General features: G+C 36.7%; 5 protein-coding genes, 1 non-coding gene and 1 pseudogene across 13 annotated transcripts; 3 read left to right on the top strand and 4 right to left on the bottom strand.

The window, feature by feature from the left end:
* Positions 1 to 13,597: 13,597 nt before the first annotated feature.
* Pten (phosphatase and tensin homolog) lies at positions 13,598 to 99,897 on the bottom strand. 3 transcript variants are annotated; one of them, XM_021239126.2, is made up of 10 exons: positions 99,347 to 99,879; positions 74,995 to 75,079; positions 72,788 to 72,817; positions 52,225 to 52,269; positions 44,688 to 44,731; positions 42,704 to 42,942; positions 30,546 to 30,687; positions 25,312 to 25,478; positions 22,944 to 23,168; positions 13,598 to 20,183 (listed from the first exon to the last, which is right to left on the bottom strand). In XM_021239126.2, exons 1-10 carry the CDS (start codon positions 99,423 to 99,425, stop codon positions 19,998 to 20,000), a joined length of 1,242 nt encoding a protein of 413 aa, XP_021094785.1. In that variant the 5' UTR covers positions 99,426 to 99,879; the 3' UTR covers positions 13,598 to 19,997. The 3 variants fall into 3 exon arrangements, with proteins under 3 accessions (XP_021094785.1, XP_087040991.1, XP_021094786.1); XM_087184865.1 differs by lacking the exon at positions 72,788 to 72,817 and having other exon boundaries at positions 99,347 to 99,897; XM_021239127.2 differs by lacking the exons at positions 72,788 to 72,817; positions 74,995 to 75,079; positions 99,347 to 99,879 and adding an exon at positions 61,404 to 61,486.
* LOC147825640 (U4 spliceosomal RNA) lies at positions 61,949 to 62,083 on the top strand. The gene has a single exon (XR_015440594.1). It is a non-coding gene; the product is annotated as a U4 spliceosomal RNA (small nuclear RNA).
* Positions 99,898 to 100,220: 323 nt separating the features above from the next.
* On the bottom strand, positions 100,221 to 100,318 carry Mldhr (mitochondrial lactate dehydrogenase regulator). Its single transcript, XM_087184866.1, is given in 2 exon segments — positions 100,221 to 100,274; positions 100,277 to 100,318. Coding segments are annotated over 2 exon segments (96 nt in total).
* A 733-nt stretch (positions 100,319 to 101,051) lies between these two features.
* On the top strand, positions 101,052 to 104,039 carry Klln (killin, p53 regulated DNA replication inhibitor). Its single transcript, XM_021239143.2, has one exon. It carries the CDS (start codon positions 101,064 to 101,066, stop codon positions 101,586 to 101,588), a length of 525 nt encoding a protein of 174 aa, XP_021094802.2. The 5' UTR covers positions 101,052 to 101,063; the 3' UTR covers positions 101,589 to 104,039.
* A 14,793-nt stretch (positions 104,040 to 118,832) lies between these two features.
* Positions 118,833 to 146,068, bottom strand: LOC101701562 (translationally-controlled tumor protein-like; annotated as a pseudogene).
* A 2,544-nt stretch (positions 146,069 to 148,612) lies between these two features.
* Positions 148,613 to 198,213, top strand: Atad1 (ATPase family AAA domain containing 1). The gene is made up of 10 exons (XM_004858344.4): positions 148,613 to 148,709; positions 153,143 to 153,317; positions 161,840 to 161,938; positions 170,569 to 170,689; positions 173,614 to 173,814; positions 178,170 to 178,276; positions 184,455 to 184,544; positions 186,751 to 186,801; positions 193,367 to 193,500; positions 195,087 to 198,213. Exons 2-10 carry the CDS (start codon positions 153,156 to 153,158, stop codon positions 195,205 to 195,207), a joined length of 1,086 nt encoding a protein of 361 aa, XP_004858401.1. The 5' UTR covers positions 148,613 to 148,709; positions 153,143 to 153,155; the 3' UTR covers positions 195,208 to 198,213.
* A 3,072-nt stretch (positions 198,214 to 201,285) lies between these two features.
* On the bottom strand, positions 201,286 to 278,131 carry Papss2 (3'-phosphoadenosine 5'-phosphosulfate synthase 2). Of its 6 annotated transcripts, XM_013077210.3 has the most exons (15): positions 277,929 to 278,131; positions 255,114 to 255,321; positions 253,078 to 253,153; positions 232,894 to 233,011; positions 229,282 to 229,517; positions 227,846 to 227,984; positions 227,212 to 227,330; positions 226,972 to 227,085; positions 224,639 to 224,750; positions 219,968 to 219,982; positions 215,679 to 215,884; positions 206,884 to 207,019; positions 205,203 to 205,471; positions 203,684 to 203,913; positions 201,286 to 203,028 (listed from the first exon to the last, which is right to left on the bottom strand). In XM_013077210.3, exons 2-15 carry the CDS (start codon positions 255,188 to 255,190, stop codon positions 202,887 to 202,889), a joined length of 1,989 nt encoding a protein of 662 aa, XP_012932664.2. In that variant the 5' UTR covers positions 255,191 to 255,321; positions 277,929 to 278,131; the 3' UTR covers positions 201,286 to 202,886. The 6 variants fall into 6 exon arrangements, with proteins under 6 accessions (XP_012932664.2, XP_004858396.2, XP_087040985.1 ...); XM_004858339.3 differs by lacking the exons at positions 253,078 to 253,153; positions 255,114 to 255,321 and having other exon boundaries at positions 277,929 to 278,128; XM_087184859.1 differs by lacking the exons at positions 255,114 to 255,321; positions 277,929 to 278,131 and having other exon boundaries at positions 253,078 to 254,416.
* Between the last annotated feature and the right edge of the window lie 10,227 nt (positions 278,132 to 288,358).

Below are 288,358 nucleotides of genomic sequence, written 5' to 3'. Positions count from 1 at the left end.
TGCATTCCAACACTGAGGACTCTGGAAAGAAACCACTCATTCAAAACCATGGAGGAACTTTTTGAACTAATTTCTCTTTTTCTTCATTGGTTTTGGGGGTTTGGAATTTTTTTTCTTTCTTCTTTTTTCTTTTTTGTCTTTATTATGGTGCATACAAGAGATAATTTTAATTTAAAAAGTCATAGATTAAAAATCAAAGGATAAAAAACAATATTCCATGCCACAGGAACTAAAAAAGAAGCAGGAGCACCTATCCTATTTTTAAGCCAAAACCGATCAGAAGAGGCAAAGAAAGTCACTATATATTGGTTAAGGGAACAATTCAAAAGGAAGTGATAACAATTATAAATGGATATACACCAAACACCAATTCACCCAGCTTCATAAAATAAACACTACTGGACACAAAAATCAGATAAACATTAACACAATTATAGTGGGAGACTGCAATACTCCACTATTACAAATAGATCAACCAAACAAAAAAAAAATCAACAAACAAATATCACAGTCAAACCACACCTTCAAACAAATTGACTTAATAGATATAAAGAGTGTTTCACCCAACAACAGAATTCACATTCTTCTCAGCAGCACATGCAACTTTCTCTAAAGTAGACCACATACTAACTCACAAAGCATGAAATTCAAAAGAAAGAAAACAATCCCATGCACATTATAAAATCACAGTGCAATGAAACTAGAAATCAATGGCAAAAGAAACCACAAAACTTATGCAAACACATGGAAATTCAAAAATACACTCTGAATAATCACAAAGTCACAGAGGAAACTAGACAGTTCCTAGACTCAAACAATAAGGCCAGTATAACATGCTAGAATCCATGGGGCACAATAAAGCAGTCCTAAAAAGAAAGTTTAGGGCCGGGGGATTTAGCTCAGTGGTTTTGCCACCTGCTGCGCAAGTGCAAGGACCCGAACTCGATCTTGGGTACCAAAAAAGTAAAAAATTAAATTAAATAAATAAAAAGAAAGTTTATAGCTGTGAATGCCCATATCGCAAAAACAGAGTGAGTTCAAGCAAATAACCTAATGATATATGTCAAAGGCCTAGAAAAACAAGAATAATCCAAATGTAAAGCTAGTACAAGGAAGGAAATTATAAAAATCAGAGCAGAAATTAATGAAATTGAGGCTAAAAAATTACAAAGAACCAGTGAGTCACAGAGCTGGTTCTTGAAAGAATAATCAAAATAGATAAATCCTTACCCAATCTTACCAATAAAAAGGCAAGAAAAGACCCGTATCAATGCAAATAGAAACAAAAGAGGCAAAATCAATATGGACACTGCCAAAACAGACTATTTTTAACTTCTTTGAAAACTTGTATTCCAATAAATTGGAGAATCCAGAAGAAATGGATAGATTCCTAGATTCATATGAATTATCAAAACTGAACCAAAAAGATATAAAAACCCTGAATAATTCAATAATGGGCAATGAAATTGAGGCAATAACAAAAAACCTACCAAGAAAAGCCCACAATCCAATGGACTCACCATTGAATTCTACAAGAACTTTAGGGAAGACCTAATGCCAATACTCCTCAAATGTTTTAATAAAATCTAGAGAAAAAGAGTACCACCAAACTCATTCCTAGAAGCGAGAATTACCTTGAATCTAGAAACAACTAAGAAGGAAAACTAAAGGCCAGTTTCTTTCATGAACATAAATACAAACATCCTCAACAAGATACTGACAAGCAAATGCAAAAAATCATCAAAAAAATCATGCATCATGACCAAATAGGCTTTATTCCAGGGATGCAAGAATGGTTCAACAGGAAATGAGAACCTGAGGTTAAAATTGAAAGTGTTGTTTTGTTAAAAACCAAAGCAGTAGGTACAAAGAAGTGATTTGTCACGTTCATTTGGTGCCTGAATCCATAGCTAGAAGTTATAAGTGACATGTAAAAAATGTCCAAGGAAAAGTAATATTGCTGAATATGTTAATTTTCCTATATGGTCATCTTGATTTTGTTTCATAAACATGATTTGTTTCGTCCAAAAAGCAAAATGGCCTTGTAATTTTTAATAAAATAAACATGCCATTTTGTCTGAGATACATAATTTCAGGAAATTATTGAAAGTTCTGACTCAAGGCTTTTTAACAGTTTAAGCAATTGTTAATTATATTTTGGAAATTCCATCTGCATAATTCTTCAGTGCCTTGAAAGAATTATTAGCTTGGCAACACAATTAAAACTTTCTAGAAGGTGGTCTCTAGTGCACACGATTCATTACCTAAGTCATACTGTTAGCTTCTATAACAATGACCCTGCACTATGCTGGGTTATGTAATTCTTTAAAGGAAGATTTTTAGATTTGCACTTGATCTCTGTTTGTGTGTGTGGTTTTTTTTTTAACTGATTATACTTCTGGCCATGATACTGTTACCAGAAAAGTGATTCTGTGTTATCATGATGCAGAGTCATCAACAGTAGTTTCTCGGAAGAAGAGAGCAAGCTTATATGGTGTGCTGTTCAGTATTGAGGGGGGATCAGCTTGGGAAACAGACTGTCTTCTCCTCAAATGTAAAAACAAACAAAAGCCTTTGTTCAAGGGATTCACTTTTTTAAAAATATTTAAAAAGGAAATCATGAATTGCATGTCATTCTTAATGCTGGTCTCAGAGACTAAACCTATAAAATTGTTTTTAAGTTCTGTATAAAAAAAAGAATGGTTCAACATATGCAAATCAATCAATGCAATATATCACATAAACAGGAGCAAAGACAAAAATCACATGATCATTTCAATAGATGCAGAAAAAGCCTTTGACAAAATCCAACATCTGGATACTTCTGGACTTTTATGATAAAAGTCCTAAAGGAAATAGGTACAGAAGGAACTTATCTCAATCTGATAAGAAGCCTTTTATGACAAACCTAATGCTAACATCATTTTGTATAAAAAACTGAAAACTTTTTCTCTAAAATTGGGAACAAGACAAGGATGTTCACTATCAACACTCCTATTCAATATAGTACTCAAAACATCAGCACATGTAATCATGCAAGAGAAAGAAATAAAAAGGATACATAGAGAAAAGGAAGAAATCAAATTATTCTTATTTGCAGATGATCATGACATTTTACCCAGAAAACCCAAAAGTTCCACCAAAAGATTCCTAGGTGTAATAAACAAATTGATCCTGGTAGCAGGATACAAAATCAACACACAAAAATTAATACCATTCCTATACACCAATAATGAACTCACCAAGAAAGAAATTTTAAAAACAATACAATTCACAATAGCTTTAAGAAAAATTACTTAAGAATTATCCTTACCAAGGATGTGAGAGACTTCTATAATTAAAACTATAGTACTCTGAAAAAGGAGATTGAAAAGAACACCAGAAAATAGAAAGATATCTCCTATTTCTGGATAGGCAGAACTAATATTGTTAAAATTGCCATACTTCCAAAACATATACAAATTTAATGTGATCCCAGTCAAAATATCAACAGCATTTCTCATAGATCTAGAGAAAACAATCCTAAAAATCATATGGAACCAGAAGAGACCCAGGATAGCAAAATAAATACTGGGAAACAAGAGCAGAGCAGAAAGCATCACAATCCCAGATTTTAAGTTATTTTACAGAGCTACAGTTATAAAACCAGCATGGAAATGGCACAAAACCAGACATGTGGATCAGTAGAACAGAATAAAGGATGCAGATACAACCACAGGCACATTCAGCCATCTGATCTTTGACAAAGGGGCTAAAACCATACACTGGAAGAAAAATATCCTCTCCATCAAATGGTGTTGGGAAAACTGGCTATCCACATGCAGAAGACTGAATTTAGATCCACAGCTCTCATCATATACTAGGCTAAAATAAAAATGGATCAAAGATCTGAATATTAAAACAAATATTTTAATATTATTAACATTAGTTGCTGAAAGAGAAAATAGGCAAAATTCTTGAAGGCATAGGCATAGACAAGTATTTTGTGAATGAATCCCAATGGCACAAGAAAGAACATCAAGAATCAACAAATGAAATTACATCAAATTAAAAAGTACACAGCAAACGAAACAACCAACAGAGTGAAGAGACAACCTACAAAATGGAAAAAATAAAAGTTATTCTTTTCTTGTAAATTTTATTAGCTAGAATAACCTTGTCTAATAGAAATATGAGCCATATATGTCATTTAAAAATTTCCTGTATTCATACATAAATTCTAGTTATGTTCTTCGGAGTGACAGTACAACTCCATCCTTCTCAAGGACATTACAGATCATCTTACCTAGTCTTTTAAATCTTGCAGAGATAGAACATAGGTCTATATTTGAGGTAACTTGCTCAACATTATCCATTAAATTGTTGGCAAAGCCAGAATGAGTATTAATGTATTCTAAACTTCCCCCAGAATGCATCACTACCTACCCTCACAAAGCAATCTTCAAATTTTATGATGCTTGACAGTACCTTTGGTCTTCTGTTCTTAAGGCACACTGTTTTAGTTTTCCTCATATGTGTCTCTTTGCCTACAGCCTACAATATTTTGCATATGGCAAGTACTCTCTATAAATGATTCTTAGCCAGTTGAGATTTGTGCAATTTGTATAGGCAGTACACTATATAAATTGTTGGTCTTACATAGTTCTTATAATAATATATGTCTATCATGTAAATATTGCACTAAATAATCACAAAGGACAAATAAAATTTGAGATAATTTTAAGATAATTACCTGCCCCTCACTGACATCTGATAATCACTGAATTATTTTCCAATTTTTTAAAAAAACTACCTCCTACTGAATATATTAGTCTTTTTCAGGGAATCAGTGTTAAACATAGTGGCTTTCATTACTCAGAATCCATCCCTCTAGAGAGCTAAGGTGATCTTTATTTCATTTCTGCATGTCTGAAGTTTACCCTAGTTCTCTTAAATTATCAGAGATTGCTACTAGTGATTCTGAGACCTTATTTTCAAATTCCTCAGTACCCTGAAAATTAATTTATTTGAACCTTTTAGGTAAATGTTCTCTTTTTTCACTTCTCTCTAGTTAAAACTCTTACATCAGTGATCCTCAAAGTGTGGCTGTCACAGCCTTACAGAAAAACAAATTATATGTGTTGTCAGTGATAAAATTCAAGCTTTTAATGTTTTGTTTTGTTGTGAAGTTTGAACTCAGGGCTTCTACATATACTAGCCAGGCATTCTACCACTGAGCTACATCAAAAGCCCTGATTTTTTTGTTTGATACTGCATAATGAAATGTATCAACATTAGAAGATCTCAAAAGTCATAGTGAACCACTTTTTTCCCAATAATCCATGGATGATGATACAAAATCATGCATGAATAAATATCTATTCAAAGAATAAGAATGAAACTGTATAAAAAATTCATTTAGGGTTGATAATTCTACATTCAAATTAACATTTAAGTAATTATAATTTGACCAGTTTGACAGTATCAAAGAATATCTACAATTATCTGCAAAGGCTCTTAAAATACTTCACTTTCCTAACAACATATCTGTGTGAAGTTATATCTTCTTCAGATATTACAAACAAAACAACATTTCACAATAGATCAAATGCAAAAGCATACATGAAAATCCAACTATCTTCTATTAAGCCAAGCATTCAAAAGATACAAATAGATGTTTTTTTAAAAACTCTTATCACTAAAATTTTTGTTTTGGAAGAAGTTATTTTAATTAAAATATGTTATTTATGTTAACATGTAATGGGTGCATAATTTTCTATTTATTAGATAACAAATAATGTCTGTTCTAATTTCAAATGCAGTGAATATCTGTAACAAAAGCTCTTTAGGTTCTTCAACAAAATTTAAGACTATAAAGGAAACTTGTGACCTAAATGCTTGAGAACCATGCTTATATGACTATTCTAACCATTCCATTTTGAAGACTATGGTCTTTAAAGAAAATGAAAGATCTTAAAAGGGTGTGGTAGTACACACCTATAATACCAGTTACTCTAGAAGATAAGGCAAGAGGATCACAAGTGTGAGGCCATTCTGGAAATTTAGCAAGACTTTGTCTCAAAATTTAAAAATAAATCAGAGTTGGCATGTACTTCAGCTCACCCTGGGTTCAAACCCTAGTCTTCCAGAAAACAACAATAACATGAAGTCTCGATATTTGTAGGAAGTAAGATATATAACATAGTAATGGCAATCAAATTGACCTGTTATGTTAGCTTTCTGTCACTGTGACATATTCTTAGGATAATCAATTTAAAAGGAGGAAAGGCTTATTTTTGTCTCACAGTTTTGGAGATTTCAGTCTATGGTCATTTGACCCTGTGGCAGCACAGTACATAAGAGCAGAAGCATGTGGCAGAGTCTTTTTCACCTCATGGAGGCCAGAAGGTGGGGGTGAGGTGTTTGTGTCCACAATATCCTCTTCAAGGACATACCTCCCAATGACCTAACTTCCTTCCATTAGATTCCACCTCTTAAAAGTCCACCACCTCTCAATAGCACAAATGGAGTGATCAGGCCTTCAATTAATGGGCCTTTGGGGACATTCAACATCCAAACTATAAATCCAGACTTAGACTCTGGCTCTACTTACTAGATCTCTTATGTTATTGAACACCTTTTTTTTTTTTTTTTAAATTCCAGAAACAGGGATCAAACTCAAGACCTTGTGCTTTCCAGGCAGGTGTGGCGCCACTGAGCTAAATCTCCGGCCCTCTATTGAACATTTTATGTAGAAGATATGTAGAACTCTAGTTCAGAATTTAGTGGAACAGTTGTTAGTGTCTTAAAACAAGATTTACCACCACCATTTTAAGAATTTATACTACTTTTTAACAGTAATATAATTCTAATGTAACAGTGGGAGGTATTCTAAAGCCTTAAAATTCTCCTCCTTCATTAGGAAGCTATTGCTCCAAACATAATGGCAGCTTGGCTCTTCTCCAAACTAATGTTTTTTCTCAACTGATTTCTCAGGAACAAGTAGCATTAACCATTGTGAGTTTTCCTATTATAATCTTTTTCTATTGAAAACTATGTATGACATTTCTGTAAAAAACATCACATTTGGAAAAAAGTCTTATTCCCTAGGCTGCATCAAAGAGTTAACAAGAGCAGGCAAGCAAGCAATTACCAGGCACTGACTCTGAGAGTGAACTTGACAATTATCTATTATGAGTCTACTATGTTTCCAAATTGCTTTTACTGCAGGTATACAACTTAATGGACCCAATCAGAATACTTTTGGTTGTCAATGCACATATCACTTTGGACAGTGTAAACCACAGAGCATTTGAAACATGTTTTAACATTTTAAGCCTATATAACACTGTAAAAGAAAATTATCTTAATCATCACAGTTGGACCTGTGATAATGTTAATTTCTTACTCAATGTAATTGACAAACTGCAGGAACTTCTTGTATGTATCTGTGGGAGCCACATAAAAGCACTTGGTTTAGTATCTTATTAAAGCTCCCCGTAGCTAATTACAGTCAAATACATTATAGATTTAGAAGCTTCATCCACCTTTAAGACTCTAAAACCATCATTAAAACTGGATATTAATCAAGTTATTTTCAAGTCTACTGACTCTTCTTTGTCATTTCCATTCTTTTATTGTCCAACTGGGGTGTTCTTTTTATTTCAGATTTGTAACTTTTAGTTATAAATTTTTATGGGGTTCTTTTTATAATTTTGTCTGTTGAGAACATCTATATTCCCATTCATTTCAAGAGTGTTTATTTTTATCACATGGATTATAATTATAATAGCTATATTTACAGCTGATAACTCCAATATCTGGGCTATCCTACACTTGGCATCTCTGGATTGTCCTTTATCTTGGGAGCTTGTCACATTTTCCTGGTTCTTTCTAGTTAAGTACTAATGTATAGTGTATTATGTAGATTCTGGGTCTATATAGAATTTCTTGGAAAAATGTTTGATTGATTCAGGCAATCAACTATTAGGCTCAGGTTCCGGCCCACCTTCTATGAATGGTGATTCCAAACTCTGTTTCAGTGCTGAAACCTTTGCTATGCTCCTTGGGGCCTGTCATGTGCATGCCAGCTCAGCGGTGAGCCTAGAGCTTGTGGAAGTTCAAATATGAGAGTTAGAGAATCTCCCTTTCCAGCTTCTTTTGGATTTCCCCAATCCCTACCCCCATCTCAAATGTTCCCTGCCCCTTGTACAAGAGCCCCTTTTCTGACCAGGCTCTTCTGACCAGGAAGCTGGATTCCTCTCAGTTTTAGCAGCTCATTACAACAGTGCTGTGCAGCTCAAGTGAGGTCCACTTTAAAGAAAAATGGAAAACATCACTATATGGATTTCTTCTCTTGGTTTTGACTCTTCTTTATAATCTGCTTTTCTTTCCTTTTGAGATTGTCTAGGTATTTACTTCTTGTATTTGACATAGAGATTTTTAGCTGACATTAGGGGTTGGGATAGGTTTTAGTAATTTTATTCTGCCTTGGTCAAAACCATTAGTGCTTCTGCTTACTTTTCCGACAAGTATGTTTCACCACTCTCCACCTAGTCCTTGTCTTCTTATAGTTTCTTAAATGGACATTTCCCCCCACATCAAACCATTGCAATTGCTCCTCCTTCTGTATAAAATCTATGGTCTTTTCTAACTTCTGCACTACTATAATTCCAATTTGACACAGTATGCATATAACACAGACTGCATATAACACAATTGGCTGGTTGGCCTGCTTAACAGATCCAATCACTTCAACACTCTGGGGATTTCAGTTAAGCAAAATAAAGTACAAGTTTGTATAATGGATTTCACACAATACTAACAAATCCAAGAGCTCTCATTCTGAGTTTTGATATAAAAATGTGTGTCAATATTTTACTATCTTACCTATCAAGAACTTGCAAAACACATACAATTTCTTTTTTTACACTTTTTTGTAGCATAAACAATTGTTAAGATTTCTTTTCTTTGATGCTTGTTTTGTGGGATTTATACCTTCAATTAGTTTGTTTTTCTTCTGTCAATAATAAAGAATAGTGGCATAGCTCCACAACTTGTTTTTCAGGCATTTTTTGTGAATTTGCTTAAGAGGGAGTTTGCATACTCTAGTAAGAATAACATACTGCACTGGGTTCAAATTCAGTTGTTTACTTCTAATGGTGAGACCTGGGTAATTTAAGTATCTTTTTTTTTTTTTTTTTGGTACCGGGGATCGAACTCGGGTCCTTGCGCATGCGCAGAAGGCGGGGAAACCACTGAGCTAAGTCCCCGGCCCTAATTTAAGTATCTTGACTTTCCGTTTTTGTGTGTAAAATAAAATGATCTACCTTGAAGGGAAGGTAAAGCATGTGTGTTTGTTAACTACTGAAGGCACAAAATCCTATGATAGTTACTGTGTTACTGCCACTGCAGCAGCCCTCCAGGACTAAGTGTTAGTCTGAGCTCTCCCAATCTTTCTTTTTTCTGCTTTCCTTCTCTTCTTACTTCAGCTTCCTTTCTCTCTCTCTGCTCCTTGATCTCCATCTATAGGTAGTGAGCTCACTTAACACAGAATTCTTATCATCAATTGTAAATGAGTCTTCAGGTTTTCTGAGGTAGAATTGTGTTTAACTTTTTGGAGTCAGTTGCTTGTGGCTTTCAGAGTAAATCATGTTCATTGTAATAGTTTGGGTTTTACAGAAACAATGTGCAACATCAATGGTCATTTGAGAGATGCAAATGAAAACAACACTGAGATTCCACCTCACTCCAGAAAGAATGGCTGCTATTATGAAATCAACCAACAACAAATGCTGGCGGGGCTGTGGGGAAAGAAAAACACTGCTCCACTGCTGGTGGGAGTATAGACTGGTGCAACCATTGTGGAAATCAGTATGGAGATGCCTCAAAGAACTAGGACTGGAAGTCCCATTTGACCCGGCTATTCCCCTGCTGGGTATCTTCCCCAAAGAATTAAAAGAATCATACCACAGTGATAGATGTGCACCCATGTTCATAGCAGCACAGTTTGTAATAGCTAAAACTTGGAAACAGCCCACATGCCCATCAACTGGAGACTGGATCAAGAAATTGTGATTTTTTTAATAAAATGGAGTACTACTCAGACATCAAAAATGAGAAATTAGAGACATTTATTGCTAAATGGATGTACATTGAGGCGATACTCTTAAGTGAAATAAACAGGACACACATGTGTAAATACTGAATAGTTTCTCTAGTGTGAGAAACTGAAAGTGTAAATAAGGACTAAAAGGTATAATAGATAGCATGAAATAGGAAGAAAAGGGGTAAAGGGGAGGGGGAAGTGAGAGGGGTAGGGGAAAGGAAAGAAGGGAATGGAATATGAGAAAATGAAAGAATGGAAACAAAGTCTTTGTAAATAGGGAGGGAGGGAGGGGTTGAAGGGAGGGCAGGGGAAGGGGGCAAAATAAGAACCAAGAGAGTATGTAAAGGTGCATATCTCCAATGATGAATGTCATTATACTGTACACCTAAAATGTACCAATAAAAGGATATACCAAAAAAAAAAAAAACCAGAAACAATGGCTTCAGTGTTCTCTAAGGACAACTAAATACATTAAATAATAAGGAAATTTTACCTAATGCCTACTCATACTAAAGACTAAAAGTTATTTTCCCTTTTAAACATTAATATACAATACTAATAATACCAGGAAACCTGTGCATTATTCATATGACACGATGGCTACAGATAATAAACAAAGTATTAACTAATTACTTAAAGAACTACTTGTGCCTTCACTGTTTAAAATAACCATGTAAAAATTGCTGGGCTTTCCTACCAGTAATATTTTCATGAAAAGAGTGTATAAAATTAAAAATTCCAATAATTTTCACATGCATTTGTGAAACTTTTTATTTTCTTTCCTATAAATTAGTGATGCTGAACCTTTTAGAGCTTTCAATAACAAACAGCTCACTGAAGCACATGTGCCATAGGTTGGCCACCACTGCTATAGGTAATAGGAATAGGAAAATTGGGAGAGCTCATTTCAAAAACATGATTATAATAGAAAAGAGAGTATACCATGACTAATTTGCTAATAATTCTTCCACATCACAATGTGTTCTAATGTCAGTTAAGTGGAAGAACTAAATTTTATTACAGAATATTGGCATACTGAGTATTTTTTAGATTATAATTTTGCTACATTCTATAATATTTCAGCTCACAGCGAGCTGTATTATTAAATAGAAACATATACCTTATTGAATTATTTTCACTCAGGCTTTTCAAGAAAAGCACTGCAGTAAAAGCACTGCTTATTTCCTGGAAAATTAGGCTTGTGGGCCTATTTGTTTTTTAAAATTTTTATTAGTATACGTTTGCAGTACATAGTGATGACATTCATTGTGGAGAACTGGTACAGGTACATAACTCTATAAATGTTTAAAAGGATGACTCATAATATTATTAGAATGTACTTTCAAAGTCCAATGATCCAAGTTCAAGAGATATTATATGTAAATTTTAAGCCTTAGGCCAAAACCTAAAGAAATATAATTTTTTTCACACTGGGGTAACTTATTCAAGTACTTTAAGTCTTTTTTTTTTTTTTTTTTTTTTTGATTTTTTGAGACAGGGTCTCAATTTGTGATTCAGGCTGGCCCTGAACTCACTATGTAGCCCAAGCTGGCCTTGAATTTGCACTGATTCTCCTGCCTCAGCCTTCCCAGTGCTGGGATTACAGACATAGGACACCACACCCAGCAAGTCCTTTCTAAATCAAAGTGCAGTGTCAAAAAAATAACTGTCAAAAACATGTGTTTAAAGCTGCCTAAAATCTATTTTTAAATTAAGAATAAAAACAGAAAGCTAGCTGTGGTAGCACGTCTGTAATCCCAGCACTTAAGAGGCTGAGGCAGGAGGATCACTGCAAGTTCGAGGCTAGCCTGGGCTACATAGGGAGGTAGGTGAAGTCTATATATCAAAACTGTCTCAAAACAAATGAGGGAGGGAGGGAGGGAGAGAGAGGGCTAATATCTTTCAAGATTTTATGCCTAATTATACCTCCCCTTAGAAAAGGAAGAAATTGATCACTAGCAAAAGATAATAATGCCCTGATAAATAAACAGTTGCAAATTTCCATTGTGTGAATTTAATCATGCCATTTCCCTCGGTTCCAAAGTTAAACTTCTTGGTCCCTTAAGTTGGAATGAGGAGTTCCCTCTGTGAAAATGTGAAGGAAAAAAAAAAATCTCTTCTTTGCTATTTAGATACTGGTACTCTTCCAATTTTATTATGGTTAAGAATTAAAATGGATAGCACTAGATTATAAATTTTACTTCATTTTTTTGATTAACTTAAAATTTATAACTTGTTTCCCATCAGTAAATTAAGGTACTTCCTCTCAGCCTTCAGAAATGTTTAAGGCTGTAACAAGATTTAAATGTTTTCTGAAAAGTAATATCAGTATTTTCAAAATACACAGAGTGTAAGAAAAACTAAAAAGTGAATCCAAGGGAACTGACTGTATAGATTTTCCAAACTAATTTAGAAAACAAAACAATTTAGAACACTGTGGCTATATAGGGTGGTATTTTTAAAAATTCTCCCTAAATAAACCAGTAACTTTTGAAACTCAAATTAAATGTACAGAGTTGGCTACAATAAAATTGTATATTGTATTCCAAATGCTTATTTCTCATTCAAAGGGTGAAAGAAGACCCTAACAACAGTCTCAGGAGTCTTTTCGAAGCTCCCCCTCCTGCGGGACCTTCTCTGGACTACCCTATCCAGTAACACAATCTCTTCACCCTGAGGTCATTTCCCTGAGCTGACAGCTCCGCATTTTTCCCCACTGCACTATCTATGGTATGCTGTTTATTATCAATTTTCTCTTGCTAGAACATAAGCTCCACAAAAGTAGATTTGCTGTTCATCTACTTGTACACCAAACATCTAGAAAAATGCCTGACACAAATGTTAACTATTGCTCAATAAACTTTCTTGCAATTTAGTTTATTGCCTCAGCTTGTTTAAAGATGTCACTTTCCTTCATTCTTAACTCTTTTTTGTTCAGGAAACCTTTCCCTAATTTATCCAAAGTATTGCATTAGTTATAATAAGCTATGCTGTAAGAATAAACTATCTCAAAATATCAGTATTAACAGTTTTACTGCTTACTAGTGCTGTTTAATACAGGGAAAGGAGGAATTCTACTCCATATTGTATTATACAAGACTCAAGCTGACAAGAGTTGTATCACTTAAGAACTATCAAATCCTTGGTCACTGTAGTGGAAAAGAGAAGCTGGGGAATACAGGATTTTTCACTGCCTTTCCTTGGAATTTTCACATCACTTTCACTGACATTTCATTTGAATGAACCAGTTCTATGAGCCCCATCCAACTTCATGAAGGTGGAAATCTAGGGAAGCAAATGGAATGTTTGGTGAACATCACTGTATCATATACATCTCGTATTTCACAGCACATATGGTTTATAATTATTTCGATAAAGTTTATTTCCTCTACTGGAGTATAAGCTCAAGGGCAAGGATAGGGTGTGTCAGTTTTGCTCACTAAAGTATTCTGAACATACAGCAGGGTTGACAAGTACTTGTTGGATGAATAAAAAGCTAAAAACAAACAGTCAAAATAATTAACCTTTTTAATTTTTTAAAGGAAAAATACTCTCCATAGGAAGGCATTTCTATTCTTATGCCCATCGGTAGCCAAATGGAACTTGATATAAACATTTCCAAAATGCCAACTTTGGTTTAATGCACAACTTTGAAAATAACTCATGAATGTACATATCAAGATGCTACTAACAAATTCATTAATATCCAAGATTCACTACTGTATGTCAAAGGTTGTCCAGGGTTAACATTTTCATTACAATGAACTACAAAATTCCAGTGAGAAATGTTTGCCTGAATCAAACTATTTAATCTCTAAAGTTAGTGTAGCACTCTTGAAAATCTAATTCACCCAGACACACTCCACAAACATACACACAAATGCACACATGCACACGTACAAACTGTTCACCAGAGCATAAGGGCAATTTAATGGAAACAAGTTAGATACTGAAAGGGTATTTGTAACTGTGGGATTATCATTCAGACAACTATAATAGAGTAGGCAAAAAAACCCTAGAGGCGCACATAAATAATAGCCAACAAATGATGTGCTATTGAACACCATACCTAAACATTAAGAATTTCACTGCAGTAAACAGATTTGGCAAACTGCAACACTAAAGCCATGACTACAAGCTTTGTTCCTTCTACACAACAAAATCTCTAACCATTTTAAGGACAGATGAGAATCCACATGCAACAGAGAAGATATAAATTATTTTTAATTTTTAAAAATGAAAAATATAAATCCTATTAAACACTTCATTTAAAAATATGTAGCTTTATTTTAAAATGTGGTAATGCTCAAAGATGGCAGTTAACTTCACTCATATGTAAAAATGTTTAAAAATATCAATACATTGGTTCATAAGTTATATATACTACCCTCAGCTAAGTGTCTTCACCAAAATTCTCAAAAAGCTATCAAAAAGTTGTACATTCTAAGCTCATCATAATGACAAATCTGGTTTCAGAGCTAAGGGTATTCATGAAATATTAACTTTATGATGTGATGCAAATCACATGGCCATTCAGATTTAAAAACGAGTGATAAATCCACAGTAGTTTTGCTTTGGGAGGGGCAGGTATTAAAATAACTGGCTCTAAATTGAGCAATTTCTTACCAACTATACAAACTGAAAAGTTCATCTTTCTTTTCCAATCTAAAGGGGAAACAGAAATGATGAACTATTAATATAGTGTTTCACACATTCTACTTAAAAATGGCTCTTGAAGAGAAATACCCATACCCAAATTTTAAGCTTCTCTATGCTAAATAAATGTAACTGATTTACTTAGACATATACCATTCTAATGCCAACAGTATTCAAACACTCATGATTAACCCACTGAATTGGACTCTCAATAACTATATATAATCTGCATCTGTAACATTAGAAAGTGTTCAAATAACTGACCATTTTGTGAAGCAATGGAACATTCTACAAATCCATGATGAAAATATGAAGACTGAGAATATGCACAGTATAAATTTCATTTTCTTAAATATATACATGAATATACATAAAAAACCAAGATTGTATAGTCACTAAAGCCTTAATAATGGCTATATCTCCAAGTGTTGGGATTATAAATGATTATTTTATTGTTTTAGGAAAGTATTCTAAAAATAGCCAACTTAAAAACCAAAGAGTACTATCATCATCAGTGAAACTGGTTTTTCCTGTTTTCACATTATAAATGTTTAAAGCTACCAACCAACTTGAATTTGTCAGAGTGGCTACCCATATTCTGATAAACTCATAAGGAAGATCTCTTGAAAGATGGAGAAATAAGATTATGGTCATAAAAATGACTTTCTCTAAACACTACAAACTGATAAGCAACTTTACCACTAGGATTCCTATAGCTATATAATTTTATAGAAAAATTAGTCTCTAATATCTCATCTTTAAAAATTTTTCTCAAAGAAAAAAAAAAGTTTTTCTCCATTATCTTGTTTGGTGTTTTTTACATCCTGTCCCAACAACAGTTTTAACTGAGTATTATTGTATCCATTCACAAACATTTCTCTGCACTAGTGACAGCACTGCTAATTCAAAGTTACATATAAGCCATTTAAGACTGAGCTTTAGGTACACTGCCAATTACCTGGCAAAAATAAAAGAACCCAGAGTTCCAGGTTAGCAGTAAATTAACTAAATTTAAGGGTCTTGATTTTTTGGAAGCCTTTGGAAGCCTGCATGTTAAACACTGGTGATTTTTAAATTCTCAATGGAAATGGTGATGGCATTCACTGAATCACGCCAGCTCAAGTTACAGTTCAATGAGGACATGACACAAAATCAAAATGTCAAAAAACTGCTCCTTTGCAAACATCACCAAAACACCTTCTTATAAATCAAAATACTATCAGACGCCAGGATAATTTTCATACACTTACTGTGAATATACACATACTTCACACTTCATCTTATACATTATTCACATTTAAAAGTCACATGGAGAACTTGTAAACTTGAAACATTAAATCCAGTTACATTAATGGTCTGCTTTACTATTAAAACATTTGAACAAGCTATACTTTCTCTTTATTATCTTACAACACTGTTGAAAGGATATGCCTCAGTGTTTTAAGTTTCCAAGTATATCTGAAATAATATTAAGTACACAAGGTCCTTTAGACTATTCTGAAATTTCACTTTTTATATGGCACAAGATACAAGAAACAGATGAAGCTTCCCATATGTTGATGGTAGAGTATAAAATTATGAAGAAAGGAAAAGCCATAAAATTGAAATCTGAAGTATCAAATCCATTTGGGGGAGTTATCTCCAGACATTTGGCTTAATAATATAATATGAACAGTTCTCCAAGAATCTTGAACCTTGTCAGGAGTAAAATGCTATTATTTCACGTGCCTGAACTATTAAGTGGTGATTAAAGCTTGAAAAGTGTTTCTCTTACACATGAGTAGACAGATACTCTACTCCTAAGCGAAGACCTTGTGTTTATAAGAAGCCCACTGGCTCTGAAGGACAGCAGGAGGGTGGGAGGGAACCTTAGAGAAAACATAATCCTATTTGGCTGCCCATTACTTAAAATTCCAATAAATTTATGCAAATTTAAATTATAAATACTCTCATTTAATAAAACACCCACACAATGACAAGAATGAGACTTTTAATCAGTTTTAAGTGGAGTTTATAACACTAAGAGATAAAGGGTTGTTAACAAACACAGTAACAAATGGACATCTGATTGGTATGAGGCATTATCCTGTACACATCGTTTTGTGTATGTGTGTGTGTGTGTGTGTGTGTGTGTGTGTGTGTATCCTCAGTGCATAGCATTTACACACAGAGCCACTGCTGCACAAGATTATCTGAAGAGGCTGGATCAGAGTAAGGCTGTTTAACAGACTGAAACTTTTTAGTATATATATTCTATATGAAAACAGGTTGAACTTTTCTTCAATTGGCAGGTAGAAGGCAACTCTGCCAAATACTACAGTTAAAGCCCCAACTTGAGTGCACAGTCCCACCCCTTCCATCTGCATGCACAACACATTAACAGTATTTAAAGGTAAACGAGGCACTTTGTGGCAACCACAGCCATCGTTATGAACATATTGCACAAATTTTCTAGAACTAAACATGTAACTTGTACCCTACTTTTATTTTTTAAAGCTGAAACATTTGATGCTGCCAGTAAACTCCACTTAAGTTGATAACCTGTGCCACAGCAAAGAATGGTGATGCTATTTGTTCAACTATCCTTTTATAATTATGGTAAAAATATCCAAGAGGAGTTACACAGGATTTGGGATGGTACAGGGCCCAATTGTAAGCTTTCTTAAAAGTGGTGCCTTCAAGTAACTTCAGACATGTAAGCTGCTGCACATCCAAAAGTCTAAAAAAACATTCCAGAAACTTGGGAGAAATTACTATAGAATGCAGTTCAGGCTAATTATGAATACTGTCATAAATAAAGTTTTAATTAGGACTTGAAAATCTTTCAGTCATAGCAATTCTTGTCAAATTCTATGGGGATGGTAACTGAAATAAAGGAGAGTATGTATAATATATATTTATATATATATAATATATAATGCCATTTTTCCATTTCCAATGACTACACCATAAAATGTAAGCAAGGCTTCTCAAAAACACTGAAACATTCAAAATCAAAACCCTCATTCAGACCTTCACATTCCAAAGGAAAAATAACAGTGCAAAAGCCCATTATAATATAATTATTTATAACGTGGCCCTTCATGTTACATATTGGAACAATGCAAGTTACTTTTTAATATGCTGTGCCCAAAACTGTAACAAAGAATATTAATAACTATCTTCAAAACATGAATAGTTGGCTTTCATTTTAGTCAATTTTCAGCTTTTATGAAAGACAAAATGGCATATTAATTTCAATGGTGCAATCTGTGGAATAGTTAGTTGTCTCTAACTTTACCAATTTAACTTAATGAATACTCTATATTATCAGTGTTTAAATATAAATGTGTAAATCCTAAGAGCCTTGTTAAAAATTTAAAAACTTCATTTGCTGAATGAAACTTATGAGGTATGGAAAGCATGTCAACATTATTTACTAAGAATATTTTAGATGAAGTTCTGCCTAATCTATTTACCATCAAACTCTATAAATGCTGCTCTAGTAAGTCCTATGCAATCTGTTTGTAAATTAACTAGGTCAGACCACAGCTAGTGAACAATTTCAGCACCAATAAATTATTGAAAATGGGATTTTACACCACTAAGAAATATAATGCTTAGGTATTCGAATGTCAAGGTCAAGGTATAATTTTAAAGACATCAAATTTCTGGGGAAAAATCCTTTTTAATTGTATCTTCACATGAACTTTACAATAGTAGTTGTACTCTGCTTAAAATCATATGCAGTCTGGGCATATCAAATATACGATGATATTTAAGACATGAAATTGAAGCCCTAGTTCCCAGCTCTAGCACTATGATGAAAATGAATCAACACTGCACGTTGAAAAAAATCTATTCTTTCAATAATAAATTGATAGAGCATATGTAGGACAATTTCTACTAAAAAATTAAATGCCTTATTTGTGCAGTGTGGAAAATTTGTTGCAACTCTAATTTCCTTTTTAACACAAATTTTTTAATAAACACATATATGTATTCAGTATTCAAGTAAAATTCCCTAACAGTTAATGACATTTAAAAAATGTGCAAAACTGCAAAACTCATTGTAATAGAATGTGTAAGGTCAAAAGGGTGGAACGGCTTACAGCTACTGGATTGAATAAGTGCATCGTAAATCTTTAAAGAAAAAAGAACTACTTACTGCAGAATCTTGAAATTTCCTGTGCAGCATTACAAAATATTTTATATTTAGTGAGTAAAAAGAAGCTTGTACGCAGCACATGAAGCATCCACAGCAGGTACATGATTGAAACCTAATAAAGTAAGTTGTTGACTGATGTAGGTACTAATAGCATCTGACTTTTAGCACTGGTCTTGATTACACAGGAGATGGAGCAGTCATTACAATTCAGAAAATATATTTAAGAAATCATTGTCAATTTTTATAATGTTTCAAGCCCATTCTTTGTTGATAGCCTCCACATTTATATGGTTAAGTCATTGTTGCTGTGTTTCTTATCTATGACCACATCACTTTTATTTCCCTTCATTTGTGGATTAAGATGTTGCAAAAGGTTCATTCCTGTACCCCAATACAGATTCACTCCCTCTAGCTGCCTTTTCTAGCACCAATATGCTTTAAAAAAAAATGCACAAACAACAAGCAGTGACAGCGGCCAATTCCTCAAATGTCCAGATTAATAACTGTAGCATGCTAAAGAAAGGTGCATGTAAATAGCTGGAGATGGTATATGGTCCAGAGTCCAGCATAAAATATATTCCTTTCTGAGCACCCTCTCCATTCCCCTAACCTGAAAACATGCATTAGGATGTAGCAAAAACCCTTTAGAAACTTCTCTTAGCCAACTGCGAACTTATCTGTTGCCACAAGTGCAAAGGGGTAGGATGTGAACCTGTAATTTTCAAAGCTCTTTAGCCACTTCAATTGGTGACAGAACACAAAAGGAAAAATTTCCAAGTATACACATCAGTCTGTCTCCACTTTTTAGAAAACTGGAATAAAATGGGAAAGTGCCATTTTTATTTATCCTAATTGAATTTTAAATGTCCTTTTGACACAAAAAGGTATATACATAACACAGCTACACAACCTTTTTTCAACTGGACAACAAGTGTCAAAACCCTCTGGATGTATAGGGTAAAACAAGATTGGTCAGGAAAAGAGAATTGTTCCTATAACTGGTAATCTGACACAATGTCCTATTGCCATTTAAAAAAAAAGGTCCATTTTCAGTTTATTCAAGTTTGTTTTCATGGTTTTTAATCCCTCTTGATAAAAAAAAAAAAATCAGACTTTCGTAATTTGTGTGTGCTGATCTTCATCAAAAGGCTCGTTCTCTGGGTCAGAGTCAGTGGTGTCAGAATATCTATAATGATCAGGTTCATTGTCACTAACATCTGGCGTTACAGAAGTTGAACTGCTAGCCTCTGGATTTGATGGCTCCTCTACTGTTTTTGTGAAGTACAGCTTCACCTAGAGAAAGAAAATTTTAGATGAAAATTTGTAATTATGACTAATCGTAAATTACTTAAGTAAAGATAACATTTTTAAGATTCCCTCTTAAGTACTATAATAAGCATGATCCTTAAAGGGCAAATGCCTCTCAAATGACCCTATTCTTAAGATTTTCTACAGTTTCTTTCTTGCTATGTACTGAAAAGATAAACTGAAATATTACCATACTATTTTTAAGAAACACAAGATATAAGCACCAACTATATAATTCTATAAAAGAAATGCAGATTGAAGATCATCAAGAGGTTATATAATAGTTTTTCAATCACAAAATTCAATTCACAAATGACTGAGTTCCAAATGAATGTTTCTTATTATCTGTCTGAAACTTAACTTTATTTTCTTTTTAGTACCGGGGATCGAACTCGGGACCTTGTGCTTGCGAGGGAGGTGGTAGAACCACTGAGCTAAATCCCTGGCCCTTAACTCTGTTTTCTGATACTAGTAATACTATACAAAAAAACCTTAAAACCCTTACCTAAAAGGAGAAAGAAGAGAGAAGTTAACACAGATCATACATTGATGGGCCAATGGCCTTTACATGTACATGTATAGTCAAAATATCTCTAACATATTAGGGATACAAAGGTCCAGAAAGGTTAGTGAACTTATCAAAGGACATATACTTGGTAGGTAGTGTACGTGAGATTTAAATCAGATCTGACTTCAAATCCCTTGCTTATTCTATCTACAGCCTCTCCCCTCTATTATTCAAGAGTTAATCATTATCAATGTTTCTTCTCTTACAACCAACATTCACTTTATCCTACCCTCAAAACACAACATATACCTAATCTGACAGCTCCTAGTTACCCTTCTCTGCATTATTTTAGTCCAAGCAACCACCAACTCTCACCTAAACTGCAGATGGGACTAACTGACCCCAGCTTCCATTCTTGCCTCTTCTCCCCTCCCTTCTTTTCTCCCAAGTCTCTATTTTAAGTGGATAGAGTAGATATTTAAAGACAAAGTTTAGACTGTGTCTTTCTTGTGCGACATTAATGCCTCCATTACAGGATTGGTTTTCTGGTCCCGTTTTTTATTCAAAAATCACTTATGCCACTCAAATATACCAAGTTCATTTCCATCTCAGAGATTCTGCATACACTCTTCCCTCTTACCCCATCTATTTAGATAGCTCACTCTTCTCAATCAGTTTCCTGCATAAATGTCATCCACTTGATCAGGCCTTCTCTAACCAGTGTAGTTGAAAAACAAGATTACTTTCTACTTCATCTCTTTTTTGCATGGCATTTACCATGGTATGAAATTACATCAGTTTACTGATAACCAACATAATTTATATTTGTAATCACAAATGTAAAACTTCTTGCAATATAAAAACAAAACAAAACTACAAGGAAACATTTTAAAAGCTAATGGTTAAGAAAAATAGATTTAGAGAAAGAAAGGAAATGAAAATCTGTAGATGGTAATGGAAACTTCTAAACAGAAGAAATTTAAAGTTCAAAAGCATTTAAAATTAGATCAATTTTTATTTTTAAAATATTTAAGCTCTCCTCTATTTTAAATATTAATAGCAATATTCTTATGCTTATCAGCTATGGTTAGGTTTGTTCCATTATAAAAATAATTAAAAATGAAAAATTTTAAAATATAATAAAGTAACAGGAAAAAAATCAAGTTGAAGAAATAGGAAAGGGAAAGAAAAATGGCAAACTACCATTTAGGAATGTTTTTAAGTGTGGTTTTTTTAAACTCAAGAGTTCTTGTCTAGCCAGGCATGGAAGCACATGCCTGTAATCCCAGCACTTGGGAGGCTGAGGAAGGAGTACTATTGTGAGTTCAAGGCTAGCCTGGACCACATAGTGAGTTCAAGGCCAGCCTGAACTACATAGCAAGACCTTTCTCAAAAAAAAAAAAAGTGTTCTTGTTCATAAATAGAAATACATATACATATCCATACCACATACAGATACAAAAATGAAACCAAATAACTCCAAGACATGAGGAAATAGAATTTTAAAAGGGAATAATAGGGGTGGACAATCAGAGCAGAAGAGCTTGCAGCTAACTAAGGCTAGAAATACTGAGAAGGACATCCATGTGAGGGTCAGAGGAATGGCTCGGGTGGAGAGTACCAGAGAAGGATAAAAACTGGAAAGACCATAGCCACAAGAGTACCACTTTGCAGAAATGAGGCAAGACCACTGTGGCTGAATGTCAGGGAACAAAGAGAGAATGCGGCTAGAGTTGAGGAAGGAAGTAGTCCTGTCCTAAATTATGCAGGTCCTTACTTAAAAGGTCTTTTAAAAATGTAAACATGAATGATAGAATCAAATTTATTTTTAAGATCACTCTGAGGAGCTGAGAATTAGACAAGACAAAAAAGCAGGAGAGGTGAAAACATTCCTAAAAATCATTTCCAAACAACCCAGTTTTCATCTATTTCTTCCTTTCCCCATTCCTACTTCATATTCCACTCACTTAACCCCTGTCCCACACTTTTAAGCCATATTTCACCAAACAACAAAAAAACAGGATAAGGAAAATCCAACTTTTTTGACTCTCTGTACATGTGGCTATTTTATTAGAAAATTTTCAGGTTATTGTTACATAAATATTGCTTCTATATAGCACATAATTTAGTTTAAAAATAAGTCAAGCAAGGTCTTCAACTATACACCTACAATAAAACACACACACACACACATGGACAGACTTCACCACCAATTCCCCAAAATGTTTTTAACTGACCTTAAAATTTGGAGAAAAATATCGGTTTGCCTTATCTTTATTTGCTTTGTCGAGATCATTTTTTGTTAAAGTAAGTACTAGATATTCTTTATCATTATCTGCACGCTCTATACTGCAAATACTATCAATTTCTTGATCACACAGACTTCCATTTTCTACTTTTTCTGAGGTTTCCTCTGGTCCTGGTATGAAGAACGTATTTACCCAAAAGTGAAACATTTTGTCCTAAAAAAGAAAAGAAATGACCAATTTTTTATCTTTAAAAAAAAAGAATATATGTCATCTACATAAAACATTTACTGATAAGAAGTCAACAAAATAAACTATCATTCGATGTATCTGTGGGTTACCTGTTGCATTCTCATTCACTATGATTTTTCTTTTATTCAAATTTTAGACCAAAACTACAATCTCATAAGATTTGGTTTAACTTTGTTTTGAAATCATAAGTAAAATATGCTTCTTTTCTAGTCTAATATTAGATTTAAAAAATGTTGAGTTTATGTGTATGTGGGGGGGCAATAACAAAACTTTAAAACTTTTACTTTAATAAAGGTTCTTGGAAGGTTAGTACAACTTCCCTAATGAAGCAGGAAGTTACATTTTTATGTCTACAGTAATATAAACAAACATAAGTGGTTCTACTTTCTTATATGACAATGTACGCTTGGCAACTTTCAGAATAAAACGGGGGAGAGAAGTCTGATTTCTGTTATGATATGTCTATTTTTTAAAAAAAAATTAATATGCCAGATGTGGTGGTGCATGTCTGTTGATCCCAGCCACTTGGGAGTTTGATTCAGGAGGATCACTATGAGTTCAAAGGCCATGCTGGGCTATATAATAAATTCAAGGTTAGCCTGGTCTATATATATAAAGACCCTTCTCAAATAAAAGAAAAATTACTCTAATAATATGAAGCCTTCTTAATTAAAAACTACAACAGAAAAACATCACTTTAAACCTTTCTCAACACAGAAATTAACTGCATGATCAACCGACAGTTAATGACATATAGCCTTGTGACACATTACCTGGTGCCTAACTGCCATCTAAACTTTCTATTCTAATGTGGAATAAAAGGAGGGGGACATTCAAAGCTAACTATCTTAATCTTGAAATATTTGCTAATACTTTTTGGATTCTCAAAAAGTAATATTTTCAACCTGGTGCATGCCTGTAATCCCAGCTGCTTTGGGAGACTGAGGTAGGAGGACCACAAGTTTGAGGCCAGCTTGAACAACTTAAGATAAGACTTTTAAAAGGGCTGGAGGCATAGTTTAGTTTAATCCCCAATACAAAATAAAATAATAAAAATAAATTCAAAGCTATTTTGGAAATGCATGTTAACTTTTATTATACAGATAATCATCAATTTAACATTTTGTGATTTTTTTAGCTACTTAGATTCTAAAGGCAATTATATTTCTTCTAGTAAGTACAGTGTTTAAAATTTTTGTAGGAAGTGAAACTTCCTATTATTGTCTTTCAAAAGAAAAACTTAAAAATTAAGAAAACTGTATCAATCCTATTTCATTCTGTTAATGTCTAAAAATTGGCAATATACTATCCAGTATATTTTAAAAGTCAGTAACACTACACAAAGCTTTTCTTTCATTACTAAAGTTTTGTACCTTAGAAATTGTTCACACTTAATAATTTTAAACCAAGACTGTTTTACAAATGAGCTCTTGGCTTCTCTAAATATAGCTCAGTAAAATGTAAATCTTACTGTCTAAACCTGCATATTTAAATAATACCACTTCTTTTGATTCCTTATTACTTCCTCTTCATACCTATTTCTCTCCTAACTAAAAAACTAAATACTACTTAGCAAATCTCAGGGAAATAAATATAAAATAACCCAGTCTCAAGAAACTCAAGTGAGATGGGGAAAACTGGTTTATGTTATTACATAAGATCACAGAGAAGATCTTACTGCTACCTATACACCAAAAAAAATTAATTTTATGATCTATGATTTCTTCTCAGTTAATGAAACACCCTTTAAAGAGGATTATAATTTATTGAATGGGGGTATGTATGCAATCTTTAATACTTTTACAAAATTTTTTTGCATAACTAATGTTAAGAAAATTTCATCTCAATATAATACCATATAGCCTTTCCTTCTAACAAGCTCATCTAACTTTATAATGTTTCATTCATACCACAGTAAAATATCTATAGATCCAACAGAACACTAACCATACTTCATAAAATGTTCACTCATAAAATAAAAGATATCTTTTCATCTCTTGTTACAGAATGACTTCTGCCTAAGCAAAGGCTTTAAACAAATGATCTGAGGTTATTCTTTAAGACACAGCTATTTTGGATATTTTCCCAATAAAAACAAAGTGCAAACCTTTTTTAGCATCTTGTTCTGTTTGTGGAAGAACTCTACTTTGATGTCACCACACACAGGCAACGGCTGAGGGAACTCAAAGTACATGAACTTGTCTTCCCGTCTTGTGGGTCCTGAATTGGAGGAATATATCTTCACCTTTAGCTGGCAGACCACAAACTGAGGATCTGCATGGTTAAATAAATACTAGTATCATTTCACAGGAATCACCTTCAACTGTCAAACTGCACAAACTTAGCTATTTTAATGATCAATTATCAGCATTGTACACAAAAGATTAATTCATCTGCACACCTAAACATCAATGGAAATAAGTGTTGAAAATATAATCAATATAAGGCTGGGCGTGGTAGCACATGCCTATAATCCCAGCACTTAGGAGGCTGAAGCAGGGCTGAGGCAGGAGGATCACTATGAGTTTGAGGCCAGTCTGGGCTAGTGAATTCAAGGCCAGCCAGAACTACATAGCAGGACTCTGTCTTAAAAATAAAGTATAATCAATGTAACATTTTCTCCAATCCGAACCTTCAAAATAAGGTTCTGTTCCTAGTATGAAAGTCAATTCTATTTCAGGAATAATAAGTCCCAAGATTAGACTTAGGACATTAAAATTATGCTAAAAATATTAACATACATGACTTTAAGCATAAAAATGATTTCAAGAATTTTCTACCACATTTGTGAACTGTGTAAATGGTAACTTTTAAAATATATTCATGATAGTATTTATGTCTCTAACATGAGCCAAAAATCACAAAATAAAAATTACTACATCATCAGAAGAGGAAAGAGAATATAACCTATAACAAGGTTATAATAAATTCCACAAACACAAGTGTAGCTATTTATAAAAATACTAACCATCATTCTTATTACCTCTAGACCACATTTTATTTTTAAAAGTATAGAAAGTCACCATCATGGTAAACAAGAAAAAAAGAGATTTAAGACATCTGTAAAGAAACACAATAGACCTAAAGTGAAAATAGCAGCAAAACTTCCCTCTGAAACACTCAGTTTTCATTAACAACCATTTTGGCTTTGGCCTATGTCTTTTAAAATAACTGGCAAAGTATAACCTCTCAAAATTCATCATACTTTTATGTCAGTAATTCAACTAAAAGGTGTAAAGTGTGGAAACAGATTTATGTTTATTTTTAAATCTACACAAATTCATTTATAACTAATTGTGTTAATCATAGAAATGACAGACTTTAAAAATTTAAATTTATCTAGATAATTTGGCAAAGTATAATTCAGGTGTAGTATACTAAAGAATTCAAAACCAAAAGTGTATATAATCAGATATAAAATTCTCAGCACCACAAGGCATTACTATCCTTCAAGATGAAACCGACCAACAAGGCAAAAACCAAACCAATGAAATCTCTAGTTTAATAAACACATACTGATTTAACTACATAATATCTAACGCAGCATGACCTGTCACATAATAAATGGGATATTTGATAAAAGCAGGGGAGTGTTTCTAACATGGATTTGTAAGCCACTCCCAAAAGGAAAATATTACACCAACAATCTTTCAATAAATTTCACTTCTTTGACTAAAGTTTCAAAGTACAATAAGTCATTTTACAAGTCTTTATGTGATACTGAAAGTTTCACTTGGAATCTAACTTAAATAAGCAAATGAACAAGGCATGATGTAAAAGCTGTAATAAAATTAACTGGATGAAATGCCTTATAATTTTGTTAACTCCATTAATTCAAAATCTGGTAACACTGATTATAGGATTTTTAAAAAATTGATAGTATAATCCAGATTTCAACTAAACTACGTCTAAAATGTTGTCTTCAACAATGTTAGACTTGTTTAAGATTTGTTATATACATGTATCAACTTCCCACAAGGAATGTGGTCATTATATATTGCCAACATGTACTAATAAAGAAAGAAATTTAAAAAGTTTAGAATTGTTACATAAACAATTCATAAGCTAACGACAATTCACCATTACTTAAAATTGTCCATAAAAACTAAACTAAAAATCTTGTAATAAAAATAAGTAGTAAAGAATTCCTGAAATCACTAAGGAAAATACTCTTCTCTACAATATAAATTTCAAATTTTAGATTAAGAGGATCTAACTTATCAGAAGTCCAAAATTAGTGTGGTTCTTTTGACTCCTAAGACAATTCTGAGATACATGACTGTGTCCTAAAGGAATGAGAAGATCTATATCTAGTAAATAAAAATCAGAATTAAATTTCTTGTATATATACATATACTGATATAATCCTGAGAGAAAACCATTTTGATCAGCTTCCTCAACATTTTTGTTTTGTTTTTTGGTACCAGGGATCAAATTTGGGACCTTGCACTTGCAAGGCAGGCGCCAGAACCACTGCGCTAAATCCCCAGCCCTCCTCAACATGTTTAACAGTTCTATATACAGAATACAAATAACTTTTTCTTCACTTAGAAATATTAAGACAATTGCCAGGCACTGTGGTATATGCCTATAATCCCAGGTACTTGAGAGGTTGAGGCAGGAGGATCTCAAGTTTAAGGCCAGCCTAAGCAACTTAGCAAAACAAAATAAGATATAAAAAGGGCTAGATTGTAGCTCAGGGGTAGAGGGTTTGGTTAGCATGTGAAGGGCTCTGGGTTCAATCTGAAGTACTACACACACACCAAAAAAAAAAAAAAAAAAAAAAGATTGCTAATCCCTGACAATTTTGCAGAAAATACTTTATTTCTCACTGATTCTGTTTTTTTATGAACCCCAGGTTACAGACCCCTTGTTTCAGTCTTTACCCTCTGCCTTCCTCTAATCTTTCTTATCCTCTACCTCCACATCATGTTTACATAAGTCTTTCCTGATGCTTCCCAAAATATTAAATATTATCTAACACCTAGATTTAAACCCATGCTGAAATACCCATTGAGTACAGTTCACCTTCATCAGATTTAAAACATGTTTAAAGCCAAAATATTAATATTAATATTCATGTCCCTAAATGTTACATTTGGTTTTCTTTCTCTTTTCTATGAATCATCCATCTGAGCAAGATAAAAGATTTAACAAAATCTTTAGATATAAATGGCAAAAGAAAAACTAAATGAATTCTATTTGATTTCTCTAGCACATGTGGCTTAAGGCAAGTCACATTATTGGTTTTCTTTCTTCTATTTCTTTTCCCTGCAATCACAACTTTCTACATAACTGTCCTTAAAACATGGTTAAAGCTTCTAGTGTTATCATGACACTATAGTATTTATCAAATCAAATCTGACATCCCTATTTAAGATCCTCTAACAGTCACATATTTCATTCCCATTCTATTCTGTCATTATATTTCTTTCTCCAGTTCATTTCCTTTTGCTGCACTTCAGTTCAAGCCACTTCCTATTGCCTACCAAGTTAAATTATGTTTTCTCCAATGTTCAATAAAGAGCTGATGGATTTCCTTCATGAGACTGTTTTGACAATCTCCAAAACTTTCTTTTTGTGAATATAGCATTTATAATTTACACATACAACCTCTATTGGATAATTACTTGTATTTAATAAAGCTTCAAAACCTAACATTAGATCGCAGTACATAAACAGAGAATTGGAAAAGATTTAAAAGACTTCAGCAGTCAATAATTTTAAGCCTAGAAATGTAAATGGAATACTGTGCGACCAACAAAAAAAAAACAAAATAGGGCTTAAATATAGACAGGCAGAGTAGAACTGACAAGATATTTTTCCTAGAGAGTAATGTGAGAAAATTATACTATATAAAATTACTGAAGTAAATGTTTTCTCTTGGGTATTTTCTCCATAATACCTTTTGCTTAGCTCTTATACTGGTATCTATACTATAGAAAAAATGTAATTTTTCTTCCTTTTCCTCTCTCCTGTATGAATCTGTTAAGTTCCTATGTTGATCCCCTCCATCAGCCCAGTGCTTTGCACTCAGCAACATTTTTAACTGTACTAAGATTAAAAAAAATCACTGAGGTCCCTTAGACACCTTTAACTTGCTGTATTAATAAAACAGTGGTCTTTATTATAGTCGCCCTGTTCCTAGAATACAAGAAAGATTCGGTGAGGGTGATTGCATTTATCTGACAAAGAAAAACAATATCAGGAAATTAATTTTCTAAGTATAAACTAATATAGGAATAAAAAACCTTTACATAAATATTTTCAAAATGCAAAGCTAAAAACTAAAACGACTAGCAATGCACACTAACACTGAAGCAATACTAAAGGTATTAAAAGAAAAAGTAATGCGGTATCTTACCTAGAAACTACAGAATTATCATCTAAATTCTAATAAAATATATTTCCTAAAAATAAAAACATTATTACTTCCATATGGTATTTAAATTCCAGTCTTACAAAATTGTTTCAGAAAAAACAAAAAAGGCCAGTCTCATCTTTCATAGGGCTGGATAGTAATTCCTTCCTTGTCTTCTCCTTTGATCACCTGCTTTGGATCCAGGTATTAAGCTTCCTATCAGTCTAGCTAAGAACTCTAGCCAAGAATAGCATAGAAGCAGAACAGGATTAGGATCACTAAGGCAAGCTTAAAAGAGGTTAGGCTATGAGAGAGACATAAATTAGAGGCAGACATCAATGACGTGGTCTATATTTACTTCTTATCCAGAAAAGTTTCATATTTCACTATCTATTTTCTAGATGAGTGAACTCAAAAATGTAGATGATATGCCTGGGGTTGAACAATACATTACTGATTGATCTAGAACTAAAACTTAGACCTAAATCCAGGTTTTCTCTAATACTCCACACACTGATTTAATCCTACTCTTTACTCATACTTGAGCTTGCTAACATGTTTTACCACCTCTCTCCTACTGTTTTGTTACCATTACTGTAAATATCTAGTCTTTTCAAGATGAAAGAATTGGTTCTTGCCCCAAGACCAGTGAATTCCCACTGTCATTCTCAAACTGAACCTCTGATGGGACAGATTTGTCAGTCATCTGGCCAGAATTTAGGCTGCATTTGGTGGTGGTAGCATAAAAAATTTCCTTTATAAATATAATTTGGCTTCAAGAACATTAAAACCTGTGTTCTTGGCTTCTTTGGCCTAATGAACTGAACAATGAAGCTAATTCAGATACTTCAAAAACATACTCTCCTGCATAAATTTTAAATGTGTTAATTTTCTTTTAGATATTTACATATACTTTACTGCTTAGATACGTCAAGAAAAGTGTTCCAACATGTGGAAGGATGAGAATTCAGAGCACTTACTGCAAGTTCCGCCACTGAACATTGGAATAGTTTCAAACATCATCTTGTGAAACAACAGTGCCACTGGTCTATAATCCAGATGATTCTTTAACAGGTAGCTATAATAATACACATAGCGCCTCTGACTGGGAATAGTTACTCCCTGGTGAACAGAAAAAAAAAAGAGAAGCCAAATTCAAAAGAAAAGTTCCATTATAGTTATTTCACTAAATTGCTATTGTAATGGGCTGTATCCATTGAAGAACATATAAACCTTAAAATTTGACCTTAAATGATTAATATTTAAATCCAGCTCAATAACAAGAGTAAATCAGAGCAACATCAATACAAGGGAAAATGTCAGAATAATTTTTCTTCCTTAAAACACAATTGTTATAATACCTCATTTTTCAAAGATCAAAACAATGCTCTGACCCATTAACCCAATAAGCAAAGGTCACTGATTATCCAAAATAACTTGTCAAATGACTCTGCACTACAGCTATGCTCTTTAAACCTAAGGCTCCCCACCACAAGGATTTATGGCCTCTTATTAAATACATACTTCCTCACAAATTTGGTTACTTATTTTCCAAACAAAAATGAATCAGAATGAACAAACTAAATAGGGGCATATTGCCTTTAAAAGGCAGAAAACAGTAGTAACAAAAAGTATGCTAGCCTTAGAGCCCTACAAAATCAGGATTGCTCAGCTGACATAAAGGAAATGCAACAACCCATTTACAGATCTAAATATGTCCTTATGCTACATATATCTCTTTTGAAGAAACTAGGGAAGTATAAACATGTTTTAGAAAATATTAAGTATTAAAAATGCTTATAGTATATAATCACATGATATGTAAAAGAGGAATCCGAGATATTTAAGGAAAAAAATCTACTCAGTACATTCACTAATGATGATGAATAAATGAAGTATTAAAATATCTCTCTAAGGCTTTTTTCTACTCCACAATGTGGCTTATGGAAAAAAATCAACTTAATACAAAACAAATAATAAACAACATTAAGAAGTCTAACAGTTAAAATTGACTTGCAAAAACTGAAAGTAAACTCAAGAGGAAAAAGAATTCCCAACATTTCTCTTTAAGTTACTAGTTTCATGTAAACCTTCCCTACTTGCTCAAAACTCTGGACACAAAATCTTTCTTCTCCCAAATGAAATGTATAAAATATATTTATATGAATTTAAAAACAGGTATAGTGAACTGCCAAGAGTGATGTATCTACATACTATTTTCAGAATTTTTTAAGGATTAGCATGATTTTATTACAAGTATACACACATGTACATACACACACACACACACACACAAAATGTCAAAATATGTATATAAACTACTTGAAATCATGACAAATGACTTAAGCTTTTGGCCACAGTGTAAAGGCCCTAGAAGACTTAAACCTGATTGCTGACAAAAAACCCCAATTTGTATTCTCAGAAAAGTGAGGACAATTTTGTATCATTCTTTCTTTGCAGGATTTTGACAAAATACCAGATGCAATTACATAAAAGCAGGATGAAACTATATACAAATACTAATTAACAGTTTAAAAGTCTACCCATATTTAAGGTACATATTATTTTGGTATAGCCTGAATTTAATTTCTATGTGTTTTTCTCAAAAAATGGTCAAGTTGTAATGCCCTGAAGAACTCTTACAAAAATGAACACTAAAAAGTATTTTTGTTGGGCCCAATGTGTAGTCAGTCCAGTGTCCTATAGTCCTAGTCATTCAGGAGGAAAGGGAGGAGGACTGCTCAAGCCCAAGAGTTCAAAGACAGCCTGGGCCAGACCCTTTCTCAAACAAAAAGTATCCTTAAAGTTTAAAAATATTTAAGTTTAACTTAAAATGTTTTCTTATACATTATTCAATATAATTTCAGCAAACAACTTGTAATTCATGTTCATCAAAATACAATACAGGAGAGCAAACAAAGAATTAAGATGTGATGTATACATGTACCAACACCCCATGATAAATGTACTCATTCTGAACTACAAACGTATATTAATAAAAAACAAAGTAAAATAAAGGAAAAAACCAGAAAAAAGATACAATTCAGAATTGCTAATGGGTTGGGAGAAATAACAGATGGAAAATAGGGAGCCGGGTGTGGTAGCAAATGCTTATAATCCTAACACTTGGGAGGCTGAGGCAGGAGGAGCTCTGTGACTTTGAGGCCAGCCTGGGCTACACAATGAGTTCAAGACAAGCCTGAGCTGGTTCAACACACAATCACACACACACACACACACACACACACACACATATGGAAAATGGATAGGAAGGATACTTTTTTGAACCATTTGAACTTTTCAATCATATGAATTTATTATCTACTCAAAAAATAAAATGAAAAATATTTAAGTCAAACCCAATTTATAAGACCAAGTTATTATTCTCTGGATGATAGAGGTTTTCTCTTTATCTCCATTTATAGTGTAAGTTTGTATACAATGGTACACAAAGTTTTCTCAAGTAGTGATTGTTAGTATGCCTATAATACAGGTCTTTATATATTCAGTTAATACTTGCAAGTGCTAGACAAACATAAAGAATACATGAACCTATTAATTGCCAACACTGAGTAAATAACGTGTAAATACCAGCTGAACAAAAATTACAAACTTCAGAGCTTCCACTCAGCCCCTATACCACCCTGTCATCTTCTTCTTGCTAAAGTAATAAGCTCCAAGAGTAGTAGTGATTTACAAAGTAGGGAACCCCAATTCTGTGGCAAAGGTCTAGGCAGTAGACTGGAGGTCAGATTGATACAGTGAGTCATCAGGTGAACTACCTGCAGGTAGGACAAACACACGCGCGCGCACACACACACACAAACACACACATGCACACTTGCGCACACAAGACAATCAGAGATTAAATTCATTTAGAATAGTCATCTTTAATTCTTGCACATCTATTCAGTGCCAAAATCCAGATGTGGACTCTAAGTACCACTTCAAAAATCCGTCCTGGTTTTCCATGGCCTACTTGTTTCTTCCTGGTATCTGGCCATAGACAACTGTTTTTAAACTGTTGAAAATCTATTCTCCAGTCTATCTTTTATACTACTCTTGGAATAATTTCACCAAAGTTTAAGAACAATCACATTACCAGTTATTCAAATGTTAAAGGGTATCCTGGTGTTCACCCAAATAAGAACAATTTATCACATACTATAATTCAATCATATAAAATATATTATATACACACACATATACACACATTCCTTGGGGGACTTTAAACAAGATGTACTGAATTTTTTTGGCATTTTCATATAATCAGTATTTAGATTTACTAGTTTAAGTGGTTTACTGTTCCTAAATTAATTTATATATTTATCTTTATTAATCTCTAGTTATTAATCTTTAATAATCTCTAATATGAATCTGTATTTCCTCACTGATACAAAACTTACCTAAGAACATGGTAGTAATTCTTCCATACAGGCTTAAATTAGACTTTTAAAATGTTTTCTATAACTATAGCTCTATGGAATTATAATCAAGAAATGATGTATATACATTTCTACTTGTGAGGATTTTTGTTTTGTTCTGATTTTGTAGTTGGACTAATGAATTATTAATCTTGGAACTGTTCTGTAGATGATAGAAAAAATATATACCTGTGCTATATATATATCTATATGTGTATATATATATATATGTATATAATTTTATTATATTTTCAAATCAGCTACCTATTTTGTGCCTCCTTAAATAAAAGACTATTACTATCACTGTTTTTCTATCAATTCTTCATTTTGTTCAGGTTTTGCTTAATCCATTTTGTTAGTTTAGTACATGACTTCATAACTGCTAGGTATTCATGTGGAGCATATCCTTTTTTAACATAAAATGACATTTTTGATCAGATTTTATGCTTTTTGGACATTAACGTCCTGTCATCTGCTTTTGAAATTTTTCTAATGTATTGTGAGTCAACCTTTTATTCTTAAGCCTGAGTTGTTTTATGTAAATCTCTCGTATATGATTAATTTCTTTAAAAGCAGACTATAAAGTATAAGTTATACATATCTTTTAGACCTACGATACTACCATAATACTATCAGACCACAGTATTAGCTTAAAACCACAACACTAGATATGGAGTGCATTCGTATCTGTGCATCAATACTCTGAGATCTTCTTTAAGATAAATTCACAACCTAAATTTCTCAATTTAAAAAGTAATTTCCTACTTGAGTACTCTTTTCACTGGTGCTTCTGAACTTAGAAATAATGTAGATGTTTCAACATAATAGTGTTTGCTTGAAGCTTGGAAATCTACGCTTCAGAGTGATCACAATAAGATTACAGAACATTAATTCAACAAAGGAAAAAAACATGGTTCTTATAAATGGTTATTATTACAATGAAAATATATAACAGTAGTTACTATAGCTACTTGCCAATACTTTACATGTTCCTAACACTACAACAACTTTACAAGATACAATCAGCTATTTTCTGAAAAGAATCTTGCCACACATAATATTTTCACTCAAATCAAGATCCGGACCTAAATGTGAATCTGAGTCTAGGACTTTTACTCAGGTGTCCTGGGTTTTATTAACAGCAAGTACACTAAATATATAATTTGAATGAAATCATAACCTTTGAGCTCTTATTTTTTCACCTATGAAAAATCTCCAAAAGTTATCCCACAAATTGCCAGGTGTAGTGGCACATGTCTGTAATCCTAGCACTGAGGAGCCTGAGAGGCTGAGGCAGGAGGATCGCTGTGAGTTCAAGGCTAGCCTGCACAAGAGTGAGTTCAAAGCCAGTCTGAACTACAAAGTGAGACCTTGTCTTAAAAAAAAGACCAAAAAAATTTTTTTAAACTTGATTTACCTGCCACTATCCTGGAGTAAAGGAGGTAAGGGAAAGACAGGAAAGTAGCAGTTGTTCTAGGTAAATTTATCATAAAATAGAAGTTAACCTCCGAATATACACATTATAAAAATCCTTCCAAATACATACTTCCCACCATTCTCATGATGTTTTAACTGTCTTCATAATTTATAATAAGTGTAAATTTTCTATTATAATACTGAAACACTGAAACACAAGTGCAGATCCAGACAGCACAGAGCACAGGACACATGAGAGCTAACCCTAAAAATTATCCTGCAACATGTGTTTCTTGGAGGTGGAAAGCAAAATGTCAAGTATACAAATGAGTGACTCCTAGGGAAGTGCTGGTTACACTGTCTTTTCTTATAAATTAATGAATGAAAGATAGTTTTTCCTCAAGCAGGAATCTTGATTCTAAGAACACTTCTTCATAGAAGGTATCAAATTGTTTGACTTCTCTGCAACATTTAAACCCTCAAGTGTTATTTGGGCATTACTAAAACAACGCCACTATTTATGGTCAGCCTGTACCAATGGCCCTACCATCTAATTTGAAACACATCTGCTGAGAATACATCAGGACCAAATCAGATTATTTTCAAGATTGTCTCTGCAAAATCTACAATTTTTTTTTAAACAGTACTGGGACTTGAACTAGGAATACTCTTCCACTGAGCTATATCCCCAGTTTGTGTGCCTCTATGCATCTGTTCATTTGGTTTTTGAGACAAGGTCTCACTAAAGTGCCAAAACCGCCCTCAAACTTGCAATCCTCCTACCTCAGCTTCCTAGGAGCTGGGATTACAGGTGTCTAACACTATAACCAGCTAAAACCAAAAATTTCTTCATGAAAACATGACCACTGTCTTTTTTCTCTCCAAAACAAGAAGAGGAAAAAAAATTCTGCTCCTATGAAAATGTCACCAGAACACAATTTTTTCTTCAGTTTCTTAATGCTTCCCTATAATTAAACTTAAGGAAATGAGCAAAATAACATTTAAAACAGTTCTAATGAAATTAATTCTGGCTGAAAGTAGTATGCTTGTGTGAGGCTCTGGGTTCGGGTCCTCAGTACCACAAGGGGGGGGGCTTAATCCTATATAAATCTCAAAGTGGATTAAAAAAAAGTGTTCATCTGCAATGGTGGTTCACAATTACAAAAATGCCAATCCACAGGCTTACTTTAAAAGAACATATTAGCCAGAAGACAAACATTTTCAGATATTTTAGGAATAAAACTACTTTAGGTGATCAACTGTATTTATTTCAAGATACTTTTCAGGCCCAGCACTACGGGAGGCTGAGGTAGGAGGATCACAAGTTTGAGCCTAGCTTGGGCAACTTAGCAATTCTGTCTCAAAATTAAAATAAAAGAAGCGCTGAGGATGTAGCTCTGTGTGAAGGTCATGGAGACTGATCTCCAGTGCCGCCAAAAAATTTAATTAACAATACTTCTTGGGAAAGATTTCACCTAATAACACTGCCATACTCAGCTGAATTTTTCTGATGAAAAATTATTCACAAAAAGTTAAAATCCATTGTCAACATTAGCACTCTAACCATTAGATAAACAAGTGATATATTTGAAAGTTGTAAGACAATTAAATTGCAAAATTCTTAAGGAAGCAATGTATTTACATTGTTAACAGCCCCAATCAGTCCTCATTTCTCTTAAATTAGGAGTCATTAAACCCAAGCTTCTATAAAAGCTATAAAACAAGGAGCTTCTCAAAACAGATCTATTTCATCGGCATTAACCTTCTAGGAAGAATTACATAGAGACTAATTAACCTGAACAATTTCAAAATTCTTTTGCAGCTTCAAGATTTGTGAATTTGGGCCAGGGATATAGCTCAGTGGTTCTGGCACCTGCCTCGCAAGCACAAGGTCCTGAGTTCAATCCCTGGTACCAAAAATTAAAAAAAAGATTTGTGAATTTGATAATTTAGAAAGACACTTTAAAATGTAGTAGGAAATTCCAATTTTACTCTGACTGCTGTCATTGACTGTTTGGATAGTACTGATCACAACATTTCACCTTTCTAGGCCTGTTTTCATCACTATCACCTAGAATAAAAATGAACACTCCTAAGAGGAGAGGGGAGCCTGGATAATCTTTAGACTTTTATTTATTTTAGCTTTCAAATGCTGTTTCAACCTAAAATGCAAATACAACTGTTCAATAAATCTTTTAATTTTTTTGGCCTTTTAGAAATAAACATAAGGAGGGCCAGGGATTTGGCTCAGTGGTTCTGCCGCCTACCTCGCAAGTGCAAGGTTCCAAGTTCAATCCCTGGTACCAATAAATAAATAAATAAATAAATAGATAGATAGATAGATAGATAGATATAAAATAAACAGAAGGATATAGTAGAAACACATCAGGATACTCTTTTAGGGCTCATAAATAATTCATTTAAAAACAGTCTAAGTATATTAATTAAGCACGAGCTAGGTAGAGTAGATCTCACTTATTTGAGTCTAAGACACTAAAGTGATCAACTTCAGCTAAATTATTTAACTGAGTTCTAACAGCTAAGCATGGCACTTTTTAACCAAGTATATCCCTAATATTTTGTATATATATTCATTTTCTAATTACTATTACCCCAAAACCTTCACTTAAAGGAGATACCTGGAAAATATGGAAAGCCTAGAGCACTTCTACATACGCAGTAGGTATTAATACATTTTACTACATGTTGCTATAGACCCTACTTATTTTCATAATACTTAGCTGTCTTTTCACCCTGATCTTACTTCACAACCTATGGAGTTTGTCATTTCATTAAACATCCTCTCAACTCTAGAGGAAAACAGAACAGAGTGTATTAACAGACTGAGTGATGACTAAGTATCTTGCCACTGTCAAATTAAAACATCCTCGTTTTTTTATTATGGAGACTTCTCTTGGATTTCAATTGAACTGGAAATAGAGAAAATAAAAGAAAGTTTAAGCAGCCTTGAGTTTTCCTTTTATCTCTGAACATGAGCTACAATATCCCAAATGCTTCTCATATGGTAAGTTTTTACCATCAGCAGCATATAGCCAACTATTCTGAAGAAACACCTACATTAGGGAATATATACATGTGTGTATGGGAGAAGAGAAAGAGGACAGCACATGTGAAGGCCCAGCATAGAAACGTCTAGACCATTACAAAACTCTACTTAACTCAACTCAAAACTCCTTGAATAGGGCTGGGGATTTAGCTCAGTGGTGCCGTGCCTGCCTCACAAGCACAAGGTCCTGAATTTGATCCCCAGTACCAAAAAATAAAAAATAAAATTTTAAAAAATCCCTGAATAAAACATCTTATCAGGCTATAGACTAATGTCAAGCAAAAAAGTCAACACAGATGAATGTGATGAAGGCAGGAAACTTAGAAATGGTCACACATACATGTATCATGCAGTAAAAAAGTAAAACTGCTATGTACAGTACTACTATCAAATAATTTCATCTAGGACCCGAGTTTGATCCCCGGTACAAAAAAAAAAAAAAAAATTTCATCTATTCCAAAAACAATGATACATTTTTCTAACATTATCAAACAGGTCATGAAAGGACTGAAAGTACCATTTTCTTTCATCATATGACTTCTTAGTGTAGTTAGGTACTAGCTTTCAACAAATGCACGCATAGTGACACAATCAAAGAATAATTCCACTTTGGAGTCGTTTTCAGAAACTTTAGAAAACATTAACATTTTCAAAATGGTGACATTTCTATGCTAAACACAAAGGAAAAAGAAAAAAGAAAACTGTTCTTGAAGAAGTTTCAGTATTCTACAGGCAGATAATACACGTTAATATCTGGTAATACATCTGGTTTGGCTGCTCTGGTGAAGAAAGAAGGTCTCCATGCCACCATCACTTATTGCTTTGTTCATCCATATGCACTGGGATGGCCAGACTCACATTCATCCTGAGAGAAATCTAATCTACTGTAAAAGTATTCTATTGCTTCATGACTGCCAAGCTTTGAATCATAGCCTGTGCAAGATTTGTCAAGAAAAATCTTTGTTGTCAAAGTGGCTGAATTCATGAAAGCCAAGACTTTCAACCAGGATTTTCTTGAGAGATTTTGTCATGAAATGGGAGCAATTATGAAGTTTTTTTTGCCCAAGACAAGTTCAATGATGTTTGGAGGATAAATTCCACAACCAGATAATGCAGTAAATAAAATAGAAACTCTTTTAACTCTTCACCTTAAAAGTGAAATATGGAGTCACAATCCTTTCCTTCCTAATAGCATTAACAATACAGCTCTTGCCAAAAATGATCCATTAACTTGAAGGCAAAGAAAATGATGCAACATGAATTTATCAGAAGGGAACATTTTTTTTTTTTTTCCTTTTCAGCACTGGGGATGGAACCCAGGGTCTTGCTAAGTCACTAACTTGCCTAGTTTGGATATGAACTTGTGATCCTCCTTTGCTCAGCCTCCCAGGGTGCTGAAATTATAGGCATTTGCCACCATGCCCAACTAAGAGCTCCTATTTATTGCCACAAGCCTGATTTCACTGGGCAAAAGAATCTACAGATTTCATTTCTTCTTCTGTTTGTGCAATAGGGTTTTCAGAACTTGTAATACCCAAAACAAAGTAAAAATGGATTAGATATTAAAGATGACATAGGATTGGGGGTATAGCTCAGTAGTGGAGCACTTGCCTAACATATGCTTGGTCCTGGGTTCAATCTTCAGTACCCCACCCAAGAACCTACAAAAATGTCAGAGACAATAGCATACTTTCAGCTTATTTTTTAAAAGTTAAAGCCAAGCATGGTGGTGCATGCCTGTAATCCCAACATAGGAAAGGTGAGCCAGGAGGACTGCCTCAAGTTTGAGGCCAGCCTGGATTACATAATGAGTTCAAGTCCAGCCTGAACTACACCATGAGACCCCATCTCAAAAAAAAAATTTTTTTAAGTTAAATAATAGTAGCCCTTTTAATTAAGCCCGCTAAGTACTAAGCAAAATAAAGCTTCATTTTGGTTAATTTTTGTAGTATACAAGATTTATTCATTGCTCTCACTTATTTTTGCATGGAAAAAAGGAGATAAGGGTCAGGGATTTAGCTCAGTGGTTTCACTGCCTGCTGTGCAAGCACAAGGACCAGAGTTCGATCCCTGGTACCAAAAAAAAAAAAGGAGATAAAATTCTAATGAAGGTTCTTTCCACATTTTTAAAAAAGTTTCAGCGCAATTAAAAACTATTAGCAAAATTTTGTGTTTATATACACTGTATACCTATATGGTGGGAGAACATTTATATCTTTCATTAGATTAGACTCGGGACCTTGCGCTTGCGAGGCAGGTGGTGGAACCAATGAGCTAAATCCCCGGCCCTCATTAGATTTTTTTAAAAAGCATAAAATTTTTCCTTTCCCTTCTTTCCTTTCCCCTTCCCCTACCACTTCCCCTACCCCTTTGGACCTTTTCTTCCTATTCCAAATTATCAATTATTTGTTTTAATCATTTTAATCCTTATACACTTTCAGTTTCTCACACTAGAGAAACTATTCGGTATTTACATGTGTGTCATATTTATTTCACTTAAGAGTATGGCCTCAATGTACATCCATTTAGCTATAAATGTCTCTAGTTTCTCATTCTTTATGGCTGAGTAGTACTTCATTTTATAAAAAAAACCCACATCTTCTTTATCCAGTTTCCAGTTGATGGACAAGGAAAAATTATGAGAAAAGGAAAAAATGGAAACAAAGTCTTTGTAAATAGGGAAGAGTGGAAGGGGTGAAGGGAACACAGGGACTGGGGAAAAAATAAGAACCAAGATACATCATGTACAGGTACAAGCATGCAATGATAAATGTAAACGTACTGTATACCTAAAATGTACCAATAAAAGTATTTAAGCAAAAAAAAAAATATATATATATATAAAACATGAAGTTCTCAAGTGCCCCTTGCTTAAATATAGTGTTCTGGCTCATTAGACAATTTTTCTATTCTTTGTTTCAAGAAAACCTTTTCACCTGATTTCTAATACTCAATTCTATGAACTTTCACCAATAAATACTTTGGCATCCTTATATATAAAACTCAGAAAGTCATAAAGACAAAGGGTTAGAAAAGACAAGATGAGGAAGATGTACAGGGTTGAGGAGCTGATGCAACTACACAGCTTAAAATAGTGGACATGGTCACCTCTATTTCGGTTTCGAAGAAGAAACTGCTCTAACCTGAAGAACTTGCCTCATTATAAAAATAATTAAAACTAGAATACATTTTCAGATAAAGTTGTGAAGTCTTCCTCCCTAGAGCTCTCTAAATGAATTTTTTCATCTCTCTGGAGTGGTTTGGGCTTTGTCCTTTTTGGAGATGGAGAAATGTATAAAAATTCTTTGGATTAAATGTTAACGTGTTTTTGCATGCCACCCAAAGACATAGATCCCTGAGAGTTATTGTAAAATTTCGGTCAAGAGTTTGTTTTCAAATGTACTACAAAATTAAATTTGCCACTGATTTTCCGGTCTTAAATTTTCTGAATAATCAAAGAATTTTCTATCTAATTGTAACTAATTTAATTGTAACTACGTTTATGAATATGTATAGTGAAGAGTGACTTTTATTTATCAAAAAACCTCACACTTTACTAGCTAACACCATTCAGGTTATTATTCAAACACATTTTACTCTCAAAACAAGCTTCAGAAATACAAAGCTTGCTTTTGATTAACTTGCTGGGGCTTTTTAAAATGCTATTTTATAAGAATTTTGTGAGACCAAATCCATAGCACAGTTGAGTAATATATGCTAGCATGGTACAGAAATGGCAGCATGAACAGAAAGTTAAAGGAATAAGCTGTTTGCTCAGATAGAGCTTGAGGTGGCAACAGAGCGAAAAATTTGAAAGGAAGAAATAAGTATTATCAACTATCTTTGTAAAATCTATTTTCTAGGAGGTAGGGTAGAGAGTAATGAGATGTTCAAAGGTTAACAAGTTTCAGTTAGACAAGATGGTGAGCACAGTTAATAATGTATTGTATACTTGAAAACTGATATGAGTAGATTTCTCACTTCAGTGTGGAGGAGAGGTTAACTATGTAAGATGATCAAGATGTTAAGAAGCTTGACTGTGGTGATCACTTCACAATGTATACATTTATCAAAACATCATATTATACACTATAAATATATACTGCATAGTTTTTGTTAGTGATACCTCAAGAAGGCTGAAAGGAAAAAAAACCCAAAAAGTAGAACATCTGTATTTCAATAAATTCTTGGATCTAAGAAGAGAAAAGAAAAAATATCAACTATAACTTACCTTTTTGTCTCTGGTCCTTACTTCTCCATAGAAATCGAGGGCCTCTTGTGCCTTTAAAAATTTGCCCCGATGTAATAAATATGCACAAATCATTACACCAGTCCGTCCCTTTCCAGCTTTACAGTGAATTGCTGCAACATGATTGTCATCTTCACTTAGCCATTGGTCAAGATCTTCACAAAAAGGTTTGATAAGTTCTAGCTGTGGTGGGTTATGGTCTTCAAAAGGATACTGTGCAACTGTGAAAAAAAGATAACCTCAGAGTAAGAAAAGGATCTTGCCTAAATTTTTAATCAGAAGTACGTTAACTTTAGAAACTGTGTATAAACAAAAGATGTTTAGAAGAAAAACTGAATTTCACAGAATAATTTATTGTTCATTTATTTTATTATTTTTTAATAGAAAATGGTTTATTAGTAACTTTTAAATGCATCCATTGGACAGGGAGTTCAAGTACTATGTTCTTCACTTCATGCAGGAGGAAACTGTGATTTGACAGGGAGCACAGGTCATAACACTTCAAAGGTACACTGAATCCAAAATGAAACCAAGTCACATGGCCTTTCATCAAGCTTCTAAGTGGATTTCTAACAAAAGGAGTAATAACCTTTATAATACTGCATCATCACAAAACACATTTCAAAAAAAGTATGGATTACTAATGGATCAACTATGGAAAAACATTACATTCACATTTTATAAAGTAAAAGCACTAAGGTTATTTAAAGATGGTCTAACAAATGTTAGTGTTAATGACTTGAAGGCATTTACAAAAGAAAGTGAAAAAGTATACAATCTTAGTCAAGTTTATCAAAAAGTTTTAAGTCTTTCTTTTCACATGAATTGTTAAGAATTCAAGACTTCTATTTTCCCTACAGTCAGAGCTAAGGTCTGTCTTGTTAGTATCTGGCATGGTTCTACCCTCTTAAGAACTTCAAAAATCCTCCCTGATACCAATGGACTAATTATCCTCTGTGTCATCTAAGTGTATAAAAGCTATGTCCTTAGATCCTCAACTAAATCACCACAATACAGTACAGGATACAATCAATTAAATCCTTTGTTGTGACAGGAGAGCTCTTTTGATAGACAATGAGTTCTATTATACAGAGTTGGCAGGTCAGTTTTTTTACTTAGTCATCTGCCTAACTGTACTCTCTCATTCTATCTTCATTTCTGAAGTGGCACACAAAAACATTCAGGAAAATCTGTTAAATGTCTAAAGTTAGATGAACCTCAACTATAGCATACTATGCCTAGTAAGCAATAGCCTAATTCCACCAAAAAAATAAACATTCTTAGTAAGACTATACTGACTCTCAGTCATTAGAGATTCAGAATTCTTAAACCATCTGTTTGAAAGTTGAGTCTAGATTTTTAGGGCTCAATGGCAAATACACCAATCTATAGCTCATGTTACCCACTTTCTCTTTTGACTATCACTGTAACATCTGCCAAGCTTCTCAGCTCTCCAGTTTTCTCACAATTTAAGGGGTATTACAAATGTAAGCGCAAGTTTTCATGTGCTCCTAAAGAGAATTTGCCCGTGTCTGCAGTAGAACTCATTTAAGCAGCTCCTTGCTCTCCTTTTCAGGCTCCTTTTTAAATATTCATATTATTTTATCCTTTCCTACTTTTTAAGTCATTCCTCAATGGAAAAAATAAGTAGTTCTGTTCTCTCCATATAATTGCTTACTACTGCACCAAGTGCCATCCCCTCTTCATTACATTAGTAGTCTAGTAATTTATTCTAATTCTTAGTCTGTTCTATACTCTAGTCTTCGTGATAATATTGACAGATTTGTGTGAGACCTGTTTCCTAAAGCTCAGCAGCAAAATTAGTGTTTTCAAATTGTCTCACACCATGATTAAAGACAAATATTTATCTTTCCTAATGATTTAGATAATTCACTGTTGCTATGATAATGAAATATAGCCTACTGGTTTTTGGTTATACAACAGACTATGGTGTATTTATACATACCTCTGCAGTTAAATTTGGCGGTGTCATAATGTCTTTCAGCACATCTAAAAGAAAAGTTTAAATGTTACCCAAAGTTACCTTTTGCACTCTGAAGGGGAAAGCATTAATATTAACAAACATTTCCTGAACCTTTACAACATGTCAGGTATTTTGCTAAGTATTTTATTATTCATTGTTTCATTTAAACATAAGAATTCTGTAAAGAAGTTACAATTGTTGTCTCTTTTATAATTACGAAAACTGGGAGGTCTGATCTTTTTAAGTTCTTTATAGATTCGAGATAGTAGACCTTTGTCTGAAAATGGGCATCTGAAATAAACAGACATTTCTCAGACAAAGAAGTAGAAATAGCAAATAAACACATGAAAAAATGTTCAACATCACTGGTCATTCGAGAGATGCAAATGAAAACAACACTGAGATTCCACCTCACTCCAGAAAGAATGGCTGCTATCAAGAAATCAACCAATAACAAATGCTGGCTGGGCTGTGGGGAAGGAAGAACCCTGCTCCACTGCTGGTGGGAGTGTAGACTGGTGCAACCACTGTGGAAATCAGAATGGAGATGCCTCAAAGAACTAGGACTGGAAGTCCCATTTGACCCCACTATTCCACTGCTGGGGATCTTCCCCAAAGAATTAAAAGAATCATACCACAGTGATATATGTTTGCCCATGTTCATAGCAGCACAGTTTGTGACAGCTAAAACTTGGAAAGAGCCCAAATGCCCATCAACTGGAGAATGGATAAAGAAAATGAGGTATTTTATAAAATGGAGTACTACTCAGCCATAAAAAATGAGAAATTAGAGACATTTATAGCTAAGTGGATGCATGTTGAGGTGATACTCTTAAGTGAAATAAATAGGACACACATGTATAAATACCGAATAGTTTCTCTGGTGTGAGAAACTGAAAGTGTAAATAAGGACTAAAATGTATAATAGGTCATGTGAAATAGGAAGAAAAGGGGCAAAGGGGAAGGAAGTGGGAGGGCTAGGGGAAAGGATAGAAGGGAATGGGATTAATATGAGAAAATGGAAAAATAGGAACAAAATCTTTGTAAATAGGGAGAAATGGAGGAGTTGAAGGGAGGGCTGGGCAAGGGTGAAAAATAAGAACCAAGAGAGATTATGTAAAGGTGCAAATTTCCAATGATGAATGTCCTTATATTGTATACCTAAAATGTACCAATGATTAGAATGAATAATCGATAATGCAAAATAGGAAGAAAAGGTCCAAAGGGGTTAGGGGTAGTGGGAGGCACAGGGGAAAGGAAAGAAGGGAAAGGAAAGAATGATGAGAAATGGAAAAAATGGAAATAAAGTCTTTGTAAATAGGGAAGGGTGGAGGGCGTGAAGGGAGGGCTAGGAATGGGGAAAAAATAAGAACCAAGATGCATTACGTAATGGTACATTTCCCAATGAGAAATGTAATTGTGTTGTATACCTAAAATGTACCAATAAAAGAATTTAACAAAAATAAATAAATAAATAAATAAATAATTAAGAAAACTGAAACTTAAAAGGTTAAGTGTATGCAATTAGAGCTTATACACTTGCTTCCAAACTCGGGATGCCACCAATATACAACATTCCAAATTCATCTGCATCTATACCTTCAAATTTCCTCTATGGAAAATTTACATGCTATTACAATGTGCTTTTATTTTACAAGTATTTGTCTTACAAGCAACTGATTTCAATTTTACCTTTACTGCACAGATGAGCATACATAATTCCCTATTATTGTAAAACATGTTTAAAATAGTAAAGGCATAAGGTACAAAAGAAAAAAACTGAATGATACTAATCTGTTTGGACACAATGCTTATCAAATTTTTTAAACCACACCTTTCTCCCTTTAGATAAGCCAAAAGTCATCCTTTCCAATAATCTCTCAGATGACAATTTTTAATTAATATCTGAAAGCAATGAAAGAATAAGTAAAATCAATATAGAACAGTAAAATGCTGACTTAGCCTTACTAGATCATACAAATATTTGTCTTTTTAATAGCAGTGACAAGTTTGTTATTATGCACTGGCTTACTCATATTTAATAGGTTCAGAAAGGGATTTCATACATCCATGTGGTGAGCAGAAAGCTGGTAACTCCAGATACTAACCCAACTAGATAGTTTTGAATTATTCAAAATAAAAACTTGGCATTTTAAAACAAATAAAGGTTCACTGGTCCTTAATCAGCAATTCCAAAATCCCAAGTATACAAAACATCTAACATTTTCTCTTCTGTTTATGACAAATGCAATTATTGCAGAACCTGATCTGAATTTATGAGATTTTTTTTGTAGTTCTTAATATATTTAAGCGTGAAGAGTCAAATGTTTCATTCCACATAATGTACCAAATCCTACTGGGATATTTGTATAAAACAAAGTATATTCTTCTGAATTACTTTTTAAAAACTAAAAAACTGTGAATACTGAACCATAACTAGCTCCAAGAGTTTCAAATAAGTGATTAGGGACCTGTATTATACATTTGGCAATCCTGAAAACATCTAAACAGTCCCTTTACTTTAAAGACTTTCAAAACCAAATTCAACTTCAGATTAAACTCAATATTAATAAACTGTAACCCACTGGCTTTCTAACAGGTCAGAATTGAAATAAATCAACTTTTATATTACCACTCAAAATATAACAAAATAAACACACAAAAAAACTTTTCCTCTTTTGTATATTATAATGTAAAATACTGAGTTTTGCTAAAAAGAAAATTTCCTTAGTAAAGGCACTTGTGTCCTTGCTAAATAGGTGAACAGTCACTGATGTGAAAAACATGACAGGAAGGAAGAAAAGAACTGACCAAGAAAATAGTCACATTTTATACTTGTTTAGCAGGCTTTGATCAGTAATGAAGAATCCATAGTGGAATATTTTTATAAGGAATCATGTAAAAGTTTCAAGGGAAGAATAAAAGGCTATGAAATAACTTTTTTCCCCCCTTGGTACCTGGGATTGAACTCGGGACCTTGTGCTTGCAAGGCAGGCACAGTGCCACTGAGCTAAATCCCCAGGCCTGGTATGAAATAACTCTTAAGTAGCTAATCTTATAACAGCTCAACAGAAAATAAATGTTAAGTTTTGTGCAGCTTCAGTTCTCTAAACACTTCCCACACTTTCTCAGAATGTCAAAATGTTTGTGTTTTAGGGGATGGAGATGTAGCTCAACAGCAGTATGCACAAGGCCCTGGGTTGGATCAAATGCACTGTAAAAAGTTAAGCCCCAAAATAATGTCTGGTTTGACAAAGACTGCTTCAGATTACCTTCATAAAATGGTTCTCAAATATTAGTTAGGATGAATATAGGGAGGGAAAGTAGAAACAATGATTACTAAGTGCTATGAGATGTGGGTGCCATTTCCATAATTTTTGTTCCATCTTCACAATCATGATGAGTCCAAAGGGGTAGGGGTAGTGGGAGGGGCAGGGGAAAGGAAAGAAGGGAAAGGAAAAATGATGAGAAATGGAAAAAATGGAAATAAAGTCTTTGTAAATAGGGAAGGTTGGAGGGCATGAAGGGAGGGCTAGGAATGGGGAAAAAATAAGAACCAAGATGCATTATGTAAAGGTACAATTCCCAATGAGAAATGTAATTGTGTTGTATACCTAAAATGTACCAATAAAAGAATTTAATTGAAAAAAAATAATATATTACCTTCATTATGTATAAGGAAGGGAGGATATAGAAGAGCATTTAAAAGCTTGTCCAAATTGTGATATGTAAATGAAATGAGAACTCAAGCTCAGCATTCCTAGTTACCAAAGTCCAACTTTTTCTTTTTTTTTTTTTTCTTTTTGGTATCGGGGATCTAATTTGGGTCCTTGCACTTGTGAGACAGGCGGTGGAACCACTGAGCTAAATCCCCAACCCTAGTCCAACTTTTTCTACTGTTGCTTCATAGTTAGCATTATAATAAAAAATACAAAAATTTTAAATATAAAAGCAATAACAAATTTTAGTTAAAGCTTGCCTTCCTGTAAGAACAAACTTTGCCACAAAAGATGCAACCAACAGTGATGATAAAAAGGAAAAAAAGGGGGGCTGAGGATTTAGCTCAGTGGCACCGCACCTGCCTTGCAAGCTGCAAGGTCCCGAGTTCAATTCCCAGTACCAAAAAAAAAAAAAAAATGAAGATCTTTACAGGTAAACATAGCAGGTATAAGCAAGATTACATGCTGAAACTGATGACAGTACTCAGGAAAAGGGCTGGCAGGGTAAAGATGAAGACTTACTTCTTAATTAAAATCTTTTCTAACTGTAATATCAGTACTTGGGAGGCTGAGGCAGGCAGACTGTAAGTTCAAGGCCAGCCTGAATGACGTAACAAATTTAAGGTCAGTCTGCATTACATAGCAAGACCCTGTCTCTAAAAACAAAACTTCTCTGATAAACAGAATGCTCTTCACACAAATACACATTTCTTTTGAAGTTTTGGTGTTTTGTTAGTAATGAGTCTATCTCATACTATAATCAAGGATACTAAAAGAGCTATTGAGGATTTAACCATTTAAACTTCCTTATTAAAAAGACTCAAAAGATACCATATTACTTTTTTTGTCATTACCTCATGTTGGCTTATATGAAACAAGAGAAATGAAGAAGCACTGAGAGAGTTTATTATGAAGTGGTGGTAGAAAGAAAGAAAAGAAAAAATTAACAAGAGAAGTTTCCAGAGAGTGGGACCTGATAGAATTAGCTAGGTGGCTACTTACTTTCTACAATGAAGCTATTCCCATTTTACCAAAAATAACATAAAAATTAGTAATAACTGAAGGTTTGCTATAAAATGATAAGATGTGTCAAATAGAATATGCAGTTAAATACAGTAGATCTTAGTATTCAGTGAACACTGAAGTTCCTCAAAGACTAGAAGTATATACGCCTTTATTCCCTATCACTTCTCCTTACTCTTTCCCAGAGTGTAGATTATACATAGGAAAAAAATAAAAGTGAAATATACTGATACAAAACAAACTGATTAATTTAATGAGTAACAGTGTACTTGAAAGTGGTCGATGCTACAAGGCTATTTTTCACCGTTCTTAAAATAACTTACTGAATGCCTGAAGAAACTACAGATATAAAAAGAAATAATTACTATCAAGTTCACATTAAGAATTCTTCAATGCATTTCATAATTATTATAAAAAGCTTAACATACTAATAAACATGGCCATGTCCAGTGAAAATATTTTAAGATCTTCAAATTTATGTTTGTAAAGAAAGAGGTATATATCACATGTAATCACTACCCTAGAATTAAAAAAAAGAAAACAGAAGTACCTCCTGTTGCTAGACTCACTTACCCAGAACCAGAGAAAAAATAGGTAGGGGAAGAAAGGAGGCAAATAAAACTGGAAAGTGACATCAAAAATCAAAATTTGTTACAATTTAATAGTTCTAGAAACTTTTGGGGAAGTTAAAAAAAAAAAAGTATAAATGGAATATTTCTAGTGGAGGGTCCATGTGACCTTGTTCAACTCATTTCTCTAGGTCTCAGATTCCCTATCTGTAAAATGAGAAAGTTGTACCACAATATCTCTTTCATGTACTTTTCAGTTCTTTAAGTCTTATGATTTCATGTGAGAAAAGGAAGTTAATATGCACTAAAAAGTACTCCCAAGGATTAAAGAGATATTTAATTAACTTTGCAATCAGTGTTTGGAAATATGAAAACAGGCCCTCAAGTATCCCCCAATGCCAACTTTAACAATAATAATGTAAGTGACTTACACTACCAATACCAACAGTACAAGCCTTAAGTCCTGAATTCTGGAAGCAGAAGGTCACTACACACAAGAATGAAAAATAATTCCTTCCCTTTCTGTGGATCTGTTAAACTGGAATAAAATTTGACAAAGGTAGAATTTGTTTTCAGTGTCTTTCAACCTCTCCCCAGAACTCTCTAAATCCCCAATCCTGACAGTCTATGTCTGAAGTGATGCATTTAATGAATCCCAGCTTTTGACAGCTCTAGACACAATTTCTGAATCTAGTTTTTAAAAAAACAATGTTTTGGTTTTAATTTTTCTCCAAAGAAATACAATACTGTATTTCCACTGAAGACGCTGGCTAATCAGGAAGAGGAAGATCCTTAAATGCAAAGATCATTTATAAGCAGGGCTTATCTAAACTTAAGCACCTTTACCACTTTAATCACACACACACACACCCACACCAAAATAATTTGTATTGCCAGATTCCAAACACAATTATGTCAACAACAACCTCCCTACTGGTCATTCCTTCCACCTGCAATGCCACTTGCCATCCTCCTGGGCCTAACAGTCAACCCTCACTGATTCTGTTTACCACAGACCCAACACACCTTCCTTTATGAAACTTTCTGTATGTATAGGGCATAATTACTATTTCTACTGTCCTCTGCACTGATCTCTTTTATACAAAAGTTAGCCTTCTACAATGTTTTGTCTTTCACATTATACTGTAAGCTAATTAAGAACTGCCATTATGTCTTACAACCTCTGTACCCCTCAAAACATGTTTTATAATGTCTAATATGTGGTGAGCACTAAATAGATGCTTACACCTTTGTGAATCTGAAGAAGTCCACAAAAACTCACTAGGAGTAATAATAAATTGATGTCTACTCCACACTCACTACTTCTGAAGTCTTACCAAGACAGAAATATTAAATTAAAAATAAAAAACCAATATACCCCAAGCAAAGAAGGCATAGGGAATACTTTATCCTTTTTGCTAAAGATTTAAATGCCTGTTGGTGTCAGAATCTTACAACTTTTTTGTATTAGTACACCTAACTTTATATAACTCTTTTCTATTGTATAATTTATATGTCCATATAAGAAAAATAAAAATCAAGTAGAAAAATAGCATGTCATTATTTAAAAGTTAGAAAATGGTTCATATTTTAGGAAGGAAAAACACTCTTCAAGGACCAAGTGATTTAAGTATTTTCTTTCTTCCTTTTCTTCTTCCTCTTTTTATCTCTACTCCCAAAGTCAAAAGACAGAAAATTAAAGAGGTCAACTAGCTCTATCAAGTAAGCAATCTTTAAATTCCTACCCCAGACAAAAGAAACTGCTAATTTAACAATTTTAGATAACTGATTTATATTATATACGGTTAGAGAATATTCCTAATAGCTGTTTCAATCAACCAACAGACACAGAATAAACAAAATTACATCCATTCCGAAGCATACCTCTACAGAAGATGGCTCAATGTTTTAATAGAAGGTTTGCTGCAGACTACACTTCAAATAACCACAGGGTTACAAGTTCAAAGAAATGCTGGATGCCAAGTCATTTAAAGAAGATCAAGTAACATGAATCTACACCAACACTTTTACCTCAATGCTACACTTTCTAAATGATCTAACTGCTCTCAATTAGACTTCAACTAATTCTTTTAGGAATACAATTTAGTTAAAATATATCTTTTATTCTACTTTAACAAAAGAATAATTTTCACATATTAGTTATTTTAGAAAATATTCACAATCATACAAATAAGAAAACATACTTACAGATTGTATATCTTGTAATGGTTTTTATGCTTTGAATCCAAAAACCTTAAAACAAACAAAAATCCACCATTAACAAAAATGATTTAATACGTACTTGAAATTACATTAATACAATGAAGAACCAAAAGACAGATTCTATTTTTCTTAATCTCAAATATCATTAAGTAAAAATAAATAACCCAAACATATATTCGGCCCTCCGTGGGTTTAAAATAGCAATCATATCATTCTGAAATAATTATCACATTACATAGATTTATACAATCTGAAGTAAAACCCGAGCTTTTCATAGAATGAGTATTTTCATAAACTGCTGTCTTCAAGCTAACGTAATGTGATTGAATTTTTTTTTTTTTTTGGTACCAGGGATTGAACTTGGGTCCTTGCGCTTGCGGGGCAGGCGGCAGAACCACTGAGCTAAATCCCTGGCCCAATGTGATTGAATTTTAATAATTTCTTGAAAAAGGAGCACTAGCATTTAATTAAAGTTTGCTTTGTTCATACAGATTTGCAAGAAAGTCACAAACCATCGTGTACTCTAACCCTGAAAGTTCAACCATCACTTTCTTTCCAACCAAACCCTTTCGATATTTAAAAGATACAAACAGTAGCTATTAATTCTGAAGGAGTTTATTAAGCATTTTCACATGAATATTCTCATTCATCCCTCACAAATATCTGAGAGGTAGAGTTTATTCACATTTTACAGAGAAGGGAAGTAGGTCTCAAAGAGATTATTGGACTTGCCCAAGGTGACACAGCTAATAAATCACAGTCAAAACTGAAGAACAACAACAACAAAAAAAACTGAGGAACACCCTTTCATGACAATTATTTATGAAATTGTTAAAACAACAATTATAGGTATCACAAAAATACACACACACACCTATTTAATCTTCAACACTACAACACTATAAGGTAGGAAACAAAAGGGTCAGAGGAGTATAATTTTGAGAACAAACAGAAAAGACAGAGCCTTAAAAAAAAAAAAGAAAAATTCCAAAATGAAGGACATGAGCTTTAAAATTGAAAAGTGCATGAATATCCAGCAAAACTGATGAAAACAGGCCTAAACAGAAGCATATATATCTTTGTGAAATTTCTAAAGTGCCTCCCCCCAAAAAAGACAATCCTAGCTAGATGCTTGTAAAGAAACAGGTTTCATAAAAAGAATTTGGAATCAAAATGGCATTCCCCTTATTAATAGCAATATTAACAGCTTTTTTAAAAAAAAATGAAATCTTCTGATTTTGAGAAAAAATTGTTTTCAGCCTAGAATTCTACATGCCAAGATAGACTATAAATCATGAGTATATATAATAAAGGCATTTAAAAATAAGAACAATCTATAATAATTCTGCTTCCTATACATTCTCATGAAGTTACTGAAAGATGTGCTCCACAAAACAAGAGTGGGAACCCATGAAGGAAGATGACAGATTCCAAGAACTGGAGAATCCAAAATGCAGGAGAGGAAAAGAATCCCCAGGATGATGGAAAAAGAGTGTCTAAGTAGACTGCCACTGAGCAAGATTAAAGAACAATTAATCCAGATTAGGGAAAACTAGAAGGCTCCTGGAGAAGAGAAAATTGATAGAATACCAAATGTGCCCAAACATGGAGGTTTATATAATTAGGGGTATGTGTATGAATCAGTTAAAATTAAGAACGTAGAAAACTAAACAAGTTAAAAATAAGGAAATTAACTAGGACAGGAACATTGCAAGGAAAAATGTTACAATTTACTATATTGCTTAACTGTGAATAACATTTACATAGTTATAATCACATAAAAACTAAATATTGATATAACCAAAATTACAGTGTAACTACTGAAAAGAGAGAATGGGTAGAGAAAAAGAACCCATGAATTTGAATATACAAAATTATGTGACACAGCAGTACAAGCAGTACAAGCAGCACTTAATAATTCTGTCACTAACAGAAGTTATGAAACTATATATTATATTACCACTATTGCAGATAGGCTACGATCCATAAGGCACCTTTCATATATGCCTTGCTTTGAGTGTGGAAGGTCTTCTCTGGCAAAGCAGAAGGAAATGTAACTCAAGTGGAACAAAGGTTTCACTGAGGTAAAAAAGAAGAGATCGTAGATCTAGGTTGCTAAGGCTGCTGAAGTTTGTAGAAGGAACCAGGAAAGAGGTAATGCATAAGAAAAGGAAGAAAGAAGTTTGCATGGATTTCACCTCAGGTCTTTGACCAAAACAGAAAAGAAGTAATACCTAGGAAGAGGGAGAAAGAAATCTGCATAGATTTCACCTTAGGTCTTGACGAAAGGCTGGGGTGCATATGTGTAGGATCTGAAAGCATAATGATACACAGAGGCAGTACAATATAGGGAGACACTGGAATTCTGACACAGCCAGAGAGGAAATTATCTCACTAAACATCCCAAATATTCAGCTGAAACCTCAGAAAGGCCATATCTTAGAAGTAAGCCCCTGACAGGGGAATTATACCTGTAATTCCATTACTCAGGAGGTTGAGGCAGGAAGATCACTGTGAGTTTGAGGCCAGCCTGAACTACATAGTGGTTCAAGGCCAGCCTAAACTGCATAGTGAGATACCATTTCAAAAGATCAAAAAAAAAGTAAGGCCCTAGGACAAAAAAATTCTGAAATAAGATTACCTTAACAAAGAAAACCAAGTTTAACAATATGAGATCAACCTTTAATTTAAATGTCTACCAAAGTGAAAAAAGCAGCACCTTATAGAAAACAACTTTCTGATTCCCTGCAACATTCAACTTCCAATTAAAATTATTAGAAAAACAAAGCAGGAAAAAAGAAAAAGAAAAAGCAAAAACATGATCCATAGCCAAAGGAGGGAAGAAAAAGCAGTCAAAAGAATCAGATTCCAAGATAAACCAATTTTTAGAATCAGCAGATGACTTTAAGGCAGCTATTATAAAAATGTACAAGGATAAAAAAGACAATGATTACAATGAGTAAAAAGTTCCAACAAAGAGATAAGACAATACAAACAACAAAATCTCTGGGCCTCCAAGAACACTATTTGAGAAGAAAATTCTACTAATGGTGTCAACAGAACACTGGAGATTGCAGAAGAAAGGCATGGCAGATTTTATTTTCTATAATTTCACTTAACATTTATCAAGAATCTGCCACATGACAAGCATTACCTACAGGATGGTAACACAACTCCAAGGACTGACAAAAGCAACTATGAAGGAGCTTGAGAAACCCACTGGAGAATCTACTTTTCAGGTGTCCCATTCAGAAAACAGCCTAAGGGCACTGGACAACTTGTAATGACCCTAAAATGTTTATGAATCAAAAAAAAATTAGCATCTGGAAAAGCAAAATAATTATTTGCTGCATTTTCTGTAGCTCACAATCTGGTAACCATATATTGCATGGTATAACCAACGTTTGCTCTTGGAGCCTGAATAAAACTTTTAACTGCTACTGCTATTACTAAGACATGGAATTAGTTGTTCTTTTTGAACATACAAATCACCCCAGCTTCAATTCTACTAAAACAGGCAAACTCCAAACAATCTAGTTAACTACTGCCTCCTGATCACTAATTTTTTTAATTATCAGCTATATATCTAAAATAGGGAAAGCAACCATATGGTGAAAAGGTACCTGTAGTGCTTAGCTGGATAGTACTACTTTCTCTTACATTATCTGAAGTTAAACAGAAAAGCCAAAATAACAGTTCTGTATGATTATAATGAAAAATAGTGATTCTCAGTACCCAAGAAAATCTATTGTCTCTGAAGAAGTATAAAACTGAAAGGAAAAGAAATAAACCATCCAGGAAGTAACCTGGGAAGTTGCTAAACAAATTTAGAAGACTATCAAAAACAGTATGAACAAGAAACTGCCAACAATGCTCCAAAGTAGTTGAATCATTTTGTGCTTTTATCACATCCCTACCAGCCTGTTAGCCCATGTTTTACCTATTCCAGTAAATATGAAACATGTCATTGTTTTAATCTCCATTTCCCTGATGACTGACTGTAAATCTTTTAATATACTTATTAATCATTTATGTATTTTCTTTTGTAAACTATCTATTCATATCTTTTGCCCTTTTCTTTATGGAGTTATCCTCTCACTATGAAGCTCTAAGCACATCTTTATATACTGTAGATTCATGTCCTTTGTTAAGAGATATATTGTGGCTATTTTCTCCAATGCTGTCATTTTCCTTTCATTTTCTTCTGTCTTTAAAACAGCAGTTTTTAATGTTCAATTTGTCCACTTTTTCTTACACGGTAACTTTTTATGTCTAAGAAACACAAACAAAAGATTTATTATGGCTAAAAAAAAAATCTCTAAACCAAAAATCACAGTTTTCCTCTATGTTTTTATTTTGAAGTTTTATAGCTTTAGATTATACTTTTACATTCTGGCCTATAATCTACTTCAAGTAAATTTTTATATAAAATGAGACGTACAGATCACGGTTTATTTCATTATGGTGTTCTAGCATCATTTGTTGAAAAGACTATCCTCACCCTACTGAATAGCCTCAGCAGCTCTGTCAAAAAATCTAAGTTTCCTGGTGCATTAGTTACTTTTCTTTCATTGCTGAGACAATACCTGACACTCAAAGTGAAAGGGGAAACCTTTATTGGCTTACAATTCCTAGAGGTTCAAGGCAGGGTGGCAGACGGGCAATCATTCATGGCGGTGTATGACAGCAGAAGCAACAAGAGACCTTAACAGTATCTTTCTGTCCCTTTTATCTTAGACTGCTTAGAGTGGGTAGCACTCACATCTTAATCCTAGTGCTCTCAGGCCTAGCATTGCACCATGAATCAATCCCACATTGTAGATTCAGCCACCTCCAAAAAAGCGTGAGGCTTGAAGCGGGGTGCGTAATACCTGGGATATCTATTCTGACATTGGTCTATATTATCCCACAATATTACTCATAAGTATTAAGCCAACAGAGAATATATGTTCACAAAAATCTTACTTAAGAATAAAATCACAGCTGATCTTCCATGTCTGTGGTTTTACATCTGCTGATTCAACCAATTACATATCAAAATAAATTTTTGTGCATGTATTAAATATGTAGACTTTTTCCTTGTCATTATTCTCTATACAATGTAGTACAGCAACTACATACATAGTATTTACATAGCTAGGTATTATAAATAATCTAGAGATGATTTAAAGTATGAAAGGACTGCACTGATTATATGCAAAGATGTGCATTGTGCACAAGGGACTTGAGCATCAGCACATTTTCATATCAGCAGGAGAGGCAATGTCATAATTATCAAGAGAAGACTGTAATCATATAGACAAGGAAGAATTTTAAAAATACACTGAGCGATAAGTCAGACAGTAAAATAGTGCACACTGTATGACTGTACTTACATGAAGTTTCAGTACAGGCAAAACTCGTCTACAGTGATGGAAAGCAAATGAGAGGTTCCCCAAGAATAACTTTAAATGATCATGAGGTAACTTTTTATAACAGAAATGTTCTAAATCTTTTTTTTGTGTGTGTGTGTACCAAGGACTGAACTCAGGACCTTGAGCCTACAAGGCAGGTGCAGTGCCACTGAGCTAAATTCCTGGCCCAGAAATGTTCTAAATCTTGATTATGGTGGTAGTTACAAGGGTGAGCCGGTATACTTAATCTCAAACTTACTGAACTATACACTTTAAATGGGTACATTTTATTACATAAAATTATACCTCAATAAAGTTTTTTTTAAATAATTATGAATAGCCTCTGATTTATAAATATCAGTTAGCAGAAAACCTTTTTTTTAAATCTCAAATTTACTTTAATACTAGAGGACAACAAAAGAAGAACTGTATCATCTTCTGGATTAAAACTTTATAGAATAAGAAACAGCCAGGCACATGTGCCTATAATCCCAGCACTCCAGAGACTGAGGATCACTTTGAGTTCAAGGCCATCCTGAACTGTATAGCAAGATTCTATTTCAAAAAACAAAAAAACAAAAAACAAAAAACAAACAAACAAAAAAAAACAGCAGTGATTGTCTACAAAAGAACTATTCAATAGCATTTTCCACAATGATCGAAATCTTCTACAAGTGTGCTGCCCAATACATATATAGCCTCTGAGTATTTGAAATGTAGCTTGTACAAATGAGTAAATCAATTAATTATACTTTAAATTTAAATATAAATAGCTACATGTGGCTAGTAAGTACTATGTTGGAAACAGAGATCTAACAGATATATATCTATGAAAAATTCCACTAGAACACAATATACATGCCTACTTGTTAGGGAGCAGAAATGAGTACAATTTTGGAATAGAGCATAAAATTGAGAAGAAACAGGGTAAAAGTACAGCAAAAATTAGGAACTTCCCAACTTTTAGCAGTATAAAATTTTCAAACAAATTCTTGATATGTTTCATTAATTTTCTTTTATCATTAGAGTACTAAAAATAAAAAAAGGGAATTACAACTCTGGCATTATTTCCAACAAGTTTGAGAAGAAATACCAGGAAACAGGGAGAAAGTGTTCATATAATTTTAGAGCTCATGTCAGACAAGGAAGGAAACACTGGAATACTTAGATATAATACAGATCAGGGAAACAAATCGCAAAGCTTCATTTAAATAACAGGCCAAGAAGTCATAACTCACTCTAAGAGACTACAGTGGATTTAACAACTAAAATTCTACACCAACAACTATAAATTAATCTAGTTTTTAAAAAAGCAAAGGAAGAAAAACAAATTTTTTATGAAGACCAACCAATTTAACTGCAGAGCTCAGATTTAAAAGGTTACATATAACAGCCAATCGGGGAGGAGGAGAGAGAATTACAGATGAATACAAAACAACAGTATAGACAAAGAAACATAAAAATAGTAAAAATAAAGGGGGGGCTTAAAGAACAATAAAGAAATTAAAATAAATTAGAATTCCTCAAGTTAGACAGCTGTATAATGTTAGAAAAGGAAAAAAGTAAGAACTCCTAAATTGTCTTTTCATTTCCAACTTCCCTGTCCAGAAGAATCTTCTGATTCAGTAAGTCAGGAGTGGTGGGTATATGATAATGCCTATGGATTAAAAGTGCTATTTGTTAATTTAAGAAAACTATTTCTTTTTTTTTTGGTACCAGGGATCGAACTTGGATCCTTGCGTTTGCAAGGCAGGCAGCAGAACCACTGAGCTAAATCCCCGGCCCCAAGAAAGCTATTTCTTAAAAAGTATTTAATGATTACCAAAAGAAAAATCTTTGCTATTCTACAATTATACATATGAATAAAGCAGATAGTTACCATTAATTTAAAACAAAAAATAACCTATCAATTTCTTTAATCTATCACTGTATATCTGAATTTTATCACAAAATTCAAATAGCAAAGAGAGACAAAGTATTATGAAATTGCAGAAAGGGTAAAATTAGTTTTCTTATCAGAGAGTTCATAAAAATTATTAGGGAAAAAATCTAAAAGAAACATAAGTTGTTATACATATAAACACACTCACAAAATATATAAAGATAATAACAGCAAAAATTGCCTAGCCTCATGACTGAAGAAACTCACTGAAATCACAACATACTACTTTTTGCCAACAAATTGCAAAAAGTTAAAATTGACTATATTCCATTAGCCGTGGTTGTTGAGGGAGGGAGAAAGCACTCTCAAACATGTCAGAAATAATATATCATTTTTGAAGGCTAAAGTTTAAACCATGGATTCAGCTGACTTAGCAATACCACAACTAAAAGTTTGCCTTAATTAAGAATATTTTCAAAAGAACACCAAGATACATGTTAGCAGAGCACTGTTTTCAATGGCAAAAACTTGAAACTAGTATCCATCATATAGCACTGTTAGGCATGAAATGGAATACAAGGTAGCTATAAAAAAAACAGGTATATAGCTGGCCGTGGTGGTGCTCACTTATAATCCCAGTACAGGGGAAGGGGAGCCTGAGGCAGAAGATTACAAATTACAGCCCAGCCTGAGCCATCTAGTGAGACCCTGTTTCAAAATAAAAATTAAAAAGGACTCAGGGTGTAGCTTAGTGGGAAAGTCCTAGGTTCAACTCCAGGAACCACCAAAAAAAAAAAAAAAAAAAAAATGGGTAGAGCCAGGCACAGTGGTATAAATCTGTAATCCCAGTTACTCGGGAAGACTAGCCTGGGCAATGTAGTGATAAAGTGGAATAGAAGAAATAAAGATATAGAAAGGAGATAAGGAAAATATAAAAATTGTTCTTTTAAGAAAAATTCCAGCTTTAGAACACAAAAGTTACCCAAGGGTGCAATGCCTTTTTCCTGTCCAGAAAACTCACTCCTAAAAAATTCCTAAGGATCTTCTACAGATACTATAAACAAGTAAAATAGGTCTGTGCTTTTCACCTGTAAATTGAGCTTGTACTTTTCCTCTCACAAAACCTCCATCCTCAAGGAAATGCACTATTAAGTAGGCAACATATCTCTAAACTTCAAATACACACAAGTGGTTTACACTCTAACACAGGCCACCAACTGGGTAGCCTGACAGACAGTAGAAATATACATACTAGATGACCCATCTTGGAGACAACCTCAAAACCACATATAAATCTCCAACCCCAGTCTATAATGCACTTCCCTCTGGGTGTGTACTTCTTTAATTCTGCCTAATAAACCTTTCTAATACCTCTTACTGACGCATCTTGCAAATATACAACCTACCCTGTGGATAAGGGAGTTGGTATCCCCATCTGCCATTTGGGGGACCTTCTCAGACCCCATCCAGTGACAGCAAGACCCTGTCTTGAAATAAAAGGGCCAAGAAGTAGTTCAGTGATGGAGTGCTTTTATCTAGCATGTTCCAGGCCCTGGGTTCAACTCCTCAATACCGCAAAATAAAACAAAACTGGTAGATGTCCACGGCAATATAAAAGTTTCCCAAGATATACTCATTTTAAAAAGCAGGGTGTAGAATCGTAGGTAGCATCTCCCCATAGACTTTCTTTTAATGGGTAAACAATGAAGTTCTAACTTTTTAATTGTAGGCATCTTTGGGGAAAAAGTCTGAGAATGGAATATAAAGTAGAAAAAATCTGTAGAGGACATATGTTATCTTTAGGCTGTTTAGGAATAAAATACCATTCCAATTTTTAAAGAAGTTAAAGAAGCTAGAAGCAGATACTTCTTTTTTCATCTTTCTCTCACCTCATGTACAGACCCAAGGTCAATTAGGCGCTTCTGCTTGGGACTGTGAATCCCACTGAGTGTAGGCAAGGTATTGGACAGTGAGAGATTCTTCACAGACACCATTTAGAGGAGCTGAAAGTTCATGAGAAAGTCATCAGTACCCAATCGTGACAGTAGTACCTGGTACAGCAAGCACATGAGCAGCAATGTCTTAGGCAAACTGCTTTTGTTACAGAATCCTGTAGACCTTGCTTCCCTGGGTTTCCAGCTGTCTTTTAAAGTGGGTTCTCAAGCTGTGAGCTACCTAACACTTTTCAAAAGTCTTCCTTTCTGATTACGTCAATTAGTCACTTTCTGTCATTCGCAACTAAGAACCCAGACTTCTTTCTTTTCTTTTTCTTTCTTCTCTAGTTTCCTATAGTTTAAATGACGGTTACTGCAATCGGACTTTTTCTGTATGCTCACCACACCCTTAGTATTTGAACTTTATTTCTTATATAGTAGTGTAGTCAACAGCAAAACTGATAGGAAAATAATCTACAGTATTTAAAATAAATAGTACAAGTTTTGCGCAGTGGCAGTATCACAGCCAATGAGGTTTATCCAAGGCGCGATTATTGGTAATTGAAAACTAAAATAGTACAACACTTAAAAGAGGGGGTATATTCTCTCAAAAAACTAGAATATTACTTAAGCATTCACCACAGCTGCCCTTCCCACTTCCTCCTCTCCTCCCAAGGATTTCATGCCCATAGCTGGCTCATTGTTTTTTGAGTCTGACACAATAGCAAGGGGGAAAAAAAGCAAGAAAACAGCACTTTCCAACGGGAAATGGGAGATTTTGCCTATAGATATTTGGAAAGTAGAGACTAATAAATTACGCAGACAAAAGCAGAGAGGAAATAATCTCAAAACTTGAATAATTTAAAATATACCTATCTTTCAATATATATATGGCAAAACTAGCTTTCAAAAATAAGGAATAAATTAAGATATTCCCAAAAAAACAGAAGCTGAGGAAATATACTAGACCTGCCCTGCAAGAAACGCTAATAGAAGTCCTTGCAGAAATGAAAGAGCACTAGACAATGGTCATTTCTGCCTCATCCTTATGGGATACCTCTTTTCCCCAGTGGATACCTGAAATTATGGATAATACCAAACCACATCTGTATTTATGTGTTTCCTATTTATATGTGTTTTCCTACATATCTGTGATGAAGTTTAATTTATAAATTAGGCACAGTCAAAAGTTAACAATAATAAAATGGAACTATAATATACTATAATAAAGTTATACAAATGTGGCATCTCTCCAGAAAGAATAAAGACAAATATTAATATTTTTGGATCATAGTTGAGCACAAATTAACTAAAACCTCAGAAAGCAAAACCACGTATGGGGGGCTATTGTAACATGAAGCCATATTAAGAAATAAAGATCTCCAGTTCAATCCCCAGTACCAAAAAGAAAAAAAGAAAAAAGAAATAAAGATCAAGATCTCCGTGAAATTCATGAGCAATTATCAAAGCAAAATTATTACAATTTTTAGTTTGTAACTGCTTTTTGTTTTCAATATAATTTAAGACACTAATGCATTAAAAAAACAAGTATTAGTCCTTGTAGACACAAAACATATGGATAATTTTGTGACATCAAAAGCTAAAAGGAAAGCAGGGATGGAGCTGCATGGAAACTTAGTTTTTGTGTTACTGAAGGCAAACTGTTCAATTGAAATTAGTGTTGTAACTTCAAAATGTTAAATGTAATCCCCAACTACAAAGAAAATAGTTATAGAATATAGACAAAAGGAAATGACAAGGGAATTCAAATAGTTCATTAGAAAAATATCAGCTAAACGCTAAAGACAATGAAGGAGAAAATGAAAAACAAAAAAGCTGTAAGGTATATAGAAAAGACACTGGAAAATAGAAAACATTAATTCCCTCCATATCAATACTACAATACTTTACATATAAATGGATTAAGTTCTCCAATCAAAAGACAGACTGGCACAATGCACACGAAAAACAAATCAAACTGTGTGCTATTCACAACAGACTTACTGCAGTTCCTCAGACACTAACAAGGAGAAAGGGAGAGGATGGAAAAAGGATTTTCTATGAAAATAATAACCACAAGAGACTTATAATAGCTATCTAATATCAAACAAAATAAATTTTAGAAGATATCAGACCAAAAAGACATACGTTAATAAAACTGTCAAAACAATAACAATCATAAACACTGAGACACCAAATGACAGACCATCTTGACTACTGAAGGGAAATAGTTCTAAAATAATTGTTGAACCCTTCAATACCTACCTCTAATAACAGAATGACCCAAACAGAATGTAGATAAGGAAACAAAAGATTTGAGCAGCAAAAGAAACCACCTAGACCTAACAAATATATTCAGAACACTCAACAACAACACATGTTCTTCTCAAGTGTACACAGGACATTTTCCAGAATAAACTATGTTAGGCCACAATCAATTCTCAACAGACTTTTAAAAATATACAATAAAGTATATTCTAACACAATATAATAACATTAGAAATCAGTAACAGAAGAAAAAGTGGGAAATTCACAAATTCACAAATTTGCAGAAGTCAAACACACTCTTAAATCACAAGGGAATTTAGAATTTACAAATACTGTAAGTAAAAACAAAAATGCAACATACCAAAACTTATGGGATACAGCAAAAGCAGTACAAAGACGGAAATTTGCAACAGCATACATTTACATTAAAAAAAGAACAACCAAACACAGTGGCTGTTCTAGTCACACCTCTAGTCCCTGGTACTCAGCAAGACCCTGTTACAAAAAGACGAAAACAAGACTAAGATGAAGACGATCAAGATGAAGCAGACTACAAAGACAGTATGACAATGACAAAGAAAAAGAAGAAAAGTCTGCAGTAAATAGCCTAACTTTACAACTCTCAAAAACTAGCAGAAGGGAATAACAAAGATTAGGACAGACAGAAAGTCAGAGGCTAAAAATAGAGATAATCAACTGTTATGGCTTGTGTCCTCAAAGCCTCATTCAGTCATAGGTGGGGCTTCTTCAGTGTTGGCTGGATCTAGAGTTTGTGATGGTGGGATTAAAAGTGTGTGAATACTGATTGGTTTAGCACTGCCCTAATCCCAGTAACCTAGATACCATATAAAAGGGACAGAAAGAAGCAGCTAAGGTTCGTTGCTTGCATGCACCTGTCTGCTTGCTGTGGACTGTTTCTCCTCTGTGATGCCCCTCTGCCATGCTACCCTGCCTTGGAGCCAGCCAACTATAAACTGAAACCTCTACAAACTATAAGCCAAATAAATCTTTCTTCCTTTAACTTTGAGTGTCAGGTATTTTGTCTCAGCAACGAGAAAAGTAACCAAGACATCAATGAAACAAAAAACTGGTTTTTTGAAGATTAACAATATTGAAAAACTTTATTTAGCTAAAATGACTAAAAAAACCCAAAGACTTAAACCAGTAAAATCCGAAGTAAAAATGGGGACATTAATACTTGTTCTACAGAATTGTAAGAATATTGTAGTATGAACAACTTTATACCAACAAATCTGAATAATCTACATTAGAGAGACAAATACTGAGAAGCACAAAACCTGCCAACACTCAGTCACAAAAAAACAGAAAATCTGAATAGTCTTATACCTAGGTAAGGAGACTGAATATAATCAAAACCCTCTAGACATAGAAAAGCACTAGACTTGATGATTTCAATAGTGAATTCTATCAAACATTTAAAGAACACCAATTTTTTCAACTTTTCCCAAAAACTGAGCAGGTGAAAATACTTGCTAACATAACCTATGACACTAACATTGCTCTCTGCTAAAAATGCCCCCAAAAGTCTTATGCATTCAGAGGTGGGGTTTGGGAAGGTGATTAGATGGTACTCATCATCAAAGGACTGACCCACTGAGGAGTTCATAGCTGAATGTGCTGTTAGGAGTGGGGCCTAGATGGAGGAAGTAGCAAAGGTATAACCTAGAAGGGCATATTTTGTCCCCAGTGCCTTTCTCTCTTAACTCTGATCCCTCTGCTACCTAGCTGACATGCCTTCTGCCATGTTTCTACCTTGAGGCCAGAGACCATGGACTGAAACCTTGGAAACCATGAACTAAAATAAATCTTTCCTCCTTTAATTTGTGTTATGTCAGGTTATTTTGTCCCAGCAATGATAAGCTAACTAACACATCCTGACAGCAAAGTCTGAGAAAACGCTACATATCCTTTATGAATACTGCTGCAAAATAAACACAATATCAGCAAACTGAATTCCACGCCATACTAAAAGGATTATACACCTGAACCAAGTATAATTTATTCCTAAAATTAAAAAATATTTCAAACATAAAAATTAATGTAACAGAAAAGGAAAACATGGTCCTCAATTGGTATAGAAAAGGCATTTTTAAAAATTCAACAGCTGTTCAGGATAAAAACATTCAACAAACTAAGAACAAGGTAAATTATCCAATATAATTAAGGACTATATATAAAAAAATCCATGACACATAAATGATGAAAGACTGAAAGCTTTTCCTCTAAGGTGGAAACAAGATAGGATGCCTCCCCTGCACCACTTCTATTCAAATAGTATTGAATATTCAACAGAGAACAATTAAAAGAAAAAAATTGGAAAGGAAGAAGTAAAACTGTTTGTAGATGATATGACCTCATATGCAGAAAACCCCAAGAACCCTCCCCACAAGAAAAACAGAATAGATGAATTCACCAAAGGATATAAAATTAATACATAAAAATCAGTTGCATTTCTATTTAACAATGAATAAAAAAATTAAGAAAATGATTAAATTTAAACTAGCACTCCAGTAAATAAAATACATAAGAATTAACCAAGGAGATGAAATACTTCCACAGTGAAAAATGCTGCTAAAAGAAATTAAAAAGACATAAGTGAAAAAACATCCCTTGTTTGTGGGGACTGAAAAATATTAAGATAGCAATACTATGTAATGCAACCTACAATTAATGCAATCCCTACCAAGATCCTAACTTTTTTGCATAAGCAGAAAAAACCAACCTAAAATTCATAAAGGACCCTGAACAGCACAATTATTCAACAGTAGAACAAAATTGGAGGAAGTATACTCTGATTTCAAAATTTTTAACAGTAATGAAAATAATGTGCAGAAAATAAAGGCAGAAAACTTGCATATATGGTCAAATTACTATTGGCAAGGGTGCCAAACCAGTTCAATGGGAGAGAGAACAGTCTCTACAACAGATAGCACTGGGAAAATGAGATACCCATATGCAAAACTGTGAAGCCTTACCTCACACAAAATATAAAAATAAGCAAAAATGTATCAAAGACCTAAATGTAAGAGCTAAAACTATACAATTCTTAAGAGAAAACACAGGGACATTCACATTTCATGATATGAATTTGGCAATTATTTCTTGGACCTGAAACAAAAAGCAGTCAACAAAAGAAAACAGACAAATTAATGTCATTAAAATAGAAAGTTTGTGCACACTAAAGACACAGTAAAGTAAAAGAGCAATTCAAAGAATGGGATAGAATAATCTGCAAATCACAAATGTGATAAGGAACTAATATCCAAAACATAAAAACAAAAAAACTACCAAAACACAACAAAAACCAGCAAGCCACCCAATTTATAAATTGACAAAGGACTTGAACATTAAGTTTCTCATGATGATATACGAACAACCAATAAATACATAAAAATGCTCAGCTAGGAAAATGCAAATCTAAACCACAATGATACTACTTCATACCTATTAATATAGTATCATTTCAAAAGTAAAGCAAAATAAAAATGAGCAGTAATGCAGAGAAATCAGAATCCTTGTGCATGCTGGTAGCAATGTAAAATAGCACAGCTGTTACAGTGAAGTGTGTGTCCATTCCTCAAAAATGTAAAAACAAAATTATCATGTGTCCTAACAATTTCACTATTTTGGTATGTATCCTAAAGAACAGCAAGAAGACAAACATATTTATATACCTGTGTTCATAGCATTATTTACCATAGCCAAAAGGTGAAAACGAAATCATCAATAGATGAATGGATAAACGAAATATGGTCTACAATACATACAATGATGAATTACTCTACTTGGAAGGAAATTCTAGTGTATATTACAAGATGCATGAACACTGAAGACATTATGCTATGTGAAATAACTCAGCCATAAAAAGACAAATATTGCATGATTCTACTTTATGAGATGTGATAAAAAATATGGTGAATATTTAAATTTTAAAAATTTATTACAGTAAAAGACACACTATCATTCATCCTTGCCCCAAAATATTCTCCCTTGCTTCACACACTTATCCCATTGTCCTTGCCACTTTCTGAAGCACTCCTAGAAGTCTCTTAGTGTGTGCATTTAGGTATACTGTCATGCTGCACTGATGTCCTAAATTGATTAAAAACATTTACCTTTCATGATCATTTTGACTTTGAGGAAGAATGGAAAGTGACATAGGGCCAGATTCAGTAAGATGGATGAGACATGCCATAATGCTTTTATGAACCTGCCTTTCCACTGGATGATATTTAGCAGCAACATTCACTGTATTTTTTATCACAACTTGTAAAAACACTTGTGAAAGAGGACTACAGAATTGCTTCAGGAAGTGGTAAGAATAGTGGGACAAGGTGTTTGAAGCAAGGGGGAGTATTTTGAGGGGGATTAATGGCAATGTGTCTTTTACTGTAGTAATTTTTTTTATTTAAACATTCACTATTTTTGATCACACCTCTAGGAGGTACCTAACATACTAAAATGCATACAGACAGAAAGCAGAACAACAGTTACCAGTGGCTTACAGGATAAAAAAGGGTAGTTATTTAATGACCTTGGTGTTTCAGTATGGGATAATTTAAAACTCCTAGAGAAGGCCCAGGTGTGGTGGCACATGCCTGTAGGCCCAGCACTTGGGAGGCTGAGGCAGGAGGTTTGCCGTGAGTTTGAGGCCAGCCTGGGCTACATAGTGAGTTCAAGATCAGCCTGAACTACATAGTGAAACCCTGACTCAAAAAAAAAAAACCCAAACAACAAAAGAACAAAAAAACAAAAAAAACTCTAGAGACCGATAGTGGTGATAGTTGTATAACAAGAATGCACATAGTGCCACTGAACTGTACTCTTGAAAATGGTTAAATGGTAAATTTTAATCCTTTTTATATATAAATACATTATTATCACATAAAAATTTACACATCTCTGGCCTATTCATACTCAAACCCTTCTCTACACAGGCAACCACTGGCAACTATTCTAATTGTATTTCCCGACTTAATTCAATGTTTCTAAATATTATTCTTCTAGGTCTCTTCTGGTTCCATATAAATTTTAGGACTGTTTTGACTAGTTATGTGAGGTATGCTATTGGTATTTTGATTAGGACTGCATTAAATCTGTATGACAGTTTTGGAAGTGTGGCCATTTTCACTACATTTGTTCCTATCCAAGAACAGGGGATATCTTTCCATTTTCTGATAGCCTCTTTGATCTCCTTTTTCACAGTACTGTAGTTTTCAGTGTGTCTGTCAATTCTGGGCATCAAGGGCAAGGCAAGGAGCATCACAATCCCTGATCTGAAGTTATACTAAAAGGCCACCATAATGAAAACAGTGTGGTACTAGCAAAAAAACAGACCCAAGGATCAATGGAACAGATTAGAAGATACAGGAACAACTCCAAACACACTAAGTCACTTTATCTTTGACAAAGAGGCCAAACACCTTCATTGGAAGAAAGACAGCCTTTCCATGTGCTGATAATTGAACCTAGACCCATATCTCACCATGCACTAAACTAAAATTGAAATGGATCAAAGATCTAAATATTAAAACAGAAACAATCTGCTGGAAGATAGAATAGGTAAATCTCTTGAAGACATAAGTGTAGGCAAAGACTTTATGAACAAAACCCCAATTACACATTACAAAGAATCAACAACTGGGATTAAATCAAATTAAAAAGCTTTTGCACACCAAAAGAAACCACCAACACAGGGAACAGACAACCCACAGAATGGGAAAAAATTTTTACCAGCTAGTCTTCAGACAGAGGACTAACATCTAGAATATATAAAGAACTCAAAAATATGACACCCCTTCTCCCACATTTGTAGACCCAATCCAAAAACAGGCGACTGAAATGAACAGACATTTCCCAAATGAAGAAATAGAAACAGCCAATAAATATATGAAAAAATGCTCAACATCACTGGTCATTCCAGAAATGCAAATTAAAACAACACTGAGATTATATCTCATTCCAGAAAGAATGGCTACCATCAAGAAATCAGCAATAATAAATCCTGGCAAGGTTGTATTTTTTTCTTTCTTAGTTTACTCTCTTATTCTGTTGCAGCACATCTAGTAGTAATCCCCTAGGAAATGTTTTTCATGAATACATTTTTTTGAATCCATGAAGTTTTCTCCATAGTTGATGGCAGGGCTGGATATAGATAGACTTCTAAGCTGAAGGCAAGATGTTTAAGGCAGAATTCTATCAATTATTTTTAAATTTTACTACCAATGAGTTAGATGCCATGCATGGGCTGGTCTTTTTGCTTTTGGGGTTTTTCCCCCCATTTATCTTGCTTGGCACTGTGTAGAAACTTTCAATTTGGAGACTTGCATTCTTTTTAAAAAATGTCCTAGTATTATTTCTTTGATAATCTCCTCCCCTTTATTCTCTCCTTATAAAACCATTAACTGGAGAGATTTCTACAATGATCCTATACAACATTTTAAATGACACAACTCATATACAACATTCTATAATACTGAGTACCTAAAGCAAGCAATACATGCATTAATAAAGCAAAAACTTACATATAGATTTACTGATCTATAAACTTACACAGACTCAAACCAAGCAGAAGAGAAGATGAGAAATAGTACCTAATACAGTAATCTGTTCAATGACAGAGACAGATAAGAAATTACACAACTCTATTCGATTTTTGTTACATAGGGATATGAACTCATATCCATCAACTTTTTTAAAGCAACCAGAAATACAACTTTTTACATGAGGTTTCCCGATATTTAAATATAAGCAATGGCCAGGCGTAGTGGCTCAAGTCTGTAATCTCAGCACACAGGAGGCTGAGGCAGGAGGGTCACTGCGAGTTCAAGGGCAGCATAAGCTATATAATGAGTTCAAGGGCAGCCTGGACTACGTGGCAAGACACTGTCTCAAAAAAAACATATATACATATAAATGCATGCATGTATGCAACAAGTTCCAATTTTAAACAGTGTGTGGACTGTGGAGATCAATGGGCTAGACTGGCCCAAGAAGTTTCTAGTTTTTGTCCTCTGATACACAAGATAATATAGTTGAAATAAGTTTGGAATCTAAATGACCTGGACTCAATTTCAGGCTCACTACATAACAGCTGTGGTATGGACACCAACCTATTTTTGGTATTTTAATAGTAGGTAACATTTTGGGCATTTGTTTACATATTACTACACAAGTAAACATTGTATAAGCAGTTTACATGTGACATCATATTAAACCTCTACAGTAAATCTATCCCTGTTTCACAAATGATTTTTGAAAGACATTAACATCTTCCAGTACCACAGACGGTAAGTAATGAGGCTGAAGTTTGCCTCTGAACTTTTTTTTTTTGGAGACAATGTCTTGCTATGCAGTTCAGACTGGCCCTAAATTCACTATGTAGTGAAAGCTGGCCTGGAACTTGCAGTGATCCTCCTGCCTCAGCCTCCTGAGTGCTGGTATTACAGGCATGAGCCACCATACCCAGCTGCTTCTGAACTCTTAAATTCCTTTTTTAAAAACTGAATAACCAATAATTCTGATGTCAGGGAAACAAACATCTCATTCTTACTGAAAATTAATATATAATTAAGGCTGACTGAGATTAAGAGATAATTAAGAGAGAATATTTGAAAAGTTTCTTCAGAAAAAAATTGCATGTAACAGCATGTAAGGAAGAACATGGGCTCTAGAATCATAATACAGGTGCTTATATATGAGTAAAGAAATGTGCATCTATGAGACGATGGATGTTTTTAAAAATCATTCCATGTCAGAAGACCAAGATCTAAGCATTTCCTTATAACTACAGGAATCTCTCCACCGAAAACTTATAAAAGAGGAATACCAATAAAAGAGGAAGCAAATCGTTTCCTACAGATTCTGACAAGAAAATATTTTTATACGCATGTTTTCTTTCATTTTCAACATTTCCCAAATTATGCCCCATGAAACATTGTTTAGAAAGATATTTCATGTACTACAAAGAAGAAAAAAAAGGACGCAGGGGGAAAGAGGGAAAAAAGTGGCCTACTAGAATCTCACTGTGTGACAGACATGGTAAAGGTTCTGCAATAAGAAAACCAGTTTACCTCTATTAAATCCACATTTTCCTGATTTATTAGGGACAAGATAGTTCTCAAACACACCGCTTAAACACTGGAAGCACCAATTTGTTAAATAGTGCTTAGATTTATACCAGATAAAATAAATTAGATAACTTCAATATTAGCTTCAGGAACAAGATTAACATACACATCAAAAAACAATTCCTTAGTACCACCAGGTTGGGGCAAAAAACTTAGTGCAAGAAATAGGCAGGAAAAAAGGTAGTAGTTAAGACAAAAAAACACACTTGGGAGAGTTAGCTTTTTTTAACTTCCCTTCAATGTCCTGCTATGTGACTTCTGATTGCTTACTAAGCAAAATAGTTAAGGTAGTAAAAACTTCAACTTGGTTCACTTTTCTCCTTTATTTTTTTATATTGATTCTTGATCTTAGGATGTAATCTCAAAAGAAGAATTTAAATATCTGTCTCAAAAGTACACTGTCTACCTTAAACACAAAATTGCATTTTGTCATAACAAACTATGCCTCTAAATCAGTTAAACACTACCAGATAATTTAAGCTTTAAGATATTTGCAATTTAAGTTTATTTTACTCAAAACAATAATATAGTACAACAAAGGCTGAACTCTCCATAATATTTCCTGTTTGAAAAAAAAAAAAAAATCACAGGAAAAATATGGCAGAAAAAACAGATAATTTTAAATATTCTTTGGACTTCCCAGACTAGAGAAGGCAAAGAAAGCTCCAACTTAAATGATTTTGTTAACAAAAAGGAGCAAAGGTATACAAAAATAAAACATTTCTACAGAGACATTATCTCTTTTGAACCAAAAACGGAATCATTAGTGATTATTACTAATTTCCTCAATGTACTGTAAAACAATCAAGAAAATCAGTCAATCAGATAATGGACACAACGACTCCCTTAAAGAGGTCAACGCTGATAGGCAAGTTACTTAGAAATTTTTTTATTCATTTTACTTTATAGGAAAAACTGTACCTTCCTTCCTGGTCACTGTTCATCTTTTTCCTTAAGAGAAGGGGAAAGGATGAGGCAACAGAAACTATCAATACCTTACTGTCATTTAACCATCATTACCAATGACAAAAAAAAGACAACAAAATAAAACAAAGACAACATAAATATTATATTCACCTGTTAATGCTTCATGTTGATAGGCTATTATTACTATAATGTGTGGCAAGATCAGTTGGCTATAAAAGCCACTCACTAAATTAACAATCCAAACACAAAACTATTTTTAGGAAAAACATCTGAAAAAAACGTAAGCCTGAATAAAACAAACTAGATAGGTTAAAGCTAGACAATAAATTTTAGCCTTGTTTACTGATTACAAATTGAAAGTGTAAATCCACAGTGACTTATTCACACTCAGAGAGACTAATGTAAAAATTAGCATGCCAGATTGATTTCTCACAAGGATAACCTTATAATGATCAGAAACTTGCCCATAGAGGGCAAACAGTTTCGTTTATGTTTTGTTTTGTTTTGGTGGTCCTGAGGACTGAACCAATGGCCTCTGCACTAAGCTACATCCCCAGGTTATTTCTGGTTTTTTTCTTTTGAGACAGGCTCTCACTAAATTGTTAAATTGCCCAGGCTGGGCTGGAATTTACAATCCTACTGTATCAGCCCCACAGAGTGCTGGGATTACAGACATCCACCATCACACCCAGCCTATTATACACTTTTTTCAGTATTAACTGTGTTAGCGATCTGCTTGCTTGAACTTCATATAATCATAGTAATGTGAAGTAAAGCAACTTGTGAGGTATTACATACAGGCTATAGAGAGGCCTGCAAATATTTTGGCATCACAGAAGAGGGATACATGTCTGATGACTCTACAGTACTGCTCATCTCTCAGATTCACCATCTCTCTTAATTCAAAATTTACCTTCCTTATTCTTTTTTTCTATGGCCTTCTGTATTTTTTTTTCAGATGTGTTATCACTGGCTGGGCTATATCAAGTTGCTGCTCCCATGGATGGGCCTGCAATACTAAGTATCCCTCCACTGTGACCTACCTATCTTGAGAAGGCAAATCCATTTCCCTATTTTCAAGTTCTTAAACAGTACCTCTAGAACTCCACCATAATTTTAATCGAAACTACAAGGCAGGCAGAAGGGGAACTTTTTGCAGATACTGAAATTTAATTCTAAGTATAATATAAACATCACAAAAATTCAATTGAACACAACTCAATACTACAAAAATATAACTATATTATGGTTCAAAGCAAGTTGCTAAAAACCACTTAGATAAATTTACAGCTAGCTCATAAAAGAATAAAAATAGTCATATACTTACACACCTATTTATAAAAGATTCCACATCAGCATAATGCTTTGTAAATTAGTGTTTTCCCACCCGTTACAAAATCCAATTCTCATCATCACCAAATATTTAAATTAGAAGTCTCAAGAAAGACACTTATGAAAAACAACAATGAAAATATTCCATAATTTTAACTTTCAAAGTCATTACAGTTCAGGCATATATATTTTTGTTCTGAAATGAGATATATTAAGACTATTTGCACAGTAGACACAAATTTCCATGTATTCTTAGGTCATAAATGTATTTTAAAGGTAATACTTAAGTGGGCCTTCAGAGACTATTCTGAACTAAATGAACATTACACTTATAAAATTATCCAAAATTATAAAAAAGGATTTCAACTTTGTTATGTCTAGTAACTCCTTTATGTTCTATAGTCATTGTACCAAATAATCTTGGGCACTTGGTACACATATATTTCACTAAAAACTGCTCTACAAAAAATACATGGTATAGGTCATACATAGCTCAATGTGAATAATAAGTTTAACTTAAAAAAATTATCACAAGATTTGAAGCCTAATCTCCAAATGTAAAATAAAAGACAAAAATCACATTGTACTGGAATCTAGACATTAATCTAATGAGAGGTATCTTATGGAATTCAAAAAGTCACCTAAGAATTTGGGTATGTACAAAGTCAGTTCTTATCAAATGAGCTGTATCCCACTGAGGTCTACAAGGTACACTATATTAAAAAGGAGTTACAGAGCACTATCATAACAAAATAAAGTCTACATCACAGTGTGTATCTTTTTCTGTTTTAGAAATATTTTCTAAATGAAAATACAATATAAATATAAATATGCATCAATATTTGAAATAGAAAATCAAGAGTTCTTACCTTACTACATCATCAATATTGTTCCTGTATACGCCTTCAAGTCTTTCTGCAGGAAATCCCATAGCAATAATGTTTGGATAAATATCTATATATTTAAGTTAAGGAAACAGCTGAAATATGCAATGATGCAAATATGCACACATTTTAAAACATTAGTTAACAGTAAGCTTTCACCATTATAGCTAGTTATAAAAGACTGTCAATATACTTATCTATAATCTAGCATGTCTAATTAAATAATGGTAAACACAGTAATTCCAAAAGACTTTCAAAACAATTTTACAACAACAACAAATCTTTAAGCCCCTCTATTTTGTACATTAAAAATGCACCTAAAGTGGGGCTGGGGATTTAGCTCAGTGGTTCCACTGCTTGCCTCACAAGTGCAAGGTCCCGAGTTCAATGCCCAGTACAAAAACAAAAACACACCTAAAGTTAAAGGTAATTTCTATATTTCAGGATTTAAGTATGCAAGAAAAACAAAAACCTCAGACTTTGTAAATCACAACTAATGTATGTAGAGACAAAAACAAAAAATCAAAACAAACCAAAAAAACTCTGCTCTTAAAGACATAACCATACAACTTCTAGTTTTCCACATTCAAAGTACCATAGTAGCTGGGCGTGATAATACCACAGTAGACACCTGTAGCCCCAACATTTGGGAAGATCACTTGAGCCCAAGAGTTTGTTAAGATTAAAGAAGGAGGCTATACCTCTAACTAGTTGTATAATTTGGACAAATCACTTAAACCTTTCTAGACCTCATTTTCCCATTTTACAAGATTAGATTCAAAGATGTAACATCTAAAGTCTCTTCTAGCCCTTGCTATCTATGACTACTAGATAAAATACTGAACTGAGATTGAAACACTGTTATTCTCACTTTTAATAAATGCAGTCAATATTATATGCATTCCTATTATATCAAATTATGCTATTATAGCTGGCATAAAAACCTGTACCAAGGGGCCAGGAATTCAGCTCAGTGGTGTCACAGCTGTCCAGCAAGTACAAGGTCCGGAGTTCAATCCCTGGTACAAAAAACAAAAAACCTCTACCAAGAATTTATTCCCAACTAACTATAAAAATCACCAACAATCTACATAATCTACATTTCTGATTCTTTTTGTGTGTGTTTTTGTTTTTTGAGACTGGGGTTTGCTATATAGTTCAGGCTGGCATCAAATTTTCGGTAATCCTCCTGCTTCAGCCTCCTCAGTGCTGAGATTACAGGCATGCATCACCACACTCAGCTTTACATTTCTGTGATTTTCACCTAACACACCAGCTCTCATTCTCCCTTGAACTCATCAATCCTCTCCAATCTCATGATTTTTCTGAAAAAAAAATTTTATACCACCAAAGGCTAATTTGCCTAAAGCCTCCGTTAAAAAACCATCACAAAAGATTTCTGCTCATCTATTTCAGGATCCATTACCTTCCAAATGCAATCCAAAATTCACTTGATTCATTGCCTTTTCCTAAGTATTTTTCTTTTTCTCTTTGCAGCACTCATTATTGAATTAATTTCAACATTTTTTCTTTTTTTTTTTTTAAACGTTGCTGGACATCAAATCTAGGGCCTAGCACGTATTAGGTAAGCACTCTACTGAGCTATATCCTCAGCCCTCAGTATTATTTTCAATCCAAAAGTAATTTACAAAATTACAGAAAGCTCTTATTTTTATGTTAAGAAAGGGTTAATTGTGCATTGCATTACATGTTCTTCTGTAAGATAACTATGTAGTGACTGGAGAAATCAACAGAATATTTTAAGAAAAAACTACACAACAGGGTACATCAAAAATACACCTTTTGTTGGGCCGAGGATTTAGCTCAGAGGCACTACCCTTGCCTCACAAGCACAAGGTCCTGAGTTCGATCCTCAGTACCAGAAAAAAATATTTACCTTTTGCACGGGGATGGATGAAAGAATATACATATATTTAATGGAAATTGAACATCCTACACACACACACACACACACACACACACACACACACTCCTACATCATAAATGAGGAACAAAAATGGATGCTTTACAGAGAATGGAAGTCGAGTGTGATGGCACACACCTGTAATCCCAGCACTTGGGTAGGCTGAGGCAGGAGGATCACAGTGAGTCTGAGGCCAGCCTGAACTACATAGCAAGACCCTGTCTCAAAAAACAAAAAACGAAACAAAACAAAAATTTTTTAAAAAGAAAAAATAGAATGGAAAGGGGAAAACTATAAGAGGAACAAGTGGAAGCAAGACTGCTATGTATATTTTTGGACAATGGTTTTTTTTATTTATTTGTTTTTGATACTGGGAATCTACCTTAGGACCTTGTGCTTACCAGGGCAGGCATGGCACCACTAAGCTACATCCCCAGGCCTGGATAATGTTGACGTGTTTCTTTTGTGTGGTTTGCATGAGTGTTTGTTGAAAGTAGGGGTTCTGGGAATTAAAATCAGGCCAGTGAGCATGCTAACAAAGAACACTGAGTTATACCCCCATCCCAAATTTTAACCTCTGAATCATTTAAAATTTCAAAAAAGGCATTAAAAAAAAAAATCCATATGAGGTTTGGGGTTGCGGCTCAGTGATACAGTTGGTTCATTTTCCAGCACCTCAAAAAATAAGAACTAATGGGCCGGGGATTTAGCTCAGCGGTGCAGGTGCCTGCCTCATAAGCACAAGGTCCTGAGTTCGATCCCCAGCACCAAAAAAAATAAATAAAACTAATTAAAACTTTTAAATCCCATACATTGAAAAGAGAAACAAATTTGGTTAACAACAATCAGGAGAAAGAATTTATTTTAAAGCTAGACGCTGCACTTCTGTATTTCTTGGTATAAAGTATTCTAAAAACAAAAACTATAAAGTAATTTCAATCTATTTTTGATAGTTTTACTCTTTTTAGTAGTATTACTGGTATCTTCAAACTTTATATAGTATATGAAAAGCCATGAAATTATGCTAATGGTTTTAAGACCCATGATTATTAGTATGAGATACTTTAAAATCTAGAAATTTAAAAAAATCAATGATTCATGTTTATAAATACTTGTGTTTTCTGGGTCTTTTCACTGAAATGGCCTATAAGCAGTGTCACACAAGCAGCAGTTAACACTCCTAGAACTCAGATTTTTGCCTCTAATGTCATAATACATTAAAGGTACCAAACCTCTTTAGAAAGAGTTGATGCCAGATCTGGGGCAGGGAGGCACAGGTGAGCCTAGGATAGCTTCTGTGGCAGTGAGCAAGGAAGGCTTACAGGAATTAATGTTCTAGCAATGGACAGAGGAGCTGGCATAAAGAAGTCTCAATGACTAGATGTGATAATTTGAGCAACAAAGAAAAACTTGAATGATGGTTAAGTTAAAACAGACTGAATTAAAGTCCCTGAATCTATAAGATACTCAAAACAGAAAAAGTTAAACAACAAAAATCCTTTTCATTTATCACCTTTCAGTGGCTATCAGAAATTCTTCACTTTAAAATTGGTAAAGGAGGGGGACTGAAGAGAAAACAATTAGTAAATATAAAAGATTAAAAACAGAAAAGTCATGTTTTGCAAGCCCTAATGAAATTACCAATTTAGGCAAAGATGAATAAATAATGTTAAACCAACAGGCACAAGGTTGATGAGGAACTAAGCTTTCCAATAGGGTCAAAACACCATACAAAATACTTCCTAATACAGGGGCCTGGGATTTAGCTCAGTGGTTCTGGCGCCTGCCTTGCAAGCGCAAGGTCCCGAGTTCGATCCCCAGTACTAAAAAAACCCAAAAAAACCCAAAATACTTCCTAATATACAGAGACAAATAAAACAGTAGAAAAGACTGTCATTGCACAATTTCTGCAACCAGTCTTAGACTCACCAAGAGTCAAGCAGAAAGCACATAACTTTTGAAGTAATGCAATATAAAGGATAAAGCATCATCTATGATAGTCAAGTATCTTTAGCAAATTCAAAAAGCCTTTAGATTAACAATTTTAATGTATAGGAAATACATAAAGAACAGGCTAAATGACACTGTAAGAGAGTGAACTGGATTAATCAAAAGGTCTGTAAGACATGACCTAATCTCTCTTCAACAAGTCATATTTTTTTAAGAGGGGGAAATGAGTGGCTGCCCTTGAGTCACAAAAAGTTAAAAGTTTCTGCCAGGTATGGTGTTACATACCTGTAAGCCCAGCACTCTAGGAGGCTGACGCAAGAGGATTCCAAGTTTGTGCCTAGCCTGGGCAACTTAACAAGAACTTGTCTCAAAATAAAAAATTTAAAAAGGGCTAACGGTGTAACTCAGTGCAAACTGAGATTGATCCTCAGGACCACATAATATATACACAGTATATATATGAGACCATATGGACACATATAGACAAAAGGGTTACAAATTAAGTTACTAAAAGTAATGATACCTAGGTAGCAGGAATATTTTTCCTTATTTTTGCTTGTTCTGTACTTCTATTTTTGCTACAATGTATCGACTCTGTCTATAGCAAATTTTTAAATTTTTGCTTTATAATTATCTCCACATCTATTTAGTGCCATGACAAATTACTATTTTGTACGACTTAGATCAGTTCTACATGTAGTTTCTTAAAATACTGAATTTCTACCAAAAGTTACAATAACAAAGACATCTAAGACTTAAATAACACTTTGTTACTTTAAGAACACATAAATTCACCCCTAACATCGAAGAGTTAGAACTCCAAAAAAAACTAGTATTATCATTTTAACATGACAAATACAAGCATAAGAAACCAGTCTCAATCAAAAATGCAGCTCTTCAACTGTCAAACTGTTTTCCTGCCTCATGTCCATTAATGAGGGGGAAAATAAGCAAAAGAGAGGAGAGCTTCAATTAAGCCAAAGTGATACAGAATAATCTTTATTTTTTAACTCAGGCTCAGAGTTCAAACATAAGAAAATGGGAAACAGAAAATAAATCAAACACCGGAAGCAGCAAAAGAGAACCTAAAGCGAGGCAAATAACACTCTGGAATTCCCATCCAAAACATTACAAATACATTTTGGTCAAAAATTGTAATGACTTATGAGCTCGGGATTTAGCTCAGTGGTTTCACCAAATGCCTCACAAGTGCAAGGTCTCAAGTTCGATCCCCGGTACCAAAAAAAAAAATTGTAATGACTTGCCTCTATGGTGGTGCACACCTATAATCCCAGCACTCAAGAGGATGCGGCAGGATTGTTACAAGTTCAAGGGTAGCCTAGGCTACACAGTGAGCTCGAGGTCAGACTGAACTATATAGTGAGATCCTGTCTTTTAAAAAAAAAGGCTTGAAGGGCCAGGGATTTAGCTCAGTGGTGCCACACATGCCTCACAAGCGAAAGGTCCTGAGTTTGATGCTCGGTACAAAAATTTAAAAAAAAATTTTAATAAAAAAAATTGAAGTGACCTAAATTTTTTGAACAATGCAAAAAAGAATTATTTTTATTAAATGAATAATTATTACCAAACTTAACCTAAAATGTTAATTTCAATAAGAATCCTAGTAAGATTTTCTCCTTCTAGAAAACCCAGTACACTGACCCTTGAGATGTGGTCATTCTAACCAGCTTAAGCTCAAATTTATCCTTGTACTATTCCAATTATTGAAGCAATTAAGTTGGCAAAGGATTTGCCTAACTTAAGAAAACTATGTATAACTATACATATGTGGTTGCTACATATACATTAATGGCCATTCCATTTATGAAATTATTCAAATACAACTGAACATTTGGTGCAAGGGCACTAAGAATGTTAAGGCTTTAACACGTTCCCACCCCTTGAACCACCAGTGGTACATGCATGACTGTCCCATCAGGTGGCTTGTACCACTAGTGATACCAACAAATCCAATTACCTTTATCAATCTTTACTAATAAAATAAGCAAAAAGCCACCCAATGGGGCAGTTATGCACGTACCACTGGTGATTCAAGCTGCCTGCCATGAGACATACGAATTATGGCTGGTCATGAACGTGTTAAGTAAGCAAAGAGCACTGCCTCCAAGGAGTTCCTAGTCTATCAGAGAATATGGACACACAGACCTATGATGCCAAAGGTCCTATTACATAAAAGACCAAGCTATTTTAAGAGCTAAAGAAGACAAGATTAATTCTGTAGAGACAGAGATGAAGATTCACTAAGCAAGGTAATACACAGATAATAAGAGTAAGTCAGATATCAACAGACAGAGGAAGAAATCAGAAAGATTAGAATATTCCAGCAGAGGCTGGAGTGGAAATACAGAAATGCAAGAAACTTTCAGGAAGCAGCAGCCTACACACAAAAATATATAAAAAAAGCAAAACTAAGGATGATGGTACATGCCTGTAATCCTAGTGTTCTAGGCGGTTGAAAGAGAAGAATCACAAAACCCTCTTAAAAAGGCTGGGGGTGTAGCTCTGTGCAAAGATCCTGAATTCAATTCCAGTACTGCAATCAATGAATCAATAAAGGTAGACTGACAGGATTTTGTCCGACTTTAAGGATACTGTGGCAGGGAGTTCAATTTAATTAGCTATATATAAGGAGTCAAGGGCCAGGATCAACATGGGAGCTCTTTTGCAGAGAAATAACCTTGATCATGGCCCTGTTTCTTCTTTAATTGTCTGTTGGTGGAAAGCATAGACAGAAGGCAGGGGAAAAAACTCTAGAAGTTCCTGGGAAATATAATTAAATTATAAAGGCCTGGTATTTGCTAACTTGCTTTCCATTCCTGTTATCTATCTTATTAGTCTGACTTTATCCATTTCTTCACTCCTGCCACCAGTTTTGCTCTGTGTTTAAAGCTCATCTGAGAGAAAAAAGAAATTCAGCCATTGATTCACAAGGTATATTAGGTTCACATTCCCTTCAACAAACTAACAATTTTAAAACTCTCCAAGTATGCCATGGTTATATCTATAATATAAACCTTTATAATCAAATTATGCTTTAAACATCACCATCATGGATTTCTATGACCCACTTTCACGTTTAGTAAAAATTTTTATAGTTGCTCCCCACCTCCACCTCCCAGTTCTGGGTTCAAATCCAAGGTCTTGCTCATGTTAGGCAAATGCTCTACCACTGAGCCACATCCATAGTCCTATATTTCTAATTATCTTTCCCTTTTAAATATACTGAATGTTAATGATGGATTCTGGTTTCTAAATTGAAAATTCATATTGAGAACCAAACAGAAATAACGTGCGTTGAATTTTCCAATTGATAAAGTGCTAATTATTCATCATTTAAGAAAATTTGTCCTAATATATAAAGCATTTAGTCATTCCTATACAGACCAAATTAATGAAACCTAAAATTTCTCTTTCTAAAGGAAAAAGGATATACAGGCATGAAAGCTTAAACTACAAAAATGCTGAGTGCTCCAAAAATGGAGTTTTAAGAAATATGAAGGAAGAAATACGTAAATATTTACTAGTTGCCAGGCCTTTTTTACTAAGCACTTGAATACTGACATTTAATACAGACCAAGGTTCCATTCCCAACTATGTAACTTAAAGCCTACGACTTTAGGTAAATCATTCAATCTTTGGGCCTCAAATATTGGTTTTGTTCTTATATAAAATAATGATAATACCACTTTGCTTCAACTTTTCACTGGCTGTTTCAGGGACCAAACACAATAACTAAAAATATCTTAGGGCCGGGGATTAGCTCAGTGGTTTCGCTGCCTGCTGCACAGCCAGGCATGGTGGCTCGTGCCTATAATCCCAGCACTTGGGAGGCTGAGGCAGGAGGATCACTGTGAGTTCAAGGCCAGCCTAGGCTCCATGGTGAGTTCAAGGCCAGTGTGAACTATACATTGAGGCTCTGTCTCAAAAAAGTCAAAAAATAAATAAAAAATTTAAAATATAAAAAGATCTTTACAAAACTGCAAAGGGCTTTGTAATTCTAAGAGGTTATTACTATTAAATTATACAGAGTTTAAAATGGCTTGTTATTTACATTTAAGTGTCTCAATATAGGCCAATTCAAAATAGTGGGGTCTGTTGATTTTTTTGGTTGGTTAGTTGGTTTGCTTCACAGTAGCAGGATTAAACCCAGGGCCTGATGCATGCTAGGCAAATCCTCTACCATTGAGCGATATTCCCAGCACCCTCCTCCCTTTAATTTTATTTTGAGAGGATCTCATTAAATTGACTAGACTGGCCTCAAACACACAATCCTCCTGCCTCAGTCTCCATGTACCTGCAATTACAGGTTTGTGCCACTAAAAGCAATCCTGGTATTTAATTAACTTAAATTCACTTTAGCATAAAGTATCCTTTTGATACTTTTTAGTTATCTGCTAGCAATACCAAACCAAAAATGAAAACTGACTGCCAAATTATCTATAAATGTACTGAAGTTTTCTACATCTTCAAACAAACCTAACTTCACATTTCTTTTTTCCTTTTCTTATCTTTACATGACTTACCATGACTGAAAGTTTGCACATATTTTTGTTTTGAAATAGAAGTTTAGGTCTCATTTTCCAAATGGAAGCGTCAACACTCTTCCAAGGTAACAACAAGAATTGCTAGCAATTCCTCTGCTTAGTAACAATACCGTAAACTGGTTCAGTTGGCAAGAAATCTGCAACATGTAACAACTACAAAACTGTTCATTTCAATCCAGAAATCTCATCCTAGCACTACACTCTAGCAATATACTCCAATAAACAACCAAAAGTACACTACACAGAGATATTCGTAACAGCTCAGTTTGTACAAGGAGGAAAAAAAACTTTTAAACTGTAACAAAGTATAGTGAGCAAACCAAGGTATTCAGCATAGCCTGATGAAACAAAACCTACAGTAGCTTTAAAAGTAAGTACTTGTTGACAGATAAAAATTACATTTGAGAAAAAGCAGACCACAGAACAGTCAAAAATCCAGATTACAACTATGTAATTCCATAATTACACAAACACAGGAAGATAATTTACAGTGACAAATATATGAAATAAAATTTTTCCAACTGAATTCCTTAAATTTAAGAATTTTAAAGTAATTCAAGCCCTATATATTAAGATTACACTCAGTAAAATAAATTTAACTTTTAAAGGAAAAAAGTACTTTGAGTTTCAAATATTTAAATTTAAGCAAATTAAATCTTAGAAAAAGTAGTTTAGTCACTAATAATGTCAGCAACGTTAAAATCCAAAGTATAATTTACTTAATATATTAACTGAAGGCTTATTAGTCCAACTAAATCAATTTTCTTCATAGCAGTTGTAATAAAACAATATATCTACAACTGCTCAAGCTTACATCTGTGAACCTCTAAAAATTTAAGTTACCCAACTAACTGGTTTTAACGAGCATACCAAACAATTAACTTCTTCCTGGGTCTCTGGATGAATATGATAAGACAAGTTTCCTGTTTCAGAACTCTGCTGCTGTTAACACACACACACACACACACACACACACACACACACACACACACACCCTTTCTAGTTGTGTTCCCACTAAAAAACATCTAGGATTAACCTTTAATGTCAAATCAAACAAAATATGAACGTAAGAGCTTTCAAAAAGATTATCTTTCAACAACACACATTAGGCATACTTGCCAACAGCATTATGTTCCTATCCTAAACCTAATGCCAACCTTCATTTCCTATGCAAAATCATGAAGCATATGACAGTTTGTAAAAGGTAAACCATAATACTGATTAAGCATTACCATAAAGTACCATAAATTCATTTAAGGCTCTAATCTTTATAGTTCACTGCTATATTTATAAGGTACTTCTATAATATCATTTTTCTTATAAAAGCCATTTATTTTACCAGAAGTAATGATCCTAAAACACTAGATTTTGGCTACTTCATGCAGCAAGACATAAGTCCATTAACTTTTACAGCAAAAATATATTTGAAAAAGATAAGGTGAAGATGCTAAGGATGTATCAGTAACATGAGAACAAAAACCAGTGCCAATCCACTCAATATTAGTGCATTCTTGAAAAAAAAAAATTCCAAAAATTCCAAAATTTCCATTTGTACTGATGCAACCATGAACCAATTTGTGAATATTCAATAACTACTTACACACAAGGCACTAACAATGTTCTAACATAAATGTGACTCCCACAAGTAGGTTTTTTACCTATTAATTTAAAATCGTAAAACTTTAAAAATTTGTTTCTAATAATCAAAATTTATGTTTCAAAGAAAGGTCAGTTAATTTGAAGCCATTTTAAAAGAAAAAAACTCCAAACAAGTGCATTGGACTGCTTCATTATATATTTGGCTTTAATAAATTGAGTTTATTCTATATTGCAAGCCAGGAAATCATTTGAAAGTGACTTTTTTCCAATTGGCAAAAACAGCTTAGCCTAAATGCAGTACTTTAGAAATAATGTGTAGATTTTTAAATATGCAAGCATATACAGTATACTATCATTCATTACTGGATCAAAAAGAATCACATTACTGGCTTTACAGTTATCTTGTTCTAACATCATGATTCCCACTGAAGATAATCATTGTAACTTTTTTTTTTTCCGTACCAAGGATCAAACTCAGGACTTTGCACTTGCAAGGCAGGCACAGTGCCACGAAGCTAAATCCCTAGCCCCATTGTAACAACTTTAACTTAGCCAAAGAAACCTGAAATTACTCATACTAAAATCCTAGTCTAATTTCATATTCTAGAATTTAATAAGTAATTTTAATATTTTAAAATATACTAATAGGTATGAAAGTAAATCTATGTACACGTCTTGGTTTGAACAGATAACACTCTTTAATTTTAGTAAGCTACTTATAAATGCTTCTTACTGAAGAGATACCATGTTAGTAAAAAAGGAAAAAGCACATTACTGATCATAATTAGATAAGTCTTCATATTCAGAGAATGTACAAAAACATTTAGAAAATAGTTTTAACTGAAACTTGAAAGAACCAGTTAAGGAAAGTCAACCATTTCAATCAATAAATACAATTTTAAAACATACAAAATATAATACACAGGAAGACAAAAATACCAGTTATTAGGAAGGATGGGAATGAAAATATGGGACAGGAACTCTTAACCCCTCTGTACCTTATAAATACTCTTAAGTAAATAGAACGGGTAATGACTTAAATATTTAGAATTTGGAATAAAAGCTCACCTTTATATGTGCCTCAATTAATGTAAAAAACATACTTTATGTACACATTATCTGTCTACTCAAAAGGTCCAAGAGTATTATTCTTTCATGGTCTCCAACTCAGTCCTGACCAGTTTATAAATGGACTAATAAAACATTGTGTTTTCCTTATGGACATTAATCAAAAAGTTGGCATGATAAAAAAAGCTTCCCAAGAAAATAAAAACAATGTCAATTACATAAATAAAAGATACGAAAATTAATCAGACTTAATTAAACCAAACAGACAATTTTTAAAGGTTTCTTTCTATACAAGGTAAAACCAAGTTCTTGGGGATTCAAAGAAAATTAGAAAGAGCTTCTACAGTGGGGTAAGATCCAACAGCAAAATTTTAAACAAGGAAGCCCATAAGTGTTCACACTGGAATTTTAAGTTGGAGGAAAATCAGAGAATCTGAAAAATATTTAAAGCAAATCTTTAAGGAATGCTAACTAAAGCAGTTTCCTGATTGAGTTCCTTAATAATGAATTCTTACAGTTCACCTTAAAGCTACAGTTTAAAAAATATTAAAGTCTTGTATAATTTAATATCTCAAGTTAAAACATGATGGTTCCACTTAAACATACAAATAATCCAGTAAAAGCAAATGACTAAAAGCCAGGCTCTCGTTACACAATTTTTAGTTCTTACTCATCTTTGTATTTTAGTAGGAAACATAAACACTAGCACTAACCATTAAGTTTCATTTCTGCAAAACACTAAAAGTTGGTCTTAAGTCTTTAAAAAACTGTAATTAGTGGATGATTCAAAAAACTGATGTGTCAAAATCACTTTTATCACTAAATTATCTTAACTTGTTCCTACATTTAAGTAACAGATGGCAGACCTTAGTTCTTGGACAATACACAATAATCACAATCTGTGTGACCTTTTCAGTATTAAAAAGAATCCAGGCTGGGGTTTTAGCTGAGTGGTTTCGCCGCTTGTTGTGCAAGCATGAGGACCCGAGTTCGATCCTCAGTACCAAAAAAAATTAAAAAAAAAAGAAAAAGAATCCAAATAGTCTTAACAACCAATACCTTAGCATATTTTACAGTATTATACATAATCCTGACTATAACCAGATATGAAAAACGACACTGAAATTTTTGGTGTACTAAGCTATTTTACATAAGAGATTTCCTCAAACTAATCCATGGAAATTTTTCAGATAGACTGCTACTTCAATTGTCAGAAAACATACATACATTTACTCATCAATAAAGTATTACTGCTATCACTGTATTTGTATTACCACTCAAGAAAGTTTATACCATTCCTAGATGAAAATTTCCTTAAGTGGGCTGGGGATGTAGCTCAGTGGTTCTGCCTCCTGCCTCGCAAGCACAAGGTCCTGTGTTTGATCCCCAGTACCAAAAAAAAAAATTTTCCTTAAGAGTTGAAACAATTTTATCTCATTTGGAAAAATGTTAGTCTAACATGTAATTTTGTTTTTAAAAACAGAAAAATTTGTTTCTATTTTAATGTTAATTTTTTTGTTCTAACCATATGAATTCATAACTGAATATACTTCATTGATAAAGAATTATTACTTAGCTAATAAAATTAGGATTATTTTAGTATCTGACACTTAAAATCTGACAAAAATTTTTGACCATGAAAACTAGTGTTAATTATAACTGCAAATGCACAACAAACCTTGATCAATAATATCCCACCAGCTACCTACGCAACTCTGCAAATACAAACCCTATCATTCAAAATAATGCTTCAGGGAATTGTAACATTGTTGCAAAGCAGTATCCATTATGATTTTTTAAAAAGGGTTAGCAGTGTTGTGATTTTTTTATAAAGGGTTAGCAGTGGTAGAGTATTTGCCTTACAAGACAGAGGCAATAGGCAATAACCACTTCAGCATCAAAAAAAAAGTGAGATCGTTTATTCAAATTATTTCTAGTTTACTTTAATTACAATACAGCATTCCTCCAGTAGAAAAAAAATTAATAGGTCAAAAGTTATTTTATGTATATCAAAAGCAGCTAAATTTTATTATTATACTTAAACAAGTAAAATATCCAATATATTTTCTAGAATTTAGGGAAAAAAGCTTCAAGGCTCTAATACTTAAGGTATTTTTTGTATAAAAGATTATAACTTTGTAAAATCTAAATCATAAAAATCTTCCCTCATATTTATCATGTTAGATCAACTACAAGAAATATCAGAAAATAAGAGAAAAAAATAATAGCATAAAAAGTAAAACAAGCTCAATATACGATTAATGGTAAATATTTCATTTTATGATTTAAAATAATTGAGACAATTGTGCTGTACTATGGTAATCTTTGTATTTTTTAAAAAAACCTTTAACTTCTCTATGAATTAGACTTTTAAAAATATATACACATGCACAAAACTGAAAGCTTAACATGAAAATATCAAGTTTTAAAGGACAATATATTTATTTTTATTCTCTTAGTCATATTTTTATGAAAGATTTTAAGTAACCAAATGGAGTCTATTCATATACTAAAAGAAATCACTGTAAGCCTTAATGTTACAGCAATGAATATTAATGTTTTTCTTAGTAAATTTGGTTTTAAAATATCAGTATCTTTCAACATCCCTTGTAATTTCAAAAAAGAACTGAATTACTCAGTTAAAACTTAAATTCTATGAGAATTTTAAAGGGCCTAGACCTTGTATTCTGTATGTGCAAAGTGAAAGGAAAATTAAACTGTAAAACCAAAGAAACAGAAAAAAATAATCATAGCAAACAATCTTTTCCTATTCCTAGAACATTTTTATAATTATGTTTCTGTGCCCTAAAAACAAAACAAAACAAATTCAGAATCCAGTAAAGGTAATTTTGGCATCTTCTCATCTCTGGAGTAACCTAAAGCTTCATTCCAATTTTTTCTAAAAACCTGTAATTTTTTACTAAGATAAGTAAAGCACTTTAACAGGCTGACAACAAATCTAGGACATACAAAAGAATGTCAAACATGCACCAGAGAACCAGAGTCAAGTCAGCCCTATTTTCTTATCTAGAAATATTTGAGAAGTTTTTATAACTTGTCAGAAATTTGCCATTTTAAATCAGTACACTGAACTTCACAGTAACTATAACAAAAACAGCTTTAGAACAAAAAAGACTAACAAATACTACTAAAGACTCCCTACACTCAATAATTACATAAAAGGAAACAAGTACTTAAAAACTACCAGAGCATAAAAAACTTTTAAATTGCTTTCTTTTAATAGAGTACATCCATTCTGTTAGCAGTTCTATGTAGCATCTTTCTGAATACCACATAAAGTTATATTTACAAAAGTTTACTGAAAACATCTTCAATCTTTTTAGCAGAGGTTCAAAACACTTTCACAATCAGCCAAAGAACATGTAAGACCTTTTCAAATAAGCCTTTTTTGTTACTAAGATAACTTCTATGAACAAATTTCTTATCAATACTGGCCTAGCAGAAGTCAGAAAATCTAGCTGCTAGAACTATCTCCATCATGTGTTGGCAATTTTACCTTCTTAAATACCACAACCTATGGGCAAAGGTACTTTTATCAAATCCCTACTTATTATGTACCAAACACATTATACAGCATTTGGCTCTAAGCAATTTTTGTTGGATATGGGAAGGAGGAATCAGTCCTATGCAATGTAAGATAATTAGTAGCAATCCTGGCCTCAACCCATTAGATGTCAATAGCACCCTCCCTTCTCTTGCAGTCCTGACCACCAAAATTTCTCCAGACACTGCCAAAGTCCCAGATGAGGTAGAAAAGGATCTTCCCCAGTTAATAACCAATATTCTGAAAATACCTAACTTATATCTGCAACAAACCTAAAAAAAGACCATCCTATGAGTTAAAGAATTTTCTCTCCACATTAAAGAAACAGAAATCAAGATTAAATAGTGAGTCTTTTAATACAGGACTGAGAAGTGGCTGAGCGGGAATTTAGGCTAGACTTTGCATCTCGTTGATGATCCTTGCATTCCACCATGCTGCTTTTCTAGATTCAATGTACATCTACAAAATCAGGATAATACATTCCAATGTGGAGTTTCGGTTTACAGATCAAGTAAGATAATGCATGTATAAATTCGATTAACTTAAAAAGAGTATAAAATATTAAGGATTTGCATGGTGGGAAAGAATCTAATGCAGTGGTTCACAAAGTGTGACCCCCAGGCCACCAGTATCAAGATCACCTTGAACTTACACAGCCCCTGGCTCCAAGACCCACTGACCAGAAACTGGTGGTGGAGCAATAGTCCAAGGCTTTACAAGCCCTCCAGGTTATTTTGATATATACTAAAGTCTGAGAACCACTGATGTAACATGATGGTAAAAATACTCCACTAGGTATCCAAAATATCCTGCATCTTTCTTTAGACTGTCTTCTAGTAGCCTTTGAGTTAAGAATTCCATTAGAGCTACAATTCCTAAACTTCAGAAGAATGAGAAAAGTCATGCTTACTCTGCTTTGTAGGTTGCCTGTTTTTCCTTGCAAAATTAAATGAGTTCATGCTAGTATGAAGAGTCCTCAAAAATTAAAAATGGAACTACCATGACTCATTAATCCCTCTTCTGGGTATATACCTGAAAAAAAAAATCAGCACCATACAGAGGCATCTGCATTCCCATATTCATTGAACCAGTATTCACAATAGCCAACATATAGAAACAACTTCAGCATCTTTCAAAAGGTGAATGGATAAATTGTGACAATATTCAACCTTGTAAAAGAAAATCCTGCCTTTTGTGACAATGTAGATGAACTGGAGAATATTATGCTAAGACAAATTATTCAGACAAAAATAAAAACATTGCATGATCTCAAATGAGTTCATGCTTAAGAAAGGTTTTTGTTAACCAAAATATATTAAACAAATAAGACACTGTCATAGTATATGCGACCAAATTCTATGACAATAATCAAAAAGGACCTTTTGACACAAGTTCACAATTGCCTTTCATAAACGATTATGTCAATATGTTGAGTAAGTTTTACAACATGGCCAAATTAAACCTGGCAAAAGCTGAGCATGGTGCCACACGCCTATAATCCCAGCACTTAGGGGACTGAGGCAGAAGGACCGCTACAAGTTTGAGGCCAGCATGAGCTACACAGTGAGTTCAAGGCCAACCTGAACTACATAGAAAAACCCTGTCTCAAAAAAAACACACAGACAAACCGGGCAAAGCACAATTTTCATAGTATGAAGGAAAAAAGAAAAAGCTCAAACATTTCATTTTATCTGACAGACTCAGAGTAAAATAATTCATAAATACACATTAAAAAACTAAACACAAAAATCAAGCTTAGGGCTGGGGATTTAGCTCAGTGGTTTCACCACCTGCTAAGCAAGCACAAGGACCCAAGCTCGATCCCCGGTACCCAAAAAAAAAAAAAATCAAGCCTAATAACATCCCCCAAAATGTCACTCTATATTAAGTAGAAAAAAACTTTCTTTTCAATCTTCCATTTAGAGTAACCATAATACTCAAAAAGAAGTCTAATTAAACAGATATTGAGACTATTGAACAGAAAAACAAAACAATACAGCCAGGAGCAGTTGTGCATACCTACCTGTTGATTGTAGCTACTTGGGCATCTGAGCAGGAGGATCGCCAAGTGTGACATCAGCCTGGCCAACATCAAGACTCTGTCTCAAAATTAAAGGGCTAGGGATGTAGCTCAGTGATAGAGCACTTATTTAACATTCACAAGACCCTGGGTTCTATCCCCAGTTTAAAACAAAAAACAAAACAAAAACAAAAACAAAACAGGTGGGCCTGGTGGCGCACGCCTGTAGTCCCAGCACTTAGCTGAGGCAGGAGGATGGCCACAAGTTCAAGGCCAGCTTGGACTACATAGTGAGTTCCAGGCCAGCCTGAACTACATAGCAAGACTTGGTCTTAAAAGACCAAAAAGAAGACAAAAAACCCACTTCATTTCTTGCAAAAAAAAAAAAAAAAAACCATTGTTTTCAATCTTTAGCATGTGCATGTGTATTTATGAATCACTTTAAGAATACATCTCACAGGGGAAGAAGGGTTGAAGAGAGATGAAGGAATTGTGGAAAAAAGAACAATCAAAGATATGTACAGATATAAATTCCTCATGATGAATGTGCTTGTTATATATATATCTAAAGTATACCAATAAAATTAATTTTTAAAAAAAGAATGTCTCACAGGGCATGGTGGTACGTATCTATAATCCCACCTACTCAAGAGTCTGAGACAGGAGAATCTCAAATATAAGGCCAGCCTGGGCAGCTTAGCAAGAATTTGTCTCCAAATAAAAATCTAAAAAGAGCTGGGGATACAACTCAATGATAAAGTGCTTTGTTCAATCTCTAGTACTGCTAAAACAAAAAAACAAAAAAACTGCACATTTCATTCAAAGATACCTGATTCAAACCACAATGTATTTCACAGCATGTTAAATAATTACATCCTCTTCAAAAATTTGAAAATATCAAACATTAAATTAGCAGAATGTATGGCCAGGATTTAGCTCAGTGGTGCTGCCGCCTGCCTCGCAAGCAAGCACAAGGTCCTGAATTCGATCCCCAGTACAAAAAAAGAAAAAAAAAAAAATTAGCAGAATATAATCTTTGCAATTACTAATAAAGAAAAAAACCCCTTATTATATTTCAGCCTAAACATCTACAAAGTCAAAGTTTTTCTGAAAGTCACTAAAAATAAATTATAAGTTTTGGGCAATGATACAAAGCAAAAAAATAAGCACATCAAAGAGACAGAATGAGTTAGACAACTAAGCCGTGACACATATCAAAACATAATTCAATTCTACAACCTAGACTTAAACTAAAAATAAGCTAGATTAAAAAATTCAACAAAATACATATAAATCACATAATCAGATAATCACATGTTTGAGACTGAGTGTCCTTCATTCTGTAATATGAAACAAGAAAAAAACTCATTGAAAATCAAGTGTTTTGCTATTGAGAATACAGTACTGTGATACAGCTGAGACCAGCACAGGAAAAGAGGAAAAAATGATCGCCACTGCAAATGAAAAGGCCTTTACTGGGAAGATCTTAAGCTTATTCCCTTCTTCCCTATACCTGATAAGAATACAGTATACAAAGAAAAAAAAAATCCTACACCTCCTTCCTCCAATTTCTAAGACCTAAATTATACTAAAAGTCTTGAAAAATGTGAAAATGGGGGAATACAGAAGTTTAACAGTAAATTAAATTCCTATATTAATGCACTGCAGTGCAAATTTTATTGTAATAAATGTATTTTGCATTCAGGGTTGCATGACTCCCCTAACAAAGCTGAACTTGAAATGTAAGAATGTATCTTTCTTGATGAAAGTGTACATAATTCTTACACATTACAAGTTTTACATCACTGAAGGCAGAGATTACTTTGTGAATAAAAATATGCATTTAAATTGACCTACCTTCAACACTAACTAAAGAAAATTTAATATTGTAACAAAGTTTTACTTTTAAAGTTCTATTATCCTGCCAGGCATAGTGGTTCATGCTTGTAATTCCAGCACTCTGGAGACTGAGGCAGGAGGACTGACATGGACTCCAAGAACAGCCTGGTCTACGTAATGAGTTCAAGACCAGCCTGAACTACCAGAAAAAAAAAAAAGGAAAAAAAAAAAGAAATTCTGTATCTTTATGCTATAAAAATGGGAAGTTTACATCTTACCCTCAATATTTTAAAGCAAATACTTTTTGCCTAGCATGATTAACTTTGTTTTGTTCAATAGTTTGAATGAGCAGAGCATTATACTGTGGTGAAAAAGCAAAACCACAACTATATTATACTGAGCTCCTAAAGGAATTTTCCTATTTTTAAAAGCATTCATTGTTTGCGCTAATTAAACTTCTAACATTTCCAAAACTGAGCAAATTCAGGTACCATTACTGCTTACCCCACAAATGAAAACATCAGTAATTGCTCTACATAAGTAATCTGAAATTATAATTTTTAAGAGCAATAGCTCCTACTTAAAAATTTGCAATGATGAGCCAGATGTGGTGGAACACACCTGTAATCCCAGCACTTGGGAGGCTGAAGGAGGATCCTTAGGAGTTCCAAGCCAGCCTAGGCTACACAGTAGTCCAAGGCCAGTTTGAACTACATAGTGAGAGCCTGTCTCAAAAAAACCAAAAAACAGTGCCAGGGGTTTGGCTCAGTGGTTCCGACGTGTGCCTCGAAGGCTCAGGGTCCTGAATTCGATCCCCGGTACCAAAACAAATGAATAAAAACAACAACAAAAAAAACAATTAACAAAGAGGCAGGTACTATGCTAAATGAATTATTTCCATCCCTGGCCCTAAAAGTGAATTTTCTTATTAAAGAAGAACAAGGGCCAGGGACTTAGCTGAGTGGCACAGTGCCTGCCTGGCAAGCACAAGGTCCTGTGTTCGATCCCCAGTACAGAAAAAAAAAAAAAAAAAAAAAAAAAAACAAGAAAATTCACTTTTAGAAATATTAAGACAATTCACTAACTTTGTATTTATATATACACAGTTCAAACACTAAAGTTAGCTCACTGTTATTTGAAGTAACGACTACTGATAACTATATAGATAACTACTTAAAATAAAAATCATAAAGTCTTCTTTTCCATACTATGTACAGATCAAGGACATTCTTTGGGTAGCAGGTGCAGCTACAATAACCATTTCTCAACAATCTCAACATTATCAACAAGTGTATACCTCCTATTCTGAAGATATCTCCCCATGTCCTAATGTTACCTGTTGCAAATAAAGAGGCTTAACTCTTCTATGCTTTAACTATTCTGAACTAAATTAAAACTTCCCAGCCAAAATTAACTCACTCCAAGTTATGTCTTATATTATTTGCACAGCCTTTTCCATACCAGTGCAAATTCTAAGAATGAAATTGCAACCAATAAAGAAATTAAAGAAAAGATGAAGAGTCAAATCCAATATACTAATTTTACCTTTCCTGACAAATGAATACATGTACTCAATACTTACAAAGAGAACCATTATTCACAGACCAAAACACTTTCACGCACCTAGCAAAAAATGTTTGTGGCAGTAATATGGCCTATAAAAAAAGAATTAAGGATATCAGTTTGCTCAGCAAATCCTTACCAACTTAAGGTTATTCAGTCTAACCTCAACACTGTTGACATCTCTAAAAGCAAGTAGATTAATTTCAAAGCTATCAAATATTTGCAGAAATTATTTCTGACCATAATCTCACAAATTGATGCAAATCTCAATCCATTATGTCTAAAACAAATTCTAACACCTTTTCTTAATGGATTTAAGCTACAAAATGTTCTAATTCTCCATTGCTGACTCAATATCAAATGTATCTAACAAAAAAATGAGACAGCGAGAAGAGAACAAGAGTAATGAGTTCTACACAATATAACTTCAGAATAATTTTTTGAAGTCAAGGTTTCTACAGAAAAATAAAGGTACTAAACAAATATCTTAAACTACACTAATACTGTACCTTCTGGAAACTAAAGCCTTATAAGTATAGCAGAGGCCTAACAATTCAAGCAAATACAACACCTTCATAACCATATACTCTTCTAAAATTTTCTTTACAAACTTTGAATTTGTACCCATTATCAATATGAAAACATTTCCAAATTTTTCTATTACTAAAAAGATTGAAGTAAAAATCTAAAAATTAAATATTTACTGAGAGTGAATTAATGTTGAGACTTTGTTAACTCATTTTCCTACAATGAATAATCCTCCAATTAAAAGTAACTAAAGTGATTTCTTTAGAAGTGGCTTTAAAAATTTCTTAAAAGGTATTAAGCTATCACCAAACAAATAGGAAATAGGGCAAATTCCAAAATAAGAATATTTGAAATCAAGAATTGAAAACTTCACTTCCAAAAAGTTAAGCATTTCATAACATTAATAAGTTTACATATTTTTTAGTGATTATGAGAAAGCAGGTATACGGTTCTACATAAAAATATCACCAGTTTCTTGTCTTATTAAAGTCTAAAGGGCAATACAAATGAATCTTTCTCTGTCTTTCTAAAACTAGGTCTAAAATTAAAGTGGCTATACTTCACCAAATTTATCTTTAATATTTAGTATATTACAACCAACATAAATCTGCATTGATGTACTGTTGCATACAATTGATAAAAATAATAAAATTCCTTTTTTATATTAAGTCATCAAACTATAAATTACCCCTTGCCACTGAACTTTACTCTTGAACAAGCTTTATAAAATGAAGTTTGTAAATTATTTTACAGCAATTAGGTAATCCAGTCATGTTTTTCAAAAGATGTAATTTAGTCAACATAAAAGATTGTGAATAGTTTTAAAAACCTTTTAATTAATTTCAATAATCACAGCCTAAAATTATAGCTAACTTTAATGGTCACTGTACACTCTACAAGTTAAAAATATTCCCAAGGAACATCTATGTCTGAAAAAATGCAAATCTACCAAATAATAAAACTGCATCAAAAACCTAAAGTTTCCACATACTCTAGACACTAAATTTTTTAGTCCCATATTCATCAGTACTTTCCAGACTATTATTAAAGCTCCACTAACAAATTCTTACCTTAATTCAATTTTGCACAGTATTTTAAAACTGAATCATCTACAGCTTCAGTCTGAGAAATCACTTCATTAGCAAATAAAAAGATTCCATTCATGTTTTCATAAGGAATTTAACTTTCACCAGGCTAGTGGATGAAATAGACACTACAACCTGCCAAGACAAAGTCTTCAATGACCATTTTAAAGGCCCCCCAAGGAAAACACTGAAGTGAAACCAAGCAAATCAAAGTGCTTTGGAGTATCAAAATTACTTGGAATACAACTGTCAAAAGAGCAAGGACTTCACTGACGTTTTTCATATCAATATTTTGCTCAATAAAACCACAACTCTAGAAATTTAGTGTTATTAGTCATTTGATGCTACTTTCTATGCATACCATAACTAAAAGTACAGTTTTAGAGAGAGTTTTAAGTCATACAAATTTCATATGCAGAGGCCCACATATTATGACTTTGCTCACATATAAAGATCTGGCAAAATAATATTAAGGTCATATATAAACCCTCACAATTTTAGAGTGGGAAAAGTAAAAATAGCATAATTGCACTCTAAAGCTGAAAGAAATATACCAGAGAATTCTAATAATTTCTTTGTATGGGTTTTTTTTGTTATATAGAAACCTAATTTATTCTTATGTATCTAAAAGTTTGTCCTTATTCACACCAATAATATGCTGCTTTTGAAGTTAAGTCACAAATCAGAATTCTTCCTCAACTATGTTTAGGGCAAGGTGATCAAGTTCAGCCTGCAGAAAAGCTTTTCAATTAATGCAGACTCCAAAATTTCCTAATACTATATCCTTTTAAAATACTATTTTTAACAGAAAACTTAAATCTTGTAAAGTTACTTCTCCAATAATTTCATCTTCATTTTAAGACAAAAATGGAAAAATTAACTATGCATGTTTGTATGCAGCTAATAATATCCAAAAGAATAAAACCTCTTCCAAAAAATCGGACATTTTCTTTAAAAAAAAATACTCCCCACATCAGCAGGAGATACAGAATTTAGTGTCATTCTACCTTGAAACAAAATATTTACTGGTATTTGTTAAGAAATAATTTAGTTAGAATACCTTATAGGACTAGTGTAGCTCAGTGGTAGTGTGCTCACCCTGTGAAAGGCCCTCAGTTCAAACCCTAGCTCACAAAAAAAAAAAAAATTAACTGGCAATTACATAATTTTAACTAAGTACTGTATTTCCACTGCTACAGTTCACAGCAACAAACTTGGAGTCTTAAAAGCAGCCTTCATAGATCTTAAATGCTTCAGTCACTTCAGACCAATAATTTATATTCATACACTTACTGGCCCACCAATAGCTCTCAATTCCTGTCAATACTTTCCATTCCCCAAAAGGGAGTGCTCTATCACCATCCCTGATCAAAATCAGTTTGTTTTAGCTGAAACTGCAAAGATTATTGTTTTTCAATATCCACTAACTTTTTGAAGTAAAAAGCCTAACTTTTAAACAGAACTATACACCATTAAAATTCTTGGGTTTCTGTCTTACTCAACGAGCTAACTCAGTGAATTTAATACATTGTATGCAAAAAGCTAACATACTTACTACACCTGAAGCAAGGGAATTCATTCTTGCCAGCCTTTCTGGATATTCGCTGGTAAATTACACCTGACCTTATACATAGACCAGAGTAAAATTAACGGATACCTAAAAGGTGTCAGAACACCTAAAAACAGGGCGAGAATAGTAATTCTGGTTCACAATATTTAAATTTCAAGTGAGAGTTCAAGTTTAATATCTGTAATCATCATCTGCTGCACACAATACCCTTGAACCTACAGGACACTATCATTCGAATCAAAAACTACTTATTCTCTATTCTCTTACGTATGACAAGACCACTGAAAATAAAATGCTACTGAAAAGCAAATTTCATATCCTATCTTGCACTGCCTCGTCAGAAAAGAAAAAGACCAATTTAACAAACATCTAATAAGAGTTCCTTATAAGGTATATTATGGCACTATTGATTTCAAACTACAAAACTTCTAAATGCAATTCAAAGTTATAACTTAGTTTAAACATACAAACCTACCTTTGCCCACAAATGCTCACCACGTAGGCTGAAAAGGATTCTGCTTTTAAAGTTATGCAAATCAGTCCACAATTCACATTTTAAAAGTATCTATCAATGCAACCCAGGAAACTAAAACCAATCACTGCAAGATTCTGATGCAATACGTGTACGTACAACACTAATTTTCATTTTAATCTGATCTATACCCTTGATCAAGGGCCTAAGCCAAGATTTAATCAAAATATGTTGAACCTCAAAGCGTCTACTTTTTTGTTCATCTATTAGACCGGATTACCGAGCTCGCTAATCCACTACCAGTGTACTGTATTCTGTATTAACGGACAATAGCCCTCAGGAAGAAACCACAGAGTCAGACTAAGAAACCAATCTGTGCACTGACACTTCCAACCAGCCTTGAGTTCCGTCTAGCGAAACACACCCTATGATGAATACACTGAAAAGAGAAGCAAAAATATCTGTGCGAGAAATGTGACCAGGGTTAAATGTTATAGTCCCACAAACTAAGGGAATTTTCCGCATCCGTCTACTCCTACTTCGTAAGAGTGACAGAAAAGCAAAGAGGAGCAGCCTCAGAAATGGATACAGGTCAAGTCTAAGTCGAATCCATCCTCTTGATATCTCCTTTTGTTTCTGCTAACGATCTCTTTGATGATGGCTGTCATGTCTGGGAGCCTGTGGCTGAAGAAAAAGGAGGAGAGAGATGGCAGAAGCTGCTGGTGGCGGGGCTTCTTCTGCAGGATGGAGATGGCTCTGGACTTGGTCGCCGATGCCCCTCGCTCTGCTGCCGCTTGGTTCTGGACCGCGGCCGGGTAATGGCTGCTGCGGCGGCTGCTAGATGGTTGCAGCGACTGGGCCTGCTTCTCTTCAGCAGCCAGCGGCCTGGCAGCGGCAGCAGCGGGATGGGGATACCACGAACAATCCTCGGAACGGCTGCCTCCTGCAGCAGCCTCCTGAGCCCGGGCCGGGGGGTGTGCGGCGGCGGCGGAGGGGAGGCTTAGAGCCGGCCCGGGTCCCTGGAGGTGCCGCCGCCGCCGCCGCCGCCGTGTTGGAGGCAGGAGAAGGGGAGAGACCAACTCTCCGGCGTCCCCAGCCCTGGAAATGGTGACAGGCGACTCGGGCCCCCTCCCCGCCGCCGCGGCTACCGCCGCTTCTACCCCCCGCTCCAGGAGCGGGAGGCGCCGCCGCCGAGCCTTCGCCGGCTCCCGCCCGAGCCCGCGGCTTCCACCGTTCCTCTCAGGAGAAGCAGAGACGAAGCGGCGCGGTTAGAAGAGGAGCCCCAGAGCAGGCGAGAACCGCCGCCGCTGCCGATGCCGCAGGCCGGCCGGCTCCCCGAGGGCGCTGCCCCCGCGGCTGCTCACAGGCGCTGAGAGGGGCTCTGGGCTGCGGCCGCCGCCGTCTCTCATCTCCCTCGCCTGAGCCGGGCCTAGCCTCACAGCGGCTCAACTCTTAAACTTCCATCATGGCTGCAGCTTCCGAGAGGAGAGCACTGAGCGCAGCCGCGTCCCGGCCCCCCGAACGCGTATCCTGCCGCAGTGCACAAAGAGTCCCGCCACATCACCGTCCGCCACCGCGCCGGGAGCCCGGGCGCCTAGAGAGCCGGAGGGGAGGCGGGGAGGCGGGCGAGGGGCGGGGCGGGGCGGGGCGGGCGGGGGGGGGCGGCAGCGGCTGCACCCCAGCTAGCTCTGAGCCCCCAGCCAGCGGGCGTTACTGAGCATGCCCAGTGTGCTACTGTGCTCGCTTCCAGGCGCCGGCTCTGAGCTGCACCAGCGCTAGCGGCGGCTGTTCCTGCAGCAGCAGCGCGGGGCGGCAAAAACAAGCCGAGCCTTGCCCTGTGCCCGGAAACCCAGCCAGAGGCAGGGCAGGCTGCGTTGGGGCGAGAATGACGGTGGAGGGCTGATTATCAAAGCTCCGCGGGAGCGTTGAGCAGTGTCACTGGATCTCGTTTTGACATTACCTGGCACGCAGGTGAAAAGGCGCAGGTGACCGCACTGGCCGGTGCATATATAGGGGAATGCAGGAACTGTGCCCGCAGCGAGGACACCCCTCCCCCGCCCTCGCCCCCGCCCCTGGATCGCGCCCGTCTGGCCTGCATCTGTCGTTCGACTTTGCTCTCGTATCCCAACCGTTCGCGGGGATTCGGCTGGAGCAGTCTTTACCTAGAGATCTCACACCTCCCCCACCGTGTCCTCAAGGTGTCAGTCTCAGCACACACAATTCCCTATTGTATCTCCAGCGTGCATCGCTCCCATTCGCGGCCCCACCGCTCCCTTCTTAGGGATCGCGGTTCATTTGCCCCAAAAATGAAAGCTGTGGACCGAAAGCACCCAGTGTGGACACAGATAGCTCCCTGGATTCCCAGGGCACAGAGGACACCTGTGCAGTGGGCTGAGAGTGGATCCCCGCGTGCCCTTCCCCCCCCCCCGTCCCCGCTGCTTTCCGCAGAGCCGAGCATCTCCCCTCTGGCTCCCGGGCGCTTCAACGCCGCGAACCCAAGCTCCGTCCTCAGAGGCTCCTTCGCCCCGCCCCTTTTCGGCCGTGGTGAAAACCTGGCGCGACGGATCGCCCCGGGCGGGGCTCTGCGCGCCCCGAGGTGGACCTCGCCAGCCGGAGGCCGGAGAGTGAAGTACAGAACGGTAGGAAGCTGCAGCCCTGCGAGTGGGCGGGGCGAGGAGGCCTGGGGATTCGAAAGGAGGTGGAAGGATACAAGAGTCACCGTCGGAACTACTTTCAGGAGGGGGTCACGTGTGCGCCTAGTTGGGGAACTTTCCAAATTCCCACTACCCTATCTCAGTTGCAGCGGCAAGTGCTTCGCTTTCTTTGCTTAGGACACTCCCGCCCGGTAAAGGCAGTGGGACCCCAGTCCCCCACGGGACACAGCGGGAAAGGGGACACAGGCGAGCTTCCCGCAGAAGCGCTGTGTGGCTAGCGCTGGGAAGCTGGTTACACAAGCACCACATCCAAGCACGTGCCCCCGCCTCCCTGCTCCGCTGGCCGCCGCCTTTCCTCGCAGACCGCAAGGGGAGAGTCACCAGGCTGTCACTACTCGCTTGTCATCCACTGAGCAAGCCCAAGGACCGATACCTGAAACTCCTCGCCCTTGATCCGCCAACACTGTGTTCCCAACCGTGGGAGAAGGGGCTGGACCCTGGGGGGTCTGACGCATCTCCTAGCTGATTAACGAGAACCCTTCTGGTTCTGTTCTGGAGCAAAAAGATGTCTCTGTGGCCCGCTACTTGGGTTTGCTGAGTTGCAGCAAAACTCCAGTCACTACCCCTGAACTGGTGAGCGCGCCCCACCTACTGTAAAGTCAGCCAAGTGGCTTTTCTGGTCGGAGAACCTAGTCAAAGGCCATCAGCCTGGAACGAACCTGTCAAGTCGGCTTACAACCCAGATTGCTTGACCTATCACCAAAAGAGCTAGTTCAGAAACGCTGAAAACTGGAACCCATCTCCCCTCCCCCATCAACCAGTATCCACCTTCTGCCTGGGGAGAATTGGCATCAATCAACACCAATTTAGGAATTTTTTCTTTTTTAATTCTTTCCCTGGGGAAGTAGAAATCAAAACGATTTTAATCCATAAATTTCTGCCTTGCGACTTAGGCAGTGGGTCATTTTAGAAATTTGGGGAAATAGGAATGGATTAGCACGTGTGTTGTAATAATTGTGAGTAGGTTCCTAGGAAGGCCTAAAGAGGATTTATGAAATGTATGAGAAAGAAGATCGCATGTGTGTACATCATAGTTGCAGGCAGTCCCCAAAGCCTAAAAACCTCAAGAGGCCTACCTCAGAAAGCCACAAGCCATTACCTAACTCCAAGACTACTAATTAGACCAGGGATATTTACAGTGTTCTTAGAGATCTCTGAGGCTACTTAAACCTGGCATTTATATAAAGCATCTTTTTAAGATATCTCTGCAGGAGTTAGCAACCTGCTGAAGCTTCAATGTTGATATTTATTGGAGGCTGCTTTTGTGCATGGTTCTGGTCCCCTTGAAGGAGGCAGGGACCTTAGGTGCAAAAGGAAATGGAGAGCATGCTGGAAACAGTAGAAGAAAGGCCTCCATTTGGTTTCTAAGTATGCAAATCCTGTCAACACAGGCTAGTGTGAGTTAGAGATTTCTTTATTTTACAAATTACCAAGGATAAGGAGTCCTGGTGTCTAGGTGTTCTACTAGACTACAGGGTAAAGACCTGTGCTGTGCTCAGTTATCTACTGCTGCTTGATGGGGAAAGGGGAAATGAAGATAAGGCAGTTAGATCAAGGGAAGTAGATCGGGGAGGGTAAAATGTCCCATATTTGTGTTTCTCAGGTTGTGATCTGTCCCCAGAGTCCTTGTTACTTACTAGTCCCGCACTATTCTGCCCCTCCCCGGGAGCCTACCCCGTGTGACAATCACTCTCACAGCATCTGAGCAGCTCTTGAATCTGCCTCCCTGGAAGAAAATGAAACGAGGTGCATTCCTGTCTTGCTAGCTATTAGCTTTAAGAGAGAGGATTCTCTTCAGTTCCCATGGCACAGTTATTCCGGAGCAGAGAGGATGTGCATCACCGCCCTCAAGCACTGGAATATGAGACGAGGAAGAAAACGGGAAATGGGTTTTGCTGCTTTTTAACATCAGGTCCTTCTACTTCTCTCTAGCGGTGAATGAAAGGATCATCTACACAGCAACATCAGGTGGATGTTGGGAGTTGCTGAACAAAAATCTGCTCCCTTTCTAGCAGTGTTGTGTGTTCCTGATGTAGCCTTTTTTTTTTTTTTTTACTTTTTCCTTCTACTCAAGGGATGTCCTTACCCATGTGGTAAACCTGAAACCTATAAATGGCCTGGCCCTATGTACAGAAAAAAAATTTTAATAATTTATTTTAAGTTAAAACGTATTATTGGCTGTACAGATATTACAATACACTGGTTTCCAAGCACTTCATTTTATTACCTGTCTGGATTCAGCATGCTCTAGGGAGAAACAGAAGCTTGTAACAAAGGGAGAATTATATAAAGCTTCAAGGAGACTAACTATATAAAATAATTAGAGCATGATAAACCAGCTTTAATTATAATTTCTAATGACTGATTCCAAAACTGTATTGTTACTATACCCAGAGAATGCCTAGGGAAAATTTCTTTTCTCATTTCTTTGATAAGTGAAAAGACCAGCAACTTGATGTGGGTGATATAAATAGTTGATGTGCTCTTTGTAGGTTTGCTAAAATGTCTTTTGTGTGATTATTTTGTCGCTATAGTGCTTTTCTCATCTCCCACACACTGACCTTTCAACAAGAGACCTAAATCAATGGCTTTAATTTTTAAGCCATCTTCTCTATTTTTATCTGTTTATCCAGTGTTTTCTAAATAGTACAATAGGAAAATAATAAAATACAAAAATACAATTGGTTTTAATTTAAACTGCTCTATTCTTCCAGGATTCTGAAGGCTTTCTCCTTATTTAATTCATCCTAGTAATAAATATTGTTCTTTTAAATATAGACAGTTTTCCCAAGACATTCTGCAGAAGGCATTGCAGGGTTCATACAAATAACAATATTCTGAAGGGCCGGGGATTTAGCTCAGTGGTTCTGCCACCTGCCTCACAAGTGCAAGGACCCAAGTTTGATCCCTGGTACCAAAAACAAACAAACCAATATTCTAAAATAAAATGTCTGTATGAGCTTTCCATGTGCTAAATCTCTCCTGAAGTTATTTCAGATGATTCTGTAGCCTTTCCCATCTCAGTAGAGAGTTGTGCTGCCGAAAGCATCACTTTCCAGAAATAAGGTTTGGACTGGGTGATTCTAGGGGAATCAGGAGCAGGCCAGCCACTCACTGTGTGGCATTCAGAAAATGAGCTTTAGTGGCACAGACCTGTGATCCCAGCTACTCTAGTAGCTGAGGCAGGAGACTCACAAGCGCAAGGCCAGCCTGGGCAACTTAGCAAGTCCCTGTCTCAAACTAATGAAACGGCTGAGGCTTCAGTGGTAGAGCCCTCACCCAGAATGTGTGAGGCCCAGGGTCCAATCCCCAGTGCTACAAAAGGGGGAGGGGGCAACTTGCACCAGAGAATGACAGAAAAACCTAAGATGACAATACACTTTAACTGTTCTAGTCTCCAAACTAATTTTTACTATTGGGAATTCTGCTTTGGTCTTATAATACTAACTCTTAACACTAGCCCTGTGAAACACATTTTGTGTTTTGGCACTTCCAATAATTTTTAAAAAGTAATTATAATTTTTTTAAGTAATTATAATACCATCAGATAAACTGGCATCTTCATAGAGTTCTGTCTAGGTATAGGAAGAACACTGAGAAAGAATGAAGGTTGAACATTGCCTCACTCCTAAATAGCTTTCCCTTCAGAACATCCTGGTGGCCCCTGAAGCATCACAACAAAAAGTACCTTTTTGGTCGTTGTTATTATGTTTTTGTTTTGTTGTTTGTTTGAGATAGTATCTCACTGTGTAGCCCAGGCTGGCCTTGGACTCTTGATCCTCCTGCCTCAGCCTCCTGAGTGGCAGAATTACAAGTGTACACCATACCTGTCTTTTTTTCTTTTCTTCTCTCTTTTCTTTTTTTTTTTTTCAGTATTTGTGATTGAACCCAGGGCTTTCACACTGAACTATATCCCCAGCCCATTTTTTATTTTAAGACAGCCTCACTAAGTCACTAGGTTGCCCAAAGTGGGCTTGAACTTGTGATCTTCCTGCCTCAGCCTCCTAAAGTGCTGGGGAAGACATGTGGTCCCCTCGACTATGAATTTGTCGAGGTCTGGAAAGTCCAAGATATCTTACCCACATGTCTAGCACCTCAGCTGGGGTAGCTGACATGGGGAGGGTCCTTCCTCTCTTCATGTGGTTGCTCATTAGCTCTTGCTCCTGTCTGGGGTCTAGGCTAGCACTTCAGAATGAAAAAAATTTTTTTGAAACAGGGTCTCACTATGTAGTCCAAGCTGGCCTTGAATTCATGGCAGTCCTCCTGCTTCAGCCTCCCAAGTGTTGGTATTACAAATGTCTGCCACCATGCCAGTCAGGGTTCACCTCTTGTCCATAAAGCCACATCTACAATTCTTTCAAAAACAAACTTCTCAGCCTGGTATGGTATTGTACATCTCTAATCCCAGCACTCAGGAGGCTGAGGCAGGAAGGACTGCCTTGAGTTCAAGGCCAACCTGGGCTACATTGTGAGTTCAAGACCAGCCTGAACTCCACAGCGAGACCCTGTCTCAAAAATCCAAAAACAAAACCTCTATCTCTACTTTGGACTTGTGAAAGTGACTGCTGTATGACAGCCCTTAAGATTCCTGGAAATCCTTTTGTCCAGATGAAGGCCAGCATCTTATCAGAGTCTGGATCTTTACCTTGAGGCCACATTGTACAGCCAGACTCTGAAGCTATTTCTGACTTTGAGATTTGTTGGCTAAAGAGACCCTCCTAGGCTTTATTTACATTTTCTATGTTCTGCTTGAAAAACTGAGTATTTCTTTTTTTTAATCACTGGTATCTCTGGTGGTACCATCATATGTTGCTTGTGTACCATTGTAGATCACTAAAAGAAGCCGACCGACACTTAAGACAGTCAGCCTGAACATCTCCTTTGCCAGATTTACAGACTGATGAGGTACATTTTCCATTGTCTGTGTTTTCCTGCACACAGGTGTGACCCAACATTTTGCCCTCCTAAACACTATTTCTCTTACCTCCAATAGCAATTTCCTTATGCTCTTATAGCTTCCATGAAGTGTCCCCTCCCCATATTGTGGAGACAGAATAACTGAGACAGGATGTGGGCTCCTACATTGAATTCTGGAACAGAAAAAGAAAAGCACTGTCAAACCTGATCTATACATTATGTTAATTTCTTGGTTTTGATCAAATGTAATTTATTAATATTAATCATAAGGCTGCTGAATGAAGAGTACACATATGAACTCTAACATAACAGCAACTTTTCTGTCAGCCTAAAATTGTTTCAAAATAAAAATTTTGAAAACCAAATTAATCTTTTAAAAGGATTCACTAATCACCTTTCTTTCCAATCTCTACCCAAGGCTTGAACTCTGAGCCAATGCCATCATATTTTGTTTTATTTTATTTTATCAAACCCAGGACCTTATACTGAGTTAAATCCTTAGCCCCTTTAAAATTTTTATTTTGAGACAGGGCCTTGCTAAGTTCCCCAGGCTGGGCTTGAACTTGTGATCCTCCTGCTTCAGCCTTCCAGAGTCCTGGGTTTCAGGTGTGTCCCTCCACCTGGCCTTTTTTTTTCTTTCTCACAGTTCTGGAAATTAAACCCAAAGCTTTGTGCATGTTAGGCAAGTGTTCTACTACTGAGCAACATCCTTAGCACTTTTCTTTTTTTTTGAGACAGGGTCTCACTAAGTTCCCCAGGCTGGCCTCAAACTTGCCATTTTCGTGCCTCAACCTCCCAAATAGCTTAGATTATAGGCATGTGCCACTATGCCTAGCTTGCCATAAAGGTTTTATTTTGCTAGAACCCAACTTTCACACACCAATTTCTGTCAAGGTATAATATCAACACTGCATAACATATCACCAAAATATGGTAGCTTAAAATGGCAACAAGTACTTACTGGCTTAGTATTCTGCAATGTGAATAGGATAAGTGGTGACAGCTTTGTCTCTATTGAAATGTTAGCTGAGGTGGCTTCACTTGCGCTGGAGGATAGTGGCTACAGTCACATTTCTAGTGTCTCAGCTGAAGTGGCTATGATGGCTAGAGGCTAATTGGACCTCTCTCCATAGTCTCCTTCCCTTTAGGGAGTATAGATCACTTCAACAGGGCAGTCAGACATCTTCACATGGCGATTATCCTCCAAGATGTCAGAATCTAAAGTTCTTAGGCAGAAGCTCAATATCACCATTTTTTGCCTCAGTCTATTGTCCACAGCAGTAATAGGGCCAACATTCAAGGAAGGGGAAATAGATTTCACCTTTTGGTGAGACAGTGGCATGCATGTAGAGGGATGGAGGAGTGGATGTAGACAATAATCTATCACAATGCTCCGCCCTCTCCCTGTAAATGACTCCCAGGACCTCAGTTTTTTATCATCCTTCTCTTAGGTCAATTTTGCCTAGAATCACTATTTTGCTCCTTAATCTTTCAAGTTCTTTATTTACTCGCTCATTTATTTTACACGCATAATTGTACTCCAGAATTAAAATATTTTCAAAAATATTAAATGAAATAAAACCAAAGTGAATAATGTGTTTGCATAAACACATGAAAAATGTCTGGAAGAATAAACAGTCAAGAAAGATAATACTGGTTACCTCTGAGGGAAGGATGGGAAAGAGTCCTTCAGAAAGAAAGGAATTTTTCTTTTTCATTTGTTGCTTTCTCTGTGGTTCTTTACAATGATCATTTATTATTTTCATGAGGCAGAAAGTTATTTCATCCAATTGAATTAAGGCTAAAAATAAATGTTACATCCAATAACCAGAGAGGAAGCTCAAATCTAACTTCATTTTTAAATAAATGAGCACACAAAGGAATTTCCAGCATTTAGGCCTAAAGGTCAGTTCAGTGTCTACTGCACCACAGAAATGCCCGTGGATGTCTTCCGTAAACACTGCATTGTAGAGATACTTTGACGTACACAGGTCGTGTCTTATCCTGTGTATCTTTTCATCCTTGTATCAATGATCTCAACTATATTTATTTTTACTCTTTTTACTACTTACTAACTTCTGCTGTTCAAAGAAAAAAAAAATGGTGGCACATGTCTGTAATCCCAGCTACTTGGGAAACTAAGGCAGGAGAATCAAAAGTTGTAGGCCAGCCCAGGCAACTGAGACCAAAAAAAAGATTTAAAAGGTGGCTAGGAATGTAGATCAGTGGTAGAGCACTTGCATAGCCTATGTTGGCCCTGGGTTCAATCCCCAACACAACTAAACAAATAAATATTTTTTTACTCCAGAAATACTCATGTTTTTATAATGCCACCACCTTTTCCCATTCAAAGCAGTGGAAGACTTCTTTATGTTTCAAGAGTATGAGAGTTAGGAGAAATCTCAAAAACAGCCTGGTTAAGCAGTCCCACTTTGCAAATGAAGAAACTAAGGCCCAACAGTTTAGATGTCCAGATTATATAAAACCTAGGGAAAGATCCTTGACCCAAGCTTGGGAAATTTCCTGATACCCTATCAGTAAATAAAGATGGAAGAAAACCTAGCTTTTATAGAAACCTAAGCAAATTAGAAATCTAACTAGAGATGGCTTTTAATGGCATTTTCAAGCACTTCATAGGAGTAAACAGAGGGAGCAAGGAGAGTGCCTGAGTAGAGATGATAAATAGGGTTTGGAATAGGGAAAAATAGGAAAAGTGAACAATAGGATTACTAATGCTCACTCTGCCCTTAAGTGTTCTGAAATCAGCCCATGAAGAGTAGGACATTAAGACTCAAACGTGAAAATACGAGTTGCCTCCAGTTGTAAGTTTGCTTCTCCCTGCAGTTCCTAAGATCATTGGTAGAATATCTTCCAAGCAAGGATGTAAAGGAAACAATCATTATATTGTGACTGAAAAAGAATAGGACTCTGAGACGCCACCTCCTTTGAGAGGAAGAGAACACCAAAATTCACGGAATAAGGGGAACACTGCCATCTGCTGAACAGTTTGAGTCAATGAAAATGCTGCCATGCAGAGTTAAAGGCAGCCCGTAGTCAGGGCTCAAAACTAATCAGCAGGCATTTGCAGTCAGGCAGATCAGTACAGAAAGTTTAATTCTGGATTCACGGGGCCCCTTTGTGTTGGAGAAACATTAGTTTGTCTAAAGTATGAGGTAATAGAGGCCTGCATTTCTATTTTCCTTTCGTCTGTGAATATTTATGCCTATTTATTCCTATAATCTAAATTTCAAAATACTTGAATACTGTGCACTGATTGTATCCAGATACAAATGATATGAGAAGGGAAAACAATACAAAGAAATTTATCCAAGTCATACATGCATGTGATTAAAAACTCCAAGTGGGCTGGGCATAGAGATGCACACCTGTCATCCCAGCACTTGGGAGACTAAAACAGGAGGATTGCTGCAAGTTCAAGGACAGCCTCAGCTACATAGGGAGTTCAACATTAGCCTGAACTGCATAGTGAGACCTTGTCTCAAAAAACAAACAAAACAAAACAAAATGAATAAAGTTTTAAAAATTTCCCGATGTCTCACCACTCCCCTTCCCCAGCTAAATGACTTTTTATCCTTTTTGTTCTTTCCATTTTTTCCTCTTCAATTCATAATATCCACGCACACATAGGACAACTGCAAGAGAGAGCTGGGAGAAAATTGTTGATTCTTTTGTACAGCTTTGGTCTTTCTCCCCTTTCATCTATCTGTCCACTCTGTTCTCCTGCTCTCTATCACCATTCTTTTTTCTTCATGGCCCTATTTTCCTCTTCCTCACAGTATACTTCAAGATCTCCTTACTAATATACAAAAAATGATATGACTGGGAGACCAGGTAGGAAGATGACATACACAGGACTGCCAGGTTCTATAACTCCACAGATCACATCAGATGGCATGCTGCTGTTGTGCTTTTTGATTTTTAAATCACATGAGTGTAGTATCTTTATTTAATTTTTTGAACCTGACTTTGTTATCCAATTAGAGACCACTCTTAAATTCCATGGTTACACTAAACAAAACATATGAGTTCTAGGCTTTGCTTAGTTATAGGTTCTTATTAAAACTGTCTTGATATTAAAAGAATAAGTTTAGATAGAACTACTCCAATTGTGATTTAGGTTTGTCTGACTTGTAGGAACTTCAGAAAGAATTCTGTAGGTAAGTATAATGTTGTCATACTTAGCTTGGCAGGGAAATTTTATCTTTTCTAAATACAGTAGAACACTTCTTTGTGGATTTTGGCTACTTAATTTTACTAAACATGTTGCATTTAGGTTTGTGCAGCAGGATCCCCAAAGGAAAAGGACTTATAAGCAAAACTTATAAACTTAAAAGGACTTACAGACTTATAAACAAAAACGGCATTTAAAAATAAATTTGGAAATACTGTTTCTCAGATCCTTAACATAAATTTAATGAAGTCGGGAAACTGAAAGCTGATGGATAGAAACAGTATATTTTCAAAGGAAACAAACCCCTTATTTACCTGGCTCTGAGCTATAAGTCTTACCTGAAAATTTTTTCTGGTGACAGACAGTACTTTTGTCTTGGCTACCTCCTAGAGTGTAGCTCCAGGCCATTGGCTCAGGAACTACTCTCTTACCTTGTCACTGGATGAAGCAATTAGGTGGGAGGCCTCAAGTTGTGGCTTATTTTGCATGTGTTCTTGTGGACTTGGTAATTGTAAAACAGGATTGTCTGCATTTCAAATCCTGTTGATTTTATAATCTTGAGCATTTATCCCACTGACTGTGGCAAACTTTTCCTTATGATTTGAATTTGGCAATTAAATTTTCTGTCTTCAATGTAGATTTAAACTGTGTCCTGCCTGAGAATGGCTACTATGCTATTTTTTAACTGTACTGTCCTTTTCAATTACATCCAGAAATTTGCCAATGAGAACATTTTTGCCCTTAGAGTGAGCTACCTTGGTAGCTTACTTAGCTTGGGTTTGTTAAAGAAGCTAGATCAAGAAATCTTGACTCCTAGCTCTCCCAAACTGTATAAAATGTTTCTAATAATCTTCTCTGCTAGATGTTTATTTGTTTGTTTGTTTCACAATTAACAGAGAGCAAAGAAGACCTTAAAAGCATTTGTGCTTCAGGACACAAAATTTAAATGAATTACAGTACAGACTGTAGTATACTACTCTTTTGATGTTAGGCCACATCTTTACAGAAAGAAATGTGGGACTCCTGAATAAAAATACTTTCAGAGGTTGTCACAGACCAAATTCTGCAAAGGAATTAAGTGTCTCACAAAACTCTGGTGGGTTACTACTCTTTGGTCACCAGTTACTTAGATTTTTCTAGTTAGGGCTACAGAAGTGCTCACTTATAGAGGCCTTGCCTACCATGTCCAAGTCCTGGCTTTATTGTAGGCAGGTAAATTAGATAGAAATTAGTATTCCAGGGCTGCGTCGGGGAGGGCTCTGTGGGGAGCTGGGGCGCCCCGCCCGCGGAGGACATGGATGAGGACGGGCTCCCCCTCATGGGGTCGGGCATAGACCTGACCAAGGTGCCAGCAATCAAGCAGAAGAGGACGGTGGCGTTTCTAAACCAGTTCGTGGTGCACACCGTGCAGTTCCTCAACCGCTTTGCCACGGTGTGCGGAGGTAGGACCGGGGACCCCACGGCAGGCAGGGGAGCCCGCAAAGCCCCAGGAGGCAGGTCCGCGGAGTGCACACCCGTCACCTCCCGTCCCCCGCCAGGCTGACACTCTGGGCCCCTGCGGGTCTGGGACCATAGTTCAGGCTGGCTCAAGGCATCAAGGAGGACCGAGGAAATACAGGATGTCGCGGTGGAAGACATCTTTTATTCTGAAATGTGTTCTTCTGCTCCTGAAAGATTTACATTTGACATTTAAATTATTTTACATTCTTTGACCCAGAAATGGTAAAGGGGCCGGGTGTGGTGGCGCACGCTTGTAGTCCCAGCACTCAGGAGGCTGAGGCAGGAGGATCGCTGCGAGATCGAGGCCAGCCTGGGCTACACAGTGAGTTCAAGGACAGCCTGAACTACACAGCAAGACCTTGTCCCAAAATTTAAAAAACAAAAATTAAAAAAAGACACTCAAAAACAGAAGAAACAAAGATGGCAAAGGGACGTAGCCTAAAACATGTTTGGCATCAGACACCATAAAGGAAATAAAAATGCCTTCTGTAAGTGTCTTGTGAGGATTAAGTGCCCAGTTAATATTCAGCGAGCCCTCCTTGTCTTTTAAAAAGCCAGAGAAGCCTGGGATCAGTCCCTAGTATTGCAATTCAGTGAATCAATCAATCAATAAAAGTTTTTAAAGTTTGAAAACCAAAGAAGAGGATGAGGAGGACAATGAGAAACATAAGTTGAAACTGAGTTTAAGAAAAGAGAAAGAAATGATGGAACTTTTAGAAAATTCACAGTTGAACGTTCTGACTTCTATCAGCCATAGCTTTGGCAAGCCGAGATTCTGCTAGGTGTCGCTAACAATAATATGGAGATGGAAACCATTGGCATCAGCTGCTGTTTTCTCTGGTAATCAGAATCTCTTCTGTCTTCTCACTAAGACCACGAAGAATGAGAGCTGACCGCTGGTAGACTGAGGGGCTCAGTTCAGTGTATTCTGTGTTACCAGACTCGCACATCAGGGGCCTGCTTCTCCCAAGAGAAAGTAGAACTGACAATAAAAACCAGTAAGCCTCACAGTGATGTAATCATTATGTACTGCAAACACTAATAAAAATTTTAAAATTAAGCAAAAAGTAAAAAAAAAAAAAAGAAAGAAAGAAAGAAAAAGAAATTAATATTCCATCAGAGAGAGACTGGGCTCTCAAAAAAGTCAGTAAAAAATAAAACATCAAAATTGTGCCTAGGCTGTTGGGTATATTCCCCAAAGAATTAAAAGAATCATACCACAGTGATACATGTGCACCCATGTTCATAGCAGCACAATTTGTAATAGCCAAAAGTTGGAAACAGCCCAAATGCCCATCAACTGGAGACTGGATCAAGAAAATGTGGGTTTTTTATAAAGTGGAGTATACTCAGCCATCAAAAATGAGAAATTAGAGACATTTATTGCTAAATGGATGCACATTGAGGTGATACTCTTAAGTGAAATAAATAAGACACAGATACCGAATAGTTTCTCTAGTGTGAGAAACTGAAAGTGTAAATAAGGTCTAAAAGGTATAATAGATAGTGTGAAATAAGAAGAAAAGGGGCAAAGAGGAGGGGTAGGGGAAAAGAAAGAAGCGAATGGAATGGAATTAATATGAAAAAATGAAAAAATGGAAACAAAGGCTTTGTAAATAGGGAGGGATGGAGGGGTTGAAGGGAGGACAGGGGAAGGAGGAAAAAATAAGAACCAAGAGAGTATATAAAGGTGCATATCTCCAATGATGAATTATATTATATTGTATACCTAAAATGTACCAATAAAAAGATATAAAAAAAGAAAGAAATTTTTTAAAAAATCGTGCCTAGGGACATATCTAAAGAAGACCAGGCTTCAAGATAAAGATGGAATGGCCAGGCATATATGTCTCTCTAAGGGATAAGCAGTAACTTAAAATTATACTATAATTAGTACTACCCGGTTCAAGAAGTCCAGATAGACATCAGTCACCCTGGTGGATGACCAGAACATTCAGACCATCCCATCTCCAGAATGCCTTTGTTCCTTCTATGTACCCTTGGTATGTGACCTGGATCAATATCAGCTAAACAGCTATACTTGAAATCTTATAGGTTGATTATTGTTTGACCCATGCTGTACCCATATTGTGACTTTGCTCTACAAATTACAACCCACTTTGGGGATCCCTCCTATCTCACAAGAGATATCTTTCAATAAATTTTTCCACTTTTAACCTCCGTATAACCTTAAAATTCATTCTTCAGGGCCGGGGATTTAGCTCAGTGGTTCCGGCGCCTGCCTCGCAAGTGCAAGGTCCCAAGTTTGATCCCTGGTACCAAAAAGAAAAGAATCCTTCTTCAGTTTTAGCAGACGCAAACTGGCCATATTAACGTCTAGCAGGTTGGAGTTGTGCTTCTCCCCTATCATTTTGGAGGCTCCAAGGTAAGTAAGAGCGCTGTTATTCAATGGCACCCCTACATATTTTGACTGGATTTTAGACTATGACTTGTTTAGATAATCAAAGCTTATTGTCTGTTGTTTGCTGGTTGTTTATGCCTCCTGTTGGTTGCTTGCACCATGTTAAAAGTTGAGGGCATGGAAGAGTGTGGTATGGGTTTCTGTGATGGAATGTTTTTATTGTTGCGAACAGGGCTTTGTGTTCCCTACTTAACTTCTTTGGTTGTCAGGAGATGTGTCTGTTACAGACAGCTCTTAGAATGGTTTTTGGCTGACAGCTTGTGTGGGTGGGTGTGTCTGAGGATTCAGCCAGAGGCTATGGGACAGGTTTTGGAAGTTCAGCTCTGTCAGACATGGTTTTAATCAGTACATCAGAAAATGTAAAGTGCTTCTCTTTGCAATCCTAAAAATCTTTATTTTTTCCTTTCCAATTGGAAGCTCCAGAACCCCTAGAAATTGAGTACTCATCTAAAAGGACACCAAAGATAGACATTCCTTTATAGACTACATAACCCCCATCCTTGGGTTAGAGGGGAATCAGAATTCATGCTCATCCAGGAAGGCACACATGAGGGTTTTGGTCAACCTGGTGCCTGGGCAGGGGTTTTTCTTGCGCTCTTTCTGAGATAATGTGAAAAGAACTGATTTCTGGGTGACAGTAGAGAGAGCTACTTCCAAAAACATGCATATTAATGAGCCTAAAACAATAAAGCTTAAAGTAGCATCTCCAATCTGTCCTTTGATTTTCTTTGTCTCTCTCTCTCTCTCTCTTGCTCTCTCTCAAAAATTTAAAAAGCAGTCTCTGATTATTGGTTTATTTTTCAGCTTGGCAATACAGTTGGAGTCAATTGTAGCTGTTGTCTTTTTTCTTTTTTTTTGGTACCAGGGATTGAACTCAGGACCTTGCACTTGTGAGGCAGGTGCAGCACCACTGAGCTAAATCCTCAGCCCTACAGCTGTTGTCTTTGCTAAGGACTGAAGACTCACCCAGGGAAGCTTTTGATTCTTTCTGCCCTTGAGATGGTTAGGATTTAGTTCTTGTACTGTGCATAGAGTCACTCTTCTGTCCTTCCCACTCCACTTCCTTGCCCCCTGAGAAGCAATGCAATTTACCCTAATAGTGTTTTGCTCAAACAAATTCTCTTCTCTGAGGCTATTGGAGTTCAGGACCAAGTTTCTAAAATAGTGAGCTTTGCCCTCCCTGAGACCTTTCCAGAGTAAAGCTGACCTTCACTTACCTCTGGGCCATATTCTTTTATATATATATAATATATATAAATATTTATATATATACATTTATTGATATATTTTAAGCACGTATAATGATAACACTCATTGTAGGGAATTTGCACCTGTACATGGTACATCCCACCTCTTTTTTCCCCTTCACCCCTCCCCTCAAGCCTGCTCCCCTGCCTATGTACAAAAGCTTTGATTCCATTTTTCCTTCTATTTTTTCCTCCTCCCTTCTTTCCTTTCCTTTTCCCTCCTTCTTCCCTTGTTCCCCTTCCCATTTGAACAATTTCTTCCTATTTCCCATTTCCCAATATCTATTATACATTTTAGTCCTTTTTTTCACTTTTGGTCTCTTATACCAAAGAAAAAAATGTGGCATTTAAACATGTGTGTCTGATTTATTTCACTTAAGAGTATGGTCTCAAGGTCCATCCATTTAGCTATAAATGTCTGAAGCTCACCCTTCTTTATGGCAGGGTAGTACTCCATTGTATATAAAAATCACATCTTCTTTATCCATTTGTTGGTTGATGAGCATTTGGGCTGTTTCCAAGATTTAGCTATTACAACTATGCCACTATAAACATAGGTGTGCATATATTGCTGTGGTATGATGCTTTTAATTCTTTCAGGAAGATACCAAGAAGGGGAATATCTGGGTCAAATAGAACCTCTAGTTTTTGTTTTTTGAGAAATCTCCACACTGATTTCCACAGTGGTTGCACCAGTCCACGTTTCAATCAACAGGGGAGAAGGGTTTCTTTTTCCCCACAGCTCCTCCAGCATTTGTTATTGGTTGATTTCTTGATAGCAGCCATTCTTTCTGAAGTGAGGTGAAATCTCAGTGTAGTTTTAATTTGCATTTCTCGAATAACCAGTGATGTTGAAAAGTTTTTTATGTATTTATTTGCCATTTCTATTTCTTCATCTGAGAAGTGTGTATTCGTTTCAGATGCTGGGCCATATTCTTAAAAACTGGCTTAGATTTAATTCTCAAACTCTCAAAAAATATAAAAGTTATAGTCTAAATTTATTGGTCTCTTAGCCCTTAGACAAAACTAAAAATTAACTCTGTTCACTTTCTCCCCCCCTCAAAAGTGCTTCACTGCAGGGCAGACTGACTGGTTTTTATATTATAAATATGTTATTTGATAAAGCAAAGTTTTAAATAGAAACATTTATTTAAATATAACAGTTTTAAATAGAAACATTTATTAAAGGATACCCCCAGAGGACTGACTCTCACTTGCCATGATTTCTCTCCAAAAGATCTTGCAGGCCAGCAACTGTTAAAGAGGAAGCGAGCCCAGGCCCATGCTAAGAGCCACTAACCCAGTTCTGTCCACTTCTTCAAACCTTCAGTTCACCACTGCTGCTGCTGGACAGGTTTAAGTCTAGAAACACATTAGATTGGGCACTGAGCAAAAGCAACAGACAGGGATGCCTTCTTTCTCCTTGTTTCTTTTTAAAATGGAAAAAACTGTGATCTGCACCGAGGTAGATTGGAGCCTTGGCAGGCTTTCTTGCCTGTTTGAAATGCATGCTTAGCTCCAAAGAGTGTCACCTAGTATCTCTCTACAACCTAACCTGGCCAGAGAACCTGCTGAGAATAAAATACTTGAAATTACATTTAACAGTCTGTCTCTTTTGAGGGAACAGTTACATGTGGCTATCAAAACAGAAGTTTTGGCTATCAGCTGTGGCTATCAAAAAACCATGGCTATCAAACAACAAAAAGGTTGTACTAGAGCCAGGGATTTAGCTTAGCAGCATGGGCACCTGTCTGGTTAGTTCGAGGTCCTGAGTTTGATCCCAGTACTGGAAAAAAAAAAGCTTGTACTATTCCAATCAGATAAATCATCAGCCTAGGGTGCTTCTTAGAAACAGCCTTTGCTTTCACAGGTGTAAAATGTTTTTTTTTCTTCTGATTCTTATTACAAGAGATTTCTGTTAACTGATGACCTATAAAAAAAGTTCTAACTAGTCTATTAATAATTACAAACCTAAAAACTGTAAAAGGGTTGTTGTAGTTGAATTTGGCCAATCCAACTGAGAGTGCATTTCTACTTAAAATAATTGTTTTGTGTGTTTATGTTTGTCCATTTGTCTGTTCAATGTGTGTTAATAACCAGTTAAAGCACTTGCAGCTGCTTTATTAAAAAATTTTTTTGAGCTCAGTAATTTTTTTTTTCTTTTTTGGTTCTTTTTGAGATTTCCATAAAAGACTATGTAAGTTTTCATGAAGCCAAACTTACGTAAAACATTACCAGATAAAGACTGACTGGCTTGAGATTTACATAAAAATAAACGTCTTAAAGTTTGATAACATAAATGTTACATTTGATTTAAATTAATATGTATGTTTCTGTGTGTTAATTTAAAAATATACATTATCCTTCAAAAGTTCTACTTAAGCCAGTTTATAAAGTCAAGACATTATCTGAAATGCTTGTTTTTATATAGTTTAACAATAGGCTAATTTAAATCACTTGGTAAGAATAAAGATGTCTTTAAAATTGGTAACAAAACTGGGCGTGGTGGCACACACCTATGATCCCAGTACTTGGGAGGCTGAGGCAGGCAGATCACCAGAATGTGCATAGGGTTATATGTAAAAATGAAATGATTTTTTTTTCCAACTGAGGTAGTCTTTTATTCTTTTGGTGATCTCTTCCAGAGTTAACTACTTCCACTGTAGGTGATGAAATACATAAGGCTCCACTTTAAATGTTGGCACTGCTACGAGCATGGTCTTTTCCCCTTCACTGTAACTCAGAATCAAAACTTTGATTCTTGTCTTATTTTCCAGTCCCAGTAGTTTCCACTGCAGAAGTTATCTGAAGACAATCTTATGCTTTCTAGTAGTGGTCTGTGACCAGCTTCTATCTTCTCCACGAAAACTACGATGGATTTAGTTTATACATGTATTAAACTAAGAGGCAGTCTCTCAAATGAGTTTAAATACACTTTATTTTTAGACAACCTACATGACATGTTTTGCCCCCCCCCCCGAAAAACAATGCCTCCACTCCAAATAAATCACGGTCAAAATAAACGAAGCATTCAAGATGACATCAGTCCCATTTGTCTAAAATCCCCGTGTTGTGCGGATGACAAGCAGCAGCCAGTTATTACAAGCGATAGATCCAAGGTAACCACCAAATCCATTAACGTTTTTCCATTTCTAAACCATCCTTAAAGAAAATCATAAATGGGGTCACACCATCCTCATGGTAGTCCAGGAGAGCAACCATGCCATCTAGATTCATGTTTGCACCAATAAAGAACTGATAGTTTTTTAAATTAGTAAGGATGTGCTTGATTTGTTCTGCAGCCCCTGACGTAAAAGGTTTTACTCTTTCTGGTCTTTGTTCTTCAAGTTTGCCTTTGACTGATTTCATATAATCTTTGATGTACTTCTTGTAGGCCTCTTTTGTGAAGCTAGTTTCCTGCAAGTGATGGTTCATTACAATATCAGCACCAGTAACTACTGTGTTTTTGATACCTTCCAGGCCTTCTGGGAGGCATTTCCACCAATGAGTGAGTCATCAATGTTACCCTCTGTTCTACTGACCGTCTTGCCCTCCACCTCCAGACACAGACCACCTGCGATCTCCCGGATCCCGATAGATAATCATGATGGTGGCTGAAGGGAGATGTGGCCACCGCTGCGCTAGTTTAGCAGGAGCCCGGAGCTCAGTGAGCGCGGTGCAACCAGAGCGGCAGCGCGCGAGGGGAGGGGGGAGGGACAGAAAAAGCGAAATGATCTTATATAAGAGCCTTGAGTATCTGTGGCTTTTGGTAGAAGTGGTCCTGGAGTCAATCCCCATGGATACTGAGAGATACTTTACTGCCCTGAAAGGATCTAAACAGATACCCTGGAATAATGATACTGGTATTGAGAAACTAAGTGATTTTGCCAACTAACTCTTTTGAAAATTGGAGTGTTTAACACCAATTATTTTGTCAGATTGAAGAAAAATCTATTCAAATGGTCCATTAATAAATCATTAAAATTAAAACCAATATGTGATATGTTGCATGTAATTTGGATCTTTTTAAATAAATGATGTAGCTAAAACAATTCTAATCATCATCTACTTATTTATGTGAATAATATTACTCAGTGTTTACAAAATAAAAGCAAAAACTAGAGATAAATGATCTGATACCAAACCTGTCTCTTAGAAATATGTAAAATTAATTTATGATATATAAACCAATTTTAAAAGCCCCACTGATTGCTGTTTAACAATTATCAATATTTAAAAATATATCATTGATCAATTATGAACTAATAATAATTCAATTCACAAACATTTTTAATGTGTACGAGCATTATGGTTAAGAAAATTAATTCACATTTTTATATAAAATTTGTTGCAAAGAAACATGATAGATATCATCAATAAAAGATATTCACACATAATCTATATATATTACATTCAAATAAAAATCTGTAGCACAATTAAAGTCCAAAGAGAAAAAGACTGCTGTAAAATTTCACAGTATAATAAAAGTTTGTTTATGTTGTTAATGTTTTGATGGATAATGATATTAGTGTAGGTAAAACAGTGGAGCTGAGATCAGTCCCTTCCACCCATTTAAATTTAAACATCACCCTATGATGGCAATGATGGCAAACCTGTTAGAGACCAAGTGCCCAAACTGCAACCCAAAGCCTACTTATTTATCGAAAAGTGCCACCACTGCAATCAAACCTGAATACTGAGGTTTCAGTTTAGAAAAAAACAACTGTTATCCCATACATGGTGCTTGGCTGCTGGGGCAGGATGGCTCCTTGCTGACAGGGAGGGCTCCACATGCCATAGGTTTGCCACCACTGCTCTAGGGCACTTCCTCCTTTCCTTGTTCTAAAAAAGGTAGAGAATAATGTACAAAAATCAAAATCAAGGAGATCTTTGCCATGCAAGGCAAGAGCACAAGCCATTGGATCCCCTGAGCTTCAGTCACCTTCATCCTATCCAAACCTTATTAAGGGTTCTTATAAATGTAATTAAGATCAGAGTGAATTCTGGGACAAGCATGTGTGTTGAGAGATCCTGAGGTGACACAGCACCCTGTCAATTATTTCTGTCAATCATACGTAGAGATTCAGGAGGAGGCAACTGGGCTGAGGTGCACATCCTTTAAATTCCAGAAGCCCAGTTTATCTGGCATTGTGCTGTGGGTTGTGTGCTTTGTTCTGTGCACAATGGTTTTTGCTTTTCTGTCAGCCTGGAACAAATTCTCTGCACCTTAATTTTGTCAGCATGGACTCACCCTGAGCACAACTTCCTGTGATCTTCAATAAATGTAGCTGCTTTTCACTTGCCATTTGGACTGTGCATTGAACACAGGACATAGCACACAGCTGTGTTAACATGCCTACTCAAAGTTCTATGCTTCAGGGGTAAGGTTTAGGTGATGTCACACAGCCTAAAGGCTTTCTGTTTCCTGGATTGCTTTCTCTGTTGTGAGGATAGGAAATGAAAGAAGGATGAGCCTGCTTTAATTCTGAGGATCAGGTTTAATTAGCATCTGCTAAAGCTTGATCTGATTTATTCCTTTTAACCTACAGTATAATGTTCTGTCATATGAAAATAGCACATTTTATTATACATATTGATGGACATCTACATTCTTTATAATTTTTTTGCTGTTTCAAATACTATATACATGAACATCCTCATTCAGTATATGTTTTTATGCACATGTATGAAAATTTTGCTATAGTAGATGTCTTTAAATTTTTTGGCAGCTTACTCCATACTCTAGAAGAAAATTTCCTCCTTACATATTTTAGAGTTGGAGTTAAACTTACTATGTGAGGGTTGGAGATGTAGCTCAGTGGACCAGTGCCTGTCTGGCAAGTGCAAAGTTCTGAGTTTGATCCCCAGTACCGGAAAAAAATAAAAATAAAACAAACTTACTATGTGAGTAGTAGCAAGTAAGTTTGTTTGTAATGTAAACATTAATATTTAAAAGTAAAATTTTAAAATGTATCCAGTGAAATGTAAATATAGTAATAACTACATACTCTTACTGTTATAAATTCAGCAGATAAATTCCAGGCTCTTTTGTACAATGTGCAAAGAATTGCAAGCATGCAGCAGAGAACTTTGAGTAGGTGTATAACATGATGATTTCACAATTACAATCTCAAAGTCTCCACAGTTACCTGAGGCAAGGCAAGTTAATGCTTACCTCTGCTGGGAGTGTAGAAGAGATTAAAAGGGTCAAAGAATCAACTAAGAGGAAAAGGATTTTTTCATCATTTATTTGGAATCTCTACTTGACTGGAAAGAGGAAGTTAGGAAGGAGTTAAGGAAGTTACTTATATAGGAAGGATGGATAGAGGGAATATTAATGATCTAATAAATATCTAATGGTGAGATAAGCAAAAATAACTCCCAGCAAGACATTAGTTCTACAATAACAAATCACTTCGAAATTTCATTTCCCTGTGAAAGCCAAAGCCATAATGCCCAGTAATAACACGTTCTATGCCTATTTATGTGAATTTTATTCCTTTCTCCATTTAGGGAAATCTGCTAAAATACTTAAATATTTGGATAATTAAGTCCTATTTTTGCACTGACCCCATTAAAATTCAATAATAATGTAAAACGAAGATGTAATGAGCAATAATAACATTTGATAATATTTAGGAACTGATGGGGCCACTAAAGGGCATATGTTTTCTTATGAAGACCTCTGGTATGCTTGCATTTTTCTGTCCTATGTCTGCAAACATGTTTCTATAAAGACAGCATGGGGTAACCATTATCGTCCAAGTAATAACAAATACTTATTGATTATATACTACTATTAAATGACTTGCAGACACAAACTATGTAATAGATCTCAGCCAAGAGCGGTGGTACATGCCTGTAATCCCAGCTGAGGCAGAAACACAGCAAGTTTGAGGCCAGCCTTCATTACAAAGCAAGACCCTACTGGGGCTGGGGATTTAGTGCAGTGGTTTTGCCGCCTGCTGCACAAGCGCAAGGACCCGAGTTCGATCCCCGGTACCAAACAAACAAACAAACAAACAAAAACAAAGCAAGACCCTGCCTTAAAAAACAAAAAAATAGATATCATATATGTATATATTTTTGGGGGGTGCAATTTGACCATATATTGCTGCTCTACCACATGTACAAATTCAACCCTCTCCTTTACAGATGAGGCTTTATTCTCATTTCTGCAATTTTCTACCTTCAGTTTTCTAAGGTTCCCAGTATCCCATAAGTACTCTCCCAGAAGGCCCAGCAGTTCACCAGACATGCCTAGACAGGTTTCAAACCTCAACGGTTAATGCAACTTTCATGCAACTACTTCTACTATCAGTGAAGGGAGAAAGAGGAAGGAAGCTGTTGTACAGTGGTGCATGCCTCTAGTCCCAGCAACTGAGGAGGCTGAGGCAGGAGGACCACAGTTCAAGAGCAAGACCATTCTGGGCAATTTAGCAAGATCCTGTTTAAAAAAAGAAAAAAAAAATATATATATATATATATATATATATATATTTGCTAAGGATGTAGCTCAGTTGTAGAGTGCTTACCTAGTGTGCAAAATTGTCTGGGTTCAATACCTACTAATGCTAAATTGTTTTTAAAGGGAGAAAGAAATGTTATTGGATTGATTGTATTTATTAACACTCAAAATGTGTATATAAAAGGATGGTGTGGTAAGATAAGAGTTACAGCCTGGATATAAAATTAAACTGGATTGCCATCTGTTAGCAAATATTTCCAACTCCTTATTTCATTTGGTATTAGATTACTCCATTCTTTTTAGGACAGACAGAACTGAAGCATTTCTTCACTTGATCTTAGCCAAAAGGCCAAGAAGCGATTGAGTTTGTTTGTTTTTTGGTACCAGGATCAAACTCAGGACCTTGTGCTTGCCAGACAGGTGCTGTGCTGCTGAGCTACATCCCCAACCCCTTGAAGCATTTCTTGAGTCAGACATTCTTTTTTTTTTTTTTTTTTTGGTACCGGGGTTCGAACTCAGCCATATGCTTGTGGGGTAGGCCGTGGAACCACTAAGCTAAATCCCCACCATTGAGTCAGATATTCTTTTTTTTTTGGTACTGGGGATCGAACTCAGGTCTTTGTGTTTGTGAGGCAGGCAGCAGAACCACTGAGCTAAATCCCTGGCCCCCTGAGTCAGATATTCTTGATATTGGTTTATAGGAAACTAATCTGAGTCATGGTTTGCTTCTTTATGCTCCATTTCCCCACTGTCTTACCATTATATAGGGAAAGTACTTGTTATGTATAATCAGGTCATAAATTCCTGGGGAGCTTACTTAGCATGGAGGCTTCTTTTAGTCACTTTTCCATTACTGGGACAAAATATCTGACATACACAACTTAGAGGAGGAAAGGTTTGTTTTGGCTTATGGTTTCATTGTCTGCTGGTTCCACTTCTTTTAGGCCTTTGATAGGTAGAAACATCATAGTGGAAGGGTGTGGCAGAGGAAAGCTGCTCACCTCCTGGAAACCAGGAAACAGGGAGAAAAGAGCCAGAGAGGAAAGGCCAAGACCTACCCATCAAACGTGTGTTCCCAGTCACCTGCTTCCTCCAACTGAGACCCACCTCATAGTAGCCCATTCAGCTCTCAATTTATCAATGAATTAATCTATTGATGAGGTCAGTGTTCCCAGGGTCCAATCATGTCTCTAGGCCCCATCCCTGAACATAGATGTATTGGGGATCAAATCGTCAATACATGCGTCTCTGGGGGACATTTCATATTTAAATCACAACAAAGTTTAATAGCACAGTTTCTGGAGACAAAGAGTTTGCTTTTGAATTTTGTGCTGCTACTTACCAGTTGTGAGATTTTTTTGGTAAGTTATTTAATCTCTATGACCCAGTATCCCTGTCTGTATGTGGGGATAATATTAGTATCTACATCATAAGGTTGTTAGGAGGGAGAGGATGGGAAGGGAGAGAGACTTAGAACAAACCTGAGACACAGTAAGCACTTTATAAGTGTTAGCTATTAGCTGTTTTGGAGGGTTTGGGGATTTTGTTTTGTTTGTTTTTAGATTTTTGAGACAGGGACTTACTATGTATTTCAAGTTGGCCTTGAGCTCATTATGTAGCCCAGGATGGTATCGAACTCGTGGTGATTCTCCTGCCTCAGCCTCCTGAGTTCTGGGATTATAGCCATACACCACTACAACCAACTTGTTAGCTGTTATTAAATAGTACTCAATTGTACTCTCTTTGCTGCCAACCCTGATACCTTGCATATGTTTGACATATGATAAATGCTAAATGATGAAAACTATCAATACAAGATGGGAGATAAGAAAACAAGGATTCCCCTGGTACTTTAAGAAGTCCCAATAAAACAGTAATAGTTTATGTCCTTTACTAATATAATTGTATGCCATTTCAATGTTCTAGTCGAGAGTGTAAATGAGCCACATTTACCTCTGAATCATTCTAAAATCAAGATTTGGTATTGTAAAAACAGCGCAACTATATGGGCCTGCCACATGTTTCCCTTAAGTCACACGCATGTCCAATCAACATTATTACATGAGCAAGAATGCACACAGGGGTGGGGATGTAGTTCAGAGGTGGAGTAATTGCCTATCATATTGAAGACCAAATTTGATCCCCAGGGCCACAAGAAAGGTTTTTTGATTTTTTTTTTTTTTGTGCTGGGGATCGAACTCAGGACCTTGTGCTTGCGAGGCAGGCATGGTGCCACTGAGCTACATCCCTGGGCCTTTTCAATTTGGTTTTTTTTTTTGGTGCCAGGGATCAAACTCAGGTCCTTGTGCTTGCGAGGCAGGCAGCAGAACCACTGAGTTAAATCCCTGGCCCTGATTTGTTTTTTGAGAAGCATCAGACATGACCCTGCTTGAGGGACATTCTACATAATCTCTGACCATGGCTTCTCAAAGTGGTCCAGGTCACTAGAAAAAAAGAGATGTTACAGCCAAGCGGGTCTAAGGAGACCTGAGAACTAATGTGCTATCCTAAGTGTGACCCTGGAAAAGATGAAAGGACATTAGGGGAAAACCAAGGAAATCTGAATAAAACATAAACTTTAGTGAATCGTAATTTTTTAAAAGTGAATGCACACAGCCTCTTCTTCCACTCATTCAAAGTTCTCTGTGGACCCAGGTTGAAGAGTTGGTGCTTCCTGTCTGCACTAGGTAGCTCCCTGGCACATGTCCTGAAATCCCAAAGGATGCTTGGCCCAGCTGAACTGTGCAAAAGGCAAATCAGCATGATCTCCACAGGAACCAGCATCATCCACAGATGTTAGAGGCACAGTAACATTTAGGATGAAAGATTTCATCTAGGCTCTCTAAGTTAAGCCCTGACAATTTCTATCTGCATCTTAGTTTTTACTTCAGTGATACTCCTCACATTTACACTGAACTTTCTTGGAGTTAAAAAAAATTTATTGTGTAAAATTTTGTACTCTTGCATTTATTGCAATACCTAGCAATTTTTTAAATACCAGATAAAGAGTTAAACATTTATAAATTCAGTGAGTGAAAGACTACATCTTTTTCAAATACAAATTTAAATACACAAATATATCTTACCAGCTGGATATAATATAGTCCTGAAATAGTAATATCATCCATTCATTACTTTACATTGTTGTGTCATGTTGTATAACATTTTCTTTCTACCTTCTAGTATGAGATATTATCTGGAAAGATATTAATCACAATTTCTATCTTCTGTTTCCCAAGGGAACATCAACATAGGAAATGTCAGGCTTTGTTAATATTCTGTGCCTTGAAGGGAAATAGAGGAGGTGCTATGAGTCCTTGTTAATTACAAACCAAACATATTAATGTAGCTTTTTCCTCAGTTCCAGCATATAAAAATAAATAAAAATTCCAAGAATGTGAACATCTACTTTTATTCCAGAGTTTCATTTTTATCTTTCAAATAAATTCTGGTGAAGTTACTTTATAATGTTTCTCTTTTAGTTTTCTCCCCAAGATGGAAGTGGCTAAATCACAACTGAGGTTTGATTTCACAGATTATCCTGATTAGCACTGGAACAATGTAAAGCTTTAATAAAACTCTAGAGTGTGCATGTGTGGGGAACTACTGTACAGTATTCTTATTCCAGGACTAGGATCCATAATAAATGTTTTATCCCCAAGTGAGTCAGAGTCAGTTCATGTCTTGAGACCAACAGTGGTAGAGCTAAAGCATGACTCCCAGGTGAAGAACAATATGAAAAGGTGAAATGAGAATGGCAATAGGAAAAGATGGGAGATGTAGATGGATAAAAAGTACTGCCCTTGAGGATCGGCAACTTCTTTAAATCCCATTGTACTGGTTAACCTAAGTTCACAGATGTAAACACTGTGCAAGGGAAAAAAGAGAACAGATGAGATGGATAAGATTACTAGGGGAGGAAAAAAGGAAAGAAAGAAGTCCATTTGGTGTAGAGCAATGGAGCATAACATGAAATTGCCTTAGGTACCAAAGCACACTGATGTATTCGAGACTCTGTCGCACTTGAGACATAGCCTAGTTCTAGTCCAGTTATGAGGTCTGTGTGTGTGTGTGTGTGTGTGTGTGTGTGTGTGTTGATAGTGCTGGGGATTAAACCTAGGGCCTCCCTTACAAACCCTCTATGACTGAGCCTTACTCCCAGCCCTGTTATCTTTTTTTTTCTTTTTTTTTTACATTGCCCACACTGGCCTTGAACTCATGATCCTCCCAACTCAGGCTTCTAAGTGGCTAGGATTATAGGCATGCAACCACCACACCTGGCTCATATGCCTTTTTCATGGTCAAGAATTACTTGTGTTTGTCAGAATACATTTATTTATAAACCATTACCTACAGAAAATTCACTCCTTTATAGTCTATCTCCACAATTTTGCATATATTCAGCACTGGCCTTACTTCTTACATTTTAACAGGCTGTATATGGAAGGAATGGAATGTGGAGTGCTATCCACATGCTGTCTTTGAAGCAAACTTCTCAAACACATAAAAAATAAAAAGAATTGGCCCAAGCAGGACCCTTAGCCTTTTTTATAGTGAAACATTAAGCAAATTAATTAAGGGCACTGAAGACTAAACAATCAAGTGATAAACTAATTCAAAAAAGATAAATCAGGGCCAGGGATTTAGCTCAGTTGTTCTGGCACCTGCCTCGCAAGAACAAGGTCCCGAGTTTGATCCCTGGTACCAAAAAACCCCCAAAGAACAAAAACAAAACAAAACAAAACAAAAACAAAGAAAACCAAAAAAGATAAATCAAAATATATTCGAAGCCAGGTGTGGTGGTGCACACTTGTAATCCTAGTACTTGGGAGGCTGAGGCAGGAAGATCACTGTGAGTTCCAGGCCAGCCTGGACTACATAGTGAATGTAAGGCCAGCCTGAACTACATAGTGAGAACTTACCTCAAAAAACCAAATAAACGGGCCGGGGATTTATCTCAGTGGTTCCGCTGTCTGCCTTGCAAGCACAAGGACCCGAGTTCGATCCCCTGTACCAAAAAAACCCAAATAAACAACAACAAATATTAAACAGAAAAAATTATTTGGATCTTGTAAATTACCAGTCTATTAGGGAAGATTCCTTCTTTTTCTGTCTGGAAATCCAAACAAGAGTTATCTGTTAATAAATCTTGAGCACGTTTAGGCAGAATTATGAGAAAAAGTAGTGCTTGCATTGGGAACAGGGACATAATATATAGTGCTATGAATTTTTTTCATGAATATTTTGGCAATTATCTTAGTCTGAAATACAATAGACTGGCTTAACAGCAGAAATATATTTTCTCACAGTTTAAGAGTCTGGTTAGTCCAGGATCAAGACGCTAGCTGATTTGGTTCCTGGTGAGGGACTCTCTTTTTGTCTGAAGATGGCCATCTTCTCCCTGAGTCTTTATAAAGAAGAGAAACAAAAATAGAGCATGCTAGCTCTGTAGTGTTTCTGCTTAAAATCAGTCACATGCTGAGGGTGTGACCCTCATGGCCTTATCTAACTCTAATTGCTCCCAAAGGCCATTCCTCCAAATACCATTACACTGGGGGGTGAGGACTCCAACTTCTGAATTTTGAGGAGACACAAAACATCTAGTCCATCAGAGCAATTCAAGTATGATGTACTATCCAATTCTGGTAAGATGTAGTATGCACACTCCACTGTGTCTTTTTCATTGAATGTAGCTATAAAACCTAGATAGAACTCATGGAACACTTAGGATTGTAAAGGACAAAAAGTAGCAGGAATGCTGCAGACAAGGCAAGGATTCAAAGTACTACTGAACTAGCAGTGAATTTTCTCAGCTTTTGTTTGTTTTGTCTTGTTTTCCTTCCAAAATACCCTGCTCTAGGCATAAGACAGTATGAGATTTAGAATCTCAGAACTAGTACCAGGGCACTGACAAAGACAGCTCAGAGAATGGACCAGTGCTTGCCAATTATTGGGGTAGAGGAGAGGTAGTTGTTATGAAAGAGTGACACAAGGGAGATTTTGGAGTAGTAGAACTGCTCTGATTGTGGTAGTGTTTCTATAAATCTGTCCTAGTATTAAAAATCTCATAACTGTACACACATACACAGCCCATTTTACTATATTGTAATTTGAACATAAATTAAAATACGATGGTGCTATTTTCGTATTTGAAAACAATTTTTTTTTTGGTACCAGGGATCGAACTCGGGACCTTGTGCTTGCAAGGCAGGTGGCGGAACCACTGAGCTAAATCCCTGGCCCATTTGAAAACAATTTTATCAAGAAAAGTACATATCCAAGGATCACACCTGGAAGGCATTCTTTAGTCCCTTCTGAATTGTATCCTTGAAATATAAAATACAACAGTATAGCTGGGAGTAGTGGCACAATCCTATAATCCTAAGCACTCTGGGAGGCTGAGGCAGGATAGCAAGTTTAAGGCCAGCTTGGGCAACCTGGCAATTTAGCAAGACCCTGTCACAAAAATAAACAAAATTTAAAAAGGTCAGGGATGCAACTCAGAGCAAAGGCCCTGGGTTCAATTTCCAGTACCGATTTTTTTTAAAAAGCATTATTAGAAGCCTACTCTTGCTTAGATTAGAGCTAGATATTGTTACTAGTCAACATTTTGTGTTCTCATATATCACATCCATTAAAACTTAAAAGATATTCTCAGTAGTGTTTTGTTTGTTTGTTTCTTGGACTCTTAGAGAATATTGGACTTCAAAATGGAGTCAAAGAGCAGTAAAGTTGTGATTCGACCCAGGTCATCTAATTCCATAGAATACACTCTTACTGCAATTCCACCACACCTTCAGCTAAAATTTCAACGCCATTTAATATTTCTTTCAATCTTGAAAACCTGTGATACATTGAATTTTATCCTCCTGTGTACATATTTAAATCTTTCTTAACCATTTCTGTAACACTGAAACAGTGGTCCTGGGCGGGGTGGGGGGGAGATATCATAATGTCAGTTATTTCTATGAGAGAGATGTATTCCAAGCCAACAAACATACTGCCCAGTATGGTAAGACAATTGAATTAGCAATTCAACCCTTGAACTTGCTATTCTCCTGCCTCACCCTCTTGAGTAGCTGGGATCACAGGCATATGCCAGTGTGACCAGCTCTTCATAATGTCTTTTTTTTTTTTGGCGGGGGGGGGGGGCGGTGGTTCCAGGGATCAAACTTGGGACTTTGTGTTTTCGAGGCAGGTGGCAGAACCACTGAGCTAGATCCCTGGTTCCATAATGTCTTTTTTTTTGTTACTGGGGATCAAACTTGGGACTTTGCTCTTGCGAGGCAGGCAGCGGAACCACTGAGCTAAATCCCTGGCTCCATAATGTCTTAATATATACTCCCATGCCTAGGGTTCAAAGTTCACTGTTGTCAGTTTCCAAAGTGAAAGAAAATCCAATCAGAAGTTCTTTCACACTTAGGTGAAAGGAATCATAGAGTGAGATGTGGTGGAGCATGCCTTTAATCCCAATTACTGAGGAGGCTGAGGCGTGAAATGGCCAAGTTCAAGGCCAATCTAGGCAATTTAGAAAGAACTTGTCTCAAAGGGGGGTGGGGGTGGTTCTAGGTGTAGCTCAGTTGTAGAGCACTTTCTTAGCCTGTGTGAGCTGCTGGGTTCCATTCCCAGTATGGCAAAAAGAAAAAATTAGTAATAGGAAACAATCTAATAGTATATCTGGATCCTGCATGGTTCAAACTTTTTTTTTTTTTGGTTCAAACTATTTTTGAAGAGGCTTTAAAAGAACACCTACCTGACGTTCTGTGTTTGGCAACACTTTCCTGCACTGGCTACAGATACAGACTTTGGGAATGATATTAAAACAGTGTCATGGACCTTACCTTTCCAAGAAATGAGGAGAAAATGCTATATAGATTTTTGGGGGACTATGAATGTGAGTTCGGGTGCTGGAAACCCTTACTGATTCACTCAACTGAAGAAATATGATCATTAATCAAAGCAACAAAATACAACCATTGTATTTCCTGGCTTTATACATCATTCAATTAAACTGTTTTACCTATTCCAGAAGTCCCAAGGAAGGATCAGGGATGGGGAAAGAGGCTTCTTGAATATACCAGTGAGCACAACATGACAACAGACTATGAAAAGCCAGTTTATTCAGTGTTCAGTTGGATTAAGTGATGGATGGATTGGAATGTAGAAGGTGGGACACAGAGCCAGAAGTTCAAGGATATCTAGACAGAATTCTAAAGCTGCATGTAGCCAGCTAGGAATCATTAGCATTGCTTCAGCTTTTTACAAAACACCACAGAGAAAGAAAACACTGTTGAGGAGACAGCCTTTTTGTCTCCTTTGCTTTAGCATCCCTTTTCTGATCCCACATTACCCTGAGAATGCAGAAGACACAAAGAAACTGGTGTGGGCATGTCTCTGGCACTGAGCCTCACTTGGGCATTCAAAGATCTCAGAATGGTGCTGGTATTTAAACTTAGCAAGCAGCAGGCTCTAGAGTGTAGAAAGGTTTGTGAAACTATCAGGTTTACTATTTTGAAATTGAATGGACTTTCAGCCCTGCCAACCTAGTATACTTGTTTCCTGCCCTTCTGTATATCAAGTTACAGGCTTTGCTTTTTTGTTCTTTGTTTTGTTTTGTTTTCCTGGCTCTAGAAACAGTGACAGTAAAAGGTGGGTGGAAGGGAAGGAAAGGTTTCAGCATTGGCTTGCCAGTCCACTACAGCTTGTCCATTCCCTGTAGGTGAAAGGAGAAGGCCTAGCAAGCATTTTACTCATAACCACCTAAAATCAGCTGCTTTGCCCTTGCTTTTGCTTTTTTTTTTTGGTACCAGGTATCAAACTCGGGACCTTGCACTTTCAAGGCAGGCAGCTGAACCACTGAGCTAAATCTTCAGCCCTCCTTACTTTTGCTTTTGTAAAAAGTGCATTTAGTTTCTGTACAGGATAGATCATTTTCTTTTGCTCAGAAAAACTCCTCAAATTTTGGAAATGTGTCTATCGGTTGTTGTACGTAGTAAATATTTTTTAACATGTTAGTAAATGTGCTCTGCTTAGATGACTTAAATTTTATATGAAAAATAGCAATTCTTACAAGTTATGGTGTCAAAGCCCTGTAATCCCAGCTACTCAGGAGGCTGAGGCAGAAGGATTACAAATTTGAAGCCAGCTTGAGCAATTTAGCAAGACCTTGTCTCAAAACTGAAAGAAAAAATTTTTTTAAAGGGCTAAGGATGTGAAAGCACTTACCAAGCAAGTGCAAGTACCTGGGGTCAATCCCCAGTAAAATGGGAGGTTAGGGGGTAGCTTAGATGATACGACAGTCTCTAAAGCTAAAGTGAAATAAATAGGACACACGTGTAAACAGCGAATAGTTTCTCTAGTGTGAGAAACTGAAAGTGTAAATAAGGACTAAAAGGTATAATAGATAATGTGAAATAAGAAGAAAACCAAAGGGGAAGGGGAAGTGGGAGGGGTAGGGGAAAGGAAAGAAGGGAATGGAATTAATATGAGAAAATGAAAAAATGGAAACAAAGTCTTTATAAATAGAGAAGGGTGGAGGGGGTGAAGGGAGAGCAGGGAATGGGGAAAAAATAAGAACCAAGATACATCATATAAAAGTACAAGTTCCCAAAGAGAAATGTAAATGTATTGTATACCTAAAATGTACTGATAAAAGAATTTAAGAAAAAAAAAAAATAGAAGGTCGTGATTTGCAAAGAAAAGATAAGACATGCAAGGTATTGACTTCTAGAACATCAAATCTGGTCCAGCATCTCATTTTCATCTACTGAACCAATTCTTTTTCTTGTGCAAAGCCCACTCAGCAACCTAAGTAAGTTTTCCCTAAGCAAATAATAAATGGAGATTAATTGTGGGACATACCTCTAGTTTAAAAGAAAAATCAACAGCTCTATGAAGACTTCATTTTTATAAAATGTTTCAGTCTTTAGAATTTCATGAGAGCAAGGATTGTAAGTTTAATAAAAGATGGTTATTAGATAGATGGGAATAACAAGTAACATTAATGATGGTCTTCAGTGAACTTTGAAATATCTACAGTTGTTTTCATGGACCAATCAATATTTTAAATGCAATTATCTTGGAGTCATATGGATGGAATCTTAAAAGGTTTTCTATAGCTATAATAAATGGTACATAAAATATTGATCATTAAGGCTCAACCAGAGGGATGTATTAAAATTGGGAATGACAGAATCAGGCAGTTAAAGGGAAAAAGAGGCATGTCCTTTTTTACAAGTCAGAGAAGAAAAACATTTCAGACAGGATCCCACAGTTGGAAATTTGAGAAGTGAAACCCCATACAAACACAAAGGATATATGAAACAAGTATCATCCATATAGATTTCAGGGAATTAGAATATCACTTCATAGTACAATGAAATTATCATCTGAGGTATTACACTAGCACGTTTATTGATTACCTCATGAACTACCAGGAATTAAATTCAGCATTTTACATGCATTATCTCATTAAATTCTCATTGCAAATTTATGGCATATGTATAATTACTGTTTCCATATTAAATATGAGGAAATCGAGGCTTGAGAGCCTAAGTAGTATGCCCAATATTATAGACCTAGTAAATAGCAGATCTTGTATTTTTTTGTTTGTTTGTTTGGTATTGGGGATCGAACTCGGGTCCTTGCGCTTGTGCAGCAGGTGGCTAAACCACTGAGCTAAATCCCCAGCCCTAAATAACAGATCTTAAATTCAAACTTAGATCCATAAAGTTCATGTCCTAAGATCCTATAGATACCAAGAGTTGCTCTGATTGGACTGGTTTATGATGGATCTATCATGAAGAGACTTGCAATGACAGAGCAATATAATATGATCAGTAAAATGGTTTGTTTTGCATGTCCTACTTTTGGGCTGTTTGTCTTTCCTTCCTCCTTTTTCCCCCTTGTCAAGTTAAATCAATAAGAATGGAACCTGAAAATCCCTATTAGATAAGTCAGATTTGGAAAAGAAAAAAAAGATAATTAATTAAAACACTTGCTGGTCCTGGTAGCAGATGCCTGTAATACCAGCACTCAGGATGCTGAACAGGAGGATTATAAACTCAAGGCCAGCCTGGGAAACAGCAAGACTCTGTCTTCAAACAAAAAGACTGCAAATAACTCCCAAGTACTCTTAAACCCCTCTCATATCTTAAGCATCCTGTTTCTTCAAAAAATTCACACCAATGCAGACTTCAACTGTGATATTGTGAGCTCAGTATTATGCCCTTGCTAAGCACAGAGAATTGTAGGAGTATGTACACAGATTTTACTGAACTTGCACTTACAAAAAAAGATCTCAAACTCTTCTTGTCCATTTTAGTTTCACATATGCTTCAAGGTTACAAGTTATTCTGACTAAATAGAATTAGGAGGTCAAGAGGAGATTTCATGCAGTCTTAATTTTTAAAATGTCAAGCACCAGTACATACTATTTTCCAAATACTTCCAAGGGAATTTTCCTAGAATCAGGTAAATTAGAGCAAGAAAGTGACCTACTTATAGCAAAAACTGCTCTAGGTTATAAAGGATGAGAAGTTGAGTGCATCCAGAAAACCACAGCATCTGGTCTTGTTTTATGTCTCATCTATCAATCTGCTGTTACAGGAATTGAGAATTAACATTTCAACTACTGTTTCCTCTATTTTGGCTAATGAATTCATATCTTTGTTATTCTTACCAATCCTTCCCATCTCTTCCTCCATTTGAATAACTATATGGAGGAAAGCTTATAAAGGTCTCAGATGAATCCTAGGGAGTTCATTCTTTTTCACTTATGACTTAAAATTTTGCAAATGAGGCTATAGTAAGGTTAGACCATTTTCTTGAAACAATTTTGTTTTTGACAATTTTGACTTTCCACAGATACTATCATTTGAAAATAAAGTATATGTTCAATATTGTATGAGAGCTATACAACAAAATATTGTAGATTTTAAATAAATATCCAAGTTCCAGATAATGTTTTTTAAATAGCAGAAGCTGTAAAAAAATTTACAGTACTGCTGGAGAAAAAGAGTTATGTAGAAATATAAGATAATTGTAGGTACTGTTACCATAGCATGTGAAAATTACATATAATTTGTTTTCTGTGCATTTTATTTTTTTAATTAAAATTTTTATTAGTGCATATCTGTAGCATATGTTTACATTTGTTGTGTGGAGTTGGTACATGTACATAGCAGTCTTCATTCTTTTCTCAACTCCTTCCCCTCCCCTTCCCCCTCCCACCAGCTCTTGACTCCCTTCCCTGCTATTACCTATTTTTTATTTTGCTCTTTATAATTTGGGTTTCTTGTATAAGAGAAACCATGAGATGTTTAAGCTTGTGAGTCTAATTTATTTTGTGTAACGTTATGGTCTCAAGGTGCACCCATTTTCCTACCAATGATTCAAGCTTTTACTTTTTTTTGTTGTTTTTTGAGACAGGGAATCTCCATACTGATTTCCATAGTGGTTATGCTAGTTTACATTCCCAGCTCCAATGTAGAAGGGTTCCTTTTTCCAACAGAACATTACCAGCATTTATTATTTGATTTCTTTTCTTTTTTTTTTTTTTTTTTGGCAGTACCAGGGATCAAACTCAGGACCTTGAGCTTGTGAGGCAGGAGGAGCACCACTGAGCTAAATCCCTGGCCCTGATTTCTTGATTATGGCTATTCTGTCTGGAATAAGAAGAAATCTCAGTGTTGTTTTAATTTGAATTTCTCTTAATAGCCAGTGATGTTGAGCATTTTTTCATATATTTATTGGCCATTTGTACTTCTTCTGTGAAGTGTCTCTTCATTTCACTTGCCCATTTTTGATTGGGTCTTTTATTTGGGGGGGCCTAATTTTTTGAGTTCTTTATATATGCTGGATATTACTCTTGTATATGAGGTGTATCTGGGTATTTTTTTCCCAGTCTCTAGGTTGTCTTTTCACTTTGTTGGTTGGTTCTTTTGCTGTGCAGAAGCTTTTCCATTTGATATGACCCTGTTTGTTGATTCTTTTTTTTTTTTTTTTTTTGGTACCGGAGATTGAACTCGGGTCCTTGCGCTTGCGCAGCAGGCGGCAAAACCACTGAGCTAAATCCCCAGCCCAATGTTCATTCTTGATACTATTACCTATGGAACCGGGGTTTTGTTTAGAAAGTTCTTGCCTATGCTTATGACTTCAAGAGTTTTACCTGTTTTATTTTCTACCAGGTTAAGTGTTTCTGTTTTAACATTTAGTTCTTTGATTCATTTTGATTTAACTTAGTACATGGTGAGAGATATAGCCTAGATTCCATCTTGGCATGTGGATAGCCAGTAGTCCTCATCCCATCTATTAAAAAGGCTATCTTTCCTCTAGTATATGTTTTTGGCCCCTTTGTCAAACATCAAATAGTTGAATGTGTTTGGGGTTGTTTCTGCACCTCTGTTCTGTTCTGTTGATTCTTATATCTGCTTTTGTGCCAATATCGTGCTGTTTTTATCATAGTAACTTTGTAATGTAACTTCAAGTCTGGGATTGTGATGCATCCTGCTTTGATTTTGCTCCCAAGGGTTGTTTTTTCTATTCTGCATCTTTTCTGTTTGCATATGAGTTTTAGGATTACTTTCTCCAGTTCTGTGAAGAAAGCTGTTGGTTTTTTGTTTTGTTTTGTTTTGTTTTTGGTACCAGGGATTTAACTTGGATCCTTCCTTGGGAAACCACTGAGCTAAATCCCCAGCCCCAAAGCTGTTGGTATTTTGATTGGGACTGCTTTAAATCTGTATAGAAACTCTGGAAATATGGCCATTTTGACTATATTGGTTCTGCCTACCTAGGAACAGGGAATATCTTTTCATTTTCACATGTCCACTTCAATTTCCTTTTTCAGGGTATTGTAGTTTTCATGGTAGAGGTCTTTCACTTCCTTAGGTTAATTCCTAAGTATTTAATTTTTCTTGGTGCTATTGTGAATGGTATTTTTTTCCTAATTTTTTTTTCAGTGGGTTTGTTATTGGTGTATAGGAACACTGTTGATTTTTTTATCCTGCTACATTACTAAATTTGGTTATAAATTCTATGAGACTTTTGTTGGATTTTTAGATCTTCTATGGAAAGGATCATGATAATTTGACTTTTTCCTATCCTATACATATCCATTTTATTTTTTTCTTCATGAACTTCCTCTGGCTAATGTTTTGAGTACTATGTTGAACAGGAGTGATGATACCAGACATCTTTGTCTTATTCCTGACTTTCCCAATTTGATATGATGTTGACCTTTGGTTTGTCATACGTAGCTTTTATCAAATTGTGATAAGGCCCCCCCAGTTTCCTTCAGTGTTTTTATCATGAAAAGATGTTGGATTTTGTCAGAGGTGTTTTCCTCATCTATTGAGATGACCATGTAATTTTTGTTCCAGTTTTTGTTTATGTGATGTATTACATTTATTGATTTGCATATGTCAAACCATTCTTACATCCCTGTAGTGAAGTATACTTGGTCATGGCGTATGATTTTTTATGATTCCTTGCATTTTGTTTGTTAGTGTCTTAGTGACTTTCTCATTGCTGAGACAAATACCCAATACCCACAAGTTGAAGGAGAAAAGGGTTATTTTTTGCTCACAGTTTTCATAGGTTTCAGTCCATAGTTGGCTGGTTCCAAGGCAGGTCAGCATGCCAGGGGACATGGCAGAGGAGAAATAGTTCATGGCAGGCAGGAAACAGCAAGCCTTCTTTCTTTTCCCTTTTACTCCATTTGGGAAACAAGCCTATTGGTTGGTATACCCACTCACAGGGTGAGTTTTCCCTCTTCAGCAAGTCCATCATCCACACCCAAAAGTATGCTGTTATACCTTGTGTTTAGATGTCTCTCCAAAGCTTCATCCAGTTTGTAGGTGGGTTGTTTTCTTTTTTCAGAGGTGGCTGAATTTAGAGTATGTGATTGGTTCATGGTGCTATGCTAGGCTCAAGGGCACTAGGATTAAAGGTGTGAGTGCTACCCACCCTAAGTAGTCTGGATAAAATAAAAAGGGCAGAAAGATGCTGTTAAGGTCTCTTGTTGTTTTTGCTACTGTGTGGGTGCCATGAACTGTTTCTCCTCGGTGACACCCCTCTGCCACTCTGCCTTGGAGTCAGCAGATTATGGACTGAAACCTCTACAAACTGTGAGCTAAATAAACCCTTTCCTCTTTAACTTTGGGTGTTGGGTATTTTGCCTCAGCAATGAGAGAAAAGTAACACGTATGCTAAACCAATCAGCAGACTAATCCATTATTGCACTGATGATCCAATCACCTCCCAAAAGCCCCACCTATGAGCACATCAGGCTTTAGGGAGACATCTAGATATAAACCACATTCTGCCCCAGGCCCCAAAAGACTCATACACATCCCTTTATGCAAAATGCACTTAATCTATCTCTAAGAGTTGTCAAATTCTGAACAGTTTCAGCAAAAATCAAGTCCAAATTCTTCTCTGAGATTTAAGGAACTCTTAGATGTGAGCCCTTGTAAAAATGAAAAGAAACTACATGGCAAGACCCTGCCTCAAAAAACAAAAATTAAAAGAAAGTTAAACACTTCCAACATACAATGACACAAGATAAACCTTCCTATTCCAAAAGGTACAAATAGAGGGATAGAGGGAATGGGACCAAAGCAGGGCAAAATTAAATCTTATAGTTCCATGTCAAACATAAGGTGAAATCCATGGCAAGATGTGAACTCCAAAGGACTTGGGTGGCCCTGCCCTGCGGCACTGCCAGTGGCTTCAGCTCTCATCACCTCACCTTTGGGATGGCTTTTCTTACTTCTTGCAGCTTTCCTCAGATGATCCACTTTCCTGGCTTCTCCAACCTTCTGAGGTCTCCACTGCACCTTCAGCTTCACACTCACAGCTTCACACACTGCCCTCTCAGGGGCATGCTGACTGGCCTCCCAGGTCTTCTTTGGAAATCTTAGTGGAAGTCTTCCTGACCCCACAACTCTTGCATTCTGCATGCACTTAAAACCAGCACCAAGGTCTGCTGCAAATACCGAACACCCACAAATTGAAGGACGAAAGGTTTATTTTATTTCATAGTTTGTAGAGGTTTCAATTTGTATTCAGGTTCTAAGGTTCAGCATGGTAGAGGGGCATGACAAGAGAAAAAGTTCATGGTGTGGCAGGCAGGAGGCAGTGAACCTTTCTTCTTCTTTCTCTTTTTATTCCATCCAGGCTACAAGCCTATTGGTTGGTGCCACCCACACATAGTATGAGTCTTCCCTCTGCAGTAAGTCCATCATCATACACACCCAAAACTATGCTAAATCAACCAGCAGACTAATCTAGTATCACCCACCTATGATCCAGTATGACATGCCCATGATTCTGTCCCCTCCCTTCCCTGTCTTTCTCTCCCTTTGAGACAGGGTCTTGTTATGCAGTTCAGGCTGCCTTGAACTCACTATGTAGCCCAGGCTGGCCTTGAACTCATGCCAGTTCTCTTGCCTCAGGCTCCCAGGTGCTGGGATTACCGGTGTACACCACCATGGCTGGCTACTGTGGTCATCTCTTAAAAGCACAACCTATGAGCACATCAGGCTTTGGGGAGACATCTACATATAACAGCCAGTATCTACATATAACATCTACATATAACAGCCAGTATCTTGTTGAGGGCTTTTGCATTTATATCCACTAAAAAGATTAGTCTATAGTTCTCTTTTTTGATCAATCCTTGTTTGGATTTGGAATCAAGGTAATGCTAGCTTCCAGAAATTACTTTGGGAGTGCTTCATACCTTTCAATTTCACTGAAGAGCTTGAGGAGTATGGTGTTAGGTGTTCTTTGACATTTTTGTAGAATTCAATAGCGAATCTATCCAGACCTGGGCTTTTCTTACTTGAAGGTTTTTGTTTTTTAATTACTGCTTCAATTTCATTGCCTTTTATTGGATTATTCAGGGCTTTTAAATCTTTTTGGTTCAGTTTCAGTAATTCATAATTACCCAGGAATCTGTCATTTTCTTATGAATTCTCTAATGTACAAGTTTGCAAAGTAGCTGTCAATAATCTTTTAATTTTGGCTGTGTCTATTGTGATTTCAGCTTTTTCATTTCTAATTGCATTTATTTGGGTCTTTTTTTTGTTAGATTGGTTAGGGGGTTGTCTATTTTGTTTATTCTTTTAAAGAACCAACTCTTTGATTCATTGATTATTTGTATTGCTTCTTTGGTCTCAGTTTATTTGATTTTTGCTCTGATCTTTAAAATTTCCTTCCATGTACTAACTTTGAGTTTATATTGTTCTTATTTTTCTAGGGCCTTGAGATGCATCATTAGGTTATTTATTTGGGCTTGCTCTGTTCTTGTGATGTAGGCACTCATAGCTATAAACTTCCCTCTTAGGACTGCTTTGTGTCCCATACATTCTGGCATGTTGTACCAGAAATATTTAGCTCTGTAAGCTATCTTAATTCTTCCTTGATTTTTACTGTGATGCCTTATGAAAGAGTATATTGTTTAATTTCCATGCATTTGCATAATTTCTGTGTTTTCTTTTGTCATTGATTTCTAGTTTCATTGTGCTATTATCTGATAATATGCATGGTATAATTTCAATTCTTTTACATTTACTTAAGCTTGCTTTATTTGCTAATGTGTGATCTATTTTGGAAAAAGATCCATGTGCTGCTAAGAATAATGTGTATTTTGTTGTTGATGGATCATTCTGTAGCTATCTGTTCAGTCCATTTGTTTAAAGGTTTTGTTCAACTCTGGCATTTCTTTGTATACTTTTTTAAAAAATCTTGATCTGTTTGTTATAGGCAGGTATTGAGGTTCCCCACTATAACTGTGTTTATATTTACACTATCTTTTATGTTTAGTAGTTCTTGTTCTATGAAATTGGGTGCATCACTGTTTGGTGCATATATTTTAATAATTTTTATCACTTCCTGTTGGCTTGTTCCTTTAACCATTATGTAGTGACCTTCTTTGCCTCTTTTCAAAAGTTTTGACTTGAAGTCCACTTTTCTGAATATAAGATAGCAGCACTTGGTTTTTATTTTAGGTTCCCATTCCATGGAATATTACTTTCCATCATTTGATCTTTTTCTTAGCCTATGAATTTCTTTTTTTTTTTTTTTTTTTTTTTTTTTGGCTAAATGTGTTTCTTGTATAAAGCATACCAATGGATTTTGTTTCTTGATCCATTCTGCCAGTCTGTGTCTTTTGATTGAGGAATTGAGACCATTCACATTAAGACTTATTACAGGTAAGTTTTGACTTATTTTCCTGTTGCTGATTCCATACCTTTCCCTTCTAATTAACTGTTCACCCTACCTGGTATATTCATTCTATTAGACCTTCTGTCATTGTTAGCTCCACTGTCTCTAGGATATCCTCCAGAAGTTTTTGGAGTGCTTGTTTTGTGTTCATGAATTTCTTTAGGTGCTCTTTATCATGAAAATACCTTATTTCCTTTTTTTTTTTTTTAAATCAGGGATCAAACTCAGGCTCTTGGACTTGCGAGGCAGGTGTAGTGCCACTGAGCTAAATCCCCGGCCAAGCCCAAAAAATATCTTTTCCAAATATCAATTTGGAAATATAGTTTTGCATAAAATATGAGCCAAGTTGGAAATCGTTTTCTTTTAGGGTTTGAAACACTTCACTCCAAGTTCTTTTGGCCTTTAAGGTTTGTACTGAGAAGTCTGCTGTAAATTTAAGTAGGTTTACCTTTATCATTGATTTGTTGCTTTTCTCTAATCACTTTTCAAATTGTCCTCTTGTGTTGAACTTTTGGGATTTTGACTATGGTGTGTTGTGGAGAGGTTCTTTTCTGTTTGTGGCTATGTTGGGTTCTATATGGCTCACTAATCTGTATTAGTTTTTTTTTTCCTGTTTTGGGAAAGTCTTCTGCTATTACTTCAGTAAGCAGGTTTTTTGCGCCATTTGTGCTGTCTTCTGATTTTTCACTAACTTTAGTCTTAATATTTTTTGTATCATCTAGGAGCTGGTGGGTCTAATTTTCATGTTCTTTTGTTGTTTTTAAGATATCACCTGTTAAATGGTCACTGATAATAGCCCCATCTTCTCGTTCTGAAACTCTTCACATTTGTCACTTCTGCTGTCCATAGTTTTTTGGTAGAATTTTTAATCTCCTGAGTTGCTATTTGAAGCCTTTTTGTGGACTCTTAATTCTTTTCTATGCTGGTAATTGATGTTTTCTATTATTTTGTTTAGCTCTACTAGTTTTTTATTGGGAACTTCTATAGACTCACTGATTATTTGGCCCATTATCTGTTTACTTCTGTGAGCTTGCCATATGCCTTGTTGATCTGTTATTGCCTCTAACATCATTTCAAATAATTTCAGTGTGTGGCTTTTGGCTTCCTCTCCTTTGATGACACATGGATCAGCTTTGTGGATTTGGTTGTTTTTGGAGGTGTCTTAGTTACTTCATCATTGCTGGGACAAAATAGTCAACACCTACAAGTTAGAGGAAGAAAGGTTTATCTTAGCTCACAGTTTGTAGAGGTTTCAGTCCATAGTTGGCTAGTTCCAAGGCAGGGTAACATGGCATAGAGGTATGGTAAGAAGACTTGCTCATGCATAGCAGGCAGGAATCAACAGGCAGTGAGCCTCCCTTGCCCTTTTATTTCATTGAGGCTTTAAGCCTATAGGTTTGGGCCACCCACACCCAGGGTGAGGCTTTCCATTATCCACACCTACAACTTTTCTAAACCAATTAGTGGACTAATTTAATTATTACACACCCTTAATCCATATTCACATACTCTAGATCCAGCCACATCCAAAAAACCCCACCCATGAGTGCATGAGGGTTTGGGAAGACATCTAGAAACAAGCCATAACAGGAAGCATTTTGTTGCTTTGTCTTCTCATATTCCATTTTTGTTTGTTTTCTTGTGTTGAGACCTATGGATTAAATTATAGGGGAAAACTTTGTTCCTAGTATGGAGACCTCTTTAGTTAATATCTACTTTTCAATGGTGTCCTCTTAGTGTGGCTATCTATTGGCCTTTGCTTCTGTCCCAGGATCCAGCCACCTCTGTTTACTTGGGATGTCAGGTTGCAGCATATTTTGCCCAGTATCTAATTCTCTAGGAATGGGCCATAGTATTGTTAATGACCATGACCCTAAGGCAATCCAGATACTGGCATCCCAAGAAAAACCAATTAATAACAAAACTATGTCAGCTTGACTATAGTAACAAAATCAGCATCTATGATAGTGACAAAAAACAAAACTGAATATTGACAAACCTTAAGGACCAATAATATATCACTTGTAACCTCAGAAAAGAGATTTAACACTAAGACAAACCAAATATTGTCCTACTATTTACCTACAGTAAATATCTACTAAATGGAACAAGTTTGCCTCTACTAACAATGGAACAATATTCAACAGTAGTAGCATAATGTTAGCTAGCTGTCTAGAGATTCACAAAGCTCAGTAGTTATACTAGTAAAGGTAGAGGGGGATCTGGAGAATGAAAAAAGTAAAATTTGAGAAGTCATTCAATGGTATATGAGGAGAGAAAGGTGAGATAGGAGGTCCTATTGAAGAATAGAAGGAAACTAATAATTTTAGAAAATAGATGCAGGAAAGAACAATCAAGAAAAAGAAGAAAAAACAGAGAGCAAAGTACAAGAAATGAAAGAAGAGAAAAATTGAGAGGGGAAGGGAGAGAAAAGAAGTTAAAACAAAAAAATGTTTAAAAAAAAGAAAAGAAAAATGAGAAAACCCCCCACCTCCTAAGAAAAGCTATAAAGAAAAGAGAAAACTAAATAGAAAAATCAAGAAAGATTGAGTCAAAGAAAAAAGTTTATGTTTTCGCGTGAGTGGTTTTTTTCCCAGGGTTTATAGTCCTAAAATCAAGTCAGTCACAATTTTCTCCAACTGGCTCTAGGTCCTATGGGTTTTGGAGGGGACTTCCCTGTAGTAGAGGCCCCTGGTTCACTTCAGACTGTGGTTACCCTCTAAGCCAAGGTGTGTCCTTGCTCACATTGGTAGACAGAAAACACTATCAGCCCTCTGGTTTCTGCTGGAAATAGGCTGCAGGGTGTGCCACAGCAGGCAGGTGAGCCAAGTCACCCCAGCAGCTGAGCATGGGATAACAGTTGTTTTTTTCTAAACTAAACTCTCAGTGTTCAGGTTTAATTGCAGTGTTGGCACTTTGTGTTAAATAAATGGGTGTTGGATTGCAGTCTGGGCACTGGATCTCTAAAAGGTTTGCCATCACTGCTCTAGTTGCTCCCTACAGAAGGCAGGGCCTGTGTTCTTTCCAGTCTGAGCTTTTTAGAGAGGGTCTATGTAGTCTCCTATGGTTGTCTCTCATGTAGTCCTGTAGGGAGGATAGTTCTAGACCGCCTCTGATGTTGCTGGCCAGGTCCATATTTTTTCCCTGGGTCTGCTAGTTTTCTGGGCTCACCTTTTCTCCTGGGGATTGTCCTCATCCAGGAGCAGGTCAGTTGGTTAGTCTGTGACTCTGCTGCCCCATGCCAAGGGGAAGCAAAATATAGTGCTGGCTTGGACTTGGTGGATGGCCATACCATGCGGCTGGTATGGGCCTACTTGCTTGCATCTTTTGGTGTGCATTTTAAATGATTCAATTGCACTATTTTCAATGAGCAATGTAGAGTCAGGTTTACTCTGTTTACTTAAAAGATTTCAGATGTTTTTCTCTCCAGAGGGATTTTACTCCATATCTCATCATGAGGCCTCCTTGATTTGATTTCTCAATGTATCTCAGCTAACCTACTGGTTCAGGTGACCAGATAGGCCTTTTAGGCTGGGGAGTAGAGATTTTTGTAAAAATACAACTAAAATCTCCACTCACTGGGGCAGATTTTCTCAAAATGTGGTCCAAAACTACTCTATATGAGTTATCTCAGATGTTTATCTGTTGACTTATTAGCTTAAACAATAAAAATATATTTCTCACAATTCTGGTGGCTGGAAGGTCTGATGAGGGCACTCTTCCTTGCTTGTAGACAGACATCTTCTCATAGTATCCTCATATGGCAGAGATCTCAGATCTTTAATAAAAATGTAGATACCTTCACCAAAATCTAGAACAGTTGGATGAGAGCCTCTGTGTCTAAGATAAGGAATCTGTATTATGTCAAACTTGCCATGTGAGTCTACATACGATGAAATTTGGGAATGGCTAATCTAAGGAATCCCCTCCTCCTACCAGGTGTTCTAGTGCACTGACCTTGGCTACAGAGCAAACCAACCACTCCCACCCAACAATAAAAATAAAAAATTGGTACCAAAGGGGAGAATTGTCATAACTGTTTCAAGAGGTATTTTTGTATACACACACATACACTTTCCACAGTAACTATAATAATTTATAATGTTGATTCAAGCAAAGAAGTAAGCCCCAGAAAGGCTACAAAAATTTATTATAATTTCCTGATTAGTGTATATTATTGATTGAGCCCCTCCTGCAGGCCAAATATGGTATTTTTGTGTTGCCAGGGATTATATAACGGAATCCTGAGATGAAAAGCATATGTTCAATCTGCTCTACTCTGGAATAACTTAGTTGATTTAGTGATTGCTGCAAGTGTATGGTATATGGAAAGGCAGTCATTTGATGTCTTAGAACCCAGACATAAGGCCACAGGCACGACATGAACTCACCCTCTCCCTTGGCCACCACTGCCTCCTCCTTCTGCCGCTCCTGGAGCTGCTTGTGTGCTCGTTCTGTGAGGACCTGGTACCTCTTTTGCAAAGCAGCAGCTGAGAAGACTCGGGTGCTCGCTACGCCAACGAAAAGCCCAAGGAAGGAGTCAAGACTGAGAACAATGATCATATTAATTTGAAGGTGGCAGGGCAGGATGGTTCTGTGGTGCAGTTTAAGATCAAGAGGCATAGGGCCGGGGATTTAGCTCAGTGGTTCCAGCGCCTGCCTCACAAGCGCAAGGATCTGAGTTTGATCCCCAGTACCAAAAAAAAAAAAAAAGATTAAGAGGCATACACCACTTAGTGAACTAATGAAAGCCTATTGTGAATGACAGGATTTGTCAGTGAGGCAGATCAGATTCCGATTTGATGGACAGCCAATCAATGAAACAGACATACCTGCACAGTTGGAAATGGAGGACAAAGATACAACTGATGCGTTCCAGCAGCAGACAGGAGGTGTCTACTTAAAAGGGAACCTGCAACAACTCTACTTCAGGACTCTGTTCTTACAGACCAAGAATACATTCTCAATTAGAAAACTGCAATTTGGTTCCACCACATCCTGACTACTACAGTATAGTTTTCTCTATTCTTTCATTTACCCCTTCCCCATTCCTTTATTGTACATAAAGTATCTGGTGTATGTGCACAAGCATATTGGTTTTTTTTTTTTAACTAAATGGCCAACAATATGTTTTGATTGACATCAGATGGAGACGGGATGGGGAGATACTGGTTCTGTGAAAATAATTCCCTCTCTCCATTAGTGGCAAGCTCATCAGCTCTTATCTTTATATTCCAGTAAGTTATTTTCCTCTCACTGTTTTAACAGAAAAGACAACAACATAAAAACCCTTGTATACCTTGTTTGATTGGAGAATTTTAATGTTTTTCATTTATCATTGTAAAATCAAGGACAATTTTATAACTTTTTTGTATGTAGCTGTTACATGTAGGGCAATCTACATTACTCTTTAAAAGTAAAAGAATCCTAGATAGTTTTCACTTTAAGTCAAGTGTCTTGTTGTTTAAATAAACTTCTTGTTTAAAAAAAAAAAAGAAATCTCCTAAGGATTTGCTAAATTTAAGTATCAAGTCCAAAAGACAGAGGCAAACCACTGGAAAAGAAATGGCAGCAGCATTTATTTTGGACTAGCTTCTTTATGGTCAGGCTTGATCACCTTATCTAACAGTTTCCTTTCCTATGCAAATATTCCTCAGACATTAGGCAGATGAATTGAGATGAGATGTAACCATTTTAGGAGCTCCACTTCATTGTAGGATTCTTTTAGGATGTCCTTAGTAGGGTCCGATTCCTTATGCTTTGTCCAAGATTTTTTCTGTTTCAGCATTGAAAGTCCTACATCCCAGTAGCCCTCTTAACCTCAAGCAAGCTAGATTAAGTTCATCAGTGCCTAAGAGTAAGACAGGTGAGGTGCTTAGTTGGACAGGTTTTCTCTTTTTGTGTGTGAACATTTTCCCAGACTAGTAACTCTACTGTTCTTGTCAAGTCAGTCTTTCTCCTTGATCAGTCTAGTACTCCTAAACCCAACTTTGCATTAACTTTGAAAAAGTAAAATAAGCATGCAGGGGCCAGGGATTTAGCTCAGTGGTTTCTCCACCTGCTGCACAAGCTCAAGGACCTGAGTTTGATCCCCAGTACCAAAAAAAAAAAAGCATGCAGACACATAGCTGTGCATAATGGCACATGCCTATAATCCCAGTATTTGGGAGGCTCAGGTAGGAGGATCACAAGTTCCAGTCTAGGCTGGACAACTTAGCAAGACTCTGTCTTAAAATTTTAAAAAGTTGAAAATGGGGGAGAGGGCTGACAATGCAGCTTGGTATGAAGGTTCTAGGTTCAAGGATGTGAGGAGGGGGATTGTAACAGGAGCAGCATTTGCTAATTCAACAGTTCAACAGGCTGCAAAATTCTTTAGCCATCAAAGATGGGTCCTTATAGCAGACAGCAGATATGGAGGGGAACTATTTCATTACTTCAGTCTTAACACCTCAATCTGAAGGAAGTAACGCATCTTTTATCTGATAAGTGTGTAATGTCATCTCTCCCCCTGCTGGTCTGTGTATTCAGAAGGCACTGGCTTTCAGGTGTGCTCCCTTGGGTCTTCTTGTGCCCCTGTCTCTCATTCTGGAAAGAGGAAGAGGTAAAAGAAAAAGTGAAATCATCAAAATGCAAAATCTGCTACCAGATGCTCTATTCTGTTCCAACTGGCCGGCCTGCCTGCGTGGGCTGCTCAGTCTTTCGCTGAAGGATTTTCAGGGGTCGCCCCCAGGTGTTTGCCAGTACGGAGACGGGAGAGGAAGCTGAGCTAACCCTAGAAACTGAAAGGCAGATGGTGAGGGGTGGCCACGCGCGTCTGCGCTTTGGCTAAAGTAAGATTTGCATAGGGTGTTGGGCGAAGAATCAGAATGAAACCGGCGTCAGGGAAGAATTCCTTTGCATTGTCAAGCAGACGCTCCTATTCGTTGGGGCTGCGCCCGGCCTGTAAAGATAAATACCTTTCCCAATTCAATCTCAGACTCAGTAGCTAAACTCGGAGCCTAGGTGAGCGTCGCTTGCAGACACGTGGGCTTTGAGAAAGCCTCAGCCCAGCGGGTAGCAGACAAAGTAACTTGCGTGAGAGGGCGTTCACCTCGCTCCACTTAGCAGTTTGTCAGGCTCGGAACGCCGGCGGGGTTGCGCATGCGCATTGTGTGTTGGTGGGGGGGGGGGGCTGCTCACGAGCCGGAAGCGTTCTCTCCCGGGTGGCATTTTCTTCCTGTGTGAGGCTGGTGTGCGTTCCTGCTGCGGCTGTTTCTGTGCCGGGGTGAGTAGCGGGTTCCTGTGGGGCCTGGCCAGGCGCTTGCAGGTTTCCTCATAGCTCCCTTAGGTACCGGTTCCGACCTGGGAAGCCTAGCGAGAAAGGTCACCTCGCCCTCTTCCCACGTGCATTGTCAGGGCCGTTCCCCAGCGACCCGCGTTCTCCCTAGCGAGCGAATTAACCTCCAAGGGCGTCCCGGTCCTCGCTTTGGCTTCCGGCCGGCCTGGGCCCTGAGGTCTGGCTTGGCGCTGCCCCCAGGACTTGTGCTGTTCCCAGGGGAAATTCTGTAGGCAGTCTGGTCACTGTGGAGGCTTGGGATCGTTCTGGGAGAGTGAGCTCCTAGGTAAAGGCGATTGGAAGAAACTGAGTGTGATTGTTGTACAGGAGCTGCTACCACTTGGTGCAAAAGCAGAGGTTGTTTCTTCATGGCTGGGCCAGCTTTCAGAGTATGGTGATGTTAATAATAACCTTGTCCTCTGTGTGAAGGTTGGCAGTCCCTCACTGTCACAGGCTGTGTCTCTAGGGCCTTGATGTCTGCAAACGTGGGACTTGGACCAGAGACCCTTTGTGAAACACTGCATTGACTTAGGAGATACACCGTATATGTGCTATGTTCTCAGCTCTTAATGTGTCAATAAGTGGCTCATTAGATGAAGTAATACAATTTCACTGTTTTCCACTCTGAGATAGAGAACTCCTTAGAATGAAACTCATGGTGTTTATGTTTGCCTAACAGATAAATCTGAGTTACCAGTGTTTTGTGATATTTAATGATACATAGCACTATATGTGTATATTTGTTTATCAACTTTTTATTATTTATTTATTTTGAGACAGAGTCTCACTATGTAGTTCAGACTGGCCTTGAACTCACTATATAGCCCAGGTTGGCCTCGAACCCATGGCAATCCTCCTGCCTCAGCCTCCCAAGTGCTGAGCTCACAAGCGTGTGTCACCACTTTATATCCACTTTTTGAAGCTGGTGTTTAACACAAGATTGAAATACATACGTTCTCTCTTGTGTGGACTTGCAGCTTTTGTATATTCTGTTGTAATTTTTTTTTTTTTTTTTGGTACCGGGGATCGAACTGGGGACCTTGTGCTTGCGAGGCAGGTGCTGGAACCACTGAGCTAAATCCCTGGCCCCAATATTCTGCTGTAATGTTACTGGCTTTACATTGCAGGTATATCAATGCTGTAGGAATGAAAGATGAGTGCACATCTCACAGATAGAATATACATCATTTATAGTTAGTCTACACAGTGAGAAGTTTCAGTTTCATTTCAGTATTTTGAAGTCATTTAGAGTAATAGGTTGTTGTTTTAGAAGTGACATTAGGCCTAGGTGGTGCCACAAAGCTGTAAATCCAGCACTCAGGAGGCTGAGGTAGGTGTATCCTAAGTTTGAGACCCTGAGGCTCTACATAAGGAGGCCCTGTCTCCAGGAAAAAAAAAAAATGACAGTAGTCCTAAATCTGTACCATATTACAGTTAATAATTTAAAAAAGAGATAATAATTTAAGAGAGAGTTAACAACTTAAGAATAATACATAAACGAATTTTGTGTCGATATTTTTTATAGGATTAAAAATTGTTAACTATCCTGGTGACTTTGGGATGTGCTTTGGTAGCAGCCTTAATTTGTTCATGTAGTTCAGTGAACATCCAGTAGATGGCAGTTTCATGTCTAACAGTACTGTACTGTACTATCAACTTTAAATAAATGGAACCAATTTTTTTGGAATTTCACTACTTCTCACAGATTTAGCTAATCCTTATCTTGCCAATTTATTTTCACCTATTGAGTAGTACCCCACATATTGATACGACACATTGCAATGGCATTTTCAACTTTGTTGGAATAAAAACTAAAGTCACGTTTTCACTTTCTGTGAGTAGTGTCCTGTAACCCATTTTTTGGAATCAGTGCTGATGGAGGAAAGCATACTTAGTTACATAAAGAGAGATTTTTGATTAGATGACTTCTTCCAGCTGTATTCTTTTCTTTATAACTAATATAACTGGACAAGTGTGTTCATCATGTTATTATATCTTAGCTACTATTGTATATGTGGTATATAGGGTATTATATGGATGTTCAGTGCTTATTGAATAAATTACATTACTTAACATCCATAGCCCAAAATTTTCTTAACTTTTTCCTTTTTTTTTTTTTTTTTTGTCAGGGTCTTAGGATGTAATCTAGTTCTAGGCTAGCCCCAAATTCTGTTACTGTCAGGATTACAGGTGTACCAAAATAAAGGCTTTCAGTTATTTAGTTGTTATGTTTAAATTAGATAATGTAATTATTGTGAAGTGAATGGCTACTGCTAATAGAGAAGTAGGGAATCTTGACTTTTGCAAATCCTGAAATATCACTCTTTTGGAATGTTGAAATGGAGGGTTTTTCTTAAGTGGCAGTTTATCTGTTGAACATAATTTTTGAATAGTCTTTGTGTGTGGTAATTAGAAAGGTGGATAGATGAATAGAATATATATTCAATAATGACTAAAAATAAAGATTTCTTAAGGTATTTAGTAGGACTAAATGACTAATGTAGAGGATTAATGTGATCTGAATGGCTTCATGGAACAGATAAAGTTGGTTTTTGAAATTTGTATAGAATTTGAGTAATCTCAGGTGAAGGAGTGAAAATGACCCATGCAGGGCAAAGGCAAATACAAGGCTGAAGGAAAAAAAATCCATGTGGCATTTTCAGATGCCAGTGACTCCACCTGTTGAGAGTTCGCTTTGAGAAATGGTTAGAGATAAAGTGATGAAAAGTGACTCTTGGGAGCTAGATTAGGGTAGTCTTGAATGCTTGAGAATCCTATAAAGGGAAAGCTATGATTTGTTTTGATTAGGAAGGAATATATAATCTTGAAGAAAGAAGAGATCTGTAAGAGGAATTTAAAAATTGTTGGAGCTATTCTAGAGGGATGGAGGTGAAGAGAAGCTTTAACTTAGTGGTAACAAGAAGAGAAAATAATTTTAGAGCTGGAAGGATCATAGATATTAATCCATGCAGTACCTAATTTTTAGCCGTCATTGAGCTGTCTACATATTCTGATTTGTTTCTTTTCACGTGAGTACAATAAGTATTTTATCTTATTTTAATTGCACTCTGGGCCTCTTATTCAGGACCTTCACAATGAACTATGTCCCTAGCCTTTATTTATTTATTTATTTTTATTTTGACACAAACTTTCACTAAGTCACTAAGTTGACCAGGCTGGGCTCAAACTTTCAACCCTTCTGTCTCAGTTGCCCCTTTTTTTCTTAAATACCAACAGTATTCAGCAAAATTTTGTTCCAAGAATTTAATGGCATTGTTGGAAGCTGAGATCCTGTTTTCCAAAATGTGATAGTCATATCTCTAACAAGCTTATTTTGTGTACTTAATGCCTTTGACAGTAGAGTCTAGGCCTGCTGTAAGCCTAGCTGTGATTGTTGTAGCTACTCAGAGATATACTGTGTGTATATCATACTTTTTCCTCTGTTCTTGAATGAGTACTTTATTTTTGTGGTAGTTTTCTTGATGACTCGAAAGTTTTGAAAGTGCTGCTTTCATTTGCCTGGGCTATTGGGAGCAATGGGATGACTCAAAAAATTAATATCAACAAAGTGAGTTCAGGGCCAGCCTGAACACAAAGCAAGACCTTGTCTAAAAAAAAAATTACACCCTCAAAATAAAAGATCCAATCAAAAATGGGCAAGTGAAATGACACTTCACAGAAGATGTACAAATGACCAATAAATACATGAAGGAATCCACAACATCACTGGCCATTAGAGAAACTAAAACAACACTGAGATTCCATCCTACTCCAGAAAGAATGGCCACAATCAAGAAATCAAATAATAAGAGACCAGGAATTTAGTTCAGCAGCGCTGCGCCTGCCTTGCAAGTGCAAGGTCCTGAGTTCAATATCCGGTACAAAAAAAAAATTAGTATCACTTGTTAATTGAGATAATAGCATGTTTAAATTTAAGTAGTCCTTTGAACTTTAAAATAAATATGAAGAAAAAGTCAACTCATAGTGTGAATTTCATTCTCAAAAGTTATTTCGTATGTTATATTTAATAGAAGAAATCTTTACCATCTTGAAGGAAGAAGCAAAATATTTCACTGTTAAGATGCTTTTCTTTAGTTGGATTAGTGTTAATATTATTTTTCTAGACTCTCTGAAACAGTTACTTAAAAGCTAAAAGAGTAATTTGAAAATTGTATAAATTATTCCACTATTAGTAGTTAAAGGCATTTGTTTACTTAACATTTAAAAATCCATTTCTCTTTAAAATGAAACTTTTTTCTAAAGATAGGTAATGTTTGAGTTTGACTACAAGTTAGTTTTTCTTGCTTACTTCAAGCTACTTTATCAATCTTCCAATTTTAATGAATATAGATATTACCTAATGACCTTTTTTTTTTTTTAAGGTTAACAATCAAAATGGTACATGCTGAAGCCTTTTCTCGACCCTTAAGCCGGAACGAAGTTGTTGGTCTAATTTTCCGTTTGACAATATTTGGTGCAGTAACATACTTTACTATCAAATGGATGGTAGATGCAATTGATCCAACCAGAAAGCAGAAAGTAGAAGCTCAGAAACAGGTATGATTTGAAATGTTTGAAGATCATTTCTCTTACCACTAGTGAATATTTTTCCCCTAGATTAAGACTTAGAATTATGAATTAATGAGTTCTGAAAAACTCACATGAAAATGCATTGGAACACATATTTAATTTTGTTATCCCTAAAAACCATTAACTTATTAAGTCAGTTTTTACCATGTAAGCAATTTTCAGAAGGAGAAAAATTATGCATAAAAGTATTGTGAATATCTTCATTAGGATATTTTTCCACTTATAAATGAAGGAAATGAGATAAAAGTTTTCATTAGACTTAACAAAAATAATTTTTTCAATAATGGTGTATGCTTTATATGATATTTGGAATTTAGATAATGCTAAGTTTTCAATCTTAGAGTTAAACTACACAAAAATCTAAGGAATTGCTTTAAAATGTCATTGTTAATACAAGTTTTGTTTTTCACCTGCTACCTTATATGGTCATTTCTTTATTAGGATGATATATTTGTTTGGGTTCTGTTCATCCCCAAAACTTAAAAGCTTTAACGGAGTCTTTCAGGGCCAGGGATTTATTAGCTCAGTGGTTCCATCGCCTGCCTTGCAACCGCAAAATCCCAAGTTCCATCCCCAGTACCAAAAAAAAAAAAGGAGTCTTTCAACTTTTTTTGCCATTTGAGGACAAGAAAGGACTCTTGCAACTTTTTTTGCCATTTTAGGACAAGATGTTCATATTCACAAATTTTTAGATTTCGTCTATGAGTTGTGAGTAATTCAGTGAGCATTTGTGTTTGATGCTAAGGAAAAAAGTTAAATAACTTTTTTTTAAATGTTATAGAAAAGTGTGGAAAATAGGGAGGTAAGTAAATGGCTTCTTTGCAGTGTTATACATAGTTCTTAAGATAGTAAAAAGTGAAAAATCACAGTTTGATAAACATTATAGGGTTTATATCTTGATGAATTTATTCCTTGAATTTGATTATAAAATCGTTGACTAAAAGTTGATTGTTTCATCAGCCTATTCATTAACACTGTGGGAATTCTGACCAGCGTAGGTTTTTAAAAAGAAACTCATTTGATGATGTACTTGAATATACCTTTTTTTCCCCACCTGAATCAAGAGAGTTGGTTTAAGTTACAGTTCAGGATATTGATGTTAGCAGGAATATGACTTTGTTGTTATTGTTGTTTTGGTTTTTTTGAGACAAGGTCACACTATGCAGTTCATTTTGGCCTTGAACTCGCTGTGTAGCCCAGGCTGTCCTCAAACTCTTAGCAATCCTCCTTCCTGTCTCCTAAGTGCTGGGATTGCAGGCATGTGCCACCATGCCCAGCCAGGGATGTGATTGTTAAACAAAGATTTTTATTATTTTTTTCTTCGCTTCTGGGATCTCTCGGAATACATACGTAGAAGACATATGGAAATCCAAATATAGATATGAAGTGCTACATGAATCATTACACTTTTATTGAAAACTCTAGGTATGGTATTGTTCAAAATAGCAGATGTGTAAAGTGTCAGGTATTGTGTCTGACCTCATGGTATCCATGGTAGGGAGAAGAGACAGGACTTATTTATGGTTATGTAGATTACAGTAGTAATTAGCATATATGAGTTGCCTAATGAATAGTACAAACTATGGCTTCTAGAGAAAGGAGTTGTCACCAGCAACTGAGACAGTTGAGTATGTCTTCATGAAGGAGTTTGGCCTCAAGGATAGACAAGGACAATGGTAAGTAGAAAGAACGTGAACAGAATCATAGGGTAGGGATAACAAGACCTATTAAAAGAATAGTAAATAGTTTAGTCAGGTTAGAGAGAATTTATGAAATTATGTAGTAGAACCTATAGGGAAGGACAAGGACTACATGTTAAAGGGTCCTGAATAAGTCAGGGAATAGAGCTCTACTATTTCTTTCTTCAGTGCCCGTAAGTTTTTGGTAGGTATTGAGGCTAATGCAAAATGCTACAGCAGTTTTGAAGTCCCACATCAACGGCAAAGGAGATTTGCTTTTTACTTCTAGTGTGATACAGTTTTATAGTAACTTATTAGTGTTTAAAACATCCAGAATGAAAAAAATTGTCATAGAATTTTACTTGACCAGGGGCATAAGTTCTCTTCATTCCCTTCTTCTCTGTCCTACATCCCTAGCCAAATACTGAATATGCTGTAGACCAGTTAAAGAATTCTATATAGGCAGTGGTAAGCCATTAAATATATTTGAGAAGATGGGTAATATGGAAAACAATGTTAAGATAATTTACCTTACAGTAAATTAGGAGGAAATGGTGTCAAGAGAGACAAGAAGCAAGATATATTAGTTACAGACTACAAAGGTCTGGCAAGGACCTAGAATAAGAGAATAACAAAAGGAATGACTCAAAAGAATGAATGTGGAAATGCAGGATGATATGGGAAAAGAAAAAGAATATTGTACAAATGAATCAGATTTGTCTAGATTCCTCAAAGATTCATAACATCTTTTATAATGATTTAGAAATTGATAGGGCAAATTGATAGGATGATGACATTTAATATGTATATATTGAGTTTGTATTGTGGTAGGAATTCAAGGAGACATATTCATGGCACAGTTGAAAATTTTAGTTCTGAATCTCATTAATAAGGTTAGTCCTAGAATTATTTTTTCTTATCAGATGTCTGTAACTAATTGGAATCATTAGAGACATGATTCTCAACAGGGATAGTGTAGGTAAAAAGCTATTCTTATGTATGTGTGTATGACTTGTAGAGCTTTTCCCAGAGCACTCACCCATCTCCCCCTGCCACCATCCAGATTTATACATTAGACACTTATCAGAGATTCTGATGTAATTGTCACTATAATAAATTCCAATGACTGGATTGAGAGTGATGAGATCCCCACAGATGTTACAAAGCAACAAAATAGCAAGCTGCAGAGTGTGGGCACGTTCTTATCATTTGGGGAATGGAAAGGTGATATGAAGCCAGTGAAGAAAGAACAGGTCAGTTTGGGGAACTTGTACCTGGACTGAATTTCCTGTTTAGAAAAACAACTAAATAAGTTGGATGACTAAAGAAAAAAATTTTTAAAGGCATTTATGAACTATAAAGAAAGGAAGAAATTTAGGTAGAAAACTTCAGGCAAAAATTAAAGGTAAGCTGAACTTATGACTAGCTTTCCACTGGAGGGAATTTGCTGAACCTACTGATTTTTTTTTTTTTTTTTTTTTGTGGTATCAGGGATTGAACTCAGGACCTTGTGCTTACAAGGCAGCGTGTGCCACTGAGCTAAACCCCTGGCCCAACCTACTGAATTTTGAGTGGCTATTTTCATGGCCAAAAAGAGCTTAATGTGTAAAGCACAAAGCCAGTCCAAGTTGAGTCTCACAGATGATACCCCTATGAATCTAAAAGTACAAAAAGCCCTATGGTATTTCAGCCAAAGACAAGGATGTAAAAATGATCTAAAAAGATAAATTTAAGTCATTTGCTAGGTGAAGTGACACATCTGAAATATAGACACAGAAAAATGGAAAGTAAAAAATATAGAAATGTTACATCTCCTGTGATTTGACTCATTTTCTCTAATATATTTGCATCATTTCTTTTTTACAGTTAGCTTTCTTTTTATATTTGTGTGGCATACACATTTCATTGGCCAAATGCAAATTAAAAATCTCTTTGAGATACCTTTTCATGCTTAAAATGACAAAACTGCTAGTCTGTTAATGCCATGTTCTAGAGAGACCGGAACAATAGCATAAACATGGCTGGTAAAAATATAAATTATAACCATTTTGGAAGAAAGTGACTATAGGAATGGGAATAAAACCAAGATAATATAAGGTACTAGTTGTAGTCTTTTCCACTAAACATGCCTAAACTATACAAAACACTGAAGACTGTGATTGTGGTTCAGTGTGGCAGTGATTCTCAACTGAGATTGTCTGTGTTCCAGGAAGATGCATGAGTATTTGAGGAAATTGGTGGGGTAGGGAGTACAATTTTAGAGAGCCCCAGTGATTTTTTGGTTATACTCCTTTTCAGGTTCCCTCCCACTATCTGGACAGTCACTTGTATAAAGTCACCATAGCCAAAGGAGAAAATTGCAAAGGAGAATTGGTTGAGAAAGGCGGTCAAGAATATGATCTAAGAAAGAAACAAGTAAATATAGTAAAGTTATCCTTGGAGAGAGAAATTTTCATTCAGTGGGGCAACAAGTACAATTTGAGGTAAAGAATATGGTCATTCCATAGTTTAGGTTAAGAAAAAAAAAGAATAGCTAGGAGAGAAGGTGGAAGGGGCATGCCAAAGAGGATGCATAGTGGATGAAGGTGAGTCCCAGAAGTACCCAGGGAGTTGGTATGAGTAGTTACAGGAACATTTTAAGGTCAAGTTAATTGTTTTATTTTCAGTAATGTAAAGGGGGAAGTGTGACTAGAGGTGATTTGGTACCTGCCGAGGTAAACGTGTGATCAGTATTTAATGAGATAAAGTTATTGTTGATTACAGAACATTAGGGCATAGCTGAAGAAAGCATAAATTTATTTGGAACCCAATTGTTTTTATTTTTAAGCATTACTCAGCAACTTTGTGTCACTGAATGGTAGAGCTGATCTGGTAGTGGAGAGGAACCTAACAAGAAGTCTAAGGGCTTCTAAGAAGGATACCTTCATGATAATAATGACCCTGTGGTCCAGGCCACTTAGGAAGTCAAGTATTGCTAGATGGGGGATGATTCAATCAGAGAATAGTTGGGAATTTAAGGAATTAGAGTGCACTTTGATGGCAAGGATCTAAGTGTGAATGTGAAAGAAAGAAGTAGGACTTTGTAATCAGAAAGAGAGAGCACTGAATTGAAAAGCTTAGATGTAGAACACTTGGAGATTGGCCATTAATCAGTAGGCCTTATGTGATTTTAAAGGCAATACTGTTTGAAGATGAAAGGTAAAAGATGGTATAGTTGTGTTCAAATCAGGAACAGAAATCCAAAAGTAGTTTTATGTTGGATTAAATAGACTATTATAAATAATTTTTAGCCCAAAGACAGGAAAAGCTCCAGCTTATGAGATGTAGGATATTTAATCATTTTAGCAGAGTATTATGCAGGATCAAGGATTTTCTAGGCTTATGCTGCTGGTTGGATCATGAAGCAGCCATCACAGAATCCCAGTTTGGAAAAACTAACATTTGTTAACCTAGAAAGTCATTATGACCTCTATTACCCATCAGGTAGCTTATTGAACTGAATTTTAGAAGAGTGAAAAGGTGAACTAAGTAAAAAATTGAGATAGTATACCAGTAAGGAACGAGCAGTTAGTATTGTCTGGGTGAGCAAGAGGATAGATAGAGTGATGGGAAAAGAAAGCAGTAAAGGGAAACTAGAGGAGGGGAAAAGACTCAATGCATTACTAAGCCTACTAGGAGAGCATACTAGGATGGTGTGAAGGCATCTTTCCCAAAAACTTTCAGAACGATGGTAATATAGAAGTATGGTAATATCAGAGGGAAGAGATGAAGTACATTAATCCCGAAACAGAAAATTGCTGTCTCCACGTGTTTCAGAGTTTAATACAAATTTTCATAAAGATTATACCTGATGTGTAAAGAAAATTATTCAAATTAATTGGTAACTGCTATTTAAATACATTTTTAAAATTTGCATATCAGTGGTTTCCTCCACCTAAACTTAAATTGGAATTATGATTGATTGTTGTGACCTCAGTCAAAGGATCAGAAGTTGACTTGTTTCTGACTTTTGTTTAATTGGTTCATCTTTTTTTTCATTCTTGTTAATGCCATGTGTATCTTTCTAAAATTACTCTTTCAAAGGATGGTTAATCGTATGAACCTTGAATGAAATGAGTCTTACTTCATAATATTTCCTTTTCTGTTGCTCCCCCCCATTCCTCTTGCCCACTCCAAGCAAAAATACTCACTCTTCATATCCTACTTCTTAAAATGAAATGGCATGAAAGGATAATGAAATAATTGAAAGGGTAAAACAATAGTATGAAACAGTTAATAGACAGTAAAAAATAATTTCCCCTACTTTTATCCCTCCCCTGTACACATTCTTGTCCACCATATTTTCTCCACAAAGCAAACAACTTGCAGAGACCCACTTTAAGCAACAAGCAAATATTACTGACTAGAAAATATAATTTTCATTAAACTAAATGATAAAGCAGTGTATAAAGATAAGCCATTTTTAAAATAGTCATATTTTTATTTTTCTAGTTAAAGCATTTTAGAATTAGAGGCTCATTTAAAAGTGTCAAACCAGACAATTGGATAACTTATTCCTGGGACATAGTTTGGAGGTAGTTAAAATGTGTTTTTTGGTGCTTTTTTTTTCATTTATTTGTTAACTATTTTTCTGTTCTATAAAATGAGGGATGTTAGTGCTTCAGGAGGCCAGGACTTTCAAATTAGACGAATGAATGCCAGGAACACACTAAATGTTAATTCTTTTTACATTTTATGTCAGCATTATATTACGAACACAACCTGAATCCACTGTTAAAATGGGATGCTGTTGTAGAAAAGAGATCCTAGGTAAACTAGATAATACAGCATTTCCTGTTTCTATAAAAAATATAATTCATTATTTAGGAAATTTCAGATAAAAATTAAAACTCTTGTTTAAAACAAGAGGCAGTTGTGAAACAATATTTTCAGAGTAACTAGCTAATAAGGAAAAAAGCAGGGTTTCTCAGCTCAAGCACTGTTGCCTTTTTAACCTGATAATTCCTTGGGATGTGAGGAGAAGGGCTTTCCTATGTTCATGGAATGACTGACAACATTGCTGCCTCAGCTGCCTAGATCCTGATAGCACTGTCTTCCCCCACCCCAAGTTTAACAACCAAAAATATTTCCAGATACTGCCAAATGTCTCTTGGAGGGCGGGGGAAGAGGCAAAATGTCCCCAGTTGAAATCCACTATTTTAAGAGTATTTCTTAAAAAAGAACACATGTAGGCTGGCTTCACATTTATAGTAGCATAATAAAAAGGAATAAATTAATGTCTTTACCATGCCAAAAAAAGGATACTTTTCATAGAGGACACATAAAATCTTAGAGCCAACGAGAAGGTAGGAATTTTTAAGAGAGAGGAGAACCTGGAAACCTGAAAAGGGCTACTTTATGTCTTGGTGATTTAAAGAGATCGGTAAGTTAGGAAATACATCCTATGTGCTTATCTGATATGTATGGTTCATGACACTTTTTTTTTTAAATCTGTTAGTAGAATATGATCACACAATTCTAATATCCTAGAAAAATCTAGAAATACACATTATGTGGTATGAATTTCCTTCTAGAGGAACCATTCCTTAACAAACACCAAGATCTGGCCGGGGATTTAGCTCAGTGGTGCCGGCGCCGCCTCGAAAGCGCAAGGTCCCGAGTTCGATCCATAGTACCAAAAAACAAACAAACAAACAAACAAACACCAGGATCTTACATAATCAAAAGCACTTTAGTACAAAAAAAAAGAAAATGTAACAACAAAAATAATTGAACTTTTAAAAATGTTTTACCAGACATAATCATAATTGAATGAGTTACCAGAGTACTTTCATTTCTAAAAGGTCCACTTATTTGAAATTTGAATGTTATATGTAGATTTTTGAAGACTCTTCAGTGGTCACAAAACCTCTTATATGGAGAAGCCAAGGCAATGTGGTTAGAGTACCTGCTCCAGAGTTGGACTGTTTAGATTCAGATCTTGCCTCTTCTGTTGCTAACTTTTCATCTAAGGCAAATTACTTAATCATGTTAAGCTTCAGTTTCTTTTTCCACTATTGTAGGGGAATATTGTACCTTCATACATAGGACCACTCAGAGAATTCAATGAGTTCATCTGTTTACTGTGTTTTGGCATAATCTTGGCACATTCAGAAAATGTCATTTTTATTTTAATTGAAAGCTTTTGTGTTGCTTGAATTTATAGATTTAAAGCTAGTTATACCTACTTTAAGAATACATAGGTTATGATTATTTTTGTTATTTTCAGTTGCTTATGATTAGCTGAAAAAGACAGCGTCTTAAAAAAAAATTGAAATCAAGTATGTATAGACATCTATTGTGGATACCTGGATAATTTGAAAGAAGTTGAATATTTTTTTCAGACACCCTATTAATTTAGGAAAAGAAACTCCATTGTACATTTCTTGACATCCTTGATTGCTTGGACTTTCATCTTGAGGTTTCACCTGTACCTGTTGTGATAATCTTTTTTTGGAAAGAGAAACCAAACTGTACCTTAGTGTCTCTCAGAGCTCCAATATTGGGAGGGACAGTACATGATTAGACAGATCTCTGTAATCCTGTATCCCGTTGTCTCATTTCCCAGGAGCTGATTAAATTGCTATGGCTTCTGTATGGTGGAGCCTCAAATTTTTTCTTTACTGATGAGTTTACAGTATGGAAGGATAATACCAACAGGCCTAAAATATCCTTGGAAAATTCTTCAATGTCTGTTCATTGCTCATTAGACTTTATTTTTGAGGTATCTAAGTATCAAAATAAAGGACAATGCTTTTTTTTTCTTTCCAGGCAGAAAAGCTAATGAAGCAAATTGGTGTGAAAAACGTGAAGCTTTCAGAGTATGAAATGAGTATTGCTGCTCACCTAGTAGACCCTCTTAATATGCATGTATGTATCTTTAATCATATGATTTTTTTGGTGTGTGTGTGGGGTCTACCATTTTATGTCAAAAGTCTGGAAGACCAGAGTAGTTTCAGTGATATTCTAGGAGGAATTATAAAACTTAGCATATACATACATAGTTTATTATACTGAGTTGATACAAGGGAGAATCAGGAAAGGCAAAAGGGAATGGAGTTAAGTGGAGAAAATCAGGCCAATCATCTAAGATCATCTAAGAGTTGTGTCTACATGGGGTCACACAGAACATGCTTAATACATCAACAAGTTGTGACAACACAATGTGCAGTGTTGTCAACCAGGGAAGCTTACTCAAGACTTCAGGGTTTTTATGTGGGACTGGTCATGTAAACTTCTTCCTTAGTTGTACTGAAAGTCTAGACTTCCAGAAGAAAGAGTGGTATTGACCATAAACTGTATTGTTGGTGCTGTTTAGGCACAGTGAGCTGTTCTTGTTAGGGAGTGGTGAGAACTCTCCTAAAATTTAATGTCCTAAATCCCAGCCAAGGGCTGACTTAAAAGCAGACCTTTCTAAGTATGACAGTCCCAGGCCTGCTGTATTAACTCTTCTGCGCACATTGGTAAAGCCTGGACTTTTATATATTTGCCTTTATGTAATATAAAACTTGTTTATGTCATGTGGGTATTTGATTTGTAGAGTTTAGATTTTCATGATATGTTATGGTAGACAACACATAATTCTGAATCTCAGGTTTTCCACTTGTGGTGTTAGTAAATGATTTCTTCTTTCCAAGAGCTTTTTTTTTGGTACTGGGGATCGAACTCAGGACCTTGCGCTTGTGAGGCAGGCGCAGTGCCACTGAGCTAAAACTGAGCAAATGAGTTCTTTAAGTCTTAGTTCCCACAGGTATAATCCAAAGATAATATAATGGTTTTTTTGAGGATTAAATATTTTGGTGGTACCGGGTATTGTGAACTACTTGCACTGAACTACATTCCCAGGCCTTTTAAAATTTTAACACAGGGCCTCATTAAGTTGCCCAGGCTGTTCTTGAACTTGTGATTCTACTGCTTCAGCCTCCTAGAGTGCTGGCATCACAGGCATATACCACTAGGCCTGGTTGAGGATCAAGGTAGTCTATGAATATTTTATGGCAACAAATATAGTAGAACGTATAATACATTATTATATTGACATATAAATAAGTAGAATTAAATATAATAGCCTCATCTTCAAATCTAGAAAATAAAAATCTATATTATCCTGTAATATCTATATACAGAGACACACACCCTGGAATTAAGCCTTCATTTCAGTTTGATTTGTGAATTTACAGTGGCATCTTCTTGGGCCCTAACAGTGTAAGTCTGTACTGACACAGATTTTGTTGTAGCTAAAATAAATGTTGATTTTTCTTCAGATCTGGCTAGTGGTTTGTATTTTCCCTCTTTCTTTCCACCATGAATTGTAAAGAAAGTAAATCTGCTCTAAAGTATTGCATCTTACTGGCCATTTTACTAGATTAGAGGGAGATTAATTTTTCTTTTTAAGTCTCTTTTAGTTTTATTCCCCCCTCCCCCAGTTTTTTAAAGTTGATTCAGGGTTTCCTTGTCTGTGTCCCCATGCCTCTTAACTAGGATTGAGCCCAGTCTTTTTTTAAAATTTGATATAGGGTCTTGCTAAGTTGCTAATGTTGGCCTTGAACTTGCCTTAGCCTCCTAAGTAGCTGGGATTATAGGTGTGTGCCAGCATGTCTGGTCGTTGTCTTTTTTGAAAATATATGTACCCTACTTACTACTTAAGAAGATGCTCCATAAGTTTTGACAGTTTTATTTTAGATGAATAAAAGTCAGAAGTCCACTTTGATGGATATAAACCTTATTTCTAAACTTCCTGTTGTATTTGACCACACCCTGTATGGGCTACAGGGTACAGTCCTTGTGATGAGCTCTTCACATTGGTCAGTGCTAAATTACAGTGGTACTTGGTTCACAAACTTAACTCTTTGCATGATTCTGCTTGTAAACCAAGTTGAACAAAACCAAATCAAATTCAGTAGTTAGGTTCAATGTTGTCCTTATGGCGAAATTTGATTCACTTCTCATCTAGTTTGGTTTGCAACCAAAATTCTGGAGAGAATTGAGTTCGTGGACTGAAGTACCACTGTGTTTGTCTGAGCTGGTTCTCAATTTTATTATGGCAGAATATTTCCTCATAAATGGAGTGAATTCACCCCGTTAAATTTTTTCAGATTTTTGAGTAGCTGACACCTCCCCACTCACCCACCCTTTCCCAACAATGCTGGAGATGGAACATAGGGCCTCACATGTGCCAGGCAAGTGCTCCACCACTGAGGTACACCTCTCGTTCTAGTACTTTTTTTTTTTTTTGTACTGGGGATCGAACTGGGAACCTTGCGCTTGTGAAGCAAGCAGCAGAACCACTGAGCCAAATTCCAGGCAACTGTACTTTTTTTTTTTTTTTTTTTGTATTAAATTCTTTTATTGGTACATTGTAGGTACACAACACAATTACATTTCTCATTGGGAATTGTACCTTTATATAATGCATCTTGGTTCTTATTTTTTCCCCATTCCTAGCCCTCCCTTCACGCCCTCCACCCTTCCCTATTTACAAAGGCTTTATTTCCATTTTTTCCATTTCTCATCATTCTTTCCTTTCCCTTCTTTCCTTTCCCCTGTGCCTCCCAGTACCCCTACCCCTTTGGACCTTTTCTTCCAATTTTACATTATCGATTATTCATTCTAATCATTGGTACATTTTAGGTATACAATATAATGACATTCATCATTGGAAATTTGCACCTTTACACAGTCTGTCTTGGTTCTTGTTTTTCACCTTTGCCCAGCCCTCCCTTCAACCCCTCTCCCCCTCCCTATTTACAAAAATTTTGTTCCTATTTTTCCATTTTCTCATATTAATCCCATTCCCTTCTATCCTTTCCCTTAGCCCTCCCACTTCCTTCCCCTTTGCCCCTTTTCTTCCTATTTCACATGACCTATTATACATTTAGTCCTTATTTACATTTTCAGTTTCCCACACCAGAGAAACTATTCGGTATTTACACATCTGTGTCCTATTTATTTCACTTAAGACTATTGCCTCAATGTGTATCCACTTAGCTATAAATGTCTCTAATTTCTCATTTTTTATGTCTGAGTAGTACTCCATTTTATTAAAAAACCACATTTTCTTTATCCAGTCTCCAGTTGATGGGCATTTGGGCTGCTTCCCAGCTTTAGCTATTACAAACTGTGCTGCTATGAACATGGGTGCACATATATCACTGTGGTATGATTCTTTTAATTCTTTGGGGAAGATCCCCAGCAGTGGAATAGCAGGGTCAAATGGGATTTCCAGTCCTAGTTCTTTGAGGTATCTCCATACTGATTTCCACAGTGGTTGCACCAGTCTACACTCCCACCAGCAGTGGAGCAGGGTTCCTCTTTCCCCACAGCCCCACCAGCATTTCTTATTGGTTGATTTCATGATAGCAGCCATTCTTTCTGGAGTGAAGTGGAATCTCAGCGTTGTTTTCATTTGCATCTCTCGAATGACCAGTGATGTGGAACATTTTATCATGTATTTATTTGCTATTTCTACTTCTTTGTCTGAGAAATGTCTGTTCATTTCAGATGCCCATTTTTGGATTGGGTCTTTAAATTTGGGCGGTCTGATCTTTTTGAGTTCTTTATAGATTTGAGATAGTAGACCTTTGTCTGAGGAAGAGCTGGTGAAGATTTTTTCCCACATTGTGAGTTGTCTCTTCACACTGCTGGTGGTTTCTCTTGCTGTGCAGAAGCTTTTTAATAAGAAGAGATCCCATTTGTTGATTGTTTGTGCTAGTTCACGGGCAACTGAGGTATTGTTCATAAAATCTTTTCCTACACCGATGTCTTCAAGGGTTCTACCTAACCTCTGATCCAACTGGTTCAGAGTTTCTATTTTAATATTTAGATCTTTAATCCATTTTGATTTTAGTTTAGTGCATGGTGAGAGATACAGGTCTAGTTTTAATCTTTGGCAAGTTGAAGCCCAATTTTTCCAGCACCATTTATTAAAGAGGCTATCTTTCCTCCAGTGAGGGTGTTTGGCTCCTTTGTCGAAGATGAGATGGCTGAGTGTGTCTGGTGTTGTTTTTGCATCATGTAATCTGTTCTGCTGGTCCTCAGGTCTGTTTCTTTGCCAGTACCATGCTGTTTTTATCACAGTAGCTTTGTAGTATAGTTGGAGGTTGGGGATTGTGATACCCCCTGCCATGTCTCTGTTACCTAGAATTGCTTTTGCTATTCTGGGTCTCTTCTTGCTCCAAATGAATTTTTGGATTGTTTTCTCAAGGTCTGTGAAGTATGCTGCTGGGATCTCAATTGGAATTGCATTAAATCTATATAGCAGTTTTGGAAGTATGGCCATTTGCACTATATGAATCCTTCCTACCCAGGAGCAGGGGATGTCTGTCCATTTTCTGATATCATCTTCGATCTCTCTTTTCAGAGTGCCATAGTTTTCAGAGAAGAGGTCTTTGATTTCTTTCGTTAGGATGATTCCTAGGTATTTCAGTTTTTTGGATGCTATTGTGAAAGGAATTGTTTGCCCTATTTCTGTCTCAGTGAGTCTGTTGTTCATGTGGAGGAAAGCTATTGATTTTTGTGTGTTGACCTTGTAACCAGCTACTTGACTGAATTTGGTTATTAAGTCTAGAAGACTTTTGGTGGAGTTCTTGGGGTCTTCTATATAGAGTATCATGTCATCTGCAAATAATGACAATTTGACTTCTTCATTTCCTATCTTTATTCCTTTTATTTCTTTCTCTTGTCTAATTGCCGTGGCTAATGTTTCCAGAACTATATTGAACAAGAGTGGTGATAGTGGACATCCTTGTCTTGTTCCTGATTTTAGTATGAAGGATTTCAGTTTTTGACCATTTAGTATGATATTGGCTGTTGGTGTTTCATAGGTGGCTTCTATCAGCTTGAGGTACAGACCATCTATTCCAATTTTTGGAGGGTTTTTATCATAAATGCATGTTGGATTTTGTCAAATGCTTTTTCTGCATCTATGGAGATAATCATATGGTTTTTGTCCTTGGCTCTATTGATATAATGTATTACATTAATTGATTTTTGTATATTGAACCATCCTTGCATCCCTGGGATGAATCCCACTTGATCAGGGTGTATGATCTTCTTGATGATCTTCTGCATTCTATTTGCCATTATCTTATTAAGGATTTTTGCATCTATGTTCATTAGTGAGATTGGTCTATAGTTCTATTTTTCAGTTGGGTCTTTCTCTGCTTTGGGGATCAAGGTGATGCTTGCTTCCAGGAATGAATTTGGGAGTATTGCTTCCCTTTCAATTTCATTGAAGAGTTTGAACAGTAGCAGCAGCAGTTCCTCTCTAAATGTCTTGTAGAATTCAGCAGTGAAGCCATCAGGGCCCGGGCTTTTCTTAGGTGATAAGTTTTTAATTACATTTTCAATTTCATTGGTTGATATTGGGTTGTTCAGAATTTTGAGGTCTTCTTCATTCAACTTTGGTAATTCATATGTATCTAGGAATCTGTCCATTTCTTCTGTGTTTTCCATCTTATTGGCCTATAGGTTCTGGAAGTAGGTATTGATGATCCTCTGGATTTCTGCTGGGTCTGTTGTAGTTTCACCCTTTTCATTCCTAATTGCATGGATTTGGGCCTTTTCTTTCCTTTTTCTGACAAGGTTGACTAAAGGTTTATCAATTTTGTTGATTCTTTCAAAGAACCAACTCTTGGCTTCATTGATTTTTTTTCTATTGTTCTCTTAGTCTCCATTGCATTGATTTCTCCTCTGAACTTTATAATTTCTTCCCTTGTATGAGCTTTGGGGTTGTCCTGTTCTTCTTTTTCTAGAAGCTTAAGGTTCAGCATCAGGTTGTTTAATTGGGCTCATTCTGTTTTCCTAATATGGGTATTCACTGCTATGAATTTCCCTCGTAAGACTGCTTTCATTGTATCCCATAGATTCCGATATGTTGTATTGTCATTGTCATTTAATTGAAGGAACTGTCTGATTTCTTCTTTAATTTCCTCTGTGACCCATTGGTTATTCAGAAGTGTGTTGTTCAATTTCCACGTGTTTATGAAATTTTTGCAGTTTCTTTTGCTATGGATCTCCAATTTCATCACACTATGGTCTGATAATATACAGGGGATAACTTCAATTCCTTTGCACTTACTTAAACATGTTCTATGTGTGAGTATGTGGTCTATTTTGGAGAATGACCCATGTGCAGCTGAGAAGAATGTGTATTCTGATTTTGTGGGGTGGAAGACTCTGTAAACATCTGTTAAGTTCATTTGTTCAAGAGTTTGATTGAGTTCTAGTATTTCATTACTTATTTTTAGTCTAGTTGATCTATCTATTTGTGACAGTGGGGTGTTGAGGTCCCCCACTACAATTGTATTAGTGCATATATGGCTTTTCATGTCCGTTAGTATTTGTTTTATATAGTTGGGTGCACTAGTGTTTGGTGCATAGATATTTATGATTGTCATCTCTTCCTGTTGGATTCTTCCCTTTACAAGGATGTAGTGTCCTTCTTCATCTCTCTTAATCAGCGTTGGTTTGAAATCTACTTGATCTGCCAAGAGGATAGCTACTCCTGCTTTTTTTCGGGTTCCTGTCGCATGCAGTATTGTTTTCCACCCTTTAACTTTCAGTCTTTGAGTTTCATTTTGAATTAAGTGTGTTTCTTGTATGCAGCATATTGCTGGATTTTGCTTCTTGACCCATTCTGCCAGTCTATTTCTTTTGATTGGTGAATTGAGACCATTAATGTTGATGGTTATAACTGAAACGTATTGACTTGTCATTGCCATGACTTTTTCTTTTTGTTGGGTTCTCCCTCTTTACATTTAATTTCTTGTCATGCCAGATGGGTTCATTCTGCTTTGCTTCCTGGGGTTGTGATCCTCAATGTCTGTTCCTAGGCTATTGTGTAAAATTCTTTGGAGTGCTGGTTTGGTATTCAGGAAGTTCCTAAGGTGCTCTTTGTCATGAGAGTATCTTATTTCTCCATCCGTTTTGAAAGATAGTTTTGCAGGGTACATCAATCTGGGTTGGAGGCTGTTTTCTTTTAGGGCTTGGAATATGTCACTCCAAGCTCTTCTTGCCTTGATGGTTTGTGTTGAGAAGTCTGCTGTGATTCTGATGGGCTTTCCTTTGTACGTGATTTGTTTCTTTTCTCTGACTGCTTGGAGCACTTTGTTCTTCTGTTGTGTTTCTGGAATCTTAACAATTATATGCCTGTGTGTAGATTATTTTTGATCAAGGCTATTTGGAGTCCTATATGCCTCACTTATTTGTATGTCAAGCTCTTTTCCCCTGCTTGGGAAGTTTTCTGCCATTATTTCTGTGAAGAGATTTTTTATGTCATCTGCACTCTCTCCTGTTTCTTCATTGAGCCCAATCAGTCTTATGTTCTTCTTTTTTGCATCATTTAGCAGCTGCTGGATTGATTTCTCATGTTCCCTTATAATTTTAAAGCAATTTTTCTTTTCCTGGTCACTAATTGCAATCTTATCTTCTATATCTGAAATTCTGTCCTCACACTGGCTCATTCTGCTGTGTAGACTTTCAGTGGAGTTTTTCATGTCCTGGAAATCTATTTGCATCTGTTTTATGGATTCCATTTGTTTCTTATGTTGGGATTCCATCATGTTCCTGAGGTCCTCTCTAGATTTATTAATCATGTCTTGCACTAAGGGCACAATTTCTCCTGTTATCTGAGAATTTATTTCTGATTTCATTTTTTCCAGATCCCCTTTTGTTGCCAGTTCAGTGGGTCCAGGTGGTTGAGTATTAGAGTATTCCATCTCATTTCCCTTTGGGGTTGCTGTAGGTGAGCTGGAAGTCTGGTTTTGAGACTTATTTATGTGTTTTCTCCTTTCAACTGGGGCGGGGGGCTGTTAGCGCCTGCCCGGATTACCTCCTCTGAGCTGGGTGAGGTGGGACAGGGGCCGGGAGCTGTGGTAGGGATGGTGACCCAAAAGCCCTTTCCTGTGGACTGGGAGCAGCGGGAGTGATGGTGGCCGGGAAACCCCTTCCTCTGGACCAGGAGCAGTGGGATGGTGGCTCAGAAGCCCCTCCCTCTGGGCCAGGAGCGGTGGGAGGGATGGTGGCCCAGAAGCCCTTTCCTCTGGGCTGGGAGCAGCGGGAGGAATAGTGACCGGGAAGCCCCTTCCTCTGGTCCAGGAGCAGTAGGACGACGGCTCAGAAGCCCCTACCTCTGGGCCGGGAACCGTGGGACTCAGTACCTTGGTCTGGTGGTCTGGTGTCCTCTGCGCCTTGGTAATGTGGAATCAGGTGGCTGCCTGTCTGCAGTGGGGTGATTCGGCGTCTTCCGTGTGACTCTGTACTTTTTTTTAATAGTAGGAAATTCGCTGCTAATTTCCTTTTTCTGGTGTCATAGAATTTATTAATTTTATTGTTGCTGTTAAATTGTTATGTATTACATGTTAACATACAATTTTAACCTTTTATTATTTATGTGTAATTATCAAATTATATAATGATTTGCCTTTGGGGGTGGGAATATGCTTTTGCTTTTGTGAGTATACTTTACTTATAAAATTTATATTGATCTTAACTTTTTCCAGGTTACTTGGAGTGATATAGCAGGTTTAGATGATGTTATTACAGATCTGAAAGATACAGTCATCTTACCTATCAAAAAAAAACATTTGTTTGAGAATTCTAGGCTTCTGCAGCCTCCCAAAGGTATGGTAAAAATGTGTATATTTGCTTAAAACATTAAAAGTGTCGTGAACATGGAAACTTACAGCCATTACGTAACCTTTTTGTGTGAAATCAGATTCTAAGAGAATGCTGAGATTGAGTGAATTATTTTATAAATTCTAGTTTTAAAATAATTGTTCTTCTGAAATGTAGTTAAATTCTTTTTCCTGCAGTTACATGTCAAAATAATCTCTATTTAAAACTCATTTTTATTACTTTCAAGTAAATTAAAATCTAGGAAATAAAGATTTAAAAAAAAATCCCAAATCACAGTATATTTTTCCCCTAAGCCGTCTTTTCATTGTTTCTCAACTCTAATGTGTTTTTTTTTTCTCCTAGTGATCTATTTTTAGATTGTAGTAATTATTGTTTTTGTGGACAAGGGGTTTTGAGATGTTCTCATGATGTAACTCAGGCAGGCATTGAACTTTTTTTTTTTTTGTTACCAAGATCGAACTTGGTACCTTGTGCTTGTGAGGCAGGCAGCAGAACCACTGAGCTAAATCCCCGGCTCAGGCATTGCACTCTTCATCCTCCTGCCTTAACCTCCCTAGTTCTGGGATTACAGGCGTGCACTACCATGCCCATCTCGCAGTGAGTCTTTATAGGAAATATTGAACTGCAGATGACCTGGAAGTTACCACATACTCCTTTTTTTGGTGGTGATTCTGGGGATTAAATCTAGAGCCTTTGCACTGAGCTACCTTCTCAGCCCTCTTTTTTAAAAAAATTAATTAATTAATTTATTTATTTTTGGTACCGGGGATTGAACTGGGGACCTTGTACTTGCGAGGCGGGCAGTGGCACCACTGAGCTAAATCCCTGGCCCTTTATTTTTTATTTTGAGAGAGGATCTCTGTCAAGTTGATAAATTGTCCATACGAGGTTTGAATTTGTAATCCTTTTGCTTTAGCGTCCCAGAGTACTGGGATTACAGGAACATGTGCTACCAACCCTGACTAAGTACTACTATTTGTGGGAAACTTCCTTATTCGTAATTAGTTATACTTTGAAAACCTTGAAGCTTAAGTCGAGATATTTATAGCTACATCTCTAAATATAATCCTTTTATTCTTGTTTTTGCAAACATTAATCATTCTTAAAGCTTGTTAGAGGCAATTCAGATAGTGCATATATGATAATTTACAGAGAAAAGTTGTAAATTTGATGTAAATTATATTTCCTATATAAGTATATTTATATATTTATTTTTTTGCAATGTGCATTCCACATTAAATTCCGAGCTCACAGTGGTGAAATGTAATTCTAAGCACCTGCAGTCAATCATGTGTTTCCAGCTTTAAATGAAATGACATTAGATTATTATTCTTTATTGTTTACATGTTCATCCAAAAAAAGTGTTACTAGAAGGTCCAGATTATAACTGACTTGAGTAAATTTTAAGCACTTAAATGGACTTAATTAAAAATTGAAGACCACTTGAAAATATTAACAGGTACTGGCAAAGCTTATGGCTTGAAATTTAAAATCAGCTTTAGAGCCAGGTATGGTGGTCATGCATGTAATCCTAGCAGTCTAGGAGGCTGAGGCAAGAGGATCACAAGTACTGGGAAAAAAAATCAGCCTTAGAAAAATTTAGTTTAAAATTCAGTTAGTTGATGTAACTTGAATCTTAAAGAATTAACACCCATAGGAAAATCTGTGTACACTTGAATACAAGTTTGAACATTATTTTGAAATGCCTGATATGAAAAAATTGGTAAGTTTATAGAAAAACAAGCTTGAGTTTTTCATTTTAAAAATATTGAATTTTATTGTGGAACATTTATACAAAATATTTTTCTCATTTTGAATTTTATTTTTAATATATAATATTAGGAATGTTTTAGATACCTCAATAACCCCAGCACACCATCTATATATGCTGCATTCTTTAAAAACTATTACATGAGAAGAGTTGAGCTTTGAATTAAGCAAGTATTTTAAGAAATGTACAAATTGGGAATGGTGGCATGCACCTATAATCCCAGCATTCTGGGATCCTCAGGCGAGGGAATCACAAGTTCAAGCCTAGCCTGGACAATTTCACAATTTAGTGAGACCTTGTCTTAAAGTAATAAAGGCCTGGGGATGTAGCTCAATGTGAAGGCCATGAGTTCAATCTCTGTACTGCCGGAAAAAAAAAGAAAATAAAAAGTCTACAGATTGTAATTTTCATCAGAACTATGTAGATTATTTATAGATAAACTCGTAATTTTAGTATTATATTCATAAAATATGCCTCATTTCAGCTGAGAAACAGTGGTGATTTTGAAAATGTTTAAGACCCCAGCCTGTTTAGATCTCTTATGTGTTAAATGCATTACCTTAAGTTGTATTTAGCAGCAAATTGCTGTCAGTGGTGACTACAGGTTAATAACACAAGTTAATTGGAAATTAAAACAAAAGTAACTAATAATTTCTATCTACATTCCTTTTAAGAAAAGATTATTATCCATTTGGAAAAAGGTACATGACTTTTTGGCTAAAACAACAGCTAAATGGTGTATACCGCTGTCTGTTTGGAAGTTACTTAAAGTTATTAAAGGTTTAAGGTGTTATCAAGGTGCTATAGGGCTCTCTTAGCTTGTGAAGGTGGAAGGCATTAGATGACTTTTATTGCCAGTCGTTGACAGAGTGGTATGAACCTGGATAATAGTGTTTAATATCCTGAACTGGACCTTTTCATGAACAGAGAAGGTGCAAGGATGCTTTAATCTCCAAATACATGTCTTCAGTGACAGTTTAGAACACAGTGACTTTCTTGCTACTACCTTTTCTATTATAAATGGATTCAATAAATAATTAAATATTGGGAGTGTTTTAGCGTGGGGAGAATTAATATTATTTTTGACATAAACATCTCATTTTCTTAAAGGTAATAGTAATTTAACATTGATTTCTAGGTGTTCTTCTGTATGGGCCTCCAGGCTGTGGTAAAACATTGATTGCTAAGGCTACAGCCAAAGAAGCTGGCTGTCGATTTATTAACCTTCAGCCTTCAACACTGACTGATAAGTGGTATGGAGAATCTCAGAAATTGGCTGCTGCTGTGTTCTCCCTTGCCATAAAGTTACAGCCTTCCATCATCTTTATAGATGAAATAGGTATGTTTTCCACATGAGCACTTTAAAAGTAATATTGGATAACCAGATTTAGGTCCTACTAATAAAAGGTGTAACCAGCATCATAGTATGTTATGTATAATTTTCGTGTTATAGTATAAACCATCATTGTCTTGTTCATTCTCTTACTTGATAGACAGGCTTTCTTTTTTCTCTTACATATGGTATGAATGGGCATACATTACATGCATATTTTCTCCCTAGAAGTTGAAACTTATCAACTTGCCTTGGATTACAGTTATCTGTACACTCCCACTAATGTGTAGTTTGTTGCCCTATTACTCTCTGAGGTTTATTTTTTCATACATTATCATTAATTTTTGTCAGTTTAAAAACCGAATTATTTCACCATTGTTTTAATTTATATTTCCCTGCTTACAAGTCAATTTGGCTGTCTTAATATGTTGATCAGCTGTTTGGACTTCCTTGCTTATAACTTGCCCATTTTTCTTTGGGTTGCTTGTAGTTTCTTAATAATTCTTTGTTGATGTTTATTATGATTACATATATTTTCTAGGTTGGCTTATCTTTTTGTTTATGATAGCTTATTTTTACAATTATTTAAATTTGAATGTAGTTACCTTTATCAGTATTTTTCCTGTACAGTTTATACTTTTTATGTCTGGTTTACAAATTCCTTCGCTATCCCCATAAATAATTTCTTTTAAAAACTTATATAAATAATGTGAGGCAGGAATCTAATTTCTTTCTTTTTCATTAGGACAGCCAATTTATAAATATGTCATCTTTCCTTGTCACAACTTTTATATTACCTATATTTTATGGACTGTTGATATTTTTGTTATATTCCTAGTACAATAAATTATGTGTGTGTGTATATATATATATGTATATATAAAATGTGTGTGTATATATATATCTTAATTACTATGGCTTTCAATTATATATTCTTATATGTGATATGATAGCCTATATAAAAATAAAGATGTGTAGTATATAGACTTGGTTACTTAATTGCCTTTGTGCCTTTTCTTATCAATTTATTCTTTCAACTATTTTTGGTGTGCATCTTGAAGAAAAGAACATATACCTGTATTTTTAAAAAATCTAACTTATCTGTAACTGGGATATATACTTAAATTTGCCTTTATTATGATAGCTGATCTATTCAGATTTATTGCTACAAAAATTTTGTGCTTTTTATTTATTAATCTGGTGGATTTTTAAATTTCCCTTTTCCCCATATGGGTTTAGAAGTTACATATTCTTTTTCTTCTACTAAAACATTTGGCACACCTACTTTGTCTTAAAATTCCAAAGCTAAATAACATCGAGGCCCTCTTCCCAAATAATACAGGAAGCTCAGAATTCTTACATACTAATAATTCCAATAGTTTATTTTCTTAAATCCTTGCATATTAGTTGTTATTTTACTCTGGCATTCCTTGTTTAGATAAATGTATTATCCTTTTCTGAATTTAATTTTCTTTTTACTGAAGTCTTGAAGTTCTTTCAGCAAAGGTTGTAAAGGGTAAATTCTTTGTTATCTCTTAAATGATACAGAATTGTTTTTCCTCAGCATTTTGAAGTTACAAATCAGTTGTCTTCCAATCTTTTTTTAAAAATTCTGTTTACTTAATATTTCTAAGCAATCAATGTATCTTTTCTCCATAGTTGCCATTAGATTTTTATGACATTCTGCTATTTGATGACTATGATTTTTCCAAGTCTGCATTTGTGTTTGTCCTGCTGTCTTACGATGGTTTCTAAACTGAGAATTTATGGTTTTCAGTACTGTAATTCTGGAAAATTTTCTCAAGTTTCTTCGAATGTTGCAGTTCTCCCATTAAAATTATTTTTATCTTTTTATTTAATTTTAAGTCATTTCCACAGTTCTTGCATCTAGTTCTCTCTCACATTTCATCGTTTCTCAGATGGCCTGTTTTGATTTTTATATTTTGACGTCTCTTAAGAATAGAATAGCATGTTATAATTTAATTGCTGTATTTTTTTTTCTTTTAACATTATAATTGCCAGGATTTTAAATTTCTTGTTGGTATATGTACAATTAGAAAAATCACCCAGATGTTGAGTAGGTTACAAAAACCAATTCTTTCTTTGGCTGTATTTAATATCTAAACCATTATGTTTTGCATTCTCTTGATTATATTTGAACTTTAGAGTTCTAGTCAGTTCTTTTTAAAATTTACCCTTTTCTCACTGTAGTTTGTTCTTTTGTTAGAATTCTAATCTCTTTTATATCTTTAGAATTTTAAACATTAGTAGTTTTGGATTGCTCTGTTTTCTGAAATTCTAATTCTCCTTTATGTAGTTGACTCTTTTGTAGTGATTTCCATGAGTAGAAAGTAGAGTTCTTATATATACAGTTTCCTCTGTTACTTTGCATTAGTGTGAATCATTTGTTGCAATTAATCAACCATTACTGTAATTATTAAATCCAGTATTTACCTTATGGCTCATTCTTTGTACAGTACAGTTCAATGAGATTTGACAAATACTCAATGTCCACTGTGTCTGTCCCATTACAGTATCATACAACAGTTTAACTGCCTGACTCTCTGCTTCACCTATTCATCCCATCTCTCCTAACTCCTGGCAGGGGCTAGTTATTTTACTATCTTTATTGTTTTGCCTTTTCCAGAATGTCATGGTGTTGAAATCATGCAATCTATAGTTGTATTTTTTTCTTTCCTCGCTATGTAGTTCAGGCTGGTCTTGAACTCACAGCAATCCTCCTGCCTCAGCCTCCTGAGTGCTGGGATTTCAGGTGTGCACCACCACACCTGGCTAATCTGTAGCTTTTTCAGACTAGCCTTTTCACTTAGCAGTATCATTTAAGATTCCTCCATATCTTTCCATGACTTGACTACTTGTTTCTTTTTATTGCTCAATAATAATGTGCCATTTTAGGGATATACCAAAGTTTCTTTATCCATTCATATATTGAAGAATATCTTGTTTTAGACAACCATGAGTAAAGGTGCTAATAACATTCATGTTTAGGTTTTTGCATCAGCATAAGTTTGCAACTCAACTGACTACCAAGGAGTGTAGTTGCTAGATCATATATAAAGCTGTGCTTAGTCTGAGTTGTAGTCCAACAGTGGGACATATTTTATAAAATTGGAGCTATCGAGGAATATCCACAGTATATATTTGCTGTTGCAGGACTGTTTTATTTTGGTATTGTGCTTTTGCTGGAATTGCTTTTTGAAAAATGTTTTTTTTTAATCTTGCACCTAACACATTGTAAAACATTTTTATGCCACTTGTGTATATACTGTAGTGTTAAAATATGACGGTTACTTAGAAATATTAATGATTTATAGGTATAAACAAACCATTTAAAATGAGGCTTATACAAGAAAGTACAAGCTTTATTTTTACTGTCTTTATTTTTCATTCTTAAGATATAACCTTTTAGTCTTTTCATGTTCTAAAAAGACTTCCTTTTTCTCTTTTAAAAAAGCTTTTTATATTCACTGTAGCTTATTTGGAAGACAGAAAATAGTATAAAAGAGATGTTAAAATTGGCCCTTGGTTCATCCCTGAGAGAGAACCAAAGTTTTCCTAGTATTTTGGTGTTATTTCACTAAAGGCTTTTTTTCTTTCTCATATATAACTTATATATACATGCAGGCTAATACATGGGGTTTTGTTGGTGGTGGTCGTGGTGTGTGTGTGTGTGTGTGTGTGTGTGTGTGATACAGTACTGGGGATTGAACCCAAGGAGTGCTGAGCTATATCTCCAGCACTTTTTATTTTATTTTGAGACAGTTTTTGTTCAGGCTGGCCTTAAACTTATATCCCTCCTGCTTCAGTCTTCCATGTAGTTGTGATTATAGGCATGCACCACTATGCCTGACTAGCACATGTGTTTTCTCCTCTACATTTTCCTATTTAATAGTATTTTAGACAGTTTTCCATATCATTTTTGTTTATTACCAGGAACAAGTATAAGGAAAAAGAATGTGATTCCATAATTAAGAACATAGGGTGCAGGTACACTGGAAAGGTAGGGACAAAGCACACAAGCTTTCCTCCAAGATGGCTGATTACCCTTTCCCATCCTTTTGGTGCCAGATCCTTTATTTTTTATATATATATATATATGTATTTATTTATATTTTTATATATTAACATGAATTTGTTTTTAGGAAAGAAATGAAGATTGTGAATTGACCGCGTTTTAATTTGCTCAGTAACTTACTAGTATTATAATGTCTAAAAGGCATAGTTAACCCCTTCTTTCCCTGTAATCTTTTGTCAAGTTGTAAGCTTTTAATTAAATGATTTAGTTATTTACAGAATCAATAATTTATAAATTTTTAAAGTTAAGGACCTTTTCCTTTTAGACTCCTTTCTACGAAACCGATCAAGCTCTGACCATGAAGCTACAGCCATGATGAAAGCACAGTTTATGAGTCTCTGGGATGGATTGGATACTGATCACAGTTGCCAGGTATTTCAACAAAACTTTTCTTTTAAGTTAATTTTATTGGTACATTTAAGGTATACAATATAATGACATTCATCATTGGAAATCATTGGAAACCTTTACATAATTCATCTTGGTTCTTATTTTTTCCCCATTCCCCTGCCCTCCCTTCAACCCCTCCACCCCTCCCGATCTACAAAGACTTTCTTTCCATTTTTTCCTTTTCTCATATTAATTCCATTCCCTTCAATAAGACTTTTTTGCCCCAAATTTGTGCTCTTTTTATTAGTACAAAATTTAGTGGGCTACTTATACTTTTGAATGAAGTTCTTTCTTATAATTTTTATATTTATCATCCAAAAATATAGTTTGTATAAATCATCCATTTTTGAGGGCTTCATGTTTAACAAAGCACTAAGAGATTGCCTGTGTGCCTGAAACAGATGCAGTGAAGGGAAAACTAGAATCAGGCCTGTCCTAATTTGGAGAACCACTATGACAAGGAAGAGGAAGTGTCTAGTCTCTGTGGGTGTTTTGTATGTGATTTCTTTCTCTTTGATTTTCTTTTTCTTTGACCCTTAGCATGTCTTTATTATCTTTACTTTCGTTTTTATATCCCTCCTCTTATTTTCAGTTTACTGTTCCATTAGTTATGTGCCTTCCTTTAGGATTCCATTTTTATGCAAGACAGTCTTCTATTTTAGTTTTGGTTCTTCCCTCTACAAGGCTGTGAAAACCACATGTAAGTTCTCTTGTGATGTCCCCAAAGGGAAAGCTAATTTTATTTTTCAATTTTCCTCTTTGGCTTCTCACTTTCACTGACTGAACATCCTAATATTCCATACTTTGTTACCAGCTTATTGAGGTATTTTTAAAGAAAGTTTAATATTGATTTGGCATGTTTGTTTTTCTGCCATATTGCTGGAAATGCAAGCCCTAAAACTACTTTTCCATTTTTTTCATTAATCACATGCAAATGTTAATATTGTTTTAACCTTAGAACAAACTTGCTATTTTGAAATCTTTTTTGCTTTGTCAAGATAATATGTCAAGAGTCACATCTTTCCTTACCACTTTTTTTTTTCAGCGCTGGGATGGAATCCCAGGACCATGCACATGCTACACCCCCAGCCCTTTCATCACTGTTTAACAATTCAACCATTTTTATGTAGCGATTGTTTTTTCATTCCCCATTTTTTATCTCCTATAGGTATTTGTAGAACCTTATTTATATTCTGTGTCTTTTAACTTCTCTTTCATAGTTTGTGTTTCTTTGTTCTGTGTTCTAGGTAATTTCTTTAGCTCTTTTTTTCAGTTTGATAATTCTGTGTTCGTTTAGAGCTCTTCAATTATAAATGGAAGCATTGAACTACTTATTGCAATTATTTTCAGTTCCAGAAATTCTTTTATATGGTTTTCAAGTCTACCAGGTCCATTTTGGCGACACTTGCTGGTTACTTATGTTTGTAATTGGATTAGAAAACCGGAGTCCTGGCATTAACTAGTTGTGTTGACCTTAGCCACATTTTGTAATTACTGTGTATCTGTGTAGAAGAACTAATATCTATAAAAAAGGAGACTACTGTCCACTTCACAATAATTGGAAAGAATCAGTCTAAGTGAAGTGTTTAAAAAGGTTTCTGGCATATGTTTAGTTCATAATGATTTGCTGTGTTTTTTTTTAATTCCTCATTTATTCCTTTAAATAAGCTAACATACTAATTTTATAGTCTGTATTCAGTAATTCTAATGTGACTTTTCATATGTCTAGTTCTGTCATTTGTTGTTTGAGTTTATAGTGTGTTTTTATGATTTAGTGGAAAACTCACATTTGGTAGAACTTTATGAATTCTTTGTATTGAAGGTTTGTTGTACGAAGGTTTGTTGTACTAAGGTTTGTATTTGCCTTCTGCCAGATTATTTTTTTCCAATACAAATAGGTAAATTCAGGTCCAAGATCCATCTGTGTTGGCAGACTATAGATATTAAAGCTCAAAAGTTTTGTGTGATCATGATCCCCACCCCTCAAGGGCTGCCTCTGCTGAATGGGTTTTCTAACATTTCACCACTTCCCAGTATACAGTACTTCATGAGGCCTTGCTTTATGTAGAATGCTGTTCATCAGGCTCCCCAATGACCTGTGAGGTATTTAGAACACACCCTACTTTCTAGGATCTATGCATGCCTGTATGATATGTAGTCAACTTCTATCCTTGCCTACCTTCCTACGTATAGGCTTTACTGCTGGTCTCCCATTTTCCTCATTTGTAGACATGTAGATTAATTTGTTTGATTTTTTTACTTCATTATTTTTACATGTTTTATTTTCAACAGTGTTAAGGGTTACATACAGTACCATAAATCAAAAGTCTGAACCATATCATTCTCAAGAAGAAAAGTAAGCCACATGACCTCCTCCTGCATCACGTTTATGAAAGTATAGTTTTATTGTGAGAGAGCCTTTAGCTTTATTGAATTTTAGGAAAGAAAGCACAATATAAATTAGGGTAGCATTAACAAAAACATTTTCTCTTAGTAGTTGGTTCTGATAAATTTGTAAATCTGGGATTTATCAGTGTTAATTTACAGGTTGCCAAAACTAATTATCTTCCTGAGCAATGGTATTTAAAGCACTTACATAGGAACCAGTTAGCTGTTCTCTAAAATAATCTTTTTTTTTTCAGTGCTGGGAATTGAACCCAGAGAGTATTGAGCTATACCCTCAGTTCTCCCAGTCCCCCTTTTTTTCTTTAATGAGACAGGGTCTGAATAAATGGCCCAGGCTGGCCTTGAACTTTCAGTCTTCCTGTCTCTGCTTCCCTAGTAGTAACAGTATCTTTTCTGTGACTATAGATGGAACCCAGAACCCCAACTAGCTTTCCTTGTGATTATATTCACACAGCCAAACAAAAATAGTAAATGATCCAATGAAACCATCACCACTGCCAGAAAACTTAGCAACTACTAACACATTCTTCACCTTGAAACATGAGACATAAAAGGTAGCAATGTTTTTAGGGTACTTATTGGAGAAGTTAAGGTTTGTTAAGGGATACATTTATATCTGATTATTTTAAATGGAAAATGATAGACTTTTGGAAAGTGAACCCAGGGATTGGCAGAAGCTAGGCAAGCAGTCTACCAATGAGTTAATCCCCAGCCCTTTTTATCTTTTCATTTTGAGGCAGGATCTTGCTAAAGTGCCTAGGTTGCTCTCAAAGTTGTGATCCTCCTGCCTCAGCCTTCCAAGTAGGTAGGATTACAAGCATTCATGAATGATAAAATTTATCTTCATGTTTCAAGGATTTTAAAAAACTTTTAACAATCATTATCTAGGTGATGCACTGATTTTTGTAGTTTACTAAGGAATTTTTATTTACCATTTTGAATTTTAGCTCAATTATACTAATATCCTAAATAGAATTAATATATGTGTAATAAATAGAACTTATAGTGCTAATAAAATAATGTGTAAAGATTCTGTTTTTCTCCTTAAAATCATTCCTTAACATTTGCTTAACTGAAAGTACAAGTAATTTGGATCACTATTGCTTTTTCATTAGGAATACCTTGGATTATCCTGTATGTATTCATTAGACCAGATTAGGCTAATTTGAATTCTTTGATTTTATTTTCTAGCATTCATCTTCCATACTCGGTTTTAGAATTGTGTTTTAGGCTTTTTTTTTTTAATCTAGAATGTTTTTCATATCTAATCTATTTTTCAAATTCTGCTTCAACCACAGTGCCTTTTGTGATTTCTGCAACTGAATATGGCCAGTCTTTAACAAACTTCTGTATCACTTTGGAATTTCTCTTTTTAACACTATATCAAAGTATCAACTGAATATGGCCAGTCTTTTTTTTTTTCCATTAAGTTTATTGGTACATTTTAGGTATACAGTACAGTTACATACATGATGTTTCTTGGTTCTTATTTTTTCCCCATTCCTCTGCCCTCCCTTCACTCCCTCCACCCTTCCCTATTTTTTTGTGTGTGGTACCAGGGATCGAACTCTGGACCTTGTGCTTGCAAGGCAGGCGGCAGAACTACTGAGCTAAATTCCCGGCCCAACCCTTCCTTATTTACAAAGACTTTGTTTCCATTTTTTTCCATTTCTCGTATTTTTTCTTTTCCCTTTTCTTTCCCCTACCCCTCCTTACTTCCCCTACTCCTTTAGACCTTTTCTTCCTATTTCACAATATTAGTTATACATTTTGGTCCTTATTTACACTTTTCACACCAGAGAAACTATTTGGTATTTACACGTGTGTCCTATTTATTTCACTTGAGTATGGCCTCAATGTGTATCCATTTAGCTATAAATGTCTCTAATTTCTCATTCTTTATGGCTAAGTAGTACTCCATTTTATAAAAAAACCACATCTTTATCCAGTCTCCAGTTGATGGGTAATTGGGCTGTTTCCAAGTTTTAGCTATTATAAACTGTGCCGCTATAAACATGGGTGAGCAAATATCACTGTGGTATGATTCTTTTAATTCTTTTGGGAAGATACCCAGCAGAGGGATAGCTGGGTCAAATGGGACTTCTAATCCTAGTTGTTTAAGGTATCTCCATATTGATGTCCACAGTGGTTGCATCAGTTTGCACTCCCACCAACAATGAAGAAGGGTTCCTTTCTTCCCATAACCCCACTAGCATTTGTTATTGTTTGATTTCTTGATAGTAACCATTCTTACTGGGATGAGGTGGAATCTCAGCGTTGTTTTCATCTGCATCTCTTGAATGACCAGTGATGTTGAACATTTTTTCATGTGTTTATTTGCTGCATTTACTTCTTTGTCTGAGAAATGTCTGTTCATTTCAGATGCCCAGTTTTGAATTGGGTCTTTGAATTTGAGGGGTCTGATTTTTTTGAGTTCTTTATATATTCTAGATAGTAGACCTTGTCTGAGGAGCAGCTGGTAAAAATTGTTTCCCACATTGTAGGTTGGGTCTTAGCTCTGTTGGTGGTTTCCCTTGCAGTGCAGAAGCTTTTTAATAAGATGAGATCCCAGTTGTTGATTCTTTGTGCTAGTTCCCATGCTACTGAGGATTTGTTCATAAAGTCTTTTCCTATGCCAGTGTCTTCAAGAGTTCTACCTAACTTATCTTCCAGCAAGTTTAGTGTTTCTGTTTTAATATTTAGATCTTTAATCCACTTTGATTTTAGTTTAGTGCATGGTAGAAGATAGGGGTCTAGTTTTGATCTTTGGCAAGCTGAAATCCAGTTTTTCCAACACCATTTATTAAAGAAGCTATCTTTCCTTCAGTGAGGATGGTTGGCTCCTTTGTCAAAGATGAAGTTATTGAGTATGTCTGGGCTTGTTTCTGTACCTTCTAGTCTATTCCAGTCTATGGCCAGTCTTTAGTAAGCTTCTGTATCACTTTGAGTTTCTCTTTTAACAATATATCAAAATACTCTTATTTACACTCTTTATCTCATGCAGTTCATCCATTTAATCATTTTAGCTGGCTTTTTTTTTTTTTCTAGCTGGCTTGTTTTACTTTTGGTAGAAATTTTAAAAATGTTATCAAGTTGTAGGAAGTCAATAAAAAGAAGAGTATAAGCATTATACCCCTTGGGTATAGCATTAATATTTTAATTCTAGGACCACAACTCAAATACGGAATTGCATATTTTTATGGAACTAACATTTCTCAAGTTTATATTTATTTTTTCTCTCGTTGAGTAGTTACTGATGCTATTTAAAGTTGGATTGCTGATAGTGCAATAAAATGATATGAAATCTAGAGAAAAATATATGATAATGTATGTGTGTATGTATAAAACACTGTACATAGAAATTATATATATATATGTGTATATATATACACTATGTATTTGCAACTGAATGATACATATTTTAGTTACTAGAAGTGGAGTAAAATGCGTTGGCCTGTCCAGATTGCTATTATTTGATTTATTTAGGATCAACTTCAGTTTTATCTGTAATTATTTGAGTAGTTCTAGAATAAAATCAAATTTCTTGTTAAAGATTTAGTCAAAAGTTGCCCGGGTGGGGATTTAGCTCAGTGGTTCTACCACCTGCCTCACAAGCGCAAGGACTAGAGTTCAATCCCCAGTACCAAAAAAAAAAAAAAGTCGCCTAATTTTCTTTATCTCCTAAATCCTAGTAATAGTGACCTCAGAGTGTTGCTGGTAGATCTAATACCTGGTGGTGTCTTTCTGTGTTTAGGTCATAGTGATGGGAGCGACTAATCGTCCTCAGGACCTTGACTCTGCTATAATGAGAAGAATGCCTACAAGATTCCATATCAACCAGCCTGTAGGTGGTTTTGATTGTATTATTGACAGTTAAATATTTGCCTTTTTTACAAGTCATTATCTGTGATTTTTAAGAAAGGAATGTTTTGTTCCATGGAACTCATTAATGATAAACAGGGAAGGAATTGGGGCATATAATCAACATGTTACATTTATAGCCATTCAGAGGAATTTTTAGTTTGTCATTGTTTTCAGATTTTGGAATACAAATTTTTAGTTCCACTTATAATCTGCCTAAAAATCATTTATCCCACTAATATTTTGTAACTTAGATCAGCTGTGGCCATAAACATGGTCTCCTATAGTTAATGCTTGTGGCCTCTATAAAATTACACTGATGAACTATTTGCTATAGCTATAGCCTCTGGTTTCTCTGAGGATACTCATACTTAATGTATTTGAAAATTATCTGATAAATCAATGACATTTCTTAATATAGGAGATTGTAAATTTTATTTAGCATAATTAATACTTATTGAGCATTAGTATGTGCTAGATACTTGCTGGGCTCCAGTGAGTGGAACATGGCGCTTGTCTTCCAGCTCTGTATTGCAGGAAAGCAGACAAATAATGTAAAATGTGCTTTACAAAGGTACATTTAAAGAACTCAGAGGGCCTGAGACACTGATAAAATTACTAATTCTGTCTGTGGAGTCTGTGGGATTCACAGAATCTACTTGGGCTTGGAATAATAGTAGGAATTTGACAGGCAAATGAAATAAGGAGATGCTTTCCTGACAGAATGAACAAAGGGAATACAGCATAGAAGTACATTTTAATGGGTGAGTTTTAGGGGTAGTTCAGCTAGGCCACTAAGGAAGATAGATGGAGTTGAGGCTAGAAAGATAGACTGCTGCCTAGTTTAGATGACTTGGTATGCTTTGCACAAGAATTTAAAATATTTTGTAAGCAATATATTGAGACATTTTAAAGACAATTAGTTTATCTCAATTTATCTGAAACCCAAGATTTCTTTAATAAACCCAAGATGATCTTTATCAGTAATTCATTTATAGTCTAATAGACAATTAAGGTTTATTGATGTGCAGCATATATCAAATACCAGAAAGATACTTTGTATATAGAAAACAAAGATTTTTGATGTACAGTGGTATAAAACACAGGGTGTTCCATGGAAAGTAGCCTTTGTTAAAGTTGTAAATTTTAATATATTGTGTTTTATTAAAATGAGTCATAACAGGTTTCATCAGATTTGTTATAAATTTTTATGCAGTTAAAATAGAAACTAGAATTTTGTGACTTCTTTTTCATTCTCATTTTAGTGACTACACACAAGTATCGCAGGGGAATTTTTTTCTTATATAATTACAATGTCAAATTGTATTATTAATCTTACCTTAAAACACTTTTTCAAGTAAAATTCTTAATAACAAAAAGTACTTATTGGTGATCCCATTACATACAATTTAACCTTCCTACTAAACACACTTGAATTATGAAAACTCAGTTTTGTTTTGTTTGGTTTTATTTTATACTCATAACCAGTTTGTCAGTGGTTATAGGAACAGTGATTATGTCAGCCATGATAATTTAAAAAACCATCTATGAACGTATATGTAAAGTAGTTTGTAAAAGTTAAATATAGTTTCTGATCTCTGGTGTAATAATATGAGGCATTACTGTCGGGAGATTAGACACTAAATAGAAATTCACTAATATTTTTGAACATAAAAGTTATGTGTTGAAATGGAGGAATTGAAGGTTTATTGGTGCTATATCTTCCATTTACTGCTAAAAAAAAATCTTATGGAAGTTAATGAGTTTTATAAATTTAGTAAATGAAGAAAAAATGAAGATTGTAGAGCTGTATTAGAAAGACATCATAGTTTTAGCTATTTCATTCACTCACTTAAAAAACATTAAGGACATATTATTTCCCAGTCATTATATGAAGCAATGATGATAGAGAGTAAGAATTATAATTTGGGGCAGGGTTAGTGATGTATCCCTATAAACTCAGCTGCATGACAGGTTGAGTTGGGAAGATCATGAGTTTGAGGCAAACCATGTTTAGCAGGACAACTACAGATGATTACTGTAGTCTCAAATCAAGACCTTGTTTTGACCTCTATCATAGTTTTGTTATTGCATATAGGTATCATCAGCTTAGAAGAGAAGCAATAGTAGAAAACCGAGTTGGTCCTCATTTTTCAAAAAGTACTGACTGGAAATTGTTCTGGTTTTAGGCACTAAAACAAAGAGAAGCAATCTTGAAGCTCATTTTGAAAAATGAAAATGTAAGTAGAAAATTACAATTTTTTCCATAAACATATGTTTATGTTCATAGAATCATTTTAGAGAGAATGAAGAAGGAATCTGAGAGTAATGTAGCTTTGAATTTGACCTAAATTATTATAAAATTCTTGGCTGCTCATTTAACTCAATAACTATGATTCATTTGAACTAGCTAAGTGATTTGTGTGTTTTTAAAGAGCTATATGTTTTGTATCTATAGATTAAAATACTCTTGATATTTTTCAGACCAGTTTATTCTTAAGAATGCTAATTTTTTGTAAAAAAGTGGATCTTTTGTATTTATTTTTTGTTTTTACTTAATTGCAGTGTTTTTATTGTTGGAATTTAGATTTAAGAACAAAAAATAAAAATCTTCAGTAGCTTTTGTGTTTAGAGGTTTTTTAAAAAATAGATAATCTAGCCACATGTTTCAAGCTTTAAAATATGTATATTAGCCGGGGATTTAGCTTAGTGGTTCCAGGGCCTGCCTCGAAAGCACAAGGTCCAGAGTTTGATCCCCGGTACCCAAAAAAAAAAAAAAAAAAACCAAATTAAAAAAAAAATACATGTATTAAATAGTGTGCAGGGAAAAGGGTCTTCATTCCCTACATTTCTTTACTTTTTCAGATGACATATGCCTATATAAGCAAATTAGAACATATCGTTATTTCTATCTCCTTTTTTTCATATAAGCATGCACATTATTCTATCTTGATTTTTTCACTTATTTTTGTAATCTTTCCATATTACAATATAGTTTCCTTATTTTATTCTTTCCCTGCACTCCATCGTATCCCTTTGTGTGGATATACTGTAACTCATTAAAATTACATTTTGCCTTTTGATTGAAAATTTGGTAACTGCTTTCAGAAAGCCATTATATAGTTGTAGTGCTGTTTAGATAGGACACTTAATTGGTAAACCTATAATAAGGCTAGACATCAGCAAGAGAAAAAATAAGGTAAGTTAACAAATGCTTTTGAATTAGAATGACTGTAGTATAGCTAGAAATTTAACTACTATTAAGAGGTAGTTGACAATTTTACGGAAACTTCAGGTTAAACAATATATAATTTAATTTTTAAAAATTTAATGGATTGTATTGCTTAACTTGAAGTTAATAACGTTTTTGAACCACGCATGTAGTCTAGTATAGATGTAGATAATACAGAGAATTTACATGTAGACAATGAGTATAAACTTTTAAGTTCTTTATCTCACCTCATTTAAACTTAAGAAATTACTCATGTCTATTTTTTTTTTTTCCTGGTACTGGGGATCAAACTCAGGACCTTGCGCTTGTGAGGCAAGTGCAGTACCACTGAGCTAAATCCCCAGCCCTCATCATGTCTATTTTAAACCTTGGTTTTAGTGTTCTTTTTTTCTTTTAAATAGTTGTTTTTAGATATTATTTTAGACTTTGTCATGAGTAAAGGAAATTTTTAGCATTCTGTTTCTTCATGGAAGCACAAAGGATTATTAGTCTCTGATCAGCTTTATAATCCAAAATATAAATCCTCTGGGTAATTGCTGACATTAATATCTTATTCCCACTAGATAGTATTTGTATGCTGAAGACGTATTGCTTCTTCAATAACATTTGAAAGAAACTTATTTAATTTTGTTAAAAGATGCCTCACATCGGTAGCACACGTTTAATAAGTGAGCCCCATCATGCTTATACATTATTGAGCAGAACAAGGGTTTGTTGATAAAAAATAAACTACCAGGGCTGGGGATTTAGCTCAGTGGTTTCGCCGCCTGCTGCGCAAGCTCAAGGGCCCAAGTTCCATCCCCAATACCAAAAAAAAAAGGAAAAAGAAACTACCAGATTTTTATGTCTTATGAGTTTTTCTTCTCTAAAGAAAATATTGATGCTTTTGAAGTGATCCTGCATTCTACACTTTTAAATTGTTTATTGATAGACTTGTTTATCATGATTTGCTTCTTTAAAAAAGATAGGGTAAGCTGGGTATGATGCAGGGGGGGGAGTGCTTGAGCCTAGGAGTTTAAGGCCAGCTTGGACAGCATAGAGTATTTTGTCTTTTAAAAAGGATAGTCTTGGAGCTGGGGATTTAGCTCAGTGGTGCTGCTGCCTGCCTCTCAAGCTCAAGGCCCTGAGTTCGATCCCCAGTACCAAGAAAAGAAAAAAAAGAGTACTTTTGGCTTAAAGGTTTTGCTTTTTTGTGTGTGTGTATGGTATGGAGGATTGAACATAGGGCCTTTGTGTTGAGCTTTATCCCCAGACTGCTGTTTGTTTGTTTGTTTATAAAATTTGAGATAGGGTCTCACTAAATTGTCCAGGTTGGGTTCGAATTTACTAATCCTCCAGCCTCAACCTCCCAGAATGCTGAGATTACATGTGTGTGACACACCATTGAAGTTTTAACTATAAAGAGAATTACCACTAATAAAATTTATACCAGATAAATGTATCATGTCTGACTCTAAGTAAAAAAGTAGCTTTTTTTTTTTCTTAAAACATCGCGGAGATTAGATATTTTGTATGACATACTGGAAATAGTTAGCAAGCATGGGCTTTGGAGGCAGACCTGAGGATCTCCCACATTCTGGCTTGACTATTCCCTGCAGTGTGTCCTCAGCCAAATATTGTTTAGCATCTTTCTGCCCCATTTTTCTCATTTGAAAAATAGCCAGCAAACTCAAGGAATCATTTTGAGAATTTAGCAAAATTATATATATGAACTTCTTAGGATATCACAAATGTTAGCAGATGTACAGTCAATATATAATAATGAATAACTGCATATAAATAAATGCTGTTCTTGGGTTACGGGAATAACTTAGTGGTACAGTACCTGCCTAGCATGTGGGAGGCTCTGAGTTCCATTCCTAGCCCTGCAAATAAAGAAAAGAAAGAATGCTGTTCTTTCAAGATATTTTAGAAGTTTATTTCACAAATATCTAATGTGTATTATCTAACAAGAAAATGGCCTACTTTTTGAGTGCTTTCTTTGAGTACCAAGCACTGTGGTGAGTTACACATTGTTCTGTTTACACTTCAGTTTTCTAAGGAATGCATTGTAGTCCTATTTTACAGTTGAGGAAGCAGAGAATTTATACAGTAACTTGCTCAGGATCACACAGAGAAGTGACTGGAATTTTCTTTCACTTCTTATACTTGGTTTGGTGTGTATAACTGGTTAGGATATAATAGGGTAAATGTGTTGATCATTTGAGGGAGAAGGACTGATTTTTACCACCTTACAGCATAATTTGGAAAGTCTTTTAAAGTAGTTTTTTAAGTTTATGAGATATTTCAAATGTATAAACAACTAGTCTTCTATTTTGTACCCAGATTTAACAGGTTACTTTTAACATGTTACGATATTTGCTTCATATGTTTTTAAAAATTATTATTATTTTTTTTTTTGCTTCATGTTTTTTTTTTAAAGTATAACCTTAATGACCAAATGTAACAACCTCTTTTTACCTGTACCCCATCAACACCTAACCTGCTGTCTAGAAGTTGATAGTGTATATCAGCTCCATAAGTATGTGTGGACAGAAACTATATAGTGGTACCTTTGTTCACAAACTTGATTCTTTCCATGATTCTGGTCACAAACTGAGTTGGATGAGAACTAAATCAAATTCAGTGAATAAGTTCAATGTTAACCTTATGGGAAAATTTGATTCAGTTCTTGTCCAGTTCGGTTTGCACCCAGAATTGTAGAGAGAATTGAGTTCATGTACGAATGTGTAGGCTGTTTCTGTTTTTTTATTATTATAAACACTAGAGAAATTACATATTCAGATCTACAAGTGTAAAGACCTCCTCAGACACCAAAAAGTAAAAACTACAAAGAAAAGAGAATAGACAAACATGATTATAATCAGACTTAAAGTTTCTCTGTGACAACATGTAAGATAAACAAAATGAAAAAACAAGCTATTGGGGAAACATTTGCAATCCTATGAACAACAAAGGACTAACATCCAAATTATATATAGAATTCCTGTAATGAGTAGTCAAGGTTTACATGTATACATTAGATTGCAGTGCTAATGGTAATTAGCCTTAAGAACTTGTTTAATGTATCAGTATTTGAAACATGTTAAAAATAATTGCCCAGTATCCTGGATTTATCCATTTTTCTACGTAATTATAAGTTTCAAGACCATGATGTTAGGTGTATACAGGTATAGAGTTTTTAAAAACTCTAGTGAATTACTCTTTATCATTATGTAATGACTTATCTTCCTAATTGTGCATTTGAGTAAAAAATTTTTGAACTGATGTAACCGGATGCATTTTCTTTCTTTCAGCTACTATTTGCCTTGTACCTTTTACTTTTGACTTTTTTTTAAATAGTACTGGGGGTAAAACCTAGGAAGAATCTGTTTCTAAACTACATTCCCAGCCCTTCCTATTTTTATTTGGAGACAGACTCTCTCTAAGTTGCTTATATTTGTGGTGCTCCTGCCTCAGCCTCCTGAGTAGCTGGGATGACAGGCATGCACTTGGTGTCAACATTTTTTCTTTCAAATGTAGCACAAAACGTTTTTCTTTAGCAAAGGTGTAATTATTCAAATCTCAGATGGGTACATTTTAAAATTTTTATGTATCTTGTCTTTGACTAGCTTAGTTTAGTTTACTTGCATTTGTAACGGTTACCAATAACTTTGGACTCATTCTTATTTCAGCACTTTCCATGTAACATGCCTTTTCTTGGCTTTCTACTCCTACTCTCATGTTCCATGTTCAATATTATGACTCTTATATTTCTTACTCCCTTTTCAGTCTTCCTCTATGGATTTCAAAGTCACATATTTTCTTGCTATTCTTTAGTGGTACTCCTAATACTTTTTGACATGTATATGTAAAGTCTAATAGTATCTTTGCCCTCTTTTCAGTGGTATAATTTTAAGACCTTAGAATATCTTAACTGTAGATGCCTCCTGCATCTTACATGCTCTTATAAGCCAGAATTTTGGTTCTGCTTTATTTTTATATCCCAAATTAAATGATTATTAATTGTAAAGATTGTTTAGATTTATCTGTATTTTTATGGTCTTATTTGTTTTTTTGTTGCTACTTTCACAGTCCTGTCTTCTTATTTAGTTCTTTTTATCTTTTTTTTTTTTTTTTGTACCAGGGATCAAGTTTGGGACCTTGCGCTTGAGAGGCAGGCGCCAGAACTACTGAGCTAAATCCCTGGACCAAAACCGGACTCTTTTTTTTTTGGTACCGGGGATCAAACTCAGGTCCTCGCGCTTGCACAGCAGGCTGCGAAACCACTGTTCAGTTCCTTTTATCAAAGTATGTGCTTTCTTTTCATTTGACTCTCACATTTAAGAATGAGAGCCCTGTCATTTGAGGTCATAGTTGTAGAGCTGGCAGTATACCTCATGTGTTGTACTTCCAAGTCCCTTGACCTTATGTAGAATTGCTGTTTTATTTAAACATGGGTCTTTTCCAATTATAGATGGGAATTTAATAACTAATAAATACAGCATTTCACATCATTGGGAGAAATCAGTGGTGGTGAACCTTTTAGAGACGAGTCCCCAAACTGCAACCCAAAACCTATTTTATTTATCACAGAGTGCCAACACTGCAATTAAACTTGAACACCGAGGCTTTAGTTCAGAAAAAGAACTCCTAATTGACATCTTTTATCTTAAAAATAATATGTGTGTCTTAGGCTTGCCACCACTGGGGAAAATAAATGTTCTTATGAAAAGTGGTTAGCTGTCCTCGGGAAACCACAGTTGGACTTTTACTACACTGTAACCTGGTAACCTTCCCAGGTCTTGTGATTCTTACCAGAAAATGACAGTGCTTACCTGACAGGATTAAATGAGCGAATGAGACATAAAGATCATTTACTAGGTGGTAGTCATAAGTATATTTTTCTTGCTCATTTCTTTTCTCAGTTTTTAAATAAGCTTAGTATAATGATTTTATTCTTCCGTGCCTGTTACTTGCTTTGACTTAACTGGCTTGACTATAAGCTTAGGTTGGGGAACAAAACTATAAATATGAAATTAGTGTTGAGGTGGCAGAATATTAAAGCATTACATTTCAAAGGAATAGTAGATGAAGTTTTTTTGTTTTATTTTGTTTGTAATGGAGTCTGGACTTAATGATACAGGCTATTTGCCAAATATGTTGAATATATTATAGAAACATATCAACTCAATACCTTCCTAAGAGGTACCAAAGTTAATCCAACAACATTTGAATGTCTGTTCTGCCCCATCACTTTACAGTATATCCAGTGAGACTTCTATTTTAGTCATCATACAAAAAATGAATATTAGATTTCAAATATGTAAGCTTTTATGGTTAACAAAAACTTCTGGAGACCGAAAACACTTTTTAATGTTTCACTTTCCACGCATTACAATATGCTTTAAATTTCTTTAAGAGAGAAATTTCTTTGCAGTATATTTTTTGTGGGTTTTTTTTTTTTTGGTACCGGGGATTGAACTCGAGTCCTTGCGCTTGTGCAGCAGGCGACAAAACCACTGAACTAAATCCCCAGCCCATGTGTTCCATGTGTTGTTGTTGTTTTTAAGCATGTTTCATATTTGTTTAAGGTGGACAGGCATGTAGACCTGCTAGAAGTTGCTCAAGAAACTGATGGGTTTTCAGGAAGTGATCTGAAAGAAATGTGTCGAGATGCTGCCCTCCTCTGTGTCAGGGAATATGTTAATTCTACATCAGAAGAAAGGTATGTGGACTTAGACTTGATTTCTAATATTATCAAGTCTTTTAGAATTTATAGGTTAGCTTTCTTTTTGTAGTTGTTCTATTTTACTTTATAATGACAGCTCTGCTTAAAGGAGGAAAATATAAATTTGAATTAGCAAACCCTCTTCTTTATTGCCATTTTTCTAAAGGGGAGCTCTGAAAATGAAGAGAAGGACTGTGGGGAGATTCTAGAATGAAAGGGACTAAAAGCTGAATTTCTATGGGTGATCTGTGGAATGAGTCATAGAAAACTGATGGAAACCTGGGCTTGCCCACCTGTTATGAAAGCAGGGTTCTCTAGCATCCCTAGATTACTTCTCCATTGTAAATTCCGTTATGTATAGAAGTGAGTGACTTGTCTTCTAGAAATTTCATATTTAAATGAAGGGGATGTGGGGCTGCTAAGGACTAGGCCTCAACTTTAAAAATAATATATTTACGCCGGGGATTTAGCTCAGTGGTTCCAGCGCCTGCCTCACAAGCGCAAGGATCCGAGTTCGATCTCCGGTATCAAAAAAAAAAAAATAATAATAATGTATTTACTAAACAAACCATTTGTCACTAATGCAAAATTTACATGAAACCAATTTCAAAGTATGGTGAGCTTGAGAAGTCTATTTTGTACCATCTTTATTCCAGCCAAAATATTAGTAGACTGGAATAATTCAACCTTGATAAACTTTGTCCTCACGTAAGTCTCCCAAAAGGCTACTTGCTGTAGATCAGTACTACACTGCATTTTTTTTCAGAATATCAAGAATATCAATTATCGGAATATCAGAATATCAATTAATAACAAAGAGTTTCTGTAACTCTTGGGAAAAACTGTATATTTGGGGGAATTGTGTTGAATGAGTTCTCTCTAACTCTTGCCCCTGTGTGTCTTAGTCTTCCTTCCTGAACTTCCTGATGTTTTTACTCCAAGAGCACTTTATTTGCCTGTGGTATTCTTATATTTAATTACAGTGGCAAGTGCTTCCAAAACACTTTTTTTTTTTGGTACCAGGGATCGAACTCGGGTCCTTGAGCTTGCGAGGCAGGTGGCAGAACCACTAAGCTAAATCCCCGGCCCCCTAAAAAACTTTTAAAAAATGTGTGTGTGTGTGTGTGTGTATATATATATATATATATATAGAGAGAGAGAGAGAGAGAGAGAGAGAGAGAGAGAGAGAGAGAGAGAGCAAGAGAATGGTTTGCATTAAAGCTACCCTGTCACTGAGTAGCTATGTATGCAGTGGTCCTGGTCCCGTTGCTAGTGCTCCTGAAATTCATTGAGAATGCTTTTGATCTCTGCAGCTGTTTAGTTTCCTACTTCTTAGCAATCAGTGCTTAAAAATCTCTTATGGCTTTTATATATGTAGATAATTCCTTGAAGAATTTGTTTGAAGTGTTAATTGTGGTTGTCTTTGAGGTCTTGAATGAGAGGAGACTTTATTGATATATTCTTTTATATAGTTGAAGATAAATTTATTTTTACCACATACATTTTTTTAATCCTGATAAAATATTTTAGGGAGATGTGTTCTAAAATTATTTAAATACTTGGTGGTTTTGTTTGTGTTTTAGACATGATGAAGATGAAATCCGGCCTGTGCAACAGCAAGACCTGCATCGGGCAATTGAAAAGATGAAGAAATCAAAGGATGCAGCATTTCAGAATGTTTTAACACATGTGTGTTTAGATTAAGAGTAAAGATCATTTGTATAGTTCAGTGATCTAGTTTGTTGTGCCCTCTTATCAGTTAGCAGAAGTAGAGTGGAAGGAGTATTCTTAAAAGAGTGAGAGTGTCCTATGTTTATGGTTTTATACTCTGAATTCTAAGTTATTGAGATATAGTTATATAAGTGGTATTACTACTTGTCAAAAATCATGAAGAGGAACAATTTAATCTAGCCCAAGTGTGGGTGCTTGTGTTTGACCTCTTTAGCCATATGTTGTCACAGCCTTATAGAATCTAAGCTGGTCTTAAAGGAATAAATGACTTGTTCAGTCATTGGTGAGAAGTGGGGATGTGGTGAGGTGCTGGTTCTAGACATGTGTGTCTGTGTATGTATGTGTGTACATTAAGTGTATATTGCCCACACATTTTTTTATTGACATTCTGTAGATATGTTTGAATACAGAAACCTTTTTTTACCCCAACCACTGAATGCAAAACTACCAAATAGTATATAGCAAAACTACAATTTAAGGTTGTATCGTAACAGGTACAGTGATTCAGCCATTTCTAGTTGTCATTTGTTTTAGCCTTTTCTAAGTTGAGTGTTTTTCAGTCTGCAATTGATTAGTTGAATCAGGGACATCTGAATATATATGTGGCTTAATTATAATGGTTATAAGTATAATCACATAAAAATACTTGTTTAGGCAGATGTGTGACCAGCGCTGATTTCACCTCCTTCTGCAAGCACATTAAGAAGACTTTTTAAACGATGTTATATTGATTTACATGAAGGTGGATTGAAAGCCTTTTAAAAGAATGGGTTTGAAAAACTTCACCTTTTAAGATGTGTACATGACTGTCTTTCCTTCTTTTAATTTAATAGTTCTGTTGTAACCATGTCTTTAAAATGCCATTGAAAGTTATATGTTTTGTAAATTATGGTCAAATATAATTTGGTCACCAAAAATTAAATAATAATTTAAGTACCTGTTACTAAATGTACTAAAAATACTCATTTTGTAACTTTAATTTAAAAAAATGTTCTCAGCTTATTATAAATTGTGACCTCTTTAAGTACAAAAGTACAGATCAAAATTCACATATGTGTAGTCATTTGATGTTATGTGTTCTACATATGAAACATTGTCTTGTTTCAAATTCTACTATCCAGAATTGTGTTACAGGCACCTAAACACACAGCATGAGGAAAATGGCACAACACAATCTTAAGGTGCCTTCTGAATCATCAGAAATACTGTTTCAGATGCTTTCATTTTTGTTATATTTATTTGAAAACTCCATCTTTGTTCATGAGTTATTGTATTAACTTAGTTTCTCTAAAAATGCTTCTCACAGAAACCTATTGGATAGTTTATTCATTCACTTGTACTTTGATGGGGGAGAGTTTACAGGACAATACTTTGCATAGCAAAAAGCAAGTTATGAAGGGTGAAGATGATGAAAAAATGAATGCAAAATACAAGATACCAAAAATTTAAAAATTGTCCCATTTCTAATAATTATACTACTATTTTATAAATTTATAATAAAAGGGGTCCTACTTTGTTAATTTTTCCCCACTTAATCTGTGGTCTTTTTAGTTAAATTTTAGGGGTTTCAGGTTTAAAAAACTTGTATTTGGACAGTTTATTTTGCATACATTTTAGTATCTAATCACATATTCTGATTTAATACAAATTTCAGGGGCCGGAGACTTAGCTCAGTGGTGTCACCACCTGCCTCGCAAGCTCAAAATCCCAAGTTCAATCCCTGGTACCAAAAAACAAAAACACATTTCAGTAATTGTTTAATTTTAATCTGATAGCTAGTTGATTAGAAGTGGTAATGTATCCCTCCTTGTGTCCTTTCTTTTTATCTTATATTCAATTCAGAATGTCCAGTTGTAGCTACTGAATGTGTCATGGTTTTAATCATCAAATGAAGGTAGAGAAATAACCCAACCCCAACATCCAGGACTTATCTAGACATGTTAAGGCTGTAAAGTAAATGAGAAAACTATTTTTCTATGATTTTAAATAACTTTTAAAGTTATATAATATCTATCCTTATATTTTAGACGTACCTACATGTCTGAAGTTAGATCCTAGGTTCCAAAACATTTCACTTTTGGTAACACTTTAAATGTATTGCCTCTAGAATCAGACTTCTGAGTTTAACTCCACTCTCCCCATTAATTAACTGTGTCCTTGGACTAGTTGCCTTGTTTAGTTTATTTGAGGGTGGGTCTCACTATGTTGCCTACACTGGACTTAAACACTTGGACTCAAGCAATCCTCCTGCTTTAGCCCTCTGAGCAGCTAGGACAATAGGTGCATGCCATCATACCTGACTAGTCAACATATTTCAGCCTGTTGCTCATCTATAAATGGGGCGATACAACACCCGCCTTAGAGCGTGGGACAGTGAGATTATGTAAGGCACTTGGTGCAGTGCCTATCACAGAGGCACTGCTCCAATGATAGCTATCGTATTATTAATGGTATTACTTTTCCATGCTGATGTGCATATCCTATTGGGCAGGTTCAGTCTTTAAGCATTTCCATGCTTAAATATTTTCTATCATCCCTCTGCCTGCAGTCTAGGTATTGAGATTAAAAGGATCACCTGTGTGCCCTAAACGGAAGATTTCTGATGTCTGGTGTCTCATGAGATTCCTGTGCCATTTTAGTCAGAAATTAGAGATCAATATTTGAATCAATTTCAGTATTGCCTTTATTATTTCTTTTCTGTGTTGTCTAGCCCCCTCCCCTGCAGATAGACTCACTTCATCTGTAGAGGGGCTGGAATAACCTAAGTATTCTGTATGGACCATAATAATCTAACATTATTTAGAGTCTGTCACAGGCCTGAAACTAGATGAGGATGTCTCAATCCTTGATGGGTAAAAATGATAGCAGCATCTCACTGGAAGGAATTTTTTTTTCCCACTAGAATCGTGTTGTTTATGGACAAGTGATACAGCTTTCTTCTGCATAAAGAAAATAAACTGAATAATATACATTTTATAATTTTCTTTTTAGCTTCTCTTTTACTCTGCATAACTAAAACTCCAGCACCAATGAGGTGCCTCAAAGCTATAGAATCCATTCACCTAGAACTAAAAAATATTCATAAGCTTTCATTGTTAAATTTATCACTTTAGTCAGCATAAAGTCCTGTAATTTTTTTAAAAGTTAAAGTTCTCTATATATGTAGAAAAAAATTCTTTTTTTTTTTTTTTTTTGAGACAGGGGTCTCACTGTAGTTCAGGCTGGCCTTAAACTCACTATATAGCCAGACTGACCTCAAACTCGTGGCAATCTTCCTTAGCCTCCTGAGTGCTTGGATTACAGGGATGCATTACCATGCCTGGCTCAGAAAAAACATTATGTCCCAGTGATGTTTGTGAAATGTATTCAGGAGAACTTGAACCAGATGAAATATGGTCTCCTGACTAACACAGACATCATATGCACACAAGATCAAACCTAAGAGAAAACATTTTAGCAGTGTGAGTAAAAACAAGACATCCTAGTAACATTGGCATAAACTTGCTACTGTTTGAGTTAATGACCCATAAGAGTCTTGTGAGTAAATCACTGAAGCAGGAATATTTTTTTGTGATTGTCTTAATATTTACATAAACGTGTCTGAGAATTCTTACATACTGTAGTACGTTCTGTGCATTGAAATCAATTCTAGTAAATGTTAGTGCTGGATGCAGATATATTGAGAGCAGAGTTTTAAAATGAAAGCCAAAACATTCAAGTAATCACTGACATGCATACTTGGAACTGAGACTAGAACACAGCAGTGCATATACCACCTTCTTCTGAGAATGCATTGATTCCAGAAATAAGTTGCTCAGAAATGGCTGTATCATCTAGTAAAGCAAAGCCTTTTGCAGGCCTGCCTGAGGAGGATGACGGTCATAAATTTAAAAAGAATACTAATTATAATTCTGTTGAAAGCAATCAATTCTAGCTGACCAGAGAAATAGATTTTATTTGAAAGTATGGGGAACTTACGAAATCAAAGGGACACTAAAGAACCAGACTAAGGATAAAAACTTGGAAAGTTCCAGAAAGTTTTAATTAATATGTTTGCTTTTTTTGTTGTTGTTTTGTTTTTGTTTTTGTTTGGTACCAGGGATCGAACTCAGGACCTTGTGCTTGCCAGGCAGGCGCAGCGCCACTGAGCTACATACCCGGGGCCAATAGGCTTGCTCTTTTTCTGCTAGATTAAATGAACTGTTTAGAGTGCCCTTTAAAAGGAAAAGGAGCCTCCAGGAACTCCACTCATTTAAATGGTTTGAGAGCAGCAAGTAGACGGTGTGATCAAGAAGTATAAAGAATGCTGCTGTCCAATGCCATCCAGTGGAAGGGCAGGCATCTTCAATTTGAAAAGCAGTGTGTTGAACCTTAGTAACAGTATGTGACAAGTTTCAACTTGTTTGGTTGTGAGCTACAGGTGTAGAAGGTGTGTTTTAAAGTGTACCATAAAATGTCAGGCATGGTGGCATAATGTAATTGGGCACACAATGTAATCACACACCTATAATTCTGCACTTGGTAAGCTGAAGCAGGAGAACTACTGGCCAAGTTTGAGGCCAGCTTGGACTACATAGTAAGTTTAAGGCCACACTAAACTACATAGTGAGACCCTGTTTCAATAGATCATGGAGCACAACACATTTCGTTGGGGTTGTGTGATTGTATGGCTTCATTTTCCAGCTTTTTAAGAAGTGTCATCATGGGAGGTAGAAGTTGGGTTTGTGTTTATGACCCTGAGACCAAGGTTCAGAATTCTTAAAGGAAATCACCCAGTTCTCCTTGTGTAAAAAACAAAGGCATCAAGACCCAGCATCAAAGTGATGTTCATTTTATGTGGGTGTGTTTTTTCACCTTGATGGAATTGTGTGAGCTAAGTTTGTACCCAGGAGCACTGTGGTGAACCTCTGATATTATAAGGGCTTGTTAGAGTGTTTAAGAAATGATGTGCTTGGAAAATGGCCTGAGAAACACGTTTCATGCCTCATTGTGACTTCTGTGTCATATTGCTTCTGGTATGACAATCTTTGTCAAAACTCTTCCCCAAAGTCAAAAGGACTAAGACAAAAGTTTGGAATTGATTCAGAACACTGAGGCAGCCCTAATAGCATAACTAAAGACAGCAAAGAAGACTTCCAGAACTGCTTCAGAAAGTGACAGGAGGATAGGCTTGTTGGGAGGGGGTGTATTTTGTGGGAGATTACTGGCAATGTCCCTTTCACTGTAGCATTTTAAATTTTTTTAAATATTCACTGTCTTTTTCGATCACATTATATTTGAGTATATCAGTTTATGCAAAAGGAGAGAGGTATTCATTCAAAGGAAATTATGGAGATGGTCAGAAAATCAGTGGTCATTGCACCACATGAAACCATAGATACTTGCTAAGGGCAGTATTATAACAAGTGGGCATGCTGGAAGTGTGAATGCACGCATCCATGGTTTGCCAACAGTGCTGTAGGCTGCAGGGACTGCTTGGTTGAATTCCATAAATTCCACTTCCACTCAATGGGGAGTGCTTTTAGTGGCTAACACACTTGTTTTATTTGGGAGGAAAATCAGCAAAGTTTGCATTAAGTCTTCAGGACAAGAATGAATCAGACTCAAGAGAGCTGCAGGCCTGAAGGCCACTGAAAGCATGAGTGAAACAGGTGACTTTGTGAATACAAAAGCTGCTGAGGTTTGTGGAGGTGTGAGGAAAACAAAACACCTGCAACTACTTCTAGTCTTGCTAGTGAAACCTCTGGGGACACTCTGAGAATGAGATCTGTCCCTTTGTGAAAAAGGAGCAAGGAAGACAGCTTCATTTATCAAAGTATGGTCTGCTGCGGTGAAATCCTGGACAGAGGCACCTGAGCAACCTGTACCGCTGAAAAAAATGAATGTGTCATTTATATCCAGAGCACAACTTAGAAAAAGACATCAGTGAGGGCACTTAATTATGATCTTAAAGAGACGCTGTTGCTGTGTCTCCAATTGGACACAGTTATAAACTCCACCACAGCTGTATGCTCAGTCCACGCCGAATGTTGCAGGCAAAAAGACTCAGCCTTTATTTTGAGAAATTTATTAAAATAAGGGCAACCATCGCTTGTACACAGAAATAATCATTTGCACTAATGTCATAGTAGAGCAGAAAAGCAGTTTTAAATATGTTTTTAAAAATACATTTGGTTAAGGCACAACATCCTGTTTCATGTTTTTAATAAATATGCTGTTTTTTTAAAAGGCAATGGTACCTCTATAAATGAGGATCAGTACTATACGAAAGGACAAACTTTGCTATGGCCATTGTATGTAATTTATTCTCAAAAGAATTATTAGCTAAGACTAGCATTTTTTTTAAAAAATGGACAACATGAAGTATATCACAGTTTTCTCTTTCCAGTTTAGGTCCCTTCCAGAGAGCCCTATTATATATAAAAGGTGCTGTTTCTTCAAACATTCATTGGCAACAGTGAATTATACATGAAGTACAAAAGATTACCTTTCAGAAAGTAAAGGCATCTCAGGATTTCTCAGAACAGCTTGAGTCCTTGGAAAAGTGTTTTTAACAGTAAAGTATTAGTAGAGTTTAGAAAAACCCAGGCCTCACCATATCCAAGAAGACTGCTTTTTAAGTGGCTCATTATCAAGGAGCTTCAGCACCAGAGCGTTGAGTGGCCTGTGCACTCATTCGGAGCCATCAGTGCTTCTAACGCCGATTTTGAGCTTTTGTGACTGTGTTCAGCAGCTCAGGGAGCACTTCGATGTGCATCGCCTCAGCTTGTTCACCTCTAAGCTGAAAGGTTCGAATTCTGTTTTCATGGTCTTTTCCTATTCTAGCACCTTGCTAGTCTGATGGTGTGAATTCTTTTTGGTGACAGCTGCTGCTGCTGCAGTCAGATTGGCTCAGACTGTCTGTAGGATATAATGACCACAGCAAAGATAGCCAGATTGTTTGATCCTTTGGAACAAATCCTTTCATCAAAACACTACGCTATTAAAAATCATCATGTTGGACTTACATTATTCACAGAAGACCATTAAGACCTCTCTTCTTACTAGACAATATAACTTCCATGGCAGAATTTAGGCTGCATAGATCTCAAAGATTAAATTCACATTATCACACATTTGGTTTCTCCAGTCAGATCTTCAGCACTTAGGTTATTGGGCAGTAAGTCTGCATATAGTCATGAGGTAAAAGATGATAGGAATCTTGATATGATCCACATCTCATTTAGGTTGATGGGGAAGGGCAGTTGTATAGGAAGGAAGAGGAATTCATCTGATTTATTTTACTACTAGGATATGATATTGGGATTGCAGGTTGCCAAGGATAAGCTGGAAAATATGCTTCCAGTTTTGACATGTAAACTAGACACATGATCAAAGCTTTAAGAAATTTGGGACCAACCTGTTCAGATTCGGTAGACAGTATAGCTAATTTCATACTTAAATGTGTAACAATATTGCTTTCACCTGCTAAGATTATTATCTTCATATATATATGAATTTGACTTTAAATTATACGCACAATTTTGTACCTCATAAAATATTAACTTTAAAATCAATCACTGAGAAACAGTTGAATACAAAGCATCTAATCACAAAAATAGAAAAGGTAATCAAAGAGCACTTCAGAAGGAAACTTTGGAGCCAAAGGGCATTTAGTTGATCTTCTCCAGGGACCTGTAATAATCCATCAGCACTTTCCATGCTTTGGGGGCCATGAAGCCATCTGGGGGATTTTCTCCTTCCCTGGCGAGCTTCCTCATGCGAGTTCCTGAGATGAAGTCGAACTCATTGTGCCTGTCATAGTACAGCAACAAAGAACTCAATGTAGGTAGTAACATCGGTCTTAAGGATTCCTGAAATTAGGTTATGTGTGTTTTAGATCCATATTTTTTTTTCTTTCTGTAAAATCCCGTGTCTTTGAAAATGGGCAGGAATTTGCAGAAGAAAAGGGAAATAACAAAAGCTGTCTATTCAATATTTACTTTGCACATACTCTTGTCATTGGAAATAACTTTTCTATTTTTCGGCCTACGTCTATGAATTCTCAGCCTGGAAGGGAGGAAGTGCACAACAGATACTCAATGAAATTTTTTGTTCTTGTTGTTACTTCCTTTTGTTTAATGTGATAGGCATGCATCTTGAGAGATTTTATTTTTTTGGAGACAGTGCTGGGGATTGAACCCAAAATCTAACATGTGCTACACAAGCACTCGGTTACTGAGCTGTATCTCCATCCCTAAAGGAAATATTGATCATCTACTATATGCAGGGGACTGTGCTACAACTTCAGGGAACACAAAATGTATAAGACCAACTTGTGACTCAAGAGACTGATTCCAACTGGGCGTATGTGGAAATGCACTGGCAAGTTTTCTGAAGGACCAAAACTTTGCCTCGTCATTCCAGTTGTAAAGATGTTGATTAAATAATTTTCCTTTGAAAAACCTACCTTTCTGGATCATAGAAGTCCATGGCCTTTTTGGCTTTATTGTAGGCAGCCACTCGGAATGGAATGATTTCCACAGAGGTGAGGCCGGGCGCCATGCTCAAGACCTTGCCCCCATGAGTGGGTTCATACAGATCCTTCTTGGTCTCAGGATGGGGCATTCCTGCAGGATCCCTGCCCACAATATAGAAATTGGCACCTGCCATCATCCGGCACCTGCAGTGCCACTGGACCTAGGAAACATCATGTAACGGTCATTCTGGGCCAAGGCTATTGGTTTCTGTTTGCACAGACTCTAATTCTGCTTTAACAATAATTCAGTAACGCAGGTCAACTAAAAGTTCCAAGAAAGTCAGTGAGTCCTAGGACTTCACACTCTCTTCTTCAGACTTAGTTACATTACTTAGGTCAGGAGCTTTAAAGAAACACTTTTGTACAAATCCTTATCTTAGAATTTGAGGTTATATTTCCTCATCACCAAGCAGGCTAGCATACCAGAAATACTCAGCTCTTACTGCTCTATCATACTGATTATTTTTTTAAATTTTCCATTCCTGCCCTACTCTGACATATCACAATTTAAAGGAAATTACAAACTCACCTCTCATCTGACTGCCAGGAACAAGTTAATCACCTTTCATATCAGACATTGATTCCATTCAACACAGCACTTGACCTCTTTAAAACTCAGAAATACAAAGGATGGGGAGGAAAGCTAGGGGCCTGGTACTTTGATATGACTGAAGAAAATTAATTCATTAGACTCAGTTTGGGGTATTCCAAAGGGTTAAGGCCCTTTCAATTCATCATACTTCCTGGAAATTCCTTCAAACCCACTACACTTCTAGTGCAGTGGGATAAAGAAAATCTGTTTGATAGTTTTGCTGTGTTATGATGGAAGGGAGGCCTCTATCTTTTAAAGACAGCCTCCCCTTTCTAAGACGATCATTGGGGATTGTGAATGGCATAGAATAGTGACAGTGAATCTTTTAGAGACCCAGTGCCCAAACTGCAATCAAAAACCCCACTGCAATTAGTTAATTGCAATTGCCAACACTGCAATTAAACCTGAATACTGAGGTTTTAGTTTAGAAAAAACAACTGTTACCCAATGCTTGGCTGCTGGGGTGATGGCTTGCGTGCTGATAGGGCGCTGTGTGCTCGCTGCAGCACGCATGCCATATGTTCACCATCACTGGCATAGAGTAAGTGGAACTAATGACACTGAATATCAGGTTAGATACAACTTGCCCTGCAACCCAGATAAGTTTTGTTATCCACCTTGTTACATGCCAACCTCCATATCCTCTTTTGGTATCCTCTATACAGTCAATGTATAATAGGTTTGACTTGGATATTTCTAGCATTTTTTAACAAATACAAAATGGAAACCTTATTAAATTGGATAAAGAAGAGAGAAAAATCTCATGAAGAAAAAAGAATCCCAGAGTCTCACTTAATCTTTAAAGAAAGTTTGAGTCTGCATCCTGAGTCTGATAGTCCAGCTCAGGAAATTGCTCACCTCTGTGGGGCCTGCATATAACATAGGCGATGGGAAGATGGCAACAATGGTTGACTTGGGATCCAGGACACCCTCCTCAAGCACAGCTGCATGCTGCTTCATTCGCCAGTCCAGAGGCACATCGTCATCCTTGGTCCAGCCGCCCAGAGGGTGCAGCAGGAGCACCGGGTGCTTGTAGCCCCTCTCCAGGAGCCGGCGGTGGGTATCCTGCATCAACAGAGCATGGCCATTGTGGACAGGATTGCGCAACTGGAATGCAAAAACCGCATCTAGGAAAGAAAAGCCAAGGTCAAAGGAACACAGTGTTGTTTGGCCACAAGAGCAAAAAAGAAAGATCAAACGTTGTTTATTGTTCTGTGTGTTCCTTGGGTTTTTTTCTTTTCTGTACCGGGGATCAAACTCAGGACCTTGAGCTTTCAAGACAGGCATGGTGCCACTGAGCTAAATCTCCAGTCCAAAATACTTTCTTTTAATGGTCAGCTGGAGAATATATCTTGGCCTTTAGGGATGTTAACACCATTAACCAATACTACATTGCATAGGCAAGGATAAAATACAGAGGCAGGAAGCCATAACAGGATGAAAGCAGTTGTTGGCAGGATCTTTGCTACAAATGAGGGCTCAGGGAGGGTCAGCATTAATCAATTCCTTGTACTTCACTCCAGTCTCAGGTCTCCAGGGGATGAATAATCATGAGAAATGCTTTCTGCCCATAAACAGGGCAACAATCTACAGATATAAATCTAAAGATAGAAACCTTCACTTTAAAGAAATCTTTAAAACTCCTCCACTTAAATTGGGCATGACGGCATACTCCTGTAATCCCAGTACTCTGAGAGGCTGAGGCAGGAGGATTATGAGTTCAAGCTTGGTGTAGGCAACTTAGTGAGACCTTGTCTCAAAATAAAAAATAAGACCAGGTGTAGTGGCTCATACCTGTAATCTCAGCACTCGTGGCTGAGGCAGGAAGATTGCTGTGAGTTTGAGGCCAGCCTGGGCTACATAGTGGGGTCAAGGCCAGCCTGAACTACATAGGGAGACCCTGTCTCAAAACAAAAACAATCAACTAAACAAAGAACAGCAACAACCAAAAACAAAATTAAAAATAAAAAGGTCTGAGGATGCAGCTTGGCGCAAAGCCTCTGGGTGCAATCCCCAGTACTACAAAAGCAAAAAAACATTACTCCATTTGGTGATGGACTCCTGAGAGCTTTCATCTTTTTCTGGTTATGCCGTGTAATTAATATATATTTATTTCAGAAAACTTGGAGAATACATGAAAGCCCAAGATAGAATATGAAAACCACCAGCAATGCTATCATTACATTAGCTCTTTTTTCCTTCAAATATATCCTCTTCTCAGCCCAACTCCTTCCCCAGGAGGTTACGGCTCTCCTCTTGATGCAGAAACTACCAGAGACTTTTATTTAGTTTTCCAAAATATGATTGTGCTATATATATTGTTCTGTAAATTGCTTTTTCACTTAATAAATAGGTATCTTTCTGTGTGAGTACATATTTGTAACTGCTACATAGTGTTCCTGGATATGGATGTAGTACAACTTTAAACTGTTTATATCACAGATATAATAATAGATATTTTCATTTAAAAATGCTGATTCATATCCTTAATTCTTTAATCAGAGAATGTTGATAAATGCCTCACATCCAGCCTACATACCAGCATTCATCTCTTTACATTTCTGTTTGAGCTCCAAAGGTGTCAGGCGGTACTGGTCCAGCCCATCCTTCCACCTTATTCTCTGCAGCACCTGAAGGTCTCCACCAGCCAGCCAATCTCCACTTTCCATCACCATCTAGAAAGAACAGCATTGAAGTTGTTAATGATTAACATGATTTCTGTTTTATCAGAAAAATTTTCCTTTGGGACCAGTCTTGGGTTACTGTTGAAGAACTGCCTTCAGTTCTTCAGCATTTGTAGCACAATATTTCTGAACTTTTTGGTTTCTTGGCCTCTGTACATCCTTAAAAAATAGAGACATCCCCTGAGAGCTTTTGTTTATGTAGGTTATATCTATAATTATTATCCACACTAAAAATGTAGAATCTTTTAATAGTTATTGATTTATTTAAAACATTAATAAATCTATTACACATTAACAAAAATAATATTTTTTAGTGAAAAAGTAAATATTTCTACTCTTCCTCCCCCAAATAAGGGGTATGGTGTTTTATTACATGCTTGCAAATCACTTTAATGTCTGACAGTAGAAGGTTTTCATATCTACTTCTCCTTTAATCTATGACAGTATGTTGTTTTGGCTAAAGTAGGTAAAATCCCAACTATAGATAGGTATTGAGAAAGAGAAGATTTGAATAGCATTTTTATATAATTGTGGATATTTTTCTTTAATACTATACCAAAATGGAGTGAGTGCTAGTTTCTTAAAGGTAAACTACATTGTGGAATCTGAAACTTTTATGAGTGTACTTTTCATACTTGGTTATGTTACAAATTCATTGTGCTTTGAATGAATCTTTTACCCATGAATGATTTTGTAAAATAATATATTTGTCAAGTAGAAAATATTGGTTCATGGAGTTTGCGAACACATTATAGGATTATTAAAAACACATATTTGTTAGTAGCAGTACTAGTCTTAGCAGATTTCAATGTATTGCGAAGCTGCCAAGCTCATGGTGAATGAAAGTTTTCCAGATTGTTTTCTTTGCTTGAAACCTCAAGGCTAATCATTGGCAATTAATATTCTCAGTTGTTTTCAGAGATGCGACACGGCTTTGTTCATTTGGAAGAAATACATGCCAAATATCCAAGTCTGAATAATCATACCTTACCATCCATTCTTTCAAGTAAAAATGAAGTTTCATGGAGTGTGGGGGGAAGTGGCTAGTTTTGCTCCAGCTCAATCACACAGTACCTTTCTTTAAGCCAGCCACTGTATATTGATGTATACACCAGAAGTACTTCAATGTGGACTCCCTTTTTGTAACAGGATATGAAAAAGATATGAACTCAAGGGTCAAGATTTAATAATCATTTTTTCAGCTTTATCAAGGATCTTTCTTAAGTGGAGTTTGCATTTTTCTTACTGCAAGTTTCTGGTGTTGAGAGAAAAGTGACCACACAGACTTGAGACCTCACTGTCTCAAGTCTAAGGTGCCAGCAGTTTTACCCACTGTTGTTTTCATACTGGCTGTGTAAATGTCAAGAGAGTGAAAAAGGTGAATAATGTCTTATTGTCATTAGCATAATTTAAAGCTTGGAAAGTCTCTGCATAGGTCGTAGATTCCTCCAAGGTTTTGTGAACCATACTTTTGGAATGGCTGCTAGCACATTCCTATTATAGTCTAATTTATCTTACACCTTAATAATATAGGGAGTCAAAATAGAGGGCCTGGAGAAAAATTCAGACAAGTTAGTTTTCTACCAGTTAACTGTTTGGGGGCATAATTTCTATGGAAATTCTCAAAAGATTCACTTATATTTATCTTAAAATTTTTAAAAATCTCTAAAGAGCAGCAAAATATAGCAAAATCCACACCTAAAGCTAAAAACAATATTAGCTAAATCTCTGTTTTCTAAAAAGATCTTCAGCAAAGATTCCAGGACACTGGGGGGACGGGTATCTTCAACAAACATATTGGGGAAACTAGATTTCTACATGCAAAACAATAAAGCTAGACCTTTCTTACACCATACACAAAAATTAATTCCAAGTGAATTAAAGATACAAGATCTAAAACTATAAAACTCTTATGAAAAAAATACAAGGTTGAAAGCTCCATGACACTGATTTCTTGAATATAGCCCAAAAGCAGAGGCAACAAAAGCAAAAATAGAAAAATGGGACTAATTTTAAAACATTTTTTCATTAAAAAACACAGTCTAGAGCCAGGGATTTAGCTCAGTGGTTTTGCCGCCTGCTGCGTAAGCGCAAGGATCCGAGTTTGATCCCCGGTACCAAAAACAAAACACAACAAAACAAAAAAACACAGTCTACAGAATGAAAAGGCAACCTATAGAATGAGAGAAAGTATTTGCAAATCATATGATCTGGTAAGGGGCTAATACCCAGAACATAAAGTACTCAAATCAATAATGAATCACCCTATTTAAAAATGGGCAAAATAATAAGTCACCCTATTTAAAAATGGACATACAGTGGTACTTCAGTTCACAAACTTAATTCTTTCCACAATTCTGGTCACAAACCAAATTTCCTCATAAAGCCGACATTGAACCTAACCATTGAACTAAATTCAGTTCTCATCCAATTCAGTTTGTGACCAGAATTGTGGAAAGAATTAAGTTCATGAACTGAGGTACCACTGTATCTCCAAAGATGATCTACAGTGTCCAAATACATATGAAAAGAAGCTCAATGTCACTATTACAAGAGAAATGCACCTCAAAACCCCAATGAGACTTTTCACACCCATTAGGATGGCTATTTTCAAGAAACAGGAAATAACAAGTATTGGCAAGGATATGGAGAAATTGGAACCATTGCACATTGGGACAGTAAAAGGTGCAGCCACTATGGAAAACAATATGGAGGTTCCTGAAAAAGATTAAAAATAGAACTGCCATATGATCCAGCAAGCCTACTTCTGATCAGGCATGGTGGCATATGCCTGTAGTCCTAGCACTAGGGAGACTAAGGCAGGAGGATTGCCATGAGTTTGAGGCCAGCCTGAGCTACACAGTGAGTTCAATGTCAGCTGGAATTACATTGTGAGACCCTGTCTCAAAAAACAAAAGCAAAAACAGTCCTACTTGTGGGCATATATCCAAAGGAGGCAAAAGGGTTTTAAAGATATATTTGCTCATCTACATTCACAGCAGCTATTGGCAACAATCAAGAGATGGAAAGGAACCAGATGTCCATCAACAACTGAATGGATAAATAAAAGGTGGCACAAAAAACACTGAAATATTATTCGTTCTATAAAAAGAAGGAAATCCCATCAAACGCTACAACATGGGTGTATCTTGAGTACATTATGGTGAGATAAGCCAGTCACAAAAAAGACAAATATTGTATGATTCCATTTGTATGAAGACAGTGTGGTCCCATGAAATGCTAATATAGAAGAGAGAGGCAAGTGTGAGTTAGAGAAAGCTGACTGATTCAAAACACCTAGTAAGAAGGTCCAAGGTACTGATGGTGTAATTTTGGCTCACATTTCCCTAGAGTGGCTAGATTTAAGGGTTTCTAAGGACCTGCATCCCAGAGGGGCTCAGGAAATGGGAGACTGGCATAGTGGTGTCTCTCAACAGAGGATGTTTTTGCCTCTCCCGATGACATTTGACAATATCTGAAGACAATTGTGATTGTCAAAACTGGTACAGGAGTGTCTACTTTATTGGCATCTAGTGAGTAGAGACCACAGATACCTCTAGATATCCTACACTGCACATGACAGCCCCCACAACAAAGAATTATCTAGCCCAAAATGTCAATAATGCTAAGGTTGAGAAACCCAGGGAAGAGGGAAGTTGTGCAAGAGATTTGGCTTTGTATTTATGGCCCCCTTTCTAAACTGTTGCTCAGGCAAATAATTGGACAAGAATATTTTCAAATACCCACATGTGTATATAATTTTGTCCTCACTGCTTACAGTTAGACCACAGACGACAATTTTGAAAGCAGAAGATCAAATCCCTGGAGGTGCAGTTACTCATTCTGGACACTAGGGGTCTGCCCTACACTGTTTTGCTGTATCCTCTACTGCTGAAGCACTGAACCAACTTCCTTCACCACCCACCCTGACAGCAAGTCTGTTTTAAAAAGCTATGCTGAAACTCTGCTTGTGTTATTTCTGCAATGGAGAGAAACAACTCTCCAAGGGCAGCTCTCTCTCCTACGGTTCTGCCTATCCCCAGAGCTATGTCCAGCTATCAGGAACGAAAGTCCATTGTTTTATGACCTGAAAGTCCTCACTCATTCCTTGCCATAGGCAGAAGGGCCACTCCAGGGGATTTATAGAATCAGATGCGTGGAGAGGAATGAGGAACAGACTTAGGGAGTCTGAAGTAGAGAAAGAAGAATTGGGTCTGGAATCACAGACAACAAGAGTGCAAAAAAAAAAAAAAAAAGGAGATCAATGAACTCAAACATGAGCATAAAAATGGAAGGAAGGTACAGTAAATGGAATAGGCTTAAGGCAAGGGGAGGAGACTCCAAAGAAACAATCCGGAGAAGATGAAAGAATGTACAAACTGGGAGAAGAGGAAGTCAGAATGAAGCAAGGGAGAGGAAAGAAAGGAAAGAAGCTAAAAGGGGGGTGGTGTAGTAGGTTTAGAGAAGAGAAGAAAAACAAACTAACACCCCACAAGCGAAGCATATGCATTTATTTATGTGGCATCTGCCATAATCATGGAATCGAGCTTTATAGGACCTGGAGATGATGTAGATTTAATATCCTTATTTTCAGATGAGAAAGCAGTTTTACAGAGAGGAAGTGGCAGAGGTAAAGTGCACACAACTGTTCTACCAAAGCCAGGACCCAGGTCTAGGACTCCTGAAAACCAGATCCTTCCCTCTGCACTTCCTGTCTCATCAGGGGCCCCATGCTGATATTTCAGCATTACCCTCAGCATTACCTGTCACAAGTGTGGACAGGATAAATACACATGGCTCTGAGGAGTCACAGAAGGGCTGTTAGTCATGCTTATGGGCCATGGGAGTTAAAGGGGAGTTCTGAAAGGAGCAAAGAAGGAATAAGGTGAAGAGGTGAAAGTGGAAGGAACAATGCCCTAAGCTGAGGGCCATGTGTGTGTAAAAGTAAGAGAGAGCCTGATTTACCGGCCAGTTCTGGAATGACCGGAGGGGAAAGTATGTTGGGTGGTGGTAGTGAAAGGCTAAGAGGTAAATCATGTCTGCAAAACAGTTCCCACATAACAGCTGGTCAGTTCACTCCTGATGGGGTTAAAGGGGAATAAGACAAGAAGGAAGAAATGAAACGACATGGTCCAGGTTGGGACAGAAAAGGAATGAAAAGTTGAAAAATATCTGAGCCACAGAATTGTTAGAACTTGGTGATTATATGAACAAGAGAAGACAGAAGCAAGAATGACATCCCGGCTTTGGTGCTGGGCCACCATTTGGATGGTGGGGCTGTTGGTGGGATAGGGGACGCAAGAGGTGGAGCAGGGCTGGGTAGAGATTGAAAGTGCTGAGTTTGAATGCTGAGTCAGAGTTGTCTGAGAAATATGTTATTAACTTCAATTACTTATCTGATCATTTTTTTCTCATCATAATCATAGAGGTATGGATCTTACCTTCTCATCGTGACCTAAAGAATAACAGCCTTCCATCATGCTAGTTCAGATATTTCTACTCTCAGAATCTAACTTATACATTCACATAACTTGCACAGAAAGCTCTTATGTGATCTTAAGTGACAACTTCTTTCTTTTCATCTTGGTTTGGAATGTAGGTCAGCAGTTGGAATCACAGTTTTTTTTAGTAGTCGATATATCAGACAAAGACATACAGGAAACAGCTCCAAAAAATTTGCTAATGAAGTGGTTCTCAACCACCATTGCATGTGCAAGTTATGGAGAGCTTTAAAACCCCTAAGTTCCAAGTCTGATCCCAAGCCAAGTACATCAGAATCTGTGAGGGTGGGAACCAGTCACAGGTCATTTGTAATGCTCTCCAGGTATTTCTGTTGCTCTGACTAAATGATCTTCACCGGGAGCTAAAAAGTATAAAACCTCATTCCCATCCTTCATTGGGAAGTCCATCTTATTCTCTTGATTTCTACATCTATAAAACAGGGAGTAGTGATTTTTACCTACTTCACAAGAGTATTGTGAGAAATAATTACTGCTTGGAAAAGCTTTGAGAGCCATGGATGAAAGGGAGTAGGGTTTTTTCCAAATATTATATAATTTTGCACATTTCCTCTGCTTCTCTTTATTATTACATCTGAGATCATATCACAAAGTTCCATATTTAGTGACTCAAATAGTCCTTTAGTAGATGGTTAAGTGCTATCAGTGAAAAGCTATGGGAGAGAGGCAGACCATTAACTTGGCAACTGTGACAATTCCCTGCAGATATCATTCCCAGTGCCACATGGAAATACAAGGAGACCCATGATTACTTTTGAGAATAACAATGTTTGGAAGGCTGTGGGTTCTAAAACATTTATATTAAAGCATGACTCTGAATTTCCGGGTGCCAAAAACCCACAATGAAGAGTTCTTTTCCCAATAAAACTCATATGTTGTCAGGTAAGTGCACCTTCAACAACTAAGGCGTAGTGTGTGTGGGGTAAGTGGCTTTCTCTCTTGGGTTACGCATGGCTCATTTCTCACCACTAGCTCATTGGGAATGTTTACAGAGTCCCTCTAATGGTCTAATGGTACAGAACAACTGTCAAAGTCACGAGTGACTCTCCCTGACTGCAGTCATTCCACATTTAATGACCAAGTTCTGGTCCTGTGACTAGGTCATTAAATGAATTGGTCACTAAGTGAGGAATTGTATATAATATGTACATTATAATATTCAGAACAAAGAAATGGTCAAAGAAAACTCCAACTTGACGACTTTGCTTATCTGCATAACTCTTACCTGCAGTACTGTAATGTATAACAGCATAAAACAGTACAATGGGCAAGAATTACAGTACTGACCAGGCATGGTAGTGTATGCCTGAGGTAGGAGGATCCCTGTGAGTTTAGGGCCAGCCTGAACTATGTAGCAAGACTTTGTTTCGTAAAACAAAACAAAACCACTACCACAACAAAAAAGAATTACAATATTGTATAAACAAGGTATACTGAACAAAAAAAGACATTGAGACTCTCTATAAATAAGATATTCAGAACTGTCTAAAGAAAAATAAAGATGGTTTGTAAGTCTGAGTGGCAGGTAGTAAATCTCAAAGTCACTAAACAGGTCATTAAACAAGGAATATCTGTACTAAGAATTGACTCCAATTGCTTATCTACATTGCAAGACAAGGTGAATAGAAAGAAGTAATCACTTAAGAGCTTCCTGTGCAAGTCACATGGATGCATAAGTTAGACTCAAAGGGGAGAAATATCTGAAGTGGCACAATGGAAGGCCGTTATTCTTTGGGTCACTATGAGAAGATATGATCCCAAACCTCTATGATTATGATCAAGAAAAAATGATCAGAGATATAACTGAAGCCAAGAACATATTTCTCAGCTTGAGTCACTATCCAGCAATTTCAAGGACTGTCTGACAAACTCTGAGAAAAACTGTACAGAAGACTTTATCTGGACCAAAGGTACTTATCTCAAATGAGATAATTGTGTCTCATCGAACTCTATGGTCAGATTAAAGAGGTGCCAGAGGTCTTTCCTATCTTGGAACATTTCACCACTGAAAAGCAAATAAACAAAAACATAATTTCCTGTGGGAATCACGGGCTGGAAAAGTCCTTAGACTTATTTTGAGTCTAGTCCCTGTGTTTGTCACTAAAGAAGCTGAGGTCCAGAGAGAGGACCAGCCTTATCCAACACAGGCTGGTGAAGCCCCCCCGGGCACTGGGTTACTTTCAGTGCTACTTGCGAACTTGCTGACAGACCAGCTGGGGAATTTGAGAAGTCAAACTAGTAGTATATGTCTATTTTCATTTCCACTCTAATACCCTTCTCTTGGATGAAGAACAGTTTTTGATAGAATTTCACATATTTTTCTTATGGGAAATGAACCACAGCTAGTGATTCCATAATATCCCCTCACTCTCAGCCCATCACCAAGAGCAGTTAGAAGCTGGGCAGGAATCTGAGGAGGTTTACTCTATTTTGCCTTTAGGTAGGATAGACCTCAAATGAACACTTATTGTTTGGTTTTTTTTAGACAGAGTCTCACTGTGTAACCTAGGCTGCCCTCAAACTTTCAATCCTCCCAAGTAGCTGGGATTACAGGCCTGAACTACCATGCCTAGCTGAACACATTTTTCATTTTTGAAAATATCCTTATGAAAATATAGTATTTTTTCTCTGGGAATTCAGTCATATCTGTGCTGATTTTTGCTCTCTGAAAATAGGTCATTGCCTACATTTTTCACTACAGAGCATGAACTCATAGTTCTCTTTGCAGTGGTTCATTTGGCTCATTCTGTGTGAAAATATTTCTGTTGAGCATTTTCAAGACGAACAGGGTTGCAAGCTCCAGCTCCAGTTCTGTGCATAGTGACAGCTATGGCGTTGGTCCTCTATTCATAATATCAGGCTAAATTACCTACTTGGTCCCATTTAGTTAAAGATGTAGCCATCACAGGACCTCAGGACTCAAGAGCTCATTGAGATCAGCTCTCAGACAGAAAGACATTTCTTTACTCCTTTAAAAAGAGACCTCCCGAGGCTTGCGAAACCTACCTTAGAAATGCATTCTTCCACTGAGCCTGATTTCCTAAATCCTCCATGAAGAAGTTAAAAAAGAATTATTTTTGTCTTCAGTTGCAATAGATCAAGAAAGTCCTTCCAAAGTTTTTGCAACTTACCTTGATATGGGGGTGTTTTGTAGATGTTGTCCCCCACACACGACAACAACGTTCTTCCTTCCTATGCTCGTAGAATTCAGGGTCACGTACAATAGCCACCCTCCTTCCATTGTACATGAGGGCAAACTCGCCGCACCCTTCCAGCCGTGCCTTGTCTTCTGTGGAGACGGGCAGCACGACAGGGATGCTCATGTTGATCACTCCGTCTGCAGAGAGACCCGTGTGATGCGTGAATACCAAATGCAAGGCGTCCTGTCTCCTAAGGCTGACTCAAATGTACACGTGCCCCTTGCAAAGGAGTTCCTTCGAAAGGCTTCAAGACTCAGACCCAGCACAGCCTGGGATGAACAGTTTTGGGGGCCTAGCAGAGCCGGGAGGAAGAGAATATGTGCGAAGGGGGCTGAGTTTCACATCACAAGAGTGGCCCCAGGAAGTGTGGAGGGCGCGACTCCCTTCTGAGTTCCGTTTTTAAAGCTTGGTCCTGAGCCCAATGCACTAGGGAGTTTACAATCTTTAAAAACCCAATTTAACAAAATAAAGGTTGACAAAACAAAACAAAAACCTCTAGTTTTTCTTGGAAATGAAACTTGAAATAATGTTGAGCAGTACCAACACACTAAATAAAAAGAAAGAGAAAAAAATAGAGGGTTCAAAATCAGTGGGACTTCAAACAGTAGTCCTCTTGATGTTCACTGTCCTCCAGGTACAGTTTCATCTTTATTTTATTTCTTTTTTTTTTTTTTTGTACTGGAGATCAAACTCAGGACTTTGCGCTTTGGAGGCAGGCATCGGAACCACTGCGCTAAATCCCCAGCCCTTCATCTTTCTTTTTGAGGAGACTGGTAATCCCACTTATGTGGGAGTCAGAAGTCTTGCTAGCTCAACTACAATTGGTAACCATGAGTCAAAGAGTCACAGAGGAAGCTGGGCACAGGGGCACACACCTATATTCCCAGCACTTGAGATACTAAGGCAGAAGGATTTCGACTTTGAGGCCAACCTGGGGAAACAGAGTGAGACTATATCTCAAAGCAAGACAAAACCAAGGAAGAGTAATAAATGATATAAGACCATTTACTAAAACACATTCACATTCTTTGGAATGTGAGCCCTGTCAACTTCATGCTGAATCTCTTACTTTAAAAGGAATTTGAATAAACTGAGCTTTCTGATTTCTCAGTATACAGTATGACAAATCAGGAGGTATGGAATGTGCTGTTCTGGGAAGCTACTTCTTCAGCAGCATAAAATGTAATCAGCTTGATGTCAAAGAATGCAACAGGAAAACTTTGAAGAAAAAAAAAAGTAGAAAAACTGTGACGGTTAATTTTATGTGTCATCTTGGCTAGGACACAGATCCAGGTGAATTTTGGTCAAATATTATTCTTACAGTTTCTGTGAAGATATTTTTAGATATTAGCATTTAAATCAGTAAGCTATGAGTAAAAGAGATAACCCTTCATAACATGGGTGGGCCTCATCCAATCAGTTGAAGGCCTGAAAATAAAAAGATTGATCTCCACAGAAGAAGAAGGAATTCAGACAGCAGAATGGCTTTTGGATTTCCCTACCCTGCAGATTTTGGACTTGCCAGGCTGTTGTTATTTCTGTTTTTCTGGAGAATCCTAAAACAGAGTCTAAAATTATAGTTATGGGGGGTTCCCTCAGTGTCAGCAATCCCCAAGGGGTCCCAGTCCTTGGAGTGTCATTACACTAAAACTCAGTTTAATAACTGTAAGAACAAATGATGTGATGACAGAGTCATTTTGAAAAGTTCCTTTACTTTGAGCAACATCCTCAGTGAAACTTTTTTTTGAGTGGATAAGAGGGTTTTTGTTTTTTGTAAATGTAAGATACCACAGTTAAAAGATGTATTTGCTTTTTAGTTTGGAGGGTAAAAGGATAAAATCTGGCTTTGATGCTAAACAATGTAAAGAAAAAAATTACAAAACTATGTCCCCCATTACTTTTTGTAACAGTGCCCTCTAACATGCCAATAAAGATGTATGTTTTTAGTTGTACTTACAGGTGAGAAAATGAGAGCCACTAGTTACATGTGTAACATAAAAGAATATTAGGGAAAGTTCAAGATTCAGAAGAGAATTCTAGAGAAAACATATCCAGTTATTTATGGATTTAAGGAAATGTATCATAAATTAATAAAGTCATTTAAACCTAACTTTCAAATCCAACGTTTAGAATACCTGTGACAGAGTTAAAGATCTGAATTCTATTCTTTTGGGACATAAGACTCTGCCTTAGCACCTATGAAATGAAACTTTTCAGCCATATCACTTTGAACATTTTGAACACTCTCCAAAATTTACTAGGACCTAAAGATTGTCACAGAATATAGATAACAACTGCTGCAAAAAAAATAAATCCAGTCTATCATAAAACCCTCCAACATAAACTACCAATTAGATACAGTGCACAAAAAACAAGAGTTCTGTTATTCACGTAACTCTGTTTTAAAGTTCACGGGCAGTTAGAACAGCCAACACCTTTGCAAAGTGGGAGTTTTTTCACCTACTAAGTGTGTTGATTAACTTCTCTGAACTTAGTTTCCTTATTTGAAAAATGGGATAGTAAATAATGTGTATCCCTAGGTTGCTGGTGGGTGGTAATACTGTAGCATTGTATTAATGGAGGTTTAGAAGGTGACTAAATCCACCACATAGTCCAGTCATCTGTGGAGAAAGGAAAGAGGTTAACAAAGAGCAACACCTTTGAGGATGCTGATGACATCTTGAATAAATCATGCTTTCTCTGGATTTCTTACTAACAGTACTCAAAGACCATGATGTTTGACTTTGTCGGTAGAGTGAGTTGACCAAAATAAAGTAAAACAAAATTCATAGCTAAAGGTAGAGTAGATGGCTGCAGGAAGCCTAGTCCTGCCTGCAACACTGCCTTCCATAAATTATTCAGAATTGAAATCCAAGGGACACTTCACAATCACATCCTCCAGTCCACTGTGTTCCTGCCCAGTGTAGCCTCTGACTCACCTTCAACTTGGCCTTGAGGGAACATCAGCAGTGACTATGCAGCACTCCCTGACAGTTGTCAAAAGAAGGGAGCTAAGCTGTGGAACTTGAATGAAAGGAGTTCTACTGAGTAACAATGCCAACTAATCTCAGATGCCTGCAACTGCAGCTCCACAAGGGTATAAAAAATCAACAGTGTCATCTTCCTCAACTCCTCTAATACAAAACTTTCCAACAGTTTAACTGCACTGAACCTCCTCAAGGGCTTTCAACAAGGATTTTAACTTCTAGTCTTTTCTTTCATGTGTTTCAGCTCTGGTGGGAACTGTCTTGTTTATTTGACTGTAGTATGTCTCATTATGGAAGAGTATGGTGGTTTTTTAACCATGGCAAGCACAACAGATAACCTTCCTGTTAATTGAATAATTTTTCTTTTACTTTAATAATTTTCAAACCTTTTGTTTTATCCTTGTAAATCTATTCATTCATTGCATAGACTGTTTCTAAGCAAACATTAAATTAATCTTTAGTGCATAAGTAGGCTTTTTTAAGGAAAACCAACAATGAAAACAGTAGCAGTTGATAAATGCTATCTTTAGAGTTTTAACTCTTAATTCTGGTAAAATGTAGGAGCTAACAGTCACAGTAACTATATATTTATTTTCATTTCTATAACTATCAATTATGATAGTTTACAATTAAATTCATGCATAATCACACATTGCAAACAAATGAAGTACAGTCATACACAATCCAACCAGGTGAACCTACTTTAAATTGCATCTAAAATAGATTTATCCCTTCATCAGTTAAAAATATTTTATAAATATGATAGAAAATTTTTTCCATATTTTTATGAAACTGAAAGGGGATTAACAGTCATTTTGAGAGGATCCTATTTTTTTTTTTTTTTTTTTTTTGGTACCAGGGCTCAAACTCAGGACCTTGCACTTATCAGGCAGGCATGGTGCCATTGAGCTAAATCCCCAGCCCAAGAGGATCATAATTTTAAAAGAACTCAGGAACAAAATGTACAATAATAATTTAGAAACAAGTTTACTTTTGTTGGTCAAACACATCATTATAAACAAGAGCTTCATCTGATCCAGAAATCTCCTATTATTTGGACTCCAATCAATAGAAGAATGTGGTAATATTCTACTATAACTGGTTGGATCATGAATTGATAATGATTCCAACTGGTTAATTTAGATTGTTTTTAGTCATATCTTTAACCATTTTAAATTAATGTAACATATCTAATTATAATAATTGAACTACTTGGAAAGTTAAAGTACATACCACGATGGACCATGCCTGGAGGAATACAAACACAATTTAGAAACAAGTTTTCAACTCTCCACAAAAATAATCTTAAGCGAACAATATCAAAGAATAAGTTCCTATTATGACACTTTACAACTTACAAATATACTAAACTCTTTGTTATGCTATTTTAAAAAATAGAGTATGTGACACTAAATCATGATAAAGTCAGAATTGTTGAACACACTCCAAAAGCATTGTTCAGATGATTGTTTTAAAATCACTATAACATACATCAATCTCTAATCTCTAATGCCAGTAAGAAATTACCTCTTGCAAACATGTAATGTTACAACCACTGTCAAATGATTTCCAAATCGGACTTTGGGAGGGGTACAGAACAAACTACCCAGAACCGCCCTAAAATCCCAGATGTTTTGAGTAAAATGTTAGACCCAAGGTAACCTGGATTTGAATTCAAACTTCAAGTAAGTTATTGAACCTTTTCAACCCTTGGTTCTTCATGTGGACAAAATGTCTTCACAGTAGTGTAAACAAGATTGAAGGTGATTACCTACTTCAAACTCCAGAGTCACTGGTGCTTAGTAAGTGCTGGTGGTATCCAGGGAGCACCCACATGCTCTGCCTGGAAAGTCAGAGTTGCAGGAGACTTGCCATTAAACGATGGAGCTTCATAAGGCTGCCATGTTTTGATCTCACTTGGAATCCATCAGTAAACACACACTTGGTGTTTCATTTTTAAATTTAAATGTTACATTTATTTTTATTTTTTTGAGACAAGGTCTTACTATGTAACTCAGGCTGGCCTTGAACTTGATATATAGCCCAGGCTGGCCTCAAACTCACAGCAATGCTCTTACCTATGTTTCTTAAGTGCTGGGATTACAGTTGTGTGCCACCACACCCAGCTACATGTAACATTTATGACCGGACTGTCTGTGACAACCCTGCAACTATATTTCCAGTGAGAGATAAAGTAAAATAATACATTAATATGAAGCTTGGTCCTTGAATAATATACAGAGTAATTCATACTATACGTAAACACTAACAAATGATTTGTTTTTTGGTTTTTGTTTACTCATTTTGTTTTTGGACTGAGTAGACAGAGCTATTTTTATTTTTAAATTCGAGGGAAAATGTGAACCTTTGAGAAAGTTAAAACTAACAAAATGTTAGCAAACATGGTAAGAATTTTAAAATGTTGCTTAATGATTATAGGTGACCAAGAAATTTGTAGTTGTTTGATGATGGACAAAAGTGGCCATGTGTCTGTGGCTACACAAAATGTTGCACATTTTTCATGATGTGTCTCAAACCTTCATGAATTGATTAAAATTAAATGCTATCTATGTGAATGATATCTTGTCCCACCTTCTGATATATAAACACATTATTTCTTAAGAATTTCACTCTGTGTCCTCGGCCCAAAAGCCATCATTTAAGCCAGCTCCTTCTAGGAGACTGACATGGTGTGAACAGGGTATTTCCACCAGCATCCTCCAGATACCCTCTACCCTGCTGTCCAGGAGGGAGCAGAACAAGCTCCCATCCTAGGGAGGCAATTCCACACCATCTGTGGTATATATTACCTAAATATTGTTTTGGATTTCACTGGAAAGTTCTTTGGCTTAAAATAAAGTTGCACAATCACTGATGTGATGTGAAGAAACCAGTGTATTTGGGCTCATAAAGGAGCTACGCTGTCCATTAGGCACACATCTGTCCTCACAACCACTTCGTCTCTCGCAGCTAGGCAACCCCTGGCGCATGGGGGCAGTCAAGAATTTGTTGCGGGCTGAGGATCTTCCTATCTGCACTACTTCAAACCGATGTGACTGTGGGTAAGCCACTTAGTTTCTTCAAGACTCCCAGTTCTTTTAACTATATGCAATTTGGGTTTGTTCATGATAACACCGAACACTCACGGAACATTTACTGTGGACAGGGCATTCTTTTACACTTTGAATATCCCAGTGAAGTGGGTACTTTAACATTCCTATTACAAATATGGGAACTAAGCCCAGAGAACTTAAGTAATTTGGCCCAGGTTCACAGCTAATCACTGACATACAAACTCAGCCAGTTTGACTTTGTGGCTCACACTCTTATCCACTATAACATTCTGCCTCCACTTAGGCCAAACCAAATTGAGATACAGAGAGTGGTAGAGGTAGGCAGGACACCATTTTTCCTGATCTTTGTTTTATTAATTGATTCACATAAGAACTCAGGAGGGCTCTGGGGGTGGGCACAGTGCTTTGAATCCTGATTGAGGACTCTGGTTGCAGAGGCAGGTGGTGCAGCCAGCAGAGAATTCTCATAAGGAAAAAAGGAGTCTTACAGAGAGTACCATAATCAGGGCCTTCATGTTTTTAGGGATAGAGCCTATGGAAACAGTGTAATATCTGGTGTTGAACTCTTCCTGATGTAGCCACAGAGTAAGGAGACCCATATAGATTACAATAGTGATTCTTTGGGACTCAAGCAACCACCTAGGGTCTTCAACTGAGATTAACACAGAGGAAGGGAACATTCTCCTTCCCACTTGAGAAATAGTCCATAGACTGCCCTTACCCTACCAGGGCCCAATCGTTTAGTGGCTGAGTGATTCAGCAGGAGCTGTACAACTGTGGACTCTCACATACCCTGGGGACTCCCACAGACACCTGGGCTTAGGCTATGGAAAGAACTAGGACTTCATATGAGCAGGTAGGGACTTAGAACTAGGGAACTCAAGTAGTAATGGGAAAGTGAGCTCATTCATATCCCCAGGCTGTGGGCTTGGGGACACCACTTACACAAGAAGTGGGAACAATGGTAAGCATTTCATCCACCTCATGCTAGTGAGCACCAAATTAGAAATTTAAAAATCAGTATGTTTTGCCCATGAATGAAATGGAAATGGTGTGAGAGTGATGGAGAAAGATTTTGCCTAAATTATTCAGATGGATTGGCTGCATCAGCAGTTCTTCATCATTTGTGCCATAGATTCTCTTAAAAATTCATCAAAAACTATAAATTCTTAACCCAGGAAAATGCTCGCTTTTTCCCTTCTCAAAATGCCAACTATTTTTGTGTACTCATGATGTTTCCTGTTCCCTCAACCCAAAGTCCTAGGTCTCAGGCCTAGGACCTCTGATTTCAACATTGACCTTTGCAATCATACCCACTACCTTGGTATCTTCCTTCATGGCACAAATACTTATCAAAGGTCAGCAGCTCTCTTTGTAATGGGTCCCACTTTTTCAATGTGGTTCACTTGTCTAAGGGCCACAGCTCTAGTTTGCATGTTCATAGTCAACCCCTTATTCGTGGCTGGCTGCTGGGTTCAGCAACATTTACTAGATGCAGCCTGTGTTGAAATCAAAACATTAGGATAAATGTTAGCCTTCCCTGTATAGCTATCCAGGTGTTTTACATTCTATTGGAAAGGACATCAGGAGAACAGCTTGGTGTAGAAGGAATGCTGGGAAGGGAATCAGGAAACTCTGGACTTCAGTCTTGGGTCCTCACTTATGAATAATATAAACTGAACTAAATCCCTTAACCTAAGGTAAGTTTTCTCATCTGTAAGGTGGACAATAATAGTTGTCTGTTTTCTAGGACTTTTTAAAGAATCACATGAAATAATACCTGAGAAGATGCCTTGAAAATAAAGAAATGTTGTATATAATATATTATTGTTGAGGAAAACTAAACTTCACTATTGTTGAGGCAAGCTAGTGATTTTATGGAGTGTTATTTAATCTGAGAAATGAAGGCCTCAGGTTGTGCACCATGAACAGCTGCACCACAGGAAAAAGGGAAGAGGGTCCATTCATTCTGACCAGCCTTTGAGTTCTCATTCTGCCTTTGTGCCCCGTTCCCCAGGCAGAGGCATAAGCCCAGAACATGAACATCTTTCCAAAGAAAGAACATCTGATTTGGTCTTTCCTCCTACAAGATCTACAGCCCTGTTCAGTATTACAAATTTGGTATCACTGTACTACCATCCCTTCTCTACTTGGCAGCAATTCCCCAAGGCCTTGAACTAGATGAGTTATATTTGATAAGCTTGTTCTAGAAAGGAATTAATCATAGATAGGTCTGGAATTCTTCCGAATAACTCATGCTTCATTGACCAAATCAGTATTCTAAAAGCCGTTAGTCTGGGTCAAGAGGGCTGCCTTAACATTTGGTCCTCTGCTAGAGTTTAGTGGATGAAGCCATCCTAATATTTATCCCATACGGGTAGGAACTCAGACACTCTGTCATCCACCAAGGGAAGTAGCTGCTGTGATACTGCTTGACAGGACAACGTAGAGGACAGGAGATGCCTTGGGAGTCAGTACCTATGCAGAGTGTGTCTCAGTTGTCCCAGGTGCTCCCTACCAGCTGGTGGACAGTGATGCTTCTGACTACAACAGTGCTTCTGAACAGAGAGCAGGACCACGAAAGAACAGGCAAAGGTGAAACAGAATCAAAAAACCTCTTTCTTCAGTTGGTTAGTTTTAAATATTCAATAATCCCAAAAAGAATGCTAAAATGGAAGCTTTTACATAATAGAATAGAGCACACTATACATGGGCTAAATATTTTTGCAGTAAGATTTACAAATCGAAGATTAATGGTTTCTGTTCCTGTGAAAACTTCTAGAAGAGACTTTTTGCTTTAATATTAAAGACTAAGAAACAACAAACATACCATCTAGCAGGGTGTCAAAGTGTAGGGTTTGCAAGTACTCCTTCTCCCGCATAAATCCTTTGAGGGGAGTGGCCCAGCCTTCACTCAGAATTTGGACCCACTGGAGATCCAGCTGCAAAACACAAAAAAGCAGGTGAATATTTCCATAAATTCTATTTCTCAGGCATCTGGCCTCAGGACAGTTCTTTTTCATTCAGTTGACCAGAGGATGAGAGCAGAATCTTTTATGTTTTAAGTGTTCCCACATGTTGTGCTGACCTGTGATGTAAGGGCCAGATAAGTTTAAGCCTAGAACTTTCCTACAGAAGAGTGTTAAAAAGACACTAAATTAAGATGATATATTTGAACATTTTAGGCTGTATCTATTCCTATAATGTGCAACTGAGTTGAAAATTTGCTGTTCATTCATTTGTTCTTTATTTCCACTAAAATTCTGGTTTGGTTATATTTTTTTACCAGATTTACTTATTGGTCATTTGGCTGAACTGAGCAAACCACTAACTCTGAGACAAAATCCAAAATTATTAGCAAAATACTGAAAGCTTTTCAAACTCTGGACACTCATACTCATGGAAGGTCTCCTACCTCCTTCTTTTCCAATTGGGCACTACTCGCCAAAAATACCAAACAAGGTGTAGTTTAAATGCACATGTCATTTTAGGCTTGTGTTTTACTCATCCTCCTCCCCACCTGCAAAATCCCAGTCATAGCTCAGTGGGTAGAGGATGAGACTCTTAATCTCAGGATCATGGGTTCAAGCCCCACGTTGGGTGCCAAGTGTAGGGATTGGGGAAGGGAACATTATCAGGACCTGTACTGTGGGTCCTGGCCTGCTAGCCACCACAGAGAATTAAACAACAGTCGGGAAATGAGACTCAGAGTGAAGAGGCTGGGTCTTGGGACCTGGTCAGTGCTGCTGATGGCAACAAAGACAAAAGCCCCCAACCACATCCAGTATTTATTGAATACAATTGTGAGAAGGAATAGGGATTTAGGGAGCTTTGAAGGCATCTAGTGAAATACTGCTGAACATCTGGCATGATGGCATCAGGCAGGGCTGTCACGAAGTCGTCACTGCCTATCTTATTAGGATAGAAGAAACCGGTACTGGCACCAGGCACAATTAGCAAGCAACCCACATGTTCAGTGAAAAGCAATAATTCAGGGGAAAGAATTTTAATTGGGGTCATGCTGACCTCAGCTGCACATGACTCAGCAGAACTCTGCCACTTCACAGACCAGGACTTAGGCCTCAGTGACAGCCATTAGCAAAGGAGTAATGCTAGCCCAACTCTCCTACCTGACATGCCCATTTGAGTCACATAAGGCTTTGGTCTGACTCTTGATATAAAACAATACCGCCGAATAAAGGAAAGCAAGAAGCATGTACCACTCATAGCCTGCTAGTACTGGGCAGGGATGTCTGCAATTCTTTAAAACCCAGCTCATGGTTCATTGCTGTAAAACCATTCCTGTCATCCCTATGACCAAAAGAATGAACCATTGGATTTTTGAAGTTCTCTACCTTGTAGGCCATTCTGCTATTGGAACTGTCATACTGTATTGTAATTGTCTGCCTGGAGCTTGGGGAACTCAGAATTAGTTTACTGAGCCAGGGGGTCTGTTCATGATTTATTAGATTATGGGTCTTCATAGCTGAAGCAAGTTTCCTATTTATCCTGCATCTTATAAAATCTCCAAAATTCTGAAGGACAAAAAATGGGTCCCAATGAAGACTTGATCTCCTTGTATAGATCAATTAGTTAACACTGATCCATAAAAAGCCACATGCAGAGCAGTTTGCTAGGGTTGCATCTTACATCTTCCATGCAGTAAAATCAATGTAACCAAATTTGTCTCCCTCTTTCCTCAGGCTAGATTCTTGTTGATGATAAAGGAAGAGTGCAATGTGTAGAGAAGCAAAGATGGAGGTATTTGTACCACTTTAGATCAGGGATGACTTTGCTTCTTCAAACTCTTTTCTGATTGCCCAGGAAGCACTCAAGTTTTGGACATACTATTTTCTTAGTCACTGCCAGCAAATAATGATTGGTCTGATGTCCACAGTTCAGCATAATTGATGTAAGACAGCTACATGTGAAACTGTCCCAGGCAAATACAGATTTTACTCTCCCAGTCTGCACCCCAACCCTATGAGGAACTCATCAGCTGGCTTATGACAACTCATGGTGAGAGATGTGCACGAAGAGGAGAAAAATATTGGCAAAACTGAAGTGTTTTTCTCTTCATAAACATTACTTGGCCTTTACTCATACCTTTCTTAGTATAATGAGTAACTGTAATGCATTATAATGGCAAATTTGCCCATTTACCTTGGTAATTGACAACGAAGGAAGAGACTCAGCCTCAGCTCGAACTTGATCAAGTTTGTTTTCTGGCACAAAAAGTTCATGGATCCCTTTGATTACTGTATGGGGTACGATGCTCTGAAATGAAACAAAAATAGCAACAATTTCAAATGAAAACTGAAAAAAATGTTTTTGTCAAGAAGCATAGATTATCTTTCATGACTTTATTAAACTAAATAAAAGAGAGACAACCAGTCCACTCACCTGCTCTTGCAGAAGTTCCACTACCTGCTGGACACAGTCACTCACGGAAGTCAAATTGGTTTTAAGCACACACTCAGGAGTTTCAGGCTTCTCATAATCAGAATCAATACCTGTAAATCCTGAAAGGCACAACAGGAAAATCACATCCATACCAACAGAATATTTTTTCTAATCAGTGAGACATAACACATAGTGGAATAATGTATTAACTAAGAATTCTGATTGTAACAGAGAAGGGCAAACAGCCTTCCTTGACCTCTTGCTATAGGTAGGAAAATACACAGCTGAGTTGGGCACTTAGCTCAGTGGCACTGTGCCTGCCTTGTAAGCACAAGATCCTGAGTTCAATTCCCGGTACCAAAAACAAAACAAAACAAACAAAAAAGCCAAAACCACAGCTCTATTTTCAAATAGAAAGCCCCAAATCATCAACAATACCTAGCAAAGTTCAAGCCCTCTACATCTGATTTGAATTGAACAGAAAAGCAAGAGGGAAAACTCTGAAACACCCCCACCCAAGGATCACATACACATGTCCATTTTGTGGCTGAGGTGACAGTTCTTGAAAGAGAAAACCCTACATTTTAATAATTGAATATGTAACACAGGCAATTCTGGATAAGAGTTCTCATACCTTTAATCTCCCCAGCTCGTGCCCGTTTGTACAGGCCCTTAACATCTCTGCTTTCACAAATATTTAGAGGTGCATCGACAAATATTTCAAAGAATGGCAGTCCTGCTGATTCATGGATTTTACGGGCATTTTCACGATCCTGAAAAACAGTATGTTTAAGAATGTAAAGAAAGGTTTGCTAAGGTTTGCACGTTTGCCCCAGATTTCATGTGTTAGAAGCCTAATCCCAAACTTCTATGTTGTTGGTATTTGGAGATGGACCCTTCGGGAAGTAATTAAAACTAAATAAGATCATTAGGGTGGACCTCCTCTGCACCCCCCCCCCCCCCGAGCCAGTAACTTTGTAAGAAAAAGAATCCTGCACAGGCCACTTGCTTTATCTGATCATGTGATCATGCTAAAATGCAGCCAGAAATCCCTTACCAGATACCAAGCAGATGTTTGTGCCATGCTCTTGGGCTTCTCAGCCTTCAAAATTATGAGCCAAATAAATCTCTATTCTTTATTAATTACTTAGTCTGTGTTCTTTTGTTACAGCAACAGAAAATGGATTAAGGGAAAATTTCTTTATCACAAAACAGGAGTGCTCTGGTACTTGATATCTTTGAGATAACACTGGGGTTTATGCTTTGCAGAGTCCCTTTAGAAAGTCCAGAAATGTCAGCCTGTTAAACACAACTCTCTCAAGAACTTTCAGTCAGGTGTAGTGTTGCACACCTGTAATCCCAGCACTCTAGGAGGCCAAGGCAAGAAGGTCACGATTTGAGCTCAGCCTGGGGCAATTTAGTGTTTTAGCAGTACCCTGTCTCAAAATAAAAAATTCAGAGGGTTGGGAATGTAGCTCAGTGCAATGGGCCTGGGTTCAATCTCAACCCAGACCTCCCTGACTCCCAAAAAGAGCCTTTCAGAGAAGTCAGCAAAAACAGCCCCTCTTAGCAGTACAGCACTGGCAACACAGGAGGATTTCATTCATGGGCTGTATTCAAATCATACAGCACATTATCTGTAACTCCCAGAAATTTCTAGTTTTAACACAAGAGTGAGACAGCACCTCAGTGAAGGCCACATTAAATACATATAACCCAATGGCCTTGCAGTGAATTGTTCTTCTCTTTGATAAGCTAAACATTCTTTTTCACACAATTGAAATTACAGGGCTTTATAGTTCTTGTTTAACTTTTTCTTCCTTTCAACTCTGACCAAGCGTCCCTTGTAATTGTGAATGTGAAAGGTTGTATGTCAACCAAAGCCCAGACATCTGGAGATGAAGGAATTTTCTTTAAACAGCCAACAGTAAACAGAGGAAAGGAGGGAGCACATTGGGGAGGAGGGATCGATGAGGAAGTTGAAATACAATATTCCTGTGCACCTTCCCCTTCACCCCAGTTCTGTCCTTTGCAGTTGCAAGAATTGCAGGCAGTACCAAATCTTTCTACCTTTGTGAATGGAGAAATGAAGCTGGTAATGCAGACCAGACCAGCGTCGGCAAACAGCTTGGCCACCTCAGCAATCCGGCGGATATTTTCCTCTCGGTCCCCAGGAGAGAATCCAAGGTTTTTGTTAAGGCCATGACGGACATTGTCCCCATCCAAGGAGTAACATGGGATGGCGTGGGAGACGAGGTACTCTTCCAGAGCAAAACTTACTGTTGTTTTCCCAGCACCGGAAAGACCTGCCAGATCAGGCAAGAGAAATTGGCATTCCCTCTGGTTGCTTAAGATGATAGTGAACTAATCTGGTACTTTTTTTTGGGTACCAGGGATCAAACACGGGACCTTGCGCTTGTGAGGCAGGCATGGTGCCACTGAGCTAAATGCCCCCCCTCCCAAATCTGGTACTTTTAATGTAAATAAACTCGATTCCAATCGTTTGATTCATCTTAAATCAAAATTATTAAAACCTAGAAAAAAGTTAATTATAAGGCAACTATTTGCATTTATTTCAAGTTTTGAAATAACTGTTTGTCCTCCATTAGGATTTTAGCCTTTCCAAGTGAGTGGAATAAATAAACAGACCAGGGTGGGGGGATAACACATTTGATCCTTGGTGTGTTCTCTTTTGCCTACAGAGTGTTTTAAAGATTAGAAAGCTATACATACAAACCCAGATTCTGGCCTCTCTTGAAAATCAAAGACATGGTAACAGTGGTCTCTCACATGGTAACAATTAAGCAGAGTGGAGTAGACAGAGGAAGGACTTGGGGCTGGCAAGCTCACCTCCCTTGTGGGTGTCACTGAATAGCCATCTGCCATCAAAGCCTGCACATTATTCTATTGGCTTCCCAGTTTTTTGAAAATGACTCTTGAAACCTGAAGTTGGAGCATCACCTTGACTAGGCTGTAGAAGTATTTAGAGCTCTTAGGAGTGTTTACATTCTTAGGTCTAAAAACTCCATAGGATCTTTACATGAGAATATAGTTACCATGTGCCTTCCACCATGCTGTCAAAGGAATATACTTTACAATTTCTAGATAAGGGAGAACATATGGGAAAAGGGAAAAATGTGATCTTCCAAAATTACTTATAAGCTCACAATCTAAACTACCCTAGAAAATTTTCCTCTAAAATTCACTTGTCCTAAAGATCTCTGAACCAGCAGAATATTCCAAGGGACCAAGCCACTGTCAAACACACCCAGCATGGAAATGGGAAAGTTTGGAGGGAAGAAAAGAAGGCCAAAAAAATTAATACAGAGAAGACAGCAGGAGGAAAAAAGATAAAAAGGGTAAGGAATAAGAGAAAAACAGGTACAAAGGACAAAGACGAAAGGAAAATGGGGGAAAAAAGGTAATCAACAGAAGGTAAATAAATAGCTACTATATTTTTAGGTAAGTTTGCAAGTTATGCCCTTGGTTTTGACAGAGGAACATAAGAAGAAATGACTAATTAAGGATGTTCACAGTCTTTGGTAAATCATTGTAAAAGATGTTGTCAATATGTTAATATGTTGCCAGATTATGTTATTCAGTTTCACTTGGGTGGTAAATTCCTTTTAGAATTTATGTCCAGTTGAGGGATAGGGAAAATGGGACTCTTGAATCTCTAGTATGTTGTCTTGCATCGGAAATATGAGAGAAGTTCCTTCAGCTTTCAGAAAACAAAAAGCTAAATCATAGTAATGGTATTTAACTAGACTATTTGCACCATTATTTTAACACATAAGGTTAACAGTAATTACATTATCTAAGGATTTTATTATGGACCAGGGACCATGCTAAGTGCATTGATGCTTTATTTCATTTCATTCTACTTACACCTCAGTCAGACAGATACTAATTCTAATGCTCCTTCTACAAAGAAGGAACCTGAGGCTTAGAGAGGTAATTGTCTCATCCAAAGTCACAAAGCTAATGTAGGTTGAGCCAGGGCTCTATCCGAATCCCTGAATTTGAAGCATTTTATTTCTTCTGGTCTTTCTGATCAATAGCTTACCTTTGAAATATAAGAATGAAAAGTAAATTATAACAACGGGATTTTTTAAGAATAAAAAAAAGACAAAGGAAATATATCCTTTACATCCTCCCTTTTCTTCTTTTCAAGGGAGTGCCAACTAAGGAAAATGGACCATGTGTATGACCCAACACCAAAGTTCATGAGTAAACATCATATGAAACCAAACATTTAACCAGAGGGAGATTTCTGGAACACAACTGTGCCTGCTGCTACAAATCATCTCTTGGAGAGAGTCGCAGAAAACATCTGAGAAATAATGACAAGGAAGTACTGTGTATTTGAGCACAGTAGGCTCCTTGCCCCCTGTCTATCCTCACCATAGAGGCTAGAGAAAGTTGTTTTGATGAGGAGGTACAAATGGAACCAGGAAAACAAAGACATGATAAAGAAACTTGAAAATCATGAAAAGAAAAACGCTAATTTGGCCGGGAAAAAGACTCAGAATAACAATAAAAGATGCAAAGCAGGACTCTGCCTGCCCTCTTCTTTAGAATTCTCCTCAGGTTAAAATACATTTGTCTTGGTGAGAAGATAACACCTACCATTTTTCATAACCTAGCTAAACATATTTTTGCAATTGGGCTCCTCACTTTTTGAAAAGTAGTGTCTGTGAAAGGATTTTGTTTTTTCACTATGAGTCCAGGGTATATTAGACTCATTCCCAGGAAGCAGTCTTCTATCTTGTACTCAGAGCTGATATGCAACAACTTCTGTGAAACACATTTTGAAAAAGAAAGACTCAGCCTTGTCCCTCCTAATATAATCCCTCCCCACCTCAGGTTACCCTGAGCCATTGGCTACATACATATATTTTTATAGCTTGAGTATATACTTTGTACTCAGGATAGGGGTTTTGTTCATCACAGCTTCTAATTCTAGTTCTGTCACTAACCATTAGCTTTGGCATTCTGCAGCTATAAAAACATTAGAAAAGAGTATCACTGGCTCACCAGTAGAAGTGAGTTTTTTTTATGTGTAGGTAAAGGGCACTGCTCAGCCAAGTGGAAATCTCTAGTTTTCCTTCTCTTACAGATTCTTACAGTATGATTATTTACATTAAGGAAATAGTCTCTTAGATGCCAAAATATCAGAAAATAAGAAGAATATCTCTAAACATCCAAAGCCTTATGTACGGCCAAATGCTTCTCATCTAATTAGGAAAGCCCTACTCATCACTTCCAGGTATGTCTGTTTAAGGATGAACATGAGAATTACTGCACTCCTTGGAATTGAAAGGAGCTGTCACAAGCAACTTGTCCCATCCTGTCCTGCCAAAGAGGACAGAATTGGCAAGTAGAGGCTTTCGATGACTTCATCAGGCTGTATTCCTGGAGTCAGACCTTGAATCTATTTCTCACTGATGGTAGGATTAGGACTAACATCTAAGCTTTCTACTACAGCTCTCACACTCCTTGTAGTTAAATGAATTATGTACTGCATGCAATATGTTACACTAATTTTCGTAAAATTGTACATTACATTCCCTTCTCAATTAAAGTATATATATTGTTGATATGATATGCTAATGTAATACACAAAGTGTGTGTGTGAGTGTGTGTGTGTGTGTGTGTGTGTATAATCTCAGTCTGGCATACCTGTCAGCCATACAGTACATCCTCGGAATCCGCCTCTTGTTCCAACCACCTGCCCTCTCTTACTCCTGCTTACATGGTGGGCCTGATAGACTACATTGGTGGATTTCTGTTGGTTCTCCTAAAAAACAAGACCAAGAGTAATATTTGATTAATAAAATACACATTCTATACTGGAACAATATAAATCCATTTTAACTTTGTAATTGAATAGCTGGTATGTAACAACTTCTGCAAAACACATTTAAAAAAAGAAAGACTTAATCTTGTGCCTTCTGTTACAAATTTTCTTTTCATTTCCACAGGTTACCCTGAGCCATTAGCTACATGCATATGTTTTCATAGCTGGGAGTATGCACAGCAACTTTCTTTATTCTGTTCCTCTCTCTTACTGTGATTCGTAAGAATGTTTGTTCCTATGAACTAATTATTTTTCAAGTATTGTATATTTCATTGGTTCCTGCAACACAATCTGCTTCAGAACTAAAATTATAAATGCAATAACAACTTACATTCAGAGTTTTCCTCAACTGTATCTCCACTTTTATAATTGGCAAATAGAATTATTATTCTGCTAATTTTAATTCTGCTAATTTAGAAACAATGCTTCATTAGGATATCTGTCATGATCCTCCGAAAGTAAAACTGTGATTATTTTGATGCTATGTGAGTTCTGACTGCATGACATTTTAAGCTGTGCACCTTAGATGGTGCTCAGAAGAATGTCTTTGTTTCTATAAATGAATGTTCTCCCCAACTCCAAAGGGCTTGAACATGAGACAACACTAATACTCTAGCAGCTGAGGAAAACCTAGGGTGTGCTGCTTGAGCTCATCTACGGAGCCAGGAGGAGCCCAGGTCTCAGGGTAAAGGGTTAAAATTAGTTGTGTCTCTGTTCCTCCCACCCAAACAGCTGGACTAAGTAGGAGTTCAGTCCTGAGCACAGAGGGCTACTTCCTCACAAGCACTAAACTTTGATTCCACTTTCTCTGGGGCTATATGGACTTTCTGATTGTTCAAACAGAATCATTCATCAGAAATAAACATCAGTTTTGAGGCTTGGAGTCTAATTCAAATATCAAATGTTTGTAGTATTTGGTTGTAATGAAATTAGCCTAGAGAAATGACAATCTGGTCCTTATTCTAATCTCTGATTGTAACGTAATGTGTCTGATTGAAAAAAAAAGGTAAAATTAAGAAAATAGAGTTTCTGATGGACTTTTAAAAAATACATGATCTACGGGGTAAAAAAACTCACAACCATGGTTAAATAAACAGGTTGGCAATTACCCACATATATATCTACAGTATGGTAGTTGAATTTCTAACAGACATAATCCAGGTTTCTGAAGTGTAAGAATCTGTAGGCCTCTTAAACATCATACATGTACACAGCCAGAGTTAAGAAATCATCAGTACTTTTTGAACAAGATCTAGAGGATATTAAAAAAAAAACTCTGGCTACAGAAGGGTAAAATGTATTTTCTGGAGCAAGTCAGCTCACCTTTTTGCCATCTTCTTTAGGAAAACAAAGAGGGCTACAACTAGGACTATGTGGAGGTTGGCACATGATAGTGGATACAAACGTACTCTGTAAAGGGTAAAGTTCTCTACAAAGGTGGATGCTGATGACTGTTATTCACTGTAGACCCACTACAGGAGGGACTAGACCCAGATGGTTGGGATCAGGGAAATGGTTTCAAAACTAGGGGCAAAGAGCTCCCTGGAGGATTAAGACAGACAGAACACACCACTGGGGCAGGCCTGCTACTGAGGCAGAGCTCACTACTGTCAACAGGAATGTTGAAGTGATTGTAAACAGGAATGGGCATTACTGGGGCCAAGATGAAGCTGAATGAAAGCACCGTGGGATCCACCAATCATGTTACCTAAAACCCTCCAAAGCTGATTGTCTCAAAGTCTATCAAACACATTTGGTCAGGACCTTGTGAGTTCAAGGTCTTGGAGTGGTGGAGACATAGTACAGAATGCAGGGGTTAAGCAGCAGTGATGCTTCCACTGGAGAGGTCATGAGTGGGGACAATTTACACTACAGTATCCATGAGATATTCTACCAGGGTGCTCTTGGGTGAACAAATCCCCCGAAAGTCTGCTGGGTGCACCAGGTCGAATAAACTGTATGGTTCAAAATTAACATTTAACTTTCCCTTTTCTCTATTTCCTTTGCCATTTTCATTTTTTGTGCCACCAAATTCAAGAATATAGTATCTGAATATCAAATCCAAAAGTCAGTTCATCTGTTCTTTCATTGGTCTTTCAGTAAATATTTATTGAGCTCCTACTATACGCCAGGACAAACTTTGGCACTGGGAATATAGTACTAAACAAAGCAGAATACTTAGCAACATTTTGGGCAGAAAGAGATACAAGATCAAGTGACTAACTTCACTCCCTGGGGGAGTGTGTGTGTGTGTGTGTGTGTGTAAGGATATGTAAAGAACACCTGGTAGTCAATAATAAAAAGACAACCCATTTTTAAAAAATGAGTATAGATTTCAACAATCACTTCACAAAGAAAGATATACACTTGACTATTAAAGAACTATGACATGCTCAATGTCATCAGTAATCAGAGAAATGCAAATTAAAACCAAAACGAGATGCCACTGATAACAACTGGTGGGAGCAAAGATGTACTCTCAGATGTTGAGAGTAGAGGTGTAAAGGGTACAACCATTCAGGAACAACACTTGGAAGTTTCTCATAAAACTAAATGTTTACCTACCCTATGACCATCTGTTCTAGAAAAATTAAAATGTGCCCACAAAAAGACTTGTTCAAGAATTTTCTTAGCAACTGTATTTGGCCAAAAACCCAAACTGGAAACAGCTAACTGTCCATCAAAAAGATACACCCCACCCCCTGCCGCAAGAAAAACTCCACAAGTAAAAAAAAAATCAACTTCAAACTGTAGATGACTCATAAAATAGAATAATACATGGCAGTCAAAAGGAGTGGACTAATGATACATGCAACATGGATGGCAATGAACAGGAAAACATTACCCTGAGCCAAGGAAGCCTTACAGAAAAATGATGTATGTGTGATCCTGTCTATAGAAAACCTCAAAACAGGAAAAACTAATCTCCTATGTCAGAACAGCAACTAATTCTAGGGTGATGGCAATTCTCTATGCCTTGATAAGGGTTTGAACAAACAGACACATTGTTGACCTTTCTGTGGATACACTTCAGATATGTATTTTATTATAGTAAATTTCTTTTATCTCACACAAAATGAGCTATCATAAAAGGTAAGCAAACAAGAAAATATAAAATAAGATCTCAGCAGTGTTTGGTGGTGCACGCCTACAAATTCAGCACTTGGGGCTGAGGCAGGAGGACTGTGAGTTCAAAGTCAGGTTGGATCACAGAGTGAGACTCTGTCTCAAAACAAAAAATAAAAACCAAAACAAATCAAAAAATTTCAGGTGGTGAAATTGTCTTGTTCAACACTGCTGCTTTTATGGAGAAGACTAATCTCAACTACACAGTGTGTTAGACTGCGGTTATGCTGCTCATCTGTGCCCTGAACCCCTATCAATCTTAATATGTCTGCAGAGATGGGTTTCTTCTTCTTCTTCTTTTTGGTTATATTTTATTCATTCAGGCAGAGATCCAGAGTACAAAGGCTCTGTTATTTTTCTGTAAAAAATGTGTTATGACTTTGTTAGGTGCCATCCTGAGAAGTTTTTTACTTTTAAAATTGATTTCCAAGTTATCATGAGGAATTGCTCTAAGAAGTATTACAATTGCATTTTTATCATGGGTTTTCATGCAAATTTTCAATAAGTCTAGAAATGCTTAAACATACAAAATGTCTTCAGATGGCCAGGTACTTGGCTCTCTTGGTTTAGTAAGAATTTTTTTCTTCCTATTTATTTCACAATCACTTTAATGTTTTGCTAAAGGCAAACAAATAAAATAGAAGCAGATGTTTTGAACATTTGAACTATACAGGGGTGGAGCACCCAAAAACTTTTTGCTGAAAGCTTTACACTTGTTGAAAGAGAAGATGGTGGTGTTCTAAGCTTTGGAAACAAAGTGGATGTCAGGAAAAAAAAATTCTCTCTACAGAAAATAAAACATGTTACAGGAAAGACTGCCTCCATTGTGTGTGCTTGGGAGCACAAAGACATCTTCAGCACCCTGCCTAACCCTGCCACTTAACAGGAAGTGGTCCAGGAACCACAAAGTTGGTGACATACTTCTATGCTAGGTCCCCAAGAAACAACTTGCAAAAATCCCTGCCTTTCCCCAAGTCTCTGGCCCAGAAAACTTCCCTCCAGCAGGCACTGCGGTGGCATGAGTATGGAGTTTGGAGTCACCCAAACCTGGATTTTAAGTCTATTTTGTATCCTTGCTTTGTGACCCAGGGCGATTTATTAATAGAGGAATCTCTATTCCTTCCTCTGAAGAATGGGTATATGAATACTTGGCTCTGGGTTACTGAAATAATTAGATAATTATTTATATCAAATAGGAAGGAAATTACAGATACATGGTAGTATGTTGAATCTAATGGGCACAATGTGGCATTTAATCTGGAGAAATGATGGCAGCTTGAAGTCGGAATCATCCATATTGAGAACGGTTCTGGGGATCTGGGTTGTCATACCAGTAAGGCTGGAGAGGCAGGACACATGATCAGATCAGACAGTGGGCAGGACAGCACTTTGTGTGAGCTGATGGGTCCCCCCACTCACCCCGCCAAGATGTTGCTGTCTTTGTTGTTGCCATTAATGGCCACCCAGGAAGTATCCCACACCAAGGCGCACCAGTTTGAAGCTTCCTTATTCTACCCCAAACTTACTCCCTTGTCATGAATATTTTGTTACCCAGTTCGGCTCACGCTCTCACTGGAGTCTGGAACCTGTCAAGTGGCCCTGGGTTGCAATTGTCTCTCTGCAGGACCCACCCTGCTTGCCATTGGTGGAGCAGGAAGGAGAGTGCCGAGGAGGCTTCTGGAACCAGGGTAAGGCACCTTGGGTCAGGGCAAACTTTGTGTGCCTACAATAACCTGGGAAAAAGATTTCAGGTGTTTTCATAGTAGGACTGGGCATCTCCAGAGCCAAATCCAAGCTGAATGTCACAGTAAGGAGTGACATGACAGGTAAAACCCCGAAGGAATGAGAAAGCTGGAAACTACATGTCAGGGTAGGTTTTCCAATGCACAAAGGTTTCTTTTGAATTCGATGTATCTTCAGTAAAAAAATTCTTCTGATTATAGGTTTCCCAGGAATGAATCTGAAAGCAAGGGTACTTGAATTCTCTCTACATACGACTGCTTCTCAGGCAGTGCAAAGATAGCCACTTTACTTCTTTAATCACAATCCCATGTCATCCTGTTTGAAATTGGCCCTCACCACGCTTACACTATGCTTTCATTGTTTGATTGCTGATCAAGTATTGTAATCTTCCCTACCCGGTGTGGCATTGGAAGATCCATTTTCAGAAAGCAGCAACCTTAGTTATTTCCCTATCAAGCCAATAACAAAAGCACTACTTTCAGATGTATTATCTCATTTGTAGCTCACAAGCTGAGAGCTAGGCAGGCTGGGCACTGTGATCTATTTGCAGATCTGAACCCTATCATTCAGAAGTGAGGACGTGGCTGAGGTGTCTAGGTCTGCATCCTGTGCAGGCGGAACTTCTAGTTTCCACTCCCAGTTTCCACTCCCAGCTGTGTAATCTGTGTTGCAGTTCCCCACTCAGGATTAAATGAGATAAAGTATATTAATGATCCTATTAAAATGTAGACAATTAAATCATCTCACTTCATTTTCACTACTTAACAAGAATAGTTTCAGATATTTCACATATTCCTCTTTCATATTCATTCCTGGGAAATCTATAATCAGAAATAAATGATTGTGTATCAAGACTTATGATCCATTTTCTAAATCTCCTTATATAACTCCCATTCATTTTCCAGAAAAACAAAACTAAATTACCGGGCTTCCACTTTAGATATATTTCTAAATATTCCAACTACTTTGTTGTGCTTTCTCCTAGATTGGTTTATGCTTATTTACTTGTAAGAATATGCAGTTTTCCTGGCAACAAGTTACTTATGACATTTGTGCATTCATCTCTTTTGATATTAAAAAGCTGCAAGGGGCTGGGGATTTAGCTCAGTTGCACCATGCCTAGCTTGCAAGCTCAAGGTTCTGAGTTTGATCCCCAGTACTGAAAAAAAAAAAAAAAAGCTGCAAACTGTGTAAAGGCCTTATCCAGTTTTCAGAAATATATGTTGGTCCTTCTTTTTTTTCTTTTTTTTTGGGGGGGGCACTGAGGATAGAACTCAGGACCTTGCACTTGCGAGGCAGGCGGCAGAACCACTGAGCTAAATACCCAGCTCTATTTTGTATAGTAAAATTTTAATTCAGTATACACTTTTTGTTCACTTGCTTTTCTTTTGATATGTACCTATTATATATCACACAAAATTTCTATTGATGTCATACTATAGATTGCTTTAAAATTATACCAAAATCTTGTTAATGTCTTCCATTTGATCATCAATCATACCTGGGCTAAAAATCTTCTTCTGATTTCTACATATTTGATGCAATTAAACTGTATTATTTCTTTGGACACATCTGAAATGTGTTTCTATGGTTAATTTTATGTCTTTTCCAGAATTATATCTGTGATCCTAAATATTACACCAAAATTCATTTATAATATTCATATATATTATACTTCATTTCCATTTACTCTGAATATCTTTTAAAAGTTTGAATTTACTTTTTTAAATTTACTTTTAAGATTCTTATTTATTTATTTTTTTTGCAGTCTTGGAGAGTGAACCCAGGGCCTCCCTCACACATGCCTGGGCATCTCTCTACCACTGAGTTATACTTCAGCCCTTTATGTATTTATAATAAAGCAGTTTTATGCTTTACTGTAGACATCTATGATTCTCATTATTTCTTTTTTGTGATGTGTTTTAAAATCTTGAAGATTAAAAAAACTCATTCTTTAAAAAAACTTTTCAATTTTAGTTTAGTCTAAAACACATCTCCTTTTCCATGGAAATAAAATTTTGCTAATTTTGTTGAGAACATACAATGCTTCATCATGATTTTCTCTCTTAGTCTCTCTGATTCTCAAAGAATTCCAACATCATAATGCAGAAAAGAAATAATTTCCCAAAGCAGTTATAGTAATAGCAATATGATTTAAAGTAAGGAAATCAGAAAGAAGAAACTTGTCCATCAATTAACTAGATTACAGCACATCTGTATGATAGCTATGTGCATCAATGTTTATTGATCTGAAAATATATCATAACATATGGCTAAATGAAAAAACAATTTACAGAGCAAGTTGACAATAATTTCACTTAAAATATGTATATGTGAACAGATGATAGATAGATAGATTGATAGATAAAATAGGAAAAAGTCTGGAAAATCAAGGACAAAAATGAGAATAGTAATAGTAATCAGCTTGAAGGTTAGGAATTTTAGGCGATTATTGTTCATCTTGTCTCTACACTCTGATTTTTCAAAATTAAATTTGAAAATTCATATTATTTTAAGTAGAAAGAAATTCTCAACGAGAATATATGACTTAGTGGTTAAAGGGATCACAGACATGTGGACACAAGCAAGTCTTGAGGTAAGTTACAAGCGGCAGAATGATAAACAAACCAATCCAACCAACCAACAACCAATGACAATAGCAAAAAACTAATAGCCCTGACATTTTGAGAGCAAATCTTTAAGATAACCAGTCCCTCTAAAATACATAATGATACATATTGAGTTTTACATGGTTCACTTTTCAAATGTATGCCATTTCACTTGATTATGATGGTTATTCTTTCTAGCATTTAATGACTTCCATCAGAGAAAAAAATGTCTGTTGAGAGGATAGAGCAGCTTTTGGAAACTGATGCTACAGAAGGGAAACTCTCATATATTTTCCTTAGCATGATATTTACTTTCTTACCTAGAGTCTGCTGTAGTCACCCTGGGAACCTCCCGAGAGAGGTGTTCTGACAATGTAAACACCATGTTGGTGGTATTTTATTATAGCAGCCCACATAACTAAGACATGACCACATTTTACTCCTTAGATTCACCTAGGAATGGCTTCTCCAGCTCTGGACTTCCTTATCTTCTTGGCCACATATCATGGGCTCCTTCTGGTGGCACTGACCTCCACTGAGGTGAAATAATGGTCTGAGCTGACCTTCTGGAACTTGTTTCTGGGAAGTCCCTGGGAGCCCTGCTCCTCAAGTTTCTGAAGCCTTCGCCACATCTTACCATCCTTTGTCCCTGAGGCCTTTTACTGACTTTCACACTTGACCGTCAGATCAAGTTTCTGAAGCACTTGAACCTGTGTTACTTTTACACACAGAAATTGAAATGGCTTTCTCTTAACCACAGAATAAAGCCCTGCTTGATTTCTAGATACATATGAATTACCAAAGTTGAACAAAGAAGACCTAAAAATTTGAAACAGTCTAGTATCAATCAATGAAATTGAAAATATAATTAAAAACTTACCAACTAAGAAAAGCCCAGGTCCTGATGGCTTCACTGCTGAAATCTACAAAACATTTAGAGAGGAACTACTGCCGCTACTGTTTAAACTCTTCAATGAAATTGAAAGGGAAGCAGTACTCCCAAATTCATTCCTGGAAGCAAGTATCACCTTGATCCCAAAAGCAGAGAAAAACCCAACTGAAAAATAGAACTATAGGCCAATCTCACTAATGAACATGGATGTAAAAATCCTTAATAAGATAATGGCAAATAGAATGCAGAAGATCATCAAGAAGATCATACACCCTGAACAAGTGGGATTCATCCCAGGGATGCAGGGAAGTTTCAACATATGCAAATCAATAAATGTAATACACTATATCAATAGAGCCAAGGACAAAAAAAACCCATATGATCATCTCAATAGATGCCAAAAAAGCATTCAACAAAATCCAACACGCATTTATGATAAAAACCCTACAAAAAATTGGAATAGATGGTCGCTACTTCAATCTGATAAAAGCCATCTATGAAAACCCAACAGCCGATATCATACTAAATGGTCAAAAATTGAAATCCTTCACACTAAAATCAGGAACAAGACAAGGATGTCCACTATCACCACACCTGTTCAATATGGTTTTGGAAACATTAGCCACAGCAATTAGACAAGAGAAAGAAATAAAAGGAATAAAAATAGGAAATGAAGAAGTCAAATTGTCATTATTTGCAGATGACATGATACTCTATATAGAAGACCCCAAGAACTCCACCAAAAGTCTTTTAGACTTAATAACCAAATTCAGTAGAGTATCTGGATACAAATTCAACACACAAAAATCAATAACTTTCCTATACACAAACAACAGACTCACTGGGAGAGGAACTGGAGAAACAACTCCTTTCAGAATAGCATCCAAAAAATGAAATACCTAGGAATCAACCTAATGAAAGAAATCAAAGACCTCTTCTCTAAAAACTATAGCACTCTGAAAAAAGAGATCAAAGAGGATATCAGAAAATGGAAAGACATCCCTTGGTCCTGGGTAGGAAGAATCAACATAGTGAAAATGGCCATACTTCCAAAACTGCTATATAGATTCAATGCAATCCCAATTGAAATCCCAGCAGCATACTTCATGGACCTTGAGAAAACAATTCAAAGATTCATTTGGAACAAGAAGAGTCCCAGAATAGCAAAAGCAATTCTAGGCAACAGAGACATGGCAGGGGGTATCACAATCCCCAACTTGAAACTATACTACAAAGCTACTGTGATAAAAACAGCATGGTACTGGCAAAGAAACAGACCTGAGGACCAGTGGAACAGATTAGAAGATGCAGAAACAACACCAGACACACTCAGCGACCTCATCTTTGACAAAGGACCAAACACCCTCACTGGAGGAAAGATAGCCTCTTTAATAAATGATGCTAGAAAATTTGGGTTTCAACTTGCCAAAGACTAAAACTAGACCTATATCTCTCGCTATGCACTAAACTAAAATCAAAATGGATTAAAGACCTAAATATTAAAACAGAAACGCTGAACCAACTGGAACAGAGGTTAGGTAGATCTCTTGAAGACATTGGTGTAGGAAAAGATTTTATGAAAAAAACCTCAGTTGCCTATGAACTAGCACAAACAATCAACAAGTAGGATCTCTTCTTACTAAAAAGCTTCTGCACAGCAAGAGAAACCACCAGCAGTGTAAAGAGACAACCCACTATTTGGGAAAAAATTTTACCAGCTGTTCCTCAGACAAAGGTCTACTGTATAGAATATATAAAGAACTTTAAAAAATCAGACCTCCTAAATGTAAAGACCCAATCCAAAAATGGGCATCTGAAATGAACAGACATTTCTCAGACAAAGAAGTAGAAACAGCAAATAAACATATGAAAAAATGTTCAGGGAGAGATGTAAATGAAAACAATGCTGAGATTCCACCTCACCCCAGAAAGAATGGCTGCTATCAAGAAATCAACCAATAAAAAGTGCTGGCGGGACTGTGGGGAAAGAGGAACACTGTTCCACTGCTTGTGGGAGTGTAGACTGGTGCAACCACTGTGGAAATCAGTATGGAGATATCTCAAAAAACTAGGATTAGAGGTCCCATTTGACCCAGCTATTCCCCTGCTGGGTATCTTCCCAAAAGAATTAAATGAATCCTACCACAGCGATATATGTACATCCATGTTCACAGCGGCACAGTTTGTAATAGCTAAAACATGGGAACAACCCAATTGCCCATCAACTGGAGACCAGTCTCCAGTAAACATGGTTTTTTAAAAAATAAAATGGAGTACTACTCAGCCACAGAGAATGAGAAACTAGAGACATTTATATCTACATGGATGCACATTGAGGCCATACTCTTACGTGAAATAAATAGGACACATGTGTAAATACCAAATAGTTTCTCTGGTGTGAGAAATTGAAAGTGTAAATAAGGATCAAAATGTATAATAGATACTGTGAAATAGGAAGAAAAGGTCTAAAGGGGAAGGGGAAGTGAGAGGTAGGGAAAGGGAAAGGAATAAATGTGAGAAAACAAAAAATCAGAAACAAAGTCTGTAAATAGGGAGGTGTGGAGGCTTCAATGGAGGGCAGGGGAATGGGGAAAAAATTAGGAATCAAGATATATTATGTAAAGGCACAAATTCCCAATGATGAATGTCAGCATATTTTATACATAAAATGTACCAATAAAATTAATGAATTAAAAAAAAAGGCAAAAGTCCTGCTTCTCAGCTTGGCATCTAAGTCCCTTCACTGAAGACTCCATTTACCGTTAGGATCTGTATTTTCTACTCCCAGACGCAGAACATCTGTTCCAGCCAGCAAGCCTAGCCATGATTTCCTGAGCACAGCTTGTAAATTCTGGCTTTCCATCTTTTTTCATTTAGCTCTTCCCAACTGGAAATTTCTCCATGTCCTAACTATCTACACATTGCCTGTTTCTCAAGCAGCATAAATCTCATAGGTTTAAGTGGCCTTCTTTGATGCCTCTTGCCTGAATTCCTCCAGCTATTATACCTGTGCCATTTTGCTGGATGTTTTAGACTAATGCTCTACATTTTAAAGATTTATAGACTGAAATCCTATGTTTTAAACTTCATTGCCAACTGTGCATGGTAGGGGATACAATTTACACAGCTTTGATTTTCTTAGAGGACCAGGCTCAAAGAAATTGACATGAGATTTTAAAGCACAACAATTTAGAGGAAGTCCAAATTTTGGCTCCACAAGAACCTTGAACAGATTAAGCCTAAAGTCTAAATTTTGGAAAATTGTGGGATTATAATTCTTGCTAATCATTGCAAGAATAAAAAAAGAGGTGGCAAATGTGGAGAACTTGGGTTTTATCAAGTTTCATTACCTACTTACTGAATGGAATATAGAAGTTTAATAAATATTTTGTTGCTTGACATATAGATACCTTTAAACAAACTCATATGCTTTAGTTCCAATATTCAATAAAGTGACACGCTCTGAACTTTGGTTAGAGCCACTTTCATGTTATGTGTTGTAGTCTTCTTAAAGTAGCACCTGCTGTGACCAGGCTTTTCACAGACCTCACTCAGAATACAGTCCCCCAAGTCCAAATGCTAAAAAGAACAGAACTCTCATTCACAAGTACACTTGTAAAAGATTTGAAATCTGCTTGAAAGAACTGTGTGTGGTTTGTGATTATAGTTCTGGTGAATTCTCCATACTCTCTGAGAATCAACTAAGCATTTGTTAGTATGGAAATCAAAGTTAGCACCTAAATCCAAGTAAACTATTGAACCAGACACTTACGTGACACATTATTTGAACATACTGAGTACTTCCTCAAATCTATTATTCCACTATATTGCTCCCACAAACATAAAGAAATACTCCAAGAACAGCCAACAAAAATATGTACTATTGGGAAGTAAAAAAGTTATCCACAGTAGAATGGCCTGAAATTACCATTCTGAAACATTTTCATCAAAAAAGCTGGACTGGGGGGTGAGCTCAGAGGTAGAGCACTTGCCTGGCATGCCTGATGCCCTGTGTTTGATTCCTAGCACTGCAAAAAACAAAAAGATAAAACAACAACAAAAATCTGACTTATGCAAATGTTGTTCTCTCTGTGTGTGCTTAGTCTCTGTGTTACTCTGACTGGGTGACTTACAAAGAAATTAAATTGATTTCTCACAGTTATGCAGGCTGAGAAGCTCAGTATCACTGTGCTGGCAGCTGGTAGGTGCCTTCTGGCTGGGTTATCCATAGTGGAAGCCAAGAAGGTGAAGGCCAGACACATGGCTTTTTATAACAGTGTTGTCACAATTCTGCCTTCCAACTTCCCCTGGATACCCTTCACGATTCTCACCTGCTCCCAGGTTTTATCAGATATTCTACACTGTGAATCTCAAATCTCTTCTCTTCAGATCTTCGAATGCCTAGTAGCCATGTCCCACCCCCAAGCCACTAGAACTCAGCCTGATCAAGGTGGAATTCAGCTTCCTGTCATCACCCCTGTTCCTCTTCTCAAATTCTTCACTGCTGGCCTGAAGATTGAAGAAATTCTCCTGCGTTAGCCTCCCAGCACTGAGATTATGGGTGTAAGGAACCACACCCAGCTTTTTTGTTTTTTTAAGAATCAGTCTATCATGAAAACCTGTTAAATGTAGCTAATAACTCTCAACCCATTCCGCTACTGTTAGTTACCTAATTATTCCCAGGAACCTCCTTGACACCCTTCAAACTGGACTTGTCTCTCATCAGGCCACTATACTCTGCCAGCAAAATGCATTCCCCCAGTTTAAAGTCCCTGTGGCTTTTAGGGTAATGTCTAAGACTTCACATTGGGAGCACGGCAATTTTTCCACTTTACCTACCACCCTTCTCAACTGTTCCACACACCCCAGGCTCCTGCCCCAAACAAGCCATTCCTTTTCACGCTTTTAGGCCTTCTCCTGAATTAGCCTTGCTTGGAATGTTCTTTCTAGTGTTTACTCAGTTGCTCAGTAAGGTGTGGCGTGCACATTGCAGTGAGGACTTGGTTAATCTTCCAATCCACAGACTCAGTAACTTCCTCTTTTGACCCCATAGGATCCTGTTTGCACTGATCAATTATTTCACCAATTTACCTACTTGCAAGATTCTCAAGGGGCACTTGAAGATACAGATTCCCAGGGCCCTCTCCAAGGACTTCTAATTCAATTGGGCCTAAGAAACTATAGGGGGTTTTGTTATTGTTGTTGTTTTTTAAAAATGCCTCAGGCAATTTTAATGCTTAGGCAAATCTAGGGTGTACTAACCAATACTACAGAGCTTACCAGGAGTTTAATAGCTCACAACCCTAGTTATTTGCTGACGTACTTGCCTACTTCACCAGACAGGAGTTGCTCTACTCACACTTGTCTTTGAATCTTTGGGCCTAGAATATTGTGGAGGCTTAAAATTTATTGACTGAATGCTAAATGTTTTCAATCAAATGAATATGAGATATTCACAATATTTCCTGAATTTTGTTAGTTGAGTGCTATCATAAGAGGTGGAGAGCCAGGTGCTGGTTTGGTCTTGAAAGAAAATGAGTGCCACTGTGATAGGATTGTTTTGTTTTGCTTTCCAAAGATAGTTTGGGCTCTAGAAAATGTACACTTTGCTTATCCCATGACACTTCTTTATTCTTGGAAATTATCTACCTCAGATCCTTTCCTGGGATCCCTCCCTCTCCAGGGATTGTCAGGCACCAGCTGTGTTCTAAACCTTTGGTTTGACACTTTCTCTTTCTCACCAATCAGCTCTGGCACACTGCTTGGTCGGCCTCCCTTTGTAGTAGTTCCTGTGTCTTTTAATCTCATTTCTCACCACTCTCCATCTTCACATTCTACACCCCTTAGTCTGACCCCTGAAACTGCCCCCAAAACCAAGTTCTTCCTTGTTTCTGGGACTAATCAATGCAAGTCCTCTTTTTGTTATTTAATTAATAAATAATAACCATGTGATGCACGCGCGCACACACACACACACACACACAGAGGTATGTGGAAGATCCTGCTTCTTATCACTCCAGTATTCATCCTTTCCACCTCTGGAAATAGGTAACCATTTCTGTGAAGATTTTTATTATGTCTTATTAGTTTCTTTATGCAAATAGAAGTAAACTTTAAGATATGTATTGCTTAATCCTCCTTTCTGCACTATTAGCAAGGTGTTCCCAGATCTATATTGGTGAGTCTACATTGGTACAGAGAGTTTTCTTAGTCATTTTACCCTTGCATAATGTTCCACTGTATGAATGTACAATGACGTATTCAACTACTTCCTTTTGATGAAAAGTTCCAATCTGTTACTATTACAACAGTATTGTAATTAATAAATTTATACTTAATTTCTCATACGTGAAAAATATGTATATGGGATTACTAGGTCAGATAGTATGGGCATTTGTAATACTGATGGACAAAACCAAACTGCCTTCCATGGAAGATTATACCAATCTATACTCCCATCAGTAACAGATGAGTGTTCCACATTCCCACTGGCTTTGCCACAGACTATTAAGACTTGGTTTTCTGCCATTCTGATGGATGAAAATAGTATTTCATGGAATTTTTAGTTTAACTTTCTATTATGAGTGATATTGCACATATTTTATTATGTTTAGGACTGTATTTCCTTTTTTCCTTATGATTTATACAAGGTCTTTATATATTAGGTAATCCTCCCATCAGTTCTTTGTTCCTTAATTTTGTGAATGATGTTGTTTATGACTGTATTTACAGTGTTGCTTATCAGACAGTGGTTGCAGTTTTAAAAATATAGTCAAATTTATCAATCTTTTCTTTCAACGTGAACCCCAATTTTCTGGTTACTCTGCTTGGAGACAACTAGTTGAGTTGAATGTGGGTACTATGTCAAGCAAGCCAGAAAAACAGACCAGTGTTGGTTAATCTTACAGGGAAGTCTAAATAAGAAAGTGTTTGGGGTTTTGTTCTTCAGATGTTTATATGGTTCTTCAAGCTTTTCCTCTGAAGAAGAAAGAGAATACATAATCTCAATTATAAATTGTATATTAAAGTCTTATAATCTTGCTGTATGAACTTATGATTATATTAATTTATGTTTTGTCATTATATTTGAGAAATAATAAATTACATATCGCTAGGTTTTATACTAGAAAACTGTTATACATTGATTGACTATTGTATTTAATGCTATCATATATGAAAGCAATATAATGGCTATAAATTTCTTAGAAGATAAATATAGGTCAAACTTAATATATATACATATGCACATATATATGTACTTTTTAAGACAGGGTCTATGTAATCCAGGCTCAACTTCAACTCTCTATATAGCCCAAATTGGCCTCAAATTCAAAATCCTCCTGGTTCAGCCTCTCAAGTGCTAAGATTACAGGTGTGCACCATCGTGTCTGGCTGGAATCTATAGTAATTTTTACTTTATAATAAGGTTCTAGGTTATACCTGACTAGTTAGTGGACATTCATTCCTACTTGATCAAATTCAACCCTGTCAAAACTAAGGGAAATAAAGACACATGATTTATTTGATTAGAACCTTAGAGTACATGAAAGGTGAGATCATGTTTAGTAGGGCAGTTTAAATCAGATAATCAAAATAATCATGTAAAGTCAGGTGTGGTGGTGCATACCCATAATTCAGCTGCTTGTGAGGCTGAGGCAGGAGGTGAGCTTGACAATATACAGAGACTCCATCTCAAAAAACATGAAAACAGATGTGGACATAGCTCAGTGGGAAGGCCTTGAGGCCAATCATTACTACTGAAAAAAAAAAAAGATTATGTACCAATAAAAATATTTTTTAAAAATAAAATTGCCTCAAATTCAGGTAAGACAATTGCTCCATCCCCTAGTTTACCATCATTTTTAAAAAGTGAAAACAACTCATTTAGTATTTGAAATCTTCAACTCAGTGCCCTAGTCTATTAAGTAAATTAATCATTTAAAATTCCAAATAAGATAGTATTAGTCACATTACCTTTTTTTAAATATATGAGATTGTATTCCTACCTAGGTTATAAGAATCATCATTTTCCATACTTCTTTTATTCCTTCAATTAGCTTTAAAAAAAATACTCAGTGGGCATGACTTACCGAAGACAGAGCTGGGGGCTGTGGGTACAGTGATGAGAGATAGAAGGCTGTGACTCCTAAGCCACCTCTGAATCGAACCATCATGCCAGAAGGACTTGGCAAACATTTATTGTTGAAATTGTGCTGAAGAGATATTGAACACCTATCTAGAATTGCCAGATTTAACAAAAAAAAATCCAGTATGCTCCATGCAATATTTTAGATATACTTACACACAAAAAAATTTTTGTTTGTCTGAAGTTCAAACATCCTGTATTTTATCTGGCATCTTACTAATGGTTTACTTCTCAGAAAATAAGCCCATACCTTGCATTCATTATTTGTTTAGGCCATTTGAACACTTAAGATGTTTCTCTGTGTCTTTCTCTTTTTCTACTCCACTGATAAAATTCTCTCTCTAGGAACTATTGCCAAAGGAATATCTCTCTTTTCTGGTGTTGATCTTTTTCTTGGTTCCCAACTTTTGGTGCTAAAAACAATTGCATTATGGGAGAACAACATATGGAATCTGTAAAGTCTACAGTTTTACAACTAGTAGCTTTGAAATTGCAGACATAATTTTTCAGTTTAGAGAATTTTTCTATCAAGACCCAATACCCTATATTAAAAGTATTTGGGGCTGGGATTTAGCTCAGTGGTTTCACGGCCTGCTGCTCAAGTGCAAGGACCAGAGTTCGATCCCCTGTACCAATAAAAATAAAAATAATAATAATAAAAAATAAAAACATTTGGCTTCCACACATTACCTGGACATAAGCTGGGAGCAAGTTCATTGGCTTGGAGGTGGTAGCTGAATGGGATACAGAATCCTGGAAGGTGAGTGAAATGCAAGAAGGATTCTTTCAAGGATTGGCCGGGCATAATTTCAGACTCCAGAATGACTGAATTTGGATGTTCTAAACAGGTGCACCCTCCCCCTCTATTAACCAATGAGTAAAAGAGCTATTTTTTTTTTTTTTTGGAAATTGGCCATTTCTCTGCCAGCTGGCACAACTCACTGATTCCACAATAAAAAGTAGTTTGAAGCAGAAAAGGACAAAGTTCCTCACAGGTCAGTCTACAGGTTTAACTTTTATAAAATGTCCTTAAAGAAACAAACATTTCAATCTACCTGTGTATACATACACAATCACTTTTTCATTAAAAAAATATCTTCCATCCAGGTTCCAAGACTGACAGAATTACTTCTTATTTTGCAAAGCTGGAAACAAGGTGTATGATTTGCTTTCTTGGGCTAGAAAACATCTAGCCTCTGACTGAGGCCACATTTTCACTTGTCATCACACCAAAAGCCAGTAATACATTGGCTGATCCAACAAACTTCTGTAGTGTTCAAAGATGTCCAGAGAACAACATGAGAACAGAGCACTTCATACCCTACCGCTAATGGAATTTGGGAATGGGTGACCCTATTTTTTGCCCTAAATTTCTACTCAAGGAGAGGCCAAGAACTGGCCTTCCATAAGCATCCCAATATAGCACTCCTGACACAGGGCTGGGAAACTGACCTCTCTTTTTCACATAAATCTGGAGTCTCTACATAAATGTTTCTCTGGAAGCAACACCAAGAAACATCCATTTGTGAAGATTTTATAAAAAGCAAAATATGAGTTGACATTCTATTCCTACAAACATAACAAAGAAAGCTCTATACAGGAAAAAAAAATCCTCAATCAAGGAGTAAGAAAACAAACAAAAAAACCCCATGGTTCTCAGGCTTCTTTGTACTCCATGTGGCAAAAATGGAGCCTAATAGTAAAAGCCAAAGACATAATAGCAAACACAATGATAAAGCTCTCCTTTGAGGACTCAATTTACTTTGAATATACTTTTGAAATTGGGGAGTGTGGGTAGGGGCACAGCCAGGGCCTATAAAGGGTTTCTGGGGCTCAGATAGGTCAGGTGAACTAATGAGGCCACCTGGAGAACCTTTGCCCTAAGCATAGAAAACCTGACATGGGAACAAAGCTTTGGTCTCAAGGAAAGTGATGAGTTTGTATGACCTGAATTTGTCTCCCAGTCCAGCTTCTGAAGCCTCACACTTGACTCCTTTAGAAAGAGAAAGACAGAAATGGATCAAAAAACTACCTTGCTAATAGTGCAGTCACAAAAGAGTGAGGGTAGAGAGTGAGGCTACCAGGGCTTTCAGCCTGACCACCACTGTGGCCCTGAGGTCCTCTCTTTTAAAGCTGCTCATATCCCTGGTTCCCCATTCTTTAAAAAAAAAATGGATGGAATAACAGCACCTAAAACACACGGTTATTGTCCATATTCAAAGACACCCAACTGCCAGTCCATAATAGGCTGGGTAAACATATATAGTGTCTATAAAATAGAGCCCTATACAGCAATAAGAATGGAGAAAGGAGAACACCACAAAACTATCAGGATGGGCCTTATGGAACTCTGCATCGAGAGAAGACAGTTACAGGAGATCACAGACAGTAGGACTCCATTTATATGAAGCTTAAAAACAGGATAAGCCAAAACTATTTAGATTTCGAAGACTTGGCAGACATCCTGAATGGCTGTGCACTGGACATGTCACACTGTGAATGGGACCTGCTCCCAGGGGACTTAGGAGAAAAACGTTAGGAGGCTGGGATCACAGCCTGAAAAATATGGCTTCTTTTTTGCAACTACAACTAGAACCACATTATGGTCTAATTATGTGGTTTAATGCCCCTAATCCCATACCGTTTCTGCTTTCATGCACAAGGAAAGAGACTCCTGCTGGGATTATCCAGAGTCCAGCCAAAAATGTAACTCCTAAAGGGGAAGACTAGGATTAAAAAAAATTAAAACAGGATTAACCCGATGAGCTGGCTGCAATCATTAAAATCATTGTGCAATCTTTATTTTACTCTATTTTGTTAACAACATGTACTGGTATGGTGTGTTTATAAATAGATTCAAAAAGGTAATGCAGCCTACATATCAATTCTCTATTTTTTTCTAGTATGTGCAAGATATTTTATCTAAATAAATGGAAGAAGCTTAAAATAGATACCTATGAGCCCGATACTGAGGTATTTAAATATCCACATATCCACACAGGAGAAAACACCTTTTCAATTACAGTTATGCAGGAACATCATGCAGCAACCTTGCATACTGATACAAGTTTACACAATTGGGCTGGGGATTTAGCTCAGTGGTTCTGCCACCTGCTCCACAAGGGCAAGGACCCGAGTTCAATCCCCAGTACCAAAAAACAACCAAAAAAAAAAAAAAACCCACAAGTTTACACAATTTACACTATTGAGCTGTTTGCTTCTTGTCGGGTGATGGAAGCCCAGGGAACACAAGGCATAGTCCCTTGGACAAACACTGGAGCCACACTATTAAACTGAAGCTCAAGACATACTTGAGATGCATGTGGGTCTTGGCCTAGTTGCCCATGAGCAGCGAAACAACTTGAAATGCTCTGCACTACTCTCAGAATCTATGGGAAAGCACAAATAGCACCTAAAAGCTTAAAACCCTCTTTTCCCTCTCTATCGGATGGAGAAGAGAGATTCCCATGCAACTCTTCTATTGGCTCACCTCTGCCGAGGAATGTCTCTGGTTGCCTTTGATTTCTTCTATGCTTCTTCGGTAATATTCAGTCCCTTCAGTTTGTCTACCAGAGGAAGACAGACAGAATCCTGCAACCATCTGTACTTTATGTGTGCAGAGGGCCCTCATATTTACACTATCAACTGCATCTTTTCTTGATGCAGACACCTTGATACTGAGGGTGGGGGTTTTCTTTACCATTTTATGCTTGTGTTAGTTTTTAATTTCTCTCTTCCTCTCTCTCTGCTCCCCTCCTCATCCTTCCCTTCTCCTTCCTTTTTTCTCCCTGTTTTGTTTGTTTGTTTGTTTGGGCTGTACTGGTTATCTAACCCAGGGGAACTGTACCACTGAGCTGCCTCTTTGTTTTTCAAATTTTGAAACAAATTCTCACTAAATTGCCCAGGCTGGCCTTGAAAATGTGATTCTCCTGCCTCTGCCTCCAGAGTAGCTAGAATTACAGGCATGTGCCACCTCATCCAGCTATTTTCTTTCTTTTTCAAACATCTTTTTAGATACTATGCTTTATAACTTTTCTCTAATATGAATAGTCTGTGTAATCATATGTGTACTTTCCATCATAAGGACTAAGTTTCAAGCTCCATCTCAAGAATGGAGAACAATTGCTGTGCAGTTGAGATGGCTTCACAGCACCTCTCAGAGTATACTTTTGTTTTAAACTTGAAGTTATTTTTATTTTTATCAATATAATCCATTCACTTAGCATTCTCCAGTTTTACTGAGGTATGATTGACATAGAAAAATGTAATATATTTTAGAGTGTACAGATTGTCTTGTTTAAATGTTAGTTATTAAGTCTGCCAAAAGCCAAAGATCTTCTTGGTTCAATCAGAAAAATTAGCTTCAAGGTGTGCTGGCTAGACTCTGTGTACCTGCCTCACAGCTGTTTCTTTGCTAGTTTGTGCCCACAGACTGCAAGATGGAGAGAAATGTTACTCTGCTCCTTTGTAGACTGCTGGGTCAAACTAAGCAGACATGGGCAGGTTCTCTTACATCGACTGCCTGAGTCGCGCTGTAAGAAGAAGCAATCTCTCCTCTCGTCTATGCCATCCACTCAGCAGCTGAGAAGCAGCAACCATGCATGAGTGCATCTCCATCCACATTGGCCAGGCTAGTGTCCAGACTGGTAATCCCTGCTGGGAGTTCTACTACCTGGAACACAGCATCCATCCCAATAGCCAGATACCAAGTGACAAGACCACTCAGGGAGGAGATGACTCTTTCAGTACCTTCTTCAGTGAGACTGGTGCTGGCAAACATATGCCCAGGGCAGTGTTTGTAGACCTGGAACCCACATTCATCCATGAAGTGCACACTGATACCTCCCACCAGCTCTTCTACCCTGAGCAGCTTATCACAGGCAAGGCAGATGCTGCCAATAATTATGCCATGGGGACTACACCATTGGCAAGGAGATCACTGACCCTGTCTTGGATCAAATTCAGAAACTGGCAGACCAGTGCACAGGTATACTATTTCCACAGCTTTGGGAGGGGAACTGGCTCTGTGTTCACCTCCCTGCTGATGGAACGTCTCTCCATTGACTACACAAGAAGTCCAAGCTGGAGTTCTTCATTTGCCCAGCCCTCCAGGTTCCCACACCTGTCATTTAGCCCCACAACTCCATCCTCACCACCCACACCACCCTGGAGCACTTGTGCCTTCATGGTTAGACAATGAGGCCATCTATGACATCTGTTGTAGAGACCTCGATATTGAGCGCCCAACCTGCACTAACCTGAATAGGTTGATAGGTCAAATGGTATCTTCCATCACCACTTCCCACTTCCTTCTGATTTGATGGAGCCCTAAATGTTGATCTGACACAATTCCAGACCAACCTGGTGCCCTATCCTTGCATCCACTTCCCTTTGGCTACATATGCCCCTGCCATCTCTGCTGAGAAGCCTACCATGAACAACTTCCTGTAGCAGAGATCACAAACGCCTGCTTTGAGCCGGCCAACCAAATGGTGAAATGTGACCCTTGCCATGGTAAATACATACCTTGCTGCCTGTTGTATCATGGTGACATGGTCCCCAAAGATTTCAGTGCTGCCATTGCCACCATCAAGAGCAAGCATACCATCCACTTTATGGACGGGTGTCCCACTGGCTTCAAGGTTGGCCTCCCTCTGTGGTGCTAGGTGGAGACCTGGCCAAGGTACATCAGGCTGTATGCTTGCTGAGCATGTGGCACGAGCATGTGGCCCACCTGAAACACAAGTTTGATCTGATGTACACCAAGTGTGCCTTTATTCACTGTTACATGGGTGAGAGGGTGGAGTAAAGGGAGTTTTCTGAGGCCCAGGAGGACATGGCTGCCCTAGAGATGGATTATGAAGAGATTGGAGCAGATAGTACTGATGGAGAGGAAGAGAGTGAAGAGTATTAATCTGTCTGCTGCAAGTTTACACTCTGGTGTCTCGTCTTACACATTTTTTTTTTTGGTTCTGTGGAATTATTTGAGCCCTATACTGTCAATAAAAATATTTTCATTAAAAAATAATAAAAGAAATGGAGGAAACAAGGTTGGCATTAATGACCAGCTTCCCATCATGGAGCCTGGTGGAGACCTGGCCAAGGTGCAGCAGGTTGTGTGTAAGCTGAGCAACACCACAGCCATTGCTGAGGCCTGGACCCACCTGGAACACAAGTTTGATCTGATGTACACCAAGCGTGCCTTTGTTCACTGATATGTGGGTGAGGGGATGGAGGAAAGGGAGTTTTCTGGGGCCCAAACGGCCATGGTTGCCCTAGAGAAAGAATATGAGGAGGATGGTGTGGCATCTGTTGAAGGAGAGGGCGAGGAAGGAGAGGAATACTAAAAATGTCACAAAGGTGCTGCTTTTAAAGGAAGTTTATTCTGTTCAAAACATTGAAAAGTTGTGGTCTGAGCAGTCAATCCATATGTAGCAGTGTATGCTCTCATATACAATTACTGACCTATGCTTTAAAAATAAATGCTTTGTCACCGACCCAAATTGTCCATTTCTCTGATGGGTTTTGAAGAAAGTATTTCCTGTCCTAAATTAAAACAAATAAACAAACTAAGCGACATCTTTCTGGACATAACTATCAAAGTGGAAACTTGGATCAGGTAAGCCAAGTTTTAGTATTTGTGTTATCTTTTTTCTCCTCTTCTTTACCCACCCATTCTCCACCCCTCATAATTTCTTCTCATTTCCTTTTTTCTAATGGACATGGTACTCATTAAAGTTGGACAGAAATGTAAATCTGAATTTTATTGATTGGACAAGATAAAAATTTCGTTTAAAAAGCATGGATGAGGGGCTGGGGATTTAGCTTAGTGGTTCTGCTGCCTGCCTCACAAGCGCAAGGTCCCAAGTTCAATCCCCGGTACCAAACCAAATAAACAAATAATCAAAAAGGCATGGATGAGATTTACATTAAACTTTGTTTCTGTTATTTATAAAGATTTCAGGTTTTTTCTTGTATCCAGAATTCTGGGTTGAATACACACACAATGAAGATAACAAACATTTATTCCACTAAATTGGGTAAAGAAAATGTTGAGAATAAAATTACATGAAAAATAATTCATTCGGGTCAGTAGTGCAGCTGGCTAGGGAATTGTATAAGATATATTATTTATTATGGTCAGTGATTGTAGAGCCAACCCAATTTATCTGAAGGACTCTAAAATTATGAGAATTTACTGAATAGGAATTAAGTGCCACTTTAGTTTTCATCTAAAATAACCAATTTGATTAATGGGAGTTCAATCTATAATGTAAAAAAGAAACTAGACATAAATGATGAAGTTTGGCTGTATCAACATTTCACAAACTGTTTTCTAGAGACTGTACTTTGAATTATTACTATGTCTTCCATGGTGACATGTCAGGGAACTGGGCATGGGGCAAATAAATTTGGAAAATGCTGAAAAAGATTTAGGTCATTATCCTAGAATTATGTTTTTTCTTCAAAAGCCTGCTAATATTATTCCTTTATCTATCTTGTAGACTTTGTGTACTTTTCTTACAACAGCCCCAAACAAGACACAACCCAAATGTCCATCAATCCATGAATAGACAAAAAAATGTGGTATATTCATAGAATGGAATCCTATTCAGCCATTAAAAGGAATGAAGTACACAACATGGGTGAACCTGTTACAACACAGCCAAATCTTGAAAAAATTATGCTAAGGAAAAGAAAAGAAATCAGATACAAAAGACCACATATTATATTATTTCACATTTATAAGAAACATTCAGAGAAGAAAAATATCTGGAGATAGAAAATAGACTAGAAGTTTCTTGGGACTTTGGGCAGGAATGGGAATGTTGCCAATGGGTACCAGGGATCTTTCGGTTGTGATGAAAATATCCAAAAATTAGGTTGTTGTGATGGCTACATGACCCTGTAAACTTACTTGGCATCTTTGAATTGTACAGTTAAAATTGGGTGAAATTTATATGACTTATTTCTCACTAAAGAAAAGAAAATCCTTTCTTCTTTGATGAAAACTTTGAGCTAGCCCATTTTATTCTCTCATTTAGAATCTCTTCAAATTCTTATAGCAGCTCCAAAATATACAATTTTATCTATGACCAAGACTACACATAACAACTCACTGTCAGTTATACCAAATAAAGACTCCTCCTGTTTGGTGATCTCTTTATTTTGATAAGACTGTGATAAACATGATTTGAACAACTTCAAGGCCAGGGCTAAGCTCATAAATGCTCAAGCTGAGACTCTAAAAGTACACAGGGAAATAAATTGTGGCATATTCACATCATGGACTATTTCACAGCAAGGTTTCTCAACCTCTGCACTATTGACATTTTGGGCCTGATAATTCTTGGTTGTGAAGTTGCTGTCCTGTGCCTTGCAGAATGGTTAGCAACAACCTCTCCCCAGCCTACGGGTTGTGACAAATGCTTCTAAATACTGCCAAAGTTCTTGCGAGGGGAAAATCACCCCAGTTTAGAACCACTTTTATACAGCAATGAGAATGAACAAATTCCAACTACTTACAAACAATATGGATAATTCACACAAACATAACTTTGAGCAAAAGAAGCTATACACATAAGAGTGTATAATGTAGAATTCCATTTATAATAAGAGTTCAAAACTGGCAAAATTAATCAGGATGTTTACTTCAAAGGAGACAGTGACTGGAAGGGGTGTCTGGGATTTAAGAAGCATCCTGTTTCCTAATCTGGGTGCTGATTACAAAAGTGTGTTCACTTCATGAAAATTCATTGAGCACCACACTTAAAACAATTTATATATTTTTCTCTCTATATTATATATTATAAATATATTATATTAAATATATTATATATATTATATATTGTAAACATATTACATATTGTAAATATATATTTTTCTATATATTTATTTTTTTCTATTTTTCTCTAGTCTACTTGAATAAAAAGTTTTAAAATATGGGTCATCACTGCTGCAAAAACAAGGGCATTCAAGGTGATGCAGAAGGGGCTCAACACCTTTCTAACAGGATGCTAATTCATTCCTTCATAGGCCCACCATGGCGCCTTCTGGCCCACCCGCAACTGTAAGACAGAAATCCAGTGTGTTCTGTTAATGAATGGAAGCTTGTTTCCGTGGTATTTCATTATCCAGGTGCCAAAGCCAAGAAAGAACCCCCCTACCCCAATTTTCAATTGATACTTACAAAGCACAGACTTAAAATTGATTTCACTGGGAATCAGCTATTGAGGCCAAACAAAGAAAGCCTCACTCTGATGCTAAAGAAAATAATGGTGCCAGTTCTCAAATCTGAGAGTGTAACAAGTCCCCCTTTAGTAATACCAATGCCTAAGGTGACTTTGCTGGCAACTACAGTTGTTTGTTACAATTGTGGAGAGTGAGTTGTGGTGATTAATTTGTGTTCTCCCTCTCAGATGGTATCCCATCTCTTGACCAATAACTTGCTGTTGCAGATAGTAGACCAGATACAGAGTAGAGTTTGTGATCATAGTGACCTTTGATCCAGGCTGAGTCAGTTTACATTGGCCCAGCCTAATAATAAAGCCAATGAATACACACTCTCTATATAACTTAGCTAAAAACTTCAAAGAATCAGGAGTTTCTTTTAACTTTTAAACTTCACATGTGCTTATATGTATATATACGTACATGTTCATAAATAAACAAGAGATAAACAAACAATTTTCCACAAATATCTCATGCCTCTGTACATCTTATGAATGGGGCTGACTGCCATTTATTCCAGACTAACTACTGAAGGATATTTGCATAGTGAACAGCCTTAGAAGCTAGGGATAATGTCTTCTTCTAGAATAAAGGGCCAGTCTGCTCAGTGCCTTTCAGGTTTAGGTTCAGGTGACCTATGATAAGGGTTGTTCTCCTTTGCTAAAACTTACTGAAATGCAGGCATCTATCTAGATGCATCCAAGTTGCTCCTGTGGGAGTTAGACCCAAAGGAAAATGACATTTGTGCTGATACTCACACTGCTTGCTGTGCCATCAGTATTGAGTTCCTTTATTTTTGACCCGTAAGTCTCATGTTTCTGTCAGTATCCATGAAATGATGGCAAGCCAACTTATCAAATCATAAATGGGCTAAAAATCTCAGACTCTTCAAAGTTCTTGACTGTGTACCTTAATTCTATATATATTTTTAACTTTCTGGTTTTTCCTTTTTTCTTTTTTTTTTTTTTTTGGTACCAGGAATTGAACTTAGGACCTTTCATTTGTGAGGCAGGAGGTGGAACCACTGAGCTAAATCCCCCGCCCTACTTTCTGGTTTTAAAAAGTAGATCTTTTACTCAGTCACTCAATAGGATGCTGGAGGCAACAATACTATTTATTGGTTTACTATGTATCCTTCCAGCAATATTGCATGCATTTATGTTTCATTTTCTTTTTTTTCCCCTCCAAAATGTTACCTGACTAAAGATAGTGTTTTGCACTATACCTTTTCTACATAACAAAAGGCTTGGAAACCCTACCATTTTGTTATATTATCATACATCAATCTTTTTTTTAAGAGTTTCAAATTAGTCCATAGTATGGCTATATTATAATAATAAAACTGCACAGTACAGAAATGGTCCTTTTATTGAGTGATATTTAGCTTGGTTTCCAAGCTTTTATTACTAAATGATGCACAAAATAACTTTGCACATATGCCATCTAACAAAATCTCTATAGAAAAAAGTGCTAGAATATGAATCATTAGCTCAAAGAATATGCTTGTTAGTTTTCATTTTATCAGATATTTCCAAACCTCTGCAGAAACTGTATTAATATACATGTCTGCTAGAAGTGTATAAAAATGCCTGTTCTTCCTCAACCCCTTGCCAATACATCATATTGGCTAAAGTTTCTTTTACCTATGCCAAGCAATAGGTGAAAATTAAATCTCACACTTTTAATTTGCATTTCTTATAATGAATGACATTTCTTATAATGAATGAGATTATAATGAATGAGATTTCTTATAATGAATGAGATTCCCACTGAAGGAACGAGATTTTTTTCATATACTTAAGTGTCAATTTTACTTTCTTTTCTGTAAACATCCATCTTTTCTTCACATTTTATCAACTGGATCACAGATTTTTCTTGAAGAATTGATTTATAGAAACTTTGAAAAACAGTCCTTTTGTAGTCTATAAGTTATAAATTATTCCTCAAGTTTTTGTCTATGTCTTTGTTTTATTTTTAAAATTTTATATGTAATTTTAAAAATTATGTTGAAATGTTACAATATCTGAGTTTGTGTCACACTTGGAAAAAATCTTTGCCATTATTTCATTATACTGTATAAGGTTCATGATTTCTTCTAGTAGTTCTATGTTTTTGTTTTGTTTGGTTTTGGTTTTTTAAAAATGCTTATAGCTGGGGTTCATCAGACCTTCATTTTAAAATATACATTAAAATATTTTTCTTTGCTCACAAGGCTATGGATATCTTTGAAACAAGACTATGTTCTCAACTCCTTGACCACATTTTTAAAAAAAATCCTTGGTTCCAGCACCTGTCTCGAAAGTGCAAGGTCCCGAGTTCAATCCACAGTACCAAAAATAAAATAAAATAAAAATCTTCATCCTTTGGTAGGTACTGACCTGTGGCCTTAGATGTAGTGTGGACTATATAGTGAATGTTGTTACCCTACAAAGAACTTATAGATAGCTTTCCAGTGGGTATTTTATTGTACAAAACTTTGAAATTACATATCCTAGAAAAATGAAGATAATCCAGAAAAAGCATGCAGAGTGTCATTGTTGGCTCTGTATAGGAGTGGTGCGAATGCTTGGCATAGTATTCCCTCCTCTTTCAAATCCATCCCAGTTACTAAAGACTAGGCCATTTGACCTCTCATTGATTTCTCATTTTTTGTCCCAAAGTGTCTTGAAATTTATTTTTTATTCTGAGAGTTGTATAGGAGAATTAAAGAGAAGAAAAAAATTTTAACTTCATATATAGGAGTTTTTAAATAAAAATACTTGTAACCAAATTCACTTCAAAATAAGATAGAAGAAAAAAAGAAAGTAAAAGAAATCTTGCTGTCAAAAAAACACACCTGTAAATGAGAAAACCTGTCATTAGTTTAAGAATTGCCATAAACTTCAGTCATCTAATATTTTTCAGCCTAAATATCTGCCTTTTGGTTTTCATTTACTGCACTAAGAATAAATAATCTCTTCTATGAAGACAAGTGCTATATAAGGCAATACATTATTAATTTGTAAACCTAATGGGATAAAGTTGATCAAAAGCCTATGATCAGATAAACTAAGGCAAGAAGTCCATTAGATTAGAGGAAAGGTACAAAGATTATCAGTTCTTTGATTCACTTTAGGTAATTTTAGGTGATAGGTATGAAACATGAATGGGTAGCACATTTTGTCTACGTTTTTCCTAGAAATGCTGGAATTACAGAAAACTATAAAAGAAAGGTAGGCTCATTTCGGGGAATTCTTCCGATGAGGTCTTTAACAGTCAAATCTATCCAATGTGACAAGTGAATTCTTTTGAATTTCTTCCCATTGTACTTTTCAAGGGTCAATAGTGTGGTCTGGAGATTTATAACATCAAGAATTAGAAGTTACCCACTGAAGCCACTGTTCACTGTGATAGGGCATGGGGCACGTTTACAGAGACTGTCACCACAGGCAAAAAACAGCTGACTAAGAAAGGATGGTCTCCAAGCTTTTCCAGAAAGCTGTCTGCTTGCTAGATAATGGTGAAACAGGACAAGAAGGGTTAGTTTTTAAATGTTTCAGCTGGAATAGTTTTAAATATTCTCTAAGGAATGTAGGAGCCATAGAAATTTGCATTAGCTAGTAAATAACCTAACATTTTTTTTAAAAAACCTGGAAAGAGCAAATAGTATACTTCAGTAGAGGAAACCCCTCTGTTACTAACTAAGCAGCAGCCCTCAGGTGTGTGCCAGTGCTCCTGGTTTATATGAGGAAATTAGGCTAGGTTGTGGTGTTTAAGCCTGGTTGAACAGAGGAGCCTCCTCAATAGCTTTTGAAGACTTCAAACCAACACAGATCCATTCAATTAAATGCTCCAGGAGCTCCAATCAAATGCATTTCAGCATAATAAAAGGAACACAAGAAGGCACAAAACCCATACATGCAAAAGTGAATTCTAACTTGGGACTGCCAACACATAAATATCATCAGAAAATTATAGTCTCAGATGAATATTGGCTTCTCTATACATAAATAATAAATATGCTTGACAGTGAAAACAATAAAACCATTCGAGGCATAGAATAATATGAAAGATACTGTGTCATTAACTTGTGGTAACATTTGTACTTTTTATCCAATTTCAAACTTATGAGATGAGGATATATCATGTTTTTATAATTTAAATACTCAAATGTTTTTAATATAAACTACAATCCACAGTATGAGGTTATAAGTTTTAAATTTCTCACTGAAAAATATCAAGAGTGTAACACTGACCAGGTGCAAGGGCACATGACTATTACAGTATTCAGGAGGCTAAAACAGGAAGAACACAAGTTCAAGGCCAGTTTGGGGCTGCATAGTAAGTTCAAGGCATAGTGAAACCCTGTCTAAAAAAAGTATAACATGGTATAAGCCAAGAGATTATTTCATGGGGACATACACACTCTTTGTTTTATTAGAGAGAGAGATAATACTAAATAGCAGCCAGCGCCAATGCCATGACTAAGAAGGCAGCATAAATCAATTCTTATAAGAGATTCATTTGAATAGGGCCTTACATAAATAAACCAACCCCCTCAAACAGCTTGCTATCCTGAATTTTTAGCCAGCAGGAGATGAGTCCTTAAACTACAGATCCTAGGACTGGGCCTTATAAGAGGAGCCAATGAACCTGCTGAAACTGTATGTACAATGTGTTCCTGTGTGGGTGTGTTTGCACAGAGATGTCTTACCCTTTTTTTAAAAGCCAAGAAACCTTTCAGTAGCCTACGAATTCTTTTTCAGAAAAAAAACATTTTTAAATGCATGAAACACTTTGGATTGCAAAGAAAAAAAGAATTATAATGGGCTGGAGATTTGGCTCAGTGGTTCCGCCGCCTGCCTCGCAAGTGCAAGGTCCTGGGTTCAATCCCCAGTACCAAAAAAAAAAAAAGAATTATAATTATCAAAATGGTTTTGAAAAATTCAACATCACTGGTCATTCAAGATGCAGATGAAAACAACACTGAGATTCCATCTCACTCCAAAAAGAATGGCTACTATTAAGAAATCAACCAATAGCAAATTCTGGCGGGGCTGGGGGAGGAAGGAACCCTTCTCTACTGTTGGTGGGAGTATAGACTGGTGCAACCACTGTGGAAATCAGTGTGAAGACTCCTCAAAAAACTAGGATTAGAGGTCCCATTTGACCCAGCTATTCCCCTGCCGGGTATCATCCCCAAAGAATTAAAAGAATCATACCACAGTGATATATGTGCACCTATGTTTATAGCAGCACAGTTCGTAATAGCTAAAACTTGGAAACAGCCCAAAAGCCCATCAACTGGTGAGCGGATAAAGAAGATGTGTTTTTTAAAAAATAAAATGGAGTACTGCTCAGCCATAAAAAAAGATAACCTTGAGAAATTTATAGCTAAATGGATACACTTTGAGGCCATACTCTTAAGTGAAATAAATAGGACACACGTGTAAATACCGAATCATTTCTCTGGTGTGAGAAACTGAAGGTGTAAATGAGGACTAAAATGTATAATAGATATTGTAAATAGAAAGAAAATGTTTAAAGGGAAAGAGGAACTAGGGAGGGAGGCAGGGGAAAGGAAAGAAGGAAAAGAAAAAACTTGAAAGCAAGAAGGAAAAAGTGGAAACAAAGCTGTTGTGCATGGGGGGTGGGGGTTGAATGGAGGGCGGGGGAATGAAAAAAAAAGAATCAAGATATATCATGTACAGGTACAAATTCTTAATGATAAATGTGATCATAAGGTATACCTAAATGTACCAATAAACTCAATAAAAATTTTTTTAAAAATCACAGCACAGTAATAAAAATGCTCCTTTATCAACTTTAGATAACAAGCTCTAGCTGTCTAGATAGATGGCTATAATGACAATCTTAACTCTGTAGTAACAGTGAGTTACAAGATACATTAAGGACAGCAAATGCTCATGAATCAGAAGTGGATGAGAAAAAGAAAAGAGAAAACAACCTAGGGGCATAAAATAAAACAGTCTTCGGCATACACAGTAGCTGATGCAAAAACTGAAAGTAAACCACAGTTTCATTTCTGAACGGTCTGGCAGGCATCTGGGAGGGAAAACATGGGAAGTTCAGTTACATTATTATTTGAGAAAAAAAATCTTAGAAAAATATAAACTTTTTGGTACTAAAACTACACAGAAATTTTTCCCATAAATCTTTTTTTTTTTTTTTTTTTGGTACCGGAGCTCGAACTCTGGATCTTGCACTTGCAAGGCAGGCGGCGGAGCCACTGAGCTAAATCCCTGGCCCTTTTTTCTTTTCTTTTTTTCCCTTTGGCTCTTTATCAAGAGAATATTATAATTAATGAACAATAATCTTAATACCATTTCAGTAGACATAACAATGATGTCCACAGAACTTTTAAAAAATATTTTTTAAACAAAACAATGCCAGTACAGTAAACAAGGAAGTGGGGCTCATGAAATACAGCAAGGGACTTGGCTATTTGAACGCTAACACACCAGGGACACGCTGACAAGACAGGGGCCTTGACATCGGAACTGAGACCGCCTGCGGCTGTGCTGGAGTCAGAGAACACAGGTTTTCAGTTCTGCAGCCCTCACACTCCATCAAAAATACTCTTCCTTGCTGTGTGCACTGCCATAGTGACTATAAAATGGGCATCACGTGTTCCAATAAGCTTTATTTATAGACGCTGAAATTTGAATTTATCCTTTCCACATGTCGTGAAAATAATTTGTTCTTTAATTTTTTCCCAGTCTTTTAAAACTGTAAAAACCACTCTTAGCTTACAGGCTTACCAAAACAAGCACTAGACTAGATTTGACCCACAGAAAGTAACTTGCTAACCGCAGGTCTATAGGTTCAAGGTTTCCCTTACATCTCGACTCTGGTATCCTTCTCTTTCCACAAGCCTCTGTCTGTATCGTCGTTCTAAAGGTAGTAACCATTTCTACATTTTATCTGCAACTAAACATAAACCTAACCATGATGATAAGTAGACAGAAAACTTTACAGAAACTTTCTGTTCCATGGAAATAAGGATGTAATCCAGGACGAATTTGCAGTAAAGAAATTATTTAATTCCAACTGTCTTTATTAAAATAAACACACATACATAAGAAAAGGGTAGAAAAACTTGAATGTACAACTTTCTGTATTCAAGGATCATTTCTTAGCACATGCCTGTAATCCCAGCACTCTGGGAGGCTGGGGCAGGAGGATCACAAATTCAAGATCAGCCTAGATAATGCCTGGGGAATGTAGTTCAGTGCAAAGGCCCGGGGTTCATTCCTCAGTACTGGGGGGAAAATTGTCTATCAGCAGAATCATGTAACTCATGCATTATGATATATACAGCTCTAGATTTCCCAATGAAAAAGAAGCCAAGACACAATTAACTTGGTGCAATCCTAGTAAGAGGCTTCGTTTCAATGTCATTCAGATATCACTGAGATACTGTTTGTTCTGAGACAAAACATAGAATAAGGCCACTGAAATTGGTAAATGTGTGTTGGCTCTACTATTTTTTTTTTTTTTTTGGTACTGGTGATCGAACTCAGGTTCTTGCTCTTGTGCAGCAGGTGGCGAAGCCACTGAGCTAAATCTCTGGCCTGGCTCTACTATTGTATTGTCTTCAAGAAGATCTCAGGAAATTTACAACACTTGTTAATTCTAATGTCCTCATCTGTGATTTGTGACCCTTATAATCACTCATTATGGAGAATTGCTAGGATAATTAAATAAGCCTTGAGGAGTGTAATAAAATGAAGGGTTATGCACTGTGTTACCCTCCTAGAAACACAGCACATCTCAAATCGAGTCTCCTGAAATGTGTAACTGTATTCAGAAGATGCTCTAAACCACACAATTAAAGTATTCAACCCAAGTCCTACCTGCCCCGCTGACACTCACCCTATTGATGCTCTACCACAGGCTGGACTCTGCTACCTCTGTTTTCTTAATATTCTTTTGCAATTAGTTTTGGTAATGAGGCTGTGTGTATGACACAGGCTCCTTGAACAGTGAAAGATTAAAATTCTGTACTGAGCTGTGGAAATACCAGTGAAACCTCTAGTACATCTGAGAACAGGCCCATAGCTTGTGGAGCTTTGGGAACTTGTAGCTCATGAATGCTCAACTGTGCGGCACTCACATAATGAATAAGGCAAGGTCTAGAGTTACATGTAAGTCGCTGCAATTATTTCTAAGGACACTTATTCTTGAGTGCGTGCATTCACTTACTAGAACACTGAAGCCTTGTATTACTAAGGTGAAATACTGAGTTTGATTCCAAGGACTACTGTTCTGAAAACTGGCTTCAGAGCCTCACCCAAACTAATGTTTATTGCCTTTTGACAGTATTTGCTAAAGCTCACATACCCTAAAGTTTATACAACATTCCAAAAAGGTTCTGAGAAAAACCACTGTCAAAGCCATCACAACATCTTTAGTTTCTTCACTGAATAATCTGCATCAATGTGCTTAAATACATGTTTAAATAATCGAAATACTCTCCTTTATTCTCACAGTCACATACTGTCCATTACATCTGTTATATTAATGGGGGGCCAGTAACTGGAAGCATGGCATTCATATTCTAGCTGTACCACTCACATTTGTGCATCCTAAAGCAAACAGGGATAGGAACATCAACTCCCTCACAGGTTACTATGGAGCAGGACACCATACAGAAAGTTCTTGGATAAAAGCTTGTTCCTTTCCTCTATTTGGAGAACCCAGGTGAATACGCCTTCCCAAGGGAGTTTATTACATCAATAAGAATTAATAACATAATGTGGTACTTATAAAGTTTTGTCAATTACAGCTTCAACCCTGCAAAGAAAATGGAATAAACCAGTTACCTATGATGACCCAGATTTTCCCACTCACTAATTGTAGCTAACTGTGCAGAGACAACATATCCTTTAGACAGAGTTTTGTATCTCTCTGAGAAAACAGATTGTGTGACTCAGTTTCTGTGCAGCACCCATTATTTTCTTCATTCAAATAAACTCTCTCCAGTAAAAGACTTCAGTCTTATCCTGTGCCACACACCCAGCCAACATGGCCCTCTTCAGCGTAAACCATCGTCTCCCAAGAATGGGAATTCTACCTTCTTCATACCTATCACAGAGACACTAGATAGGATTGCCAAAAAACTTGCACTTCCCCAATTTATGACAGAATGAAATGATCCCTCCAAAGTTTCTTCCCAATATCATGGGAGATCCCTTTAATAATCTCATGGTTTCTAGGCACTCCTCATTGATTTCCAATGAAAGGCAAGCAGTATCTGGTTGCCAAAATCCTTAAGCCTTGAACTCCAGTTGGGTCAAATTTTTATAATGTGAAAAATTCACTGGTAGCCTTGTTTCCTTTATCATCTACAAATCATAGTTATGACTTGGCTCAAGTTTAGCAGCCTTGTAGAAACAAATCGTTCTGTTCATGTTTACTGAACACTGTCATAGTGGTAAGGCTAAGTAATAAAATTATTCTTACTCATTGAGTCTATGAACAAAAGAAATTTACTTTCAGTTACTCACCTTATGTCACCACAAAGAAAGAAATGTGCGTGACAGTGAGGCTAACATGTATTTGCTAATTTATGCTATTTACTTTTTTCTAAATCTGCTGAGAGTCTCTAAATTGAATTCATTATTATCTTGAGATATTAGTGGTAGATGGCTGCCAAAATATTGTACAAATGAGGCAGTGATACATTATGAGTTACCTAATCCAGCTGTATTGGCTGCTTGGCCTTATGCCTCATTCTCTCTATGAAATAAACAACCTGTTAACCACAGAGAAGCTGATAAGACTTTAGCTTCTCCTCTGGGTAAATCTCTAAAGACTCATTTGAGTTAAATGGGTTTCCTTCACAAACTTGATTCATGAGATGGTGAGGACTACACTAATTAATTCACTGAATTACTCTTTGAACTGGTGGCACAAGTTGCATAAATACTCAGTAGATGCTGCCAATAAACAGAATACTTCTGAGGAGAATTTTCTAAGATATGCTCTAAAAAGTGAGACTCCTGTGAAATACGCAAATTCTGAAGTTAATTTAAAGTCAAGGGATGAGTGCAAAGTGTTCTCTCTCTCTCTCTCTCTTTAGTAACTACTCAAAACATTGTCATAATGGTGTCCCACTGGGCCAAGAGTTGAAATGATTCCCTATGACTGAGGAAAAGATCTTCTAGGAGGACTCAGCAAATTAGGTAGATTTACCTAGCAGGACCATATGATAACTGTAATCCACTTTTTGATGCTTACCATACTTAGGAAAGTGAAATGGATAGATTTGGGGGGTAAAACTGAGTGAGACTTCAGTGTGTGACTGAACTTGGTTCGGACTTCTGCCTTATATTTTTGATTTTTTGAGACAGAGTCTCACTATGCAGTTTAGACCGGCTTTCAAACTCACTTTCAAGGCTGACCTTGAAATTGCAGCGATTCTGCTGTCTCAGCCTTCCAAGTGCTGGGATTACAGGGAGCACCACCACTGCACCCAGCTCTGCCTAATCTGGTTTTATCTGCATTGTATACTATGTAATCATCTCTCTCTCTCTCCTCTCTCTCTCTCTCTCTCTCTGAAATGATTAAATGACTTGAGATTTAAGGAGTAAAATGGGTTGAATTTTCTGAAGAGAAACAGGCCTGCTGACCAAAAATATTTTGAAACTGCACAGTTATATCTTTCAAATACTGCTTTTTGGCCTGTTTTCTATCTCCAGAATGTCAGAACAAAGAGCTAATAAGACAGGGTATAATGTGATTAACCGATACACCAGCTGGGAGGCAGTATTTGTCTTATTTAAAGAAAATATTTCTCGGTAAATAAAAAAAGAAACAAAGGTGTAGGAAATGGGCAAGGTCATTTTCAAGGACATATGGTAAAGAAAATGCTAGGCGTGTGGTTGGGTGATCAGAGTACCAGCTTAGTGCACCTGTCACCAAACAGTCAGCTGGGAAGACGCCCAAGGAGCCCAAGACAGCTCTTGGACACTGTGTGACAGTGTAATGCAAAGGGCTGGAAGCAGTGGCTCTTAATGCTCCTTACAGAAGTGAAAAGCTGGGATTCTTTAAAATACACCTACATATTTTTAGAGTGAGGGCAACCTGAATAAGAAGTAAATAATTTTTAAAAGTTAATTCAGTGAAAAAAAAAGGATTTAATGTGTAAGAAAAGTCAGTTGAAAATGTTATCGCTTTTGGCTCAAGGCCACTCACAAGCCTTATTCAGCAGAAGGTTTATAGAATATTAAGGGTGTGGGTGGAACACTTTATCTAAGGACACTAAATGCTGTGTTTAGGAACAGATTTAGCTTGAATGAACTAAAATCTATAGGTAAAGAATACAGTATAAGTTTCAGTAGTTAGAGTCAGTTGTAACAGAGTTCCTGGTTTGATCATGTAATAAATATTTGCTTAGTGACATAGATGAGGATTTTGACAGGAACTAAAATGGAAAAAAGATCTTTGAGGTTTTCAGGAATTACAACAAACAAACAAGCATACAAAAAAAAATAAACATGCAATGGGATTACCAGCAGAGGACTACAAAGTTAATTCAGGTTTTTAACACTAGATTAAATCGGAAATGAAAATCATCACTAATGTTTAAGGTGCCAGTTTTGCTGGAAGTTGGGAAGGCATGAACTGTCCATAAATTGAAGAAAGGTGTAGATGAATGAGACATGTGAAGAAAAAAACCTCAGATTTTATTGTAGTAAGTAAAGTCTGCGAATGATTTTAAAAGCACCCACTAGGCATAAGCTAATTATGAATGATTATTATTAATTACTACTGATGTAGCATTTTATATAGCCCATTTATATAACTGTTCTAGAAAAGCTTTACAACAGATCACAGTGGCTGGGGTTGTAGCCAGCGGTACAGTGCCTGCCTAGCAAGTGCAAGGTCCTGCATTCAATCCTTGGTACAAAAAAAAGAGACCAGACCACAGACTATATACTTTTATTGCTGAAAGTTAATATTTGATACTACACAGATTGAGTTTGTCATACTGATACTGTAGTCATGCTTCCACAATACCAATTATAGCAAAATCAACTTCCGGAATAAACTTAAAATGCAGAAAGAGTTACTGATAAGACTTTAAGAGAAGTCATACCGGCTAAATGATGAGAACCATACTGTACACCAAGTGTCATCAGAGGCCAAGTTATATTTCTACTTTTAATTTGTTGCACTTTTACAGAGAGAAAACAATTCTTTTTATCTTGTGCATCAATTTATCCTATATTGAAAAAAAATTTTTGATGATCAAAAAGCAGGAAAGAGAAAGAAGCTAAATCCAAGGCTTATGATTAACCAATTAACTTTCCAGGAAACCTTTGTATCATCTTTACTAGAAAAAAAGCAAAGGGAACTGAGAAGCCAGACTGAGTCTGAGAGAGGGAAAACTGTCCTGCCCCTGTGCTGAGCTCGGGAGAGAGAGAGAAGCTTTGGGGGCTGTTAAAGCAAGGTATGTTTCTGATCTCAGAGAAGAGGCCCAGGTGGACATTAGCAGTCTCCAGAGTTCCTCAAAATCCCAGCCTGGTCATACCAAAGTAGGAGCTGGTTCCCACACTCCTGGGAGTAGTGGAGAACTATCAAGAACCTTAACTAGCTTACCAAGTTTCCCCAGAGTCCCAGAGTCATACTGAAGCAACACAGTGACCTCAGGGTACCCAGGAAGGCATTGAAGCAGCAAGTGGAATTGTGGAAACTGAGAAAGGCCTCTCAACCAGGATGCACGTGAATAGACCAACACTGAGGACCAGAGAGGACAATGCACGTATCTCAGGATACCCACACAAGTAAAGGCCACCAAGATAAGGTGTGAACCCTCTCTCCTCCAGACTGTAACACTTTCTAAGAGAAAACAGATTAAACTACATATTTCTGACAACTTAACTCAAATTCATTTGTTCAGTACTCCCTTTGTAAGAAGGACAAAGGTACAGGGGTGATATAAAACATCAATGATACACAGGAATTTTGAAGAGGCAGAGGTTTATGTTTCCAGCAGTCATGGTTTAGGTCATTCAGACTCTTTCTTCTACTGAAAAATAACTAAAAATGCTGGTTATGATATAAAATAATTTAAATCAGCAAATAGCCCATGAAATAGAAAGAAACTGCCAGGTCAAACTGGGGGTGGGGAGCAGGAATCCAGAGAGGTAAGCAAGCAGGTAGGCATTTTTATCTTCTTGGAGCCATATTTGCAGATAGGAGCATATTAGAACTGATTTCAGCATCCTCACTGGTGGAAATGGAACAGAAATCAGAACTCAGCCCTCACACAAATGGAGACAATTTTAAAGGCCTTCCTCACATGAAGCTGCGCTCTTAAGAGACCCAGTCTAAAAATAAAGGTGAAGCAGAATAATCCACCTCCCACTCTGAGACATCCCAAGGACAGTCACTTTCACACAGAAGCATATGCCAAATGAGGTGGGGCTCCCTGTTATCCACAAGCTAGATCTTATGTGCACAACTGCAACCCAAATTCATACCATCTGGGTGGTCTAAAAAAAGTAGCAAGTTTAAGTTTGAGTTGTCCCAGACTATGACCTGGCAGAAACAAAAAACAAATCTCCTCTGAAAATGGCCATCATCCTAAGCCTCAAAGAATCCCTGAAAGTAACTTTTCATCAAGAATGCCAAACACCTAGTCAAAAATAACGAAGCATGGGGCTGAGGATTTGGCTCAGTGGTGCTCCCGCCTGCCTCACAAACACAAGGTCCCGAGTTCAATCCCTGTTACAAATAATAATAATAATAATAATAATAATAACAAAGCATGCACGCACGAACAGACAGGTAAGAGGGGAGAGTGGAGAAGCTAATAAAAATATAGATCTAAAAACAAATTCAGGCTCTAATGAATTCTGGAGCAATTCATTTGTTTATTCAACAAATACTTATTGAGTACTTATTCTGTGCCATGTTCTATGACAGGTGCTATTCCAGCTGTGATGTGAAACGATCACCCAGAGGCTAAAAAGCAAGTTGAGCTACCATTATATTTATGTTTATTTATCTCTACCTTCTGAGTTTTCCTAAGACTTCCAAACCCAAAGACTAATGAATGTCCATTACTATTTAGTGATAGATTTTGAAATAAAGAGTAATCTTTTAGGACTGAGATTGACATTACAGATATTCCTCGTTTAACAACCTACTTAATGACTATTCAGACTTACAGCTGAGGTGAGCTATTTGGACTTAGGATCTCTCTCTCTCTCTCTCTCTCTCTCTCTCTCTCTCTCTCTCTCTGTACAGTTCTGTACATCTTATTATAGAGGCTCAATGTCGTTTTTGTACAGTACACCTTGTATATAAAGTATTGTAATTTTATGTTCTGTTACACATTACAGCACTGAATGTAAGAGTTATGCAAATAAAAGCAAAGTCATCAAATTGAAGTTTCCTTTGACCATTTCTTTGTTCTGAATAGTGTGATGTACATATAATATACAATTCCTCACTTAGTAACCTAGTAGAAGGAACGTGGCTGGATCATTAAGCGAGGAATGTCTATATTGATTCCTTCTCACATTCTCATTTCTTAAAAGTTTCCTGGTTGGGCTAAGCCTAATTATGGCCTTGGCAAGCCACAGAACCACGTGTATTAACAGAAAAGTGATGAAAGACAAAGATAACTATCTCCAGGAGACATGAAGAGCAATGCTAACTACATTTATTTATTTATTTATATGATACTGGAGATTCAACCCATGGCCTTTGCATTGAGCTACATCTCCAGCCCTTTTTTACTTTTCATTTTGGCACAGGGTCTTGGTAAGTTAAGTTGCCCAGGCTGAGCTCAAAATTGTGATCCCCCTGTGTTAGCCTCCCAGAGTGCTGGGATTGCAGCTGTGCACCACCACTACCTAACTACACTTATCTTCAACTGGACTAAAATCCAAACAGACCTACCTGTTATTGGGAATAATAGCAAGAATTAAGAAACATTGATTTTGTTTATTTGGGGATTTTTTTTGGTACTGGGGATCAAACTCGGGACCTTGGCAGGTGGCTGAACCACTGAGCTAAATCCCCAGCCCAAGAAACATTGATCTTTAAGGTAGTTCTGGAAACTGTCAACGGCGAGGGAAAGGTGGAGAGAAGTTAGACCAATATGTGCTTATTAAACAGACTGCCTTTCTTAATCAAAGCTGTTGGCAAAAATTTACCAATTCAATATTTAGGTAGCTTAGTTGCTTTTGTACTAATTAACCTTTTCACCTCCTACCCAGGATCAGTAAGGATTTCAATTGTCACATCTACACATCTACATTTGTTTTCCCTTATTAAATATCCTGGGAGCTGTCATTTACTGAGCCTTCAGAACAATATGACTCATTTTTTATTCTAAGGTATGTCAACCATAATAATGAAGGCCATTATTATTCCATTTTACAGATGAAGAAGCAAGAGGCCAGAGAGATTACAGCTTGGCACAGAGGTTCAGAGGAACAGGAGCAGGAGCTTTGATGTTGCACAGACTTGAATTTAAATTGTGCCCCTTCCCTGGCATCTTTCCTCTCCTAGAGATGAAGCTCAGTTTTTTGTTTTGTTTGCAGTTCTGGGATCAATCCAGGGCCTCATGGATGCTAGGCAAGTGTTCTGTCAGGGAGCTACACCCTCAACCCAGGGCTCAGTTTTCTGAGATGGGGGCTCCTGTGGGGATGAGACAGAAGCCAGTATGTCGGGGTACATGGCTTTAGGAAGTGCTGCTTTCTCCCCCTTCCTGGGGCTTCTCACCTACAAATCCATGTTTACCTCAGGCAGTATCTTCAAATGGTTTTAAAAGTAGCTACTTCAGTGAAAATATAGTATTGTACAGAATTTTTAAAATAAGGAAAATGCAGATAAGAACTTTTAAACCCCTTCATTCCTTCCCAACATAGTCTTGTTTGAGCCTTTAGAATAATGCAATTTTTTAGCTGCCTATTTCCAGAACATCACAACACTACCTGTGGGCCTTGGCAAATGTGACTCCGTGAAACGCTGCAAGAAGAAAGGCCTAGGCTCTTGTGTTCCCTTCTCCCCAGTTCTCTGGAGCAGTATACCCCTTCTGTAATTCTGGGTGTCTAGGGGATGGGGTTGGAGGTGGCCGGGGTTGGAGGGAAGTCAGAGTGGAAAGGAGGGATGTGACTGGTAGCCATTTCTTTGGTTTCCATGGCAAGGACATCTAGCACAGAAGAATGGACTACTTTTATAAAAAGAACATTTCATTTTTTTCAAATTATGGGAAAATCATCTGATGCTTTTTTATTTAACCCAAAGCTATTTATTCTTCCTAAAATTGTCTGAACCACAAGGCCATATTCATCTGGGAAGTAGGCAAAGAAACCTTGGAGAGATCCTTTTGTTGGTAACAAAAACTTGCTAATACAGTCTTGAATTAGTTAGGTGCATCTGTACTAATTATCAGAGGAGATCAGGTGCATTCAGGGTGGTATGGCCGTACTAATTATTAGTGTGGTGTACTAATTATCCATCTGTGTCTTCTACCCAGGTAATCACAATAAGGATTCAAACTGTCACCATCTGACACACAGCAGGGGCTCAACAAACACTTAAAGTCACTATAGTGGCTGTTGTGGGAGCTGACTGTCCCCTACTGATAATGCAGAAAACAATGTAATAACTTCCTAACAAGATCATCCCAGTCGCATTGTTGGGCCAGCTTCTGACATGAGTAAGAGTCACTTTTCAAATAATTGATTAATTCAGAGGCCCCATGTGTGTATACGTTTTGGACTGCAAAATTTCAAAAATACATGTTTACTTAACATTTAAACCTGGAAAGATTTCATATGCACTTATAGCTGGGTTGCTGTAAATAATACCAATAGTACCCATCTGGCCCTTTTGGGAAGTGGAGTTGGTAGCTGGATTATAACTGTTAGGCTAAATAAAATTTTTGAAGTCCTGTTTAATCAACTGTTTCTGGTGTCCATTTAGCCCTATGTAGGCCCCTCCCCCTAGAGTGTTCAAAATGTGTGCATATAAAATCCAAATCCTGGTCCTCAAATTCCTCACTCATGACTATGCAGAGTGCCCACAATGGATCTGTAAAAAACCCTGTCCTCAACCTTGTACTTCCTCAAGCTCTTGCTAAAGGAAGTATGAAAAGACCATTTATCCCTTTCTGACTAATGCCTGACAAAGCCCTCATCAGACCGGGAAGGAATTTTTTTCTTTTTTTTTTTTTTTGAGACAGGTTCTCACTATGTAGTTCAGGGTGACCTGGAAATCTTTGTAGCCAGGCTGGCCTCAAATTTGCAGCAATACTCTTGTCTCAGCTTCCCAACTGCTGGGATTACAGACATGCGCCACAATGCTTGGGCCAGAAGGAATTCTTGATTCAAGCAGGGAGGTGAGAATATAGTCCCACTGCTATAAAAAATGACCACTATGGAAGCTTGTCATTTAGAAGACACTATTTAGGATCCTATAAAAACTAATAAAATGAGGGGCCGGGGATTTAGCTCAGTGGTTCCACCGCCTGCCTTGTAAGCAGAAGGATCCAAGTTCGATCCCAGGTACCAAAACAAAACACAACAAAACAAAACAAAAAACTAATAAAATGAAATAAGAATACAAGTGAAAATACAAATGAAATAGGAATAGGATCTTCATTTAATATTTTAAAAACATTACTGTGAAAAGCTCCACTTTAAAATCATCCCTAGGGGCTGGGGTTTAGCCAGTGGTTCTGCTGCCTACCTTGCAAGTACAAGGTCCCAAGTTCGATCTCCAGTACCAAAACAAAAAACAGCAACAATAAAATCATCCCTATAAGAGTCGGCCAGATTCGGACTGTTGTCCTGTCCTAAACTAATGTTACCTTCCTCTTGGATCTTCCTGGTGATCCAGTTTGATCCCCTGAGGTCACAGAGTCCTACTCCCCCTCCTTTGCTGTTCAAGCCACACTTTTAGCGCACACACACACACACACACACACCCGCCCAGCCCACTACTCTTATGCCTACCTTCTTGGTTTTTCACACCTTCCCCATTCCACTAAGGATTCTGTTATACTCCTCAAAGATACTTCAACAATAAGCATTATATAAGAACATTATATAAACATTTATTGAGCATGTACTATGCACCAAGTGTCTATTTAAATAGAGAGAGAACTTCACTTTTAGAAAACACCACAGTCATCCAAGGCTTGCAATGTGATGGTTAAAGATGAATGTTCAGCAGCTAAACTATTTCATAGGATTTTAATCAAGACTGGAAGACCACATCTGGGGTGACCCAAACGCTGTCTGCAAGACTCCTTCCAACTCTTAGTCTGTGATTAGGCTGCCATTCTCCTCACCTTTACTGATGTAAAACTGGCCAACGGAACTGCTGCCATTTTAAAGAATGCAAAAATTTTTAAGAGCCAGTGTTGCTATAAGGGAAAGGAGCTTTTTGATGCACCCTTCTGTTTCCCATTAGAAGACGGTTCGCATCCATTCCGAAGGAAACTGTTCCTGCTGGAAACAGTCCCTTCGTCTTACTTCACCAAGCTGAGGAGCCACCTCCTGGGGATACTTAATTCGAGGTGCCACCTGATGGCAATAAGAAGCAGAATCATGCCACAGGGTTAAATCCTACCGGCCCAGAAACGCAATTTCCTTCAGATGGTCAGTGGTAGTTTCTTCTAGGAAAGTCTGTCACTAAAATATCCTCCAAGAAGGTCCCGTGGTCAAAACCCTAATGCCTGTAGCTGACGGGTGCCCAGCGGTCTGCCCCGGCAGAGCCTGAGCCAGTTCAGCCCACCGCCCACTCTGCTCGCCCAGACGTCTGGGAGGAAGAAACGAAGCGTCTGGAAGCTTCTAGGAGAGGACGGGAGTTTCCTGTCCCCAGTCCCTGCTCTAGACCCGGACCCACTCTGCAGGCTCGGGCGGTCCCTCCCGGGCGTGAGCTCCAGTGAAGGCAGCAGAGGCGCGGGACCGAGAGGGCTGCCCGGACCCGGCCGGCCTCGCCCCCTCCCCTCCTCCGGCTTTGGTGCCGGCGCCCGAGCCCGGCTGCTCCGCTCCTCCCGGGGAGAGGGCCCGGGACCGGGTGGGCGCAGGCGGCAGGAGGGGCGGGAGGACGGAGGGAGGCAGGCGACTGGAAGCCTACCGTCTTCTGCTTCTTGACCCCCGACATGCTGGCTGGCTGTGGCGGGGCCCGGCTCCCGGGGCCAGACGAAAGGAGACGAAGGTCGCACGGGTGGCAACGGCGAAGGCGACGGCGACGGCTGCTGCCGGGCTCCCGGGAAGGAGGTATAAAAAGGCTCCGCAGACACGTCGCACTTCCCTTGACCAGCCCCTTTCTCCTACTCCTCCTCCTCCCGCGCGCGCCTCTCCGCCCCGTCGCCCTGCCGGCAGCGCCCAGCCCTGGGTATCCGGCCAGACCTCGCAGCCCACGCACGAGGCGCGCAGGGTCAAGGCCAACTTCCCCTTCCCCTCCCCGGAGGGTCGCAGGGCGTCCTCGACCTCCCACCCCACCCCCCGCACTTCACCAAGGAGGTCTTCTGGGGCCCAGGAGGTTATTTGGTTCAGGGGAAGGATGCTTGAAGTCGCCACATTGCGGGTGTGAACCTCAGAGGACCCCTAATGGAGCTCTTCTTCGTCCGCAGTACTGTGATTAAACCGACTCTATAAACATTTTTATGGGTCCTTACTCTCCTCTCCTCCAAGCTTTGTCTTCATTATCACGTGGCCCCCATCCTGGCCCTGCCCCAGGCTGCAAGTCCCTTTCACAGATAAGGCAATAGAGACGTTTTATGCCAGCGAGAGGATTCAGACCCAGGCTGTCAGCCTCCATAGTGCAGACTTTGTACACCAGCATCACCCAGCACTGTGATAAGGAAACCGCGGGCTTCTGGCTTTCCTAGCACTGTGCACCAGGCATCCTGCCAAAGGGTTTACATGCACTCACTGTTCTTCAGCTAATGACAATCTCCTTGTGGCACAGATTGCCAGGAGAGGCATTCCACCTCCTCACCAAGTCAAGAAAGCAAGGCCTGCCCCAAGCAATGGCCAATGGCAGCTCAGAGACTTAGTTAGTCCCTCCCCAAACGCTCTCCCAGAGTACTTACTACAGTACTTTTGTCACCTGGGATGGGCCCTGTAGAGACAAAACAGGGGGCACAGGTTAAGGAGGCTATGGCTCCAAGGGTAGTATGAGGCATCTCTCCAAAAAGACAGGCAGAGGTAAGGAGGAGGTATGGTGAGGACATCCTGGGGACAGCCATGGGTTTCACATCCTTTATGCCTTAATTCCCTGCCACAAACAGATCAGGAACCAACTGCACAAAAACCGAGAAGATACACAAGGCCCACCGTTATTCCCACTCTGGTCTTCCCTCTGTGAAAGGGATGGAAAACTCACATTCCGAGGATGGGAAGGATGGAATTTTTCTTTCATACTCAATTGTATTTCTGGAAGACTGCCAGTTTTCCAGACAGACATCTGAGGATCTGAGTGTTCATAGACTTCTCTTCTCCATGGGAAGGTGGGAAAGAAAAATAAATTAAGCGTAAAAAAACCTCAAAAGGCAGCCTGCATGTCTGCAGTCCGGAGAGTTCAGTCTTTTTACTTATTCACTTTGAACAAACTGCAATCACTCTTTTCACATGTAAGTAGCTAGGGGGCAAATGCTGCCTTTCTGTTCTACAAACAAACTACCACATTTTGAATTTATGTGAAGTTTAAAGGGCAGCATCTTGTTCTCTTCACTGGAAAAGATTTTTTACATTAGTTCCAATAATATCTTGGACCTTCCCAAATCTTGCCCTAAAAGAAGGTAAATTAAGTGCTGATTGAGGAATCATGCAGTTTGCATGATGTATTTTCTTCACACTGTGTTTTTAAAAAAACAAAGCTGTGTCCTTGAAACAGAAGGAAGTTAAGGATAAATCCCTAAAAGCTACTTCCTGGAAAAGAAATATGTGATTGTTTAGTCCTGGGATAGGGTTTGAGATCCTTTGCCCAATTTCTATATCCCTGTATCTTACATACTAGCAAGTAAAACTGATACTAGGGAAGGGAGATAGTTTGACCATGATCAGTTGTTAGGACACCCAACTCCCCAAATGCTCTCTGAATACTCTGTTACTCAGCGTGCATCACCATGTTCAGCTAGGTTCTTTCTTCTTAAAGGCATTATCTTGGACTCTTTCTTTTTTAAATCTCATTACCCTCTGATAGAGCATTCCCACTAAAAAGATATGAGCAACTAGAAGCTTAATTTATGGAGTCCACGATTCTGGCACATAGGAACATGGAGAGGACTCAGATAGAAGAAGGGGGAAGAGTTGAGGTCTGTCCATTCAATGCACATGTTTTCCATAACTTCTGCCAGTGCACTCTCCAAGACGCCCCTGTTGAACACTATGGTCTACATTATACCAACTTGTAATCCTTGATGTTGCTCACAGCATTCACATGAGGGTTGGGTTTCCCCCCTATTTTCTTTTCTTCTTTCCAGAAACTGGTTTGGCTTGAATAACTTAATACAGTGGTTCTTATTAGTTGATTCTTTTATTGTTTAGAAAAATTGGAATCAGTCAACTCATCAAAATAAATAGGGGAAACATATACAAAGAATGCCATTATTGGTGAGAGATTTAGGTCACAGGGTCCCCCATGACTTTTGAGGGGACTCATGACTTCTTAGTGGCAGCAGCAGGGAGACACTACCCCTGAATGGTCATTACAAAGGAACGCGACTACATTGCCCCCTAGTGTCTGAAATGCATAAATGCCAGAAGGGACCTAATTGCTGAAACTCCTTAAACAAAAACGTGCAGCATTTCTTTGAGTAAAGAAGCACTTTAAAAGTTTTCTAGGATCCAAATACTCTTCCCAGGCACAAGCCTTACCAAGACAAGCAAGACATGGTCCTTGTCTTCAAGAAACTCACAGTCACTGAAAGAAACAGACTCTACCCCATCATTTTAATATAATACATGATTGGGACAGGTAAAAATGATACATGTATGCCTTAGACATTTTATTTTTACTTAAAATGCATACATTTAACTAAGATTTTGGTATCTTAGGGCTTCTATCTGTTATGGGTCTTCTGATGGAAGTTCCACAAACTACTTTCATTATATATCTTCAACAATTTCCAGTTTTGAGTTTTATAAAGTTGAGTTAGAAATTACAGGGACTTAAGAAACAATCTGAGAAACAACAGTTTTATCTTGCCTATAGCTAATCCACCAGTACAGTTTTTAGAATCTTATCTTTCCAAAGTATCTTTCTGTTTTTATAGAAAGCAATTCTTTTTACACTCATGTTACTCATTTAAGTCACAACTAATATAGTTACCACACTAACAAGTAACTGACATAAATAGCTGGAGAACAAACACAGTGGATTTCAGCAAACTTCAGCTTAGGTACAGGAGTGTGTGGATGTCTCAGTGCATCTGACTGTTGGACATCCGGTTTGCTGTGGATGTCAATCTTTATTTTCTCCTAGAAGAAATGGAGAGTGTAGACTAAACTGACCAGTCAGTTAAAAGAAAGGGTATTATGGGAGCACAAAGGAGGGACATCCAGTTCCACTTTGAGAGGTGGAAGGGTGAAGACCTATGTCAGGATTTTCTTCGAGAAGAGAATGCCTGACTTGAGACTTGAAAAATTGGTAGGATTTTGCAAGCACTCCCCCTCTTCAGTGTGGATGTTGTGAAAATTTGAAAATTTAAAGGCAGAGAGATGCATGAAATAATATGGTATACTCCAAAAATTATAACCATTTGTCTGGCTGATTTCAGGAGATATAACAAAGAGTGGGGAAGGTTGTAATTGAGAACATGCCCCAGTACAATCAGGCAGCAACATGATTTTTCATGTTCTCTTCTTCATGCTGATTGCAGTGTTAGGTATGTGGCTGGTTTTCACTGTAATTACGGGACACTGACACTTCTTAGGTCCAAGAATAGAAGTCACTGTCTTGAGATGTCCATGGTCTGGTGAGTGAAATGGATATATACTGAAATAATTCCAAGGAAATGTCCAAGGTACTGCAATAAGTGGATGTTTGGAATAATAGGGAAGCTGCCAGAACAAAAACCAGAGGCAATGACTACTGGACAATGAGGAGATTCTTATGTGGGTTGATCTTTAACCTGAGTTTTGAAGGATAAAAAGCAGCCAGACAAGAGGGTCAACTGTCACCTTACTCACTGATGGCTAAGGATGCCTGGGCTGATGTCTCTGCTACTGTAAGGATTTACTTCCTACCCCAATATTCCCATGTCTCCTTTCTCAAGTATCCCAGACTGTCACTAAAGACTCAGAGACAGTCCACAGACAAAAGCCAGTAACAGCCAGACCTTATACCAGCAGCACTGACTGTCGCCCAGGGACTGCCCAGAAAGAAAAGTCCACACTACAAGGCAAAGGTCATTCTCTTCTGCCATTTCTTGGTCACAATACAGGCCAAACTTTTTATCTAGACTTTGGGTTAATTTAAGAAGTATATTTATATATAAAAAAGAAGTATATTTATAACATATCTACATGTTACCTAAAGTAGAAACAATTAGGTATTTATGGAAATTCACTCCACATTTCCACAAACCTCAGTAAAAACAAGAGTTACATTTGTTTAATGTCAGGCACAATTAATTTAGAAGGTGTGAGCAAAGTGACAGAAAACTCGTGTCATGTAGAAGTTTAAATCATTAGAAAAATATCCAATTAAATTTGAATTATGAAATTAGCTATAATTTATTTAATTTATTAGAAATATATCCAACTTAAATTTTGAGTCTAAACTTAACTAGACTCTAAGAATTATATCTTTAGGCTTTTGGGCCACCATCCATCCCGCCATTCCTGGCCCAGAGGAAAGAGCTTTGGGCTGCCTTCTGTCCTGCTGCTCCAGGCCCAGGGGAAGGGGCTTCCTGGCCACCATCCGTCCCGCCACTCCCAGCCCAGAGGAAAGGGCTTTTGGGCCACCATCTGTCCCACTGCTCCTGGCCCAGAGGTAGGGGCTTCTGAGCCGCCATCCCACTGCTCCTGGTCCAGAGGAAGGGGCTTCCTGGCCACCATCCCTACCACCGCTCTCGCCCCCTGTCCCACCTCTCCCAGCTCAGAGGAGGTGAACCACGTAGGCACCAATAGCGCCCCCCCCATTCCCCCAGTCGAAATGAAAAAACACGTAAATAAGTCTCAAAACCAGACTTCCAGATCACCTACAACAACTCCAAAGGGAAATGAGATGGAACACTCTGATACTAAAACAACTGGACCCACTGAATGGGAAACAAAAGGGGATCTGGAAAAAAGGAAATCAGAAATAATTTCTCAGATAACAGGAGAAAGTTGTACTCCTAGTGCAAGACATAATTAATAAATCAAGAGAGGAGCTGAGGAACATGATGGAATCCCAACATAGGAAACAAATGGAAGTGATAAAACAGATGCAAATAGATTTCCAGGAGATGAAAAACTCCATTGAAGGTCTACACAGCGGAATGAGCCAATGTGAGGACAGAATTTCAGATATAGAAGATAAGATTGCAATTAGTGAACAGGAAAAGAAAAATTGCTTCAAAATTATACGGGAATATGAGAAACCAATCCAGCAGCTGCTAGATGATGAAAAGAAGAATAACATAAGACTGATCGGAGTCAATGAAGAAACAGGAGAGCGTGCAGATGACATAAAAACATTCTTCACAGAAGTAATGGCAGAAAACTTCTGAAGCAAGGGAAAAGAACTTGACATACAGATAAGTGAGGCATATAGGACTCCAGCTAGCCTTGATCAAAAAAAAATCTACACATAGGCATATAATTGTTAAGATTCCAGAAATACAACAGAAGAACAAAGTTCTCCAAGCAGTCAGAGAAAAGAAACAAATCACATACAAAGGAAAGCCCATCAGAATCACAGCAGACTTCTCAACACAAACCCTCAAGGCGAGAAGAGCTTGGAGTGACATATTCCAAGCCCTAAAAGAAAACAGCCTCCAACCCAGATTGATGTACGCTGCAAAACTATCTTTCAAAATGGATGGAGAAATAAGATACTTTCATGACAAAGAGCACCTTAGGAACTTCATGAATACCAAACCAGAACTTCAAAGAATTTTACACAATATCCTAGGAACAGACATTGAGGATCACAGCCCCAGGAAGCAAAGCAGAATGAACCCAACTGGCATGACAAGAAATTAAATGTAAAGGGGGAGAACCCAACAAAAAGAAGAAGTCATGGCAATGACAAGTCAATACGTTTCAGTTATAACCATCAACGTTAATGGTCTCAATTCACCAATCAAAACAAAAAGACTGGCAGAATGGGTCAAGAAGCAAAATCCAACGATATGCTGCATACAAGAAACACACTTAACTCAAAGGGAAACTCATACACTGAAAGTTAAAGGGTAGAAAACAATACTCCATGTGATGGGAACCTGAAAAAAAGCAGGAGTAGCTATCCTCTTGGCAGATCAAGTAGATTTCAAACCAACACTAATGAAGAGAGATGAAGAAGGACACTACATTCTTGTAAAGGGAAGAATCCAAGAGGAAGAGATGACAATCATAATATCTATGCCCCAAACACTAGTGCACCCAACTATATAAAACAAATACTAACAGACATGAAAAGTCATATATGTACTGATACAATTGTAGTGGGGGACCTCGACACCCCACTGTCACAAATAGATAGATCAACTAGACTAAAAATAAGTAATGAAATGCTAGAACTCAATCGAACTCTTGAACAAATGAACTTAACAGATGTTTACAGAGTCTTCCACCCCACAAAATCAGAATACACATTCTTCTCAGCTGCACATGGATCATTCTCCAAAATAGACCACATACTCACACATAGAACATGTTTAAGTAAGTGCAAAGGAATTGAAGTTATCCCCTGTATATTATCAGACCATAGTGAGATGAAATTGGAGATCCATAGCAAAAGAAACTCAAAAAATTTCATAAACACGTGGAAATTGAACAACACACTTCTGAATAACCAATGGGTCACAGAGGAAATTAAAGAAGAAATCAGACAGTTCCTTCAATTAAATGACAATCATAATACAACGTATCAGAATCTGTGGGACACAATGAAAGCAGTCTTACAAGGGAAATTCATAGCAGTGAATATGCATATTAGGAAAACAGAATGAGCCTAATTAAATAACCTGATGCTGAACCTCAAGCTTTTAGAAAAAGAAGAGCAGGACAACCCAAAACTCATACAAGGGAGGAAATTATAAAGATCACAGGAGAAATCAATGCAATGGAGACTAAGAGAATAATACAAAAAATAAATGAAGCCAAGAGTTGGCTTTTCAAAAGAATCAATAAAATTGGCAAACCCTTAGCCAACCTTATCAGAAAAAGGAAGGAAAAGGCCCAAATCCATGCAATTAGGAATGAAAAGGGTGAAATTACAATAGACCCAGCAGAAATCCAGAGGATCATCAATACCTACTTCCAGAACCTATACGCAAATAAGATGGACAACACAGAAGAAATGGACAGATTCCTAGATTCATATGAATTACCAAAGTTGAACGAAGAAGACCTAAAAATTCTAAACAACCCAATATCAACCAATGAAATTGAAAACTTATAAACTAAGAAAAGCCTGGGCTCTGATGGCTTCACTGCTGAATTCTACAAGACATTTAGAGAGGAACTGCTGCCACTACTGTTTAAACTCTTCAGTGAAATTGAAAGAGAAGCAATACTCCCAAATTCATTCCTGGAAGGAAGCATCACCTTGATCTCCAAAGCAGAGAAAGACCCAACTGAAAAGGAGAACTATAGGCCAATCTCACTAATGAACATAGATGCAAAAATCCTTCATAAGATACTGGCAAACAGAATGCAGAAGATCATCAAGAAGATCATACATCCTGATCAAGTGGGATTCATCCCAGGGATGCAGGGATGGTCCAACATATGCAAATCAATCAATGTAATACACTATATCAATAGAGCCAAGGACAAAAACCATATGATTATCTCCATAGACGCAAAAAAGGCATTTGACAAAATACAACATGAATTTATGATAAAAACCCTACAAAAATTGGAATAGATGGTCTCTACCTCAAACTGATAAAAGGCATCTATGAAAAACCAACAGCCAATATCATACTAAATGGTCAAAAACTGAAATCCTTCACACTAAAATCAGGAACAAGACAAGGATGTCCACTATCACCACTCCTATTCAACACAGTTTTGGAAACATTAGCCACAGCAATTAGACAAGAGAAAGAAATTAAAGGAATAAAGATAGGAAATGAAGAAGTCAAATTGTCATTATTTGCAGACAGCATGATACTCTATAGAGAAGACCCCAAGAACTCCACCAAAAGTCTTCTAGACCTAATAATCAAATTCAGTCAAGTAGCTGGTTACAGGGTCAACACACAAAAATCAATAGCTTTCCTCCACATGAACAACAGACTCACTGAGACAGAAATAGGGCAAACAATTCCTTTCACAATAGCATCCAAAAAACTGAAATACCTAGGAATCAACCTAACGAAAGAAATCAAAGACCTCTTCCTGAAAACTATGGCACTCTGAAAAGAGAGATTGAAGATGATATCAGAAAATGGACAGAGATCCCCTGCTCCTGGGTAGGAAGGATTAATACAGTGAAAATGGCCATACTTCCAAAACTGCTATATAGATTCAATGCAATCCCAATTGAAATCCCAGCAGCATACTTCATGGACCCTGAGAAAACAACCCAAAAATTCATTTGGAACAAGAAGAGCCCCAGAATAGCAAACGCAATTCTAGGCAATAGAGACATGGCAGGGGGTATCACAATCCCCAACTTGAAACTATATTACAAAGCTACTGTGATAAAAACAGCATGGTACTGGCAAAGAAACAGACCTGAGGACCAGAGGAACAGATTAGAAGATGCAGAAACAACGCCAGACACACTCAGCTACCTCATCTTTGACAAAGGACCAAACACCCTCACTGGAGGAAAGATAGCCTCTTTAATAAATGGTGCTGGAAAAATTGGGTTTCAACTTGCCAAAGACTAAAACTAGACCTATATCTCTCACCATGCACTAAACTAAAATCAAAATGGATTAAAGACCTAAATATTAAAACAGAAATGGTGAACCAGCTGGAACAGAGGTTAGGTAGAACTCTTGAAGACATTGGTGTAGGAAAAGATTTTATGAACAAAACCTCAGTTGCCCATGAACTAGCACAAACAGTCAACAAGTGAGATCTCTTCTTACTAAAAAGCTTCTGCACAGCAAGAGAAACCACCAGCAGTGTGAAGAGACAACCCACAATGTGGGAAAAAGTTTTCACCAGCTGTTCCTTGGACAAAGGTCTACTATCTAGAATCTATGAAGAACTTTTAAAAATCAGACCTCCCAAATTTAAAGACCCAATCCAAAAATGGGCATCTGAAATGAACAGACATTTCTCAGACAAAGAAGTAGAAATAGCAAATAAATACATGAAAAAAATGTTCAACATCACTGGTCATTCGAGAGATGCAAATGAAAACAATGCTGAGATTTCACCTCACTCCAGAAAGAATGGCTGCTATCATGAAATCAACCAATAACAAATGCTGGCAGGGCTGTGGGGAAAGAGGAACCCTGCTCCACTGCTGGTGGGAGTGTAGACTGGTGTGACCACTGTGGAAATTAGTATGGAGATACCTCAAAGAACTAGGCCTGGAAGTCCCATTTGACCCTGCTATTACCCTGCTGGGGATCTTCCCCAAAGAATTAAAAGAATCATACCACAGTGATATATGTGCACCCATGTTCATAGCAGCACAGTTTGTGATAGCTAAAACTTGGAAACAGCCCCAATGCCCATCAACTGGAGACTGGATAAAGAAAATGTGGTTTTTAAAATAAAATGGAGTACTACTCAGCCATAAAAAATGAGAAATTAGAGGCATTTATAGCTAAGTGGATGCACATTGAGACGATACTCTTAAGTGAAATAAATAGGGCACACATGTATAAATACCAAATAGTTTCTCTGGTGTGAGAAACTGAAAGTGTAAATAAGGACTAAAATGTATAATAGGTAATGTGAAATAGGAAGAAAAGGGACAAAGGGGAAGGAAGTGAGAGGGGTAGGGGAAAGGATAGAATGGAATTTAATTAATATGAGAAAATGGAAAAATAGGAACAAAATCTTTGTAAATAGGGAAGGGAGGGCTGGGCAAGAGTGAAAAATAAGAACCAAGAGAGATTATGTAAAGGTGCAAATTTCCAATGATGAATGTCATTATATTGTATACCTAAAATGTACCAATAATTAGAATGAATAATCGAAATGCAAAATAGGAAGAAAAGGTCCAAAGGGGTAGGGGTAGTGGGAGGGGCAGGGGAAAGGAAAGAAGGGAAAGGAAAAATGATGAGAAATGGGAAAAATGGAAATAAAGTCTTTGTAAATAGGGAAGGGTGGAGGGGGTGAAGGGAGGGCTAGGAATGGGGAAAATATAAGAATCAAGATGCATCATGTAAAGGTACAAGTTCCCAATGAGAAATGTAATTGTGTCGTATACCTAAA

This window comes from Heterocephalus glaber, unplaced genomic scaffold (assembly GCF_053883595.1).
Source record: "Heterocephalus glaber isolate CG9 unplaced genomic scaffold, H.glaber_assembly_v1.0 deba00001497, whole genome shotgun sequence".
Taxonomy (NCBI): Eukaryota; Metazoa; Chordata; class Mammalia; order Rodentia; family Bathyergidae; genus Heterocephalus; species Heterocephalus glaber.
Note: the sequence above shows the minus strand (reverse complement) of the source record. Positions and strands in the feature narration are given on the sequence as shown.

Excerpts from the sequence above, each read along its gene's own strand:
- Pten (XM_021239126.2), bottom strand. The coding sequence starts at position 99,425 with ATGACAGCCATCATCAAAGAGATCGTTAGCAGAAACAAAAGGAGATAT. Across the intron at positions 75,080-99,346 it reads ATTCGACTTAGACTTGACCT|ATATTTATCCAAACATTATT; the intron begins GTATCCATTTCT and ends TTAAATATATAG. Across the intron at positions 72,818-74,994 it reads AATATTGATGATGTAGTAAG|GAAAAAGATGAACAGTGACC; the intron begins GTAAGAACTCTT and ends CCTTCTCTTAAG.
- Klln (XM_021239143.2), top strand. The coding sequence starts at position 101,064 with ATGAAAGCTGTGGACCGAAAGCACCCAGTGTGGACACAGATAGCTCCC.
- Atad1 (XM_004858344.4), top strand. The coding sequence starts at position 153,156 with ATGGTACATGCTGAAGCCTTTTCTCGACCCTTAAGCCGGAACGAAGTT. Across the intron at positions 173,815-178,169 it reads CATCTTTATAGATGAAATAG|ACTCCTTTCTACGAAACCGA; the intron begins GTATGTTTTCCA and ends TTTTCCTTTTAG. Across the intron at positions 193,501-195,086 it reads AATTCTACATCAGAAGAAAG|ACATGATGAAGATGAAATCC; the intron begins GTATGTGGACTT and ends TTTGTGTTTTAG.
- Papss2 (XM_087184859.1), bottom strand. The coding sequence starts at position 253,290 with ATGGTAAAGAAAACCCCCACCCTCAGTATCAAGGTGTCTGCATCAAGA. Across the intron at positions 227,331-227,845 it reads ACGAGCTGGGGAGATTAAAG|GATTTACAGGTATTGATTCT; the intron begins GTATGAGAACTC and ends TGTGCCTTTCAG. Across the intron at positions 205,472-206,883 it reads ATGTAAAGAGATGAATGCTG|ATGCGGTTTTTGCATTCCAG; the intron begins GTATGTAGGCTG and ends TTTCTTTCCTAG.